General features: G+C 39.2%; 6 protein-coding genes and 1 long non-coding RNA gene across 10 annotated transcripts; 5 read left to right on the top strand and 2 right to left on the bottom strand.

Moving 5' to 3' along the window:
- Positions 1–4,778: 4,778 nt before the first annotated feature.
- Positions 4,779–40,969, bottom strand: far1 (fatty acyl CoA reductase 1). Of its 2 annotated transcripts, none has more exons than XM_084733894.1 (13): positions 40,777–40,969; positions 29,002–29,117; positions 28,109–28,225; positions 26,916–27,091; positions 26,199–26,378; positions 23,740–23,917; positions 22,327–22,371; positions 21,737–21,864; positions 20,895–20,962; positions 16,920–17,091; positions 12,945–13,074; positions 8,462–8,589; positions 4,779–6,776 (listed from the first exon to the last, which is right to left on the bottom strand). In XM_084733894.1, exons 2-13 carry the CDS (start codon positions 29,071–29,073, stop codon positions 6,617–6,619), a joined length of 1,554 nt encoding a protein of 517 aa, XP_084590020.1. In that variant the 5' UTR covers positions 29,074–29,117; positions 40,777–40,969; the 3' UTR covers positions 4,779–6,616. The 2 variants fall into 2 exon arrangements, with proteins under 2 accessions (XP_084590020.1, XP_084590019.1); XM_084733893.1 differs by lacking the exon at positions 16,920–17,091 and adding an exon at positions 19,239–19,410 and having other exon boundaries at positions 40,777–40,967.
- A 4,597-nt stretch (positions 40,970–45,566) lies between these two features.
- dkk3b (dickkopf WNT signaling pathway inhibitor 3b) lies at positions 45,567–57,259 on the bottom strand. The gene is made up of 7 exons (XM_084734144.1): positions 56,948–57,259; positions 55,613–55,738; positions 54,446–54,526; positions 48,771–48,863; positions 47,794–47,938; positions 47,251–47,401; positions 45,567–45,840 (listed from the first exon to the last, which is right to left on the bottom strand). Exons 1-7 carry the CDS (start codon positions 57,134–57,136, stop codon positions 45,816–45,818), a joined length of 810 nt encoding a protein of 269 aa, XP_084590270.1. The 5' UTR covers positions 57,137–57,259; the 3' UTR covers positions 45,567–45,815.
- A 7,920-nt stretch (positions 57,260–65,179) lies between these two features.
- mical2b (microtubule associated monooxygenase, calponin and LIM domain containing 2b) lies at positions 65,180–144,278 on the top strand. 3 transcript variants are annotated; one of them, XM_084734819.1, is made up of 37 exons: positions 65,184–65,407; positions 87,951–88,330; positions 92,078–92,285; positions 94,448–94,564; positions 95,433–95,534; positions 97,796–97,951; positions 98,059–98,159; positions 102,699–102,956; positions 103,059–103,174; positions 103,964–104,090; positions 105,468–105,555; positions 108,522–108,669; positions 111,288–111,487; positions 114,344–114,438; positions 115,620–115,688; positions 116,720–116,848; positions 117,337–117,534; positions 119,142–119,432; positions 119,537–119,656; positions 120,865–121,308; positions 121,639–121,740; positions 121,885–121,977; positions 123,996–124,182; positions 124,484–124,557; positions 125,170–125,245; positions 132,844–133,005; positions 134,056–134,106; positions 135,935–136,050; positions 136,218–136,433; positions 136,997–137,172; positions 138,135–138,514; positions 139,379–139,452; positions 139,565–139,654; positions 141,438–141,531; positions 142,158–142,266; positions 142,394–142,467; positions 143,964–144,278. In XM_084734819.1, the coding sequence occupies exons 2-37, from the start codon at positions 88,067–88,069 to the stop codon at positions 144,182–144,184; spliced, it is 5,526 nt and encodes a 1,841-aa protein (XP_084590945.1). In that variant the 5' UTR covers positions 65,184–65,407; positions 87,951–88,066; the 3' UTR covers positions 144,185–144,278. The 3 variants fall into 3 exon arrangements, with proteins under 3 accessions (XP_084590943.1, XP_084590944.1, XP_084590945.1); XM_084734817.1 differs by lacking the exons at positions 139,379–139,452; positions 139,565–139,654; positions 141,438–141,531; ... (1 more) ...; positions 142,394–142,467; positions 143,964–144,278 and adding an exon at positions 78,508–78,586 and having other exon boundaries at positions 65,180–65,407; positions 138,135–138,715; XM_084734818.1 differs by lacking the exons at positions 139,379–139,452; positions 139,565–139,654; positions 141,438–141,531; ... (1 more) ...; positions 142,394–142,467; positions 143,964–144,278 and having other exon boundaries at positions 65,180–65,407; positions 120,943–121,308; positions 138,135–138,715.
- LOC146316113 (uncharacterized) lies at positions 126,655–130,254 on the top strand. The gene is made up of 2 exons (XR_014771789.1): positions 126,655–128,283; positions 129,969–130,254. It is a non-coding gene; the product is annotated as an uncharacterized LOC146316113 (long non-coding RNA).
- Positions 144,279–148,437: 4,159 nt separating the features above from the next.
- parvaa (parvin, alpha a) lies at positions 148,438–175,968 on the top strand. The gene is made up of 13 exons (XM_084733872.1): positions 148,438–148,723; positions 155,402–155,491; positions 156,856–156,926; positions 158,006–158,108; positions 158,213–158,353; positions 163,271–163,386; positions 163,625–163,683; positions 166,110–166,129; positions 166,260–166,321; positions 167,726–167,794; positions 169,585–169,686; positions 173,899–173,971; positions 175,561–175,968. The coding sequence occupies exons 1-13, from the start codon at positions 148,588–148,590 to the stop codon at positions 175,635–175,637; spliced, it is 1,119 nt and encodes a 372-aa protein (XP_084589998.1). The 5' UTR covers positions 148,438–148,587; the 3' UTR covers positions 175,638–175,968.
- A 17,667-nt stretch (positions 175,969–193,635) lies between these two features.
- On the top strand, positions 193,636–256,916 carry tead1a (TEA domain family member 1a). Its single transcript, XM_084733778.1, has 12 exons — positions 193,636–193,888; positions 220,955–221,469; positions 234,224–234,288; positions 236,533–236,595; positions 241,276–241,407; positions 242,059–242,108; positions 243,375–243,436; positions 245,375–245,502; positions 246,649–246,822; positions 253,406–253,546; positions 254,407–254,559; positions 255,453–256,916. Exons 2-12 carry the CDS (start codon positions 221,265–221,267, stop codon positions 255,564–255,566), a joined length of 1,287 nt encoding a protein of 428 aa, XP_084589904.1. The 5' UTR covers positions 193,636–193,888; positions 220,955–221,264; the 3' UTR covers positions 255,567–256,916.
- Positions 256,917–270,736: 13,820 nt separating this feature from the next.
- rassf10a (Ras association domain family member 10a) lies at positions 270,737–274,419 on the top strand. Its single transcript, XM_084734806.1, has one exon. It carries the CDS (start codon positions 271,135–271,137, stop codon positions 272,569–272,571), a length of 1,437 nt encoding a protein of 478 aa, XP_084590932.1. The 5' UTR covers positions 270,737–271,134; the 3' UTR covers positions 272,572–274,419.
- The last annotated feature ends 13,939 nt before the right edge of the window (positions 274,420–288,358 follow it).

The raw sequence follows: 288,358 nt of genomic DNA, 5'->3' as shown, positions 1-288,358 counted from the left end.
CAGTTCTGCACCACAGGAAACAGGTCAGCTGGACAGATTGAGACTAATGGTGCATTTGTTTCACTGTCAATCATGCCGTCACTCCCTGGATGGCGAGGACTCTCCTGCTCACACTACAGCATCAAGACAAATGAAGCGTCTCAATCGGGAAGAGGATTAAACCGTTTATTCCTTCTTTTTGGTTTACAAACAAAAGGCACCCATTGATTTATTGTTTTTTTTTTTTTGGAGTTTCTCTTCGATAAAGATTGTGGCAAGAACTCCTTCTCCACCATTCTCATAGTGAACACGGTGACCTGTGCTCGTCACGCTGCTCGAAGTGGGAGCGATGAAACAAGACAAGCACATGAACAACACATTTAAAAATTAACATCGACACTGTGACAAGTCTGAGTGCGCTCACAACCTCAGAGGAAAGCTTGTTAGCACTCTAGTATAGCATATGGACCCATGTTGTGTTGACAATGTTAAAAAGGCGCAAACAAAACAAAAATTAAACCACCACTCCCACTTTGATGACGTGATCGACGCACAGGCCATCGAATGTGAAACACGCAGGAGAAAAAAACAGACTGGAACATTTCTACATGAAAACAACAGTGCATTAACAGGTCTGAGCAGGAGAACTTATTTTAAATAATCATAAGAAAAGCAATTTAGTCCTACAAAAGTCAGCAAAATGAAGAAAATACAGAATTATTATATACATAAACCAGTTTAAGTCCAAATCCAAATGAGAGTTCAAAAAGCTGTGATCATTATTCGACATGACTTCTTTCCTTAGAAAGGAAGGCCTGTAAAATCTATTTTCTATGATCACAATGTTTTGTGCTGAAGTTGGAACAGTTTTGTTTACTTCATATCAGAGATTTCTGCATGTGTTTTTGTTTGTCTTCTTACTGGGTGTCATTTCGCATTTCTGTGCACCATTTAGCATCTTTTTTTCTCAGTTAATAAAGGGAAAATTTGGCACTTTTCATGCAACTGCTCTCGACGGTAAACGTAGTCAGTTGAAGCAGTTAATTCCTCAGTGCTACTACACTGACCAAGAAAGCTAAGTTCTCCTGCTGGCAGAGTCACGCTGAGCCTACATGTAACAGGATGTATTGCGTGCAAAAAAGCACCGGGTGCCAAAAATACTCATGTGGCACTCGGGTTGGGTACCATTTGAAATTTAACGATTTTATCAATGTTAGTTGTTAAGGATTATCAATTGTCAAAAACATTAATTACCTCTTAAATGTTACCAGCTGAAACACTGAGCTAAATGTTAGCTAATGTGATGTAGCTACATTACTATATGAACGGCCATCTGTTTTCTGGTTGCTTAGCTATTTTGGGGGTTTACTGAAGCTACTTTACTGCATTTTTTTTTTTTTTTAGCAGAGCAAATGCTAAACTGAGGTGATCTTACAAGTCTCACAATTTGTGCCTGCTAGCAACTTAGCAACAGCTGAGAATAACGCTACACATGATTTAACAGGGCTGGACAAATTCCTTACATGCCTGCATTTAACTCGCAGAGGTGGAGACTAGAAATCCAAACTGGAACTAGACTGGAGTTCTTCCTGTATACAGTAACATCACTGGATGCAGAAAGATGTACAGATTTTGCAGCAGGAGAACTCTGCTTTATTGGTCAGTATAATACACACTGAGGAATCTAAGATCTCAATTAACAACAATTTACATCATGTCATCCACATGACAAGTGCCAAATGCAGTCTCTCTGATAATATCTTTTTCCTAACTAAATGTTTGACATTATGGAAATGTGCTAATTTGCTTTCTTGTCAAAAGTTAGATGAGAGGATTGATACCACTCATGTCTGTACAACAAATGTGTGGCTGGAGCCAAGCCAGTTAGTGTGTGCAAAGACTGGAAACAGGGGAAAAAACAGCCGCCACGGCTCTGCCCATAAGGTATTTAAATCCACCCATTAGCGCCTCCAAACCTCACTAATTAACATCTCCTTGTTTAATCTGTACAGAAACCCAATTGTAGTCGACACATTACAGTGTTACAGGGAGTCTCGTCGCCATGAGGTTGCCAGGAAAACTCCAGGAAGACATCCTCCCCCTGCTAAGAAATAGTCTATTAATAGCGCATTCACATGCTCCTCGGATGGTCCCAGTTTCAGAGATGAGAAGTTGTTATTCTGACTTTGCTGTGTTCATGTGCTTTTAAGTTATAAAGTGGAGATGACATGAATGCTAAAAAGAGTAGGTAGCTTATGTTATCTGTTTGTAGGCTAATTTTAGTTAATGCTAATAAACAACATTTCTAATTAATCTTGGTCACTTTATGTGGACAGCAATGAACAGTTACAACCTATAACATATCACAAATTACATGACCCAAAAAATATATGCAATACGTGAATTAATACAAAGTTGTTTCTGTGTATATGACATCAGACAACTCAGCAACTCGTAACAAAATTTTCACCAACTTTCTGAGTTGTTGTTCTGTCTTGAGGGGCGTTCACATGAATTTTCCCAGTCGGGAAATCATTTTTCCCGATTATTCTGATGCCACATAAATGCACTGTAATTAGAGGCGCTGGTAGGCAGATTTTGCTACCTTTTCTTACCTTTGGACAGAGCCAGACTAGCCTTTTCTCCCATTTCCAGTCTTTATGCTAAGCTAACCAGCTGCTGGCAGTAGCTTCATATTAAAGTATAATGTATTTTATATTATATATCATATAATGGACATGAGTATGGTATCAATACTCTCATCAAACTCTCAGCAAGAAAACAAATACAAATGTCAAACAATTCTGTTCATTAGTATTATTGTGTATTTAGTCTGAATATTTCATGTCATACAGAAATACAAATTTGAAACCACGTTTTCAGGGACTTTCATTGACTTGAATAACAGATTAAGACTCCAATTAGGATTTGGTCCAAACTGGGTTAATGCTGATGTTACTTGTGTACAGTGCCTTGTTTGATGCACAAACCATTGGTATGATTCAGTAGTTCCTGACATCAAAAGTGAGAGTGTGCTAAGGACCCGTTTGTCACTCTCACTTCTCAGATCACAAGAAAGAATTCTACACGCCATCGCTTCCTTTCGCCTCCCAGACACGAAACAAGAGAACGACAGCCATTCACCATCACAAAACTGACCTACTCAGTCACACCGTCACAAGGAAATGGGAGTTACAACAGCAAATATTTATCGCACGACACTCCAATGAACAAACACTTGCTTAATATTAAAATTACAGACAGTTACATTATTGTTAATTTCTTGTTTCAGGATTCAGAGGAAGGTTCTGACTGTGCAAACAAGTCCGGCTGTGTTACTCTATTACATTCAGAGAGAGAAAGCACATGTACATATACAGTAAAGTCAAACAACAAGCAACTTAGAACAGTTAAATTCAGCTCTGAACATACTGCACTTATGTTTACATACTTTAAGTATTATTTACAGCTGAAGTTGGTTCATTAAGCTTTTTGTCAGTAAAATAGCCACGCAATGTCATTAGCATAAAAATACATCTGTTTCCTTATACTTTGAAGTCTACCTAAATAGAGCTGTACACAAAATAATTAGAAAACATAGATCTGATTGCTCTCTTTTCACATTGTTAGAATATTGAAAAAAGTTCAGGCACGATTCACACTTGCACACGTCTTTCCCAAAAAAAAAAAAAAAAAAAAAAAAGATGCATCTTTCCACCGAGTCACATGATTCTATGTAAAATGGCTCATGCTGTGAGAGTGAGACACCACATTCCTTAATGAATCGGGGACATTCACAGGACGTACAATGTAGGTGTTTGAAGCTGCTATGACAATCTGAGAAGACGCACGCGAGCGCCACCGAAAAAGATCAGCACATGGTCACACCCTGCTTCTTCAAACATTGTAGTGTGCTTGAGGAAAAGGTAACAGACAAGACGTACGTGACAAAGTGCACAGGTAAACCTTGGGTATGCTATATGTAGACTTGATATAGCAATGAGGACTTATTCCTATAAAAATTCAGAGAAATTTGATGCAAAAAAAATGCAGTTTGAGCTCAAGTAACTGTAACTGACATTTCTTGTCTGAAAAGGCAAATTTCTTTTTCTTATGTAACTAGACAGAATGATGAAGGCAAAAGAATGGTCCGAGAGTTTAACAGCTTATAAACAGCATGAGCACAAGATAAATCCTGCATACTTTTATTTACAGAGGCATCGAAGATAGTAACTGAAGAGGTAACATGATAAATAAGTACGGAAGCCCAGAACAGCCATGCTTACAATTTTTTTAATGCCCTAATCAAGATCAATCAAGTTATTTCTAGATTAGCGTTATCTCTGGAAAACAAGCTCTATTATCTTGAGGAAATCATCCCTTTACACGCGAAAACAAAAGGTTGTTTCTTCCTGTTACTAATTTTATCAGAGATCAGGAGTGGCAGCATGCGTAGATGACATCTTGACAACTGTCAGATCAAGTCATACTGTTAAGTGTTGGAGAACAAAGACTAAAGGATTCCCATATCCATTCATGCAGGACAATAACCAGACACAGCCGCGGCTCGTCCGGTTACTAACTGTCACACAGTATGTAATCACGGGGTGGAGAAGTCGACTAAGCAAGTAGCATTTTTGATCAACGCATCAAACTGGATTTAGCCAGAGACGCTAATCAGATCAGTTTTCGTCATTTCAAGGGATAGTTCAGGTTATTAGAGGTGGCGCTCTATGAGGTACATGAGGGCATCCTGACCGCCATCTACTGCAGGTACTACACTGTCATTAAGTTCCCAATTTAAACAATCAGGACTATAAGTTTCAGGAAAAGGCTGGACCAACTGCAATTTCACAGGCCAGTGAACTTTGGTGAGCATTTGCGCATAATAAATGATCGAAAATCTGAATTTTGTTTTCACACGATGAGATAAATTAACCCATTACCAGAGAATGAACTTTTTCCTGATGTCACAATAAAAGCATAAAAAATGTTGCAAGCATGTCCGTTCTTAGTTTCCATAAATATGACCTATGAAATTTAGTTGAAAACAGAAGAATTTAGAAAAAGTCACTGAAGTAACAAAACCCTTCACAAAGGATGGTGAGCTACACTTAAAGCTACCGGAAAAGTAGTGTACTAACAAAGACCAATGAGTAAGAGTCATCACCCAGTGTATATCCATGACTCAGTATGTCACCCAGTACTGAAATCATTTTAACTCTCAAGCATACTAGAGAAAAAGAAGCCAAAAGTGACAATATTCCCTCTCAACTCCACTTTTCTCATCCTCTACTGAGCTACGAGTCTGTTAAGCTAAGAGGTATTTTGGCAAAAATAGCTTTAAGACCGTCACAAATGACTTCCAGTCATGACAAAAAAAGAGGAACCTGTAGAAGAAGATCTGCTGATGCAAGAACGATCAGTTTGTAGGCACTGGATAAAGCCATCTTATTACAATCAACATTGTGCTTGGTCTTACTTAGGGAACTAGCCACTGCCGCTGACTGGGGACATACAGGAGACATTGTTGTCGACTGTGTCTTTGCTGAGCAGGAAGAGTTAAAGACAGCCAGTGACTACTCATGGAGGGCCATGGGTTGGTGTAAATGGCGCCCTCCCTCCGCCTCAAAGCCCCCCGCATTGTCAACTTTCTCTTTACATCACGCTGTCAGTGCAACTTTCACAAACATTGGTTGAAATGGCTTTGGTCTTGGAGATGGGGTTAGGAGGGCAAGACAGTTTTAAATAATGATTCTTAGGGCCAGGCTGTCCCTGAACAAGTCTTCACTGAGTCAGCACAGAATCGTCCTTCAACCAAATGTGCAAAACCAGCTCCGATGCCCCAGAAGCAGAGAGTAGCTTATGCTTTGCCTGACGAATGCTGCTGTCAGATGAAAACCCCAGAAAACCCTGCTTATTAGACATTTTTGTTACAGCTTTTTAAAACATTTCCGTCGGCCTCACTAGCAAAGAACCACACACACACACAGAAAAAAAGGAAAACAAAAACATTGGAGTGATGTTTTCAGGTGACAGCAGAGAAATATAACTTACACAGCACTTGGAGCAGTTATTCTTCATTTAAGGATTACAGAAGAGAAAGCCTGGTCTGACTCAAACCCAGCTGAGGATTTTTGCAGCAGAGCATCATCCAATGCATAGCTTTGTTTTGCAGGCAGGCAGCCAGGCAAGCAGGTAGACGAGATGGAGCAGGTTCGGGTGCCCTGGAGCTTAAAAGACTACAGGAGTAAATCTGGCACCAGAGGGGGACTGGACAGGCTGGAAATGAAGAGAATGAGGGCGTGTGGTCCCCCGTCTTTTACGAGTCCAAGTGCTGTTAGTCTATGCGTTGTACATGGTGAGATAAATCCATGCCCTCTGTGTTTCATGAAATGCTAGATAGATCTGAGATATTTGAGACATTTAGACAGCTGTGGACTCCAGGCTCGTCCAGCAGTCTGTCTGTGTTGGTTGGTTTTACGGTTCCATTTAGTCCTTGTTGAGTGTCAGGGCAGACGCGGGGCCAGAGACACACAGCGTGGTACCACTTTAAGGGCTTTGAGCTCGGGCACCTCTCATCGTCCACAGCCAGTGTTTCTTAATTTCTTCGTCCCGCCGCCCGGTCCCTGGCTCATTATCTCATTGTGGAGGAAGCTCTGAAGTAGGAGAGGAATTTGAAGCAGAGGCTCACCACAAAGTACCAGATGTTCCTGGCCATCTGGGATCGGGCGATGAAGACGCGCCAGATGAGCACCACCAGGATGGTGTTGAAGGTATAGCGGATGTTTCTCAGCCTGGGAAACGGACACACAAATGAGACAAGTCAGACTTCAAAACGAAGACTCTAGTTTTAGGTTCTGCCAGGATGAGGAAATGAAGCATGAGAGAAAAATAACAGCTTATTCTGAACATACATTTAAATTAACATAATTGTACATTTGTATAAACATCAACATCTGTATAAAATATCTGTGTCTCTTGCGCGATCTCTTTTGTGGTGGAGGGAATCAAAGCACCCGATCATTTCAATAAAAAAAAGTCACTTCCCACACACACTTATCACCAAGGCTGGGCAATAAATTGATATTATATTGATGAGATATGAAACTACGCATCATCTTAGATTTTGGATATTGTTATATTTTCTGCTTTTAAAGGCTGCATTACATAAAGCAAAGAAACTTTCTGAACTGTTCCAGCTGTTCTATTATCTAACTTTACCTGTTTAATCATTATCTACACATTAAATCCCGTTGTGTTCACAGTTTGTGAAAACAAAGCACCTGTAGTCATCCCTGCAATATTGTTCCAAAATTGAATGTGATACTTTTTTCCCACATTGCCCAGCGCTACTTAATGTGCTGTAGTAATAGTTTAATCCACAGCGATGCATCATTGTATAAGATTGTCACTATTTGAGAATTTACCAGATTTTATTTTCAAGAAAATGTGTATATCGAGATACATATCAGAAAACGCAGCACACCCAAAAAAATAGATGATAATGTTAATCCATATTGCCCAAACTTACTTATCACCTCTGCACTGATTTATTTAAGTACATATGCTTCAGTCACAAGGGCCTTTCTCACGACATATGAAATGACACAGTGCTTAAATACAGTCCATAACTGAATTGTAGTCCACAGCTGTGTTGGAGGCATGTCTAGAGTCACATGCAACTGCTCACTCATTAAAAACCCTCAACTATTAAAATATATTGCATCAAGAAATGTCTTAAGACCACTAAATAGGGGTTAGGTGAAAGTAAAATATTTACAGAAAAAAAGTAATAAAATGAAAATCAATAAATAAGGGGAAAAAGGGAAAAAAATAAATAAAAAATTACATTTCCTAATTAGAGATATATGTTCACACATGTGCATACACACTTATTTTGCAGTATAATAACATAAATCTCAAACTCTGAATTTATCCATTTACATATAAACCATAAGCTTTACGATAGTCATGTCTTGACAAAGGTTCTTGTGATTGAATTTTTTAATAAATCAGCATACAGCTGATAAGTGTGTGCGGGAAGTAATTTTTTTGTCTTTGAAACAGATGTTGGATGTGCCATCTTTACTTCATGTCTGTGCCTATTAATTCCTTGAAATTTGTTGCATGCTGAATTATTCACGAGGTTTGTTAAAGCTCAGAGGATTACTCCCACTGTGATTGTACTGTCCACTTGGAGTGATTATCTGAACAATAATTTGGCTGGGGAAAAAAAAACCCACTCATATTCCTGACAAATGTAAAGAGACATCAGTGGTTAATGGAAGGATGAGCTGAAGTACTTGAAAATCCGAAAGGATATTTAAGTGCTAATGCAGAGATGTACTGTATATGATGACCTAGATGAAATAAAAGCCGCCTACTCTCTACAGAGAATGGCAGCTGCCTAGAAGAGCTCATCATGTGCAGCATTTCTTCCGGTGTCTGTATATGATGGCAGAACTCCAGAGACTCTTACTTGTTGAGGTGTTTGCGTGCAGCAGGCAGGCCCGACAGCTCTTCATTGAGGACATATTTTTTGGTGCCCATACAGTAACTTTCCATGTACTCGGCCCAGTGGAGCTGACGCACATCAAAATTAAATACCTACGGTGCAGAAATTAAAAGACAAGGTTAGGTTGGTTGGTGAGGTTCAAAAGCTTTAAAATGTTCACCTTTCACTGATTAACAATAGGCACGAGCACAAGCACGATATGGTAATAATAAAAATCATATTGCCATTATTTTGACTAAAATTGCAATACAATTGGTGGGAATGGTCATTTTTGCATTATACTTTTCATTTATACAGGAAAAAAAAAATTGTGATGATGTGACATTTGTTGGACTGGAAAAAAAAGAATTTGAGGCCAGCGCATCTCTGCAGCAATACAGTGCCTCATTATGTTTTCTTACACATTTTTCCTTTTTCAAAAAAAAAAAAAAAAAAAAATCAAAACAAAAATCGCAATTTGGTTCTGGTTCTGCAATTTGGAATTTATTGCACTTGATTTATTGCATTAATTGTGGAGATGCAATTGATCAGTACAACATTTTCTTGAGTTGGCTACAACTGACTTATTTTTTGGCTGGTACAAACTGTTTGTGTTAGAGATAAATTAATATTTTAACATATCATGCACTGAGGGATGACTGCTAACTTTTTGAGAATTGAGGACAAAATATTTAGTAGTAAAAATAGTCGATCAAAACAACTTTCCTGTCAGAGAAAATCTGTGCTGCACCTATAAACAACTGTAAGCTGTGAACTGAATTATATTGCTGTACTGTGATGAAACATGTAATTTTGACATTATTAATACATTTATAAGAATATTCATTTAATGGGTTGAAACTGGCTCAAAATGCCACCCACTGTTTTACCCACAATCATCCTGAGCACTGCAAAGCAAATGCTGAAACAGACCGTTGGGACTAATCAACACAATGAAAGTTATATTAAAAAAAAAAAAAAAAAATCAGAGTTGGGCAGCACACCTCCGACCACTCTTGAGTGGGCGTCTGTGAAACAGCACTCATTTCAAGTATGTGCTGATTGGGACTCCTTGTTCACAGGAGTTAACACTATTTTTCTCTAACACTCTGCATAGTATTTTTAATTTTGGCAACTTTGACAACTAGTCTGCAACAGCAGGGCTATATCTATGTCATGACACTCCTCACTAGCATTGGCTCAGTTAGCTACAAAACTGCTACAACACAGTCATTAGAAACACTTTCATGGCCCTTTTTTGGTTTCTGACAAATCTCCAGTGGACTCTCCGTTTCCAATGTTTCTCCACAGACATGGATAGTCTGACATCAGCTGCCTATAGCCAATTAGCTCCAACTCTAAGCCCTTACTACTGCTACCCTGAGTAATATTCAATCTGCCTCTCTGGTCAGTTCTCTTACTACCTATGACATAGCCATGAGTCCACACACCCTACCATGACATCTAGCCTGACAGCATTCTAACATTTGCCAACTGTTGCTAAACACAAAGTACCAGCCTGTTCACACTCCCAGTGCGTCAGACATGGCAGCTTGGCCAGTGCCCCTATGCCTCAAATCATGACACTGTAAGTGCTCCTGTATCGTCATTTCTGGAGGCACCACTGTCGCGTTATGTTGTGATGTGCCATCAAAGTCAGGTGGCTGAGCTTCAAGAGTGAGGACTTTCACCCAGGAGACCAGGGTTTGTGTCCTGTGTGAAACCAAAAGTCAAACTTGATTGCTTATTTTAACCCAAACCAAGATTATTTCCAAAACCTTACCAAATAGGTTTTGTGCCTTTATTTTGAAAGTCTACTTAACCCCAGAACCCTGCACGTGCAAAACTAATATTAGAGGGGTACCTAGAGTGTCGTAGTTTGAACCAAAGGGTTAGAGTACATGCTGAAAGTACAACGGTTTGGTTTATGAAATCATACCTGAAAACTAATGACATTCCTATCAAGGTTTGTGGAAAGATTAGAAGTGTCATGATTGTGCAAATCTTATGGCAGTCCATCCAATATGAGTAGAAATATTTCACTCAAAATCAAAACCGTAAACCTCACACTGGCACTTGAGAGAAAAAAAAAAAAAAAAAAAAAATCCAGACAGTCATGGAAACCATAAACATCTATACAACAGTTTTTGCAAACCCATTGATGTACAGCTATTTTACCAGAGAAGTTCTGGTTGGCAGGTTGTGCTAGAGGAGACAGATAATTAACTAAGTATCCAGGCTTCATCCTCTGGTGACCATGAATGTCACAGCAATGCATTCAATATTTGAAATAATTTATTCTTGATCAGCTGACATTCTCATCTATAGAGCCATGCCACAATCATGTCTAATGCAACGCAACACTGCCCTGCCAATATATTTGCTTTGCCATGAATGAACCGATATTTTTGAAAGGAATTAGCCAGTAATTAGTAATTAGAGAAAAATAACAGAGGATTGTAATTCTGTGCTTGTTGTGCAGCATTCCCTGGGTGATATACTGTATACACACTGAAGACATTTTGACTTTTCACCATAGGAAAAGCACAGATGTTACTAACAACGTGTCAGTAACCAAACAACATTCAGCATAACTGATTTTATGACCAAAACCTGTGACTTTCCTACTGTGTCTTGTCTTGTCTTGTCTTTCCTACTGTGTCTTGTCAAATGTTCATCAAGTTGGCAAAATATAAGGCAAATGGGGAGTTTGATTAATAAAAACTGATGAAGTAATTTTAATTTAATTTGCTTTAATAGATGTCTACATGAGTATGTATCCAATAACACAGAATTCACAGTTAGCACATCAAGACTGAAATGCAGCCTAATTTAACCCCCAGTGGCGCCTTCTAGCATCAAGGGAGAATAAAATATTGGCTCACTGGCTGAGAGATGAGAAGGCACAGCGGCCTTGTTCTTGCATCAGTGAACAGTGAGGTGGAGTTACTGTTGGTAGGCTTGGGGGCAGCGCCTGCCTTTCAGTCAGCACCCTGGGAATTAAAGGTTCTGGATCCCTGGGCAGCATGTAGCTTTTTTTGGTGGGAGGGAGGCACTACAGAATCATTTTCAAAATTAAAAACTTTAAACACTACTCTACAACCCCGATTCAAATAAATACACAGTTGTAACATCAGGAGAATGTGTCTTTGCATTGTCATGCTGAAATAAGCAGGGACGTCTTTTAAAAAGACATCGTCTGGATGCATATGTTGCTCCAAAAAACTTGTATGTCCCTTTTCAGCATTAGTAGGGCCTTCATAGATGTGACAGTTACCCATGATGCCATGGGCACTAACACACTCCCATACCATCACAGATGCTGGCTTTTGAAATAAGCCCTGGTAACAATCTGAATGGTCCTTTTCCTCTATAGCCTGGACGACATGATGTCCAAAAACAACAACAACAATGTGGACTCCCCAGGCCACAGCGCACTTTTTGCACCAGTCCATCTCAGATGAGCTCGGGCCCACAGATGTCTGCAGCCTCTCTGGATGTTGTTGATATTGGCTCTTGCTTTGCATGGTAGGGTCTGAATTGCAATTGTAGATGAAGCAACAAACTTTGTTGACTGACAACAGTTTCCCAAAGTGGTCCTGAGTCCATGTGGTATCCTTCACACTATTAGGTGGGTTTTTAATTTAGTTTTCAATGAAGCGCAGCCTCAGGAGTCAAAGATCACTGGCATTCAATGTTGATTTTGCCCCTTACATGCAGAGATTTCTCAATCTTTTAATGATAATATGGACAGCAGATGGTAAAATGCAAAAATTTGTGCAGTTTTGTGTTGAGAAATGCTCTTAAACTGTTGGATTGTTGGATACTCAATCATGATACTGTCACCTGTAAGCAGTAACCTGTGGAATGTTTCAAACAGGTGTTTTTTGAGGATTACATGACTTTCCCATCTTTCATTGACCCCATCCCAACTTTTTTTAATACCTGATGCAGGCATCAGATTCACAATGAGTGAGATTTGCAAATACCTGTATTCTGTTACTCAACATTGCAACTTTTTTGGAATTAGGGTTGTAGACTTACTAATGTAAGATAAAGTACTAGCTCATTATGGCATCAGATATGCTTCTGTCAAGAGAACAAAGACAAAATGTCAGAACAATAGGTCTAATGTGTCAACAGGACATTTAAGTCTTTCACTCTGTCCACCAACATGCCTTCCAGAAATGCAGATTTCTTCAGGCAGTTAGCCTGAACAACGTCTCTGTTCACTACAAATTTACGTCACCAGTGACGTAAATCCACAAGTGACTCACTCTATTGTGCCCGGCCTACTATCAGACATTAACGCACTGAGTGGTAAATCTGTCTGCCATCTCCACTGTGTGTCCCTCTGTCGCCCACGTCCGCCCCCACTACACAACACAGACCCAGACCACAGTGTGAATGATGTGAAGGAGGCCTTTTTTTCTTCATTTAACAAGATTAACATGCGAGTCCTCCCTACCTTCTTATCCTCGGGGCTCATCTGGGCCATCAGCATGGCTACATTATCAGTGTTCCACACCCAGGAGTGACTGGTGAAATACTCCAGGACCATCATGGCTTTGTGGAGGCGAGTGATTGTCTTCATCATCCTATGATAAATGAGCGGTGAAGCAGCATCGAAAGGAAGGGAAGAAGCAATAAGGTGCAGGAAGATGATGACACAGGAGAGGGACAATGGCAGGAGGAGTGGCAGAAAGGGAGGAGTGGAGGAGCAGAGAGGTGGTGGGATAAAGAAAGCAGGTTCCATGATGTTGGAGGAGGGGAGAGCAGAGGCAGAAGTTTAACAGGAGAAAATTTTAACCACAAAAGTAACCACAACAGGTGCCTTTGTAGCAACATGTCTTTACAGACTAATTTAGTCTCATAATTTCTCATTTAACACAATGCGGTATGGTGCATAATTTAGTTAAAAAATAGCCAATGTTCCACATTATATGCCATGGGCATGACTTCACAGAGTTACAAAGATTTGAGTAAACAGATTTAGAATCTATCAATCAATAATTCTAACATATTTATGTGGCGACTTGAGCTGTACAGTGCGATGTGTTTGTACGCCTCTTGATTTTGAATGATCAAACCTTGTGCCTAACAACTTGAATCACTGTCCTGTGAAAAACATGCACCTCCAAAATGTCACCTTGCTGTTTTATGGGGGGGTTATGTGCCAGACTATATCCTTGCTGGGAGCTGTAGCTTTTGTACCAACAACAAAAATGAGATATAATGGGTTCAGTCAGTCTAGCTGGTTCCTCCATTCTGTCTTTACACCAACTGAGACAACCAGCTGCTGACTGTAACTGCATATTTATTGTAGAGATGAATGAACTGCACTGATCTTCATCTAACTCTGTGCTGGAAAGTGAATATAAGTACTATTTCCTAAAATGCTCAACTTTCAGTGATTTAGATTGCCAGTGATTTGCTGGTTGTCCCTCTGATGTCCTCCAGCTTGTTTGTCTCAACTCTCAGTGATACGAGTTTCCTGATGGACAGAAGTTTACTTCTAGTTAGCTAGTCGGCTCCATGCAGCTGACTCTGCCCAGACTGGGAGCTCAGACACTGGGGGAGTGCAGTAGCAGTTACATTAACCAGAGGTAAAGATACTAGTCCATCCGAAACTCTGTAAATCACAGAGAGTTGAGCAGCAGCAGGACATCAGAGGAAACCCTGAAAACAGCAGATGAGCAAAGACAGCAGCCAGCGGGTTGGCGTGCTGTGCACGCTGAGCTGTGCTTTGAGCAGATATGAAGAAATCCAAATGTGCCTGTCAGCCAGTTGCATCAGGCCGGCAAAGTAGGAAAAAACCTATAGAAAATGGAGTATTTTGTTCACAGGGGTTACTTCTACATAGGTTTACCTCATTATTTTGACTCGCATTACTCAACTATGAACATCTATCATTGTATATATGTCAGTGTGTGGAAAAGCATAATAGGTCCCCTTTAACATCTCTAGAACAAACACTGGCTCTACATACAGAATTTAGTGTCTTGTGCATGTTCCTGCAAGTTCCCCACAAGATACACTGGTCCTTTAATTCTTCAGTTTACTTGAAATACAAAAAAAAATCACCAAAATGGGAAATGCATGGTTTTCATTGGACAGCAACAATACGTGATTTCAGTTTGATCAAATTTTAAATGCATTTTTGACATTTCAGGGTGTTTTTTGAGAATTTTATTAACTTCATAAAATGGACAGTCGTTTACACCAAGAAGGTTCTACACATCGAGTTCTGAAATGTTCTAATTATTATATGACTCACTTTACCAATTTTTCAAATAGTCAAGAGGGTGTTCAAACTTTGTCATAGCACTGTAAGAAGTCAGGTCTTCCCCAGTAACAGGGTCTGATACAAATCAGCTGATGACTTAACTGGATTTAATCTGTGTGCAGGCCAGGAGGACAGACAACACACTGTCAAATGGAGCCATGAGCCAATTTCAGGACAGACAGATTCAATATTTCATACAAAATACGTAAAACTCAACACGAAGTGAAGTGAATAAAGTCTGCTTTGTTGCCAAAGTAGTCAGAGGGACTCAGACAATGTCCTCCTGTTAACACAAGTGAATCCAGTTAACACTTAATTTCTGTGTTAGTTGAAATTGAGGGGATCATAATTTAAGTGGATATCATTCAAAAACAGAGTTCTGTGATAATCATGGTGAGAATGTAGAAACAGCAGTGCCCATCATTGTGAAGACTGTGAGTCTCTAAATCTTAAAACTGCACATTATTTGTTATTCAGTGAACTTCAGTGAACATTTTGCAGTATTTGAATTGGATGGCTGCAAACATTTCAATTTGTTACGAGTAAAAAAGGCCTTGCTCCAGTGACAAGCCTGTTGGATGAAATTCTGCGATTTGAAGCATTTACACTAATCGAGGCAGATTGAGATGACTCACATTCCTCGTGTGAAGGCGGATGATTCAGAGGATGGGACAAACATGCATGGTTGATCAACACATAGAGGCAGAGATAACCGTTACTTACAGCTGGTGACAAACCCAACACCACACCACACCACAGGATTATGAGTTAGCTACTAAGCCAAATTCATTTCAGACAGACAGCCAAACACTGCGTGAAACACAGCCAATAAAAATGTTGTACTGTGGAGGAATGCTTGGCACTGCATAACATTTAATGTCTGAAATACCTGTGGCTCATTGTAAAGAGAAACCACATGAAAGTGGGATCAATCAAGTCACATGCATAGGAGCTGTATTCAGTGGGACATGATCTGTCTCTGACTGGACACAACTATCTAAATAATCAAGAAGTCCCATGGTGCTTCAGGATTTTCCATGATTTGGTGAGTAGTGGGGGGGGGGGGGGGATGACAATAATGGATGTCATGTTCACAGCATGGCTCACAAAAAGGCAAGTCTTCTTTGAATAAAAAAAAAATATTGCAAAAACAGAGCTGAAAATGTGCTCTGACAGAAGTCATATCATGTTGTAATGACACACTGTCACGATGTCAAATAAAAACACAGCAAACGTTTTCTCTCTTCTGCCCTGGACCAGTCCTTGTTCCCACCATCCCACATAACCAGTCAGTGAAAAAAAAAAACAAACAAACAAACACAAACACACTATAAGGGTGGGTGGGTTTGTGGGAAAGGTGGGGGCTGACTGGCAGGGGACAAACATAGACATATTATATGTAGACGGCGCATTGACCAATTTGACTTGTTGCTGTACTCAACATGGCCACCACGCAGGACGGGTCAAGACTGGTCCGTGAATAAATACACGTTAACTAGAATTACCACCTTGCAGTCGTATGCCTCCAACCAGTTTAGTAGCAGTTTACATCCATCTGCCCAGACTCACTATAATATGTGTACTGTAGACTTTGAAGGACTTCAGTAAAAGATATTAAGTGTATTTTTGACATTATACTGACATTTCCAGTGAAACACATGCTGACTATTTTCACAGAGGAGTACAGGACTGATAGAGTGTTTAACAATGTCACAGTGAAGTCGACATTTTGGATATAAAATGTCATCACCTCATCATTTTATACTAGAAGACATTTGTGTGAAAGGTTGTCATAATTAGTGTATGAGTTCTTAAGTTATAGCCAAAAACATCTTGAGTCAGTGGCCGTGACCTTTGATCTCAAAATTCCTCGGGTCCAAGTGGACATTTGTACCAAATTTAAAGAAATTTCCTGAGGTATCACATTCACGAGAATGGTACGGACCTGAGGTCACCATCACCTTGACCTTTGACCTCCAAATTCTAAGCAGTTCATCCTTGAGCCCAAGAGGACTCTCAAATTTGAAGAATGTCCATTACAACCCATGTATGTCACCAATGTGGGCACCGACGCTGATGTGCGACCCAAAGGCCAATGCGGTGTCTACATATATATGTCTATGGAGGGGAGTCGGGGGAGGGCAGTTACAACCTTACCGGGGCTTGCGGCCTGTCAGCATGAGATAGCCGTCATAGAGCAGGGCTGGCAACGTGTGGCTGACAGTGGTCCAGTACTGATTAGTAAAGGGGTTGGAGCGCAGATTGACATTGGGCCTTCTGAAGGCCTGCTCTAAGGGATTGGTCTTGAAGGTCATGTTTATACAGTATTCTGTAGGAGAGAGATACACATGACAGGACAAGGAGGAGACAGAGAGGACGAGATGAGGAAGAATGCGCGTTTCCTCCTCCTACTGATACTAGGAAAGATGCAGGCCCTGTGTAACTGCTTGGCCACTGCTAGCCTGTAATTAGCACCATGACATCTGAGGGGTTGAGGATCTTTAAGTGGGGACGATGCTGATCCAATACTCAGTATCAGTCTGATATTGGCCAAAATGGCTGAATCGGATACTAGGAGGAAAAAACAAAGAGTATGATCTGATACGAACCATTAGTATAAACCAGGGGTCAGCAACCTTTGCTATAAAAGGAGCCATTTTTGGCCGAAAAAGGGGGAGGTTAAAAAATCTGCCTAGAGTCGCAACTATTAAATTCTCTGATTTAGCATCCATAGCTAGCCTACAAAATTTAGGGGGCAGGGTGCTGAGCTGTAAGCCAAGGCTTTTGATACACATTTTAGCTGACATTTTAAAATTATTTTTTAAAATTCATTTTGGGTATATTGCTACACATCAGTGTTGTCAAAAATATCAATATATACTGATACAGATATTTGAAATGCTTTAAATGATCATTTTTCTCAGTATCAATACTCTGGTACCAGCTACACTTTCTCACTCTCATTTCTGACAGCAAATTGACACATACGTCACTCTAGTGCCCACATGATCCTTCCTCCACTTACTCTCACTCATCTCATTTGCTCTGGTTGAATATCCGTTGTCATGTTATAACCTTGTTAAGTCAATCTTTTAATAAAAATCTAAAATTTATTTTATAATTATATTTTATCACTTGAAACTCCAGTATCATGACAACACTAATACACATTTTTAATAGTTGGAAAATGGAATATCTCTAGGCCTAAAACAATGAGTGAAAATTAAAAATGTAAGCAAAGAATCATTATTCATTTCCATTAAATTTTTTGTCGACAGGGAGCCACCAGAGAGGAGCAAAAGAGCTGCAGGCTGCAGACCCCTGGTATAAACAATCACATAATTGCTTAACTTAGCTTCAAGTGACATGTTGTAGAGAGATCACAACCAATACAGATGAAATTGATGTTAATTTTCAATGTGTGTCCTATCCTACCTTAGACCTCATATCTAGTCTTATCTTATTCTAGTCTAAATCCTGACTAGAGCTGTAAACTTGATTCTTCAATCAGCACTCGTCCTGTCACGCCTGTATCTGTGTTTAAAATGTTTGCAAGACTGCCTGTATCCATGACAACAGTCTCACTCCACTTGTCACTGGCTGGCTTGTGAATGGACAAGAAAAGATGGGTGTTCAATTTTAGTTTGGTGAGTCAGAAGAATTAATTGCGTCTTGGAAGAGAGGAAACACCACGCAATTATCGACCCACAGTATGGATTTGAACATCCGACGGATGTCGATCAAATTCAAAATGAATCGTCTTGGCAGTCGATACACTGTATACCCATTAATACATGGTACAGGAAATTTAGGCATCATCACAGGCTTTGAGGCTTTCTAGCATACCATTTTGTGTTCATGTAGTTCCCCATCTTCATTGTCATTTTCATCCTATCCTAAGATACAATGTATTCCTGCAGTGCATTAAAGAAACAGGTTTCTGTGATACCAAAAATCCTAAATGTCATCCTAAACTGAGATAAAATAGGATTTAAGACTTAGGAAGTTTCTGTAATGAGGAGACAGATGCAGTTCATTTGACACTGGTGTGTCAGAGGTAGCAGTGGTTTTTCAAAGGGCCAACATCTGGGTTGGGTTCCCAAAGGCATCTTCAGACTGAAGTCCGCCTTAGTCCATTTATCAACTGGACTGAGACAACCTTAGTGCTAAAATTTTGGGAACCCAACTGCGAATGCCAACATTGCAAGTAGCAAGATGTAAAGAGTGCAGAACCCATCAGTAATCCCGTTTGCGCAGGAGAGCGGCTGGGTTATACATTCTTCAACTCCCAACAAAACTGCACACAAGCATAATGTAACACATTAGCATCGCAGCTACGACGTTAGGCTACTTCACTTAAAGAAAAGTGACAGGACTAAAGCAGCAGAGATGTGTGCGTGCGTGTGTGTGAGGGGGGGGGTTTGGCATTAAAACAGCAGAGGTGCGGCACGTCCGAGTCGGCGATGATGAGGTTACCTGGGCTCTCGTCCAATCAGCCTGAGGTACAGATCATAGAGGAAGGCCGGAGCCTTGTGGCTCACAGCGATCCAGTACTGATTGATTAGGTGATTGGATGTGAGATTAACATTGGGCCGACGGAAGGCCTGCTCAAGGGGGTTCCTCTTGAATGTGGATATTACATGGTACTCTAAGAAACAAAAGGTTGTTCAACACAAGTCATCAATCAGCAGTTTGATACATTATTTGTTCTTCATGCCTGACTGAAATTTGTGGCCCTAATGGCAAAATAAATCCTTGCCATAACTTTTCCAAAACAAATTAATAATGAAACAACTGCATCTTACAAAACTGGTGTTCCTCAATTTAGTGCAAGTTAATTTCCTTTGAGTGTTCAAACTTATTAAAACTAAAGGAAAGACCATCATTGTGTACCTCACAAGTGATAAGCAAAATACATAGCTTAGAATATCATGTAAATCCAATACAAAACCACCACTAAACTGCAGCTTAAATGTCTGTTGGGTTCATACATTTCTAATGTTTCTACTAAACACTTGAGGATTAAACAGAGGTAGTATTCATCTGGCAAAACAATTTCATCAACACTGTCAATGGCTTTTCTTTTATGATGATGCCACATGACCTTAGGCATTGATTGTCAGGATCCCACAGTTTTTCAGTACGGCAGTTTCTAAAAGCTTGCAGGCATGGTTCTGTTGTTTGCTAGCAGACTGAAAGTGACAAGAGGCGCCTTCATGTAATGCAAAGTCAGTGGAGACATGAATTGCTTTCCCTTCTGGTGTGGGCGGGGTTTAATGTCTCAATAGCACTCAACTGACAGTTTGATTGGACATTTGGTTAGTTTATGCCGATAATTGCAAATGTAGCCTCGAGTCGCTAGTCTCAAGCAGAGACGAGCAGTGGGTGACAGAGGTCCGGTTTTTCAAGTTTTTTCCCCCCCAGACTTGTTGTGACTTCACATAAGCAGTCACTGGAGCCACAAAAAGCTTTGCCCAACTTTTTTCCCCATATGCAGTAGATCGTGTGATATAATTGAAAGCCCCAGAAAGGTTACCAATATAAGACCTTGTGGTGAGAATGTTTTGTCAGCTAAAGTTTTTTTTAAGGCCAAGAATGAACTTCAAATCTCAAATAGCATTTCTTGGCCTTGCAATGGCCTATTGCATTGGACAGAATTGTACTGTAAAGGTGTTTGTGTTATTCTGTCCAGGGAAAGTGGGCTGCCCAACACAAATCAGCTTCACTACTGTGACTCTTTAGGCCTATTAATTTGTTTTGACACAAAATGTTTTCATCCTGGATCTGAATCCGTATCTCTGACTTTCAGGAAGTTCAGGAGTGAATATCAACAATCTGTATGCAGTATTACTTAAGCATGAGAAATGTGACTGTTCAATGCCTGTGGGGGACGTCCATAATTACCTCTAACAAAGAGTGAATGCTGTTTGACAGGTGCAATTCACTCTTCATCATGACCCACTTCTAACCAGGAACCCAAATCAAAAGGTGAACAAAAGCTCTTAGATTGGGTGTGGAAGCCGGTGGATCAGATTACAATCAGGGTATGTCATTAGGTGCCATGTTTAAACATCTAAGCTTCCATTGTCAGGGTGTGTGTTTAAAGGAAGATAAAAAAAAAGGACATCATACCGACTTCCCCCCAGTGAAATGGGTTGATCCCACCAGTTGTGCAGTTGTAAACCAGGATGTTTTTAGGCCTGTAATAAGGAGGGAATAGTTCAGAGTAGAGTTGTCACAATCCCTGTATTTTAAACTTTGATACAGTACTAAACAACAAAAACAAAAAAAACTACCATGGAGAAAAAAAAATAGTGTATATACTGTGTATTGATTTTTTCCACTGTTAAATCATCTTCTGTGCAACCATATCTCCATACTCTACAATTCAAATCTGTCATTGTGCAATTATTTTTTCACAAGGCAATATTATTTACATTTTTCTCTTATTATAATGTTACAAATCTGTACAAGTGCAGGTGAATATAGTATGTTTTTACAGTTTTTGTGATCGATATTTTTATATATTTTTTTAATTCTTTTACAATTTTTTTTTGGTTTTTAGTTGATCTCCATTCTACTTATTACTCTAGCCTTTTTCTACCCGTACTTATTGAGGAGCTGTAACATGAATTTCCCTGGTGTGTGATCAATAAAATTTACCTTATTTCATCACACAGTTCTGGTACACAAAAAGTTACTGGATACTGGTTTTGCTGCTACAAACCAAATTTCAGGCAGGGCTATAAAGACTGAACTGAAATAAGAATGAGCACTTTTTTTCAATAGCTTTGATACGTTCAATACTATAACTTAACAGATATTTAATCGTTTTAATCGCATGGTATCGGAAAAAGTATTGAAGTATTGATACATTTGACTATCTTGGAGTAAATACACTCATCTTTACTTCAGATGTAGCCTCAGCATTTCAATACAACTTAACAAATCAAGTATCTATGCATCTCTCCAACCTGTTAAGCAACTGTGATCCAGAGTACCAAGCTGCAGCCAGTGTGGCATTTATGACCACGTCCACAGGCACGAGGTCAGCCACCGCATCATTAGACGCTCTCATCGTCCGCAGGATCCCCTTACCAGCCTAGACAAGATGAGCGACGGATAATTAATAAGAACCGATTAAGTTTTCTAGCCTTCATATGAAAAAGAGTATATGTAATATATTTACTGTGCTAAATCATAAAATGACCATGATATGTCAGAGATTAAAGAAACGTTCAGAGTACAGGTCAAATTATAAGTCGGCCATATAATGCTTCATGGGCTTAAAAAAGAACAAAAAAAAGATTCCCATCTACAAGGCGATCATTTGTCATTTCAAAGAGATTACAGATTACATTTTAAATTGTCCAAGCTGCAGTTGGCAACACATTTCAGGATTTGGGCCAGTAAGAAAGCTTTATTTGTACATGACCTTTCCTGATGCAGCTTTGTGTCATTTATGGATGACAACAAAAGAAAAGCTCTTGGTGAAATCTATTGAGAACATGCAGGCTTTTCTGAGTGAATACAGACCACTTAAACGATTTCTCTCAGTACTTACTGCGATGAATATTCCACTAGGTCCATTAAAGTTATCAATCCAACCCTGAAAGAGCAGTCAGAAGAAAGCAGCATAAAATTAGTACTGAAACAATTAGCTGATTGACAAAATAAATCAGAACTTTTTCTTTATAAACTACTGAACTAATTATGAACAATTAGTAATTTATCAAAAAGACAAACATCTGCAAATGCAAGGCACTGCTTGTTTCTTTTTAGATTTAAATGATTGATGTAAGTGGTAAAAAAAAAAAAAAAAAAAAAGAGAAAAAAAAAGCATGTTTGAGAACTGTGAAATGTCGCTTTCAGATATTCAGACAGAAGCTTCCACAGTGATTGGTCAGGAGCAAAGGTGTGCAGAGCTTCTTTTTTCCCCACATTCTTCAAATTCCTACCCCGGCACCACTGTGCTCACTGCTCAACTGCTCCGAACGCCTCTGTGTTGGCGGCAGCAGCAGAGTGCACTCGGAGAGGAGACAGAAGGGGTGTGATCTGCAGATCTGTGCTGTGCTCTCCAGTTTTATTATATGTATATCAGTGGGTATTCAGCACACACGAGACAACACAACCACTCACCTGCAACCCGGTGAGGCAAAGTTTTATAATCCTCGCTAGGCGTACGCCAGGAGGGAATCACGTAATGTGACCTGCATCTTGTCTGGAGCTAATCTTGAATACTACTGGACTGATAAATTTATTAAATTACTTTTATATCTTTATGTTTTTATGGTCAGAGGCATTATGTCTTTTTTTCCATGAAAACTGCGACTTGACTGAGACATACAACTGTGACTGCTCTGCTTCATTCGACCATTGACAGCTGACTTCGCACCCTTCTTAATTGGCTGCCATGTGCTGCTAGTGATCAACCGCTGCCTCAGTTTGAAATCTTGTTTCAGCTAGGGACAACGTATGTGTCATCTTAATGTTAACGCTGGAACTTCACAACTGCCAGATGCAACCACTGGAGATATGTGGCGACACTGCAGTGGGTGCCTCATCATCTGTTGCCTGGTGGGGATCTACAATCTACTGAATGCACTCTTCTAGTTGTTTGTACCGTTTCAAGAGATCATTATGATGAGCAGCGTCTCACCCTACACTCAGTGTAGCTGCAGCTTCAGAACGTATGAGCAACCAGGCTTTTTCATGTTTTTGCCTTTAAAACTTGTAAAAATGCTTTTGAAAAAAATCCTACTGTATTATTCAGCACACTGGCACATATTCTGAAAAAAAGGACAAACCTAAAAATATTAGAAGACCCCAGCTGTGATTTGTATTCATTTGGTACATTTTACACAGCATCCAAAATTAATCTGGGGTATGCTGAATTTGTATTCAACAGCAGTCCTCTCCTTAACTGACAGTTAAAAAAAAACTCAGCAATGTAAGACTAATGGGGTGAATCACTCACTGGGAAGGGCTCTTTCCAGCTTGCTCCTACTATGGATGGTCTGATGATGGCTACATTGAGGTCTCCGGCCTCCTGCTGCACCATATACTCAGCCAAGGCTTTGGTGTAGGTGTAGGTGTTGGGACGCTCCCCGATCAGCTTGGGAGTCAGAGCAGACACCAACTCGTCGTCCATCCAGCTGGACAAAAAGACAACAAAAACAAAATGACATGATTGGTTTTGTTACTACTACATTTGTTACTACAGCTGCAGTGATTAGCCAACTAATTAATAAGCTGTCAACTATTAAAATAAACCCCAACTATTTTGTTAATCTATTAATTGTTTTGATTTTAAATAAAAATAAAAAAAATCCATATGATTCAATTTTTTTTAAAATGTGAATATTTTGTTGTTTATTTAGTTCTCTATGAAAGTAAACATCTTTTGGTTGTTTTGCAGACAAAACAAGACGTTTGAAGACATCTCCTTGGGCTTTGCAAAACCAACGTGATCAACATTTAAAAAAAGAATGTGATCAACATTTTTATGGTCCAAACAACAAATTGATGATTGTGTCAGTGTGTGTTAGCCTACACTTACAGGATGAAACAGATTGACAAAGGATAAAGAATGAATGCTTGACTGAAACAATCTCAGTGCGGGTGTGGGTCTCTAAATTAAAGACAATAATTGGTCCGGGTGGATAATTTGTGTGTACGCGTGGTTTCAAGTAATATCCGAGTCGATCCTCGTGTCTACCGGGGAGGATACCACGTTTCCTCCATGACACAAACATTAGCGCTGCCTTGCTCATGGACTGACAGGCTGCAGGTTGTCGAGACAGGTTTGAGAGGGGGGAGAGAAACATCCAAAGCCTGACCTCTGGATCACAATGTTTGACTTTACACGTTGTTTAACAGGTTGTTCCAGCCAATGCAGGGAATGTTCTTGTACTTTAAAGGGCATGTGTACATGTGTGTCTGCTTTCAGTTTGTGTCCCAGTTTAGTAAGAAATCTCATCAACTCTGTCAACAGGAGAGGAAAGGCACATATTACTGTGTTTTATGGACTTGCTTCACTTAAATCTTGGCTAGGTCATTTAAATTTTTAAAATTGAATTCATTGTATTGATGTTAAGCTGGGTTTAGAGCTGCAATACAGTAAAAACTTTTGGTTTCTTCATTCTTCTATGAAAGTAAACTGAACATCTTTGCGTTGTGAGCAAAACAAGACATTAAAGGGTGTTATCTTGGGGTTTGGGAAATACTGATTGTATTTAAGTGATTGACCCTATTTCTTCTGTCTGCTTCCTGACCATGTCTGTATTTTTGTGTGTTGGAAAGCTAAGACTGAACTAATTTCTGTGCAGGAGAACAGAGATAAATACGTTCTTTAAAATGTGTTTTCAGCTCTCAGTACTTTTGTAGCTTCTGACTGACTGTTTGAAATTGAGTTTCTCTCCCGCGTTGCTGTTTGTATCTGCTATATCTTAATGTTTCAAATTCACTTTCAGATGAATAGGAGTTGAACCAAGTCAAAGCAGCAAAAAGAGCAAAGGAGCCACAGTAGTTACTGATGGAGGCGAAAAGCCTTCACTGCCTCCGCCAAAAATGGGGTGTTCACTCGGATGTCATGTTTATGTCAGTCAACTGGAGCTGGAGCCGATAAACATGTGACTACTGCAGAGTAATTTGACAACAAAGTGAATGCTGATTGTACCTTTTCCCAGTTTAGAAAAAGTCAGATGTTAGTGGGTATTACTCCAGAGTAAAATGTGATATAGTTCATGTAGTTGTAAGCAAAGTCAGTCTGAACCACCCTGAATGTAAAAATTTAAATCTTATACACTCCAATCACAGAAAGGCATAAAGAAATAGGGCTGCACAAGATGGTCAAAAAAGTCATATTGCAATTGCTTTGACTGAAATCACAATAAGATTAGTGGGGATGATTTGCATCATCACAGATGTTTGCACCTCCCTAAAAAAGATAAATTTAGTTTCAATTTCATAGTCAAACTCAGTGTGTTGTCCCTATGCACACACACCCATCCAAGTTCCCTCAAAAGCTCGACGATACATACAATCCCTTAGATCATCCCACTAATCTCTACTCACTCTGCAGGCTTCTAATGCTTTACTAATCTAGCTCAGCAGCTGAGACTGGCAGCCTCTACAACATTAGTGCTACTAAGCAGCCATTTACTCTACAGCCACGGCTAAGCTGGCATGTTCAGTGCTTCACTGACATTAATCTTGATAATACCTTTCTACTTGCATCTAGCAATCTGAAGAAATAAAGAATACTTTCAAAACCTACAACCATAATCTAGTGGTACTGTACGGCAAAAAGAGACCAACGCTATATCTGTTTACATAAACAAGGCCATTCAACCACCACCATCCAAGAAAATCAAGCACCATCTTTTTGTTGACAGTGCAGTAGCTGTTCATTGGACACTGTCCAGTTCAACTTACTCCAGAGAATCAATGAGTCTGCGGTAGTCTATGGGGGGAGGGTAGACGATTTCCTCAATGAGCTCCCGGTCACAGTTGGCGTAGGCTGTGGATACATGAATGAAGATCTGCAGGTGCTTCATCCTGTGGGCCAGTGCCAGCATCTTCTGCGTGGCTAGGACATTCAGCTGCATTGCATCTCTGAGAAAGGGGAAAAAGGAATAGATGGTAACAAGCCAAGAACGGGAAGTGCATGTGACAAACAGTGCAGAGAGTTTTTTTTTTTTGGTTCTTTAGCAGTCATTCTTCCATCGCAATGGGGGGGAAAAAAAAGACAGAATGTTGTGGCACTTAAGTGAGGTCAAAAAATGTGAGAAAATCTGAGTTTTTGACCTGGGATGTGGTTAGCCTAGCTTTGTTTACTAGCACTGACTAATTAATGTTATATCTCATTTCTTGCATCCAGGATGGGAACCAAAGTGTAAAAAGTTAATGTTTCATCACAACTTTAATAGCAGAGATCAAACATGGCTAGGTGACTTGTCGGAATCATGGTTCCCCAACATTACATAAGCCCCAAAAACTTTACAAAACCTTAAACAATCATGCAACATCAGGAAGAAGCATGCCGATAAACATAGTTAACTTGTAGTACCATTTGAGAAAAATGATCGGGAAAAGAATGCACGTATATTCCCAAGAAATTAAAAAACTGAGCAAAACAACCAGACAACTCACTTGAGCGGTTCATTAAACCGGATGGTGGCAGCACAGTGGAAAACGATGTTTATATTTTCAGCCAAGATGCTCTGATCCTCTTTGCTCAGATCCATCGCTGGCTGTGTGAGGTCACTGTTCACTGCTATGATCTTCTCCGCAAAGCCTGGCTGCTCATCTTGCAATCTTTCAAACAGCTGAGAGGGTAAATGAAATCAAATGAAGCCCAAGTTAAAGTATATCCCAACTGTAAGCACAGTCAGAAATTGTAAAGTATAAATCATTGGTAATTCAGTGTGCAGTCGTTATCTTTTCATCAAAGAAAAGCCTCAATTTATTCCCTTGCTTACTGGTGGTGGTGTCAGTGGCCTACTTTTCATCTGTTCCTACTGCTACAGATCCCAGCTCTCTGTATTCCTCCTTCCTGATACCTCCTCTTATCTACAATCTGAGGCTGGAGGCATTGCAAATAGTCTCTTAAAATCAGCGCCTTGTTGCACCAGGTGAGTGAACGCTTAACTATGCCCACTGTGATCAAAGCATTGTCGCAGAAAGTTGTTTCATCCCGTGCATCCTCAGGATAATAGACGCTACTAACCTCAGACCGACATTAGTAGACCCAAAGACTTGTTTTGTTAAAAAGAGAAGGTAATCTGTTCTTTATGAATTTGTTTTGTTCATCTAGCATTACCTCAGAATAAAATAATTTAACTAAAGCTTTAGTGACAGGTTAAAGATTCAATTAGTTGTCAATTATTAAATTAATCAGTTCTGGTCGATTCTACCAGAGAAAGAAAATAGCTCCAACATTAAAATCCTCACAACAAGGTCTGGAATATCTTGAGTAACAGTAATGATATCTGGAAAGAGACATCGCTGTTGAGTTTTTCAAATGATTTTTTTTGGGGGGCAATTTGAGAAAAGCCGTGTCATTTAGTCCCATTATATGAGGGAGAAGCCCTAAGACGACTTAATAACACACGGCAAAACCATCGAGATGGATAAATAGCACTAATATTTTTGATGTGGGGGTAGACTGTGCCTTTAAGTGGCATCTTAGCTCCATGTTTGAATCAGCTTGTGTTGTGCAACCTGTGAAAAAAGTCTTAGCATAACTCCCGCACTACGCTCAAACTTACACATAGCTGGTGCAACAGGCTTCTCCCCCACACTCAGCAGATCATGTCATCCCATTCCTTTAGCCTCCTTCTCACCTTGCAGTTGATCATGTCAGCGATGCGGGCCTGAGGACTCTGACCAGCTTTTGACCTGACCATCACGTAGACAGCTTTGACTCCAGGGCAGGACCTCAGCAGCTTCTCCAGCAGCACCTTTAATGATGAGCAAGTAATAGTTACAAGCTTCAACTGAGGCCCTGCGCACCACTTGTAACTGTAACCTCCTCTTTTGTCCATCGCAGAGGTGTGAATCAATGTGTGCTGCAGACAGACAGTGTGCTGCTCTGTTTGGTAGAGGAAGGCAGCAAAAGTGCAGACATGATTTACATTCTTGTTAGAGCTGCAATGATTGATTACTAAATTAATCGCAAACTATTTTGAAAATCTATTAACTGGTTTGAGTAATTTCTTGAGATAATAAAGTCAAAATTCTCTGCTTTCAGTTTCTTAAATGTGAATATTTTCTAATTCCCTTACTCCTGTCTGACAGTAAACTGAATATCTTTGGGTTGTGATCAAAACAAGACATTTGAGGACATCATCTTTGGCTTTGGGAAGCATGGATCCACACTTTTGACCATTTTTGGACATTTGATACACCAATTAACTAATTGATCAGTCGAAAAATTGACAGATTAATAGACTATGAAAATAACTGTCAGTTGCAGCTCTAGTTTCTAACGCATGCCTTCACAGCATTAACAGTAGCATAGACACAGCACGACACCCTTGAGTTAGAACAAACATGTGAACTCCCATAATTAAAGCAACACGAAATACAGCTCATCATTCATTTGCTCTCATCTCACTCTGTCCTGTTTGAGTGAAAGAGGCCACTTGTAGGATTTCCTCTCATCTCACTCGGTAGTTCACATTGTTGGCTTCAGTCATGTCCTGTTGGCTGTTTGCCTCTTAAACTACTACTGTACCTTGCCCATGAAGCCTGTTGCTCCAGTGATCAGCACAATTTTCCCTGCATAGTATTCTGGGATGTTCACCATGTTGTCTGCAGTCCTGTCCAGTGTGCTCCTCAACACCACTACACCTGCAGACAAAAAAAAAAAGAAAAAAAAAAAGGACAAATGGGAAGATTACAATCGTGAGACCATCTTCATGCCTGACCTTGAACTTAAAGGAAATAAAGAGTCAATGTATGGGAAGCTGACACTGTAGCTTATAGGGAAGTTAAGTCTTGTGCAGCTTGCAGCATGTGAAGACTAGCTCAAAGTTGTCGGACCTGCCTTTTGTAAAGCAAGTTTGTTTTTACCAGCTGACACTGATCAGTTGAACCCCGTCAGGAACACACAGAACAGAGTGGCAAATGTTCATATTCACATATGTTTTTATTAAAGGCTGATTTTTGTTGTGATGTGCTTCTCCATGATCACAAAGTTGTTGTTTCATTTGTTTCACAGAAAAGTGATGTCACAAACCTCCATGCAACAATCAGGACTTTAAAATATTTTGAATGAAATTTACAACCAGTTGTTTGCTTACATTTCTAGACTACTGTCAACTGACAGTACTTTACAGCATGGCGCTGCAGTCATTAGTGGATGACACTGAGGACGAGTCTCTTGCTGATAATAACGCTATGACCAAGAAATGAGGGTAAGCATTTGCAAACTCCTTGAACTCTTGGGTGTGTTGGTTTTTTTGATGCTTTATCAAATTATATGTGTTGAAGCAGCTACCTTTCCATGATTGTAGTATAGTAGTATGAGTATATGAGGATAGTATTTGACAGAAACCCAATGCTGGTATCAGTGTATCCCTATTAAATTTCATTTTTGACATCTATATTTTTGGGGCACAAAGCAAGCTGCCTGTTGGCAGAACAACCAGCAAAGAGAAAGAATATTTACTATATTTGCTAGTATAATAATGTTTAAAACACATAAATAAATAATTTCCAACTTCACAAAACAAATTCTCACAGACTGATCAACACAATCAATGATCCACTTACAACTTGTCTTTAGAGATGCACCGGTCGACCGGCCAGAGACCGGAACCGGCCGGTCAGCGTCACATATCCGATTCTGTGCCCGTCATATTCACACACGTGTTCTGCACGATGGTCACGTCATGCGTGCAGCAGACAAACTGACCGTGACGTCAACACAGCGCTGATAACAGCTACACACTCTGACACATGTCTGCTTGAAGCTGGTGTACACTTTTTCCTGCAGCTGACAAACAAATCAAACCATAGTCGAATAAGACTCTTGTCAGTGAGTAACGGTTCTGTCGACTACTAAGAGGCAGAGCATTGCAGAGAAAAGCAGTGTGAAGTGGCCCATCTCAGCTCAATTCAAGCCAACATCCACTGTGACACAGTTGTCAAGTCGCCAGTGTCTGGCTGTTGAAACAGGGACACTCTAAATCCAATCAGCTCACTGCTAAGTCAGTAAACTTTCAGGGATGGCAGAGTTTTGGAGGGAGGAAAGATCACATCAATTTGTTTGAGCAACAGCCTTGTCTGTATGACACAAGGCTTTAGGGCACATTCAGGCACAATCAGACATTTTGAAGAGGTCTGGGGTCTGTTTATTTGTGCTGAGAACATAACCACTGTGAAACAATCAGAAAATAATGTTCAGATAGTTCTGATTCACCGGCTTTCTGCTACCAGCATACACTCACCTGATTGCCCACAGCTGGATGATCTCACCCCTTCTGTCTCTCACTCTGTGCCCACCTTTATGTTTACGTTGCTTAATTAATAAAAGAAATGTGACCGTATTTTAAGACACTGCAAATCATACCCAAAAAAGCATGAGCAGCCAGCAGCTAGAGCTTAAGTACAGAGAGTTGTTACTATGGAGACAGTACACCATCTCATCTAGTCGCACTGGTGTAAACTAGCAGGTTTTCAGCATACGGCGGAGCAGCACGTGAATAGTTGCAAGTTTCAAATCATCTTATCACAAAGCTTGGATCTAAACTGGGCTTAATAAATAATATGTATGGATTACTATTTTCTGCTTTGCTTTTTTTTTCATTGTCTTTTAAACGCTGATTTTAAACCAACATTTCAGGAGCATTAACACTGGTCTAAAGGCCTGCCCTTTATATAAATAACTAAAATATAAAAATATAAAATATAACTATAAAAAAAATAGTAAAACAGTAAAAATGTTTTAACTCAAGTGGAAGTCCACACCACAACTACAAAGCTGCAGTCCAGCCACCACCATTCACTCGAATAAGAACAATTTTAGAATTATGTTTTTTCTAGTTATAGGTCTTGGAGTGGACGTCCCTTTGTCCTTTAACATTAACAGGCTTCTGTTGACACAAAATACACAGACTAGAAAATACACAAAATGTATGATTTTCCATCCAAGGTGACATCCCCAAATTCATTTCATATTTTAGTGTGAGAAACTGAAATCAATGAATATTTGGCATTTCTGCTTAAAAAGTGATAAACGTTTGCAGATTAATTTTCTGTTGAATGACTAATTAACTATTGACTAATGTGGCTAGTCCTAGCCCATTCAAAAATCTCAGTAGACGCTACAAAGGGAAAAAACACAATTGGTACAGTAAATCACACTGATGTGTTGACTCCATGTACCATATCTACTACATGTTGCCTTATCAGTCAGATAGTGTTGATTTTTCAGTAAGCTGACACCATAGAGCTGATAACAGGCCATTCACAAGATAAGTAATCTAATCATTAACTCAGGTCAACTCAGGTAATTTTCTTCTTAAAATCAGCTTATGTGACTTAAGCATAGTACAACACTTTTCCAAAAAATCTGAAACCAAAATCTGCTACTCAAAGTAACACTACATGAACACACAATTGAATTTTCACTATAAACTCTCATTGTTTGTAAGAACGAGCTCCAGCAGTTTGAAATCTAAAAACTGCTAAAACATGGCACAAAAAGGTCAATAAAATTAAATTTAGTTTTTTATTCACAGTGCTTCCAGCTGAACAGCGACAATGTTTTTCATAGGTTTGAAACAGAACAGGAATATCTGATGCAGATAAATCATGAAGGACAGGTAAAACTTGAAATTATTCTTTGAGATTTGTTTTCTACAGACTGTATTGTGCAATAGTTGGTGCCAATGGTTCATCAGATTTCAAAGTGACCTCCAGATACTTTAGTTAGTCTGAAACCAACACTGTAGAATTCCCTATCTGGGGGATTATCTAGGTCACACTGGAAATGAGATTTGGCAAAAGTAAATAAAGCTAAAATCATGTTTTGTATTTACTTTGAAACTATTACAATAATCCAGTACACACTGCCTGCAGACTTTTCTTGCTATACTTGCTTGAGTTTCAGCAGCATCACCGATCATCAGTGTTGGGCAAGTCAGTGAGGTAGTGTAACAGGTTACTTTTTACTTAGTTTTACCTCTTTAAAAAGTAATACTACCTTACATATTAGTAATAAATTACTATATTACTTTGTACCTTGTTGGCAGCCTTGTCGCACTCTAAAGTTGATTTGCTGATCCAGTGAACTGTTTCACTCAGAAAGCTTTTGTTGTTAGCTGTCCATCGGTTGTGGTGGAAACAGAGTCGACCTCTCTAAGTGCTGCCTTAAAATGCTGAGTGATATATTACTGTCCAACACTGCTGCCCATGTTGTTACAGTTAAACCAGTTATTCAGCTTTTTATGCAGTCAGACTTGGAAATACATCAAATTACTTTATTTAACTTTTAAACAGCATGGAACAACATTGATCATTTACAAGAAATGAAAACATGGTTGCATCAGAGTTGGCGAGACACTAATTTCCATCTGTAGTCCAACACATAACAAGCAGACGCAATATGGACTACAGTAAATGCAGGTGCCTTACATAATAAAAGCAGTAGGTACACACTGCCCAGTACAAAATACAATATGAAGTACACAATAACTAACTTATAAAGCGACCAGGTTACCAGTGTAGATGCCTTACATAAGAATAACAGTAAGTACACACTGCCCGGTACAAAATACAATTACTGAACCTGCAGTGTTAACTGGGTTTTTTAAGAATTACCACCTCACGGTTGAATGCCTCTGCCAAACAGTCAGTTTACATACATGTCTGTTCAGCCTTAATATCTCTTTATTAAATTTCTTCAAAGTCTTCCCTACATATATTAAGTGAATTGGCTTAATGGAAGTTATCACTTCAAATGGATGGTTGGATGAACAAACCAAAAAGCATAATGTCTCTGGCCATGGGTGTTGCCGGTGCAGAAGCTGGGAGGAAGTCCGGGGTTAAGTTAACACTTAAAGCCTTCATTCTAGTGATTTTAAGTACAAGTAGCTAGAAATGAGTGAAGACATTTCTCACTTCCCTTTTCTGACCAGCTTGTCAGCTTCTGCAACGAACCTGGCTGACAAAATGTTGCAAGGAAGCCATTATCTCCAGTCCGACCACACACAAAAACAAGTTAAAATGCCATCATACACCCATCTGTCGAACACAACAGTACATTAAGAAACACAAAATAACACTGACAACATAAGCTCTGAGAGAAAGAGAGGACGTAATAGAACACATTTCTGGCATTATGCACTATGGTCTGTGAATACCTGCCGAGACTCTGGCCAGTGCTGCAGATGTAGTGTTTGCTGCATCACATCCTGTGCCAAGTGGCCAGTTCCAGCTGTATGCCTGTCAGACCCCGACTGCAACCACGGCCGAGCTAGTTGCTGACTGAAGGCAACTTGTGAATGTGCACAGTATTCACACAAGGGAAGGGAAATTAATAAAAAGGCACAGTGGAAATCTACCATCAACTTTTAAATGTGTCCAATGAGAGCAATGACAATATGATTACAGAATGAGACTACATGCAGGGCACCAAACACTATTCCAGGGATTGTAAAACACCAATTCAAAGCTACAGGTCAAAAATAAAAATGTCCTAATAATTGCAACCATTTTCTTCAGTAATTCCCATTATGCGTCATCAGACTCATAAGTGAACTAGTGACACAGCTCACTGGCTGGGTACACCACATGTACTAACAGCAGCTTAAACAAGAAAAATGAGTATTAATCAGAAACCAAATAAAAGAAAATTGCCAGTAAATGGAGTTTTTCCTCAAATGGAGAATTTAACTCAAAAGTGGTGAATACTCAGAATTTCTATTTCAGCATGCATTTAACCAACAACATACTCTGATGATGAATAAAATGCAAGTCGAGGCTAGTCACAGGGTTTAGATTTCTCAGCTTAGTTTAGGTCCAGCAAGTGGAAATTCCTCACGCAACCTTAAAGCATAGATTTTTAGACAATGAGTGACAGGAAAAGGTTACCGGGAATGGTGAAAGTTAATGACAGATGTGATGGTCAATGAATATTTGCGATATAACGATAAAAAAAGAAATTTGCACAAAATGTAGTGTACAAGAGAAAGTTTACAAACTATTATCAAGAAAATAACAGGTATCCATCTTAAATGAGGATTTATGAATCACTGATCCTTCTGCTTTTTGTGGTTGTTGCAATTTAATATGAATAAAACAAAAACTAACATTAAGTATTCATTCACCTTTGTAGTGTATAGCAAGATCAGGGATGCTCCAATCTTACTGACTTTATTAGGTGGATCGTATGGGCTAGGGATGCAATTAATCATCAATTAAGAATTTAACCAATTAAAAATGTATTAACTGACAATGTACATTTTGTGTACCATTTCTCCAGAGCTCTCTTTTTCTCACTCTTAGGTTTAGTGCATCTCGTCAGTCTAGAAATGCTCCTAGTTTGACAGCGTTGTGTTTGGTGGAGACAATTGTTGAATAAGGACAGGCGGACAAGAGCAGCTGTTTCAAGGAAGTACTTTATTGTTGTAATATTCTGTTCATTTAAAATTGTTTTGCTTCATGAATTAATGTTTCACATGACTAATTTGCTGCTAGAATTGTTTAAATAAAATGAATGAATGAAAAGAAATGAATGAATAATCAGTAACTGACTGTTTAAGTGTTCAACTACAGGTAACAAAACACACAAAAGTGGGTCAGAAACTACTTGACCAAAGACCAAACTGTTTAATTTATTAGCAGCAACATCTATAAAATGTCACAAAATAGAGATAAACATCCATCAAGGTGAAGTCTTTAAATGTTTTGTCATTCCAAAACCCAAACATTTTCAGTTTAATATGATAATAAACGTGAAAAGAAGGATTTCTCCATATTTCAGAGGCTAAAAACAGTATTTTTGCATTAAAAATTACTTTAAACATAAATCATCTAGTATCACTATCATTCTTTTTCTGGTATCAGCTTTTTATTGTTTCACTACTGAAATTCTGATGCCTTGTGTGGAAAAAGTCACATCAGTGCATCCCTGATTTAGATAAGACATCTGGCATCCTTGAATCTATGTTAATAGAACTGCATTAGCTTTGCACATCTGGCAGTTTCTCACTTGCAAACGCGCTCCAGCTCAGTCAGTAACATTATGAATGAAAATCAATTTTCAACTCCTCACCACAAATTCTACCCTCTACACACACAAGGTCTTGAGTGGAAGCATTGTCCCCATGGCAAGCTCTCACCACCAGGCTTTCATGGTAAGGATGCTGTGGTTCTGCTGAAATGCGAGGTTTAGTTTACGGCAAAACAGTGTTAAGTATGATCATCTAAAATCACATTTTGGTATCATCAGACCACTGAATGTCTGTTTCATTGTCCCTCACTTTCCTTATAGCAAACACTTGACCAGATGTGTGTGGTTCATTCATCAACACTACTATGACCGTATATAACAATGCTGCCCCAGCTTGCATTCTGCAATGTGTCTTGTCATCATTCCTCACTGCACACACAGACTCACTGCTGCTTTATTCATTAGGGCTGGCTGATACTGAATGTTTACAATACATTCTTGAACTTTGTACGGTATACAAAATTGGGTGTGGGAATTGTTGTCAGTATTGTGGGAATTTCAACAATCTATGCATGTATTTATTTGGTCAAATATAATTTCACGGTCCGTACTCTTGGTGTGCCGAGTTGAAAATGAGCTCTTAATATGCACATCCTGCGAGCTTTAGACCAAATACCTCCTCTCCAAATCTACGTAAAAGCTCTTGAGTCAGGTCTATTCAACTCATGGCCTGTGGGCCAGATATGGTCCTTCTGAATTTTTCATATGGCCCACAAGAGGCTGCCTGGTATGTGTGTGATAAGTAGGGCTGCACACAATAATTTGAAGCTTCGCTCTTTACCATGGTAATAGACAGCTAAAGTAGTATTTGACCACTCATACATATATTTTACCTGCTGGCTGCTCATGCTGCCAGTGTATTATTAGACTGGTGGTCTTTTAGTTTCTGGAAGTTGGAAAAACAGGGAAGGAAAAGGTACTAGCCATTTTGATTGACTGTAATCTATGATGACCATAGTTTGATCACTGATTAACTATGAAGACTAATCTATCTATCGTTGCTGGACCAATGTACCATTTTAGCATAACAGGTAAATGTGCAATAAAAATAAATTTTGGATGTAGGAAAAAAAAGTAATCAGTTCAACTATGCAAGTATAATACCTGCCAGTGAATGTGCATAAAGTCAAGGTGTGTGCTCCTGCACAATTGACACATTGTCAGTAGAAAACGTGGCAGCAGCTGTTGACACTGCGCTGCTTAGGTATGGTGTTTTACGCCACTTAAACAACCAAATCCACAGACAGAATGAGGCCAACACAAATTACACTCATCAGGTAAGGTATATTTCAACATCCATCTGTTTAGTTGTAGGAATAAGCTTAGAGCTTCATTTCACAATGAAAACAGGAGCAAAGAGCACACAGCAAATAAAGACCTCCGTCTTGCAAGACCTGCATGCAGTTTGATCTAAACGTGCAACAAATAACTTTGAACTTTATGTCTTGGGGGCCCTTACATATTTCATGTCAATGTATGAGAAGTACACAGAATTGTTAAACCATCCATGGGCAAGCACTTCACAAACACACCCAGAGCTCTTCAGCATTGACTAAAACACAAGTGAGTCTATGTGCTCTTAGTTTTGCTTAGTTAGAGTCAAGACAAGCAAGATTTCCAAAATGACCAGCCCATCCTACTGTTTGTGACACTCCTCATGTCTTGTCTAACAGGTGTGAGTAATCTGACCTGTCAATACAAGTCTGTGCAAGCCACTTGCAAAGATGGTGTGTTGTGACATCACCACAAGCAGGAAGTTGGCATTTCTTACTGTACTGTAACCAGGCTGCTGGGGAGAGATCTGCCTCTGTGTTGCCGCAACATGTGTCCATCACCATGGTCTGACATTGTTGCCTTTGAGTCAACACATTTCTGAGACATTTCCGTCTGTAGGGTAGATATTCAACTAACCTTTCACTAAGCCCTGCCCTCCTTAGTTACTGTTGCTAAGCCTGCCAAACTTTCCATCCTTGCACTGCATTTATGCAGTTTTCAGTGATAATGGTGGCAGATATAACATCGAAATTGGGGGCAATTGTTGAAACAGGGGGTCTCTGAATCCTTAGAGATGTATACAAAAGCAGCTTCTCATTTCTAGCCAACGACAGTGGATTTTGTCGGCTAAAATAATGACTCACAAGCAGATTCCCTAAGTGTAACTGGCTGATGTAAGCCACTGCTAACTCCTTGACTCAGCCAAAAAGTCAATTTTAATGTTTCCATCTGACACATTTTAAAACAAGAACCCTGTGAAAGTGTAGATGTTAAGTTATATGACAGCTGCGTGCACGGTATAATGTTAATGCTAGAAAACTGATGCTAAAGCTAGCTTACATCTCAGCAAACATTGGTCGGATGGTGAAATATGGCAGGTATATCTACATGATAGATGACAGAAATGCACTCATCAACGTGGGAAAAGGAAGCGCAGGGACTAGGTTAGTGCAGCGGACTGGGAGACAGGTCACTCAGCCAGATGAGCTGGACCATAATTGCAGAAGATAGCTGGGATAGGAGCTCAGACCTGAGACAGCGAGCCAGAATGAGATGCATCATCATCGACCCGCTTTTGATTCTGCATCAGCCCACATCCTCCTTCTCAAAGCCCCACAAAACAAAAGCAATCTCGCAAGTTTGGCTGGAGGTAAAGTTATTGCAGCTAGTAAGCTAGTCTTAGTTAGCTGGACATGCTAACATTTGCATCTTATGTTATAGCAGATGAGTTTAATCCATCCTCTACACGTGTGCTCTTGTGTTTCATGTTTTTGAAAGACTACAAAAAAAGACATCACCGTCCAGACTCATAAAAAGCCTAGTATCGCTCCTCTCTGAGCCTCCTGCACACCGTGTCTACATGTAGAGAAATGGAAAGCTTGTCAGCTCTAGATCCGGTTGCTAAGCTATGATTGGACAGTTGCTGTTGGAGGTGGGGCTTAACAAAGGGTCAACTGGCAGCCCAAGGGCCGATTCCGTCCATTTATTTAAATAACCTGATAGTTTAAATAAAATGATAAGTTTATGGGTATTTACATTGTTTATCAGAGCTTTATTTTATTAATTGGTTTATGAGCCCAGTCATTGGTTATATCTGTTAAGCACAAAGACACTTATTTTATCAAAGGACAAGACCATCTTTGTTCTTTTCTAGATTTTTCAAATGGAAACTCCATTAGTTTTACACATTTAAATTCCTAACTTTACAGATTAGACATAAGAAATGTCTGCCCTTTGGCACTTCACTATTTTCAGATTTTGCTCTTCTAAAAACTAGTCCTGCTGTAGGGGATGGATGCCTGCTCACAAATGATAACCCAACTAGAAGAAATCAAAACATTGTATGCTTTGTTTGATATAAAGATATAGCCTGATGTGAAGTCTGGAAAGCTTCAAACTCTCTAAAGGTTCTCCTTTGCTTGGCAATGGGATTAGTAAAACATGGATTGCTCCTCTGAGACTGTTTGTTGTCAGCCCTCTTGGTAAACTGTTTAGCCTCAGCTGCCCAATTTAAGCATTCTAATGCATCTGATCAATTATTCAGAGAGAAGATGTGGCATCAGGGATCAACTTGCTGCCCGTCTGACTGTAAGCTACAGTAACTCTTTCACAGACATTTGATCAAAGACCCTGGCCGGTCTCTTAACACACGGACAAAACAAGATTTTAATTTTTCAGCCTTGGCTGATCAGCTTTCAAGGACCTCTATATAAGAGTGCCAGGTTCTCTGTTCAGGGAATACTGCAGAGGAAAAGCTGCTTTTAGCTGTTGTCTCTTGTCCCACTTCTGCATTATTCACTCTGACGTGCACACAAATGCAGCGACTTTAACAGGACACCAGCTTGGTGTATCAAGATTTCCTTTGCAGAACTTCTTCAGGACAAGATCCAGAGGTTTCTTTCCTTCCTTCATGACAACATGAATCATATTTCAAACATGGACAAACTCGATTTGGGAAACATCTCTGGAGAATAGGGATACACCAATACATGGATCTGGATCAATACATCGACACTCAATGATCCAATATGATTAACACAAAATGAAAATATTGATCTATATTGTCATCTTTAAGATAAATCTTGGCATTGCAATTCCCATGGCATATCCGGAAACGTTCAGTCATGAAATTGTCAAGCCATAATTTAGTTACTTTTTGAGAGCTGAACTGAATGTGTTAAACTGACATGTAAACAAAAATTTGATATTGATTGTTGGCCCTCAATTAAACCTAAATCGTATCATGGAAGACTGTAATATCAGTAAATATCGTGGCATTGTTCAAATAATTGACACAATATCTCGTGATGAAACTTGTGATATACACCCTTAATTATTAAGTACTCAACTCATGCCAGTACTCAGTATCAGTAAGTAACTAAATGTAAGTACTTTTACTTTTTCTGAACAAAGGTAGTATGAATGCATCACTGATGGAAAATGGCAAATAGACACACTTACATACACATACACACTTACTGTTAACTTTGTGTCTTAAACCCTATGAGGGCGTAATTTCCCCATCTCCCCCCAAACTGCCAGTTTGTCACTGCATCTCAGCAGTGGTAATCTGGTGCATTTGAGCGAAACAGATGTGTTACAATAGACAACACATCAGGGCATGCAAAACACAGACTGAAACCTGACTCAAACAGGCAAAACGAAGGCAACTGATCCCGTGATTCTCGTTACACACAGCTGCCTCACATCATTACCAGTCACCACTCACCGTCCATTTGCACAGTGGGCGACGCTTAAAACCACACCGACTGTCTGGCTTTAACAGCCTTTAATGTGATTACTGCAAAGCCTGGGAGTAAATTAAAAGTGAGGCCGCCCAGCTAACCCTCGGCTTCAATTAAAAGTGCCTGCTGTGTTGCCGGAGCAGTCAACCTTCTTCATTTAAGTGCTCAAACAAAGTGCCAGCGGTAGGGTGGGAGAAAAAAAAAACAGCAGCAGTAAAAAAAAAAAAAAGATTGAGATTCGCGTTGACACACAAGAGCTACATAGTGACTGGAGGGTGTGTGGTAACTGACTGACATGTACTGTGTGTCTCTGTGTTAGTGAGTCCCTACATCTGCGTATGACTTTGAGCAGCACTACAGTTGTGTTTAGCCACCCCTCCCTCCTCTTGGTGCATCTCTTCCTACACCATGTCACACGTATAGCAGTCTGTCACGCCACCAGTTGGCGCTTAGAAAACCGGCAAAGAGCGCCACGGTTCAATGAGTAAAGAGCACACGCCGCCATGGACGTAATTTGAAGGGGGTACCTTACCCGAAGTGTCGATGTTTCCCCGGCTCTTGAACTTGGGAGTCTGTTGTGTGGCGGAGCAGCAGCGTGTACTGCTAAAAGCGACAGAGTGGAGACTCAGCAGGAAGCCAGCAGCCTGGGCGGATAAAGGAACCAGCCGCCGTGACGTCAGCGGGACAGATAGGCTGAAGACAGAGGTCTCACTCCTCCGTATTTCTCATCACGTCTTCATAAAAACTGCCTCAGGTGAAGCCTGTTTGTGACGAAAAATAGGTCCCCTACCTACGTCATTATAATTCAAACTTTCTAAAAAGGCTCAAAAATAATGAATTCAATAAGTCATTGTTTTGAGAAAGTTTCTATTTCTTTTGAAACACTAACTCGTCGTTTTGAGATGAGTAAGTCATTATTTCCAGACAGCCTCTCATTATTTTGAGATACTAAGCCATTCTTTTGAGATATTTTGATAAACAAAGTCCATGTTTTGAGATACTTAGTCAATAGTTTGAGATACAAAGTCATCCTTTTGAGATACTAGGTCAATACTTTGAGTTTTAAAGGGATAGTTTACCCATTATCTACTCACCTTCTTGCCAATTGAACACTCACAGGAAAACAATATTGCAGATTCTCCCAAACAATAGAAGTGCATGGTGACAAGTTTTCAAACATAAGAAAACAGCAGAATAAAAACATAAAATGCCTCAATACTGCTCATCTATTGTAATCCAAGTCTCCTAAAGCTCCAATTTGACAAGTTGACTAAAAAAAATTTATTGACACCATGTTTTTAGCCGAAATCTTCACTGTTCACATGCATATGTACACTGTCTGAACTGGGTGTGTGTGGTGTGACAGTGTGCAAACAGCATGTCAGGACTTTCCAGTTGTTGTTTTTTTACATTTGAAAACCTGACACTCAATCAGCATGAGGATGAATGGACAATGACTGAATTTTCCTTTTTGGGAAACACACACACACACACACACACACACACACACACAGAGTGGTGGAAATACAAACGCACACTCAGTGGGCCCACACCTACTGCTCGGGGGCGTTTCACAAGTTAAGGTGGGCATGAACTCTCTCCCTGCTGAATCAGGTAACAACTTCTTCCTTACAAATAAAAAGTTAAATTCATAACTGACATTATTGTTGCTACAAACTATGGTTCAGTAGTCACAGTTCTGTGGCTATCATGGTCATTGCGTCCAGCAAAAGCCAAGTAGCCTCACTTTGAAATTACATTCATTTATACTCTATGGCAGAATCAGTCCTCTTTATTTGACCCATCTTAACTATGGACAGTCAGATATCCATTGTATCCACATGTCCACTGTGATACCAGATAATCGGAGCGCTCCCCCACTGACTGAAGCGTTTAGGGACTGACTTGTGAGTCTATAACCGGATCAACCTGTCAGGGAGCCCCAGGGCAAACATTTGCTAAGGCGCCCCTACTGACTTCCTTAACTGCATACATGATTCAGAGATCAACCAGCACTCTCATGCAGAAACAATACAAACAGGTAAAGTCTTAAGACTAGATTTTGACACAGGACCTTGCTTAAAGACAAAATTGCTAATGTGGCTAATGATGCCAGACCCACCTTAGTGGGCTGGTGCAAACTCCCTGGCACACTTTTTTTTTTCTTTACGTGAACTCAACCTGGGACATTTGAGGCTCAAAGGTGTCTGGGGCCCTGGTGCATTTGCCTGTTGTGGTGCATGATTGGTAATGCAGTCTTGGGGGCAAAGGCAGTTCAACATAGAGCTGCACGATATATCGTTTGAGCATCGTCATCGCAATGTACGTGTGCGAAATAGTCACATCGCAGGTCCTGCGATGTAGGAGGCAAGGGTACCTGACACACACTGCGCACAGCGATCCACCAATCACCATCGTTCTTAATCAGTTTGCCAAAGCAGACCACGCCCCTGCATATGGAGTGAGTCGCTGGTAACAACATTGAAAAACGAGCAACGAACAAGAGAAAATCGCCGAAAACGAAGACGTGGTGCCAAAAAGAAAAGCAACGTCAGTTATCTGGAATTATTTCGGCTACAAGAAGGATGATACTGACCAAACACGTGTTCTGTGTTGACAGTGCCTTGCACCTGTTGCCACGACGAGAGGTAACACAACTAATTTGTTTGACCATTTTCGTCGGCACCACACAGCTCAGTACGACGAATGCAAAGCCAGATCTGAATCGGACCACATGTGAGCATCATAGTTTTACTGTCACTGTTACTTTTGTATAAGTTATAATACCTGAAATCTCAGTGCAGACAGACGCTGCTGTGTGCAGCGCATCTCTGTGAAGAGCGACTGATTTAAAAGCTGTCACATCGCCTCGAGTGAAATCCAGACCATAACTTTTTTCACTGATGTAACTCTGCTATCACCAAACCAAACTTTGGTGATATCAGCTGTCTTAACTTCTACACAGCTCCTCTCTGCTCACTGGTGCAGATCTGTCTCACCCCGTCTGTGACACAGTGTGTCTGCTGATTGATTGATAATGACTTCTAACCAATCAGATGTGCTGCTGTAGGCGGGACATTGAGCCAGACTACAGAGCGTAGTTGTGTATTATACTGTACAGTGTATAATGATCTAATATGTTTTTTTTTTAATATATTACCATTATCATTACTATTATCATTATTATTACATTACATAACTATGGTGATAATTAGACAGACAAAGATCAAAGACAAGTGCATTTTAAAAATAATTTAATCCTAATCCCACCACTTTTTTCTTTTTTGCTGATCCGAAAAATGATCCGATCCGTGACTCAAAACCGTGAGAAAAATCGCAATGTCAGTTTTTTCCAATATCGTGCAGCCCTAGTTCAACAGGTATGGGTTTGCATGCAGGAAGCCCACCTAAACATGATGGCTTTCCACAGGATGAGACTCCTATAGGATTTTAAATCAGGACCATTCATAACACTAAACCACCTTGCCACACACACAGCCATCAGAAGCATGAGGCAGAGCTCTGTGTAATTTATTGGATAAATTGTACAAATTCATATTTGGACATTGGATGAATTTTGGAAGAATGCTGAAAAATATAGTTCGTTATTGCAAAGAAACTCTTACAAGAATTCAACATTTAAAGCTCTGGCTTGTGTTTTAAAGGTGGTGTTCTCTTCCCAGCTCATCCCATACCAACAATTTGTACCTCAGCATCGATACTGACTTTACAGGCTGTATCTGACGTGGCCAAGAAGCATTTTTAACACGTGATTAAACACAGCAAAGCAGCACATAGGTTTAGGCCCAGACGTACTTGGTCAGGTGTATGATAAGACCATGTTTGGGGTTACATCAACTAAATTACACACTGAAGCCATGTGACATACATATTGTTACATGCCTTATAAAATTTTAAGGGATACAAACACTGGGTGTCTGAGGCATCCACCCCACCTCCTCCATGTGTGGACTTTCTCCCTCTTTATTAGTACACCAACAGCCATGGATGGGTTTTACATTGAAGTCACTTGAAAAGCCTGGTGGTTCAGCCGCAAACTGGTATTGTCCTCATCTGTATGAGTCGCTGAGGGGTGGAGACAAATCGTGTGGCGAGTTGGGACAGAGACTAGGCTGAGGAGGCTCGTGGATATTGTTGTGCTAAACTAAAGTAACATGATTTGTTTGGAACAAATGTTAATCAGGTTTAGGAGGTAAGGGATAATGTACAGTGAGCAGGTTGTTATTGTAAAATAAACCCTGGCAGGATGATGCACAATCCCAATGTGAAGTGGAGGGATCTTGAATCACTCTGAAGGGGTTTATTTCACAATAATGACCACCTCACTGTACATTATCCTGCTTATTACATGGTTACTTACCAAAAAAATATTTGGCACACATTTATGTGACACAAAATATTATTATTATTTATATATTATTATTATATTATTTAAAATGATTTTATGGCTTTATTTCGCAATATGCTGACTGTACATTATCCTGCTTGTTACATGGGTATGTACCAAAAAAATCAATAATTTGACATATAATATTATTTTAAAATTATTATAGTGATTTAACAATGATTTCACTGCTCCTCCCGAGTTTATGATCAGAACTGTGTCCATAGCAACTGTCTGTTACAGAATCATGAAGCAGTCAATCCTTTGTTTGCTGTAGGAAACACGGGCCTATTTCTAAAACCACTTTATAAATTTGATTTACGGATGGTTTTAATGCTGGAGGAGGGTCTGAGCAGTTTGAACACAAGTGCAGGATTGTTGGTTTTCTCACAGGAGATGTTGTGTAAAATATTTTGCACGAAAAGCAGTGAGATTCAAATGCAAATGCTAACCTATCAGTTCAAAATCTACGTCTCTGAAAACAAACAAGACAAACAAACAAAAACTAAATATTTGGAAAAAGCAGACTATAATTACATATCAAAGCATGGACAGAAGTCTTCAGATAATCATTCTCTCTGTGAAATAACACTTAAGATAAATCCAAAATGTATTTTAATATGCAAATTAAAGACCTTGTCGCTTCCTACAGTGGTACTGTGTGTGTGTGTGTGAGAGCGAAAGAGAGAGAGAGAGGGAAAGAGAGAGCTCTGCATCAGTCTGTACTACGATCATGTGACCATCAGCCTCATTCTGAATATCTCCCTGCAGTGTTTCCATGTGTGTGAGTGTGTGTGTTTTATTTCTCAAGTTATGCTTCCCTTTCCACAGAAAAGAGACAAAGTTTGCCCTCTAGTGGTCAAAGCTGTGTCTTAGTTCTCATCCATTCGGCAAACAAAACACATGAAGCCCATCTGTGGAATCTGAAAATACCACAAAAGTCCTTTTATTGGTTTCTGAGTCAAAACTAAAAACAAGTCTTTTATTCGTGTCATGATATATAATACACATGGGTAGTAAGGCATAAATAATACAGTGCAAGTCCTTTCCTGAAGCAACATCCTATTTTTTTTTAAACTGTTGATCAGAAAGTGGGCTGTTCGTCGGTGGATCCGCAGTAAGGATGTTAGTATAGCTCCTGGGCAGGGCTCTCTCCATCTCCAGTACTATTCTCCACAAACAGATCCACGTCTGTGAGAGAAAAACAAAAAGGACTTTAGAAAAACAAAACATTTGCAGTAATGCTTTCTACTTACCTCTATTCTGTTCTCTCATATATAATTAAGATCTGTTGTCATCCCTGGTTGATGTATGGTCCAGATTTACAACAATATGAATTTTCTTCAATCTAAATAATTTTAAACTTTAAACTAAAACTCAAGCAAACTCAAGGAAAAGACACTAAACATAGTACAAGAATGCAAAACAGTAAAAGAGATAAGAACAGTAAAACAAGAAAAACTATGACAATAAGATAAAATATAGAGGGAGGAGATTACAGAGACATAACATTATGTTGTCTAGTCGATATAAATAAATATAAAAGGAATGAATTACAGCAACATCACGTAATGTCAATATTAATATGTACACATAAAAGAACAAAATTAAATATATTAAAAGAGATGACGACATTACATAAAAGCAAGTCTATAAATTGGGTTTCGAGAAGTGAGTTAAAAGATGCCACTGATTCTGCAAGCCATTAAATTGGGAGTAAGTGTTGAAAGACGAGGTTCGACGCTCTACCAACTGAGCTATCCAAGCGCCCCACACGTGTGCTCTTGTGTGTGATGTTTTTGAGAGACAACAAAAAAGACATCACCGTCCAGACTCATGAAACTTTTCAGAGCCTCCTGCATACCTTCAACATCAGTGTTGCCAACTCCTTTGTAAGGAAAGTAGCCATTGGCTGTCCTAAAAGTCGCAAGAAGTCGCTAAATGACGCCATCACCTAATTTGCATAATTGTCAATTTGCATGTAATTGTAATGAATGCTGTAGGAGAGAGGAATAACATCGCAGGAGAGATAAAAACTGAGTAAAAACCACTCTAAATGTGTTTAGAACTACAAATGAACTTTCTTCTGTTGCTTCTTGGTTTGTTTGTTTGTTTATTTATTTTGCAATTGAAATATGCCATCACTTCTCAAAATAACTTAATGACTTAAATGCTTTGTAGACCCACATTACAGAAATCACTTTTGTCCTGTTTTGTTAAATGTTAGAATATCAGATTTAATCAAAAGACTGTTATGTGGGGTGGAATTGCTAGCTCTACCTCCAACCCTCCTCCTTTATCCGGGCTTGGGACCGGCAAAGTGACCCAAAAGAGACACTTTGGCAGAGTTACTTAGGTTCTTTGGGGGGATTTTTTGGCTATGGGTTAAGTTAGGGTTAGGGTTGGGGTTAACCCTAACAGGCTAAGCTCTTAACAAGATCTATATCCCTGTAACATCACTGGATGGAAGAAGAATAACAGATTCTGCAGCAGGAAAACCCAGCTTTCTAGATTAATAGCACACACTAGGTAATTTATTAGAATTGCACAGCCTCATTTCTAGGCGATTTTTGCTTATATGTGTATTATGTTTGCTCTCACCCATGAGGTTGACACTGGAGGTCGCCAGCACAGGGGCAGTGGTCACGGGGACCCTCCTGGTCCCAGGCCAGCATGTCCATCAACAGGTTCGGGTGATTCCAACAAGACTCCCCCTTCTCTGGTCTGGGATTACACACTGGAAACAACAGCTCTGAGGCAGCAAAGAGAAAAATAATGCAAGTCCAAAACTTAACACTTTTTAACTTTTTACACTGACCACGATTTTGTGATACAAATTTGCTTTTCCATGAGGGCAAAGTCATGACCTGTGCTGCTCTGTCTTTGATTGGCTAGTACTTGTTGCCAGGGTTGTTTGGTTAGGTTTAGGCATGAGGAGTGATTGGTGTGGGTCAGGGTAAGCCAATCAGAGGCAGAATAGGATGGGTCATGACTTTGTCCTCTAGGGTAAAAATTGGTAGCCTACATGAAAAAGCCATAATTCAGTGCCTAATAAATGTCACACAGCATGTTTTAGAGGTCGGTCTGTCTTGCTTTGTGTCATTTCTGGGTCAGTCTCTGAAGGTGTCGCTGTTAACGGCTCACCTCGTTGAAAGGCACAGCAGAGGTCCGGCCTGCAGTCACTCTGACCCTGACAGATAGTTCCCTCTGTTCCTTTGGTGGCGTTCACTGTACACTGGCCCCACACGCACATCTGATCTGAACAGCACTCCTCATCTTTAGTGCAAGGCTAAATGGGGACACAAATTCAGATATGCAAACAAGTACTGTATGTGAAGTATTTATTGAACAACCAGCCATTCTCTTATGAAGCCTTTTTAGTATTTCTGTTTTGCAACAAGAAAAAGATAAATTTTTAAACACTGCTCATGGTTCAACTTCAAATTATGTTGCACCAAATTTTTAAACTTTTTGCAAGCTAGCAAACAATATAACGTTTTATTTTAGTTTTATTTAATTTTTTAATCAAGGTTAACTCATTTTAAACCTAGTTTTGCAAAATTCTGATTAGAACTAAGCTTAGATTAAATAAATTTTTGTTGGTGCAACGCATGTGCAGCTTTTTCACACTGAGATACTTATGACACTTGATTTATTAATACTGCTTTACTGTGCAGGATATGTATACAGATCACAAAACTCACAGTTCAGATCATCTCATGGTTTTGATATCACAGGTCTGATCTTTTTTTTTTTTCAGATCAGCGAAGAAGAAACAAACAACTATATTATAAAAGTTACATTATAATACTATACAGCATTTGTGCCTGAGCTGGTGTCTGGGTCCCCCTTAGGGGGGCACCAGAAATCACAGAGGTCTCTAAGATTTTGACTGCTCAGAGGTAGTCAAAATTAGATTTGCATCAAGCTGAAGGATGCTAAAATAACCCATAAACCTGCAGAGGGTAACTGAAGAATTGTGGGGTAATTCATCATGGATTCGTCACTATGAGGGATGCCTTTCACATTGTGGTTTGGTCCATTGTTGAATAAAAATATTATTCGGTGCAGCTTTAAACTAAACAAGTAATCACAAGAGAAAACACTAACAGAATCCCCACCATATCCGTTGGTATGCAGGGGAGGCACTTGGAGTTCTCAATCTCATACAGGCAGTATTTCAGGTCACCACAGTCTTCATCCACCATGCATTCCTGAGATAACACACATATATTGTCAGTAACACAACAGAGAATTAAACAATGGTATTTTAGCCACTTCAAAAAGGCCCACCTAAAAAAAATGTATATCAGTGTACAAGTGTGTGCTATATACAACAGCCGACTCTGATGGGAAACGGATGTTTTATTTTTATTTGACTTGAGTGAATCCAAACTATCCTTTTAAAACACCAAAGCGACACAGTAACACACACAAACTAACAGTAATTCCTGTGTCCTGCGAGGTAAAATTACCGATTTTGTCTATGAAGTTTGGTTGCTTTGGAGAGAGCGATATTTGGCTTGTATAGCAGCAGTGTCCCATCAGAAAAGGCTGTCTGACAACAAGATAAAGCTGTGAAAATATTCTTAAATACCATATAATTGTACACTGATACTGATTTTTTTTAAGTGGTTACCCACTGATATCTTTTGTTGTTAACCCTGTCCACAGCAATGCATTGCTAACAGAGTATACAGAGTGTATATATATATATATATGTATATATATATATATGTGTGTGTGTGTATATATGTATATATATGTATACACACATACATACACACACACACATATATGTATATACATATATATAGCGTGAGCTGCAAACCTGATGAACTTGTCTTCACCACCTCTGTGTTGTATGACACACTGCTTGAGACTAAATCTAAACATTTACATTTCTGACACATTTCCTGCTCCACCACAGTTGAGTTGGAAATACATACACACAACTTTAAATCATGTTTGTTTGGTCAGTTATATACAGGAACACCAAATACATCATGCGGCAAAATGGGTAATGACATGCAGAGCACCGTGTACTGCATTTTTTAAGAATGTAAGGGCTTAATGAAGAATTTTTCTGTAGTATAAATCAGTTTAGTCGTGTTTTTCTTGTCAGATTTGGAATGCTAATCTGTTATTTGAGATTTACTTTGACTCTTTTCCAGTGGTCAGAGGAAACAGTGTCTGCCAAAAATGCGCTGGCCTGCTGTGAACTCACCGTTTTGGTGTCTTTTTTTTTGTTTTTATCTTGTGTATCCTGCTTCTAAAGTAGGAACAGGTCCCTGAAACAGGCTGACTGGACTGTGTCAAAGCCAGAGACAGGATCAACGGGCGGACAGCAGAACCTGTTTGTTATTGAACAGAATTGCTCAGAATGAATGGCACTTGAATAATCTGCCACATTTCTGCTGCAATACTAGAGTGCAATATTAAACCCACAGCATGTACATTCTGCCACTAGGGGTCTCTTTTATTTATACATTTAATAACAAAAATGACATCATTAGGTAGCATAGGAGCATGGGAGTTGTTGTACATTACATTTAGTCATGTGCTCCAACTCCCCTCCTCGCATCCCTTGATCTAAATTAAATTTTGCGTTCAACCAACAGGGAAATTAGTCGCCAGGAACATCCCTAATTCCAGTGTAGAAATGTTACAAATGGTGAATCCGTCTTCAAAATATATGCATGTTCATGATGTAACTATGTGTCTCTGATATTAAAACTTTCTTTTTCACTCAGTTCCACCTCAGACAACTCTCTCCCCCTGTTGACTCTGCCTGAAACATTAAGTTACATAAAGCTGTCAACAGAAATATAATGGAAAATATGTAAAAAAAAAAAAAAAAAAAAAGAAGAAGAAGAAGAAGAAGAATTTTAACTTTCTTTCTGCTGTGGTTTCCCCAATATGCACAAATTTGCAGAACTTGAAATGTTCTTTGTTTCTGTTAGATTTACCATGAGATATTATTGAAGCAGAAACGCACTGGAAACAACTTATATGGAGCACACTACCCATAATAACCTGCAATTACCCTAATAAATGCCAGATGACTAAAGCTTTTTCATAAGCCCAGTAGTGACCTTTACCTCTTCATAAAATATTTTCCAGAAAGTACTTTACAGAAAATGGAGAAAGACCAGTAACATAGTCAACTCTCTGAGTGAGCAGTAGACCCAATTTAAGGATGTAAAGCTTGTTTTATGCTTCTACAACACACTGTGGTGTGGGCACTGCACAGGTGGCACATAAAATACACACAGAGGCTTTTATGCTCGGTGCCTAATCTGTTGCATCCGTTCCATCCCTAATGCCAGGGGACGTACATAAAGCGGTACCAGAAGATTGCCGCCTTCTGCAATAGAGAGGAAGAATTCATTCTCATAATTACGAGAAATCTCGTGTAATTAGGATCTTTTATACTTATCAGTTGCAAATCTCTTGACTATGAGATGCTAAACCATAATTACAAGTTCCAGAAGTCATAATTACAAGAAAAGGTTTTCATTTTTTGTTGTTGTTGTTTGGTGAACAATAGATAGAATAGAATTTTAATTAGGACAGTTTGTCTGGTTGCATAAACCACCCTGAGTTTCAAATGAAACTTAAAAGTCTCAATTTATGATGCTTCTATAGCTGATGAGACCATCTGCAAGAAGACTGACTTCTTACCACAATGGATTCTCTGGGAAATAAGATGGTATGAGCCTGTGTTTACATTTGTCCAAGCGGAGTTACGGCAAATTGTACATTGAATAAAAGCAGGAGGAAATGTTTATTCAGATAAATTTACTTTTGATGTTATATTCTGTGCTTGTTATGGTGGTAACACTACCACCTTTGTTCACAGGGGTCTCCAACTTCAACACAATATGAAAATTCCTTGTAGTAGTTCTAAGTTTTGTCCCTTAAGCAAAATATTTCCTTACAGGAGTTGGATAGAGCATCTTAGTATACTGGCTTATTGCTTGCTTGCTCTGAATTCATGAGATACCTCCAGCAGACTCTTCGTGCCCTGGGCCGTACCCCCCAGAGCGTCTTCCAAAGCCTATAACCAGCGTCCAGCATGCTCCACTGGGCCCAGTTAGGGCTCTCAGCCCAGTAACCCTGACCCAGCCCCTACCAATCCCAATCCACCATTTGGACTTTGCAATTTGTCTGATTATTTAAGAGCCTAGATCTTTCCCATACTGTGGACAGGGGTGGGGGTGCAGTCCCTTGGAGAGTGCTGTGTGCAGCACAGTCCTGACAACTGTGCTACTGCAATGCACAAAGTTAACAATTTGTATGTCAGGTTGGGTTTGGGTCATTGATTAACGCATATTTTTGCAGGTCAGGCTGTGTGTGTTGGCTCTCATAACGGGTTGGGTGGGTGCGAGTCTGAAAAAACCCACACATCACTAAAACCAGCATCCAGCGGTTTTTTTTTTAATGAAAAATTATCTCATTAAGTCAGAAAAGTAGGACATTTTTTACTTGCAAGTGAATAAAATAAGCTTCCATATCTTAGGTTTTGTCCTTTCCTTAGTGTTTAGATTAATAGTATGTTCAGACTACCAACAAAGCATCAGGGTACGAGTAATTTTCGATAGAACCTGGTGACATGAAGCCAGAAAATGACGTCCGACACATGCTGTGTGTGTCAGGCATGTCGCGGCTGGCAACCATGCAAGAGCGAGAATTTGGCCTGCAGTGCACATGACATCCGCTGTACTGGGGGGCACGGCTACATAGTGTGTGTGACGTGGGAGGTACTGACACCGATCAGAATGACGCCAGCACTCAGTGTATCAACAGCAGCTATAGCTGGTAATCAGAGGTAATTAAACGTGAGCTGCTGCTATTAGACTCTACATGTTTGTGCTGCAAACACAAGTTTCTTTGTGGTAGGTTACCTGTGGTTTAGCTGAGCTAAGTGTTATCGGCTCAGAGATGCTGAGAGGTGCTAAGACCGAGGCTCTCTGGTGTCTGTGGCCGTCTGTGGGGCAGTGTCCGTATGGAGCCACCGTGGTGAAGTCAGTTTGAAGTTGGACATTCAAGTAGATGCTGCTTGATCTGTCTAAATGTGAAACAGCCTGCCTGAAGACCTTATTAAGTTATTGACTTACTTATTTATTGATTGATTTTTAATTCAGTTTCTGTTTTGAGTTTTTATTGGGCCTGTGGTGTTTCCTTGCTCATGACAGTGTTTCCTCAGTTCCTGTTTTTAATGAGCGCTGTTCTTATTTTAGCCTTTACCATCACAAAGTTTTCACTTTTTTGTGTGAGGGGATGGGGGTATTGTTTTATTGTTTTTATTGTGTGAAGCAGTTTTTGTTGCATCGTGTTTGTATGAAAAGTGCTGTATAAATAAAATCTGACTGACTGATTGATTGATTGACTGGTGCCAAAGCCCCAAAGTTTATCATGGTTCATCAAATTTAGGCTTGGAGTTCATCTTCAATCAGTGCACAGGTCCAGCCAGGTTTCAACCAGTAGAGGGCAGTCACTATGCATACTTGTAACACTATGTAGAATTCAAACACTTTGCACTAAAATGTCAATATCTGGATCTGAATCAATCAACAACACTATTAAATTCCCATATGGCGAGTTTTCAGCTGAAAAAGTGGTGGTGGGGGAAACCGGTGACTTTTTAAGTGGTTTTATGCAACTGGGTGGTCTTTTAATTATAAAAAGATGAGTCATAATTATGCCATGAGTCATAATTACTAGACTTACAAGCCTTTTTTGTTTTTGCTGAATTTAATGTGAGATGGTAACAGTTGCCATAGATGTTTAAAACATAGTGACAATATACGGAGTGTAGAGTTAGTTTTATAGACATCTGTGTGAGGTTTTAACACCAAAATCCTCCAGCGACTAAAATCTTTTTAAAACAGTACTAAGTGGTATTGCATAGACATCTAAAAGAATAACATTTCAGCCTCATGTGTCCCAGGTTTATGCAAGTCTTCTGAGGTGCCGAGCCAGCCAACTTTACTGAGACCTCCTCCGTGTAGAGGGAGAAATTTCCAAACAGTTAGTCATTTTAGAAGAGCAGACCTTACCCTGTCTGGCTTGCAGGCTTATTGCTTCCCTGGCATTTTTTCCAGCAGCAAGCTCTATTAACATAACCACTTTCTGTACAGCCGCCAGGAAAGCAAAAGATCAAAACCGCCCTTGTAAAGTAAAATGGCAAAACAGGCAGTGAGCAGCCGTAATGACCTCAATCCAAGCTGGCCTCCTGTTGGCTAAAACTATGAAAAGTATATGTTAGGTCTGTTCACTGGATGATCTCATTCTTTATAAAACAAGTTGAGACAATACAGCCACAGTTTTAGAGAGCTCTCTACCTCTCTGCCGCTTCTTACAGACACAATGAATAGGTAAGAAATTGAAGGAAGATGTACATGCAGAAACATTACACTGTTAATACCATATGATTAATGTTCTATGGAGAGTGATAAACGAACAAATGAAAAGGCTTCAATCTGTGTTTTCCGAGGGCTGTTGTTGCAGTTTGCATCATCTCTTCTAACAGAGAAATATTTGGTCTGAAACTGGGACGTTTCTGCCTGAAAACCGAAAACATGTTTTTTTTTTCAGGATCGTGAGTCAACAGGCTATCAGCTGGAGAAGCAGACAACCAAACACATCACACTGCTGTGTGTTAGGTCAAAAAGTCTACTCTCGTGACAGCTGCTGTTGATTGTATTTTAGCATAAGAATCTGTACTTCTACTTCAGTAAAGAATATGCATGCTACACATTTATCAAACACACAGGGAAGGCAAAGGACTCACGTGATCCACACTGTTCCACTGGCTAGAGATCTCCATGTGGGTATGTGAAAGATGAACCTCTCCTGTTGTGTTACTAGTTTCCTACAAATGTCAAAAAGATTGGCATGCTGTGTCAGACCTTGAACAGAAAAGAAATTATATTGGTGTTTTTGTGTTTTACTCATGTGAAAGGAAAACGTGGGAAGAAACTTATCCCTACAATCACAACTATGTACACTCGAAAAAAAAAATTGTTGAATCAACTGATCTTTTCTCATTATGGAACAGTCTCAACTTAATGCCGATGCCTCTGTATGAGACCATCTGCAAGAAGATCAGCTGTTTCCGCAAAGTCACTCATAATGTCTGCCACCGGGTCTGATTCTCCTTGAAATCAGATGAAACATCTTCCCAGATAAAGTTATGGTGAGTAGCAGATGGAGATTTTTATTCAGATAAATGTATTTTTGATGTTATATTTTGTGGTTCTTGCAGTGGTACCACTTTTGTCCACAGGGGCCTCCAAAATCAACAAAATACAAATGTTCCTTGGGGCATTTTAAACTTAACTTAAATATACTAGCTCAATTTATTCAAGCCAATCAAACACAACATTTCTAGTATTTATCATCATAACATTTCAGAACTTCTAAACATGAGTCTTTTGACTTGAAATGGTGAGGTGAATGAATGTACTGTGCAGAGTTTAATCTACTCATTAAATTGCTTCTAAAGAAACAGCAGCATTTTAGCTTTTACCTCCCAGCATGCATTGTTTGAGAGTTTAACTTTTTTTTTTAAAGCTTGAAGAAACCATATATGATGAAAACTTGCTGTGTGTCTCCACTTCACTTAAAGATAATCATGGTTGCTTGTCTTCACAATAATGAAAACACTGTGAACCACGATGAAGGTTAGCATGAAATTAAGACACCCCCTTGATTTAATACATTGTTAGGGAGCGGTTTCACATATTGTCTTTGTGCCATTGCTGGAACAAAGTAGCTCCAATGGGAGAAGCTCCAGCTGGACGTTCTTTGAGTGAAATGAAGAACTCAACTTGAACTCAACTTGAACTCAACTTGAATGAACCTCAACTTGTCTGTTCATATTCAGTCAACTTAAAAGTTGAAAAGATTTTATCTGGGAGATATATCTTACGCCGTGATGTGAAAAGTTGACCCCTACCTTGTCAGCTCTATCTAGGACCTGAATGGCTCTGTCTCCATCCTTTATTGTCTTCTTAGTCTCGTTGTGGTAGTTAGGACGCAGATCCAGTGACACTAAAGATGATTTAGCACTCTCAGTAGTTATCTGTTGGATTGAGTGTTAGGATACAAGTAGAATCAATTTATGAACTTTAGGTAAAATACAGCATATGACATTTCCATTATGTTCATATCAGATTTCTGTATGGGGAAGCCAGGAGGAGTATGAATCCTCAAGGTGGTTATAACTCTGGACCGATTCACAGCGCTCACCGATTGATATTAATCTCTATTTCTTGGATGATATGAAAGGAAAACTTCACAGTAGTGCACAAATAATCAAAACCAAACTACTGAATCATCACCAGACTTATTAGACCTGTTGAGATCCAATTCCACAGAAAAAAATAACAGACCTCAGAGCTGCTACCAAAAATAAGTCATGTGTATAAAATTCTCAGTCACATATAGTATATGGAGTTAAGGTAATTTTCTTTTATTGAATTGACTGGACAATATTTTAGGAAACTGTCATGATGAGGTATTGAGTAGTATTGAGGCAGGGTGTGGGTCAGACATAAAGCAGGCATGGAAACTATGTAGTGTTGCAACACACACCTAAGCCTGGTAGTCAAAATTAGGCTGACAGTGCAGTTGATAGTTGATTTGATAGTGATAATGAATGAGTATTGCATAATGAATACTTTCACTTTTGACTTTAACTACGTTTTGCTGATAGTAGGGGAGACCAGGGCCAAGTGCAACCGAGGCCCATTTGAATCATACAAAACAAGATCTTAAGTAGCATTATTAGATGGTACAGCAGCATTGTGGTTACTTTGAGGTGTGCCTTTATTTGAGGTACAGTGGATTAATTTGACAGATATTCTGCGTTACTTTGCACCAAATATTGTTATTACCCTCACTAAGGGAAAACACTCTGATTCATGCATTAAATTTAACATTACAGTCTAGTGAAAATATATAAATTGTATTTTTCAAGCAAAAGCTGACTTGTTTATTTCAAGTAGTCTCTCAGTTATCAAAGAAAATGTATAAAATGTTACAATTGTCCCTGGTCTCCCCTACTTCTGTGCTTGTATTTAAGTCACACCTTGAATTCAGGATCATTACTTGTAACAGAGTATTTTGCTAGATTAGTATTTCTACTTTTATTCTTTTTCCACCACTGGAATAAAACGTGATGCGAGCAACACAACACTGACTTTCCACAATTATGACAAAGTAGATCATCAGTTGTTCATCGAAATACACAACACTGCCATTAGATGAATGAATAAAATATGACGCAGACCTGGTCCACAGCCTCCTCCAATATGTGCTGGGTGTCCTCCATCAGCTCTTCGACCTCTCGGAACATGTCGTTCAGACTGACCGAGGCCACGACGTCCCGCTGGATTACTGCCCCGGTCCTCGCCGTTCCGCCTGTCGCCCGCAGCAAGCACAAAGTAAGGGACACCAACAGCAGCATGATGCCGGACATCTTTCCTTCTCCTCCTCCTGGTTGCTGCTGTCTGCCAGTCTTGCCGAGCGGCAGCGCAGTGACGCACCGAGGTCGCACAGCCGAACACAGCTGGGTCCGTTTTATATGGAAAGTCTGAGGAGTGGCGGCGGGGTTATAAACCGGAACGAATTGAGTTTTATGACGTGGAAAATGTTCAGATTGCATTTCGTGAAGTAGCTACATGTCAAAAATGAAACGGCTGATTATGATGAGGGTTAAAAAAAGGCTGCAAATTTAAAAAAAAAAAAGAAAGAAAGAAAGAAAGAAAGAAAGAGCTGCTGCAAGGGGTGCCAGATGTTTAGTTCAACTCTAAACACAGTCAATCATTGTAAGCCCACAAAATATCATGAAATATTAATGATTAATCGATTGCTATTACTTTCAATTCAGTTCGGGAAATCGCACAAAAATTGTAACCCTAGTTTGGATAGGTGACGGTGAAATAATTTGTTAAAAGTAACTAATACTCTGAGTAGTTTTTGAAATTAATACTTTTTACTTAAGTATTTAAGTACACCAGTATTTTTACTTGTAATTGAGTAATATTTTAGTAATGTAAGAGTACTTGTACTTGAGTACAGATTTTCAGAACTCTTTCCACCACTGGTTACATATCTTTTCCTCAAAGATCTCAAGGGAAATGAATGTGCAAATATTTATAAGCAGTAACTTTAATAGTAGAGATATTACAAGTGGTCAATGATATGTGTATACTAAACTTCAGTCATTAAACGGCACGCTAATTATGTCCTGTCCGAACAAGCATGATCAGTATGTCATGATCAAAAAGTTATTAGTGCAAACAAAGATGTTATAGTCTCTGGTAATTAATATTTCTGTTTCTTTCTGTTGGGCTTTTTAGTTCACTAGTTAGATAAAACTCATCTTGAACCATCCATAGATTTTGCAGCTGGAAGAATCTTTTTCTTCAACAGACTCAAAGCCTATCCCACCTGACACTGAGTGAAAGGCAGGGTTCACATTCATGCCTATGGGCAATTTAGAGTTACCAATTAACCTATTATGCTGCATGTTTTTGAACTGTGGGAGGAAGCCAGAGCACCTGGAGAGAACCCACGCGGACACGATGAGAACATGCGCTCTCTGCACAGAAAGGTCCTGCACTCCCAGCTCGCTAGCTGGGGGATTTGAATGCAGGACTTTCTTTCTGTGAGGTGCTAGTGCTAACCACCGCACCACTGTGCCGCCCAAGACCTTTTGGGGGGCTTAAACATACTCAAAAGCTTGGCAAATTTGGCACATTTGCCAGTCGTGGTGAAAATTTACATGTAATAGTGTTTTCAGAAATGAACATGGCCAAATGGCTTGGCCTGAACACATCTGCATGACAATATTACATCATAGTCACCAGCTGGCAAAGGGAAATGGCATGTTTTAGGTTTACCGTAGCCAACTCAAAGATGGTCCGATGAGTCTTAAGACCTAGAATCTAGGAATCTTGGAAGCTAAGTTTGTTTATCTGTGGCATCTTTTGGGAGTGGAGATGGGTGTCTAATTTGTGTGCCCCGACAATGGAGCCCAACAAGGGGTAGATGAGGGACAGGGTTTGATTTGTCTGTAGACTCCTGATTGTCCCTTGACGTGTCATCAGGTGGCTGGGGCCTTTTTTGAAATAGGTGGCAAGGGGGTGTGCTTCGATAGTTGCCAGGCCTTCAACTTAACCTTCCTTTCCTCATTTATCAGCATAGTTATTTCCTCTTGCTGTTTTTTAACCCTATCCTCATATGCCATGACTACTGCCTGTAACCCTTTCACCTTTTGATTGTGCTGTTTGTGTGACCTAGGGTGATGGCGTTGATTACCTTCTTTGCTTCTCTCCTGAGATTCCTTTTGTTCTGAATTATGATTAGTGATGTTTTGCGCCACTGTCTTCTCGAGCTGTTTCTTGTATTGCCTGAGCAACAGGTCTTGGTCAGTTAGCTTGTTTTGTAGCGTGACCCTCTCAGCGTCCTGGCGGTTGATCACCTGTTGCTGCTGCATTAACTGGTTCTTGATCTGCGCAAGCTCTTTCTTCAACTGCTCGCTCTCTGCTGTCAACTTGGATGTTACTTTCTGTGCCAGGATCTTGTCCTTTTCAGCAGAAACTTTGGAGCTATTCTGTGTGCTTTTAATTTCTGTCAGCTGCTGTCTGAGTCGTTCAACTTGGTTTTTAAGAGACTGATGTTTCTTATCTTGATCAGCTGCAAGTTGCTTTTTTAAATTCAGTATTCTGTTCACTGTTTGTTTTCTGAATTTCATCAATGATTTTGTTTTTCAGATTCATTTCTTTGCACAGGTTCATGGAATTTTTATATAAAGTATGTCTTTCATACTCAGTTTGTTTCTTCTCTTCTATTGTCATTTGTATTTGCTTATCGTAGGTAAAGAGCACTCTGTTAAGAGATAGTATTTGTCGATCTCTTTCCTTATGGATAATCCTTTCCTGGCTTTGGCTGTCTTCTAATTTCCATTTCTCGTTGGTGCATTTGTTCAATTCATCTTCCAACTTCTGTACCAGCCTACACTGCTTCTCTGTCTCTGCATTCTGTTTTTCTATTTCTAAAATAGCTGAGTTCTTATCTTTCTCAAACTGCTTCATCTTGTTTAACTGGTACATCATGTCTGATTTCAAGTTCTCAATCGTCTCATTCAAAGAACACATCAGAGAAGAACCTATGTCCCTTTCCAATGTCTGTATTGTGGTCGTTTTAATATCAGCTTGATGTTTGAGATTTGTAATCTCACCTGACTCAACTTTTTTTTCTAAAGACATAATTTCATTTCTTTTTTCTGTCAAATAGTTTGATGTCCTAGTGTATAATTTTTCCTTCTCAATTAACTGCACTGTGATTTCTTCTACTGTTTTTTCTAAAGACTTATTTTTGGCTGCCAGTGTTTGCAGATTGCACTCACACTTTGAGAACGGCTCTTTGTTCCTCTGAATTGTTTCTTTTTGATTATACAAACACTTCTCTATGTCTTCTCTCATCTTCGTCTCCAATGAGCATTTGGCTTCCAATTCCTGGCATTTCTTGGTGAGATTGAAAATGATATTCTCTGAAGCTGTCTTCTCACTAGACCTCTGGATTAGCTTGCTTTCCAATTCCTGGCATTTCTGGGTGAGTTCATGCTCTCTCTTCTTCTGTTCACTTTCTTCTGTTCGTCTTTGGCGAGATTCAGCCTGAACATGGAACATGAGTTCTTTTTTCAGCTTTCTGTTCTTTGTCATTAGCTGATCAATCATCCGCATGCTGTTAGGGTCCATCATTTCACAAGACTGCCTTGTGGCCATTTTGACAATTTATTATCACCGCTTAAATCAAATTACTCAAAGTGTATTAGTCTATTGTCTGTCTATGTGTCTGTCTGTCTATCTAATCTTGTTATCCCTACCCGTTACACTTTAGTCTACATTCAATTCAACAGGCTGTATTAGAACGTCCTATAAATAGTATGGCTGTTCATTTCACAGCTTACTGAAATACAATGGCAGCCTGTGTTCTGTCATCAGTGTGTGATATCATCAAATAACATTATTTGTTCTTATAAATAAAGCATTCTAAAATAATAATAATAATAATAATTCTGATGGGTCCATTACAACATTCTAAGCTTCTTCTTCTTCTTCTTTTTTCTAAAATTCCAAATGGCAGACCATTGCAATGAATAGCAGATCATTGCTGTGGGTGCAGCTCCGGTCATAGACTGTGAAGGAGGAATAAAATCACGCTTAAATTAATGAAAATGAATGAATTATTAATAAATAAATAAATAAATTAATTAATTAATTCATTCATTAATTCATTAATTCATTAATTTAATTAATATTTTGTGTAAACTTGTTTTTTAAGTAGTAAGGTGTGTAATAAGGTGATCATGTACACTGCATCACTACATCACAATGTGTGTACATACATATGTATATATGTACATCTGCTGAATTTAGGTCTGTGGTAATTTCTTTAAGGTGTGTTACAATGTAAAATAACCTCTTCAAAATTACAATTTATTTATCACTCTAATATTTTGATCGACCAACAATCAAAAATGTGTTTTAAAAAACAACTTAAACTTGAAATTTATTATTATTATTTTTTATCAGTGAATAATCCTTACTATTCCTTATTATGCACTCATGTTATAACTACATTTTTAGAGGTAGCAGTCCATTCTAATATGTATTTCCTACCTACCAGAATTACTTTATTCCTAATCTAATTTATAGTATATTTTTGCACTTTATTATTTCCCAGTGTTTAATGTTAAAATAATATGATTCATTGGTATAATGTCATAGATATAAATGACTGCCGTACCATTACTGCCTGGACACAAAAATACTGATATCTGCACTGGCTACCTTTGAGATAACTGGAACACAGTATTTGTATCTCAGTTTTTGTGTCCATTGCTGCATTGTGTGAAATATTTCAACCTTTTTATGTCCCTTGACATGTTTCTGTCCACTGACTTCCATTAAAACCACAAATCTTTGATGCCCTTCAAAAAGACCTTAGAGTGAGTTTTATGAAATCTAATCCTACCAAATCATATTTGGGTAGTTTTATTGGCATCCAGACAAAAGCATGTAATATAATTGAATTAAGTATTAAGTGTCTTATTAATTAGGTGTGGATAACTGTCGTTTGACACTTTATATCCTCTTTTTGGATAAAGAAGGCAATGTACCCCCTTATGATGTTGTAGCAATTCTCCACCACTTGAGGGCAGACCAGGGCAAAAAAAGGGCCAGAATCTGATCTGGTAAATTGAAAATAACACTGGAACACTGGTTTTCAGGTGTGTGCACTCACAGACACACAGAATAACTGAGTGGATCTCATTCTTCATACACAATTATAAAGGCACAGTTTTGGAGAAAAGTGCACATTTAGAACAATTTAGAACTATTTATTTCTACTCTTTATATTATGTAAATCTGCAATCAAATAACATAACACTGTTCCTTCCTTGGACCACTTTTGATAGATACTGACCACTGCAGACCAGGAACACCCCACAAGAGCTGTAGTTTTGGAGATGTTCCGATTCAGTCGTCTAGCCATCACAGTTTGGCTCTTGTCAAACTCGCTCAAATCCTTACGCTTGCCCATTTTACCTTCTTCTAACACAACAACTTTGAGGACAAAATGTTCACTTGCTGCCTAATATATCCCACCCACTGACAGGTGTCATGATGAAGAGATAATCAGTGTTATTCACTTCACCTGTCAGTGGTCATAATGTTATCCTGATCGGTGTATATAGTTGTACTGTTACACTGCATGGAGAGAGGAGCAAGACGATAGACTAAGTGTAGGTAGTTTAGCATGTGTATGGCTGATTATGCTGCATGTGGCTAGCATGATGCTAGCATGGTCCAGATTTGGCCACTTTTAGCTGGGTTCACACAATAGGAGTTTCAAAATGCTGACTGATTTTGAAAATCGGTTCCATCATAAGGAAAATTCCATAATTCCTCATTTATCTTGTCGTCACTGGCCATGGAATTAGTCCTGGTTTTATTTTGCCAGGTTTTGAGATACCTTCTAATGACATAATTCCCCCTGTCTTTCCAACAGCACAATGGCCACTCACAGATGCCATTTCGAATTAAAATATTAAGAATTTTAAGTGAAGGGTCACAATGTAAACAGGCTAAAAAAAATGAGCAACCACTGATAACACTGCTCACACATTTGAAGTATTTTAACTACAGTGTCAGGTATGCAGTGTCTCTTTACCTCCTGTCTAAGGAGCATGTTCAGCGTTCAAGAGCCCTTTCCTTCTGCCTTCAGAGGACAGCTGTCACAGCAATAAATGGTTCCTCCTCCTTGCGGCTGGTGTGGGAAGAAGTGTGTGTGTGTGTGTGTGTGGTGGGCAACTGAACAAAACAGTATTTATCTTCATGTAAATATATATGTCATAATTCTATCATGATTATAATGATTATATTATATAATATCATATAATGAGGATGTTTCCATGAGGGTGAAAATTTACATCTACACTTAAATATTTCATTAACAATAATGTGACACAATCTTAATGTGTTAAAAAATACTGCCTTTTCTCTGGTTTTATTTATTTATTTTATTATCCACATTAATTAAACTTCTCTTAAATTTCACAACACTCTTCACAATTACTCAAGTCATTAATTAAGTTTCAGTCAGCATATCTGCACACTTAAAGTTAAACTACTGAGACACTCCTTTTTTTTTTTTTTTTTTTTTTTTTAAATAGTTTGACATTTCAATCAATAAACAAAAAAACAGTTTATATTTGCAGTGCAGAAGCCCTGGCAGAAATATGATATGGATACATTTTGTGTCTGTTTTGCTGTTGGTATCCTCTGTGAACTGAATGCTGACAGAGAGAAATCCACCTGACAGTTGAAATTCATACCATCACCTGGGTTTCAGTTGGATATCTTTATAAAATGGATGTCTTTTTAGGGTAACTGGGAAGTGCAGCTTGGTCAAATTCTGCATTAGCTGTGTCAAGCAAGACACAGACAGACAAAGCAATACCGGACATGGGGCAACTTTACTTTCAAAATACAAGCAGGTCTTAAAAACCCTAGATCTAGAGGTGCCTCACAAATAAAATATTTTATTATGTCATAGTTGCAGTGGGCTATTTGGAAGACCTTTATTAACAAAATGTCTTTAAATTCTAAATCACATAATAATAAATAAAGAAATTGTTTGTAATTAGTAAATAGTTACTTTACAGACGTGAATTCACCAAAATTTTCTGTGGAAGAGTTTAAGCTTGCACTGACAATGAATTAAATCCATTGTAAACTCCAACAAAAACCACAGTGACATATTCTAAAACTGGCTTATTATATTGTATAAATATCAGAATAGGCTGTATTATGCACAGGAAGCCAATTAGCTGATTAAGCCAGCTAGCTAGCTTGGCTAAGTAGTTTCCCTGTAGGAACAATATAATGCTAGTCGTAAGTTAGGCAATGGAATGAAACTTTTTTTTTTTTTTTTTTTTGGCATTGAAACATAGCAGATAGTGTCCAGTTGAAGAAATATGAAGAACAACCATGTAACTAAATTATCACTCCAGCCTTTCAGATGTAGATAGAATTATTCACCTGGAAGTTGATAAAATTATTAGTTGAATCTTAGCTGCCCTAATACTGCAAAAGAAATGGGCCATGAGAATGAAAAAAATATCAGTTCTTATTATGAAGACCAAAAAGACTAGCCACTGTCAAAATTTAGAGGAAAAGGCACTGAGCCATTGACTTAGGCCATGACACACATTTTAGCTGACAAAATATTATATTATAATAACACTTAAAAACAAACAAAAAATATGTATTGACTACATATGTATATGTAGAGAATATAAGAATCACCTCACATTAAAAATATAGTTGAGACAACTCAAAATTTCAGGGCAAAGTACTGCTATAAGATTTTCAAGTTTTGACTTTTGAAATATACCTTAAAAAGTTTTGCTGACCTATAAGCTTTGGTTGAGACGATCTACTTTTCTTCTTTAGTTACACTTGAATCTTTGAAATTTATAAATTCCAAGAAAAAAAAAGGTCACTGTGAGCTGTGCCCAAAATGAAAATATAAATATTTTCATTTGCTTCCACTTTAATACATTTACTCGATAATTTTTAAATACATTTTTTTGGGGGGTTCTAAAACTCAAAGAATTAAATGTATTTAAAGCAGAAAAGTAAAATATCCCAAGACATTATTAGTGGTTGTTAACTTTTTGACAACTTAAGAATTCAAAACTCAAAAATCTATTGCAGTATGTTTCCTTGAAATTTTAAGTTTTCTCAACTTTTTCGACAAAAGAAAATTATAAATGAAACTTGAAATAGAAAAAAAAGGTATTCATTTCCTTATTTTTTATTTTTTTATTTATTTTTTTATTTTTTTTTGCCAAGGCCATAGAGAGCCACTGGAGAGTTTGGAGAGTTTGATTCGTGGATGCACAATAATAAAACACATTCACGCTTTTATTGTGAAAAAGTAGTAAGCGGAAGTTGGCTCGCTGTGCTACACGAGAACTTAACGCTAGTCTACAACACGGGGGTCGGCAGACGGACAGACGCACGGCTGCTATCATGTGAGGAACAGGTCGCTGGACAGACCTACGGCGCCGATATTAATGTGTGAACCGAGCAGCGAGGACCGTTTCTTTGCAGTCATATTGTGGATAAGAGCCGGAGGACTCCAGCGGGACTGCCGTTTACTTGTCTCCGGTGTAAGTAGCTGACAGCCGCACTTTCCTCTCTGAGCGTGAGTGCACGACTGAGCGCTTATCAGGAATGTTATTTTGAAATTGTTCATATCTGACATTCAGCTCACACTGTCAGGGAAGTGTTGTTGCTGATTTTTTTTATGTCCATGTAGAGCTTGCCTGAAGCCAACCGTTATGGGACTTAGCTGCTGCTGAATTATTTATTTATTGGCTGTAACTTTATAGATGGTGGAGGTGCAACAGGTGACCTGGGCAGGCCCCAAACAAAGATTCAGTGGTCTTCTTTTAAAAGCAGTTTTAGTCTGTCATAAAGATGAGGAAAACGGATTCTTTACTAGCTACTGCAACTTAATGCCATCGTGTCATGAATAGTTAGTAGGTGTACCACAGACTTTAGCCACAAATACTTGATTGTCAGATAATATTCATTTACATGCTCTATCCTGGAGGGGTTTAAAAAGAGAGTGGTTGCTAATGCTTTAATAATTTCTTGGTTAATTGATTTGTTGTTTGGTCAATAAAATGTTTAAAATGGTGAAAATGTTGATCAAGGTGACATCAGATCAGATCAGATCTTTTTCCTTTAAAGTTCAGAACTCATAAACTTCTCGCTTAATATCTTTTGACTTGAAATGATGAGCTGAATCAATGTACTATACAGAGTTCTATCGACCGATTACATTACGTTTACAAAAAAGCACGGTCAGCACCTTGGCAGACCTCCCAGCATGCATTTCTTTTTATAGTTTGAACTTTCAAACTGAGAAAATGTAAACGGAAATCAAGTATGTAATGTCAATCAGAATTTAGTCATTATCCACTCACACAAATTGGAAGTTTCCCAAACAATTAAATTGAATGGTGACCAGTTTTCAAAAGTAAAAAACAAAATAAAAAACATAAAATGCCTCTACACAGCTTGTCTGGTGTAATCGAAGTCTCCTAAAACATGCCGAGTTGACTTGGAAGACGTCATTTATACCATGTTTTTAGCCTGAATCTTCTAGATCTTTAGCTTGGAGCCACATGCATGCGTGGTGTTGACGGTGTGCGCGCTCAAGTGAACGGCATGCCAGGGCTTTAGGAGACTTGGATTACACCAGACGAGCAGTATGGAGGCATTTTTTTTTAAAGGTTTTTTTTTGTTTGTTTTGTTTTGTTTTTTTCCGTTTGGTCACTGGTCACTGTTCACTTCAGTTGTTTGGGAGATTCTGAAACACTTTTTTTCCTGTGCAGACTTTCAATTGAATTTTAATTTTTGGGTGAACTATTCCTTTAATATTTTAAGCTTATTGAACAGGTTTTCTTATGTACAGCTGAATTAGTATCAAGTTAATTTTATATTAATACATTTTAATAAAAAGTTTATTTGTTTTACAGCCCGGAGACTAACTTATTAGAATTAAAACAAATTATATTATTATATTTACAGTAGGGCTGCATGATATGGTAAAAAAGTGATAATTTTTGCATCACAATTGTCTTTTTTCCTTAAAAAAACCTTATTAAAAACATGTTGATCTGACATTTGTTGGGGTCTGTACCGAACAAACATTTTTTGTTTCATGTGGAGAACAAGATTTTTAGGCCAGGGCATGTATGCAGCATGACAATACTCACTTTAATGCTGTTTTCTTACATTTTCCTTCATTCAAAAAAAATGTAATTTGGCTCTGGCTCTCTCTATAATATTATGATTAGCAGTCCTAGTTTATAGTGTACAAGTCTGGGCAGAAATATGATCTGGAAACATTCTGTGTCTGTTTTGCTGTTGGTATTCTCTTAACATTATCAAAATAGTTGGCGATTCGTTCGATAGTTGATGACTAATCGATTACTCGACCGATCGTTGCAGCTTTCCACTAGTTTGCTTAAGCAGACCTCTTAACAAGGTGCGATGGCTTTAAGAAGGACATGTAAGAGGATTGGAAATTGTAGAAAAGCCTCTGTTTCATAGTGGCCGTTCAAATTTTGCCCATAGAGCTACAGAAAAACCTTTTATGACAGTGAAATTTCCCCCATGAAGTTTCAGGGTGGCGCATGTGAAGTTGTAGTTTTATGCAGTGATACGAATGTGTCCCTTCCTCCTCATCTTCCAGCTGGTTCCTGTGAGCAGCAGGTGGCTTCACGTCCTGAAATCCAGTCAGGCAAGACGGCCGCATCTCATCTTAGAACCCCCAGTTGTTGTGGACTGATGTTTCAGTTGTGGGATAAACTTTCACTCAATTTACGCTTGAGTAATATGGAGGGTCACTCTTCATTAGAACTGGATATGCATCCAAACCTAATGAATGCTTTCCCCCCTTTCATTTTTACATAACCCTGCAAAGCAGAGCAGGCTGCTGTTTGTGAGGAGAGAGAACGGGGTACACACTGCTCGTACACTCAGTAGTGTGCTTCATGCATATACGTGGATTATGGATTGCAATTGTCCTTGCAAGTAGCTTATAGTTGCTGAATGTGAGTGTTGGACAGAAGCAGCTTGGTCAGCATAAAGGCCTAACGGGTCAGAGGTCCAGGACAAATCCTTGTGAAATGGTGGTTCAAACAGGGATAACTGCAGAAAAAGGCTGTTTCTACACCGTTACTGCTCATTAAACCGGGCTGAAACAGCATTACGTACCCTATTAAAACCAGATCTGAGCACTCCATACGTTGCTCTATGATTCAGTCACATAGCGTACCCAAGCCCAACCTTTTGGGGTAAGCCCAACAAATGTCTGCTGGCTGCCTGGAACGATAAAATGCTTTCACAGGGCAAAATCAATTTTTTAAGGGACCAGTGTGTAGTATTTAGAGGCATCTAGAAGTGAGTATGTAGATTGCAAACACCTCGCCTCACCCTCCTAGGGATATACACAAATATTTTTAAGATAGCCCTTAAATTTAGTGGAAGTACATTCTTGGTGGTCTGAATTGTAAACTTATTTAAAACCCATAGCAAAAAGGCAGTTGCAACTGGAGATGCGAATAGAGAATTTTCTTGGCCAGTCAGATTTCCGATTTTTTTTTAAGGGTCTGACCTGCTGATACCAATTTTGGCCCATTCAGATTTTCAGTCTTTCTAAGAACTGTAATTGACAGCATTCACAAACATTTTTTTCCCCAACTTTTCTTGTAAAATTAAAGTGGAAGTTCATAATAAAACACTGACTATTAAATATTCATTAAATACCATTTCACACATTCTACAAAAGTCTTCCAGCCAGGCCTTAATATAGTAGTATAGTAAGATTATGTACTAGAGAGAACACCTTCTTACGAGATCTCATGGAATCTCACAGGATTTCGCAGGATGCAATTTCAAGCTCCAACACAAGTTCTAGAAAGTTTACGGCTGTTCTGCAACATCGTCAGCTGCTCAGCTGTTGCGTCTCCTTGAAGACTGTGTCATTGTTCACTCATTCACTACTCCTTATATAAATAAATTTTTGCTCTCTCCAAATGAACCAAACTCCTTCGGCAAAATCTGCAGTTTTACCTTCCAGACCCCATGAGCTGCTGGTCTCCTGCTACCTCTACCTGTCAATTTATATGTGTCATTGTGTACCTTCGGTGAATCCGAACTATCCACGACACGAAAGTCACATAATAACACAACAAACTAACAGACTGAAGCGGGTGCAGACCAGCAACTGCCATGTTCTGCAAGGTAAAATGACTGATTTTGCCTATGGAGTTTGGATATTTGGCTTACATAATGGCACTTTCTCATCAAAAAAGGCTGTCTGACTGCAAGGTAAAATGATGCAAATGTTCTAAATATAGCATACACAAAACAAAGGTCTACCAAAAACAAATCAACATCACTTTAAGTGGCTAAAATACCTTTTGTTGCTGGCTCTGTCCACAGCAGTAAATTATTACGCTTCCTTGTTGGTACCCAAACTGAGGGCGTGTCAACCGCCATCTAATACACTGACTATCTTAAAATACCTCATACAACCTCGCTTCAGATAGCTCAAACTGTTCCTTTAGGTTTTTCATTCCATTGTGGAGCTTTTGAGGGATAGATTTACACAGTCTGCAGACACTCAAATAAAAATGGTGGACTGTAAAGGTAGTGTGCTATTATAGTAAATAGGAGCAATTTCAGACAACCTGTGTTTGCTCGCTGGTGGTATTCTACTTTGCTGCTTTTGTTGGCAGTTTACATGGGGAATCCTATGTGGAGTAATGTACAGATTGCTGAGGTCACAGATGAAGCCAATGATGAAACTGTTACGTATATGGAAGTTGTATTTTCCATTTATGCTTTGATCTTCACTTCCTCCTGCAAGGTAGCTAACCCTCGAGATGATAATCTCAGACCATTTCATGTTGCCTTTTCCTACTCATCTGTACCATGATGCCTGGGAGCAGGACAAAAAAAAAAAAAAAAAAACACGCCGTTGCACAAGTTGTCACTTCCTGGAATGAGTGGTTGACTTATAAGGGGGTGTCACGGCACATATCAGCCCAGGGGGAGAAGCGGCAAGACAAAAATACACCAGGGAGCTGAGTGCCACTGGCTGACCAGATGGGCTGCTGTCAGATGAGAAAGGCTAAGTTGAGCTCCAGTATGTCTGAGGATTTCTGAAGGTTAGATCGAGAGCCAAAATGTGAGTTGTAGTAGGGTTGGCAAATATACTAATCTGATATTGATATATTGTCTTTTCCTGGTTCTAAAGGCTGCCATGTGGTGTCATTTTCTGAACTTATTAGACCAGTGTGGCTGGTAAAAGGCCCTGCAGGTGGACTTTGAGAGGTAAAAATAAGTAATAAAGTTTGAAATTCTTAAAAATATTTCTCATAAATTTTTAAAAAGTCATCAGAACTAATAAAACATAGTCATGAGATTTAAATTACATGTTATTCTTCATTTTCTGACCTAGTTTAACAGGTGTTACACTGTATTTGGTGACATTAACAACATAATATATCCTCTATCTCGTCATTGGTGCAAATAGACTCGTGTATTGATCAGAGTAGTGATCAAAGGTTTGGGTGGGCCACAGAAGATTTTCAGATTTCAGACTGGGTCGTGGCATTCTTAAGTTTGGGAATAGCTATATTAGACTGTTTCAACTGTTCTATTGTTTGCCTGTAACCAGGATTCATTAGCAAGGAGACCTAGTCTATAGAGCAGAAATGACAAGCCAATTATTTCTATTTCTATTTTTTACCTCCAAATAATTGGCTAAGTTCCCTATTATAATAAATTAATTTGATTTTAGATTTATTTTCCATCAATAAAAAAAACAGCAGCTTCTATGTTTCAGATAATTTTGTTCACAAAGACGGTATTGAAAATCATACCTCCTAAATTCCCTTCCATAATACCTTGATAACGCTCAAGCCTAAAATACACAGTAGTGATGATTATTTAGCAAAAATCTCATTGTGTTAATATTGTGTGAAAGCACCAATCGTCATCCCTACAGTTTCGCTGCAACATCACGTTGTTATTGAGTTATGTGGTGAAAAGTATTGTGATGTTTGACTGTGTCCGTGTGTCCAGCCCTAAGTTGTGCATCTGTTAGCGCCCTTTTCCTGGAAATTAGCCTCGCGATCAAGGTCATGTTATCTTAACTGATCCATTTTACTTCACAAAATGTGTGTTTGAGGAGTGTGACGCATATATTTCCTCTGCTCTGTGGAAATAAAGTAATAGCTGTTTTCATATTATGAACTCAGTCTGTTACTCTGACTTCAACACTCCACTGACCAGCAACAGCAACCTCAAAGGGTCAGAACTCAAACTTAAAATTCACAATTTCAAAGTTAAATTTCATAGTTTAGTATGGAAATGATAGTCAGAAATTGTCTCTCCAAGTGGATGATTCAACCTTTTCCCAGGTTATACTGTTAAAAAAAAGCAAACGAAAATCACAATAAATTCTGACATTGAATCGCAGTACTTTATAATTGCAATACTTATGGAATCGGCAGCCAATCTCCTGATAGTTTTGAATTGGGCAATAAGTGTATCATCTCAGCCTTAGTGTTTACTGTAGTTTGTCTGTTTTGGGCAACATGGTGGTGCAAGATGGTGGTAGTGGAGGACCTGAGAGCTCTGTAGATATAAAGCTTTTTAGTTTTTATACAATAATGAAAATATAAGTTTGAATATAACAGTAAACAGTAAGTGTGGATTTATTTGAAAGTTTGAAATCCACTGTGTTATGGCCTTAGATGAGGAAAGCATACATGTCAGATGTCGCAGATCTTAACCATAAGTGTTTTTAGAGTAGATTTTACTTTATGTTTCAAGATTTTGGGGTCTGCTGTTTGAGTTGCAGTCTGGAAACACTGAGACCTTTGTAGCCAGTTTGTCCAGGCTAGCATGCTGCACACCAACAACCCAAGGGTCTAATGCTTATTAGCCTACAAAATCCTTTACTTTTCAAGGACATATGGGTCTAGATCCTGCCCCATAAGGTGGGGTCTTAAATTTGATCTAAACCAACATAAAGTCTAGACAGTCATTGCAAGGCTGTAGCACAACCCTCCCTGAGTGCTGGACTATGAAGACACACATCCAGTGAAAGTTTTGGTCAGTTATTCATTACCGTTTCAACAAAATCTAAACATTAAAAGTCTGCAGCTCTGCAGATGCTGACACTGGGCACATACAAACAAGTGACTGACAACTAAATTCTTGACAGCCTTAAACTTAGAAATGTGATTGTGTCATTCAGTTGCAAATGCAATTTGGACATAGTCTGTGGGATATAATGTCACAAGTGCTTGTATGTTGTAGGCATAATCCAGCCTCAAACCTCTACAGTGTGTGGTGTTAATACTGTAAGGATTAAGGGTTTGATTTCAGGGCTTGCATGCACCAATTAAAGCCTATCTCAGTACAAGCAAACATATGGGGTGTATTATTCAAGCCAAGCCACTGTTGTCTGTGTTATAAAAAGGGGCAGAGTGATCTGGCTCATATTCTCTCTCATAGGTTTCTATTTATATTTAGTATCTTATACATTATCAGTGATTAATCAGTTGTTAGTATTTTCAACGATCGGCTAAATTTGCGACCTTAGTTTGGCGAGGCGAGTGTGACCACTGAGCAGAACAGAGGAATTTGGGATTAATTTAGACTGAAGATTTGGAGAAACAGAAGCTTTTACTCAAGTAACACCAGTACTTTTAATTGTAATTGAGTAATATTTTTTTTACGTAACGGTACTTGTACTTGAGTACAGATTGTTCAGTACTCTTTCCACCACTGTGTATAGCTATACATAGAGGTACAGGAAGATGATGGAAAGAGAGGTGGAATATGACACAAATGGTTGATCATATGTTGGACTATGTACTAGATAAAAGTGGCTCAAATCAGTTTTCAGCTGCTTTTAGCGACATTTCAGTAGTTCCCTATCAATACAAATTATCATTCATTACAAAAAAACATCTAGTGACACTACTGATGTCTGCAAAGCCAAGTAAGACCTTATTACTAAGTCTTTCCTTTTACAGTCATACTGGTTTTATTGGTGTTTACTAGATGATGGGACACTCCCCCACGCTTTGTTACAACCTTTGTACCATAGGTAAGAATCAACACTATGCCCTTATTTGTTAAACTGTCTTCAATGACACTGACTAAGTGTGATGGGGTACGTCCTTAAAAGTAATATTTAACCCCGGCTCACACCTTTGACTTGCTGTTGAACACAGACAGTTGCTGTCTTGCTCCAAATATCAGTCTTAACTAATATTGCTAGCTGCTGTTAAAACCACATCAGATGTTCTTTGAGACGGCACCATTGTTCACTTGAAGGTACGTACCAACAATAGTGTCTTTACAAGGAAAGTGTTTCATGCCAAACTAATTGGGCTTGTTCCTTTTGGGCATCCACCTGGAATATTTGGGCAGGCGTTTAAAAAAAAAAAAAAAAAAAAAAAGTCATCCTGCATGTAGTAGCCGAGTTTTATTTTATGTGTAACTGATTCTTTCTCTCAGATTTAAAGTAATGTTTTCTGTGGGACATTTATTTGTTAGTGTTGGTATAAAAAGTTTGAGAAACATCATTTTTACATAGTTGCCTCATAATCATAATGCCTCATAATCTACTGTAGAACACCTTAACAAAACAACGATGAACTTAAAAATATGAAGGTAATAAAGGGTGTTTTTTGCTTCTTTTTTGAGATATGGAGTTTTAAGACAACAGGTAATGTAATCAATTTGGGGGATGATTTTTGACTGATATTTAAAAGAACTGTTGAATTGTGAAGAGATCGTGTTGACTCCACTAAGTCAGTACTTATTCTGATCACATCCCTGTTATTTTAGAGAGAAGTAAAGTTGTGCCTCATGGCAACGAACTTTGTAAAAAAAAAAAAAAAAAAGAACAGTAGTCTATGCAGTGTTTCCCCTATCCTGGTCCTCAGAGCTCACTGCCCTGTATGTTTTAGACGTTTCCCCGCTCGAACACACCTGATTCACACGATCAGCTTGTTATCAGGCTTCAGGCTGTCAGGCAGAGGCTTGATGACGAGCTGATCATCTGAATCAGGTGTGTTGGAGCGGGGAAAAATCTTAAACATGCAGGGCGGTGGGCCCTGAGGACCAGGATAGGAGAACCACTGCTATGGCAAGAGGCAAATTATTATTATTTTTTTAATTCCATTTGAAATTTGCCAAGATTACACAGACGTTTGTCAATTTAAATTATTATTTTACAATAATTCATCCAGTTGCCCAACCCTGAAAGACCCCTTTATTAAAACACCCAGATTTAAAGGAGAAATATACATGTCTATATACTGGTACCAAAAAACTGCTGCACACTGTAAAACATAACCTCATGAAGCAAGACTATGTCTGGTGAACCTGGTCTTAACTAAAAAAAAAACAGGGGCTGGAAAATCCCTGTTTGAGAGTAAATTTAGCCCAATCAGATAACATACTGAACCAATCAGCAAACTGTTGAAAACATGATATGACTCATAACTGCTAAATGCCTGTTAATTTGGCCATATTCCTAGAAAAACAAAAAGCACTGCCCTTTGAGTGGTATGTCCGTTTATTAATACGTATGAATGATTTATGAGTGAAAAGAAATGATTTTACACTGACAAACTCAAACCTACACTATTGCTGTACATACAACTTTTCCTCTGCTCAGCACTTATTCCCCGTCACTCTCTGGAGTTGGTTACACACTCCTCACGCTACTCTGACCAATCAGTGGTCTGTAGTGTTTGCCGGCTTACTTCAAACTTCACAAACACAAATACTTATCAACACCATGGACAATGTGTACTTACACATACAGTTTTAAACTCTCTCCTCGGCCGCTTCAAGCCTCTTGTCCCCACCTGAACACACCGTGGCCTCATATAGTCCCCACAGGTGCTTTAATGTTAATCACCCTCAGGTGTATTCCTTGTCATTGATCTCAGATGCCGTATCCCGTAGGACTGCTAACGAAGCTAACTCGCTAATGGCAGCTAAAGCACAGGTAGCATCAGTATGCTGGAACGTAGGTCCATGTTGCAATAATCTCCTGGGCATAACGGTGCAGTGTAGCTCCCGAACAGAATTTGACGAGGGCTTCTTTTCTGCATAGTCCTGTAACTTTATCTCCCCCCCGATGCCATGTTTCTCAGCTCTGCTGCACTGCCTTGCTGTTCTCCTCTGGTCTTTTTAAATTTTTAATTGTATGTAGATGGGCTTTCACAGTCACAGTTGATTTCATTTTGACTTTTCCAGGTCATTGTGTACATACATTTTAGTATAAACAGCAAAAAAAAAAAAAAAAAAATCCAGAAAAATGTACACATTTTTCAAGAAATTATTTCAACAAGAAATAAGCAAAGTTCGGCCTGTGCAATCAGAAAATAACGTTTTATTTCTCTAATTCACTGCTTTGTTCTGTATAACCTTGCTCTCTCTCTTTACTCACTCTCTAACTCGCTCGACCACAGCGGAGAGGCCAACTTTGCTTGGTGTGTTAACAAGAAGCAACCGTCAAATCCTGCATATTCCACCTTTAATGACCCACTCCACTGTCCTGTGGTCTCCCACCCAGGGAATAACAAATATGTAGATGATGAGTGGTTTGCTCCCTCTTTGAGTCTCTTATCTGTGGGTTAAGCATGGGTGTGGATCAGTCTGATGTGGCTTACAGATATTCACGCTGAAGTTTCCCCTTTGGAAAGGCCGTGAGCAGCATGAGCAGTTAGTGCCTTTGTGTGTATGTTTTTTAATTGTAAATATTGAATTATTTCAAAATTATTTATTGTAACAAGGAAAAGGTTAAATTAGAAAAAAGTTTCCATGTGCTAGATATTGAACTTTTTCAGTTAAAACATTTTAAATAGTAGAAATACAGAAACAGTTGTAGTTGCAGTATTTGTCAAAATATAAATACTGAAAGAAGTTGAAATAGTTAAAATGGAAGTGCAGAATGTAGTCAAAGTGTTATTTTCAGTGTAAGCACTGAATGAAGTGGATGTGTAATTTTTATGCCAAGTTCATATTATGGGATTGTAGCCCTGATTTTCCACTCACAGATGGACACTTGGACATCACAGACAAAAGCCCCCGGATCGGAGGCTAAGTGGAGTTTGCTCGGTGCTTGCAAAATAGCACTCGATCGCTATGCACGGACTGTTCAAGGACGTGATCCGAGAGCTCGGTGATGCCTTGCAGATGCCCGAAAGATATCAAGCAGGCTTAATACCTGGTCATGTTGGGGAGGCATGAGCCATTTCATGAGCCAATGAAAGCAGACACTGAGGAGGAGAAGAGTCTAGAAGGACAGATGGAAGAACACCAGAGAAGCAGTTAGAAAGGTAAAAGCTAGCTTACGTACTTAACACAACAAAACAACAAAATATCTAGCACAGCACAGACACCATATACATAAATGATTAATACTTAGACTTTATTACACTTAGATGTAGGAATCCAGTTAAGTTAGACAGAAGGCAATAAATCCCCAGTACTGCTGTTCAAGGTTATTTTTCACGCTTGCTGCACTGAGCAACTTCAGGGGCACTGAGCTGTCACTCAAAAACTCACTAGCCAATGGGGACGCACCCCTGAAAAAAGCCTGCCCATGAGAGAAGTCTATGTTAAAACTGCAAAGAAAACTAACTGTATAGCTGTAAACAAAAAAAACAACATATCAAAAAGTAAAAGACCAATAGTTTACACAATTACGCAAATAATTTCTCAGCAAGTTACAAGTTGTACTTTTGAGATTACTTTTTTTTTTCTTCAGTGAGTTTTATTCTCTCTTAAATTCTTATTTTTGTTTCACATGTAAGAGGTTTTGTTTAGTTATATTGACACCAAAAATATTCCATATTGTAAGCTGTTTAAAGGACAGTTCACTGGCCTGGTTTTTAATCCATCTAGATTTTTTTTTGCGTCACTTGCAGTAACTGGGTCATGATCTCTTTAAAGACACATTTTTCAAATGAAAAATGAAAAGTCAGAGAAGACACTCCAAAACTCGCCAAAACTCTGCAGCTCACACCAGAACAGTGTAGATGGATAAATAGCACTACAGGCCAGAGTGAAAATATGTACTTTTGATTCTGTGGTCAGCTGTCCCTTTAAATGTCAGCTGATGTGTGTGTGCACTGGCAGCAGAGGAAAAAGTCAGTGATACAGTTAAAAATATCAGTTTTCCATTATTTCTGGGTCAGCAACCAATATGGGTCATGGGTCTGTGTTATGAAGATGAACTCAATGTGTTGTTGTTACTGCAGCAATCAGAGGAGATGGAGTGCAAATGCAGAATGCTGAGTGTGTCTTGGGAGGAAGTGGGAAAATTGCTTTTCTGTTTAAATTATCCTGAAAACCTTGTTTGGAGAGGGTTGATTTCAGGGTCATTTCATCAGGAGAGGTCTGTCTTAGAGCTGAACTTTTTAAACTCTCCTTTACACCTAGATGCCAGTTTATTACCTGCGCCAAGGTAGATTACCCTACATTTATATGAATATACTGTATAATTTATTAGATTATTTGAAGAACCTGACACTAAACCTACATTACTGTACCCCCATTGTTTTGCACATATTTATTTTGTATCTGTCTATGAGAATTAGTCCTGTATGTGTTTCTCTAAACTGACAAGTCAAAACTTAAGGAGTTATTATAGTCTGCTTTAACAGCTCAGCTCTCTCTTTTAGATTAACTGTTGCTTAAAGGAGCAATATGTAGCAATTGCACATTCAAAAGTGAGAACTGCAGTACAAATAGTGATCCTTAAATGGTATATTAAATAGATTGAATTTAATATAGTCTTTGTTTGAAGTAGCACTGGGTGATACAGCACAAAGATATTCATATACACATTTTCATTAAAATAACGTACTGTAAATTCTCAAATAGTATAAGCATATGGTAATCTTATATAATATGATGCATTGCTGTCAATTAAACTACCCAATCATATATAAAGTAGATAAAATAAGCTGAGCCTTAAACATCTACAGCAGTAAAATTTAATATGCACATTAATGGTGCAGTAATATTAATCATCTGCCCAGACAGGGGCCATTTTACTGCACAATAATCAATTATCACATTTATCTATCAGTGGTTATGAAAGTGTGCTAGCTAGTTAGCCATAACAAGTCAGGCTAAAGACAATTAATACAGCCTCAAAGCAGAGGACCTCCAGATTTGTTTCGGAGCTGAAAGCTGCGGGTAGAGTAGCGACGACTGGTCGTGTTTTCTCATGTGATTTTTTTTTCTTTTTTCTTTTTTCTGCCACAGTTACTGATAAATAGCTAAGTTAGCTTTTTGAAGAGTACAGGAAGATGCTGTAGTTCCACTAACACAACATTATCTTACTTCCGCTGACTGAAGTAAAGTACCTGCACCTTAACAGCCACTGAAACAGTGAAAACTCAAAATACGACAATATGGTCATCTGCAATATGACACATGATATGATATTTGATCATTTGGATTGATTTGTGTTACTCTTTGCAAACTATTGTCATTGTAGTTCAGTCATTAGCAGATACTGTTCTTCATTGTATTCAAAACTGATGCAGTTGACTTTCTTGTGGTGTGTTTCTGAGAAATAGGCTGTAGGTCCACACTTCAGCTCTCTGACATTCCAACTGTTCATATTTCCTGTTTTCAGAAGAAATCACTGCTGCTGGAGCTAATCAGCATCACATTCAGGAGCCCCGCGACTCCTGGCCAAGTCTGCGCTCTCTGTGGTCAGATTTAAATTCCATACATTTCAAAACGAAACAATCTGCAACGCTGTCCCCTGCACCGAACCCTCCCTGTCTGTCTATAGAAACCTCTCTGCACGCTTTCCTTCAGTCCTTTGTCTCCCTTTCTCACTGCGTTTTCCCCTCTCTCTCTCTCTTGGCATCTAGACTGTCTGGGCAGGAACTTGTTGACTCAGCTTTGATCCCTCACTCAGACATACACACACACACACACACACACACACACACACACACACACACACACATCCACAGACCACTGACTTTGCACAACTAAAGTTCTGTTATGTTGTAAGTGATTAACTCATCAAATGAAATCTTATGACCAACATAGCACCTTGATTATACTGTAATCTCCCTGCACAGTGCTTTGCTTATGTGAGAATTAAAAAAAAGAACAAAATAAAAGCTTTTATAGCTTTTTATAGCTGTGATTAAAAATGCTTTGAACACCGTATCTGTCTCTTATAAGCTTGTAAAACCCAACAGAAAACACAATAGAGAACCCAACCCAACCATGATCTTTCCATTCCTGTTTCGTGTCACTAACCCAGCAGGACTCTTCCATTACTCTTCTGCTTTTTTATTTTGATGCAAGTTTTGAGAAATTATGTTAAGGGGAAAAATATGTAATGGAATTTAAGTTTCTGTTCAGGTCACCTTTTAGGTTGCTAGAGTCAGTTTGTGAGAAACCAGGAACTATGAAACTACCACATCCTACTCACCCTTTTTTCACTGCTGACACAATGTGTGGTTTGATTGACCACCCAAGACAATGGGTGCTAATCCACCATCCAGCTTAGTACATTAACATTTGTGATAATGTTTTATTTAAAGAAAATGACTGTTTCCCCAAAATGTTCACCAAAATTTGTGAGCAATTTCTTTGTGCAAAAAAAAAAAAACACAGTGAGGCTAACGTTAGCAGTGTTAGCAGCAGCAACTATTCAGCTTGCAGGTTTATGTCTGTGCTGAATGTAGTCACACGTTGCTCCAGTTGAGTGGTTTATACCTTTTTATTGTGGCACAGCATACATTCAACCTGATTTTGATTTTCTATATCAACATACTGCCAAACCGTGCTGGTTTTACCAAGCTGTCATCTGTCTGACTTTGCTGATATAAACATCCTGGGTTGGGTGGCACACACTAGAGGGGTGAGAGGGGCTGCCATCTGAAGTGGCTGCAGCCCCGATAGTAGTGGACAGCTACATAACGTCTTAGCGGCAACAGTCAACTCGCATTGTATGTGAATAAAATATTGTTAAATAGTGTAACCAACTAGTATTTTGTGGTGCCAACTAGCGAGGGTGGCGATTTAATCGTGTAGTCAACTAATCGTGCACGTCCCAATTTCCGACACTCTTGAACAGTCCTTGAAGGCATTCGTTGAGTTGCCCTCAGTGGGTACAAACATCTAGCCAGTTTCTGAAGCGGTGTTGTGTGTTTGTGAGATTGTTGGATTATTAAAACTTGGAAAACTTACAAAAATCTACTGAGCAATATTGACATACAATTTGTGGATATTTTTTAAAGAAAGACTTCTGTTTCTTTAGCCACTATTTGAGGAAATTTTACAAAACATAAAATTTGTCTTCTGTTCCCCCCTTACCATTACCAACCATCACTCCAAATCCATGCATTAAACTGTGAATGCTGTAGGTCCAGTTGTTCAAAACACAGGAATAAATAACAGTAAACAGTAACCTCACAAAAATACACACTCACAGACTCATCAACACAAAGGATGATGCATACATCTCTACATACTCGTGCCTTAACTCACGCCTCTTGTCCACCCCTGAGTCCTGGTTGGGGCTGCTGTAAATCACTTCAGCAACACCCCTGTATCGCCAGCCTCTGTCAGTTTCAGAGGCTGGGTTCCAGTCTAATTGGACTACAGACTTACTAGCTAATGGCAGCAGCACACTGGTATCCTCAGTGGCTGCTGAACTCAGTTCATTTGCCTGCTTGGCAGTCGCCAAGCTCCGGTTCTGGTGCTCATTTTGGCAGCACTTCTGTGCTTGTGGAACTGCTCAGACTCCAAGACAGCAGACCAAAATGTCCAACAGAAATCCAACCAGTTGTCCAACATGCTTGTCATTACTTGTTGATTGTTCGGACAATAAATCAGGCGCTCTGGCCCCCTCAAACTGAACGCCTGTTGAATGAATGCTGCTACTGGATAAAATTAGAGGGTTTTACTCCATGATGCAATGTTACTTAAGGTGCCCGCACATGATCAGCATTAAAAACCGTGCCGGCTGTGCCATTGTTTTCTTATGGAGAAAATTATTTCGACTCCTTGGCTGCTGCTGACCTTTCAAAGCACAACCAGTGAGATAATAGCCAGAAGTGACTGGAAGTGACACAGACCAGCAGGAGAGGGAGAGAGTAATGAAAGAGAAGTGTTTCAGAGTTCCCCAAACTATATAATGCAACATTAAAAACATACCACGAACTTGCCAGGAGACATAATGCATGGTGATATGTCAGCAGTTTACGAGCTTAGCTAAATCCAATGTTGAAGTTAGTTCAGCTGCAGACATGATGCATAGCACTGCGATTTGCCTTTTCGTCCTACCTCGCGTTGAGCCAAATACAAATTTATCATCATGTGAAGGCAGCTTTACAGCAAGAAGACATATCCATATTGCACCACATGTATTGTATGTGCATGTAAACTGGCATGAACTAGGCATGGGCGGTATTAAGTACATTACATACATATTTATAAATGCAGAAGATATGATATTCAAGATCTTCACTGTGAATAAAGTTATTTGAAGCAGAGCAATTGGAGCTTGTGTTTTATTGAGGGAAAAAAAAGAATTTATCACAGTAGGGAATTCAGACAAAAGACACTTGGCTAAAAGCTAATCGGTTACTGACTAGATATGGAATCATGAAAATATTGCCACATATAACTTGATTTTGAGATGACTTCTTTCACCTACAAAAACAGTTTATTATCCCATGATACATCTGTAAATCATCGCCATTCAGCAAATGATGTATTGACTTGTCTCAGCAAGTTAACAGCATATTAGACACACCGTTGTAAGCTGGACAGTGTCATATATGCTACAATGATAATTTGTTTATTCACATAAATACTGTCATGTGCCGTATACCCTGTGAAATGTCAGGAAGGTATGAAGGTATGAAAAAATAGATACTGACTAACTCTAGTGTGAACTCACCCCTAAACAGGGCAAGTGCTCACACAGGCAGACTTCATCAGCTCACTCTTATTTTGGAATCGGCCTCTTGGTGTTGAAGCACATTAGTCAAAGTGAAGGAATGCGATGAAGAAAATTGTTGGAGATCATCTGTCCCAGCTCTTTGGCAAGGATTCGCTGAAAAACAAATGAATACCAAAAGATAATTTTATTGTTTGCACAATTTCCTGGCTTATGACAAGAAATATTTCAGACTCTTGCGGTGCTGCCCTCTTATTTCACGTTGTGTTGAAAACAGGAACAGATCATGTTTCATTCACAGGTTATGGCATAACCCAGTTTCCACAAGTCAAAATACAGAGTATATGAGTCTGTTATGAGTGTAGCTCACTGTATCTAATTCAGAGGTAAATGTAACATGTACCTTTCATTGTGTGACAGATAAAACCCTTCTCACTTTTATGCTAAGAAAACTCTTGACAGGCTGAATGTTCAGATGACGTAATTTTGTGTCTTCATTGTGAATGTGGAGTCTCTTTGTCAGGAGCCCAGTGACACATTTCTCCTGCTCTACTTGTCACCTGTACGCTGCAGTTCCTTGTACCTCAGACGACTGGTAACCTGATTCAATATGGTGTAACGTGACAGACATTAGCCTCAACTTTGCTTCATGACTTCTGTGACTCCTGACTTCCTGAAATGACTTAGAGATTATGATATTAAAATTTACATTGTGCTCTTATAGACATTGCATCACATATTGTGCTGCGTTACCTCTGGGAAATACAACATGTTTTAGTTGCTTGATCTCCATTTGAATTGTGACTTTCTTCAAAGTCTTGCTGTCTCTTCATGCAGTTCCACACTGTCCAATTTTCATGTACAACCAGAATACCAAAAAGGTTTGGATGTTGTGTAAAACATAAATAAAAAATAGAGTGCAATGATTAACAATCTGGTAACAATCTGGATAGTCCTTCTCCTCTTTAGTCTGGAGGACACAACGTCCATGATTTCCAAAAACATTTTGAAATGTGAGCAGTTTTTCACTTTGCTTCAGTCCATCTCAGATCAACTCAGGCCCCAGAGAAGTCGGCAGTGTGTGTGGATGTTGTTGATCTTTGGCTTTGCATGGTAGAACAGTATCTTGCATTTGTCAGAGATTACTGACAATGGCTTTTCAAAGTGTTCCCAAGGCCATGTAGTGTCCTTTATACAATTATGTGGGTTTTTGAAATATTTTTTAATGCAGTGCTGTCTGAGTAGTCAAAGATCACAGCCATTCACTGTGGGTTTTCGGCTTTGTTCCTTACATACAGAATTTCTTAATGTTAAAGGCTACTGTACATACAACTTTACAAGTGTTAAGAGCAAAGCTTTAGTAAAATATCATAATCTCTGGTAATGTTTTCAGAGGTTTGACAGCAAGACCAGGGTCACCAAGCCCACGAATCCACCAGCCAACTGGTCAGTCATTCAATCCGTCAAAATAAGCTGTTCCTGTGGTCTTGAGGGACTCCTCAGATTTGGGAGCACTCAGCTGAAAACATGCCTAGAAATGCAAACTACACACATGCGTGCGGGCACGCGCGCGCGCACACACGCACACACACACACACACACACACACACACACACACACACACACACACACACACACACACACACACACACACACACACACACACACACACACACACACACACATTTGGAAAGGGATACCAAGTTAACCACTTCCTGTGCCCGAGACTTCCAGAGTGCACCCTGGCAGATTATACAGTACAGCATTCAAAGGCCATGATCTTTCCCATAGCTTTCTGTGTATATCAGCACACACTTAACTGTATTTTTCTCTTGACCCGATGAGTCAGGGGGAGTTCCTGTATATCACGTCTGGTCATCAGAGCCAGACACAAGTAGGGCAGTTGGTCTCTGAGCTGATATCAGGATGTTTTTTTTTCAACTTCCAAATTCCTTGGATTTCCTGGTTTTCTGCTCATTGTGTCCCACAGATTTCCTGTGCTTTAGCAATATGGATGAAGTCGGAAAAGATGAATAATCTGAGTCCTGCACAGGTCCAGTTTTGAAAATCAGCTCCTGAGTACAAGAACTAACCAATTACCTGCAATCATCTCAGAGTCGAATCTGCACCCACTATGATCCGTTAAACACACATGCACAGTCACTCACTTGTGTTCTTAGAAAAGCATCTGTCGTTTGGTGCAGCACCTGTGCTCCTGCAGCTGCCGATGTGTTTCCTCTGTGACAACAGCAATGTGCCCAGCTTGTGGTTATCAAAAGCTAATATTTTTTGGGACTTTTACAAGCAGCAAATCCACTGGCAATGTCTCTGATCACACCAAATTTCTCCCAAAACGTCCGACTTGACCTTTTGACGTTGTATTGTTCACAAGTTGGTATTCTCCACTGCCTGTTTTTCCCTTATCCATTTTGGCGATCAGATATCCTACAGCACTGTCGAATAAGACAGTGATGTAGGGAATGTCATTGTTCTTGTTCTTCTTTTTACTTATGCCTGCACCTGTAAATCAAATACATTAATTCATGGGTACAGGCACTGTAGCCTTAAGGTTTGAGAAGCGAGCTTGTGACTGGGAGGCCAGACCAATTCCCCCGTGAATGTGTGACTGTGTGAATATGATCAGGGTGTTACTGAAAAAGAGAGAATTGTTCTTGCTGACACTCCCCTGAATAAATAGATATTAAAAGAAAAACTCTTACAAAATTTTTTTGTGGGTGAGTAAATTCAGCCACTTCACTAGCTAAACAAATTGATTTACTGATATTTTCACTGAAGCACATATGATCATGTTTTACATTGAAATTTAAAGGACCAGTGTGGAGGATTTAGTGGCATCTAATGGTGAGCTTGTAGATTGGAGCCAACTGAATACCCCTCGCCTCACCCTCCCCTTTTCAGGTGTAGGAAGACCCTTGGTGGTCGTGAAAAACATATCATATCTATAGACGGTGTATAATTTTTCATTTTCAGGTGATAATATACTATTGAAAACGTACTTATAAATGTTGTATTCCATTTCTGCTGCATTCTGCCAATAAGTTCCTGTCCAATAAGTTCAGTTTTTAATTGGATGTCAAGGAAACAAAGGTTGTGTGTGTGTGTGTGTGTGTGTGTGTGTGTGTGTGTGTGTGTGTGTGTGTCCGGAGGGGGCCATTGTAATTGAGAGGCTACTGTCTTCTGCCAAATTGTTAGGTAGCAGAGATCTGAGACCCCCTCTGGGCCACTCAAGGATTTAAAGGGAAAGTGTGGGTTTCCCTGGGAGTGGTGTGTGTGTGCGCGGTGGGATATGTGACTGGCACAAACTGAAGGGCCAGCCAGGTGTTGTCCATGTGCAGCATGCACTTTCTCTTGCCATGACGCACGTACTGTTTGCATACAGAGCACATCCACAGGTTTACAGATGATTTTGTTTCAGGCCTGTTGGACTCTGAGACCGTGATGCACGTGTTTAACTTTGTGTATGCGCAGACCCTCATCTCTGTGTGTGTGTGTGTGTGTGTGTGTGTGTGTGTGTGTGTGTGTGTGTGTGTGTGAGAGAGAGAGAGAGAGAGAGAAAAAAACAGTATCAATTTCCCAGCTCCTCCAGGACAGCGGATTCCATGGCTGTTACAGTGAGAATAATGCTGAGAGGCTTCCAGTGATCGGGATCTGATTCCTAACTTTGAGATGTTATCCACCAAACTCTTGGCATCAACTTCAAATAACCAGAATCTGTTGCTGGGTAGAGTTTGGGATGAATCCATTTGTTAATATTAAAGTCTATATAAAGGACGCTTTCCTTCTAAACACATTATATGCATAAAAATGACTGCTGAAAAGGTGAAAACACTGAGACCTATGTAGTACTGAATTGTGGGTGATGTGCTAGAGCCATGGTCACTCTATCACTCATGAACAACACCAACCATCCCACCCCTCACCCTCCCTAACAGTCAGTTACGAACATACCTTAAGTGACTCCCTCAGCCCAATTAGTTAAGTTCATCGTAGTTCGGTAAAATGGAGAAACTTGAGTTCAGAAGGAGCACACATCTCCCCGCTAAGAAACGGGAAGAAGGGAGGAGGTGGGACGAATACATCGCCAATCATCGGTTATTGGGCTGACAGTGGCCACTATGGAATTGAAATTTTAACACATAACCCAACCCTAATCCTGTCACCGTCCTCTGCCTCTGGGGACTCAAACATGTCTGGACATATGTAGTAAAGCTGCTAGATAGAGCATCCATGTTTCAAGTTGTTTTCAGGTTGTAGTGGTGTTTGATACTGTCTGATACTTTCAGTACTAAACTTCAGATTCCTTATTAGATGTCATTGACCTTTGGACCTGCAGTTATTTTCATATATAAATATATAGACACAGGAACCAATTCTGTACTGCACTTTTTTGAATTTGCGTCACGTTGAATGTTAACAACAAACAAGGAGATGATGGTCGACAGCTTCGCATTAAAAGCATCATTGATGATAGACATGATGAGTCTTCTCCCCTTGTTCTGCTGGAGTCCGTCTTGTTGTGCCTTGTAAGCTCAGACCTGTCCTGCCCGTCAAGTGCAACAGCAGCTGTAGCGTGTCTCTACCCACTCACTTCCTCTCCTCCTGGGGTGGTCCGCGGCGGTGCATTCAGCTGATCAGACTGCATGTTCAAAAGATGCTGGTTGCATTTTTTGATCATCTCATGGTCCGCTGCCCTTTTATCTAAATCCCACAGCGTATTTCTGTCATAGGTGATTTCAGCAAGAGGGCCAAAAAAATAACAGTTTAAGAGAGAAAAGTAGCAGAGCTTCAATGAGCTACCAGCCCCTGCATCTTTGTGCGCAGCCGTTGCAAGTAAGATAGGATCACCAGAGGAATCAGGAAACTTCTCATACCCCAGGCCTCTGGGTGATGAACGAGGAAGTGATGTTCTCATGATAGTGGGTACACTTCCTCGTGTGTTGTATGCTGTGAACCGGGAACAGTTTGTACAGTGTGGGGACAAAAACAGTCTGTTGTGTTGTGTATTTCACAGTTGTTTCTTCTGCATCTTGTGCCTCAACAAGTTGCTGCTTGCGTGTGATGTGACCGTGTATTCTTGCAGTTTCTGTGTTTGAGCTTCTCCCATGACTGCTCAGCTGAACCCCTCCAGGCGCACTCTTGGTCATAATCCTATCAGGCATTCAGCAGAGCTGGAGGAGGAAAAGATCTTTGTTGTAGAGAAAAATATGTGCAGCTTAATTAATGACTGTTTGAACTCTGCAGGCTTGTTGTTGTTGGCTCGAGGTGTAGTCCTGCACAGGGATGTATGGTCTAAGCAGTGTGCGTCCCTGGAGACCTTAATATAGAATACAGGACATGACACTCTGGCTATATGAGGCAGCATATTGACCTCTGTAGTTTATTTTCAGTGCGAGCTGCAGACATTCCTTGCATTTGCAACGTGACCTCTCCTTTATATGATTTCAAAGTTTTCCACCACATAATGTATGTTAGGGTTAGGCTTTTCTTGCACAGCCAGGCCTCTCTCCACAGCGAGAAAGGTCTGACTCCACGCATACACATTTTGCTATGGGGGAAAATACACCCCGTCCTGTTTGCATTTCTTTAAACCAATCACAAAGTTCTTAGGCAGCATTAAGCCCAGGATGCAGCGATGGTGCTGCTGCTACAAAATAGTGTCGAGGGGAAACTTGTTTTTGTATTTGTTTTTTATTTTGGTGGAGAATTTGTACGTCGTGAGGTGAGCTCAGGCATTAAAATGACTGCCAAAGGAAAAGTAAAAGCTGTTACCTTGTTTATGTTCATAGCATTAGCATCCCAGGCACTAATTTACTTTTTTTCAGTGTGGAAGTGGAAGCTCAGAGGTTGTTCTTGTTTCCTGTGGACTTTTTCAAAAATGAAAAATAAAGAATGTTTTGCAGTCTGATATAATAGTAGATGTTAATATGTTATTTTGCCCAGCAAGTGAACAACATGGGCTCAACAAACCTTGATTTCATAATGCAATATTTAATCAGGAAAATGTGCAGGAAGCAGGTGTTAGTTCTCAGCGATCACCATTTCAACAACTTGCATTTATATGTACAGGATACACCTGGTTCTTTTGTGTCTCTGTCTAAAACTTTCTTGTTATTTGTTTCTTTCAGAAGTAGCTGAGTATGGCGGCACACACCACGTCATAGAAGTCCAGTGGTGACAGTTTGGAAAGAGTGAACGGGAGAGGAAGAAGGCGGAGAGTGGACACCGTTTGCCAACAGAGCAGATGGGTGAGACCGAGGATGAACGTATGGCACAGGCCAGCGTGCTCTTTGAGAACTTTGTCCAGGCGTCCACCTGTAAAGGGACTCTGCAGGCCTTCAGTATCCTGTGCAGGCAGCTGGAGCTGGATCCCCTGGACTACGGCAACTTCTACAGCTCACTGAAGGCTGCGGTCAGCACCTGGAAGGTCAAGGCCCTGTGGACCAAACTGGATAAAAGGGCACAGCACAAGGTCTACAACCAGAATAAAGCCTGTCAGGGCACCAGGGTAAGAGAGACCACTTGGTGAGGACCTGTACTGACGTTTGAGGCTACTAATAGATGATGTCAAACTAGTTCATCTGTCCATCCATACCATTCTTGTGAAAGTGATATCTGATGAGTGCTTTTATGGAATTTCCACAACCTTGGTGCCCATATCCACTTGGACCAAAGGATGATGATTAGATTCTGGTGGTCAGAGGTTAAAGTTCAAGGTCACTGTGACTTCATGTCCGTCCCACTGTCCTGAAAGTGATATCTCAGGAACTCCTGGAGGGAATTTAATTACATCTGCATTTGCCCATAACTGAGGAATTCATATGCTTTTTATGACAAAAGTTTTACACAAATGTCTAACAGGATAAAATGAGGAAGGGATGAACTTAAATATCCAAAGGGTCAAAGGTCAGCTTCACTGTGACATCATAATATTCTGCAAATGTATCATGCAACCCTATTAAATTCCTTCACAGCCACAAGGTCATAATTTTAGTTTGATAAAATTAACCATTTAGCCAACCAACAAATCAAATCACTAATAATCTTTTAGGAGGAGTAGATGTGTATAATGGTTTAATTGAGCAGTATGCTAACATCTGGAAAGTGGTAAAGCCAGCAGTTGCAATACTCTGACTCCAGAGTATGTATTTTCAGAGTAGTTAGCTTTTGTTTTTCAGGATGACAGGCTTAACTTTACATTAACAGATTGTAAACAGCTTATCAACTTATACTGTAGGCCTCCTCAGAGTCAAAGTATAATGTTGTGCGTCACCTTGGGCTTATGTAGGTTCAGTGTCCGTCCAGTCTGCAGACAACCTGCCTGAGCTTCGTGCTTTGGACTGCAGTACCTATTTTTGAAAGCATCCTCATCTAACTGCTCACATATGCTCACGTGTTGTTGTGGAGGCCCGTTTTTAGTGAAGAACAGCAGCACTAACAAAGTTCCAGCTGACCCCAGAGGCTCTGGAGCCGAACGCAGCTCTTTTGCTCCTCTCTGGTAGCTCCCTGTGGATTTGACAAAAAAAAATATATATGGAAATTAATTATGGGTCTTATTTTTTTTAATATTTAAAAATTTCACTTATTGTTGAAGGCCTAATGACTACTACATTTTCCAACTGTAAAAAATGTATAATAGTGATGTCACGATACTGGAGTTTCAAATTTAGTTAAAATAACTTTATAAATTTAAGATTAATATATCAAGACAATAACATGACAATGATTATTCAACTATGTGGGCACTGCAGCGGTGTGTGTGTGTCAATTCGAAGTCAGAAGTGAGAGCAAGAAAGTGCAGCTGGTACCAGAGTATCAATACTAAGAAAAATGAGCATTAGAAAACATTTCAAATATTCAGGATTGATTTATTTAGATAGGACAGCTGAAGATATGACAGGAAAGGGGGAGAGAGGGGATGACACGCAGCAAACATGGTGCACACGCTCTACCAACAGAGCGATGGGGCGCCTAGATATATCGATATTTTTAACAACACTAATGTGTAGCCAAATGGAATTGAAAGGGTTAGGGTTAGAAAAAAAGAAAACCTCAACTAACAACAGCTCAGCACCCTGTCCCCTAAATTTCTTAGGCTAGCTATTAATGCTAAAACCAAAAAAAGAAAAGTCTCAGAGGAACAGAGAATTTAATAGTTGTAGCTTCAGACAAAAGCCCGTCACTGGTGGAAGGTTTTAATGTGAATCAGCATAAATAGCTGAACACAGCTCCAATCGGCTGTAGCAAAGCTATCAAAAACAGTTGCAGTGTTTGAAATGCAATGACGGGTCGGACAGTGTCTGTCACATCATATAATGTGTGTCTGGAGCTTATTAGCACATAACAAGGGTCTGGTGTTCATTGTGGGGAAGGCTGACTTTTGACATCATCATTTCTTTGTTATGTTGAGTAGAATGTACGTGCCTCTTTTTAAAAGAATTATGAGGAATTAAGATTTATTTGTGAAAATATCCAATTAGGATATTTGCCCTTGTGGATTTGTTAGAAAAATAGATTATGCAAGTGGATTATTTCTATAATCATATGCAAACATTTAATTAGACCAAAGTAATCCTGACTGAATGTGTAGTGCATGCAGCTTGAGTAAATGTGGGTCAAGCAATATAAGCTATTCATAGAGAAAACTTTATGAAAGTGGGCAGCGTTGCAAGTCAAACTGTAGTATAATTCTCACACTGAGACCTAAAGACAACATGGGAGTTCAAATACCTATTTAATGTGATAGGTATTTCATAGTTATTGTTCTGTGTGATGTGCTGAACTGTCTTATCGTCATAACCGTATATGTCTAAGGAGCACGTTTAGCACAGTGTTGGAATGACTTCATATCTGAAGGAAAAGATAAGACCTCCGGAGGGGAAAGAGGCCAGAGACTCACAGAAGGGAGATTAACAGCAATGGGCTGGGCTGAGGGTTGGCCAAAAATAACAACTCAATTATTATCCCAGACATTTTTGTGGGAGAAACTGCCATTAGGAGAGAGATAGCGGCCCTGCAGTGGAGTCACAGCTCTGTTTTCTGCAGCTTTCTCTGTATCTTCTGTCACGTAGCTCTCTTTATATTTTTGTTTTATGTTGTTGAAGACGCCACAGATCAAACTCCCTCAAGTGATTAAACTCACCTTTCCCAGATGGCTGCGCTAATTGTTTTGCCAGTTGCTTTTCCCTTCAGCTGCAAAACAGCAAACCACATACTGACCTGGAAATGAGACGTTGACTGTAATCACAGTGGACCTTTGAGACTTTCCAGATGAATTTTCTTCTCCTGTTCCCATTTCCACATGATGATGCTGTCTGCCACTTTTCTCTCTTTTCACCTCTGGTCCAAAAGCAGATAAAACATCGACACCAGTTACTGTAGATATTGCTATGACTTGCTTTCACACCTACAGAAATACTATAACTCAATAACTGTTGTTATTACTGGGACACAGTTCACTCTAAAGTCAAAACTACACATTTTTCCTCAAAGCAAGCTCAGAGTCGTTCCTTATAGAGAGAAAATAGTTCCTACATGAAAGTGCTCACAACAAGGTCACAACAGCAACAAGGCTTATCTTGAGTAACCAGGTCATGATTTTTGTAAAGAGACACTTGTTTTGAGTTTTTCAAATCTATTTTTACTATTTTTACTATTTTTACTTTGTGCCGTGTACCATTTAGACTTGTTACTTCACGCCTCTTTTCCCCCGCCATTACTGTATTCCCAGTCATAAAACTGGCCTTCATCGGTTTCGGAGGCTGCGTCCAAGTTGAGTAGGACTGCTAACTGAGGTAAGTAACTAATGATGGCTGCAGCACAGTTAGCAGCAATGTGGCAGTGACTTCAGTGTTACAAGATAAATGGTCTGTGCTGCAACAATCTGCTGGGCTTAAGCCATTCCAGTGGGCATGACATGATTTTTATCCATCCTCCACACGGCTGCAGGTCCCGCCAGCAGCATTTCAAAAGTGTTCCAGCAGTGGAATGTTTTGCCCGCCTGATTATGGTGACTTGCACAGATTTTGTTGATTTGGCCTCCTTCTTTGATTTTTTAGCTTCTACTATGGGTAAGTAAGCTGTGTAGTTTTAGTTTTTTGGGGGTTTTTTTGCCTGTTTTTATGTTTTCGAGCCTGCAGGGGGTCTAAATGAAATAAATGAAAACGTGGTTGAGTAAGACTCTTCTTACTGACTGAACAGTTTAGTTACTGACCCTCAGAACGTCTTCCCTTCCCCCTCCGTTGTGTCCATTCAGTGTCTGATCATCGGCGGCGGTCCTTGCGGCCTGCGGACAGCCATCGAGCTGGCCCTGTTGGGCTGTAAGGTGGTGGTGATCGAGAAGAGAGACACCTTCTCCAGGAACAACGTGCTTCACCTCTGGCCCTTCACCATACACGACCTCAGGGGCCTTGGAGCCAAAAAGTTCTACGGGAAGTTCTGTGCCGGCTCCATCGACCACATCAGTGAGTGCACGTCTATGTCTTTCTCATTTGTTGTTTTATTAAAAAGGTCAAAGTGTGGAAGTTGACTGAAGCTTTTTTCTCATAATGCTCTGAGAAGAAGAGAAATTGCTCTTTGGTTATGTCAAATAGTTTCAAAGAAACACTTCTTTAAAATCATTTGACATATGGACAGGGTCATAGGAGATAATTAATTAGGTAGTTTCTTTAAAATAAAGAGCATTTAAATAGATATAGTTTCTATATAATTTAATCCATGTTTCCTTACTCTCTGATGACATATCATGGTCGTTTTGTGATTTATCACAGTAAATGTATTACAGATTTTCTCCCACCCGAGAACCCCTATCTTTGAAATTTGCTGTTGTCTCCCTGTCCTATTTCATTTGCCATGTGATCCCATGCAAAATGCTCGCGATCCATACATGTAAATGAGGCCTACTACTGTGTGTGCGATGCAGATAAATGTGTTCTTGTGTGGCCAGAAAAAACTAAAGCCATCTTCACAAAAGTGCCTTTCATTTCTGCTCTCTATATTTAACGGTGTGACATGCGGGGGGGTGGTATTTGCTGGCTGTGCAGCTCTGTAACCTGTGAGAGGAGATTGTCCAGCGGTCTAGGTTGATGCAGTTTCTTCGGTCTCAGTCTCCCCAGTGAGATGTTTCCATTGGCGCTTCCTCCTCTCCAGCTTTAGTAACGGTGTCATGTGTTAATATCTCCTAACCCTCGCTTGTTCTCGGCTCTAAATGCAGCCACGTCCTCGTCTGCTGCTGAGAAAGCACCTGTAAATACAAGCTGCTGAGCTGCGGTATATACAAACTCACACTGTCACACTGTAGAGGCTCTGGGGTTGTATGGCAGCAATGATGATCTTTTTTAAAGGGATAGTTTGCATATCGCTCTCTCCAAAGCCACCAGACTCCTTTGTCAAAACCACTCATTTTATCTCGCACAACACAGGAGTTGCTGGTCTGCCGCATTAACAAAAAGCCAATCAGGTCTTTCCATTGTACTTAAGATTAATGCAGAAAATAAGCTCTTTGGTGAAAAAGAAGTAAAAAGCTAACGTTAGGCTATAAATGACCATCACCCTAACTAAGTGACCAGTGTTTGGCGTGATGAAGTTTAATGTCAGTGGCAACCTCTATAGTCTCATTTAGCCACTTGTTGAAAGTTGTTGTTTTTTTTTAAGAGCTTCAGGAAGCTTCAAAATTGAAGCGTGGGGTGTGTGGCGATATATTTTTTATGTTGTAGAACTAAACATGAAAAAAATCCTCCTAAACTTTAGTTAAGCACAGACCTTATTTCAGGCATCTAAAGAAAAACCAATGACTTCGAGACGAGCGAACTGGAGGAGCAAATATGCAACTCGTCTCCAGGTTTTAGGGCTAATTTCTGCAGATGTCAAAGTTTGACGATGGTCTCCTGCTGCTGCTGCTCATTTAAAATGCAGTACACTGACATTAGCAGGTGGCAGTTTCAGAGTTGACTTCCCACTGTGTTAAAGGAGTCTGTCCAGGAAGAAGCAGTGCTGCAGTGTTGCGAGGTGCCATACTTCATGCAGTCCAACCAGTCTTTGCAATTTTATCCAGTCACTGCAACCCTTCCGCAAATTTGACCAACCATCAAAGGTTCTTATGATTTCCACCAGTTGTAGCAGCCTCCCCTGCATATGTCATACATGTACGTCTCGATGAACGGACTCAAATATTTTGTCACTGCGACTGAAAAGCACACAAATTTTAATTGCTTAATTTTATGTTTTATAAGTTTGTGCTTGCTGTTTTTAACTTTGAGCTCCAAAAAGATTTTGCCGCTTTGTTGTTCTTCAAGTTACCTTTGGGTTTTTAATGAATTATTTTAAAAGAAATCTCCACTTTTCACCTGCTCCTGCAATTTCATTGCAAAATACGCTCAAAAATGTCACAACATGCATCGCAATCTTTTACAAAAACTGCCATGAAATCGACATTTTAGGCTGCAACAATTCCACGATAAGCCTGCAAAATTCTGGAGGGGCTGATTAAAGTAATTAATGCTTAGCAAACTCACCTCAAGTCAGCCCTAGCTTAAAATGCTCAGTTGGTTTTATGTCTGTAGCTGAAGCTCTGGTTTTGTTTTCTGGATATACAACATCTGAATGCGTTTGTGTGCATCCACCCCAGGTATCCGCCAGCTCCAGCTGATGCTGCTGAAAGTGAGTCTGATTCTGGGAGTGGAGATTCACGTCAACGTGGAGTTCATCAAACTTGTGGAGCCTCCAGTGGAGCAGACTGATGACAGTGAGTCTGCACTGTCTATGTGTGTGCTGTTATCTGTATATTAAAGTTGGTGTCAATCTTGTGTCATTAGTCGAGAGAGCAATAAAACAATTCAACAACCATGCGCAAAAATTCATCAGCAGAGAGTTGTTCAGGCTTCTGTGAGCGAGAAATAAAACACAGGCGAGTGCAAAGAATATCATCTGTGAATATTAAAACTATACAACAAGTGCACAAGCAGCTTTCATCCGAGAGACTGTCGGCTTGTGAGCACAAAACTCTCTCTCTCCCTCTCTCTCTGCTCTTGAGGTTGAGTTTTGCTCGCACAGATCAAACGCCTGTGACAGTTTGGAGGCAGAAAACAAGGCAGGCTCTGGCCCTCTTATGATTGGTCACTTTTACCCTGATGACATCTTCCATCACAGATAATATGATAATGTATGTTAATATAAATAATTGTTTTAAAGACATTTAAATTTCCAAGTAGTATATAGAGAGATAATTGTCACATTTCTATTCATTCATTTAAGGAACTTAATATAAAATAGAATTTCATCATAGTAACCTAAGAAGATGTGTGGGGTTTTTTAAATAGCCTTGGCACTGTTGATACCATCAAATGTATAATCAACGGAGATTATATCATTTTAAACATTTGGTATCAGAAAAGTATTTAAGTATTGATACTTTGGATAACCTTACTAACATGAATTATTCCTGTCCTCCAGCTCTCAGAGACTTTTGCTGCGCATCACCTCAAAACTCCCAATCATCCTGCCTTTCCTTTAGACATCCCCTCACTCTGTCTTTAGAATACTTTCATGTTACATTTAGTATACATGCAATCAAACTGAAGTGGGTCCGTCTGATCTGTTGTGTTCTTCCTCAGGTCCTGGGTGGCGCGCCGAGGTCCGGCCCTCCAGCCACCCCGTCTCAGATTTTGACTTCGATGTGGTGATCGGAGCCGACGGGCGCAAAAACACATTAGACGGTGAGAAAGAAGGAAAAACTAACAGAACTCCTTAATGTGGTAAAACTGTTGCACTTCATATGGTTCAAAATGAGTCATTTGAAAAGGTTTGTTACTGACCCACATTTGTAGGATAAATATACGCTGCAGTCAAAGAACCATTTGTTATTTCTACTGGAAAAGAGGCGAGGTGTTGCAAAGCTGCTTTCAGTCACTGGGTTAAGCATTTCCTGTTGACATAGTTTGAAGTGAAGCCTAGGAGTGTGTATGGGGTCAACAGTGTGTGTGTGTGTGTGTGTGTGTGTGTGTGTGTGTGTGTGTGTGTGTGTACTGTTTAAAAGCTTTGCTAGCTTTCTCTCTGGGTGTAATTAGTGTTACGTGTGTTTTCTGTTCATCTGTGTATTTGTGTGTGTTGTGCATATGTTTGCTGGCACGTAAAATAAATGAATACAGAAACAGTAAACATCCTCCTCCATAAATGATCATCTCCAGAGGCATTCATGTCTCCATGACTGCTGGGAAAATCCATTGTGTCTACAGCTACTGCAGCTGGAGGGGAAGGAACTACTCTTAAAGTAGCCTACATTTACTGTGTAAAGATATTTATATTTCTAAAAAAAAGTCACCCATTAAAGTGATAGTTCAGCTTATTGGAAGCTGGCTTGTATGAAGTCCATTTTCAGTAGGTGGTGGTCGACACACCCATAGTTTGGAGAAGCAGAGAGGAGTAAGTGATGTGCTGCTGTGGACAGGGTCAGCAACAAAAGCTATTTTAGCCACTTTAAAAAAAAAAAAATCAATCCCAGTTTAAGTATGCGCTATATTTAGAATGTTTTCACTGCTTTACCTTGCTGTCAGACAGCCTTTTCCAACAGTAACCCACTGATATATAAGACAAATATCCCTCGATCAGGCTCAACCAGTCTCCTTTTGCAAAAATAGTAATATTACCTTGAGTTGCTGGTCTACCGCTGCCTCGAGCGATTAGTTTGTGTGTCTCATTGTGTGACTTTGATGAATCCAAACTGAACTGTTTTAACACACAAGTCCTACAATAACACAAACTAATCGCTTGAGGCAGCGGTAGACCAGCAACTCCTATGTTCTGTGAGTAGTTAAAATTTTCCAAACTATCATTGTTAGCTCATCCACTGGTGATTGCCAATATCTTCATCCTTCCTTCCCGTTCTGTTGGGTCTCAGCTGGGAGATGTGTGCAAGTGGTGAACTCACTATGTTGCGCATGCTGTGGACGTTCACTACGTCCAATAGACAAAATAAACTCAAAGTGTCCAGAAATAACATGTACTCACAATTATTTTCCATTTTAAACGGAGAAATACAGCCAATCACCTTCTGAATTCAAGTTTCTCTCTTTTACCAAACTAAAACAAGCTTCATTGGCTCATTAACTCCTCGGAAAACATACTTAATTCAAACTCGACAGAAAGACATGTAAAACTCACCAAAACCATCTTTGTTAGTCTGTCCACTCTTCCAACAATCAATCCTGGTTTGGTTAAAATAAATCCTTCATTCACCGTGTGAAGAGTGTAAAGAGTGACTCTGCAGGCTGTTTTCCTCTCACTCTTCACCCAGCTTAGCTCACTCATGGTCGGCTGAGTGGGCGTGTGCTGTGCCGCCGGATGAGAGCATGATGCAGCGGCTGTCGCTCTGCTGAATATTACATTAGCAAAATAAAATGACAAATATCGCCCAAAAAATCGGCCAAAAAAAGTAATCGGTGATGGATTCAGCCCATCGTTGATAGATGATGTATTCGTCCAATCGCCCAACCCTATCTGTGAGGTAAAAAAAGACTTCTCCAGAGCAGCAGCAGCAGCAATATTTCTTAGCTTACTACACCGCTACTCCTCCTGCTTCGCCAAACTGGGGCCATCTATTGTGGGTAATACACTGACTATGGATAAGTATCTCATACAACCCCTAGCCCATCTGTGTTTTAGGCAAGAAATTAAATGGCAAAGACATGAGATCGTCAGGTTTGCTTAAAATTCTGACTAATTTATTACATTTCCCAACTAAACACAATTAAATATAATCACACTGTATCTTAAGTATTATATGCTTTGGCTTTTGAGACTGATGTTAAAAAAATGGACGTCACATAAGCAATTGTGATGTGACAGGTTGCATTGTAGTGAAACTGTTTTGGATCTGAAACGACAAACAAATGTGCAGAAAACAATGAGTCAAACAATCATTTTTACTCAGTTCCCTCAGCATAGTTCACCGTTAAGGTTTTTCTTCTCCTTTCGGCAGGTTTCAGTCGCAAAGAGTTTCGAGGGAAGTTGGCCATCGCCATCACAGCTAACTTTGTCAACAGGAACACAACAGCAGAGGCCAAAGTGGAGGAGATCAGTGGCGTGGCCTTCATCTTTAATCAGAAGTTCTTTCTGGAACTCAAGGAGGACACAGGCTAGTTAAAAAAAGAAACTCACACCATAAAGCCTCCTTTTCTTAAAAAGTTTGTTTGCTCTCCCACTTTAACTGCTCCTTCTCTAAACTTGCTGGTGTTTTTTTAGGAATTGATTTGGAGAACATAGTTTACTACAAAGACAACACACACTACTTTGTCATGACGGCAAAGAAGCAGAGTCTGCTGGACAAAGGAGTCATCATAAATGTGAGTTTCTTCATACACGCACACATGCATGTTTGAATACACTATCATTGTTGAATACAATTTGCATAGTTTTAGCATTGTTGGCTTACAAAGGGCAGTTGAAAAACAAGAGGAACAAACTTGATGCAGCAAAACCATCATCTGTCTTTCAGTCCACTCATTCTTCTTACTTGTCAGACCTGGCGCATACATTAACCATTTGGTGCGCAAGTTGACCCACAACCTGCACATCCGAGGGGTTGACCCGCAGGTCAGGCGGGTTTTGGTTGACTTACTAGAAAGTACCACAGGTTCGGGTGGCCGGGTCAAGTGACAAAGCAGAGGTTCAAATAAGCTATTAATAACTTACAGAAACATTCCATGCAATAGTCCTCCGTCCACCTTCTTTCACCTGTCTCTGTCACTCTCTGTCATTCACACATCAGCCAGTGCATCTAGTGCGCTTTCAGTTCAGCTGATTGGTGCTTGTTTGCAGCCAAAAACTCGGGTAAAAACTACATTATAGGTTGACACATGCCAGCTTCTATTTTCTTAAAAATTCCCTGTAAATGTATAAAGGATGCATAGTGAAAGAAGGGGACAGACTTTATTTCTTTAATGAAGGTGTACTTGTTTTGCTGCAGTATTAAGCAATGAAACAACACCATTTGGAACAATTCATCTGTTTCTTAAATAGCCTGATCTTTCCAGTGCTGTGAACGGGGGAGTAACAGTGCACTCTGACAGCTTCTGTGCTCCCAGCAGCAGGATCAGCCTCCTTGAAGAGCTCTGTGGCACGATCCTGACAATCTGAACCAAGAAATCAAGGTCCTTTATTATCATTACACAACATGGGGTTGTACAACAAATTTAGAGTTTTGGCTCTTACATCATGCAACACAAAAAATACAACATGTATAGAAATATGTAAACTTGGATTGGAATAGAATAAAATATAAAACCACATGGAGAGTTATTTTCATATACACATGTATACACTCAGAAAAAAATCTGTAGTGCATTTTTAGCATTTGCATCTGGTTGAACGTAAACAGCAGCAACAAGCTGATGATATGGTCGATGTGTTCACAATACAAGTTCAGCAAGATTTTGATAGTTGATGGCATACATTAGCCTGTAAACGAGAGACACTTGAAGACCGTTGGAGATGTTAAATTAGCTTATTTCCTGTTTCTCTGCTGTGTGCCACCTTTTTTGCTGCTTAACTAGAAATGTGGAGTTTTTTCCTTTTAAGAACTGGTAAAGTTGGCTAAGATCACTAGCAGAGACATAACATTACTGAAATACAAAATGTACAGGATCTAAAGCCTGCTCAAAAAGTCACCTGATGATGCCACATACTAATTGGAATATCTGTGACAGTATTACGTAACTACTTAAGAAACATAAAACATTTTATTTTCCTAATTTTCTTTTTTTTCCTGTTTTTTGTCATTTTTTTCTCATATTAAGTCAAAGTTTAAGTTTCCTTATTCAACAAATGACTCCACTAGACAAAATAATATCAAAAGAGGTGCAGTTGCTTCCATGACTATTGATTAAACATCAATGAATACAGTCCTAATTGGGCTTATTCTTAAAGGCAATTACTCGATTAATGATTAATCATTAACATCCTTACTCTAAATATTTGCTGCTGCACCATTTTTTTTTTGTTTGTTTGTTTTTTTGTTCTTTAGTTGTATGTCTTTGTTTTCATTGGCTCATTTGTGATCAGGTCACTTGATTGGCTACAACAATGGAGATGAAATGTTTGGATATTTATTCAAATTCATTCATCACATCTATGATTTTGAAAGTAACGAAGTAGATTACATGGTCAAAGTACAAGTAAAAGTACAGACTTGAAAATCTACTCATAAAAGTACAAGTACCCCAAACAACTACTTAATTACAGTAATTTGAGTATTTGTAATTAGTTATTTCCACCCCTGAACAAAAGTAGCCGGCCATGAGCATATGCGAAATTGGCATGATTTGTGTTTTGGCAATGCATGTTTGAATTATGAATGTACAGTTGTAAAATAAAATTGATGCAGCATTCAGTAGCAATCCTTTAATGGAATAAAATTAAAATAAAATGAGATTATTAACCATGTTATATTACAGTAGATATCATCTGTATCGAGTCGGTACTGTATTGAGACATTTTTGTACTGTGATATTCAATATATTGTTACAGCCCTGCAAACTACAGATATTTTAGTTTTCATGGACAACATTAACACTGAAACACACACACACACACATATACATATACATACAGGTTGCAATATTTAAACCCAGCTTCCATAGTTTGAGAGAGTCAAAGTGTTCTTTGGGTATACAGGAATGTGTGTGTTGGCCAGGGCAGTGAGTGATGGACCTCCACGATAATTAAATAGAGCTCTAATTAGATGCTGTTTGCATTCTCTCACCTTCCTTCGATTTCCCCCCACACACTCACAAACACTCTCACACACACACTGACGTGCACATTATGAGTCAGAGCTTTCCCCTCAGTGACTGTGGCTGTCCTCTACAGAGATTAGACGGTATAAATGAGGATATTATTATGGCATCGAGGCGCAGACTGGATCACATTAGGAGGACTGTTGTTAACCCTCTCACTCTACGCGCGCCAGAACAATCATCTGAAAATACACACAAGCGCACACACACACACACACACACACACAGGTGTTGAAACCCTGCCTCGCTGTGCCGTCAGTGGTCTCCAACTCAGCTTACAGTGCAGATTAGTGCAGAGTGATATCTCACTCAGTGACGACCTCATCACTCATAATAGCTCACTGATTCAACAAACTGACTCACTTAGTTTTGTCATCATGTCGCTGACTGCAGCCGAAATGTATTTTTCATCTCGTTTCTTGAGAAATGTGGATCTTGTCTCTGAATCAGTCCCGGTCTCGCTGCCATGCTGGGTCTCAGGAGATGTTATTCAGATAGAAACCTGGGATACTGATGCATCTCACTTGGCTAACAAGTCAAAGCAACATGACACAGTGACTCAAAGGGAGATGGCTTCAGTCATCATGGGGGTGGGGTGGGGGAGAACAACATGTTTAGACCGATCCTTCACCACTGTCGAGTTCACAATCAGGCCTATGACGAGCCACAAGTTGACATGATGATCATCTGCAGCAAAAAACTTACAAAACTTACTCACACATAAAAAAAAATTACAACCTATACCATTAAATACTGATGCTAGAATGCATGAGAATTACATAAAGTCATATTTCACCTAAACTCTGTGGATTGTCACTACAAGCGATACCTTAAATGTTGGGCTGTGCCTGACTCAGATTTATGTCAGTCAAATCAGATTTGGTTTAATACGAATGTTAGACTGTTCATCCCTTTTTTTCATAACGGCAGACATTTCTATATGTGTGTATGGATTTTTCATTTCCGCCTATACTTCATATTTGTTTAAGTGTATACATTTCAAAGTTAGGAAAAGGTATTGAGGAAATCTTTGCTTTATTACATGCAATAACTTTCTGTGAACATCCGGTCCAAATGTGGTGTCATTCTGATCAATATTTTCAGTGATGCATGTGATAAAGCAGACGTTGTTTTGGGGGAAGATCCAAACATCAACCAAAAAAATATTTTGCATATTTTAAACATCCATTTCAATAACTAGTTAAACTTATGAAAAAAGTTGGTTGTGATTTGAGTAAAGGGGTAGGACACTATATATCAATCAAAAGACTACCAGTATATTTTATTAAGTTGCTTTGAGCTGCAGATTCACTGCTTCTAAGCAGAGGGCAGAAGATAACGTTACCTCGGAGCCTTACTGGGTGAGCCCACTCTTCCTCCGAGCAGCTGCCTCGGCCACGACTACATGTCCATGGTGTCCACAGCTGTCCGCAGCTGTCTGTGCATGCCTTCGCTTGGGAGCGCATTCAAGCCAGCTCACCCGGGGTCCACTTTCACAGCTCCCTGTACCCGTCACAGACATCTTCACTCTGCAGTACAGGGTGACACAGGAGTGGATTTTCACTCCTGTCCCATCCCAGTCCCAGAAGAATGATTCCTGTCCCATCCTGTTTCTGTCAATCCACAGTCCACACATCATTATCCATGATTTTATATATAAAAGACTGACCTATTGTTATTAGGATTCCTGCTCCCAGGTGCTCCAGCTTACTTTTTTCCTGTCCCGTCCCAGTCATGCTGCTTTAGACTTATAGTTTGTTGAGTTGTATACTTACGTTCACCCAAATTTTTCCAACAATGGTCACACCCAGAGAAATCCCTAAGTTAATCAAGGCACTGGTGCATATACTTTGGATATGTCAGAGAGTGGGGAAGGAAGTTGCTGAATGTGACGAAATGTAACGTGAATAAAACTATAGCTATAGTGGTTGTTTAAAAGTGAAGAAAACAACATCTGTGATCTCACACTACTTCACCTTTTAATGTGTGAGAGACCTCATAGCAGCAGAACGTGTATTATTGTAGGTTTAAATTTAGTTTATGCCAGGGATCTCTGCTGTAAACGTTCCTCCTGTCGTCTCATTACAGGACTACATAGAAACGGAGCGACTGCTGAGCGCTGACAACGTCAACCAGGAAGCGTTGCTCTCCTACGCCCGTGAGGCAGCTGACTTCGGCACAAACTACCAGCTGCCGTCCCTGGACTACGCCATCAACCACTACGGGCAGCCAGACGTAGCCATGTTTGACTTCACCTGCATGTACGCCTCCGAGAACGCCGCCTTGATCAGGGAGAAGAACGGACATCAGCTTTTGGTGGCTCTGGTGGGAGACAGCCTGCTTGAGGTACGGCGGAGCGGTGATAGTTTGTGTCACGCTGGGTCCTCCACCGTGACCGAGGCTCAGATTGTTTGTGTTCAGTCTGACCTCATGTTTCTCTGTTTACAGCCCTTCTGGCCGATGGGCACAGGCTGTGCCCGGGGTTTTCTGGCAGCCTTCGACACGGCTTGGATGGTGAGGGGCTGGGCACAGGGCAGGAACCCTCTGGAGATACTGGCTGAGAGGTGTGTGGCTTTATGTTTCACTTCCAGTAACTTCAGACTTGACTGTGCTCTGTAGCTTATTTCCTCAGGATTTCGTACAGATGAAAACAAGCATCAGCCCATTTAATGAGAGCTAAACTAAATAAATACACAGATAGTCTATATAATTAACATAAATCATCATATTTCTGCCACTTTCCCACAACTGATTGTGAATAAAATGTCAATAAATGCTATGATTCGTGTTTGTATGTAATGATCATTATATACATTAACTTATTTACTGGTTAAGGAGCACATGGACGTACATCCATGTGCTTGACATTTGGACTTTAATAAACAAACACACAAATTCTCAGATTTCAGCTTTTCAAATGTGATTATTTTCTGGTTTCCTTAGTCCGCTCTGACAGTAAAGTGAATATTTTTGAGCTGGGGACAAAACAAAACATTTGAGGATGGCATCTTGAGCTTTGATCAGTGTTTTTCATCATTTCCTAACATTTTATGGTCCAAACAACTTTTCAGATGATTGAAAAATCGATGATGAAAATAATAGATAGTTGCAGCCCTAAAAACATTATATTAGGTGAAACAATTTCACCATATTTAATATTAGATAATCCAAAAGTAAGAGAAAGTAATTCAGTTACATTACTTTAATATTGTGACACTAAAGTAACCCTCTCGATCCTGTTTATAGTTTTTAAATCTGTCATTAGCGGGTCAGGTGTTTGCAGTGTAGTTGTCGGATCTTTGAAGCTGCCGTGTATTGAATCTGAAAGTTACGTCTGCCCTGTTGTTCCTCAGAGAGAGTATCTACCGGCTGCTGCCTCAGACCACCACAGAGAACATCAGTAAAAACTTTGAACAGTACGCTATTGACCCTGCCACCCGCTACCCCAACCTGAACTCCAGCTGTGTTCGCCCACACCAGGTCAGTCCAACGCTTCTATAATAAAAATACACTTCATTGATATGACAGTTTTTTTTAGTAAAGTTACAAGTGATTTCTAATGAAAATACAATGATTTTTACCATCATTGCGCATGTTGAATCCTAGATATTGTATGGTTTTAAAGAAGTCAATATATCTCCCATAAACTCAACACTGACTGAGAAATGTCACTTTTTTATTCAGCAGCGAGCTCAGACTTGTTTTGAAATCTTTCTGCTGCAAATGTGTACCCAACTACGCCCCCAAACAGAATAATTTTAGCCATGCATAGATAATATTTCTAGTTTGTGATTTTCCTTTTACCTATGGTGCCGAGTTTTAGAGATATTGGCTGTAGACGTGTCTGCCTTTCTAGAAATTATGTCCTGCTTACTCGAGATAAGACCTTGTGGGCAATTTCACGTAGGAACTATTTTCTTTCTCTTGTCCACCAGCTGTATCAGGGTGCAGAAGGAAGTGTGTGTCTACTCATGGATGAGAGGTTTGTGCTCGTGACAGAGTGGGATGTAAACACGACATCCTCCACGGCTGAGCTGTAACCTCTCATCCGTGAGTAGATGCACGCTTCCTTCTGTGCACTAATACGGTTAGCAGGTGTAGTTTGCTAGAGAGAAAGCAGTTCATACATGAAACTGCTCACAACGAGATGTACGGATTATCTTGAGTTACCGGATGAGTTTTTGAAATGTATTTTTGATACTGTGAGCACCACAAGCTGAATGCCTTCTAGTTTCATTATATTTGGGAGAATGCAATTCAATTCAAAATGTATTTTTATAGCACCATATCATATAAAAGTAGTTCAGAGTGAGTCTAACATCAGCAGGCAAGCTGTTCCATTCTGTGGGTGCATGGATGCTGAAAGCCATCTCACTGAAAGAATAAAAGAATAAACAAACTGAAAGAATAAATTAACTCAATTTGAAATCATATGGGGAGAAATATTACAAGCATTTTGTGCGTAAAGAAAAGAAGAAAAAGAGTGGTCTAGACAAGATTTGAAGTTTTGTTTTATTTCATTTACTTACATAACTATTCCTTGAGTTTATGAAGTGAGGGAGTTTATCAGTTAGGAATATACAGATGTTGATCTTGCATGTATGTGGTGCAGATGGGGGTAGGTGGGAATGGTTAACAGTAAGTATGTTGCTTCATTAGCTGCCAGCCAGCAGCAGACACAGCTACCTTCAATTCTCTGTTATGGCTCTTTTGTGTGAACAGCAACTCCTCTAAATCCAACTGTGTGTGCATTTGTACTGACTCGGTGTCCCTGTGATTATGTTTAAGGTTGTCTGATCTGGTTTCAAATCAGTCTGAACAATCTGAACTGAATATTTATACACCTTCTCCCGTCAGGTGCGTCACCTGTTCATTGATGGCCAACAGCATTCGTATCAACTGGAGAGAGAACCGAGACGCAGATCAGTCAACTTGTCCAGAAGAGGTGAGATGCAGAATGTCTCTTTGTCCCCTAACTGCCAAACACAAACTGATGATTTTGGCCAGGCGGCCGACACATTCAGCGTCATTGTGCATGAATATACTGATAAAACGAGGGCTGCCCCCTGACAGCTGAAGAGCTGAATAATCAGTCAGGGAGCTCTCAGTATGACTGAGATTCTTCCAGTTGAGAAGTTGTCCTATTTTTGTCAGTCAGTGTGCATCACATTAACAGCATGGAGCATGGAAAAATGCACAGAAATAACATTTCAATTTAGAATCCTAGACAGCGTGTCTGTAAACTTTACAAACAGAGTCTCAAAATCACCACAAACAACAAAACTTACTGTGATGGAGGTGGAGAAACGATGTCTACATGTTTAACCAGAAGCAGCTTTTTTATTGCTCTCGCCAAACTCACTAGACTCTGTTTGAAAAATACCATCATCTGCTTCATTCAGACAACAAAACAACAGAAAAAAAATCACCAAAAACGTTTGGGTTCATTTGTCCTCTGTCCAACAATGACTCAACTCTGGTCTGGTCAAAATAAACCCTGAATTCACTACATTTTATAACTCATCTATAGACACACACACTTTTACTTTCTCTGACAGTTTGAAATAATAATAAATAAATAAATAAGATGTTTTCACATCACAGAGGACAAAGAAAAGCCTTAAAACATAAGTCTTACTGCTGAACGACTGAAAAAATCCTTAGTCAGGGATAACCCTCAATGAAATGATTATTTGAGATGTGATATAAATGTCATGGTACTGGACCTTAGATTCAACATTACTCACTGAGTAACACATCGACACTGTTCTCTATCTGATCTGCTGTCTGAGTCTCTATGATATTTAGAAAATGAGACATCAGGCAGTTAGTCAGCGACTAGTTTTACAGGCTGAATGGGACTGGAACCTCACCAACCTGGCAACCTAAAAGGACAGTCAGTTCAGTTATGTATTCACTCACTTCATGTTATTCACAAGTTATGACTTGACAGAGTGAGAATCAGTGGAACACAGGAATTTTGTTTTGTATAATATCAACATCTTAAAGATCCAGTATGTTAGATATTCATTCATGTACAAAGTGATTATAGGGATAGTATGATGCATCTTTGAGTTTATAAGCTGAGCTGCTTATATGAAAAACAGACTGCAGATGCATTAAATATCTTTAGAAAAATCGTGACAATGAGTGTTACTGCCAGCTACTCAGATGGCACTGCATTCTCCCTTCAAAGCTCCCTGTCATGCACAGTCATAGTAATCTGATCATCCTATGATTCACCCCTCAGATTAGATGCATCCACAGCACCGTTAGCACTGCATGAAAGCTTTCCTGCATACCTTCACAAGTTAAGACAATCAGCTTCTGTTATATGTTATGTAACAGATACCTTATATACGTAAAATAAAATTGTTTCAGTGCTCACTCAGCAGTGCAGACTTTCGCAGACTGACACGAGAGGGGAACTGTGGGGAAACGTAAGCCTCGCCTCAGTCACAGTCTGCCACACCTCGCCACAGACAATACAGCAGGATAACATTACACCCACATGAGGGTCAAACATGATGCCTCTCACAGACGTGTGCTGACCTGCTCCACTCTGCACAAGCAGGGTTTCACCAATAAACAACACGGCGCCAATAAATTTGTCTTTCCCATGGTGGAGGTTTCTCCCTAAGAAGAACAAGTCATTGTTTAAGTTAAAACTGTACAGTGTTTTGCTACTTGGGGTGGCAGTAGAACTTACTGTAAACACAACCTTATGACGACATGATGAATTAAAGTCCAATATCTGCTCTCTTTTTTAGCTCTGTTTTGGTCTCCACCAACACTTGAGAAATGCAGTATATGAGAAGAGTTATCTTCAGCTGCTACTTTAAGTTCTCCAGCTAGTGGGTAATTAGCTAAATTGACTAAATATGAGTATATGGCAACACCACGAAGGTCATGTCTATAATGCATTGCAAATTCATTCAAAAATCATTATAGTCATTCAGTCATTATAATGCATTTATAAGGCTTTATAAAACTCTTTCTTAATATTTAGAATTTTGCAATTTATAACAAGGTTTATGAAGTATTTTAAGTGGTGGACCTAATGTACTATAAGTTAAGCATTCATAAGGCTTTACACTACATGTGACAGTTCTCCTTGTTACAGTTATTATTACACGCTGCTAAGACTTTGAATGTCGAACTTGTAATACATTATCTCCACCACTTGTAATATATTTGTTGTCATGAATGATTGTAAATATGTATAAACCTTATTAATGTGTTATACTGTAATGGCCTATGAATGTGCTTATAACACATGATAGATCTGACCTCAATAGAAACCATTGCTAAATATAAATATATATTAAAGACTCAATAACACTGCAAACCACACACTGCAAAATGACCATAAAATCACCACTTTTTTTCCGCACAAGAAAACATCTTTTAATCTAAAAGGAATCCGTGGACGCTTTCAGTAACCCATCCCTCCCTCGACAGATCAACCGTGAAATACGTAAGAAATCCTCACTGAAGTTGCACTTTTGCATTTTAAAGCGCATCAAACCGAGTGCTGCAGATCTTTTAAGTAGGCCAGTTTGTGCAGTGGCCTTAATGTCGTCTCTGTCTGCCAGAGTTACTCTGCTTCAGGCTTGGGAGGAGATTCAGGTCTTTCAAGTCACAAGGCTCAAGTGAATTAGTTGTTGCCAAGTGGGTTTTCACAAGGAATCTTTTCTTTTGTGTATTTAATGAAAAAAACACAAACCCAAAAAAGCAAGTACTGTAAAGTCAAGAAACATAAATTTAAAATGTGACCTATGAAACCCACAACTGACTGGTTGTCACAGGGCGGCGTTGATTGTGCCACGGAGGCCAAGCTGCACCTTCTGCCAAATGGAAAACTCATTGTACACCAGCTTGACAGAACCTCTCTTTATTTCTCTCCTGCAGAGTCTGAGGTGCGTCCTGGCCGGCTGCTGACCTGGTGTCAGAAGCAGACTCAGGGCTACAGAGGGGTTGATGTCACCAACCTCACGTCTTCCTGGAGGAACGGCCTGGCCCTCTGCGCTCTCATACACCGCCAGAGGCCTGAGCTCATGTAAGAACACACACAAAAGCATACACGGTCTATTCAGTGTTGACAGTTATTCTGGTCTTGGTGGTTTTTTTGTCGGAGTGTGAAGAGTCACCTGAAGAGCAGCGTGAAATTCATCTTTTTTATTGCAGTTGTTTGCGAACAGTCATTTCAGAAATATTAGCGCAGTCGATCGAGCAGGTTTGGCTTTGCGTTGGGTAATACTTGTTGAGGCTTCAATGCCCACCTACAAGTTGAGTATCCCCCTTATACAATGGTCATTTGGCAACAATATGAAATAAAAGCATTTGCATATTTTTTGGTGCACTCAAAATTTATAGTTATGAATCAAAAGCTTACCTATTTCATGAGGAAGATTCAAGGAATAATTCTAGTCCCTTTAGCAGCCAAGCTCAGCTGGCTTGCTGCACATGTGGTACACGCAAACAACTGTGATGTTGCAGCAGCACATTTCTCCCTCTGTAGATGACTAAATTTGATGTCTAAGTTATTTATTCATAAATAACGGAATTTCTGAAATTCTGTAGAGTTGGAGGGAAGTTTTCTTACTTTTTACTCCCAAAAGTTGCCTTTTTTCCTGCTGTGGATCATATGAAAGGTGCTGTTCCTTCTCAGCCACGTTAATTAGTCTCTTGTCCTCCCTTTTGACTGCTTTGATGAGGTGTCATGTCGATTTTAACCAGATAAAATAGGTTGGAGGTGCGTGAAACTTTGCTGAAATCGAGCCAGGGCCAGTGATTTCTTTCAAGCTGTTGGCTCTTTAATGTCACTAAGCTTTAACGCACACGTCCTGGCCAATCAGAAAAGAGCATTAACTCCGACAGCAGGATAAGGGTGCAATATACAACATTCAGCCTCACTACATGTCAGCTAACAACTATTTGCTATGTAAAGATATATTGTCACTCACAGTACCTTTAATTAGTTAGTTAAAGCCTTATTTATCCAGGAAATCTGACTGAGATCAAGATCTCTTTTAAAAGACAGACTTGAGAACAAATAAAACAAGATCACAACAAGAAAACATATTCAATCAAAATGACCATTATGCACAAACATGGCCACACCAATTTGTTAAAATAATCACAAATGTTATTAGAAATGTAAAATAATAAAGCTTTAAAGTCTCAAAACTTCAAGCTGCATTGTAGATCATTCCAGTTGTGAGGTTCATAGTAAAGGAGACCAGCTGTCAAAGATTCAGAGCTGGTATGAGGAACTTTTAAAACCAACCTGTCCTGTGATCTGATGTCATGGTTATCAGCTCTGAACTCAACTTTAGGTGTTAAATACCTTGGCATCTTACATAACAAGGCCTTATAGTTGATAGTAGATAGATAGATTGGTTTATAGGTTTAGTGGCAGCAGTATGAGCATACATATCTCCATATGGTGGATTGTATAATGGTTTCTCTGTTTTCAGCTGATCAGCTGTGATGAGACTTGCGATCTCTTGGCCATCTCCCTTTATCCCTCCACATAGCTTCACATATCTGATGTGAATTTGACGCAGTGTGCTTAATTAGTCCCACTTTCCACGGCATGTTTTCAGTTGGCAGATCCAGTCACAGTAAAAGCGGTATCTGAAGGGGATGCAGGTGACTGAAACTTCCTACAGCGGTAGCAGAAGGCAGTGCCTGCTTGAGCTGAATACTCCAGCTAATCCCGGGACTAATGCCACAAGCTTGTAAAAGACTGTTTGTTTTTTACACGAAAACAGCCACTTAGAGAATTTCGCTAAACTCACTTGCCTTGTTTTCAGTTCGCAGATAATCTGGGGCGTGAATGGAACTATTTGATGGTCATTCCCATGCTATAATATGTCTGTTGCAGCAGGTTTTGGGTTGGTACTATATATTACACCAATTTGGTGAACAATTTGATAAAAAATAAGCCTCAAAAATCCCTCTATATCACCACATAAGGACACCAAGGCCTTGAGGAACACCATAAAAAAAATATGATGTGAAAACTTTTGACATTTGGAGATTTCTTACATTTTCCATTGATTTGGTGAGCGCTTGGGTTCTGGGGATTGCACAGAAATCCTCATTATTGTCTATCTATACCTTGGAAAGCCATCCATCCTCTGAATGCCCCAGGTCTCTAGTTGGCTGTGCAGTTTCACAAGGCTGCGATTATCATAGAGGTCACTATAGGTCATTTTATACAGTGAGTTTTAAAAAATTGTCTCACTGTAATGAAATGTCTACTATGGAGACTTACATGAATACAACTGGGCTCACAAGAGTCTCAGCTTTGCAGTCAGACACAATTTATGATATCCCAGCTCTGGTTCTGGTATGCACTTTGCAGAAATCAACAGCAAAATTCAACTGGGATTGTGCGCTCTGGTGAAATGCACACACTGTGTGTTTTTGGAGTTTAGAACAAGCTTTCAGCTGAACAGGGAAGTCTGGAGGTCATTTGAGGCAAATATTGATTTTAATTCAGATTGACATTCTTTTATCTTTTACTCTTCTCCCATCAAGTTCTGAATGAAAAACAGAAACAACTAGATCGCTAAAATCCCCTTTCTGCCTTTTCTTTTCCTCCCTGTCGCCTCACCAACCGTTTCTTCTGTTTCATGAAAACCTTACCTTGTGTTTGTTCTTTCTCAGTGACTTTGACTCTCTTAACGAAGAGGACGTGGCGGGGAACAACCAGTTGGCGTTTGACGTGGCCGAGCGAGAGTTTGGCATCCAGCCGGTGACCCGGGGAGAGGAGATGGCTGCGGAGGCTGAACCAGACAAACTACTGATGGTTCTCTACCTCTCCAAATTCTACGAGGCCTTCAGGAACTTCCAGGGAAACAACAACGGTCAGGCTCCTTCCTGCTTCTGTCACAGATAATCAATCAACTGATTGTTGACTGACTGACTGTTGAATGTTGATTGACTGTTCATCAACTAAGTTCCTTAACTGCTGGGAAGCTATTGAGGTGTGTTCAGACCAAATGCGAAGCAAATTTTCACCTGACCTTGCCCAAATGTTGGAGTGTTTTTTGCAACCTGCAAATATTCACTTATAACAACCAAACCCTAACACACAGATCCAAAATGCAAACCAGTTTGACATAACCTGGCTCTTGGGACAAATAGGAGAAAGGCGCCATGTTAAAAGTTTAAACCAAGCATTTTATTTGACAGAAATAACTGAAAATGTGAGCGCAACAGAAGTTCGAAAGGCATGGGAAGTGAATGTCAGGAAAGTGCCACCAGTTGGGCACTGATTAACAGCCCTCAACCAACAGCTGGAATCAAGAAACAGATACATATTTTCAGAACTGACCCTGTAGTCTCATGGTTTTGTTCACTTTTCTCCAAGTCGTCTCCTTTTTTTTTCCCTGCCTCTGTACAATAAAGATGTTGTCCGCCATTTCTGATTCTCTGTGACATCAGGAGAATCTCAACGCTGATTGGCTTTTAGTGAAACAGCATAATGCAAATATTTCACTCAAGTTGAAATGTTCACAGACATGTATTCACCTGGTTCAAATTCTCTTTGTGCGTTTGCGTTAACTTTGTAAGTAACCACATCATGCAAAAAATTAGCTTTGCATCTGGTCTGAGCACAACGTAAAGCATATAACCTATATTGGGTGTTAAGTATTAAGGAATTAAATGAGGAATTATGTTTTAGTGTTGTAAAACTGAATGGAAAGTGACAGTGAATGAATAATAACTGTGTAGTGACTGACCATGTGGTTTTATAGTTGTAAGACTGGATTGGAAACAAAAAACTTTACACAGAACCATCATAAACTATAGGAAATGAGGAGTTTAAATGGACTTGCATTTATGGTGCTTTTACAACTACTTGTCACATTCACTCATTCACTCACACAAACAAGAATACATTCACACACATATGGAATAGCCATCATGGAAAGTTTGGGGTTCGGTGTCTTGCCCAGAACACTTTGACATGTGGACTGAAGGAGCTGGAAATTGAACGGGCATTCTTCTGATTAGTGAATGAGCTGCTCTGCCTCCTGAGCCACAGCAGAATATTCACTCCAGCCATACAGAGCTAACAGATGGGAAAGTGCCTGAGCCAACTATGCGGTGAATGGTTGGATGCAAAGCATCACCCTAACCACTGAAAAATGTGTAATACTATCCCCAACCAAAAGAAACTGTGAAAACAGGATCTCACTTCCTTTCTCCTGTCACAGAAAGTGCAAAATAGTACTTTCCCTCTTTCATTACAGAAGAGTACAACAAAATATCCATATAAATCACTATAAGTCAGTTCAGATTAAAGAGACTGGTCTTTAAAATACTCTTTGGTCAGTTTTGTCTTTTCAAATTCTGTTAAAGTCTGTATACAGTACATTCTGTTACAGTATGGGCCCAGTTGCACTTGAAATAACTGAGTCTCTGGGACTGTTTTATCCACTGCATGAGCTAGAGTTGCACGTTACACAACCGTGGTCAGGTTAGTCCCTGCCAGAGACATGGCTGGTATGTGTGCTATGTCCGTGGAAGCCATATCCAATCACTGCGTGTAACTCTGGAGGCCCTCAGCTCCGTTCACTCCGCTGTAAGTTCCAGCCACGTTTCATTTCTAGTGCGTTAATGTTAATGTCCTGCGGACATCTGTGTCACCCACACTGCTGTCACCGCAGAGCAAGGCACACCTCTGAAAGGCTGGGAAAATAATTTCCCTCCGCTGAGCCATTTTCACAGTCCATTTGGTGGGAACGAACTCGAGCTTAAGCGTTTGGTTATATTTAGTCAGCAATGATGTCCACACTGTGTGCCATTGTACTGTAATGGCCCTGAGTAATGTAAGTTGTTATGCAAAGTTTCATCAGTGGTTTTTAGTCTAATGATTACTTGATATTTATAGTTTAAGGGTGACCCCCCCCCCTCAAGCATTGCACTGATTGTGTAACTCTTTGTCTACAACTTCTGTTCTCATGCAGACTCCTGTTCTGTTGAATATCAGGGTTATCTGGTAATAAATTGTGATTTTTATGTGCAGAAATCAGTTATTTAGACATTTCAAGGCCCTGTGTGTCAATTATTTAATCTTATTATCACAGAGTGTATAAAACAGGGATGTAGTCTTTATGATGTCGTCCATAGGTTGACCTTGGGTGAGGCTCAGAGTGTGGTGGATCTGTCTGTCAAAATCTTAGCAGTGTCCGACTTGGATAGCTCCCAGGTTAACCCAAAATTGTTGTGGATGTCTCTGTTAACACCACCACTAGGATTTTCAATACATCAACACATTCGTATTCTTCTACAAAGAAGAGCAGCATCATTGTGAGATGCAACCTCACATGGGATAAAAAATAGATAACAGTGTCCCAATATTAATGTCCTGTAAATGAGAGTATAATTAGCAATTAGGATCTAGCTATCTGGTCCTTGATTTTGATAAAATGGTGGACAGTTTTTTATGGTGGGGAACAGTTGCCTGTTTTAAGGTAAAACAGCTCACACTGTATTTATGTATCTTAATGATTTTCTGACAGAAACCATCTGTTAGTAAGGCTTTCTCACAGAAATATTTTTACCAGAACGGGCTTTAATACAGTAAGCGGTGAAAGCTAACGCATAAATGGGAAACCTGTCTTTAGAGGCTTTCATTTCAAATGGATCTCGCTAAACAACTTTTTGAGTGTTAATGAATAAATGAGCTGAATGTAAACTGTTTTATACTCCAGGTTCAAGAGAACCAGACGAGAATAGTGAAGAACAGCCAGCGAGAACCAGCCTCAAACTGGTGAACCAGCCGCAGCCCAGGAAGAGGATACCCAGGGTAAAGCTGTCTACTGAAATACATTTGATGCTTTTGTTGAGACAGTCCCCGCCCACTCTCCTCAGGGCCTTTTTCATTCATCACCAGCACACGCTTAACAGTCACTCAAGTCTTGTTTTGATAAGCCAAAGCTAACATAAGCCTTGTTCAGACTGCCTGCCAAAATCCTTTTTTTTTGGTTTATTCAGATTGTATCCAGATGGATTTTTTTTTGGTTTTTTTAGAAAATCTGGACAGCAAAAAAAAAGCAAAATTTGATTTCTGAAGGCTTAGCTCAATCTAAACTGAGGACAGTCTCCCAGCTTTTGTAAACACTTAGCAAGTTTAGAAAAAAAAAAACCACACTGCCAAAACCAATCCAGTATCTTTAGAGCACACTGGGGCGGTGACGTGCAGGAGTTGCATGTTTCTGACAAGAGCCTGACCAATATATCTGTCGGTCTGTATATTGGTCAGGAAGGTGTAAATGCTGAGAAGCAATGCTTTTGCAGTTGACTGATACTGAACAGTACTGATCTTTATTTAGCTATTTCTATTATTTTTATTTGTTCTTTATTTTCTTAGTTTCCTTTCTACAATTAAATTATTTAACGTTAAACAAAACATATATAATAGTCTTTAATAAAGTTATTTAAGAAAACAGCCTTCTCCGTACTTATGCATAGTCATATTGGTGGAGAATTGATGTGCAGTCCACATAGAAAAGTTCTGTTTTTAACCCAGTTCAAAAATTCACTATATTGGCCAAAATATTGGGCTCCACTTACTACTGAGGAGAAAAAATGTAAGGGTGGTTGGTTTGTTGTTGCAGCTGTGTTTGCCACCATTTCAGCAACTAACTTGAATTTTGAAATCCCCAGATGATGGGCGGACAGGCAGATCTCTAATTGTGTACTATTGCAAGACTAGTTACAGACACCTACACTGTTACCACAGCAACACCATGCAGATAGGTTGGTGCTGTCAGGATACAAAAATCTGAACTAATCACTTGCAATTAACAGCCCAGACAGAGTTGAGAAACAAATCTAATGCGTCTGCAGTCTGAACAAAGCCTTAGAGATCAAGGCATCGTTTGTAACACACAGGTTATCTAATCATGACAACTTGCTGTCAGTCTGTTTGCGATCAGATCAACGTGTCTGTGAAAGAATCTTTACTGTGGTGTCTGCTTGTCACAGGATGACAAGAAACTGGAAGAGGATTCTGTGAACAAGAGACGGCGAAGGGGCAACCACTACCTCACAGAGGTATGTTCAACAGGAGATCTACAATCCCACTTCCAAAAAAGTTGGGACATTGTGTAAAATATAAATAAAAACTGAATGCATTGTTTGCCTCTATATTCAATCGGATACGGTACAAAGACAAGATATTTAATCAGCCCTCAGTAAGTGTTTAGGAACTGAAGACACTAATTGTTTAACTTTTTGAAAGTGAAAGTGAAGATGAACTTTCTTGCTTGATATTTGACTTCAGGTGCTCAACAGTCTACAGACAGCCCAGTCTGGTACCCAGACTCTTATACTACAAAGCTGTGCTGTTGTAAAACATGCAGAATGTGTCTTGGAATTGTCTTGCTGAAAAATGCAATGTCTCTGAAAAAAGATGCTTGATGCAAGATCTGTGCATACGTGCAGGCCACCCTGTGCACAAGTTAATGTGAAGTGCCGTATGTTTCTGTGTCATATTGTATGTGTTTTTATGTTTTCCTGTGTTAGTGGTTCCCACACCTTTCCTGGCTGTCCCCCTTCACAAGCCGGAAAAAGTTCAAACCATCCCCACACCCCACATTTTTGAATTAATCATTGATAACAACAGGGGGAGCAACTGATAAAATCAGATGCAAGCTGAATTTTTTGTATATTTTGTGAGATAAAGGTTAACATGATACCATCAAACTCTAGTTTGTTTATTTTGCCAACATGAATCATTTTACTTTGTTTCACTCCTTTATTCTCCCCCGGTTATCCATGTTCTCCCTGCAGTGGAACAACGTCCCACAGTTTGGGAACCACTGTCCTATGTGATTTTTATACTTGTTGCAATAATCAATGGGGCCCTCACAGATTTGACAGTTACCCATGATGCCATATGAATCTTTTTTGCAGATCATTGCATTCTGTTTTTTTTTGTTTTACACAACATCCAAAGTGTTTAGACCTGAAGTGGCAAAATGTAAAACATTATTCACATATGCACACTTTCATTTGATGTCCCACTCCCTGCTACCTCCTCTTATGCCTCTGTAATCCCCTCTGTGTCCCTGGCTTGGCACCAGTTGTCTTGTCACAGTGCACCCCCTGCTGGTGAGGACGGGGAGCTGCGGGAGAACAAGGTCCGCTCCATGGCAACTCAGCTGTTGGCCAAGTTTGAGGAGAACTCGTCGACTGCAAAGACACACGGCAAGGTGAGGGACGGACAGTTTGAGGACAGTCCCATCTCAAGGGACTGAGACGCCCATTTGACCTCCAAACCAACAAGACGACTTGGATTTATTGTTCATTCTGGTTGTGGTCACGATGAATCAGCTCTCATCACAGCTCACTAACCACATGTAGAGTGGAAGCAAAAGAATCATAGTAATAAGAGTCTTATAAGCACCTGGATTCCTAATTTGTGAAATTTGTCATTATCATTATATGTATTTATTTGTTTAGAACATAAGAAGCACCAAGAATAGTTGTGCCTCTTCTGTTTTAAGAAGATTAGGGGTTTTACAAAGACAGATGGGTTGAACCTGCTGCTGCATCCCCCAACATGAGCTTTAAGTTCTACTGTTGAAAGAAAAAAGATCCCTCTGATCTTAATTCTGTTGCCGGTTTATTTGAAATCTCTCAACTTTTTCCTTTCCTTGAATTTCCTCTCCTGTCCTGTTTCCTTCCTTCCTTGCATCAGTCTGATGAGGAACCACCTGATCCATCTTTTTCTCCTCCTCTGTCCCCTTCCACCACCCCACTTCCTCTCTCAGAGGAAGAAGAAGAGGAAGAGGAGGAGGAGGCGGAGGAGGAGGAGGAGAGAGAAAACCCCCGTTTTGCGAAACCCAAAGACACCCCGCCTCCTCCTCCTCTTCCTCCCCTTCGCCCCAAATGGCAGGTATGCCTCTCTCTCTGAATTCCTCTCATTTCCTTCAGTTCTGAATGTGATTGGACGGGTTTCTACGGAAGCCCTTAGAGGCAAGTGAGAAAAAACAATGTGGTGATTCATTTTCTGAGTCTGATCTAAACTTAAACACAGGAGGAACTCATCTTTTGTCAGGATCATGTTTCTAAGTTCGTTTGATGTATTATTTCATTATTCTTATTTTTATTGAAAAACATTAAAATGATTATGTGCTTTCGTGGGGATCTCTACTAAACAAAGACGTTTTCTAGAATATGATGTGTAGGCCAGGACATCGCTGTAGTATGGAACTATTTAATTTAAAATGCTTTTTTGACACACATTTTGCCTTAAACAAATATTGCACCTTGTCAGAATTGAAATTTGCAGTAGATTTAGATTTTGATTTAATTGTCCAGCCTTAGCTTGTGCTCGTGTGACAACAGACATGACACTGCGTCTGGGCTGCATGATGATCCTGGTTCTACGCTCTCTACACTCCCAGTACAACAGCAAAAAAGCAGACTGTTTTCTTAGTCTGACAAATGAGCTCGACATATACTGTAGTATACTTATTTCTCTCTCAGCACATTATGTTCTCCAAATATCCATGTTACTGAAAGGGGGATTTAATTCTGTCATGTTAAACAAGCATTTAACCCTTTGTTTTGTCTTGTGTTCACACGAGGAAAAGACACAGCATGAGAGTGAAACTATTGCGCCACTTAATGAATTAAATCTTTTAAAATGTATCCCTGCAAAGATCAAGATCTGAAATTGTTCTATTTAAGTTCATAATTATTCTACTAATGTTACTTAAACAGCTACAAGGAATAGCCCTTCATAGTCTGTATAGATGAATCTGGGGAAGTACTGGAAGTAAACACTGTCACTGCAGCGGTGGCGTCTCCCTGCAGTGTGTGCGCAATTGAATGCACGCTCTCACAAGAGGTGTACATTTTCTACTTTTTGTATCGGATGTTACTTTTACACGACACAACCAACATCTAATTACTGTGTCAAATTTGAAGAACATTAAGATCACCACCCTTCATCAGTTACTAAGGGCCACTGTTTAATGTAGCCAATCCGGTTATCCATGCAGTCACTGTCAGCAAGCAACAGCAGACATAGTGTCTAGAAGGGAACCCCAGACCGTGAAAGATCTTGTGGGAGTGATCAGTTTAACTTAAGAGAGTGAGCAAATCCTGGGTTCTTTCTTTTGGTGCAGATTTAAATACATTTCTAGCCAAAACTCGCCAGGAAGAAAACATCCATGCTGTTTAGTCTAATTTAAAACATGTGTCTAGTGCTGCAATTTAGCCTCCTGTGTCCAAAATTAGTGTTGCAACACTAAGAAACACTAAGAAAAATGATGACAACAAGACTTGCCAAAAATTTTTTTCCACCTTTTTCACACAGCAGAGAAAAAGATCAGACAGATCACAGAAAACAGATCACCAGAAATTTTTTTTGCTACTTGCCTCTCAGGTCTTCCGTAGTTTCATCTAAGCATTACAAGTAAGTGTCTCAACTACAGCTGCTTGAAATCCCTGCTGTCTTGTTTCGTCCTGCTCCTCGTCTCTTCTTCCTGTTTCCAGCCTTCCATCTACCTTCGCCTGCTGGAGAATCCCGGCGCTGTGGCTCAGCAAAGCAGTTTCCTCTCTTCCCCGACATCTTCTCCCCCTCAGCACGGCTACAGTCGCTCCCCTTCACCCTCGGGCTCTAAGAGTCCATTAATTCGTCCCCGCTCGCAGAGCCCTAATGCTACTGAACATTACTACCCAGAACGCACCTCTCCTGACCTGACAATCAGTCATTTCTCCGCTTCTTCTCTGTCTGCTTCGGATCTTGATCATTCCTCTGAGAGGTCAGAGGGGTCAAAGCAGCAGGTGAATTTCATACCAGTTCTGTTTTTCATCACAACTTTTACAAAAAAAAAAAAAGTTGTTCCAGCTGATTTTTGACGTGTTTCATTGGGATTTTTTACGTGCAGAGACGGTCTGCTAGAGAATTTACTGGGAGGAGTATAAAGGAGAGAGCTGTCCTCCTCTCCTCCATGTTTCCTGGCTCCAGCAAACCTCCCGCTCCTCTTTCTCCTCTTCCTGAATCTCAGGTTGTGTATCACACCGACCATAATGCTCGACTAATGTCGTAGTTGAGACTACTGCATGTTCATGATAACAGCATGTGTCCTGGACTTGCTAAACACTGTATCATGGCGCAGCACAGTGTGTCTTTTACATCAGTCCAGTGTTCATGTCCAGATGAAGCACGTGGCAGCTGCTGAACTGTGTTTTCTTTAATGGGCCTGAAACCTTCTGGTTGATTTTTAATTTGTTTCCAGAAATGAACAGATTTTGGCTGCCTGGAAGTTTTATGAACCGCTGTGCTGCATGTTCAGATCCAAATTCCACATCTTGATTTTTAGTGTCTGAATTTGAGAAGCTGGATATTTTGACTTGACGTGAATTTTTACTAGTTTATTGAATGTGAGCAATTTGAATATAGTTTCTTTATGTATCAGGAGATTTTGAAATGACACAACTTGAAATTAGCTGTTTAAAGGGATAGTTCTGATTATTTTAAGTAGGGTTGTATGAGGTACTTATCGATAGTGTATTACAGTGATGGTGTTTGATGCGTCCCCACTTTGGAGAAGCAGAGAAGAGCACCAGCGGCTAAGCTGTGTGCAGGGTTAAGGGTTTAAGTGTATGCTATATTTACTGCTCATTTACTCCCATTTACTGACTCCTCATTCTTCTTAATTGTCCAAAAGTGTTAAGAGCGGTTCTCTGTCTCTGTCTCTGTGTGTGTGTGTGAGGTTTGATCACATCTGATTGACATTGGCCTGGTGACATAAACGGTTAAGCCCAAAACGTTCATCATACTTTGTTTCAAATATTATTACTTCTTGACTGGTGAACAGAAATGCGTGATGTCACTTTTTTCCAAATGAGTCTCGCCCACTTCAAGGCGGTGAAAAGAGCGCAGAGAAATAGCAAAGACAGAAGTCTGACATTTGAAATGAACAGTTTTAAAATTGATAGAAAGCAGAAGGTGTTTTCATGTAGGACTCTGGTGGTCACAATGAGAAGCTTATTGGCAAAATAGGTTTTCCAGGCCTTCAGCTGCCAATTTTCTAATCTTCTAATAACACACTTGACTTATTTTTTGATTGACTTTGCACAAAAGTTCCCTTTTTAAACAAAAGACTGACTTGTCTGTATGAAGTTCACTCAGCCTTTGTTTAGTTATTTGTTATTTTCTCTAAACTTTCATCCTTCTCAGTCTCTTAATTTGTGTTTGACTCTTCTTCTGTAGGTGAAAATATCTACCTCTTCTTCTTCTTCCTTGTGCCCTCCTCCTCCTCCTCCTCCTCCTTCTGCCTCTGTTCCTAAGAGCTCCACCCTGTACCCTGCAGTCCACCCTGTCCCTGACCCCACTGTCCAGGCCGGTTTCTCCTCCGACCCCCTGCACGCAGCTGGACGCAAGGACGCTGCTCCCTCCTCTTACTCTGGCTCTGAAAAAACAGACCACCTCCCTTCTCTTCATGTTGATTCCAACAACAAAACATCTCCTGCCCTTTCGTCGACTTGTCCCTCCCCCCTGTCTGACACTAACTGTGAAAATGGACACAGAAGCCCTTCCCATCCACTTTCTTTACCGCACCATGAGAGGATGCATGAAAGTGAGCAGGAGAAAGTCGACAAAGCTGCTCAGGAGACGTTTGAAAATAAGAAATTAGCTGAAAATGATCACATGAAGGTAATATTTTCCTCATGAATATCAGTATTCTTCCTGAACACGGCCTGCTAGTCCTGTATTAATAATCTGCATGTGTCCAGTGTGAGTATCCCAGTTTCCCCAGATTAGTGCTATTTTAGAGGGGAATTTTACCAATTTTAAGATGAGTATAGTTATGTTTTTGATTATTGTGTTTTTCTGATCTCCAGCCTGAGGAAATGGTGGTGTTATATTAACCACAGGGCGTTCATAGCGCTATAGGAAGAACACAATGATTCAGTTTTCAGATAACATATACAGAATGAACTGTATATCATTGTACAAATGATGTTCATTCTGGTGTTCATCTAGTGCAATGGGAGCTGTGCTCTTGAGACCCCGAGAACAAACGCTCAAAAGTCAATTGTTCGCTCTGAGAGTTGTCCAACTGGAGCTCCCAATTACATGAAAGAGGTACTAGTCGAGACCTCGGTCTAAATTCAAAGCCAGTCATGCTTTTTCACCTGTCTCCTTCCTAAATCCTGTCCTTGGTTTCCGCTTTCTTCTTTTCTTTCCCTCCAACCCTCTGCACCTCTGTTTCCCTGACGTTAACGTTAGCGAACGGTCGGAAAGGTTTCATCAGCCATAGATGCTAAAGCTCAGATACTGGCCATCCTCTATGAGACAGACCACAGGCCCAATGCCGCACCGGTAAGATGCATGTGGATGTTGCAGAGACAAATCTAAGCCACAGTTCATGGTCCCTTTTTTTGTTTGAAATAGAAATGTAATACAGCTTGCATGTTCAACCAGCAGAATCATCAAAATGGTGTCGTAAACACTTGAAAAAAGTTTGAATTAAAGGTATACTATGCAGCATTTTCTGTCTGTAAACACGCCATTCAAATTTGGCCCCTCCTCCCCAGATCAACGAGGGAGCAAGCTAGAGAGTGGATGAAGCGAGAGAGCGGTGTTAGCAAGGACAAAGCAGTGAATCAGAGAAATAATATTATTTATTAACGTTATTTTCTGATAGCTGCACAGGATTTTTTTTGTGTTGGTGTGTGTGCAGCTCAGCCCCTCCCTTTGGTTGTATATTTTCCGACTTGATGCATAAGTTAATTTTCTCGCCTTCACTTGAGAGCTTAGTTGAGGTTTGGTACTTAATGATTCCGATTGACTTCAGACTTGTGCTTTAAATGATTAGTTGGACATTTGGGAAATGTGCTCATTTGTTTTCTTGCTGAGAGTTACATGAGAAGATTGATGCCACTCTTGTGTACACTATATGAAGTAACAGCCTACAACCAATTATCTTAGCGTAGCATAAAGACTAGAAACAGCTAGCTTAGCACTGTACAAAAGATAATAATTTGCCTTTTAGCCCCTCTAAATCTTGTTTTTTTTTAAAACACCGATGACTTCTCTGGGCCTGAGCTCGTCTGTGATGGACTGACATGTGGAAAAGTGTGCTGTACAGAAGGATTAGCCAGATTTTTACTCGCACAAAGTTCAAAAGAGAACAGCGGTAATGTGGGTGTGTTAGTGCCCATGGCATAGCTAACTGTCACTGACATGTGAGGCCCCATTTAATGCTGAAAGGTACATTTAGGTGTTGGCGCAACTTATGCTGCCATTCAGGCGATGTCCTTTTCAGAGACGTCCCTGCTTATTTAAGTAGGACAATGCCAAGACGTGTTATAGCAGTGGACTTAGTTGTAAAAGAGTTTGGGTACTGGGCCTGCTTGCAGTCCAGTCCATTGAAAATGTGTGATGCCTGAATGTATGACAGGTGTGTCGGAGGAAGATTCAACTTGAAGAAAATCAGAAAAGACTCCTGCGCACTCGCTTTCTGTTGATTTCAACAAATCAACAGAAAGCGAGACAGTGCGCAGGAGTCTTTTCTGATTTTCTTCACTTTTAAAACTTCAGCAATCAGTATTCTCAGTTTCCAAACGCTTGCTGAGTGTTGGCAAAAGAAAAGATGATGTATCACAGTGGTAATCATGTTGCTCTCTTAACTTTTTTGAAACGTGTTGCAGACATCAACTTCAGAATGAGTATGTATTTACAAAAACAAATTCTATATAACATTAAATAGCTTATCTTTCTGCTGTATTCAATTCAATATAAGACGAATGCATACTGTTTTTAGTTTTACACAGCTTCTCAAAGCGTTTGTAGGAATTGGTGTTTGTACTTCTTGTGCGTGAATGAGAATGGTATCAATCTTGTCATCTAACCCTTGTCAAGAATTAAGTGTGTTTTGACTTGAGTGGGTGTGGGTCGTACTGTTTTAATGAAAACTTTGGCACAGCGAGGTCTGTTGATTATCATGAACCGTGGCATTGATCCATACATTAGTCTGAGTGGATTGGACATTAAAGTGGTTTCAGTAAAATGTGCATCATTACATATTTCTTTGAATACAGCTGCTAGCTTGATGTTTTTTGCTAGAATTTAACTGGCAAAGACAACATTTTTCACACTGCACCTATTCATAGAGCAAAGTGCAAATGACATTAGGAATTTCTTGTCCACTGACTTTATGGCATTTACATCCAAAATTTTCAATGACAAAGTGCAACAATCAACAGTTTACCATCTCACCACTGGACCACATTACTAATTTGTTTTGTGTACTTCACTGCAGGCATCTCTTGGAAGTAACAACAAAAAATCTTGCATGAAACATGTATATAAACGTGTCCTGGTCTTGTTCTTCTCAGTGTGTGGCTCGTAAACACCTCACTTCTGGGCTCGGTGGCAGCGACATCTGCCACTTCTGCACCAAGCGGGTTTACGTGATGGAAAGACTGAGCGCTGAGGGCTACTTCTTCCACCGCGAGTGTTTCCGCTGTGACGTCTGTAACTGCACCCTCCGTCTGGGAGGGCACACCTTTGATTCGCAGGAGGGTACGTCTGATTCACTCTAACTGTGGATGCTTTCGAAATACATGTTGCACTGTATTGTTCTGCAGATGTAGTTTGATCATTTCTTTGATGAAACACTAGAAACCTGAACCTGTTTTAGCCTCGATGTTCCACAAATATGTTACATGAATGTTGGCTCACTTTCTTTCTTAGTTTAGAGGTTGAGGTATCATTCCTATTTTGTAAATGTTGTTTTGTGTCAATGTATTATTGTAGGGAGATTTTCCATTGTACTTAACTCTATGTTGAGGGGGTTCCTTAGATTTTTGTGTTTCTATTACAGCGAAGTTCTACTGCAAGATGCATTATGCTCAGCGCCAGTCCAGCGCTCACACAGGGAGGTTCAGAAGGAGAACGGTAAGAAAACTGCAGTCAGACAAAAAACAACACTAACTAAACAAAGTCAGATTTCAAAAGGAATTTTAAGTGTGTTTGCAGCCTGCTGACCTTTATGCATCCACAGGACATGCCGCCACTTCTTTACACACATACTGTCATTTTACCCACTGCATGATTAGCAGACATGCTGCAAACGTTTCCACAAAAATAATACTCACTCTTTGCCTGATGGTTCACAAGATGAGAAATGCTGCATAACTGGCCACATGGTGGCGCTATTGGCAACCTGTTTGAATATGTAATGCATGGGCAGCTAGTTTCATTTCACTGGTCTATTCGGGGGTGAACCGCCCCTTTAAGGACCTCTCGTGGTTTTGATGATGCATGAGCTACATATACTGACTGCTGACTCCTCACTCTGTGACCCACCTGTGAGTCCCGGCCCAGTCCTTGGGAATGTTAGATCACTATCCAGAGTCATAGCACAAGTGTTGCAATCTTTGACATCGATTAGGTGTCATTTTTGTGTGTGTTGCTCTAAATCTGTGGAAATGGCTACACACCAAAAACAGTGAAAAATAAATTAAGTTGCATTTTCATTTGTTTCCTCCTGTCTGCCTTGATTTGTAGGACGACCGCGTCACCCCCTCGTCTTTGGACAGTGGGAGCTACTCTGCGACGGGCAGCGTCCAGATCCAGCCCCCAGGTACCCTGGTTTCCTTGCTTAGGCGAGGCCTGAGCTGGCCGAGGCGTGCTAGCCGGGCCGTGTGTGTGTTGCCTCGACGGCTGTTTGGAAGTGTGTGTGAGTCTTTCACAGCTGTTGGGTCTCACGTCAGGAGCTACTCACATGACTATGTGTTCCTGTATGAGCTGCTGAGCCTGGGCTGTCCTCTGCTCTGCATGATGCACGAGGTGCTGGGACAGATCTACCAGGAGCCCCAGCTGGCCCAGCAGCAGCTCCTCGGCCACCAGCTCACATAGGAGGGGGAGTGACGAGGGGCTTGTGCTTCCTGAAATGGATGAATCAGGGGTTCATACATGTTCTGATTTTGAAACCAAATAATATCTGTTCATTTCCTACATTCCAGGTGTCCATAACCATTTTAGTTTTGTGGTTGTGAAGCCAAAAGTGTTATTTTAAGCAGCTGATATAAAAGTGCTTCACTTAATCAGCTTCTGCTGCTTGTATTCAGTGCCTGCTGTGAATTTTTCCTGCAGTAACAGGGAACAGCACAACGAAAAGCCATTTAAAGGGATAGTCAAGATTATTTGAAGTTCAACTGTATTAAGTACTTAACTATTGTCAGTGTATTACCTGGATCCAAACTAATCTTTTAAAACACAGAAATCACACAACTGCACAAACAAACTAACCGATTGAGGCAGTGGTAGTCCAGCAACTCCATGTTCTGCAAGGTGAAATTAGTGATTTTGCCCATGGAGTCTGGTTGGTTTGGAGAGAGAAATATTTGGCTTGTGTAACAGCAGTGTCCCATCAGAAAAGGCTGTCCTGACAGCAAGGTGGAGCAGAGAAAATATTCTAAATATTGTGTACACTTAAACAGATATTGATTTTGTTTTTCTTTTCTGCCCCTGTTAACAAAAGCATTAGTTTTTCCACTAACTAAATAAAAACTTCCTGCTTCTTTTTAACTGGCTAACACACTACTCACTTTAATCTGGGAAAATGTAAAAACACATGTAAACACATTAAGTTGAAATACTCGCTTCTCTGACAACAGCAGTGTCCTCCTTTGAAATTTACATTCTGGTCCATAACTTTTGTTACTGTTTCACGTTAATTAGAGTTCAAATTAATGCCGAATGTTCGCCAAATGAATGAAGTATCTGTATGTGAGTCGTAAGAAATAATTGATAATCTTTTAAAAGGAGCAGATGTTTATAACGGTTAAATTGAACAATATGTTAATGGAGTCTGGCAGGCAGTCACTGAACTCCAACTGTGTGTAGTCTCAGAGCAGTGGGCTTTTGTTTTCAGGATAGTGAGCTTAGATTTACCTTGACAGACAAATGACAAGTGTTATAACTGTCACTTGCCTATGGCTCCTACTCGCTATCTGGACTGCTGTACTCATTCTTGGCCGTGCAGTTGTCACCTATTGCTCCTTTAAGTGGCTAACATATGTTTTGCTGCCAGATTAAGTACTTTATACAATCGCACATCAAATAATCCAAACTATCCCTTGAAGCAAATTGTCATGTAGGTACTTTATTGTGTATTTGAGTATTAAAAGGTACATGCTGAGCTGAGTTCAGAGGTGGTGCATGAATAAAATACTGCAGCTCTTGTAAACACTTGCTGCCTCTGACTGTAATTAGCTCAGATCCCCTGGTACGTGTTTCTGGACTGTCAGGGTCTCCTGGTGTTGTACCCTGCTTGAATGCCTCTCTGACTCACATGGGCTTGTTCCAGGCTGCCCCGACTGTAGGCAACTCCTAGATATCACACAGCTGTCGCCAGATGATATGTAGCAGTTGGTGGTCAGTATGTGAAGTTCCTTTGCCGCCACATAAAATCTGTTCTGGGTCATTTGTACAGCTCAGATCGGCTAGTTGGACTGCCTCAAAATGTTGAACCCTCTCAGTCCTGCGCTCCAGACAAGCTTTGAACTGTCTGAAAGAATCTCACTAAGGACATTAAATCTCAGTGGAGTAACCTAGAACAAGCCCTCTGACTCTAACCTTGAGAGCCATCTGGACGGTGTGGTTTCCTTTCAATGAACCAGAATGATGTCAGAGGAATCCACATGGTTTTTGACGTTACACTGACTCTGCATATTGCCTGCTGCACCTTAACTCCACGACACAGAGATGTGCAATGGAAATGCCAAAACAGTATTATTATTTTTTATATAACTTCAGGAAAGACTTTTGTTACACTTTTGTGGCCGGTGTTAGTATTTCAGTATTTTGTTAAAGATAAGTGACTGATTCCAATTTTATTTTTAAGGCTCATTATTTCTGGCAATTTATTTTGAATATTTAAAACATGTGTCAGTATGATTATAGAAAAACTTTGACCTGAGAGCCCATAATTACTTTTAAAGATCAGAAAAGTCAAGAACTTTTGGTTGCATTAGATTGTGAAATCAATTTGAAATTCAGTTCAGACTGATTCTTTTTTTTTTCTTGATGACAATCAGTCCACGCCACAAATAATGAGCCTCATCTATTATTGTTCCAGGCTGTTATTTCTCTTTTTTATTCCTAAGTGGTGGACAAAGTTGCTTAAAACCAGAATCCACAAAAGACTGTATGTTCCTGACTCAGTGAAAATATTTCACTTTATTTTTTTATTTAGCAGTTTGTAGCAGCAGCTTAAGTTTTGCAATTCTTTTCTTTTAATTTGTAATTTTTGTTGCATATTCTATGCTTTAAATGATGCCTAATGTGAGTTTAGTTCTGATGATTTGATTTAATTGTGCAGAATTAGGTGTCAGTTCTTAAAATGCACTGTCGGGGCACTGACCTGTTTCTGGGCAGTTCTTACATTTCTATGTAATGTCTTCTTGTAATGAATTCATTGCCAACAGTACGTTTACTTGTTCTTCTCAGCACTCAGTTTTCTTTCCATCCTCCATTTTCATTTTTTCCCCACATCTCATTCATTTTCTTTTTTTTCCAAATTCATTTTTCTCTCCTTTGTTCACTTCATTTTGTTCAGTCTGTTTCAAGTTTCCAATGCTGCATCCTCTGATTGGCTGATTCCTGCCAGCGGGGAAGGTGACGATTGGCCGGCTTTGGTCATAAGAATTTGTCGTGTTGCTTTTGCATTGGCTGCATCTGAAGCTCCACCCTTTTCCACCTAACGCAGATTTACCAATCACAAACCAGCATGAGTCCTGAGTATTGCATTGCAGGAGTCGGTAAAGGTGTTATGTGCTGCATCGTGATATATTAAATAGAATTCCAAATTAAATGTTTTATCTTGGTTAAATTACAGTAAACAAATCGCATCATATGAACCACAATGGTTGGCTGGTGTTATTGTATTATTTTGTTACTGTGAACAAAATCCATGAACAGACCAATCATATCTTGTTTGCTTTGGCTTTGGGAATAACATTGTCAGTTAGTTGGTCCACCGCTTTGGATCACACTGAAATGTCTCAGAAATTATTGGACAGATGTGGAGTAGTAATCCAGGTTGGAGCTGCAGTACTGAGGTCCCGCCCATACAGCTGGCTGACACAGTCGCAAGCAGGGCTCGTCTGTCAATCATGATGTGAAGACCCCTTTTTTATAGCGACAAATAATTAATTAACACCAAACTTGAACAAGAAAAATGAACACTTGAACACACATCACTGTGATGAGAATAAGACTTACCGAAAAATCCGGAAAAATATATTTAATGGGTACTGTCAGTTTTTAGTTTGATCCATGTCCCATCTGCTCACATGGAGGGGGGCGGAATTTATGGCCTACATTGCAGCCAGACACCAGGGGGCAGTGAAGATGTTTTGGCTCCGCTTTTGAGGATGAACTGATTTTGGACGTCTAATTTCACTTTGTCCACACGTACGGCCCCATGTGTAATCTGTCAGGATATGACTGGATGGAACTCCCTCAAGTTTGGTACAAACATCCACTTGGACTCAACGATGACCTAATTAGAATTTCAACTCAAGATTTCATATCCTCATTATCACAAAATTTTACACAAATGTCTAATATGATAAAATGATGGTGTGATGACATTTTATATCTTCAGTCCTCTGTTAAAAAAAAAGTCTCCAAAGTGAAGGCAGCACGTTTCTTACTGGAAATCATACATGTCATTATAGTGATGACTTAATACTTTGTATTAAATTCCTTCAGAGTCGTCACTACATATAAGTATGGACAGAAATGGACGTAAACTGCAACTTGACTGGTTGGTGGAGGCATACGACTGTGAGGGGGTGATTCTAGTTGGTCTTTTCATGGGATTTGTTGACAATAAGAAAGGTATATGATATATCTGAGCTCAAACTTTAGGGCCGTTACTGTGACCAAGTGTGAAAGTTTTAGCTTGCGGTGAGAGATCAGCTCCCTCGGTGTCATAAGTGTTTATAATGAGCAGGTTTACGAATCGGACCTTGGTGCACAGAGGAAAAAAACATAGTGTACAGGTTGTCGGAAGCTTGTGGTAATGGTGAAATGATGCACAAATAGCACCTTTAAATTGGTTTTGTTTATTCCGTTGGTTTGGTGTCATTTAATCGCAGCTAACCCCACTAACACTCATATTGTGCTGTGTGTTCATCCCTAACCTCCCTAACACCAAACATCCATCTGAATGCCCTTGCGTTTGCTTATTCTCTCTGATGTATCGCCATCAGCAGCCTTCCTTCTTGTCAGGCCCGTTTGACAGTAACGAATGTGTCCACGTGTCTGTGGTCTGTCTGTGGTTCCCTGTGTTTCAGAAGGAGGTCTCCCCCCATCAGAGCACCTCTCCAGATCTCTCTCATGTACCTCCTAGACTTTGCTCAGGGGATCAGCAGCCCCATAGCAGCTTTTTGCACACTGCCAGATACATTTTGTTGGCTGTATTCTGTATGTTTCGTAGTTCTGTTTATATTGATTCTGGAAGCAGCCTGCAAGCTCTGTTATTTGTTTTCCACATCGATAATAACTGTAAAATTGCTTAATTTATGATATTTATAAGCTGTAAATCTATTCAAAAATAAATCAGTCTGATTGCATAAATAATTTGCTTCGTGGTTTGTTGCCAATAACCTAAATAATTCTAAGAAAGCTGAGGTATGATTGAACAGTTGGCATTCAGGGTAATCCCATTATGTAATGGTTACTTATCCACATCTTTTAACCACAAAACTAACATCTTCGTCAAAAGGCCTCTGACAAAGCAAATCCTTTTCCCACCTCTGTGCTAAGTTGACGTAACATCACCCACACAAATCATGTTCACAATCACAGCTTTTGTTAACTCAACAAATAACGTGCTTTGTAACATCTGATGAAAAGCTGAACAGCCTTTAGATTTGCAGCGGATTCACACAACAGTGGGCTCAAACGGCTTGCCCTCATTCAGATGGCTTCTAAAGCTTCTACTGCCAAAAAACCCACAATTGTCATTTTACTATAATGTGAAATATGGACGGAAACGCTAAATAACTTCCATAACATAACATTCACGCAACTTGAACAGAACTGAAGTGAATCACTTGTCAGTTTCTCCTCTCAGCTTCCTGGTGGGTTCTGCTTGTGGGTCTGCTCTGTCCTTTGCTCTGGGTTTGGTACCTGTGTATGGTTTGGTGACATTTCCTCTTCTGCCAAAACATGTAGCCAAACCAAAATGAGAACATCTATGAGTACGAGTGAGAGAGTCACGTAAATGAAAGCTCTGGTTATCTAGTGGCTGCACTGCACACACACAAGTTGTGTCCAAGATATTTTCGTTTCTTTGCTGTGACCAAGTGGAATCACCTTTGGAAAGATTCTGTACAATGTTGACTTCATTACTCTGTGAGTACTGTTATGAACCTGTCATGTACTTTATCAGTGCTTGTATTGCAATTAGAAATGTATTTGTGGTAACACTCTATGAAGCCTATGCATTATAAACATACTTATAATGTGTTATATTGTGCTTATAGTAATGTAAACTATAGTTATAAGCACTTCTAAATATTTCTAATCCCTTATAACAATAATCATAACATATTATAAAGCATTTTATAATGACTTGAGGTCAAGTATCATAATATTTCATAAGCTTTTTTTGGCAAGGATCATTGTAAATTATGCTTCTCATACATTATAACTGTTTTAGAATGCATTATAACCACTGTTTTAATGCATTACAGTGTAATTACAAGTTACTTTAAGTGGTCTTTGGGTGCTTTACATAAAGTAATGAAATTCCCGAGGTATAAACAAACATGGTGCATTACAAGCAGGTTATAAGTGAAGTGGACTCTGCTTTAAGTAAAGTGAAAAAATGTTGACACAGGAACAACACATAAAATGTTATAAAATTAATTTATTTGTTTTACAGGTCCTAACAGAAATTGAGTAACTTTGTGATGATGAGTAACTGAATTATGGAAGTACATTTCACTAATGTAACTAATGTTTCACCCAAACAAACAGAGTTGTGACACATTTTAATCATTTCATAATACATTCTAATCACATTGTAATAGTGATTATAATGCATTATAAAAATTGTGATCATGTATTTCAACTGTGAGTTGTATAGGTATAAGTATAATACCTTTTGACCCTGGCCAAAAAATGTCAGTCAGTTTTTTGAGTGTTATGATATTTGACATTATTCGTCATTGCAAAAGTTTTTATTATGAGTTCTGATTATTGTCATAAAGCATTATGAAACCTTATGCATTCCTATAACTACAATCATACATTGCTATCAGCACAGTATAGCATTTTTCTGGCAATGGTCATAGTGTATTATATGTCTCAAACATTATAACCATTTTATAATGCATTGTAAGAACTGTTAAAATGCATTATAATGTGATTATAAGTAACTCTCAATGTAGATTTTGATGAAATTTTGATGATGAGCACCTGAGTGATGGAAATTTACATTTCACCAATGAAATATTTACCCTAAAATACATAATAATTGTTTTAGAATGCATTATAATCACATTATAAAAGTGATTATAATGCTTTATTAAAATGGGTGCAATGTATTACAATAAATAGAAGTATAATACACTAGGATCCGTGTCAAAAGAAAAGTCAGTGAGCCAACAGCAATTATGAAGTATTATGATATACTGTAAGTCATTATAAAATGCTGTGCAGCAGGTAAAAAAGTGTTAAGAATTGTTATGTTATTGTTATTAACCATTATATATATTTATCTGTGCTTATAGTTGTAATCATACATTGCTAGGAGCACAGTATAACACATTATATGTATGTGTATAAGGCATTATAGACATGGGCTTCATAGAAAGTGGTACTGAATATTTTACTGTGGAGTTGCTGGAGTGGAATGCACTTTTAAACAGCATGTGTCACATTAAAAGCAGAGACAGTATTCATTATGTTCACTAGTTGCTTGTACTGTATGAAAAGTATATGAGGATACGTTTGCTGCCTACCTGACAACCAGTCTTTGACATGCTACACTGACTGTTTTAGATGATGTAGTACACATAGAGTGCAGTTACTGCTAACCTGTTCTAAAGTAGACTCCCATTGAGATTTTATGCATGAAATGAGCTACATTCTAGTAAATGTTTACTGCATTCATGCTAAGCTGGTTCATCCTTAATGGCCACATACTGTTTTTATTTGCAGGTGGGGCGTCCAGCTTGCATTCAGAGCAGCTTGATAAAGGTCAGAAAAATATTCCTGAAGACACTGAGATGGCTGTTGATGCCCTGGATGCTTCCTGTATAGTCAAACCCACAGCACCAGATACCGCAGGGGCCAAGGGCCAAAGCCAGGACAGTACCAAAGGTCAGTGTGGCGTCTACAGTACTGCACTGGATGTGGTCTGATTTTCAAGCTCCCAAAATCTGCAGCACTGTGTAACTACAGTTTATGGATGAGTGATTGAAAGGAAGTTATTCTTTTCTGTCTCTATTAATAATTAGAGTGTGCTGCTCAAATGGTTATTTGGCCCCTGTTATCACTTGAAAACATGATATTCCCTGAGGGAGGATCTTAAACTGGCTGCACTTTAACCGGTGCCTCTACTGCGTAATCGCATGTGTTTGTGTTGGAGTCCCTCCCCCTGCTAATGTCTGGGACATCAGGGTGTGGGGAGGTTTTCTCCCACACTTTGCTGAATGTTTCGTATTTTATCTCAGCAATAGAGTTTTCCTCGGCTCAGCAGTCTGTCCACACGCATCTCTGCAAATGTACTTACTGGTCTTCTCAGTTGCAGCAGAGCTCTTTGGTTTGGTAGAGAGCTTTTCTAGAAGAAAACTGAAAATATCGACAGATTCTTTTTCATAGATTGGCTTGTTTTTTCAGTTTATGTACATCAGAATCTTTCGTGTACTCTTCCAGACACTGTATTCTCCCGTTCTTCATGCAGTTTAAATACTAGGGATACATGATATTGGAATTTGACTCATATCTGATAATGCCAATATTTTCCAACTCATTTTGGCTGATTGCAGATGCAAATATACGCGCTTATATCTTTCCACCTAATTGTAGAGAAAACCAAGTCTTTCTTGTAGTTTGAAATAATATACAAACCATAGTTCCAAAATAGTTGGGACGCTGCACACCTGCAGAATGTCTCCTTGCATTGTCTGGCTGAAATAAGCAGGGACGTCCCTGAAAAAGACATTGTCTGGATGGCAGAATATGTTGCTCCAAAACCTGCATGTGCTTTTCAGCATCAGTGGAGCCTTTACAGATGTGAGAGTCACCCATGATGCCATGGGCACTAACACACTCCCATACCATCACAGATGCTGGCTTGTGAACCTTGTGCTAGACCACAAAACACTTTTCCACTTTCTCTGAGTTGGTCTGTGTCTCCTGTCTCTGTAGATCGCTGTAACACCAAACAGAATAATCGATGGAAACGGAAGATCAGAGCGAGTGAGTACCTCAGGCTTTTATTTTGTCTGTTTCACACAGTCTTCATTTATCTTTGACTGAGAATTGAGGCCTGTACCTGGTCTTTTTATACTAGTTTGGCCTGATTGTTAAATTGTAATCTTTGGAATTCACTTTGCATCCTGTGCTTTGTCTAAAATCATTTCAATCAAATCACATCATATATTTATTTTTTGTCCTGTAGCCTGTTCAAATGATGGTAATACTAATTAAACATATGTGTTTCTGTGACATGTACTCATAGAAATATAAGCATGAAGTGCAATAAATTAAAGTAACTGTGGAGGTGTCCTACATTGTGACTGTGTGTCTGAGTCAGTAGTTATGAACACTGTTGTAATGCAGCATGTACAACACTAGAGGTCAGTATTGTTCTCTTTTGAACACATGGAAAGAGTGGGATGAAGTTTGTTGAGGTCCTGGAGATGATAGTGTTGTTGCGTTCCCATGATTCACAGATAAAACATCATCCTCTCTGACAGCAGTCGTTGGCAAACATTCTTTTCTTTGATTCCATCAAAATTAACTTTGCTCTATAGCTTAGCTCTTAGCTGTATTTTTTTTTAGCACACACAGTGTAGGTCTGTGATATAAGGTTGTGGTTACACTTTATGTTTTACTCCTGTGCTTTTCCTACTTTGACATGTCAAAATGTCTTCTGTGAAAAACATTTTTATGTGTTTATTGGTGTTTCATGAGTGTTGAGAAGCAACTGAGCTTTCGGGAAGTTTTGATAATTATATTACTGTTAGAGTTTGAGTATATTACATTCATTTGGCAGATACCTGTGTTGAAAGCAACTTAGGTAACACTTTCCATGATGTCTGTGTTTATAATTCATTTTAAATGTAGTTATAATGCATTATAATCTGCTCATAGCACAGTCTAATCATAGTTATAAATGCTGAAATATTCATAATGCTTCATAACAATAATCACAACACACCTAAAACCACGTTTGTAGCTGCCAGTAGTCCCTCCTTGGACGTTAATTGACTGCACCACTTCTGGTGTAGATGCAAATGAATAACTTGAGGCATGATGAGAGGGATTCTTGTGTGATCAAATCCAGCTGCCTCGCAAGTTAACAACAGGGGAGCTCCAGCAAAATGCAAAAAAAAAAATAATAATAATATATAATTATCATTATGTGAACTGTTAGATAATATATAAAGTAATAGGATATTGAAATTTTACTAGTATGCCCATGTTTCTAATTGCCTGCCAGTCAAATCATCCATCATCACATCATAAGCTGTCGTTGTTGTTACCTGCTGCAAAGCTGCTCTGTCCCTGAAATTCAGTGCTACTGACAAAAAATGGACATTTTTGAAAAGGAAAAGATCAGACGAGGAGATCAATAGCTCAGCTAAAAAAAAGCTCAGCTGCAAATATCTCATCCTGGCCAAGTAAAATTCACATGTCTGATGCAGCATGGATTTACTGTCGCACAAAAGAATGGCTATGACTGCCTTAAATCTCCTCCTCCTTCCTCTCAAATGTGTTTAATACCATTTAAACCTCAGCGTCACTTGAAACAAAAACACCAACAGAAAGAACAGGTGATTTTGGATTTTTAAAGACATCAAGCTAATACTATTTGGGGGCCTTAGCATGGAAACATTTGGGAACCCCTGTTATGTAGAATGCTTTATAATAAGTTAAGATTATTGTTTTAAAGCAATACGGTTATTTATGAGTGCTAAGTATGTTTATACTCACAAGTATATACGAGACTCCCATAGGGATGAGAGTTGGACGTTTCTGTCTCAAACAAACAGCTAAGTTTGTTCTTTGTGTCCCCATGCAGCCTTCCCTCTGATCTTCATCAAGCACTTCCAGAAGAGTTGGCCGATGGACAAAGAGGGACCAGAGACCGTCCCTGAAGCTGACTTTGAGGAGATCACTGCAGCGGAAAAACTAACTGTGTGTTACATGGAATTTATTCTAGATTTATCAGACACACACCACATAAAACGTACAGTGCCTGTGCTTTCAGAAAAGTCTGATATGAGTAAGAGCAATGTCTTGACATTGCAAAGGTATTTTTAATAACCCTGTTTTGTGCACTGACAAGATTCCTGTTCTTTCAGAACTCCGAGGCCAGTTCCAAGACATCTGCAGGTTCCCTGAATCCCTCAGAGGGAAGTGAGAAGAGTGAAGAGTGCTCAGTCTGCAACCCGTCTACCCCAAAGAAGCGCTTGGTGATATCTCTGTCTGAGAAGGAGAAGCTTCTGGACTGGGACATGCTGGTCCCACCAGAGGAAACCGTCATGAACACCAAAAACACACATCAGCATGAGGACCAGGTGGAGTTTATTAAGGCTGATTTTGTTTGTTGAGTTTTAGCAGATCAAACTTTTTTTTTAATTGTTCAGGTTTTGGCAGGTGAAACTTTTATTTTTGAGTTTTGACAGGTATATATTTTTTTGGGGGAGGCAGGTGAAACTTTTTTTTTTTATTCATCAATTAGTGCGTACACACATGGACAATATATAATACCAAAACATTAAAGGACACAGACAGATGACAGTGAGGACAAGAAAACATAAATAAAAGCAAAACAACACAAATGAATCTAGAGAGAAACAATAAAAAAGACAAACAAAACATAAGGATAGGTTTGGTTTAGTGTTAGTAATTCTGTGCTCTTAAATCCTTAATTCAGTCAGTATTTATTAAGGCAGCACCATCAGTTGTTGTGGAGAAGAATAAGGCTGCACATGACATGTTTTTCTGCTCTTTATCTCTCACTACTCCTGCTTTCTACTATATAATGCAGTGGCCCAAAGACGGTGATGTGAGCACGATAAGAGGAGTTAATTCCACATTATGTTGACCACATTTTTCCTGTCCTCTGATGTTTTATCAGCTTCAAGCAGAGACAGAAGCAGATAAGCCTCAGACAGACTCGGGCCAGGAAGGGGAACCAACGCCGAGCCAAACCTCTGCCTCGTCCTCCTCAGCCCTCCAGATGATAGCCAACGCCTTCAGGAGGACATTTAGTGTGACTAATCCGTCCAGCAGCTCCAACACTGCAGTCACAATGTTTGTATAACATACTTTGTTCATGCTTTATTTTAAGTGCCACATTAATGCTGCTATTCTTACCTTAAAGTTAGTTTCCATACTTTTCACAGTTTGCAGGGTGCATGCTGTATTGTTAAAGGGTCAGTTCACCCAAAATCATACACATATTTTTCCTCTGGTATGTAGTGTTATTTATCCAGATATATTTTTTAGTGTGAGTTGCAGAGTTGTGGAGATATCGGCTGTAGAGATGTCTGCCTTCTCTCCAATATAATTAGACTGAGCGGTGCTCGGCTTGTGCTCAACGTACCGAAAACTAGCACTACAGGCCAGGAGAAAAATATACTATTTTTGATTTTGGGGTGAACTGTCCCTTGAATAAGGGTTTGTTTTTGGATATAGTGTTTTTGATCATTTTGATAACCGCCTCGGAGTCTTAGATCAGCAGTTCTCAAGCTGGGGTTGGGACACCCAGGGTGGTCACAACATCATATCTGGTAGTTGCAAGATGGTTGTGAAGAATAAACTAAAATAATGTATTGCAGTAAGCAGCCAGGAAGCACACAGGTTAACTGGGGTATTTTTAACCTGGACCCTTTAAAGAAAAAGAAAAAAAATCAAACAGGCTGCAATGTGACGTTAATCCATATGGGCACTGTCAAAGTACGCCCACTAAAGGGGCTTGTTTTGCCTCTTACTGTTGTTCTAAGTGTGGAAATATTATGGAAAAATTCCCTACAGAGAGAGAGCGTCTTGTTTAGGAGTGAGATCCTTTTGTTTTACAAGAAATGGGTGATTTATCACTCTCCTCAAAGCCACCAGACTCCATTTACAGAAAGAATAGTTTTATCACTGGAAAACAAACTTTATTCGAACTTGACAGAAACAACTCACCAAGAACATCAGCCTAAACTGCCTCTTTCTGCTGGAAATTTCAGGATTGTTTCAAATTAAATTTAGCTGCTCTTTTGCTTTACCAGGAGGACCAAACGTGACGCCTCCCGCAAACAGAGGCCGATGTCAGAGGGAATGTTCAACTTTAGCTCCCTCTTCAGCACCGTGGATCCAGAGCCATGTGGAGACGAGAAGGATGGTAAGCGTGAAGCTCGGTTGGCGTCGTTAGGGGCCGATCCGTGGGGGGCCGGGCGGGACCTGCCCTCTCTGTTGCAGGAGGTGTCCCTAAAGGGCCGCAGAGACTCTGGAGGGGTGTTCTCTGACGACATGGCCCCGCTGACCCGCAGGAGGGTCAACTTGTTCTCGTCCCTGAGGCTGAGGAAGAGGGAGCAGTCCGAGAGCACAGGGCAGGACCAGGAGATGCAGAAGGAAATCAGTACGATACTTTCCAACCTCAGAAACAAAGGTTAGTACAGTGCAATGATCCTTTAAGCCTGCATGAAATGATTTTTTGGCCACTTGGGGGCAGTATGTTGCTTTGTAATTTAAAAAAGTCAATATTCTCTGATTTCAGCTTCTTAAATGTGAATATTGTCTGGTTTCTTTACTCCTCTCTGACAGTATTTTTAAGTTGTGGACAAAACAAGATATTTTAGGACATCATCTTGGACTTTTTTTCATTTTATGGACCAAACAACTAATTGATTAATGGGGAAAACTATCAACAGATTAATCAGTGATGAAAATAGACATTACAGGAAAGACCTGTGACAAGATTGTGACAGGATTAATTAATCGATTTATAGTTTTGAAGTCAAAATTCTCTGATTCCAGCTTCTTAGATGTGAATATTTTCTGGTTTCTTTACTCCTCTTTGACAGTAAACTGAATATTTTTGGGTTGTGGACAAAACAAGACGTTTGATTACATCATCTTGAACTTTGATCAACATTTATCACAATTTTCTGACATTTCATATAATTGACAGATTAATCAATGATGAAAATAATTTCCCCATATTCTATATTGAAGTAATCCAAAAGTAGGGCAAAGTAATCTAGTTACATTACTTTAATATTGTGATACTTGGATTACATTACTGATTACAATTTTTAACAGGTAGTTGGTAACTGTAGGTAATGCACAGCACCTCATACAACCTCACATCAAATAATCTGTTTGCTTATGTAGGTCATGTGAAGGTATCAGTAATACATTAGGATGGTTTCATAATCTGATAAAAAAAAAAACAACAACATTGCAGTAGCTTTAAATGTTACTTGGCTGTTCTCGTGTTTTAATTTCATTTTTTGTTGTTTTTAAAATCCAGCCTCTAGTCAACAGAACCTGGGCGAGTCTTCCTCTAGTGACAGTGAAACTGACAACCTGACGTCCAGTCAGAGGGTTTGTACAGACCATTTCTTCGTACTGACACACAGACTGCAGGGAAGTGTTCCACACACTGTATTTTGCATGCACGTACATTTTGTGAAATGTTGCGTACTTCCTGTCGCAGCTCTGCCCAGAGAGACAGAGGAGGAAGCAGGAGAAGACGGTGGCCCAGCAGGCAAAAAGAGAACAGCTGAAGAGGCTTCACAGAGCTCAGGTACTATCCTCTCCTTTTAGATTCACTCTTTTTTTTTTTTTTTAATCGAATGCTTCGAGCTGCAGAGCTGTCGAGGACCTCTCTCTTAGTTTGACCTTACAAAACACGTGAAATTCCCACCCATCAGTCTGACTTGAGTGTTCATGATCCATTTTACATTTTAACATTTAATCTGATGGTCTAGTACAGAGGTTTACTGCTCACACAGATTAAAAAATCCACTGTCTGGATACATATAGTCTGTCTGCATTGAAAATGTACTTCTATGGCTGCTTCAGTTTCTTCAGGTAGTAATTTAATAATTCTCCAACGTCTTCATCTAATCAGATCTCATGTATCCGTTGATTCGTTATGTTAAATTCACCTTTGAGCTGCAAAAGGGAAAAATATATTTTTGTTATTTACACAGATTAAAGGAATAGTTTGATATTTTTGAGAATTACACTTGTTTGTTTTCTTGCAGAGACCAGATGGAAGTATATATCTTGGTCACAGTTCTTAATAAACACATCTAGAGATCCATATTAACATTGTTTGTTTAGGTTATGTGTTGTTATAACTCCTAAATGTCAATATCAGCACAGGCCTGAAAAATCCAGTGGCGGCTGGGCTGTGATGAGATGAAAAGACTGATACCATCTTAAAGGGAAGTTTTTATCATCCTGTAGCTTCCTACCAGTGTTACTTTTGTATTCAGATCAGAAAAAATCAAATTTTATTCTGAGTATGGATGCTTTAGTGTCAAAATGTTATTTTTTCAGAAATGTTTTCCCACTTGACCTGATGCAGGTTTCTGCGTGATGATGTTGCTACATTTAAACCCCCAATGCCTGTGTGGGAGTTTCAATTTAAAAAAACACAGGTGGAATCGCCCTCAACTTAAGATAATGACTGGAAACAGCTCAGTTATGAAAGGCTCCAGTGTGCAAGATATACAGGGATTTATTGGCAGGATATGGCAGACTGGAATATAATATTCATAAGTATGTTTTTATTGGTGTATAATTACCTGAAAATAATAATAATAATATAAGAATCGTTGCATTTTCATTGTTTATATCTGGTATTGAGAACGCTACAAAGTAACACATTACTATAATTCCACTACCTTGGGCGATAATTAGACATGTAAATAATTAGGTTTTTCAAATTAAAAATGCAGTTACAATTACTGAAATTTAAGTTGCATTCAAGTGCAGAAGACAGTGGAAATAGCAGACAAATGTAGCCCAGAGTCCACGTTTTCTGGTTTATGAACTAATGTCACTTCTTAAAATTTTTAATTTTCTTTAAACATGTTAAAAATGTGTTAAACGTGTTCAAAATCTTAAGCTAACAATAACCGCTGATGACATGTGCTTTTATAATCATCTTTGTTTTAAAATATATTTTTTTATGAAAATGTTTAAAGCCCTTTAAAGCTGTGTCGTGATCTGTGAAACATGATCAAGGTTTAGCTCCACTCTAAGTTTCCCTGTCTCACTTCCTGGTTCAAAAAAAGGTGGGAATACTGCTCAAGCACTGGTAAAATTTCTATTTTTTGACAAAATTGTTTAATAGCCAAGAGTTTGATCTTTTCAAATATATTTTCCAGCACAATTGAAGAGTAAAAATCAAGATATATAGATTTATAAAATACAGTTTTGTCCCAGCTCTGATGAATGAGTGAATATTGGAATCTGTATTGTGAATGGTATTTGGACATCTCTACTCAAAACCTGGACCAATAATCATCTCCTTTGATAGTATGTGTCATAAAATGTCCCGTTTTTGCCTCACCCAGGCCATCCAGAGACAACTGGAGGAGGTTGCAGAGAAACAGAGAGATCTAGAGGAGAGAGGAGTGGCTATAGAGAAGATCTTAAGAGGAGAAACAGGTACTGAACAATATCCACACACACACAGATCAGTGCAAAGATCCTGTAGCCTAAACAAGACATTGCAAAGCCACTTTTAATGACAGAACTCTGAACCACAACACCTTGAATCAGTGTAAGACTACAATACAGCTCAGTGGAATTCCACTGTGAAAGCCCCATTCTTCTTCTTGTGTTTTTGCTGTGCCCATACTTCTCAGACCATTTAGAAAAAAGCATTGCCTTGTAATCCCGCTCTGGTTAAAAGCCTCTACATACAGTTAATGGCTGCGCTCACAATAGACAGCCAGACTTCATTGTTGCTTCATCTTTTTACAGTACGAGCCTTTGTTTGTGTTCCAGTGAATAGTCAGAGGTCTTGTCAGGTTGAAGCAAACCACATGGCCTGTGTGTGTGTTTGTGTGTGTCTGTGGTTGATGTTTGATTCCAGTGTGATTTTTTTTCTTCTTCTTCTTGTAATGGCTTTACGTAATTGATGTAAAAATCCAAAATATTTTTCTCTTTCTTCTCTATCCTGCCTCCTCCTCCCTCCTCCCCAACCCCGGTACATTCATCCTCATCTCTCCCCCTCTGTCCTACCTTCCTTCTTTTGTTTCCTCTTTGTTTTCTTGCTCTTCACCTCCCAGAATCATCTCAGCCGGATGACGGTGACGAGGCCCAGCTCTATCAGTCCTGGTTTAAACTTGTTCTGGAGAAGAACCGACTGGCGCGCTACGAGTCTGAACTCATGATCTTGTAAGGGACCGCGTCGGATCACATGTAGATTAAAGACTTGTGTGTGAAAACATGAATTATGTTACTACTGTTGCAGTTCCCATTTCTCACCAGTAGAGATCACCAAATTGTCTCCTCTTTCTCTCAGTGCTCAGGAGCTTGAACTGGAGGACACACAGAGCCGACTGCAGCAAGATCTACGTCACAGAATGGCAACAGAAGGTAGAAAAAGTATTCTGATTATTTACTGAAGTAAGAGTACTGTTAAAATACTCCACTACAAGTAAAAGTCCCGCATGTTTATATTACCAGCAAAATGTACTCAAAGTATCAAAAGTAAAAGTAGCTATTCTGAAGTAAAATGGTCCCTGTCAGTGTTTTACTATTATATATGATGTGTTTGGATTAATATTACAGCTCTATTAAAGGGATAGTTCACCCAAAAATGAAAATTCAGTCATTATCTACTCACCCTCATGCTGTTTGAAGGTCACTTTTAGTTTTTTTAGTCCACAAAACACTGCTGGAGGTTCACGGCAAAATAATGTTGCAGGTGTTATGCAATGTCTCCTATAACCCCAACATGCAGTTCACTTGCGCACACATACTGTCACAACACACACACCCAGGTCAGACGGCATGCATGCGCATGTGAACATGGCTCCAAGCTAAGGATCTATGGTGAAGGTTTAGGCTAAAAATATGGTGTAAATGATGTCTGTCAAGTCAGCTTTGCATGTTGGGACTTTAGGAGACTCGGAATACACAAGACAAGCAGTATGGCGGTGTGTGTGTGTGTGTGTGTGTGTTTTCATTTGAAAACTGGTCACCATTCATGTAAATTGTTTGGGAGATTCTGCAACACTGTTTTCCTGTCAAACTCCAGCAGTGTTTTGTGGACTAAAAAACTAAACCCAACCTTCAATCGATTTGAGGGTGTGTAGATAATGACTGAATTTTCATTTTTGGGTGAACTATCCCTTTAATATTATGTGGCACTTAAGTGCTGTAGATGTTTAAGGTCAAGTTATTTCGTTTATTTAGCTTAGTCAGACAATTTTCTCAGCCCATATAGGAACACTTCATGCTTCAGTGTATCACAAACCTTGAAAGAAAAATGGAAATGAATTTGTACTTAAAGCCACTGCAAGGAATTTTTAAATGGTTATGAAACACTCTCAGTTTAATACTGATGCTTCTATACGACCTACATAAACAAATTACATTGGGTATTTCGATATAGTTATTCTTAATGCCTGCTACTGGGTCAGATTCTTAGTGAAATCAGATGAAATGGGCCTTTGTTTACATGTTCCCTGCAAGCATTAGAGTGAGGTTTGTGTTAGCCAGTTAAAGGGAAGACGGAGGAGATTTTTATTCAGATTATTTCAATTATATCCTATAGTTATGATGGTGGAAACACTACTGCTTTTATCCACAGAGACCTCCAAAATCAACACAATATGAAAGCTCCTTGTAGTAGCTTTAAAGAGGTACTGCATACTTAAGCTCTACGGCTCAAGAGGCTTTTTTCGCCATTTCTTATTATTGAATTTTCAGTCAAGTCATAACATTTCAAGAGAGAATCTTGATGCATCTAAGAATCAATTATTTCTTACACTCCTAAAGCATATGCAGAAGCTTCAGAATGGATGTTAGCTTCACACACCACTTGAAGTTCCTCCTACCTCTCTCCTTTCTTTTCCACCTCACTCCAGACACAAAGAAGAGCGCCTCCGAGCTGCAGGAGGAGCAGGAGATCCTGTCCGAGATCATGAGGACGGTGGAGAAACGGGACATGTTGGTCTCTATACTGGAGGAGCAGAGGCTGAAGGAGAGGGCTGAGGACAGGGACCTGGAGAGCCTGGTGCTGTCCAAGGGCTACGAGTTTCACTGGGCACCCGCGGACGACAGCTGGGGACAGGAGAAGCTGGAGTGATGGCAGCATGTTGAGCACCTCAGCGGGTGAAGACCAGGATGGAGAGGAAAGGGTAGAAAAGTACTATAAGGCTCTACTTAACACTGTTTTAAAACCACAATTTATCTATAATAGTGTAGGTTTTTCCCACAAAGCTACAAATCTAGAAAATGCAGTGAGAAAGAAAATGTGTGTTTTTTCAACCTGAAGAAGACAGCATGGTCTCACTTTGTGCTGGCATGCTGAGCTCAGAGAAGAATGGAAATAGAGCCCGAGCTAATGACTTCCTTCACAGCCATTATCGTGTCTGCCATTAAGGTTATTTGACCTCTGTGCTCAGAAGTGTAATCTGTCATGGCCCAGGCTGACACTAACCTGAAACTGGATGTACAATATGCCTAACCACTTCTAATAATGTGACTGATTGCCTGACTGTAAAATTTTTTGCCACACCTCATAAACCAAACTTACGGCAGCATATTGATGCCATGCCAGAAAAAGAAAATTGGTTCAGTATGACAATATAGCATGAAAAGTTTCTTGTTATAACAAGATGTTTTTCACCATAAATATTTTCACGTTATTAAGACATAAAGATTTATCAAGTCATAAAAAGAAGGTTTTTCTTGATGTAACTATTTATCACATTATGACAAATTTATAACCATTCCACCATTCCACATTATAGCGTGATAACTTCCATCTTTACAGTGTGATAACTTATATCCTTATACTGTCACATTATAACAATATGTTATAACATGTTATAACATGGAATGTTTTAGTCATAACAAGATAAACATTACATTGTTAGAACAAGAAAAGTTTCTCTTTAAAACTGTATGTTATTGTGTTATAATGTGATCACAACATACAAAATGATCACATTATAACAAGAAACTTTTCCTGCAATAACAATTTATTTTACTATTTATCTTGTTATAACATGAAAAGTTTCATGAACATAAGTTATGTTTATAATGCGATTACTTATGTCTTTATTAATGTCAGGCTATAAAAATATGAGTTGATGTCAATAATATATAATATGAAACATTTTAAGTTATAAGATAAATAGTTTGTTATATATAAAAAAAGTTTCTTGTTATAAACATAAGTTATTATTGCATAACATGAAACTTTTCATGTTATAACAAGATATATAGCATATTGTTATAACAAGAAATGTTGATAGGTTTGTACATTGTAATAACATAAAAATATGTTATTATAACAATAAACTTTTTGCATTATAACGTGATACTGAATCAGTATTCTTTTTCTGACAAGGTAGCAAAATGCTTCCATACAACAGCTGCTTTATGTGGTTGCTTGCGTTGAGAGTGGAATTGTTGTGGCAGATTATTGTAACACTGGATAGCACATGGAAAGACTCAACACTTTCCCTCACGTTTTAATGTTTTGCACAGCGTGGTTTTAAGTTTTTGTCATAAATCCAGAGATGTGTTTTATGTAATTCACTGTTAGTCACTTTGTAGCCCTGTGTGTGAGTGTGAGCTCTCTTGTGCGTATTTTATTATAAGTATTTTTTTCACTTTGTGCAGGAACATTGTCAAATTAAATTCAATCGTATTTTCACCTGGACACCAATGAACACAGGAGAAAGGCAAAGAGTCCTAACCGCCACGTATTTGTAGTCAGCTGGTAAGAAGTACTTCAGTCAGGTGGCTGAAAATTTCACCTTTTTTTTTACTCCACTGTGACGCAAATTGCAAAATAAGTAAAGGCTGAGTCACAGGTCAGAAAAACTGAATCCACACAGGCTGAAACTTTGATGCATGCTGCACATCTGGTCACACCTCAGTCAGTGAAGTGACAGGCCTGGAAGTTTTGATGCCACTACGTTCTTGTACTCTGTGACTAACTGCTGTCAGCCGAACTGTGGTTGTTTCGTTGGTTGCTGGTTTTAACCGAGTGTGTGGGATGTGAGTCAGAATGACAGACTTACCTCCCTCATGAGAAGATGAACAATCTGTTTACATGATTTTTAATCCCAGGTCAAGGAGCCACACTTCTCATTTGGACACTGGGCTTTAAATATTAAATGTGTTTATGTTGTGAATTAACAAACATTAAATTCAGATTAAGTTATGTTTTCATGTTAAAAACTGTAAACTGTGTGTTATGTTTCGAAATGTTTTGGTTTTATGCTGCTTCAAGTCTTTTAAATTGGAAAAAAAAAAAACTTCAATAAAAATTCATTTAAAATTTTGAGTATTATTAAAATGGCTACATGTGTTCATACTGAGAGGGATTGGGTTTATAACTCTTAATTATTGAAACATGAGCTATTATGTCTTTTAAGTCTTGTTATAATATCAGTTGTATTATTCAGTCAGATTAGAGGAGGGTGGAGGCAGGATATTTTACAGTTTAATGATAAAATTTGTTGTTTAAAATCACATCAAACTATAAACTTTAAATGGTATTCTTAATAATTATTAAGAACTATAAATTAACTATAAGTTAACTAAAAATAACACAAATGCATACAATAAATATACTATATATAATATATATACATCTTGAATTAAGAAAAATATCAATATACAGAAAATGCTGCTTATAAAACAAAGTAATAACTCAAATTGTTCAGTACATTCTGTAAAAGAAAAAAAGCCATAGTTAACAGTAAATAGTGCATGAATTAATGTCTTAGTTCACTGGTTCACAACCTGGGATCTGGGTCCCCCGAAGGGCTGTGCCAGAAATCACAGGGGGTCCTCAGGACTGTGTCTGCTGTGAGGTCCTCAAAATCAGATTTGCACATGTCAACTAAAATCACACTTTCGGGGTTAGTACACCTTTTCCAAAGCCAAACTCAAGCAGTTTTCAAGGATTTTCAAGGTGCATTTTCAAGCTTTAGCAGCACCTTAAAGCTGTGGTAAATTACATATTTGTATACAAAATCATCATTTCACCAGAATTTTATTTTGAACTAGAATTCTATCTGTACTGTATCTGTCTGTAAGAAGACTTGACTTCCTATTAGGGTTGTGAATTTTGTGCATTTTCTTTAACTGATAGTTGAAAATCTTTGTAACTGATTCATTGATTATCTTTAATAACAAATATGATATAAAACATGTTTTTTTCCCTCTTTCTTATGTTTATTTTGGACAGTAAAGCTTTGGAATGAAGCCCTTATTCTTTTGGTATTCTTTGGTGGGGCTCAGCTTTTCTTAGATACAAGGGGCTCTGAGGAAGAAATGTTGGGAACCACTGTTGTAGTTTACATGAACTAATGCATGAATTAATGTCTTAGTTAACATAAACTAATGGATGAATTACATGTGTCTGTACTTCTACTTGGGTCAGTATTTTTCTCAAATTTGAGTAGTTAGTAAACGTAAGAGGAATGATATATTATTTTTAAAATTTGAAAGCATGGCCTTTTGTGTAATTTATATGTTAATGCTTCAATTTCTAGGTCCCATAATTTTATAAATAGGCGTTAAATACCAAATAATATATTGACAATTCTTAAAAATGATATGCAAATTGCAAATTATATTATTTCATGTTTAATTATGTGATCATTACCAAGTACAGTTTTCAGAGTGGGTGGGAATTACCAGGTAACATATTTGAATTTTTTAAAGAAATTACCTGCAAATTTCATGGTAAGTATTTGATAATTCGCATCAAAAAAGACACTTGTGAATTTTCACATACTTACCATGAACTTTGTGGGTAATTTGCAGGCAAATTCAGAGAAATTTCCAATATGTTGCTTTGTAATTACCACCAACTACATGAAAATGGTACTGGTTAATTATCACATGATTTAATTGAAATGTGGGGCTAATTTGTGGCTAATTTGTAAGAAATTTCAAACATGTTTCTTGGTAACCACCCACTGCATGAAAACCATGCTTGCCAATTATCACATAATTAACCATGATACTTGTGGGTAATTTGGAGGTAATTTGCGGGTATTTATTTATTTTTTTTTTAAATTTCAAATATGTTACTTGGAAATTACCATCTATTTACCGTGAAATAATGGGACCTGCAAAGTGAAGCGCTGACGATTATATATATATATATATATATATATATATAGATATATATATAGATATTATATTTTTTTTTTCAATTCGGGCTCCTCTACTCCTGGTACCCCCTCGGCCCGCAGCTGTGCCCCTTGAACCCGGTCCGGACCAGACTGGAGCTCCACTGTTTCCCGCGGTCAGCTGCAGCCTCCTCCCCGCCCTCCTCCACAGAGAGGAGGGGCCACTTACTCCAGCCAACTCCGGAGAAAATGTCTGGAATTCCGTTTCCGCTTTAGGGAGTGGACGGTGATTTTTTTTTTTTTAACTTAACTTCCCAACCAACTTTCATTTCCACGTCAACTCGGACAGTTTTGCGGTAACTGTCCCGGATTAATAGCCGTTACGACGATGGCTTCTTCGCCTCAGAAGTCCCCGTCCTCTCCGAAATCTCCGACGCCCAAATCCCCGTCCTCCAGAAAGAAAGATGACTCTTTCCTGGGAAAACTTGGAGGAACTTTGGCAAGAAGGAAAAAGGCTAAAGAAGGTAACCAGCTAGCAAAACAATGCACAAACTAACAGCACCGTTGTTTTTGTTGTACTTTGTTTTTTTTGTTTTTTTTTTACAGAAGTGAAGATAAAATCATCGCGTTATTATACCCATATTTAACTTAAATCACAACCCACAGCAGCAGCCAGAATCGCAGTGCAGGACTGAAAACACTACAAACTCAACACTACGCACTCAAATTAAACACGTTCAACACTGGTTTATACTTTTAATTCAGCTTTATATACACAGTTATCACAAAGAAACACGGTAAACTACAACGTGTGGCTGCTTGTGTGTGTTTTCATGGCCGCGGGCTGTGTCTGTATCCATGTAAGGTATTGAATCCGCTACTACTGTAATAAGTGAGGAATGAGGCACGAGTAAACACAGGCCCGTCACACACTGAGGCTCCACCAGCACCTCCCCTCCTTCAGTCACTGTGGGAACATCGGGAGTATTGTGGTTCTTCATAGGGAAAGGTTGGGAGGTTGATTCCCCGGGGCACGGTCAGAGGTCACTGGGTCAGATACAGGCTCCACAGCCCACATTCGGTGGATGCGTTTACTTGCACACTAGTATCCTTTTTTGATCTTATTCAGGATATTTTGTTTGCAGGAACTAGTTATGCACAATATTAGATTTTTGACTATTTCTGATATGTTGATACTTTCTAAAATATTTTGGCTGATACCTAGTAATACAATATTTTTCTCCACTTAGTTGCAGAGGCCATCATAAATGTTCACTTTGGACTGATAACTGATATTTCACTTTAAATATTCAGTTATACTGATGATAAGTGATTTGATCATGCATCTCTGCATGGAACATAAGCAACATGGTTATTCATATAGGCAGTCCCGCCACGATTTTGCAGCAAGTTTCTCAAAAGTTGCAATGCATTTTGCAATGTTTTTAGCCTTTTTTTTTGCAATGAAAGGGAGAATAAAACTGCCTTTTGTTCCATACCTTACTAAAAAGGCTCAGGGTTACAAAAATTCTAACAAAATATGCTTTATTAGTTAATGAAGAAGAGCACCTGGGTGGTATTACACAAAGAAGCAAAATCTTTTTTTGAGATAAAGCTCAGTCAAAACAGCAATTACAAAATTACAAAATACAGAGGTGCACAGAACATTAATAATATTAAATTGTTAATTATAACAAACCGTGTGTTCTTTTCAGAGTTGGAACTCGCAGGAAGCTACAATGATCAAATTTCAAATTTGTGGAAAAGCTGCAGTGATTGAAAAAAATTGCAAGGTCGTGCAGAGTTCATTGGGACTGGTTAAATTTGTGTGAACTGTTGCAGTCGCAACTTCCTGGAGAGACTGTACAGAGGTTTATCATATCACATCATTTATGAAAAATTATGTTTTTAATGGTAAAAAAAATTTAAATTGTGATATGGCAGCATTGTGACTTGTTGACAGAATGTCACACCTTTACACACAGCAACAACAAGCTTGGCTGAAACTGGAAGTAAATTTGCTACTGGCTCCATGGTGGGGGAGTTTGTTCCAACTTCAGTATTGTGGAAGAAGTTTGGTTACCAAAGATCAAATGTACAAAAAACTACCGTAATATGTAAGAAGTACAAGATGACTGACAAAACAGGAGTCAGTACAACAAACTGATTTCACCAAGTCAAGCAGAATCACCAGGTTGAGTGCGAGGAGAAACAAAAATCCTGTGAGGAGACCTCAACAGATATCATTGAGGTCTTAACTTAGGGCTGTCCTCAGATAGTCAACAATTCCAATCATTAATCTGACCCCCACAGTCGACAGAGATTCTTCCAGTCGGCCATTTGCACTTAGCACAGCCTGAAAGACCTTCATGCAAATCTGTTACTAACAGCCTCATTTATCCCATCATACGAAAGTGGCATACCTGTCCTTCCTTCCTGATTAATCAGATTGAATCATTTTGTTTTCATTGAGAATTAGAAAATGGTCGGCAGGTCACCTGACACTCAGTCCCTCAGGCCACAAGTTGAGTGACATTGCTGTACAGGTTGTAGCTGCTGTGGTAGTGTACCAATCACATGTCACACTAAATTAAGGAATGTTTGCAGTGATTGGCTGCGAGCAAACCCATAGTCTTTTTTGTGTAAATCTGGGTACAAAAAGGATTGAATGCAGGTATCGTTTAACTGGAACTTCGATTTTATATTGAAACTGTGACCCTCCTAGTACCATGTTATTTCAGTCAACACCTTAGGTATTGAGTATGGATACCCAGCCTTAACCAGGATACTCATGTGCATGTAAACACTCATACTGTCTTGTTCATGGACACTTAAGTTTACCTCGCTTTCCTCCATATAAATCTTGCTATGTTGGACTTTAATGACCAAGAAAATGCTATTAGAATACTCCTAAGAACACTTTTTAAATGCCCTGCTCAGTTTATAGCCACGCAGGGTCGCTTTGGAAATACAGTAGCTTCAGAGAGCTTGACATTCATTGTTAAAAGCCTGGTTTTATCATCCAATGGGAAAGGTCCCTTTCAATTGGATGAATACTTTGTATCATTCAGGATACTGTTGCACAGCTGAGCCCCATTTTATGTTACCTTTGTCTACAAGACATGCATGCAATCACATTACATTCATGCTGGCTCGTGTTCGCTCCACACACACATTCACACACACACACACACACACGTATAAACTGAGTGCAGTGTGCTCCATGATTTGATGGAAAACGTGGGCTGGTCGCTCGTGTGTTGTTCATTGATTAAATTTAAGTCCTTGTGACGTTTATGGCAGTCGCTGCGTATGCCAGGGAGAGAGGGGCCAATGGCTTGAACAGGAGTAACGACAGGATGAAAAAGAAAAAAGGAGATGGGGTGAAGGATAAGAAAGAGAGCTATAGGATGTGGATGAAATGGTATGAAAAGAGAAGGTCAGAGGGTTTGAGAGCATTAGCGAGGGCTGTGCGGTGCATACAGACCAGACGGACACCAACTGTGTGCGGTGTGGATGTGATGCAAACAGAAAATACAGCACATAAAACAGGAGAGGCAATATATCATTCTATTTCTCTGTGAAAGTAGAGCAAATATAGGATTTATATCGGGGTCAGGTGTTGTTTTAGACACGTGTGAGCTCAGCCTGTGGAGGATGAGCTGCAGGGGACACAGCTGGTCCTGCTAGCCAGGAGAGGATGCTTGAGTCTGGGGGACGGAGGCAGAAAGACATGGGCTGTGGAGCGCTCTGCCCTCCAGGTAGGACACAACATCGGCATGACTTCTTTGAATACATGTAGGCACCACACAGAAGGCGTGTTCCTGAATGATACATCGTGGCTTTGTATTATTATCCTTATTGAACCAAGAGGATAGAAACGTGAGCTTATTTTATGACACTGGCCCAGGTGGGGAGGAGTGATGTGCAGTGAGGACACTCGGTACGCCTCTGCTTGTACTGACTACAAATCAAATCTATGCTGAACATACACAATGCATTAATAGAGCATAGCAGACTTGTTTGACATACCAGTGTGGAAGCCCAGCTGGTGAGTAATGTAACTGAAGTAATACCGTGGTCATTTCTCCTTCATGTTCCATAATAATCTATCCACTATACCAACCTAGTCTTCTATGTACTTGCTCATCCATAAATAGCACAAGTGATAATTACAGTATCATCAGATTGTGCTAATTGGCATGGTGTTTTTGTACAGCAGCTATACCCCCATATGTGTTCAGAACTTGCCACTGACAGCAGCTGTAAAAGTTTTTGAACTCTCCTTTGTTCTTCTGAAACAGTGAGCCATTGTTCCACACTTGGTTTTCTTTCTTTTTCTTCTGTTGTCAGTCCACGTAACGATATCTAGGTGTCCTGTCATATCACATAACCTGAGCTGTAGAGCTGCAACAATTGTCAATAAAGCGATTATAAGTCGATTATTCACTTAATCTCCAACTATTTTGATAATTGATATTGAGAAGAAAAAAACACAATGAAAAGTCAAAATTTCAGCCTCTTAAATGTAAATTTTTTTGGTTTCTTAACTCCATTCTCAGACTAAACTGAATATTTTTGGGATTTTTTTTGGACAAAAGACATTGGAAGATGTCATCTAGGGCTGATCAACCTTTTTTTTCAACATTTTCTGACATTTTATATGCAAAGAACTATTAATAGATTAATTTAGGAAAATATGTCGACCACCATCTACTGTAGGCAATCCACTGACTATGGAACCTCGCTTCAAATAATTCAAAATATCCCTTTGAGTTATTTCTTTTTCGGTAGATGTGCGCTGTGTCACATACACAGAATACCAATCTTACATTTCTATTTTAGTTCTGATTCCCATTCCTGTCCTTTTAAAATGAAAGAAAGGGCATTGCATATTATCTGAACCCACTGTTCTTAACAGGATTTGATACTTTCTTGATTTGCAATACTTTGATTTTTTGAAAACAGTCCACTGGGTCATGATCTGTAGGTCTGTGTATTGGCAGAAAATCTGGTGATGCAGTGCGTATCATGATACTGGGGTTATGAGTCACTATGTTGAGATATATTGTGATACTATAAGTAAGGTGATGTGTTGACATTTTTCAGCTAATTTTAGGAAAACTGACATTGCATAAAGAGCACACCATAAAATCTGAGTTAAAAAGTTAACTTTTTTGTGCATTCAGAACAGTGAACATAGATACCAATGTTGCTCTCTAGTGGTTGGGGGTTTAAGCAACATAAAGTAAACCAATCTTTGCATGTACCATGGCATCACATTCTTCAAACAAAAATTTACTGGTTCCAGCTTCTTAAATGTAAGGATTTACTGCTTTTCTCTGTAATTAATGACAGTAAGTCAAGATTTTTGGCTTTGGTTGGACAAAAAGCAATTTGAAGACTTCATTTCAGGCTCTGGGAAACTGTGATGAGCATATTTCAGTTTTTTTTGACATTTTATTATACTAAATGACCAGTCCTTTAGTTGAAGTTGCAGCCCCAGATATCACAGTACAGTGTTTATGAGAATATTGCAATAATGAAGTGTATGAAAATTTTCTTGCCAACACACATAATGATTTTGCTCAGTTTTATATGATAAATAGATCAGTAACGGAGGGTGTGCAGAAAGTTGCCATGTACTTGAGTTGAACTAATCTTGTATCCTGTAGACTGGAGCTGGGGTTGTGAGTAGGTGGTAATTTACAATATGAAAAGAGTGAGCCATGTGTCACTCTGTAGGAATATTCTCACACCCCTGTGTGATGTGTGTGTGTGTGTGTGTGTGTGTGTGTGTGTGTGTGTGTGTGTGTGTGTGTGTGTGTGTGTGTGTGTGTGTTCATGCAGACATACTGTACATGAAAGCACTTGTGGATGGTGTTGATTAAGAGGATATTGTTCCAGTGAAGGCAGAGAAATGCACAGGATGTTCACTCCATGCTTTCAGAAAAACACACACACACACACACACACACACACACACACACACACACACACACACACACACACACAGATCAGCGGTGATCAAGCCTCCTCAGGTATCTGACACACCGAGAAGAAAGGCATGCTGGGCCGTCTATAAAGCCCGCTGAGAAGCAGGAAGCAGCAGCAGCAGCAGTGTGTGTTTGTCTGACGTCAAATGGCTCTCAACAGAGGCTCTGCTAATGGTTGTTTGTGGAATCAAGGGAACATTTAGGGAGCCATCCAAACTGCTGCTGATCACTGCAAGTGATTATTACTCAGGGTTGCTCTGTCTTTGTCTCAGCTGATCTGCTCTTCATGTAGCAGTCATCTGACTGATTGACATTTTGAGTGGCTTCAAAGGAAGGTGTCATTCAGCCTCGCTGCCTACATGTGGTTGGTCAATAAACTTTGGTTTCTTGACTTGTGTTTTTGCTTTTATTTTGGGCTGAATAACCAATCTTTTGGTCTTTCATCTAGCAAAAAATACCCAACATTCACTAGTTTCAGTCTTTCAAATAGGAGGTGTCTGTGCTTTTCTGTTTTATATCGTTATACACTGAATATCTTTGGAAGTTGAATCAAATAAGCAATGCGAGGGCCTAATTTTGGGCTGTGGGCTTTTAAGGATTACTGTACCTGTACATTTATGATTAATCAAGCCATCATTTACATCATTTATTTCTACAAAAAGTAAAAAATTATGAAACTTGCTCAGCGCAGCTTCCTAGAACCCAAAGTGACGTCTTCAAATTGCTTCTTTTGTCCAACTGACAGTTCAACACAAAGACTCTTCATTTACACTCATAAATGACAAAGAAAAGCAGCAAATCCGAACGTTTAACAAGCTGGAACCAGCAAATGTTAATATATATGTATATCTATATATCTATATATATATATATATATATATATATATATATATATATATATATATATATATATATATGAATTTATAATCAGAATAATTGGCAACGAGGCTTGAATGTCTTTTGATTAATTAATCGACTATTTGTCACCGCTCTAATTTATTCTAATGTTTTTTTGTAAACTGCTGTGTCCAGCTGGTTTGGTCAGTCACCTGGTGTTTTTTTTATTTTAGGATTCAGTTGTTCACTTGTTATAAAATAGTGAGGAAATTAAACCTGACAGGCAGAAAAGAAAGGCATCCACATGATATGCCTGACATTGCCTGATGTAAATTCATGTGCTGTAATGTTTCTCTCTCTTTCTCGTAGTGTCTGAGCTTCAGGAAGAGGGGATAAATGCCATCAACCTTCCTCTCAGCCCTTCCCACTATGAGCTGGACCCTGAGGACACCATGCTAGGTAAAATGCTGCTCTCACAATGCCACTGATGTAAGAACCGCCACTAGGATGTAGGGGAACTTGCTGCAGTCACCAATTCCCTCATGTTTTGAATCTTGCGGCCGCACACAAATTACGAGTGGTCCAGATCTGTCATGTGTAGTTTGTCTGCTACTGTTAGTGTGAGGTTACCCAAATGTTTTTCCCACTAATAATTGTATATTTCATTACTTTGAGGGAATTTTGAGTTTGACAATCCTATATAAATTACACTACACTGTGTAATTATGTTGATGTTGTCTGTAATTCAAATTATAATTCTAAATTTATGCATATAGCCTAACAATATCATCATTAATTTAAATTGGCTATTACCATCACTATCAGGCCTATTGGCTGTATCCTCACATGCAGGTTTATGGAGGTCGCAGTCCAGGGGAACATCCTCTGTTATTAGTAGTATGGCACATTTTCTGTCGTCTATCAACGTGATGGAGGCTCCGCCCCCCCGACCCCCTCCTCCCGTTGCAGTCATCAAGACTTTTTTTTTAAAAAGCCATTTTCATATCGATCCATTTCCTTGGTGACAGAGCATTAACAGCACTCGTTAGTTTTTCTCATTCCTTGGTTTTAGCAGGTCCCTTAATTCCACTGCTGATGCTGTTAAAATGATAAAGTTTCCTTTAGTGCTGCACGATTAATCGAAATATCTTTGAAATCGCAATATGGCTTAGTGCATTATCCAAGTCACAGCAGGAGGGACGTTTTCAAACTTTTTTTTTTACTGGGGTCGCACAGAAGCTGCAATTGATAAAATAAAAATATGTGACAAAACAGCATTATAATGAAGTCCTGCAGTGCTCCAGAGATATCCTGGCCTACAAATCTTGTTCTCCAGATGTGAGAAAACATCTCTGATTGGTGCAGACCCTAACTAATGTCTCATAATTATTATTTTATTAAATTTTTTTAAGGGAAATTAAAATTTAGAGGCAAAAATGATCAATCCCACTGATTTTGAATTATATTACAATGTCTGCTAAAATAATCACAATATGATTTTTTTTTTACCACATTGTGTAGCCCTGCTTTCTTTTATGTATCCTCTTAAACAGGACTTAAATCTCTCAACTTGTAAAGTTCTTCTTTTTTGCTCTTTGTTGCCATTTTCATGAATGAACACTTTCTGACAGATGGGCCCTGAAGCGTAGCCTCATATGGTATTATTGGAATGTTAATCATAGTAATATACAATTTTCATGAACCTGCACTCAAACACGCACAGCTTGATATAATGTAATATAATGATATATAATATAATATATTTTTAATGAGTTGTGTTGCTGTTCTTCCTCACATTTATCCTGTTTGTGCTCATCCATTAGAGGAGAATGAAGTGCGCACCATGGTGGACCCCAACTCCAAGAATGACCGCAAACTGCAGGAGCTCATGAAGGTAACGTTTAAATTATTTAATCTACCATTTATCGTAGATAGACAGTAATGTAGAGGTGTGTAGTGCTACATCTCTTGACAACTTGTAACAAAGCGGGCATGAGTAAGTAACATAAGCAGACAAGAATTAGTATGAAAAGTGTAAACAGACCTATTAAGTTACTTTTTATACAGGGGCCAGATTTGACTTTACCTTTACCTATCTTAAATCTGACCTGTAAAGTTGGAATTTAAATGAGTAAAACAAATGCAATTTTTTTGTTTCTTTCTCCACGTCATTAGTTTTCACAAATGGAAAATAAACATTATGTACAAAAGTAGGAAAAAACAAAGAGGGGAGACGAATAAATTGCTGATTGCCAGTTGATAGGCTGACGGTGGCAGGCAGAAAATTTTTTTATGTATCACCCATCCCTATCTTCTAATTAACAATATAAACACCAATTAACTTAGCAGGTTATTAAAATAAAATCACAAAATATACTTTTTAAATATTTACAAATGATTAAAGAGCCAGATATAGGATGTATAAGAGCTGACAAAAATGCCAAGTGTAAAGGAGTGGGTTGTGTGAGTAATCAAATGCAGCTCATCACACGTATAACACGGTTCCTACTTTGAAGCTTGAGGCGGCAGCATGGTGCCGTGGAGCAGGCACCAGCTGCATGAACAAGCACACGTGTGAGGATTGGCAGCAATCACGGGAGTCAAACAGGCAAATTCTTAAGAACTTTTGTTAGGCTACCAAAGGCCTCAGATTGGGGCAACGATTTATGTCCCAGCAGGACAGCTTCCCTCAGCATATCACCTAATCAGCACTGGTCTGACTTCAGAAAAGTCACAGCTAAAACTCAGGCTCAAATTCCATCAAAAATCTATGAAATAAGTTGAAACCAGCAGTCCTTAGACATGCAGCAGAAGAGTGCATTGGTGAGAAACAGCAAAAGACGTCCCTGACACTACCAGGTGGACAGTACAGACCATATGAGTAAATATAGAGCTACAAATGCTAAAATTTATTTGGCAAGTTTGACTAATTATTATTACAAGTAATTAGTCTTTTATTTTATGTTCATGAAGGTGTTGATTGACTGGATAAATGATGTTCTGGTGGGAGAGAGGATCATCGTGAAGGATCTGGCCGAAGATCTGTATGACGGACAGGTCCTGCAGAAGCTATTTGGTAAGGAGCTGAAACCGTTAAATCCATTTTGAATGAAAGGTTTAAGCGCTGATTGGTAAACTGTGTGTGTTTCTAAGTATTAATCTCTCTGTCTCGTGCTTCAGAGAAGCTGGAAGGTGAGAAACTGAATGTGGCAGAGGTGACCCAGTCGGAGATAGCACAGAAACAAAAGCTGCAGACTGTTTTGGAACGCATCAACGATTCGCTCAAACTCTCCACCAGGAACATCCGCTGGAACGTTGACTGTAAGGATCCTCTCTAATATTTTTGTTTTTTTGTTCAGTTAATAGTATACTGCAACTGTTTATTGTTGGAATGAGCCAGCCAGTACTTTTTGTGTGAAGTCAATGAAACAATTCACTGCTTCACAACTGATCTATCCATTAGTTCAGTTTGATCAAATTGAAATGTGGATCTCTTTCTGAGACGATGAACCATCAGTCCTTTGAAAAGCTGTTGTGACACACAGTCTGCTCTTGAACACTTGTAAAGATAAGATGAGACTTAAAGGTACAGTTCACCCCAAAACCAAAAACACATATTTGTCCTTTCAACTATTTTTTCCTCTAGATCAGTGTCACTTTTTAGACCGTGCGCCACCTTAGAAAATATCGAGCACTCGCAGTACCACCTTACCATTTTGCGCTGTTCTGGCAGGTGTTGCAGACCCTTCAGCCGTGTTTCTTAAGTAGCCACAAGCACTTTTCCTCAGTTCACTATTGAACTATTCATTTTCAACATGGCTGCTCAAAATATTCTTTATCCACTCCGCACTTTTCTTTGTGGTGGCTCCCATTTGGATGCATGATTGCAGTGTTTTTGAAGCATTCATTTTCTTCTTCCTACAACTTGTACTGTCTTCAAAGGTCAACTAAAATTATTAATTCATTCATGCATTTTATTCAGAAGTCAGAATCAGGAGCTTCTGTTTTGTTTAAATGTATACCTCTTCAATTTCTTGGTCTCCAACTTCAGCTTCTTAATTTCAAGATTCTTCTACTCCATGCCCAGTTTCTGACTTAAAATGCCAATGAGCAGCTCATGGTTGTAAGTCAAATGGATATCCTGTGAGAAAGAGAGAAGAAAGAATCGCTGGTTATGTAATATTTAACATCTATATGAATAGTTACTGGCTCCTGTCCAGCAGCAAGGTGTATGGTTATACATTATTTTTAAAATGCAAATATTTCTTGGCAAATACTAATGAAACAATAAGTAGGCTTGTATAACTTTCTAAAATTGTTCTTGTAGCTTTTTGCCAATTTTGTTACATAATACAGCTGAAAATTGATAGGAAAACATGCAGGTCAGCCTTGGGTTGGAATCAAATCTGCGCCACTGCTGAGATCTCAGTATACGGACAGACACTTCACCAAGTGGGCTGTTGGGGCTGGACGATGCACATCAGGATCATATCGTTTTGGCATTAGTTTGTCTGTATTCTCTGCAAAACCATCTCCTTTGTTTTGTTAATTGCATCAGTATACTTCCTATAGTTCAGTCTGCAGGGTTTGTTTTGCAGCTGAGAAGAAAGCTCTCGTGTTCGCTTCATATCCTCTTCTCAACAGTCAACATATCTGGGCTGCTTACATCTTCTACGCACACTCACAGTGCAAGCTTGTTTAAGCCTGACTTGAGTTAGCGATGATCAGACCAGGCTAATGACTATTTGTATGTTTTTGCTTGCAGCCAATCACTGCAAGCGTTCTTCGATTTAATGTGACGTGTGATTGGTCAACTACTGCAGCTCCCAGCTACAGCTAGCAGCTGGGTGGCAGAGTTGACAGTTTCGTAGGGATGTAACAATATAGTGAATATCACAAAAAACGTCTCAGTGCCGTACCAGACTTTGATGTTATCTACCACAGTATTACATATTTAATTTATTTATTTATTTATTTTTATTTTTAAGTGTTAATAAGTTTTTAAGTTCATTTTATAAAAGGACCGCCATTGACTGATGAATTGTTTTTGTTTTGGACATACATAATAACATAACATTCATTGCCAAAGACAATTCATGCCATTTTTTGGACATGCTTTGGTCATGGCGGGCCACTTTTATTTTATTTCATTAAAGAAGGAAAGCAGAAGCACTTTAACTTAAAAGAATTTTATATAAACAAAAAGTACAGATGAGATTCATTATTTAATCAAGGCCAGGTTTCCTGTCATTATTTTTCTTTGTTCTTTAATATTATGATAAATACTGCATGATGGGCTTTTTATTATGGTATTGAGTTTTTGATAGTTACAGCCCTGTAGTTCAGCATGCAGCGATTCCACCAAAACAAGAAAGGATATAGAATTAAGTAGTCTGTTGGTATCAGCATCACTTAAAGCTTCTGGTACTTGCATATTAATTGTTTTAAAAGATACCCAGACCTAATGATGAATAATTGCTGTATTACACTTAGAGGATTAGTTACCATGACCCTGCTATTGTGGATGCTGCATCAGTGGAACTGCAAGTCAAAATGTGAGCTGTGGGAATGCTCAGCGAGACTTTTATGATCATTGGTCACAACAGACAGTAGAGAAACCCTGCTGTAGACTTTTGAATCTTCTCCTGGACTTTCCTGCAGGAAAGCTGCTCAAGCTTTAGTGACATCAGTCTTTCTCACTGAACAATAAAGAACCCAGCTCTCCTCGTCTGTGGAGAGTACTAGCTATGTGCCAGTTTGTTTTAGACTTCCACATAAAGGATTTATGTCTAAACGTACTTGTCTTGCCATGGGATTAATATGCTCCTGAGTGAGCTGTAAGCTTTCAGGTTGAGAACAACAGCGAAGGTAGCCATGCATGTCAATGTGGCTCTCCACATCTCCTTTGATGGCACTCTTTTATCTGACACAAGGAGTAATGATAATTACTCACAGGCTCCCAGCACACTGCCTTTTACTTATGTCATTAGCTGTAACATATACAGTATATGAGATACAAGAGAGGCAGGGACGAGAAAATGTATGTGGCTAAAGAGAAGATTACTGTATGAGTGAGATAGAAAAATATATGGTATGTTGGAGACAAAGAGAAAAGCTTTAAGATAAGGAACAGACTAGATTTAGTGAAAGTAGTGCAGTAGAGAACGGCCATACCAAATGAATTTATTTCAAACCAAATAATATGACATTCTTAAATGCCGCTCTGGTAGAAGTTTGGCCTTGAAAGCCATTTGTACAAGATATCTTCATTAAAGCTAAAGAGCACAGTGAATAACATGGAATGTAATTGATTTTGCAGTCCTTTTATTTGAGGAGCTCTCTTTTAATCAATTCACTTTTTTGCCCCTACTTTCATCCCCTGTTCTGAAGCCTTTGAATAACTTATTTGGATCCTCTTATGCAGTGAGGTTCGAATAAGTTTTATGAAGGCTTTTAGCTTGCTCTCTGCGATTTGCCATTGCCACTGGGCACAATCAAAGGCTTTCTTTAGACACTTAATTGATCCTGATTGTTTTGTGTACCCAAAGGTAAATCCTATTTGTTCGGATGACTAAAGACATGTTGCACAGTATGTCTGACAGAACACGGTCTTTATGGTTGACTCTGTGCCCCAGACACAGAATTTAGAATTTTTTGTCCACAAAAGCTTGTATTTTTCTGACTTAAAAAAACTCACTTCAAGGCAACTTTTGGCATCTTGTACTTGTATTTACTATTGAGGATATGTGACCTTGCCACATAAAACTTTTAATTCTAAATTCCAGGATGGATGAAAAATACTATAAACTATGTGGGTTGTTATTTGACAGCCCAATGCCTGCAGGGAGGTATTTCACACAGATACACACTTAAGTAAAGAACACAAAAAATTATTTTAAAAAAAATGTCTCGAAACAGCAGTCAAGTGTCTTGCATGTCTATCCATTAATTGAAGCTGAAGGCATTTTTGTTGTTTATTCTGAGAAACTGAGACATTCAATAACATTTCTGGCTAAATCAGTAATACTGAATGCAAATACAACCTCAATTCCATGTAAGTGTGCATGTTATATAAAACTGAAATAAAAACAGAATGAAATTATATTAAATTAACTACAGTACAAAGGAAAGATATTTAATGTTCAAAGTGATCAACATTTTAGTATGAAAATATGCACTCATTCTGAATTTGACACCTTCAACATGTTCCAAAAAAAGCTGGGACAAGGGCATTTTCACCACGGATGTGTTACATTTTCTTTTAACAACAAAGTTGTTGAAAGTGAGGTTCAGTCTCATTCTTGCCTGATATATGACTTGAAGTGCTCAGCAGTCAAGGGTGTCTGTTGTTGTATTTTTTGCTTCGTAATGCACCACATATCTTCAGTGGGAGACAGGTCTGGACTGCAGGAAGGTCAGTCTAGTACCTGGACTCTTTTACTACGAAGTCATGCTGTTGGAACACGAGCAGAATGTGTCTCTGCATCATCTTACTGGAATAAGCAGGGACATCTAAGAAAAACAAGTTGTCTGGATGGCAGCAAATGTTGCTCCAAATCATGTAGTGTATTCACCTTGAATGGGGCCTTCACAGATGTAACAGTTGCCCATGATGCCCCATACCATCGCAGATGACCATCTGAATGGTCCTTTTTCCTCTTTAGCCCAGAGGACATGACATCCATGATTTCTGAAAACGAGCCTGTTGAGGACACATTTCACAACGTTCCCAGTCCTTTGTTGCTTTGGTCCCAACTTTTTTGAAACATGTTGCAGACATCAAATTCACAATGAGTGTACATTTACAAAAGCCAATAATGTTAATCAGTTTGAACATTAAATATCTTGTCTTTGTGCAGTATTCAACTAATACAAGTCAAAATTGATTTGCATTCTGTTTTTATTACCATTTTACACACAACTTTTTTTTTTTTACAACACTTGATAAACGGTACATAAAGACAGGTAGAAAGGTAACAAATAAGAATGTACAGATGGCTTTCAATGAACGTGAAAAGGGTTATAACATTCAATTCAAATTCAGATTGATTTCTGTAGTACTTGTAAGCTGATCACAGTGCTTTCCAGACATAGGCAGAAGATTGTTGATTATACAAATGCTGATTCACATGTTAATGTATGTCACATGTACTGTATGCTAACTAACTGCATCATTTCTGGTATTTGTTCCATAACTAATATTCTACTGTTTGGTTCTTCTTCTTTTCCTCACATTAGCGGTTCATGCTAAGAGTATAGTTGCCATCCTGCACTTGCTGGTGGCACTGTCGCAACACTTCAGAGCACCAATCAGATTGCCAGACCATGTTTCTATTCAAGTAGTGGTTGTCCAGGTGGGTGTAACATTGTGTTTGAAGGCTTTCTAGTATGGATGTACAGTATGTGTCTTACTTGCTTGCATAACAAGCCGTCATCTTTGTAGAGAATGTTTTTTGGTTTTATAACACCACTCTCCACTGCTGTGAATTCTTCTTTGGCTTTTCCCACTTCGTTTTTTTCAGCAGACAGTTCATTTTTCTCAGTTGTATTCAGTAGAATTTTTACATACTGTCCCCCATTTATGTGTCTCAGAAAAGAGAGGGCATCCTTCAGTCCAGACAAATTCAAGAGGAAATCACTGGCAACACAGAGTAAGTACACTCTGCTTTCAGACTCACTTTTACACCTCACACCACATGTGTAGCATTTAGACACCATGTTTACAGACATTAGTGCTGGTGGGGAAAAAAACACTGCTAACAGTTCTCTCATACATTGAAAAAAAAAGTTTCAACATTGACAAAAACATCTCACTGGATTTAATGCTATTGTAAAGAGCATTTTTCAGCCACGTTGTGCTACTCCCCTAATTGTGATGGTGTAGGTTTATTTTACTTGCCCTAATAGCTTCTTCAAGAATGTTTTCTGTTTTCTGTCAGTTGTATTTTTGTATTTTATGGCAGAGTGACATACACTAACAGCAACACCAACATACAAATATACCTATATTTCAGCATTTAAAGGAACCTCAGCAATTTTAGACATCAAAGTCTGTTGGGGAGTACAAGGGGTGGGAGATATGTCCTAAAACTTATATCACAGTATTTTCTGTTTGTGTATTTTTGTGTATTATGTAACAGTATTACAAAAATAATGAGGGATGGCAGTGTAAGGGAACATTTATTATGAAAGACAATAATGATGATACAGATGTATTTATTAGCTCCAAATAGGAATAAAAATTAGGTACACATGGTGCACAGGGCTACATGTGATTTGGAAGTTTAACAAGGCCTGGATTAGGAATCTCAAAAGCATGTACTCGACAGAAAACCCAACGTATAAATAAAATACAGTAATCAGAGTACCATGTGTGGATCGCACAGCAGAGGAGGCTTTGGTGTATTTTTTAATACCATTTGTTTAAGATATTTAAGATGTGTTTTTTTTATCTTGGTGTTGCATTGAACTTTAAAATTCTGGTATCATGACAACTCTACAAGTGTCCAGACCTCAGTGAATTTGGGGAAGCTGATGTCATGATACTGTGCTGACACCACCACATAATATAACAAACAAAAATACATTTGAAAAACTCAACAGTGAAGTTTCTTTCCAGAAATCATGACATGGTTACTCAAGATAATCCACAGACCTCATTGTGAGCAATTTCGTAAAGGAACTATTTACTTCCTTCAGTCCCCCGCCAGCATCACTGAAGGAAACTTACATCTATCATAGATGAATAAACATTAATGGCGTCCTCTTGTCCATGATTAGCTGCACGCTTCCTCCTGTGCAGGGATACAGCTTGCAGGTGTATTTCGGTAACCAGAAAGAAGTTCATACGTGAAACTGCGCCCAACGTGGATTATCTTGAGTAACCAGGTCATGATTTCTGGAAAGAAACATTGCTGTCAAGTTTTGAAATGTATTTTTTTGGCACTTTGAGCACCACAAGCCGAATGCCATCTGGCTCCATTATATTGAAGAGAAGGCGGACATCTCTACAGCTGATCTCTCCGCTCTTCACACATTTTGATCAGTACTGCAAAGTATTGAGGTTTGATATTGAGCCTTAAACAGCCTGTCAATAGAATTCAGAGCTGTGGTGTGACTCAAAACCTGGAATTCCTTATTTCTTTGCAAATAGAACTGTGCCGCCCACTGTGCTTTACATGTTGTGCAACGGTGAACTGACAGCTATTGTATTTCAACAAGATATGTGATGGCACCCTTAGCTTAAGAATTAGACAATTCACACACACACTCTCTCTCGCACACACACTCTTATTCTCTCCCTGTGAGGCTGTCCTGCAGCCTGACAGCAGCAACGGGGGAGATAACAGCAGGCCAACACACACAAGCACACACATTTTGTCATGGTAGATGGATACACTGTTAATAACACACACACGCGCACACACACACACAGGATCACTAACACTCACATGGTCACAGTGGAAATACGGTTATTACCACACCACCAGGACCATTGCCCAGACCTGCCTGCCTTTGCCATCACAGATTACACCATGAACATGTGTGAGAGTGCTTCTGTGTGAGTGTGTGTGAGTGTGTGTTTGTGTGTGTGCCTGCCATTTCTTGCTGGCCTGCCCACTGCGATATCTCTTCCTCGGGGACACTCACACTGCAGCACTCCCAACCTTCCAAAAGCACCTGACCCTTTCCAACAGCAACATCCTCCAAAGTACTAACATTGTAATAATAGACAAGAGAGGCCCTCCATTCCCATAGAAAAGCTACGTGTACAGAAAGACACATCTTCATTCATTGTATCAATACCCAACAGTACTGTTGTGCTGCTGAGATGATTGCATTGTGCTATAGCATGTAGTCATTGTCAATGTCCCAGTGATGATACTCTGGTTATTTGAATACCCGCAGTGTACCTGTGTTTATTGTTAATCAAATTATGATACCCTAGCTACATTATTGTATTGTCATTTCTGTGACATAATCCCTCCATTCTCTACATTCCACTGTGATTGAACTGGAAGCATTCATCTTCTCTCTTGTTTTTCTCCCTTTCTGCGCCCCCACCCCCCTCTCTCAGGGCTTTCTCTGGCAGACATGGTATGTTTTCATGAAGAAGAGTATATTAAACAATATTTTCTTCAGGAATGTTCACATATCATTCCCCCCTCCTTTTTTTTTTTTTAAAAAAAAAAAACATCTTATAATTAATTTTGATTTTTCTTCACAGAGCGTGATGCCTTTGACACCCTGTTTGACCACGCTCCAGATAAACTGAATGTCGTCAAAAAGGTATTGAGGATCTTCAGTCTTAAATATATCAGCCATGTGTGGCTGTGGGAGAAATGGAAAATAATATCTGAATACATACAAATCTTGTCAGTGTATGAACCCCATATTGTAATTTTTACTCAAGTCTGTGGTCCAGATTTTACTCTGCTCAGTTTTCTAGCTAACTTCATCGACCCTGAGTAATGAGGAAGGTGCTTGACAAGAAAATGCACACCTGAAAGGATGATGTGGGAACTGATCAGTTCACCGTTGTTTAAAGTGCAAATAATCTGCAAAGATTTGTTCCCTTATTTGGGTTACTGTGATTTTGTAAACAGTCTTGTCTTCAAAAATCTCTCTACTCCAGAGTAAAGACTTGATGTCATCATTGTCAGGGAAAGCAAGTCTGTGTGTTTTAGCATGAAAAGAGGATTGTTTGACTTTATTAGCAGCCAAGTAGCAAGCTCTGTAATCCAGAAAACCAATATGCAATCACTAGACACTAACATTACATTCTTGAGTGTCATTCTTGCCTTTTGAGTCAGTTGACAAAAGGATTTCTTACTAAGGTTTTGTACTATTCAAATTTAAACTGATACCACTACTGGCACCTGGACTTTCCAGTAATTTACTCTCTCTGTATTAACAAAATTGCAGTTTCTGTTGTAAACTAGAGGAGTGCACTCAGTGGAGTACAGACCTCCACAAGGCAAGCTCAAATCAGTATTTAGATGTAACCAAACAAAAGTTTGATTAGTAACTGTAATTTAGCTGCATTTTTTTTTTCTCAGTGTCTGTAAAGGATTATAATTATATATATTTTGGAATTTAATTACATGTGGCTAGTTACGTGTAAGTAGTTACTCTCAGTACCACTAGTATCATATTAGACATATATATATATTTTTTTGTGCAGTCACGGTGATCTCTGACCTCCAAAATCTAACTGGTTCATTCTTACGTTCAAGTGGATGTTTATACCAAAGTTGAACAAATTCCCCACATTCATATATATTCCAGAGATATCACATTCACAAGAATGGCGTGACCTGAAAACATAATGCCGCATTGCAGCCATGAAAAAGAGGTTTTTCAAAAATAGACAGTCGCAGAGGTCCTTCAGCATACAATCATGAATGTGCACAAAACTGAGGCTGATCAGTCCAGTGGTATGCAAGAGTAGCCTCAGACAACCTCTAGGTCTGTTTGGTTATGCATGTGCGATTGCATGATCTCCTCCAGGTTTATGCCTGGAGGAGATAAAAATAAGTCTAAACTTCTCAATTTTAATATTGCTAGTATTAAAAAATGCTAAGGTGACATCAGTCAAGGTGTGTTGGTTTGTGTATGCTGATATTTCAATATATATTTCCCATCTGGTTTGAGATATTTGGTGATGAGATGTTCTCATTTGTGTTTTCTCAGACATTGATCACATTTGTGAACAAACACCTGAACAAGCTCAACCTAGAGGTGTCTGAACTGGACACACAGGTACGTCACACACGTCCACACACACATGAAGAAATGTTCAAATGTTGTAAAGTCCTCTACACTATTTAACATACTGATGCTTAATTAAAATAGTTATTTTTACAGCACATTCTATCAAACCTTTAAAAAGGCACTTCATCCTGCTCACAAATAGTATGTGCGAGGTTTGTACAGGTGCTGGAAATATTTGAAAGCACTTGACACTGTTTTCAAGGTTTGAAAGTGCTTGGATTTTGGATTAAGTTCTTGAAATTGTATTTGCAGTACTTTCACAGTAAATCGCTCTCTGACTGAATTGTTCGTTTTCAGATAAAGATGTGAAATAAGTCAGAGAGCCTAATTGCTTTTGACTTTTTCACAAAATGAAGACGACTCCACTCAAGTCTCATTTGCCACTGTGAGTCTGCGCGTGGCTTCACTTAGTGTGATCTGTCAGTTGAAACTGAAGTTTGTCTTGTCTTGTGGAAAATGCAAAATGCTTGAAAAGTGCTTGAATTTGACTTTAGAAAACATGTAGGACCCCTGTATATGTTTACTTCACAGTTACCTGCAGTGGTATCTAATCTTACAGATAGTTTCAAATAGGGCTGCAACAGCTAATGATTATTTACATTATTGATGAATTTTGTCATTTAGTCTATAAAATGTTAAAAAAACAAAAAAAAAAAACAAAGTTACCAAAAACTCATCACAATTTCACAGAGGGAAATTGAAGGGAGGCCTTCAAATCACTTCTTTTGTCCAAAACCCAAACATTCTTCATTCACTGTCATAAATGAGTCACAAATACGAACAAACGTTTGACATTTTTACTTGAAAAGTGATGGAAAAAATTAATTGTTCCCTCCTAAGACTCTGTGCTCCAAGAACAGTTGAGCAATATTTCTTTCTCTTTCTCCTTTGCCTGTAAATGTGACTTAAAGGGTCACATCTTAATTTAGCTAATGTTTGCAAAACACTAGCAAACTAGCTAGCTAATGATTCATGTAGACTAGCTAGCTAAGTAGCTAGCATTTTGCTAACAATTTTAAGATGTGATCCCCTGTAAAGGTCCCCCACCAACGTCTTTCAATCATCTTCAAAAAAATTTTTTTTGTCAACATAGACGAAGAGTAGTCAGTTATCACAATACAGTGGAAACCTCTTATAGTGCTATAGTGACATCTGTCTGGGTCAAATTGATCCCTACAAAGCAGATTATTACCATAACCATATTGTTTTGATTTTCTTGATTTCAGATTACTATCTAATCAGCAGGTGTATATTCATCAGGTGAATATAAAGTAATTAAACAGACAGCTTCAGTATCCTTCCCTCACCCAGGCCCCGTCAGGGAGACTACGTTTTTAATTGAGAGAAAATTATTATTTTTCCCATCATGATTTCAATGTGCAGCCTCAGGTAGCCAGCTGGAAGCAGATAGGTTACCATGATGCAAAGTATCATGGGAGTTCTGTAAGAAAAATAGGATTATTATAGTTCTAGAATTGTTTTCCACATGTTGTCATGTATGAAAAGACCCCAAATGGACACGGACTATAAGCAAAGCACAACATTTGTATAGGAATGATTCGGTTCCAAGCTTTTTGATCCATAAGCTGAGATTGACTGAGATTTTAGTCTTCTTGAAACAGTTGTTAAAATCCACCGTTCTGAAATAATAGCAGTTATCTGTGAATCACTTGAACTTGTGCAGACAGTCCTCTTCGGTTGTCAGTTTTCAGTCATGGAGCGCTCACCAGCTCACAGTCAGACTGACTGTTGGTCACCTGACGCCGCTGTTGTCTCAGTTTGCAGATGGTGTTTATCTGGTCCTGCTGATGGGGCTGTTGGAGGGATACTTTGTGCCACTCTACAACTTTTTCCTCACACCGGAGAATTTTGACCAAAAGGTAAAGACTGATTTCTTTTTTTCTACGTTCGTCAGTGAGCTGAACGGTCACAGAAATACTGAGGATCAATCACTGGCTGTTGGGTTGAAAGGTTTTGACATGTTTATATCTTGTGCTGTTGTTGAGGACAACAGCTGGAGTCTTATAGAAACAAAATATCGAACAAAACACAAAAAATGCTCACTTGACCGCTTATAATGTAATCCAGTGCTGCCCATTCATTCCAAATATCTCTCGCCAAAATATGGCTGTAAGTGCAGTTTCCGTTTATGTCACGGCCAGGTGTTTACCATTGTTGCACACTTTGTTGACACTTTTGCTTACTTTGCTTGGGCATGACACGTAAACTGAGGCTGTATTTTTAGCTGTATATTGGTGAAAATATGAGTCTAATTGCTGGATATAAATTGAAACTACAACTATCCAACTTAAGGGTGATTTCCAGGTTAATGTTCTTCTGAAGTGTTCATGTCCGTTGGGTGAACAGTGAAGGAATCGCAGCCCTTTTTATCCTTGTACCAGAGGTGTGAAGAAGTCACAGATGTGCAAGCCCTCAAGCAAGCCTCAATTACTGTGGTGAGAATGAAGCCCAGTCATACAGAATTTTGATGGATTTATTGCAGGTTCAACATTTAAATCAGTTCAAGACAGTGGTCTTTAAATTTGAGTTTTATTTTCAACATAACGCCTCCATACAGCTTTTAAATCTTACTGCTATTTTTGTTGTGATGAATAATAATCCTCCTAAACAAGCAACAATAGTGGGGCTCTGAAATTCTAATATAACCTTTTCTCTTAATGGCTCTCAAGTGAAAACAGAGGCCAAGCCTAACATAGCTTAAACTTAATGTTAGCTTTCTAGTTAACATTTGGCCAGCGAATAAGTTAAAAGTTGAACGTTCGTAGTTGTGTCACTGATTTTTGAGCTGTGGACCTTTTTTATGAACAATTATTTATTTGTTTTATACTGTTAAACAGTACATGGCACAATGCCAATGTGAATAATAGTAATAAATAACACATAGATATCATAAAACAGTCCGGACCAGACTCTGTTCATAAGAATACTCGTTTCAAACCAGCTCTTTTCTAGAGAATGAAATATCCCCCCTTGAATCTCTTCAGATAGCTTGCCTTTGAGGATAGACAGAGGCAATTGGCTACAAATTTCATTATTTTTGAACTACCCTTTCCATGTTAGCAATTCTCAGTGACTCAGTGACTTGAGTCCCACACCTCTGCCTTGTACGTTTGTTCCTTCAAATTGAAGCTGAAATTCAACACTTCAACCTGATTATCATTACTTAATTTGTCACCCTTGAGTACAGGCCCAAAATAAGTATGTCAATGCAAACTGTCTCACTGTGGCTTTTGTGCAGTGTCCCTGGTTAATTTTTAACCAAACAGAAAGAATTCACCAAATGTACGAACGCAACAATTTTCTGCTGTGTTTTGTACAAGCAGACATCTGTACTTGAAGTTGTAACCTCCACCATATTGATGTATTCAGTGTTTTCTCTTGGAGATCCATGAGAAATAGGGCCCTGACCCATCTCTGGTCCTGACCTATAGTTTAAGAAACACTCTTAAATCAATACTCCATTTCTGAGGAGCCTCATGCACTCAGAGCCAGGACTCTCCTCTCAATAGCTTGATAAATGCCATCCGTTTTCCCCAGAGCCCATTCAGTGCGGAGCCATCCCTCCTCTCCATTGGCCTCTGTAGTACTACGGTATTCTGAACAGGCAATCTGCAGAGACACCACAGTAGCCTTTTGTTTGGGTCTTGGCCAGCGGCCCTAGCCAAGCTGCGAGGCAGAATGGGCATCAGTGCTACAATGTACACAACTGCGCGCGCACACACACACACAGACACATACACACACTCCTGGCCCGGAAGAACAGGCACCAGCCCCACAGCATCTGTAATCTCCTTTTGCACAGGGAAACACTGGAGTGGCTTAGGGGCTCAGCTCTATTACTCTGTATGTGTGTGTGTGGGTGTGTGTGTGTGTGGATGTGTGTGTGAGAGTGAGGACCTACAGGCCTATCGATGATACACCGAGGGTGGGCTTTCAAAAGTAGTGCAAGGCATCAAGAAAGCACTCATGCTCCTGCTCAGTAGATCTCTACTTAAGACTCATTCTCTTCTTTTTGATTGTATTAGATGGCGAAGGTCTTGCTTTTCCACACAATAAGCCCTTGTTGGAGAAAGGTTTCAGTACATCACAGCAGGGCGAGCACACACACACACACACACACACACACACACACACACACACACACACACACACGCACATGCATACAATGGGCAGTGAATAGAAAACATCTTTCAAGTCTGGCTATCTCTGTGCTCTGATTGGTTTTCCTCATCCGTTGCAGGTTTATTTTCATACTGATGCTCAGGAGTCAGACTGGCTTAGATGCCTTTCTGGTTTCAACAGAGCTACACATCCGCTCGGACAACCGCAAATCAGAATAATTCCGTCTTTAAACAGCCCACCTGAAAAAGATTCAGCTCCCATGTTTTGAATAAACGTCAGCCCTGCATTTGGTGATCATTCATCATGTTGACCATAATTGTCAGTTTCCAGGAAAAAAAACCCTGTAGACGCTATCTCCAGCATGTGTGTTCCTGCATAAAACATAATAATGTAATGATTGCTCTCTGCTCCGGTCTGTTCATTCTTTTTCCACATGCAATCACATTGTACAAATGTTAGTCATGCAATCTGATGTAAAATGTTCACAAGAGTTGGTGGAAACCAATGCAGAGCTAAAAGGAGAGCGACTATTGGCCTTAAAATCATCAAGTGGCCAAAGATTCCAAGTGAAAGCTAATATGTAAATAGGAAACTGTTTGCTAGTATGTGTGTCATAACAACTTTATAAGATATTATTACATGGATTTGTTAGGTACTCGATTCTGATTGGTCAATTACCACATTCTAAGGTCTGTTATTTCCATATAACAGACTGTTTTCATGAAGAACAGACTGTTCCTATGGACACAGTTCTGATCATAGACTCTGGAGAAATAATAAAATCATTGTTAAATCACTATCATTGTAGATTTAATTAATATTAATTAATATAAGTATTGATATTTTTGGTACATAACCATGTATCAGGCAGGATATCGTACAGAGAGCAGGTCAATATTGCGAAATAAATACATAAAATGAGGATACTACACATTAGGGTTGGGAAATATATCAGTATTATATTGATATTGTGTTTTTAAAGGCTACATTACAGTACAGTAGCAGTAGTTGAGATGTCATCTTCTGAACTTGCCAGACTGTTCCAGCTGTTCTATTTGGTTTAAAAGTCATTATATTTGTCTTGATGTTCTTTATGTATTTGGGTCTCCAGTGGAGCCTTTGTTTGTTCAGGGAGGTTATAACATATCTGGGGGCTCGTCCAGGATTTGAATCCAGGACCTCTTGCACCCCTACAATATTGTTGCAATATCGATATTAAGGTATGTGGGCAGAAAAATTGTGATACGTGGACTTTGTCCATATCACTCATGTTTGCACTATTATAGAATTTACATTATGTTATTTTAGAGAAAATGTGTTTATCAAGATCTATATTGTATATCGCGGGAATAGCACAAAAATATCTATATATTATTTATAAGCCATATTGCCCAGCCCTAGTACACATTTATTAAATATGAAGAGAGGTTGTAAAATTGAAATAATGTATTTTATAACCTTTCTAAATTAACAGAGGCCAGTTGTTCATGTGTGTCTGTCTGTTCCTTCTTTTCCTACATACATTGTATAAGTTGTAGTGACATGAAAAATCTTTTTTTTATTTGGAGTTAGGAGGTTTTGGACTGACACTGCTGACATGTTTCTGTTGATAAATGAGCGAGCCGAGTGTTTGTGCAGCTGCTGAAGGCTTATGGTCTTACAGAACACAGCCGTGTTGTGTTTGCCGACACAGGAAGCTGTGGTAGCACGATTGAATCCACCCAGAGTGTATCGTGGGATTTAGCAACTAGTGTTTGTGTGTTCCCTTATCAGCAAGGAGCTGCGTGTGGAGTCGCATGATTTGTACTTGCCAACCTCTGCCTGTATGTGTAAAGTTTGGTGTGTGTGTGTGTGTGTGTGTGTTTGCATGCACACACAGTACTGAACATGCATCCTGTAGTGTTTTCTTATGTCCTAACAGCCTCGTCTCTCTCTCTCTCTCTCTGCAGGTCCACAATGTGTCCTTCTCCTTTGAACTGATGCAGGACGGAGGTCTGGAGAGACCAAAGCCCCGACCAGAGGGTAGGATGCACATTTAAGTCCCAATCCAAGTCCTTTAATAGTGTATATCTTTGATACCAAATCCAGTCTGATACTTAAATTTATCTAAATATTGATTAAATATGTAGCTGACACATTGAACAGCTGCAGCCCTCTAAATCCAGCTTTATTTTTTACAAGCTGTTTGATCCAAATACTGAAGGTCCTGATTCAAAGCTATAAAGTTTTATAAGTTAAATAAGTTTAAATTATTGATATGATATGAATGGATTTAAACTGGAAGAATGTGACTCTTGAAATAGACTTGAAGTGATTCACTCATGGTTGTACAGTTGTGTACAACAGAGTGGATGATCAGAAAAAAAAAATCCACAATAACACACAATAGCACACTCTATGACATGAACATAAACATATTTTAACACACTCTGCTATTTACACACCCAGCAGACAGGAAAAAATAAACTGTTTTTGCTTTATAAACTTTATAAAATGATAAGTGTAACATGGTTACTTCCAAAAAGAAATTGACAAACCTTTAAGTGACACTAAATATTAATTTTTAAATGATTTTATGACTTTATTGTGCATACACACTCTCAGCCTCGGTACATGGCGCACACACTGTACCAACTGAGCTAAAGGGCCACTGCATTGACCTAAAAGTTAACCTACGTTTCATTCGCTATAAAGTAGTGGGTGGTGGTCAAGAGGATGACTCACAAGTCCTGCTTTTGCAGCAACTTTCTTTTTGCACATTCTTTAGACTGGGGCATCCTCGAAAGTTTCTCTCAGCACACTCAACAAAAAACAAAACATGATCACACTTCAGACTTAAGGACCGTCTTGGTTGGAGTGCTTTCATTGCCTTCCACCATGTTTTCGCTGCGCCTGCATCTGGACGACCATTACTGACTTTGGTTCATGCTGGAGAGTATTTACAGCAAAGCGCTGTAATCAAACACAATTTTAATGATGATCAAACTTTAAAAGAGTAATATTAACAGTCAGGAATTTCACTGTGGCTTATCGTGAAACGGTAACGATTTCATCCTCGCTCAGCAGAGTCTAACTTAACTCAAAATGTAGGTCCAATATGTTTGATTGTTGAATGAGCTAAAAGGTTCTAAAATATTTGCAGTGTGTTGAGTCTCAAATGGATTTCCAGTAATCTTATTTCAACAACCAGTGTACAACCAAAGCATCTTGCAGCCGTCTGCTGAATGTTGTTTGCTGAAAGACAGATTTGCCTGATGGACACGGGCCATTAATGTGGAGAGAAGAAGGAATGTGGCACCCATAGTACAGACTGTAGCTGTGGGTGTTTACTGGTTGTTTCATTTATTTATGTGTGTGTGTATATATATATATATATATATATATATATATATATATATATATATATATATATATATATATATATATATATATATATATATATATATATATATATATATGTATATATATGTATGTATATATATGTATGTATATGTATGTATATGTATGTATATATGTGTATATATATATATATATATATATATATATATATGTGTGTGTGTGTGTGTGTGTGTGTGTAGATAACTCTTCTATTCTCTCTCTTTTCTTTTCAGATATAGTGAACTGTGACCTTAAATCTACACTGCGTGTCCTCTACAACCTCTTCACCAGGTACCGGAACGTAGACTGAGCACCTCGTGCAGCAAGAGGGAACACTTTATACAATGGACCACATATTAAAGCTTAACAATATGTTTTTCTTTCTATTTGTTGTAGAAATAAGTTTTTATCTGAATGCACGCATCACATTTTGTCCTTGCTGAATAATGTACGACACACAAATCAGTTTTGTTTTATTTAAGTTCTGCAGAAAGATTCGGCTTATGTGCCACAGAATGCTTCTTTTTTTTTTGTAAATTGGGCATTGTTATACAGTCCGACAGACGTCTGTGAACTAAATGAGATTGCCAATATTCATGTTTATGATTTTTACAGAAGAGTATTGCAGGGGGTGGGTGAAACTTTGTATTTTGAGAAGGCATAAGAAAAAGAAAATCGGATGAGGAAGTTTTTTTGGTTTCTTTTTTCTTTTTGTATTTTGAGAATGGAGTCAAAATGTCAAGAATAAAGTCAGAAAGTTGAGAATAAAGTTTTCCATTTCAAGAATATAGTTGAAATACTACTCTTTCAACTTAATTCTGAACAGCTCAACTTTATTCTCAAACTGCAAAAAAAGTCAAAGTTGTGAATAAATTTGAAAAAGCATTTCCAGAATAGTGAAGAGATGTTTTACCTTTATCCTCAAGATTTCAACTTCATTCTCATCATTTTGACTTTCCTCTCAATATTTTGGCTTTATTCTGAAAATGCAAAAAGATGTTATTGCTTCTATTCTTTCAATGTTATTCTTGAAATACAAATTTACAAAAATAAATATACATACCTTCTTCCTCTCATTTTTCCCCCTTATACCATGTCCTGATACTATTGCATAGATTTTAGATGAACAACACTTGTATCTTTTAATTCAGAAAAGTCAAAGTTTAACTGTATTTATTGTACATTTTGATACACTTGTACTTGTTCTTACTTTTCCTGCTAGTTCATTTTCATCTCTCTGCCCTTGTTTGCCATTCATAAGTGCCTTTTTTAAAACATGTGAACTGTCCCTGTACATACAGGGACAGTTCTCCCTGTACATACAGGGACAGTTCACCCCAAAATCAAAAATGTATATATTTTCCCTGACCTGTAGTGCAATTTATCCATCTAGAGTTTTTTTTGCTGTGAGTAGCAGAGTTTTGGAGATATCAGCCATAAAGATATCTGCCTTCTCTCCAATACAATGGAACTAAATGGCACTCAGCTTGTGGTGCTCAAAGCACAAACAAATTAATTTGAAAAATTCAAAACCAGCGTCTCTCCAGAAATCATGACCCGGTCACTCCTGATAGCTTTGAGCACCAGAAGCCAAGTGCCATTTAGTTCCGTTATACAGGATAAAAGGCAAACATCTCTATGACTGATATCTCCAAAACCTGGCAACGTGCATCAAAACAATCTAGATGGATAAATAGCCTACAGGCCAGGGGAAAAACATGTATTTTTGAAACTGGGGTGAACTTTCCCTATATATTGGGATGCATGTGCTGCCCAGTTGTCTTAATGCTACAAATTTCCTTTGCATTTGTGGAGGAACATTTGAAATATTTGACCAAAGTTCTGTTGTATTCACACAGTAAAACACATAAAGGCTTTACTCCGCAGCCACTCGCTTTCTTGTGTTTTATATGTGGCATGAGTGTTATTTTTAATTGAGGTACATAGACGTTATGGTAGCACTCTGCTTTTTGTAGTTTAATACAATATATACATCATATTTTTAACAAACATTAAATTTCACTCCTTTTGTCAAGAAATGAAATATTGACTGAATATATTAAATGTATGTTGTGATTAACTTTCAAGGCAACTTTAAGCAGTAAATGCCTGCCTGTCTGTGGTTCAAGCTGCCAACGCACTCACTATAATGCATCTATTTATGTTTTAATGCATTACATTCAATAAATCGCTCAGTCCCTGAATGCGGCTGCATTTTTTTAACTCTCATAGGAAGCAAAGAGGAATGTTTTTCCAACAAAATAAATATCGGGGTCAGATTTGTTCCAATTATGCCCGAACAGAAAGACAAGTGAACCTCCGCAACAATTTTCTTTTAGCTCAATAGAGATAGCTGTGTAAAAGCTTTCTGAATTGAAGTTGACCCCCAACACAGACCGAAATAGATAGGACAGTTACAGAATGGATGAAAAGGTTCTTTTATCTTCACACATTCCACAATAGCTTTTGAAAAGAAAGGGTGGGAAATGGGTGTGTATATGCTGAATGTGTGTGTGTTGATGTATTAGTAATTATACAGTGGTGCTGCAGTATTTTCTGCTGATACCCACGCACATTGCAAACACTCTCGGACTCAGATGTTTTTGATTCCAGGTTGCTTTTTAATTAATTTTGTTCCCAGTTTGTTTGTATTTTGTGAACTCAAAAAACAAAAAAACAAAACTGTGTATGTAGTCCCAAAAAGTGTGAATTTAACTGTAGTCCTTTTAGACTGTAACATATTTCAGGGTGACAATAGTGTAGAGGCTTTAACTGAATTTTCAATCTGCAGTTTGTGAAGTCTGAGCAGCAGCGTTCTTTCATAGAGCGTTACATTTCACTTTCAAGAGGCGCTCAAAACCTCTACATTTTTGGGATATGAAGAGGGAACACCTATAAACACGCATACAAAAAAAGTTTGGACACTGTGTAAAACACAAATAAAAATAGAATTGCAAATCTTTTTCGACTCATTTGAGTTGAATACAGTATAAAGACAAGAAACTTAATGTTCAAGCTGATAAATATTCTTTGTAAATATGAAGTCATTCTGAATGTGATGCCTGCAACATGTTGAAGTTGACACAATGGCAACAAAGACGGGAAGTTATGTGAAAAAGACAATTCTTTATTCCACCTGTTTGGATAATTTCACAGAAAAATAAGTGAAATGTGAACAGGTGATCGTATGATGATTGGGTGTGAAAGGGGCTTTCACGAAAGGCTTAGTCATTCACAAGAAAGAATTGGGCGAGGTTCATCACTGAGAGAGCAAATAGTCTGTCAAGTTTAAGAACAACGATTCTCAGCACAAAACTGCAAGCAACGCCTAACCACCACATCTGTGAAGGCTTCATTAATGCTGAAAGGTGCAGTCAGGTTGTAGAGCGACATGCTGCCATCCAGATGTCGTTTTCAGAGACGTCCCAGCACTTTTCAGCAATACGATTCCAAGACGTGTTACAACAGCGTGGCATTGTAGTAAAAGAGTTCAGGCACTAGACTGACCTGCCTGCAGTCCAGACCTGTCTCTTGAAAATGTGCGGTGCATTTCGAGTTAACCACTCGAAATCGTATACTGGGCAAGAATGAGAGAAGAATTTCACTTTCAAAACTTCAACATTTAGGGTTCTGAGTGGTGTTAAAAGAAAGGAGATGTAACACAGTGGTAAACATGCTCATGTCTCAACTTTTTTCCAAATGTGTTGCAGGCACCAATAAAGAATGAGTTAAAACAATAAAGTTTAGCAGTTGGAACATTAAACATCTTGTCTTTGCACTGTAATCAATTGAATACAGGTGGGAAAGAATTAGTACATCATTGCATTCTGTTTACCCACCTTTTTTTAGAATTGGGGTATATATATATTTTTCAGTTCTTTTTTGTTGCTCTCACCCTTGTGGCCACTTTCCCTAAATGATAACTGACGATCCTGTGTTGTGAATGATGAATGTAAGATGGGGAAAATCATGAAACTTAGGTGTTTCCATCATATCACGACAGTTTTAATTAAATCGGCTTTAAATTAATCAAATCGCTTGACAATTTATCACTCCATTTTTGATTTCATATCCGTTTTTAATCCTGTACTTTTCACTTCACATGGATTTTCATTAGCTACATTATTATCAATGAATGAATTTTGTTGCTTCCACCTCTCATACATATACAGCATGTGTGTGTCAGCTAAATGCCTGAAGCGCAGCGTAACATTTGGAACAAGTAACAGTATCCGGTGATGATTGCCCTCTCAGATGCTCTCATGTCAGCTGCAACAGATCCTGAGGGATGTGAAACCATGTTATGATCATTTCCTCTCCGCTCGCTCCCTCGCCCAGGGAACAATTCAGCTGCTCTAGTTATTACTTTGTTACATTATTGTTATTGCATTATTGTTACACTGTCGCTCTGTGCGTGGGTCACATGGGGACAGAGAGCCACATTCCTCTGATTGAAGACACCACAGTAATGGAGAATGGAGAGCTGCGTCACAGATGAGAATGATGGCTTAAAAAGTTTCATCTGTTACAAGAGTTTGGAGAGTAAATGGAATTACAGTCACTACCTCCACCGAGGAGGTTATGTTAATTTTTATGTTTGTCTGTCAGCAGGATTTACAGAAAAACTACTGGCCCCGATTTTCATGAAACCTGGTGGAAGGAAGAAGCAGATCTGAATCACAGGGCAGCTACACAAATTATTTTTCAGTTCCGTCAAAGCCGCTACGATGAGTTTTTAACTTGTTATGAAACAGTCTCAAAACTGACATGTCCATCCATGAGAAGATCAACCATTTCTGTAGGTATTCTTAATTCCCGCTACTGGGTCAGATTCTCAGCTCTGTCCAAAGGCAGTAAAACCTGCTGGTTTATCAGCACCAGTAAAGCTCATTCGTTAACAACATCCATCTCATGTTGTAATCTGTACAAAAAGTTTAAAAAAAAGGGAAAAAAAATGTTCATTCATCTAATTTATTGATTTTCTGCTACAGAATGTGACTGTAGTAGTGTGGTCAGTGTGTCCTGTCACACATAAACACTTTATGTCCCACTCCCACCCTGCTGCTTTCCTAGAACTGATCAGCTTATTTATTGATAAGGTTGGGCAGCTGTTGCTTTGGGTGAACATTATGCTATATAGTGTTGTGATCTGTGATGAGAAACAGTCTGTGTGAAACCTTGTGTCTGACATTTATTATTCAAATTTCAACTGAGGTTGGAAGATATTAAACTGAAGGTGCAATGTGTGCTTTTGTGTCCTTGAGCTGGTTTTTACTGAGTAAAAGATCTGAGTACTACACTACTGTCTATTTATTGTTCACACAAATTACATGATGGCAAGATGTGGCCTATCAGAAATGTATATAGAAATTGTGAAGACTTTATTGTAGTTATTATCAGTGAAATAGAATATACTCATTTTCTTGTACCAGTGCACATCGTATGATATTAACTTAATTGTTATTGTTTTTAGGCCACTTGTTTTATGTCATTGTAAGACTGCTTACTTACTGCCAAGGATATATATTCTATTTATTCATTAATTCATATTTATAACCATTTGTATGTACGCAACAAGCAGCTGGTGTAGGCGTACATGATCCCACACAAGACAATATGAGCCTTCGCCTTGGCTAACATGATTGTTGTCATGACAACAGAGCCAGTAATGAAGTCAAAGTTCAAGATAAATCAAGTCGTCACAGGTCACAACACAAAATATATAGCGCAATGTTCTCCCAAAGTAGTAGATGAAAAGCCTTAAGCAGGTTGATGAATTATGTTTGTTATTTAGATTTTTTTTTTTTTTTTTTTTTTTTACTTATTTAGTTTACCGCTGCAGTCAACACACTTCAAAACCTTTTAAAACACTCGACTTTTACTTTGTAGTCCAGCTGCCTTTGTTTCTGGCTCTTGTTTACTTTTTCAATTTTCATTTTACAAGTTCGATGATGGAACAAGCGGACTGCAGTTGACAGAAACGAGTGATACAATGTTCATTTGTATTTGTTAAGATAAAAAGAAAAAAAACAAAAGAAGCATCAGAGTCGCTTTTCTGTTTAGTGGTTTCAACAAAGAAAAACAACTGAACCGAAGTGACTGGCATTTTTCATTATGCAATGTGAACCACTGCAGATAAATACTTCATACACGGACCCTTCACATCACAAGCTTACTATTAACTGAATTTGGAATCACTAATAGGATCTATTTGATTAGCCCACCTCCCTCAATAAGGTAATTCAAACACTTTTGACTTCACTTAACAACATCAAAGCATGTCAAGATGAGGGCTTTACAGCTTCAAGAAAATAAAACTATCATCAGTAGCAATTACACCAAGCTATAATCTGAGAAAGAAGTGAGTCCTGCATTTCAATGGTTGTTTCATATTTTTAACCTTGTTAACATGTTCTTGTGGTGTTTTTCAAGTTTTACAGGACATATCAGGTGAGAAATAAACAGTAAACGTCATTGGGCCTTTTCCACTGGCACTTTTGGCTGTGCCAAGCCAAACCGTGCCATGCTGCATATGTTGTGGGGCCAAAGCGAGGCCGACATGCCTCCAAATGGGCAGCAGTGACGTCTCACCGGCCACTGCCAACCCGTGACGAGCCTCCTTTCTCCCCCACGAACATGCAACGTTTCTTAAAGTCTCTTTATGTTCATCTCTCAGTACTATTGTCGCTTCTAACAGAATCTTTATGTTTTGAAATGCAGTTTCTCTCCTCTGTCGCTGTTTGAACTTTCAGGTATCTGCATTATTTTTACCATTTCATATTCTGTTTCAGCTGTGTCGGAGTCATGTTAAGTTTCTGCTCAAGAAATCTTTGAATGAAAACATTTCCTGTTTGTCCTGCTTCATAATAAAAGTGTTCAAATAACGAAACAACATGTGCCTTTTATTGTGAAGAATTTCAGGAAACAGTGTGCATTTAATCACTGAGTCAAAAGACACACCCTGAAGTGTGTCGCCCTGTCGTAATGGAAATGCAAACCCCTGCCATGCTGGGCTGATGTGCTTTGAAACTACAGTGAGCAAGAGCAAACGGATTCAGTCAGACTGGGTATATGACATGATAAACCTAAGGAACCAATCAGGCCACAGGAGAAGCTGGATGTAGCTAGTTACTGTGATTAGCTAGCAAAACAGAGGAGAAGCTAGGTGCAGCTACTTATGCATAGCGATATGGGTTGGGGTGAGTGTGGAGAGGGTGGAGACTATTTGCATATTTAGTAATCCTTGAATACTGAATTGCAGAGCATTTTATATCGTTTAAAACATGACTGGAGGTGGCACTGACCTCTGACCCCTTTATGAATCAGGACATGAGAAAAGACTGTTTTCCTTGGGAGGATCAATAAAGTATCACATTATTATATTATGTGGCATTAGATAAAAGGCTCGGCCATACAGCCCAATAATGTTTTGCTGGCACTCCACTTAGGTAATGTTATAAAGTAGAGCAGGATTGCTTCATCAGTCATAAATGTATTGATGTTATATGTTTATGAGCTGACATGTCTCCCTTTCCCATCATTTCTTCGCTGCTGTCCTCCAGTCTTTGGGAGCAGAAACTGTATGACAACATCACTTTGCCGTTTTGAGAAGAGATGGACAGAGGAGGTATTATCAGACGAGACTCATTCAGCATATCATATTATGTGTTCTTGTGCGTGTGTGTGTGTGTGTGTGTGTGTGTGGTCTCCTAACTACTGGTGTGAAGTACTCTCACACTGAGAGCTCATGGTGATGATAAGGGCCCATACAAAAGCTTGTTACTGAACAGGGAAAATGTATATGAATGATCTCATGTAAGTGGGTCACATGACCTGATCCATATTATCAAAAGGGCCATGAGACACTGAATACCTGTGAAAGTGCAGTTTTACACACAGCTAGGGAGGATGAAGTATTCAGATACTATATGTAAAGGTCCAGTGTGTAAGATTTACAGGCAGAAAGTGTATATATAATTAATAAGTGTGTTTTCTTTAGTGTATAATCACCTGAAGGTAAGAATTGTATTTTTGTTGCTTTAGAATGAGCTGTTTATCTACAGAGGACGTGGGTCCTCTTCCATGGTGTCTGTCATGTTACATCATCACTCTCAAGTTGTCTATCTCAACTCTGAGTCAAGTCTCAAGCCATGAATACCAAGTCAAAGTCAAGCCGAGGCTTTTATCAGTGTGAGTCTCAAATTTTCGATTTACTTCTGTCTTGAGTTCCTCACCTCAGCTGCCCATACTAGCTTTTTAAACATATATCACATGACCATTCACATACACTGGGCATGCAAACAGGAAGCAGATTGACTACTAATAATAGCCTACCTCTTGCCCATGTAGGCCCTAAAAAAACCTGCACATACATGCTACTTTTGGTGTAAAAACTGTATAATTTGTCATCACTGTCAAATTAATCGCTGATAGTCAAGGCCGATGTTGTTTGTTGTTGGGTGTGACAAATAATGGTAGGACATTGTGATTAATAAGACCAAAAAATAATCATCTTATCAAGAGTCTCTTTTTTTACGCCCATTCAGACTGAAGTGGAATCATAGACTTTTCAAACTAGAGTGGGGGTCAGCAGCGCTAGCGCTGTACCAAAATGTATGCATTTTAAAATGAGAGTGAATCAGTGTGGCTGTAGCCAGAGTTCCTGATCCCTCATGATGCACATAATGGCACAAAAGGTAAAGCAGATTCAGATCAGCACTCCCTGCTCTGAGAGGCAGCAGAAGAGTGACCTCTTTTGACTAGTTCATTCATTCTCTCTCCCTGTCTGAGCAGCGTGATCAATGCCGATCATGGAAATTGAGCCCCTAAACCTCAGTCCTGTAACTGCTATCTTTCATGTCTGCATGGCACTCTCTATCCACGCGTCAAATAAATGTCAAAAATTCAAAAGGAGGCTGGTCTGCTCTCTCTCTCTATAAAAGGGAGCATTTAAAAGCACAAAAGGAGAGGAGGCTCGGTGTACCTGAAGCCTCGTGTTCCACTGGCACACTCCATCTGCTGATTTTTTTTTTTTTTAACTACAGTACACACTATTGAGCTAGCATTGTGAACGTATTGTGTTCAAGTAAAAAAGTGGAGCACTGTGCCAGGCAGGCTCCCACATGGCTGAGTTGCCATGGCCCTTAGAGAGAAGCTGCGATTAAAACTAAACCCTGCAGAAAAAACAAAATGAACAGGCTGACGTGAATACGATGTTCTCTCATGTGCTTTATTATCTTTTTCACGGCCTCTATGTACAGAATATACTGTTGAACATTCTGGGTGATGCCCCTTATAACTGATTATCGTGATTAAAGCTGCCCTGTGGAGCACAAAGAAACACTGTAAAACAATAAGGAAAGATGTCAAGGCATCATTAAGATTAAAACTTACTAAAAAAAATCCATGTTTGAATCACCACAAACCACAAAAGTCCAAAATAAAAGAGTTATAGAAACACAGAGCAGTGTGACGTGCTGTCAGACAACTCATCCAGACGCATCTGCAGCGCACACAGAGCAGGTGATGCTTGATTATTTGCTTGTTGTTGTGCTTGTTTTCGCCACTGACAGGCTCAGATTGCTATTGTCAGTGTCTGACAACATAATGAAAAGGATCCTGACAGTAAGAGACCCTATTTTAAGGCCTTATTTTAAGATCACCAGAATCCTTTTGCATCATCTTCAGTTTCATTCGAACTTTAAAGACACTAAATAAAACACACCAGATGAATGTCTTGGTTCATCTTTCCACTAAAATCTGATTTGAGGAAAATCTTAGTCAGGAACACCCCCACTAAATACATTATATATTATGTTATAGTTTGATTTTTTTTAACTTAGTGACCACATATGAGGAGGTCATGTTAACTGTACAAATCTGGCAGTGGTGGCATTGCAGTAGGTGCTTCATCTTCTGTTTCTTGGCCAGAATCAGCACTCTACTAAGTGCTTTGTACAGATTTATACATGAAAATGACCTACACAACTACACAACAAAGATTGTTATACACATAAAGTGTAATGTTATACTGTGATGTAAGAAGATTAGGAAAAGAGACAGCAGAAAATCCTAAAAAATATTCTGAGTGAAAGTTAGTATTGGTTCAATATTGGTCTATACCAATTTGAAAGAATAATTTAAAAAAAGATAAGATGCTTTGTACAGTGTTTCATGCTGCAGAGAGGAGAATAATCCCTCAGCTGTAGTTCTTATATGTCTGCATTATCTCTGATGTTTACCTGGTATACAACGTGAAGAGGATTCAAGGAGCCAATCAGCAAGACCAGCTTGTCATTTCAAAACTCTTCATTGTATCGGTGCTCCTGGTCTGATTACGCTGATTTTCCTTGTTGAGATGAGATGGATGTATCACTGTGATCAGGGCTGGGCAAAATCAAATAACATGATATATGGACCAAATACCTCAATATCATTGTTGCCACAGATTGCAGAGATGCTATGAGTGCTTTCATGAAATAATGATGTTTTTAATAAATAATCATTTGTAATGTGGATATAACGACTAAGTGGGTCAAGGCGAATGATAGAGCAGCTAGAACAGTCTGTAACTTCAGAAAAATAACATCACTTTTATTTTGCTAGTACTTGTTACCTAACAACGCATCCTTGTGATTGCCAGAAATCCTTTCTAATGTTGTGAAAGTTTTTAACCCAAACATGATCTTTTCCTAAACCATCTCAATATGTGACTGAAAATGGAAAATGTATAGTTTTTAAAATGAAAACAATAAGTTGACTCATGCTGGCCTTACACCTAACAACTTTGGACACAATCTCTTTGTTGCAGACAAACTATCAATATCGGAGTAAAATCATGAGAGTCTTGCTGGAGGAGGAGGAGGAGGAGGAGGAGGAGGAGGTACTAAAACTCAGTCTGAGCTGTCTTAAGTCACTCTTTTATCCATCTTGACTTTCCGATAAAATCAATCACAAACTTTTCAAAGCGTGATTGAGTTTATTTCACTTTTTCTCTCTGGCTCAAGATCCTCTTGCTTCTAAATATGTAGCTCGTCTGAGATTCTGTCTTGCTCTTTTTTTGCGAATCTGAGGTGTCTGAGGAGTGCCATGTAAAAAACAATACATCTGTACAAGAAAAAAAAGGAAATAATTAGTTTGATGTTGTAATTATTTAAATAGTTTGATCTTATAAATATGTAGATTTGTTTTATTTCAACTTATACTTTACTTCTCTTGCTTCTACCAACATAACCACCAAGCTTGCTATACTTATTATTTATTTATTTATTTATATTAAACATTATATTGACAAAACAGCAACATTAACAAAATTGCTCATTTTCATTTTTCTCTCATTTTGAAAAATTAAAAAGATGGTTTATGATCGGAAAATATAGATTTATGGATACGAGATTTCAAAATTAATAAGATCAAACTGATATTTGTCTTGAAGGAAATATGTAAAAACAATATTTTATCATAGGAAAAAATGATAAAGTTTTGGAAAAAGTCAATATACTAAGAAATAAATCTACTGACATCTTGCCAAAAAAAAAAATTCAGGTGTAACTACAAAACCAAAATAATCTAGTTGCAATCTTGTAAATAGTGACCTTGTAAGATCCCAGGTGTTTGTAAAATCTTAATCTTCTAACAAATTGTCTTTAGGTGTGAGAGGGTGTCAGACTGAAGTCTACAACAGTCTTCAGCTGTTTGGTAGGCATTAGTCTAGTTAACAGTTAACAGTGATATTTAGCTTCACACAGGACGTGAAACCCAGAATCCTGTGTGTCACACATTCATCCACCATAACATTGCTAAATTTTTCTTGAGATGAGGAATTTAGGTGGAACATTCTTGGAAAAATATAATGTAAGCTATAATGTCAGCTACCTATCATAGTGGTAGACTTAGGGGTGTAGTCTGGTAGAAAGAAAGTGGTTCCTACATGAAACTGCCCACATATGAATTCACAGCTGTCTTTCTCTTACTCTCTTTCCTGCTTATTCCCAATCAGCTGATTATGGGTGTTCACTTGTCAGTTAACCAAGCAGATGTAGCTGCTTTCTCCATCAGCCAATCATGTTTTTGCCGGCAAACTCTAAAGTCTGTTCTCCTCTCTGCTGCTGTCAGCTGTCATTTAAGTGCAGAATCGTTGCGACCCTCCTCCACCCTGCTCACCTCCAGTTCTTCATATCCAGAGTCCAGGTTGAGCTCATCAGAAGTCAACTCCTCATCACATCCTGATCTTCAGCCATCCCTTCACCACCACCAGTGTCCAGACTCCATCAGAGTTGCAGCTTCACCACCCCCTTATACAGTCACAGTGGGGTCTAATTGCCAAAGACTTTGCATGTTTTCTGGAAAGAAAGCGGAGTGCAAGCGGAGTGCCATCTAGTTCCATTATACTGGAGAGACGGCAGACATCTCTATGGCCAATATCTCCAAAACTCTACTCACGCTAAAACTGTCTAGATGGATAAATAGCACTACAGGTAAGAGGAAAAATCTGTATTTTTTTTTATCTTGGTGTGAACTCCCCCTTTAAGGGAGCAGTACTTTTGTTTGTGCAGAGAGGGGAAGAAAAACAAGGTAAAATTGCTTTAACATGTGGCAACAGTTGAGTTTCAGAGTGCTTTGCTATCTTGGATAGTCAGGTGGTTTCAAGGCTGTGACTGATGGAATAACTGAGTAAAAAAGCACCGATAAACAAACAAAAAATAAGTTAACTGCATTGCTTTGCCACTGAAAGTACATTTAAAAACAAAAGCAGACGACATAGATGTTAATATTGAAGTGTCGAGGTCTTGGTGCTGTAAATGTGCTCGTCTTGTTCTTTGTATGAGAGGAGTTTCTCCAACAAAATGTGCACACGTGTATTTGCACTTTACTGAAGGTTTAATTGAAACCTACACAAACAAACTCTCCAGAATATGTTTTACTAATATGTGGAAGGATGGAGGTGAGTGACAGTCACAAAGCCCAAGGTTTCACTGAAGTGCGAGAATACATTGCTATAGCACTACTGAATGCTGTGCTTCAGGGTTTTTTTTCCCTGAGCTCGTCTTGCAATAGAATAAATTGCATCAGGTGAAAGTTTGATTAATTTATGTGCTCAAGTATTACTTTAATTACTCATTCTCTTTCAATTTCATATTCTTTCTGTGGCGCGCTGCAGTATTATCAAAGTGTCAAGGCCAAAGATCAATTCATTTTCATTTTTCATCATCATTGTATCAATGACATACCTGTGTTCCCAAAATATTCGCTCTCTTTTTCTCCTTGATTGAAGGATGCAAACACGTCTTTTGATACAAGTGTACAGTCACAGCTATGGCTTGGCAGCTTCTCATCCAACCTGCAACATAAAGAGGATTAATCCCCCTCATCACATGTGGAAAAATGTAAAGCTCATACGTTTTTTTGAGCTTCCTCACCTGCTCCTGCCTGGATATTGTTTTGGACTCCCAGGGCGGGTTCACACCGAAAGTCCTGAATTAAGCCAATGTAAGGATGATACATTTTTCAACTGGTCTGGTTTCTTTCCACAAAGGCAAAACTGAAATGGTCCAGGAATTGCAAACCAAAACCAGTGAAAAATCGTGTTTCTGACAATCATCTTTTCTTTATCTTGAGAAATGAGATTCTTTTTTTTTGAGGAGCAAAACAAAAGAAAAGCAGATCTTTTGCTGAGCTCATAGGTGTCTCAGAGGTTTGCCCTTGATCGCCATATGGAGCAAGAAGACTTTAATTTGACCACTTGGACAAATTTAAGATCTAATTTAAGACAACTGACTTAGCTCTCACTGTTATCTCAAGAGCTGATTATTTAAGATAAATTGAAGATCATTGCAGTGAGACAAAAAAAAAAAGATCTTAAGATCTTTAATTAGGCTCAAATTAGTTTTGGCCTGAAATGAAACAAAGGCTATTTCTCAGGAGCCAAATTGAAGAAGTATGAGAAAATGGTCTTAAACTGAGCTCATTTAAGTCTCGGAGATAGAGGCTAGACAAAGACGAGATCTTATTTTGAATTTTTTCTTTCCTCTGGGAAGTCGTGATGGAAATGTTGCTGACTAATTATTTTACTGTAAACAGCACAGTCAGCTCCTCTGTGGTTGGTGCTGCATACAGGTTTACAAGCAAACATGAAGATGAATCCACTTTTAAATCTCAAAACTTAAAAAAAAAACAAACAAAGGCTCTCACCTGGCCAGTACGTGGGTCTGTGATTTCTCTGTGGATCGCTGCTGCAGAGGGGCTGAGAAGCAGGACTGAAAATTAAAAAAAATGCCTTTTAATCCCAGAAGTTTGAATCATACATCTGAGCTCCCCTCCTGCCGATAAAGCAGTCAGCGTCAGAGTGACTCCGGTGTTTCTTCCTCCAGAACCTCCAGTCTGTCACTGACCCTCTCATCCGTAGCTCCCCGGGTCTGAGCAGGTGTCTGTCGGTTCTGTGTCTCAGCTTCACCGTGTTCTCTCAGCTCTTGGCAAAAGCCCCATGGTAAACGTGATTGAACACAACTGAAGGTGAAGTCAAAAGTAATCGAACGAGCTGACAAACTCTTGGGCTACACATGATGCTCATTAGCTGGACTCTTTTTAAGATTTCTGATAATTCCATTTTATAACAACTTTTCCTTCAGGAGTTTCTGCCATTGATTCAGGGTTTCACTGAAGGAAAGTGCATGCACAGCTCCACTAGTCCACAACCAATAGAAACAGCCAGTCTCTGAGCTGACCTGTGATTGGTTTAAGTCTACTGTCACAGGCCAGATTTCCTAAAGCTTGAAAAGGATCCAAGAGAAGGTGCAGAAGTCTAGTTCTCTCTCAGACCACTTGATTTACAACAGGCTGAAAGGCTAGTATTTAATTACTGCTCATTGATGCCAAAAAATGTTGCTTTCAGTGTATCTGCATTCATATGCAGATATCGGTTCATAGAGATTAGCCTCCAACTCCACATCTCAAGACTGTAAACAATGACTAGCGCACGGAAAAGGAAGTCTTGGACCGGATGTCCATTATCTGCTATCAGGCCATCGGCCGGCTACATCGGTAGCTCCCAAAACATTGGCCGTTGCCCATTGAGGCTAAATCTTCATCAGACAATAGTTGATAGGTGCTCAGGTTGCAGGTATCATGGATGCTGTTTGGATTGGGTAACCTGTTAATTTCCGGCCAACTTTTCATAAATGTCACTTTAAACTCAAACCCATGTGGAGGTTCCACACCCTCATTGTTTAGACTGCTCCCCCAGAGACCACAAGAGGGCACATTGTGCGTCCGTCAACACTGACATACTCTACTCCCATCTATTTCTCCTCTGTCATTACAGGCACAGAAGAGACGAAAATATTAAATTATACACAGATTGAAATGGATGCACAGATTAGAAGGTTCCAGTTTAAGCAGCGTTGCCCAAAGTAGAGCTTGCTAAACTCAAAGAGTTTCTAGGGAGTGACAGTCAGATCTATTTGGATTTTATGGCTGTACTACTCTGACGAGAACTGAGCAGTGACTTGGATCGTTTTATGAATCATAAACCAACACCATGCCACACCATACATAGATCTCGGCAAACTAATGCTGACTTGATACATTTCTAAATAATAGATGTCCAATTGCATTTTTGTCCTTAGAATCAAGTCTTTGGCCCTCAGTGAGGAGGATATAGGATCCCAGGCACAGAGAGCATTAATAAAACATCAGGAAACCAGGTGAGGTCAGATTTGAGGTCAGACTGGAGACCATAAGGTCACCAGGCTGAATGTTTTACTAGCCTGTTCTCTGTTTGCATGTCTCTGAGTCTGAGACACACATGCCTCCACACAGATGTGACGAGAACATGTGTACAATCCACATATGAGTCAGCTGTGTGTGTGTGTGTGTGTCTATGTGTGTGTGTGTGTGTGTGTGGGTATGTTTGTATGCATCTGTGAGAATTTTACTTCCGCACACAAACACAGACACGCTGCCATGTGGAATGCTAGTCTGCTGGCTGGCTGGCCCGCCTGTGGTGTCGAGTTGCAGTAGGTGTTCCAGTCTGTGACCCTGGCATATCTGTGTTTGTTTTATGTCACAGCCCCTCCCTCTGGGGAGATGACAGTCCAGCAGCGCCTGAGGGGATGAAACCTGAGATAGGCAGAGCCTGGTAGTAAACAACAACTCCTTTATGAGGCGGAGGCGGCTGCCTGCTGCATTCAAAGATCTGAGAGAGAGACAAAGATTTTCTGGTTAGGGCAGTGCTGCTGAAAGTGGGGTCCACAGCAGCCTCAGGGGTCCTTCAGGGGGGTCCGGTGGGTGTGGGGCCCACAGTAAAATAAGTTGAATTTCATTGCTTGATAGAAAAAGATTTAGATACCTCACAGCCAACATTATTCCTGAATATATTCCTACTGATGGCCTCTATAAACACAAAAAGACAACAAACTGAAAGTAACATTATCGATATCCCTTAATAGGTTACGTTAGCTCAAATGTTGGCCTGTCTATTTTGTGTTTTTCCCAGCTGTTTTGTTGCTGTTTCTTGTTTAATTATCAGTGGGATTGTGAAAGAATTCAGTCAATAAATCTGTCACATATTTCCCTCCAAGAACTGCTTGCTAACAATACTGGCAGACATAATGTTACTGAAACCTAAAACACTGCTTTTTGTTGCTTATAGTCCCTACAACTTAATATTAACTGTATATTTGTGTATGGAGGCTGCTTATATGCTATGACATAATAAGGATATGAATCGGTTAAATTGTATTTCGGGGGCGATATTGACAATTTTCTTTTAAAGTGTTTTTTGATTTAGAATTATTCAAACACAAAAGTGAGACTTCTTAATAAAAGGACCAGTGTGCAGGATGTTGAAATGGGGTTTTTCAGGCCATGGACAAAGCCACTTATTTCCCTATCGATTAATTTGTACATGAATAAAATATTGATAAGTAGTTAGTTAGTAGTACTAGTATTTCTGATGCAGATAAGCGAGGGTGGGGATGTTAAATTGTATAGTCGACTAATTGCGCACATCTCTACCATGGACCCCTTAGGTCTCTATTATTGTCCTAAATGGATCACAACAGCAGACCCCCTCCCCCTGGGTTAGTTGTGTTTATACTGTTTTATGAATGGTGAATAGACATTTTATTTCTTCACAATAAAAGCCCCATGTTATTTTGTTATCTAAAAGCTTTTTATTATGAAGCAACAAAATCAGGAAATATTGGGTTTTCATCAGCAGTAATTCAACATGACTAAGACAGTAAAATAAAGCAGATACCTGAATGCACAAACAGCGAGAGAAACTAAATTTAAAACCACAGAGATTCAGTTAGAAGCTATAAAAGTAATGACAGCTGAAAATACAGAGGCATTTCAACGCTTTGTCTCTGCTCTCCTGCAGACATGAATTGAGTCTTGGCTTGCCACCACACATCAGAAAAAAATAAAAAATAAAAACAGGGAGGAAAGCAAGTCTACTGGCAAGGAGGAAAAGGCCAGTTGCCTTTTTAGTGGGTTTATACATGTTTTTTTTTTTTTTTTTTAAAAACATATACACTGTAATTTTGGTATAAAAATGGTACAGGTTAGCTTCCTCAATGATTGATGGGTGGATTGATTGATTAGCACCCACAACTAGCATAGGGTGACTTAAAACTAGCAACAGGTGAAATTTAGAACATATGCTGAGCCATAGCTGACAAAATATTACAACTTTGTTCTTCCATGTATAGGCTACATGTTTTTACAACTAGAGAATGTAAAAATCAGTTTAGATGTACACATGAAAAGTAAAATGTTAACAAGAAAGAACCATTATTCATTTTTATTTATTTTTTTTGTTAAAGCCACAGGTTGCAGACCCTGTTCTAAGATAGATTTTTATTTCAGGTGATGATACACTGATGAAAATATTACATTCCATTTCTGACACATTCTGCTCATAAATGCCCATGAATCTGTCACATCTAAAGTCTAAAGTGTTTAGAATGGCTTTTGAATTATTTTGACTTTTTTAGTTTTACTTTTATTTTTGTCAACTAACTTTACTTTCAAATGTATTTGACGTGGCAGTGAAAGTTTAAATGTAACCTTCACAGATGTTGTCACTGTATTTTGGGGGGAGATTTGTCGTCAGCTGCTCGTCCACGCAGAGCAGACCTTGTTTTTATCTCGACCCATTCTCCTCCTCCTCTGAATAGAGTTAGGGCGCTCCACTCTTTTCTTTTGTTGTTGAACGCAGCCCATACAGTCCGGCCCCTTCCCCCTCGCTCTTTTTTTTTTTCCACCCATCCTCCCATCTCTCACTCACTCTGTTTCATCCATCCAGGGTGACGCCAGTCCCTCTCACCCCGCCCCGTTCAACTCAGTCCACTGCGTTCATTTCATTCCTGCTCCCATTCCGCGCATATTTCGCATCCTTGGAGAGACGCTGCGCATTTTACGCACTCAGCGCGCCCGATCCTTCATCAAACCAAAACCGAGAGGAGACTCTGGAGTTGGCGGAGTGCTTACCGATGCTGTGGCGACTCCGATCCGCGGAAAAGTGTGGGAATTAATCCATAAAGACGCGTATGAATCGAGGTAAGTTCCCAAGGAGGAGTCTCCCCCCCTCAGCCTGTAGCCTGCGCGTCTCAAAGCCCCCGGACGTTTCGCTTGTTTCGAAAACCCTGAAGTGGTCCATGAAACTGAAATTACAACAATTTCGGCGACATCACGAGCGCGATCGACACAGTCCACCCCCTGATAGATGTTAAAGAAGTCCAACAAGCTTATTAATGCCCAGCCGCGTGAGAATCAAAGCGAGGGATGTCGCTTTCACTACACTTTATCCTCCTTTCTCCCGACAGCAACAAAACAAAGCTGCTTTTCTATCACTTCTTTCTCTCGTAGACTAAAACACACAGTGTAGGATGTCTCTATATCAGAGTTAGGTCCCGAATTGACCTTCGTGTAACGCGAAGCGGATGGAAACATGTTCGCTGCAGCGCTGGGAGGCAGCTTAACAAAGCTGGGAGTGAATTGGGGACTTGTTGCATCGGCGGGGTTTTCTCTTTCCCTTCACAGGCAGGCAGGCAGGCAGGCAGGCAGGCAGGCCCCAGTCACAGGAACAGGCCACGGGCTGATAACATGCACACAGTCAGTGTTTACCCAGCGGACAGAGCACATTATATGCTCAATGGAAACACGATCACACAGGCTGCTGCTGGATTTGTTAACGCATTTACTCCTCCTCTCCATTTTAAAGAAAAAAAAAAAGACTAATATCAGAGATTAAAACTCATTTCTTCAAACATTTTTCCCACCTTTTCAAAGCTGACTCATCTTTTACTGGAAATTCACGGTTTCCATCTTATATTGTTTGTAGACTGAACTGGGATAAACTGGAGTGAGGGTCATCTTATGCTTTTCTGAACATTAGAGCTGCAACAATTTAATGAATTAATCAATTATTGACTATTTAATTAATTGCCAAGTATCTTGATAATCGATTAATTGTTTTGACTCACTTTTTTAAAAAACAGTCCAAATTCAATGATGTCAGTTTCTGAAATGTGAATATTCTTTAATTTATGAAAGTAAACTGAATATTTTTGGGTTGTGGACAAAACAGGACATTTGAGGACAGCAGATCGGGCTTTGGAAAACTGTGATCAACATTTTTCACAATTTTCTGATAAACAACTCCTTCACTAAGAAATTAATTTACAGATTAATTGATAATGAAAATAATACCCAGTGAACGTATGACTGGAAAGTGTCATTTGGTTCATTTTACACCAACTCACACGTCATATACATCATGTTTTAAGTATCTGTGGTTATTTTGTAAGAGACATTATAGCTTTTTAAGTCACCAGGCAACCCCCATCTGGGCTTATAGTTGTTATGTTGTGTATTTCCTTTTTAAATATTGATTAAAGGACTGCTCTTGTCCTTTATAGCGAGAGATCTGTGGTAACGCAGGCCAAACCACAATGTAATTATTGGAGAAAATTACAGCCTGTAGCATGAACCATAGTAGCTGCATTACTTCTGTAACAGTAATCCATCTGTCAGATGAGGGGAGGGGTGTGTGCGATAAAAGGATTCTTTTTGGTACTGATGTGGTTGAATGAAATTGTCAAATTAAGGGAGATGAATGTTTTGTTTTGTGAAAGACTTGCATTCACAGTGAGTTCACGAGTCAGATAAAAATATCTACATTTGGTACGGCTGCAGCTCACGATTATTGTCATGATCGATTTATTATTTTCTCAATGATTTGACAAATATTTTTTCTCTCATAAAATGCCAGTAATTCATGATATAGTTACTGATTAGTTATCACTTGTACCAAAGTTGCAAAACAGTCAGTGTGTGAGATGGAGACAGCATTAAACTGTCTTTTAAATTATCAGAAAAGCAAAACAGAAAAATCTAAAATTCTTTTATAAAAGGAATTTAAAGGTGTGTGTACATTTATTCAGTTTCTCGACTGACTTTTGGTCCATCTCTAGCTGGCAACAGTGTGAAATATTAATAAATGAGACTTAGTGATAATCTACACCAGCAGCAGTGTCTATGACGACATTTCTCCTGAAAAATATGAATTTTAAGAAATGACACAAAATAGTTTTTAATTTTTATGCCTTTTTGAAAAAGTGTTAAACCTGTCTTAGGAGCAAACTGCCCTTTTCTTCTCTCTTTAAAGTGTTTCAGAATTATAAATCAGGTGGTCTCAAGAAGTGTAACAGAAGAAGGAGTGTGTGTGTGTGTCATTGTCTTTGCTGTGTCTAGGCCTGCAAGTGTACAAAGCTTTGTCAGTCACCCTGGGCAAACAGCCTCCCGTCGTCCCTCCACTTTCCTCCCCTCTCCCTCCCCCCCGGTGCCTCTCCCTCTCCAGTCCGTTGACATCTGTTTTGAGTGCTCCGTGCACCTGTAGAGACCAGGGAAGTGTGTGTGTGTGTGTGTGTGTGTGTGTGTGTGTGAGTGTGAGAGAGAGGGAGTGAGAGGGGAGGACAAGGGAGGTGCAGAATGCAAATCCAGGCGTTTGTTCTGGGCCTAAGCAACACAGACTGACTGACTAACGACCATTTGGTGTGTGTGTGTGTGTGTGTGTCTGAGAGTGTGTGTTTGCCTCTTGCTGTCCAGGCCAGGCAGGCCTATTGTTGCAGCAGCAACAGGCGTCGGTGGATGAGGACGCACCATATGGCCTCTGTGTGCTTTAGTCACAACCGCTGTGTACGTGCGCATGTTTGTGTGTGTGTCGGTGCACTTCACCAATGCTGTAACAATATGGTGGAGTTGTGTGCGGAGGGCTGCTTGCTGCCATCCTCCTTGTTGTTTCATCTGTCGTCTCATTTCAAGACAGGAGGAGAAAATCCGGCACACAGATTTTTCTGGAGTCGGGATTAGGAGGAGTAATCTTCCTGGCATGAAACGATGTCTTGTGACGTCCAGATGTGGATGTTCATTTTCATCCAAATCATTTAGTGTGTTTTTCTTAGCTGATTTAATTGAGAGCTTTGCTCGGTGCAGATTGTCAGTCTGGATGAATCAACAGGTGATACAGTGAATCAGGCTGTGAGGAGCTCTGTGCTGTTGCTGTTGGGAACTATTGAGGTGTAAATTTGAGAATTTTCTCTTTTTAATAAACTAGTTATTTTTAATTCCAATTAAATCCAACTCCTACAGTTTCCTGTTTGGATTAGAGCTGGGTACCAGACTTTAATTGTTATTTGATTCCAAATTCTGATATCTTAGGAGTAAATCTCCAAGTTGTTTTATTTTTAATGTTGTAAAAGTGCTTTGAGTGGAGAAATGCCAAGGTTAGATAGAGCTGCAACTAATGATTATTTTCATTGTCGATCAATCTGTCAGTCATTTTCTCAATTAATCGAATAATTAATCCTCTCACAATCTTGTCAGGTGAAAAATTGGTCCAAACATGTGGAGCACACAGATGTATGTATGTCTGTGTGCTCAGCATGTTCGGACCAGTTTTTCCAAAATCACTTTTAACAGTTATTTTCATTATCGATTAATCAATCAGTTGTTTGGTCCATAAAATGTTAGAAAATGAAGATCAGTGTTGTCAAAAAGCCCGAGATGACGTTCTTAAATGTCTCGTTTTGTCCACAACCCAAAAATACTCAGCTTACTGTCAGAGAGGAGTAAAAAAAAGCTGAAAATATTCACATTTGAGAAATGCAAATCAGAGAATTTGGACATTTAAAAAAATAAATAAATAAAAGGAGGACACAAAATAATCAACTATCAAAATAGTTGGCAATTAATTTAATAATAGATTCATTGTTTTAATTTTGTTTTTATTTTAATCACATTGTGGTAAATGAGTTTATGTTTATGAAACATTGAAAAAAGCAGCTGAAAAACAAACTAAAGATTTGCACTGTAATGTGTAATGTCATTTTCATTTTGTGTTGGTCAGTTATGTAAAATTGGTATTGATAAAAGTATCGTCAGGGTTAAACGTTAATGTTTGTCCATAAATGTACTTTAGTTTTTACTTGCCCCTGTACAAGCTGTTTTATGTATTTGCAGTTCTGAAATACCAACAAAGACCAAAGTTAATTGTCATGCTTAATTGAGGGCTGCAACTTCTATTAAATGTCAGGAAATGGCGAAAAAGTCCATCCCACTTTTTCAAAGTTCAGGATGATGTTCTTAAATGTCTTGTTTTCTCAGTCTAAACCCCAATCTTATTCAGTTTAATATGATAATAATGAAGAAAAGCAGGAAAGCCCCATATTTGAGAGGTTGAAAACAACATTTTCTGCCATTTTCCAGGAAAAGTTATTCTAACAATTAATCAGTTGTCATAAGATGTAATTCTGTATTTACAACTTGCCCAACATGGCATTTTACTTGCCCCGGGCAAGCAGGCAGTCCTTAATGTTGAGTCCTGATTTTTCAAGAGCTGGTATGAAAGTGGAGTTATGAATATCAGGACTGGTGTCGAAGCTCTCTGAAAGATACCCAGCCCTAGTTTTGATTTTACACATCTTAGACTATAACAACTTCTGCCTTTTATTTAGTTTTTGCTCACAAACGTAGTGATTTTCTGCTGGAAGTGACAGGATGAATCCAGATGAATTTGCTCTCTGTGTTTTTTAAAGTGTAAATGAAGGGGAGCCTGAGCCTGTGTGTAATGAAATTTAGGGAGCGGAGCCGGTTTATTAGAGCAACAATGCTGAGTGGGTGGGGGGCAGGGGGCAACGGGGGTAGGTGGGGAAAAGGGAGGGTGGGTTTGAGGGGTGTGGGGTGAGGTGGGGGGCAGGCTTTGTTTAGGGGATGGGGGAACAATAGGCATCCTCCTGGGTGGGGTGGGGTGTGCATGGGGAGCAGGGAGGGGGAGCTGGTTTCTGGCTGCAGGAGGCTGTGGAGCCTGTGCTGGCTTGTCTGACTGCCCGGCCTCCCTGTCTCTCCTCTCCTCGTCTTCATCTGTCTGTCTGTCCGTCTGTCTCTCGTCCACTCTAATGCAAACACATCTCAGATTTCAAAATGTGTCTTTTCCACTGTTTGCATCTGGACAGGGACTCCTATAACTCACAAGGTGCTCTGATGATAATAATAAGATGGCATTACCATACAGGTGATTCAGCAGCAACATATTGTAAGCTAGTCATTGATGAGACATTGGGGTGTGTGTAAGTAAAGAGAAAAACCTCATATTTACTCTGCAGGATCTTTTATTCTCTCCATTATACAGATTTTCATAAAAGCTGATATGAAACAGCGTGCACCAAATTGCAGAGAGTCTTTTCACTTTTTTCGTTTTTTAAAAACAGATTCACCAGGGTTCATAAGGGTGCTGAAAAACTTGTGGACACTTAAATTTTCAAGGTTTAAAAAGTGTTTTGATTTTGCAGGAAGTGCTTGAACCTGCAACCGCATTACTTTGCTTTTTAGACAGAAATAAAATGATTATCTCACCAGGTTATATAGGATGCCAAGTCTACTTACAGAATTTGAGAAATATTCAAACACAACTTTAATTTATCACACGTAGGTAGTTTATTGCACAGTAACATCTGAGGGGTGTATTATGAGGAGAGATTAAATGGGTTAGTGACTTCTGTTGAGTGTAAAATCAGAGTTTTCAGAGCCATGACGGTGGCTCTCTCTTAACCTGACTAGGTCACCATGGTAACTTATGCTGAACCCATAACCTGCAGGTTCCGATTTCAGGGTTTCAGATTAAATTGGTTGTAAAAAGAGCTGCTCTTTAACTTATTCTTTTCCTGACGATATTCTGTATGAGGGATACGGATGCTCAGATTTTATAAGTTGATGTTATATGTGCAAAGTTCCTACACTGTATAATAGTAATGCCACAGAGCAAAACCATATCACAGCAACAAATACTGTATGCATTGCGTTGCCACGGGAACCTCTGTTTGGTGATGCAGAAATTAATTTTTTTCCCCGTTAGATCATCCACACTCTATAAGAATGATGAAACAACTACAGACACTGCAGTGCACAACTTTGATTTGGCTCAAAACTAAAGTAATTTCCACTTATCCTTCATTATGGGACGGTGTCAGACTGAGAGTATCATTTTTAAATACAGTTAATTGTTTAATGTGCAGCTGTCATGTTAGATTTAAACGCCAGCATTAAGAGCTCATTAACTAATTTTCTGCCAGCATTCCTCTGTTACCTTATTCGCAGCAACAGTGTTGCTTTATCTCATGATATATTTCTATATTCTCCATAGCTCTCCATTATAAATTGTAAGTCTTGAATGATCACACACCCCTTTTTATGTGACTGTGCACAAAGCCTGCGTTAATGCAAGGAAAGTTGATCACCATCATTGTGACGGCTGTTATCTCTGACTGGGGTTTTAGGTTCTGTCAAAGCCAGCTCATGCAAAGAAAGCCTGGTTATGTTGAGCTTCCTCCGGCCCTCTGATTTAATGTGATGAAGAAGTGATATAATCATTTTAAATATATTTGAATTTGACTTTGGAAAAGGGGACACACGTACACGTACACACACAACAGAGTATTATAGGAGACTACAAGTCTGATTTAGGGTCAGACAACATATAGTGAATTGGCATTAGGGATGTTCCTGGTGACTAATTTCCCTGTTGAATAAACACCTATTTTAATTTAAAATGGTTGACTAGTCTAGCAGTAACAAAACACTTGGAGAGCAGCTAAAATTGAGCACAGTTTATTACTTTATAATGTTAAGCGCTGTCTGAAAAACTACTATGTGCATTAAGAGTAATTTAAAGCGGTTAATCGCGTTCTACGGAAGTAAAATTGTATTTTAATTGCAGCTCAATTGTGTGGCACTTTGTGCTGTGCCACACATTAACCTACAAAACATGACAACACAGTGTGGCTAACGTTAGCAGTGCTAGCAGCAGCCTGTCTGTGCTGAATGTGTTTACACATTGCTCCAGTTGAGTGGTTACACACCAGTTTATTCTGGTATTTCTGGCGCCGACTAGCGAGGGTGGCGGCGTTTAATCGTATAGTTGACCAATCGCACATTCCTAATTAACATATCACAATGTCCACAGTTACAATGGCCGATGATATCGTTAGTGTTTTTTAAAATGGTCTTTGTTTCAGCACCACGTCTGAAACACTCTGAGACACTCTTTTATGTAACAGCGATGTCAGAAAGACGGTATTTCTTTTGCCTATAAATCTCTACAAAAAGTGTTTTTCAACATTAGCAGGTATGAGGGGTGTCAAGATTCAATATGACTTTCTGTGTTACAATCAATATTTGATTTGATTTTTCGATTTAAAGCTTTTTTCATTTTGCACTGATGGCTCTGCCATTGCAATCAAGTCTTGATTTGTAAAGATCAACAGATCATTGCTTTTATGTTCTGACCTGTCATTTACATTTTCCAATTCTTATTTAAAACGATTCTTCCTTTATTCGGACACATGCTGGATGCCAGGAATAAGTGTGGGTGGAGAGAAAAACAAAAACTTGGAGAATTGCCCATTTTGCCTTTTCACAACTGGATTCTTGAAATTGAAAGCTAAATTTTATCTTTTTTTTTTAATTTAATATTGACATTTGGACACCCATAGCAGATGTGCAGTACAGCTGCTACTATCATACATGCTTCTGTTTCTCTGTCAGCGGAACGCAGCTTTAGTTTCTGTTTTTACTGCTTTAGATAAAATCACTTGTTTTCAGGAATGCTATGTAAGACTTGAACTGATACCAATAGTGATACTGCTTATCGATACAGATACTTATCAATACTACTAAGAATAATTGGGTGTAAAAATAAACACATGACATCAGTTATTATTTTGCAGAAGTAAATTAATTGTTTCCTGAGTTTTTGCATTTAGCTACATTTTTTTCATTAAATGTTGTAACTTGAGCCCAAACTTTTTAACCTGGCACCGGTTTAGTACCAGTGATTGATACTCATCTCTCCTTGTTTTAAATTATATACGTTATGATCTTTTTTTTCAGTTTTATAGCATTCCTCCCAAAAAGAAAACAGTAAGCAGATCAAATTAAACTGATTTCCAACCTGATTTTATATCTCTGCCAAAAGTTGTGATTTCCTGTTGCAAGAACTGGCCAATTTTAGTAAAAAGTCCCAATGTGAATGCAGCAATCTAGGAAAATAAAATAAAGAGAAGTATGGGAAGAAAGTGGAAAGCCATTGACTGTATATAAAGACGGACGACATGACAGCTCCCTGAAAGTGATGCCAAAACATTTCAGTTGCCCCCTGGTGACTGGCTGCAGTAAAAATCATAAATCCTGCCCACTCCATGTTAGCAGATGGGACTGGGACCAAACAAAATCATCAAAGTTCACATCAAATGAATGTTTCCCAAATATGTTTTTTGTTAATTTAGGTAGCTCCTGTCATGCTGATGCCTGATCAAGTGTTCACTTCTCTGATCAGTTTGGTTTTAATTAGGTATCTGGGGGTTTCACTGGGGGGTTCAATTGACAACTGACCTCTGCTCGCAATCACGATTCCTAAGTCCCACCCCTTTTGGAATCTCAGTCAACTTTGTTCTTTCCTGTTCCTGCAGGCTACGTAGATATGCTATGTTGAAAAGAAACCCACACTTTGAGCACGTTTGAACATGTTGCTGGGGGACCTGTAAAAGTGACATATGTATATATATATATATATATATATATATATATATATATATATATATACAGCATATATAGTCTACTGTTAGCAAAACACCAGCTAACTAGCTAGGTAATTCACACCAATTGTTAGCTAGTTACTGATAGACAGTGTTAGCAAAATGCTAATCTACATCAGCCATGAGCTAGCTAGTGTTTTGCTAACATTAGATAACTTAAGATGTGATTATATGTCACTTTTATAGATCCCCTAGTGACAATAATCATCTTTAAAATTTGTTTTTCTTTATGACAGACAACCCTATCAGTCCAAGATGGCAGCATTCGTAGCTGGTATGTTTTGGCTTCATATTTGGGAGGAGGTGGAGACATGTAGTCCATTTTTATTAACATTCAATGGGAAATGCAAATTGGTAGTTCATATTATTGCCATTTTTAAATCCTCATTCCACCAGTATTTAACGTTCCAACATAAAAACCAGAAAAGTTCCCAGAATATTGTGTGAATTTAAAAACTAAAAAAGGAACACAATATGTAGTTTAGGTGGTTGTCCACTGAGAGGTTTAGAGGAAGCAAAACTTTACCCTGACAAGATAGTGGACTGTGTCACCAGCCACACTGTTTAGCACATCATCAGAATCAGAATCACACCTTTAGAAATAGCTCCTACAAACCAATATTGTGGACAGGAAACACATTAACAGTATTTTCAGGTTTATCTGCATTAGTGTGGACATGATCTCAGGGTTTTAGCACCCAGCAGATAAACTGATGAGGGGAACAAACCCTTCATGGGAAGCCTGAACCAACCCCGTGTTTCCTGACCTCAGCAGGAAGCGAGCTGGAAGTCTAGATTTCAGCTACGTCTTGTGTACTTTCCCGGTCGGGGGAATAGACATGATAAACAGTGCAGAGCGGGACAACAGCTCACTCTGCTCTCTCGCAGTGGGAAAATGTTTCCCTGCTGTTGTGCTCACGACCTCAGTTTTAGTCTTGAGCAGGCCTGACAGTGATTACTCACTGTTGTTTGTTCTCTGATAACATTTCCACACTCGGCGTAGAGCGTGATGCATTATTCAGAAATAGCTAAGTAATGGCCAAGTTGAAACCAAATAAGTTTTAGCTGAATGAAAAATTTAACAGCTTCTGTGTTTCTCAGAGCCTGTAACATTTTATGGTAATTTTGCTAGCACTGATTTGCCTTTTTGTTCTTTAGATGCTATTAGTAACTGTGAATGACAGTATAAAGTAATTACATCTTCATTCATCTGCCATTACAGTTTGTCTTCCATAGTAAAAGTCGAATCGTTCAAATGAAACACACACTGGCTCAAATTAATGCACCCAGAGGTTTTTCTGCTACACACACACTATTATCCCCACCAGGCATAAGCTGGGAGGGGATCATGTAATCACTCCCATGTATGCATGTGTGTGCATGATGCCTGGACCTGCAGCTTGTCTGCAGTAAATCTTGAATACTACTGAACTGAATGACCAATGAGCTGATTTTTTTAATGCACATCCATGACTATTTGCTAAAGGATCTCTGTGCTCCAGAATTCTTTAAAAGCTTTTTATGTCTTATCAGTCATCTCATTCTTGTGAATGCAATATCGCCATGAGGGCTTTTCTTCAAACTTGACACAAACGTTCACTTGGACTCAATTAAATTTTGGTGGTCAAAGGCCAAAGTCATGGTGACCTCACCGCACACATTTTTGCCCATAATCAAGATTCTTTGCGCTAATTATGACAAAATTACACACAAATATCTAATAGGATAAAAGGGTGGTGAGGTGATGATATTTTATATCCAAATGGCCTAACGTCAACTCTTTAAAAGTAGTCTCTATGTGAGGACAGTACATTATTCACTGGAATCATCCATGTAAAGTGATGACTTCCATTTTGCCAAAAAAAACACTGCGGGACAACGCATGTGGGGGTCACGTTAATGTTGGCTGAACTTTACTAATCTCTGGTTGCATCTGGCAGTTGTGGTGAGATTGCAGTAGGTGCTTCATCATCTATTGTTGTCTGGTGAGGATCTGCATTCTTGTTTGATCTGTATGACTTGTAGAAACTAGCAAGCTTTAGCATATGCTAAGCTAATGTTGGCAAACTTTAGCTGGACATTGAATAACCGAGACGACTGAGCCATTCACCATTCATTTATAATAGTCAGTTGTGGCTACAGTGGCTACTGTATAGCAGAAGTTACATAGTTACGCTTTAAGTTTAGATTCGGAGTACAATCAAATATTTTCCTTTGAGGTTCTTTTTATCAGTGTGAGAATTGATTTGAAGTGTTAAACCCCATTTGAGATTGTTGTTGTGCTGCTGGAAATCTCCCAAACCCTTCTGAGAGTTTGCTGCACAGCTTAACTGTTGCAACATGTCGTATTTCCCTGGTAGTTTTTGCATGTTTTGGTCAAGTTGTGTGGTTATTTGAGCTGTTTTGGTAAGCATGGAAATTTCACTGTAGTATAAGCACCCCTGAGTCTTTTCTTTCACTCTGTATGACCACGTGTCAAAGGAGAACTCTGTAATATATCTACTGTAATTTCTCATAAAATGACCATGATATGTCATCAGACATTAAGGAAATGTTAAGTGGAAAATACTTGTTTCTCTTACAATAACACTGCAGCCACAATGTCCTCTTTTGCCAGTTCAATTCTAGGCTGGAATAACTGTTTTAGTTTACCTGTTTCACATTAATTAAAGTTCAGATAAGTAAGTGTCTCTTTATGAGTCGTAAGAAATCATTAATAATCTTTAACAGGTTATGTTTATAACGGCAATATGTTAAGTCTGGAATGCAGTAATTCAGGCCGTCACTTAACTCAAACTCCAGAGTAGTTTTTGTTTTCAGGATCACAGGCCTAACTTTATATTGACAGAGTAATAAACAGCTGATCAACTTACAGTGGAGTGCAGTTGCTTGTCCTGTGCTTCTGTAGTGTTCCTGCCTGCTTGAGCTCTGTCAAGTCTGAGGAGGAGGGGAGCGGGGGAAACAACTCGCTTTAACCGCTGATCAGATATTAAATAGGGTTTCAAGCTATTTAATATACAGGCTATGGCTCCAATTCGCTATTTGAACTGCAGTATTTTGGGACAGAAGATTGCCACACATTGCTCCTTTAATGGATAATTCCATTTCTTACAACCTGAGTCTCATTTCTGTAGTTTTAGCTGTGATTTTGTATCTTTTAGGCCACTTTATGTCTTTGGTACTAAGCCGAGAGTAGAGAGATCATAAGAAATAAGGGGGGGAGAAGAGACGGGGAATGACATGCAGAAAAGATCCATGGGTGCCTTAAAGGCCAATTCATCGTTTCCACATCCGACTGGCTGCGAGGCTCCACGTGGCGTAAACCTCCATCTGCCAAGTCCGTGAGGGTCCGTGCAGAGTTAGACCCCTGTTCTTGTTAAGCAGTCACACACACACTGTTCACTTTCTGCAACTTTTTCTTGATGTTCAGCCAAACACAACAAACAAAGGAGCTCTTATTCTTGTTGTCAGGAGGTCAGCATCGTGTTTTCTAGTGTGCATGTGTGGAACATGTCTGCGTCTGCACAACCACACTTGTAGTACGCACTGAAGTGCATGAACGTCTGCTGTCTGCGTCTGAATTTAAGTATTATTAAGGCTTTAATCCTTAGGCTGCCACGGCATCCCAGCCATCATTTATATTGGCAACAAAATTAAAGTACTCATCAAGTAAACTGCAAAGATTTTAGAAAAAGACAATGCCACTAAAAATAAGGTAGACGCTAAAATGTTTGCCCAACTTGTCCATTGTAAATGCTTGTCTCAGACTAAGCATAATTTTAGCTGCACCAAATTATGAATTTAAACTAGAGATCTCCTGTTATGCTCCAGTCTGGTAGATTTTTAGCAGTCAGTACTTCCTTTCAACTATGCAGATTTTTCAAAAGTAAGATATGATGAACACACAGAAGTCTGTCTATTTATCTGCTTGCTCAATACAGCATTAACAACCTGTGAACAACCTGCTCTGCTCTGTGATAACGCTTAGAGCAGTTTGGTAGACAGAGGAATATGAAATAATCAGACACTGCAAAAATGGTTTTGATTATGATTAGAATCTGTAAACCCCACACTTTACAGGATAATCTGGGTCTAACATTGGTACCGACTGAGGGCTGGCCCAGATTCTCCCAAATCTCGGGAGGGGTCAATCTGAAGAGAACCAGCCCGCAACTCCTGTAGTGTGGGGTCAGCATTAAGTGCAGGCTATAATTAGTTTATGTTCACCGCTTTACTTCCCCAACTGATGGATGCAGATTGGGCGGGAGCCGAGAGCTTTGTTGCTTCTACTTGAGTGAGATTTTTTTATGATTGGTTTGCGGAATTTTTGCAAAAAACGGCCGAGCATAAGCACTAGGGCTGAACAGTTTTGAAACAATATCTCATTGCTCTCATTATTTTGACAGATATTGCAATTGCGATATGATTTGTGATAGTAGAGGCAGTGAACATTGTTGCACCATTATTCTTATTTTGACTGAAAAACATGTCAAAATGATTGTGGTGTGATTTTTTTTTTTGCAGGAAGTCTCTGCCTCATTACATTTATTAATTTAAAAAAAATTTGACACACATTTTGTCTTTTACAAATATTGCACCTCCTGCCATTTCAAAAAACAGATATATTGTGATTTTGATAAAAAATCTTGATTAATTGTGCAGCCCTAATAAGCAAACCCAATATCAGGAAAATGTACAAAAAATGAAATGGCAATATTCCAAATATGGATTAAAATGAACTTTAAAGACATTCTCTCGTTATAATGTACACAAGACCCTGAACTGCACAGTTAGAAAGCTATTGTAGATTTGGGTTTCCGGTGCCTTTAAATAGCTTAGTACCACCAGCACGGGATGCACAGCCGCCGCACTCTCTGCCTCCCAACCTGCATCGGTCTAAATAAAGCACTACCCAAGTTTTAATGGACCACAGATGGAAAACACAGTTCAGGGGCTAATTCATTTTGTGTGTGCATGTGTGTGTGTGTGTGTCTGTGTGTGTTATGAGCAGTGGTGACGAGAGCAGAGCATCTGTTAGCTGTAGAGGATGTAATTGTGGCGGAGACATGGATAGATGGAGTTCACTGTACTCTTTTCACTTTCACGCGGCCGTGCAATGTTCCTTTACTAGGTGTGGAATGAGGCTCACACACACGCACGCATGCACACACACACACGCACGTAAACACACATGTGGTTTCTGTCTCGGCACAATGCTCCCAAGCTCACACTTATTAAATGGTGTTGGTATTGCTGCAACCTCCCCAGGCCTCTCTTTCTACTGGTGGAGGATATTGTCTCCTGCGTGTGCGTGTGTCGATGTGACAGTCTACCCCCCGCCCCTCTAACCCCACCCCCCCCTTCGGTCTGACTCAGCAAAAATTGGTGGAAGAAGAATAACAGAGAAGGACGGAGAGAAGAGCTGCTAGCTAAACCTTTTACCATCACATTTCCAGGAGGAAATAAGCACTTCACTGTATCAGTGTGCAATCTGTGACCAATTACTGTGTGTGTGCATAAATGGTAATGCCTCTGTGAGAAGAGATGGTGGAATAATGAGAAGTGCATGCTGTGAATCACAGCCTCTTCACCACTCATAAAGCAAGTCTCTCTCTCAGTTTCTCTGTCTTTCTCAAGTGTGTATTAGCGCACAGGAAGAATAAAAGAAGCTTTTCTAGTTTCATTTCACTGAGGCTGCGCTTTCATTCGGCCTAATGAATATCTGTCTTTGTTATTTAAACATGAAATCGGGTCAGAACTAATCAAACCAACTCGAGATGTTCATAAAGGTGATTATTTTTTCCCAGCGTTGTGGGTGATGAACGTATCAGTAATGGATTAATTGAAATTGTGAACTATAAAGAGTGAATGCAGTGATGAGACAAAAATCACTAGTAATGGAGCAGAGAAGTGATTAAGGTCTGGTTTAGAAATGGAGGCAAAAAAGAGATGAGCTCAGTCTGCACAAACATATTTGTGCAACCTGATCGATCTCACAGTTCAGTGATTCCCTTCATGACCCACCAGTGGGCAGCGGCCCAGTGGTGAGCCTTGAGAAGTCGTGAAAAAAAAGGTTTTAAGTTTTAATTTCAGACGTTTGAAATTACCATCGTAACATTGTGTCTTAGAACTGATGAATATGTACTTCAAGGAGTGAGAGATGAAGAGCACAAATATAATGGATGGGTTTATTATAATAGCAACTGGCATCTTATTTATTACAGGAAAACAGCATAAATCACTCCCTAAGTTGTAATTAATATCCAAAATATTCATATAAAAATTATAAAAGAAAGTATATAAAGTGTTTCACAGTGGACATCACCATATGTCAGTTCGTTAGACAGCAACCCTAATATTTATGATTCATTTTTTAAATAGTAATCAGAACTAGTCAAATAAAAGCGTGGTATTTAAATGACATAGTTTAACAGCTGTTACAACATATTTAGTGACCAGTCACATAAACACCAGAATGTATCATCCATCTCATCATTGGTATGATTAGTCTTGTGTGTTGATCAGAATTGTGATTAAAGGTTTGGCTGAGCCACAGGAGATTTTCAGATTTCAAATTGGGATGTGGCATTCTTGCGTTTGGGAATGAATGATGTAGACTATATATTAGAGATCTTCCGATACAGTTTTTTTCCTTCCAGACACAAATTCTGATACCCCAAACTTTGCGTATCCACCGATTCTGAGTACCAATCCTATATCTATCTATTTATTTTTAGATTAACAAGGTGTAAACGGTGCTGGCACAGAAGTAAGGACTGCACTGCAGTCTTGAATGAGCATTTAGACCCTTTTCTTTCATAGCTTTGGTACTTTCAATTCTATTGAATGCAAGTATTGTATTGTATTGTATTATAAGTATCAAGACTTTTGAAATCGGATGGCTGCATAGATTTGTACACTTGTTGATACCTATACCAGTATTTAAGGCAGTGTTGGAGGCCAGTATTGATACTGGTACCAGTACCGAAATGTCCCTCCCAGCAATAGTGAGCAAAAACAACCACCGTTCTGAGTTCAGTACCCATGGCAATGGCATTTTGAAGATGAAAGCGGTGTCAAGCTTCTTGCTGATTATTTTTCTGTGCTCAGTATCTGACGCAGCTCTTTCTTTAAACATTCCTGATAAAATCTCATATTGTGCATCATGGTTGTTTGAGGCGTTAGAGATTCAGTCAAAATAAAACAGTCCACTTGGTGAGAAAGGTCACATGGTTGACGGGTGTGTAGCCTGGTGAGAAAACATCTCTTCCTTTTCTGCCTGTTGACTTCTGGCCTTGGAAACTCCTTACCGAGCAGCCTCTTTTGTCAGCGGATCATAAGTACTAACCACTACATACGAGCTTGAATCCACTGAGGATGCATTACTCGAGCCACTGCCTGGACGTGGTCAAGGACAGGTGTCCTCCTTTGACCTCATGTGTGCAAGTCACCCTTCTTGACCCCAGTGAAGAATGACGCGGCGTCTCAAGTGTAGCATGTGTCAGGCACAACGAATCTCCCAAACGCAGTTGGATACAGACAATTTGCAGACGCCAGACAAATTGTACAAAGTTTTGACGCAGATCCTCCTCTCTAAAATGTGAAACGTTTTTCTTTTAACATATTTACTTTTTAGCGTATTACCACAGATACAATCACATGTCAGAAAGCAAAAAAAATGATCACAAGTTGATTGTTCCAAACACATTTGAGATGTTATGTGTCAACTGTAATCCCTCACATGTAGACACATTTTGGATTGTTCTAAATTAGTCTTTTGAATCAACTCCAGGAAGTATTGACTAAGTTAATCTCCTGGTACTTTAGTTCTCCTGATGTTTGTCTTGGTAGCAATTTTTAAAGTTACCCTTTGGAGTTTTTGGCCAATAATAGCACAATAGTGCTACTGTTGATGTCATATAAAGATGGACGATGCATCTCCTTCTACTATACAAAAATGAAGCCAGAATATCCCGGAGCAGTCGGGATGCGTTGGCTTCACTTTTAGGGAGGTGTCATGTGGACTTGCACACAGTGGTATAATGCATAAAGAATTGTAGCAATGCACCGACAATGGCAGGGAAGAAGACTGCAAGCAAAGATGCATATATATATTCATGGATAGTTTATCAGTTTGATACACACAACTTTTGGTGAGAATATGTAAACACAACTTTGTTAATTTACAAAGAATTTATTAGAAAACAAAAACATTTTTTTTAAAGAGTGTGACTAAGATATATATTAAGCGAGGCATTTTACAGTGTAAAAATCAACTTGTCAGTGCTTTCTGTGATCCGGAGGTGGCAAAAGTACACACATTCTGTACTCAAGTAGAGTATGTAAAAAAAAAAAGAGGTACAAGTAGAAGTACAAATTCAACTTTTTTACTCAAGTAAAAGTGAAAGTGCAGGCTCTGAAATGTTTTGAAAGTATAAAAGTAAGAAGTAGCACTCACCTTTTCTCTGCGAACAGGTCTCACTCTTGTTTTCATCTTCTTACGTCTTTTACAGTGTTCTTATCGTGGTGTCTTGTATGTTGTTTTCATCATATTACATCTTGTATGTAATTTTTGTCTTGTTACTAGGGGTGTCCCGATCCAATATTGATATCAGATATCGGTCCGATATCAGCCAAAAAACGAGTATCGGATTTTATCTGACTGCATCTAAAATCTCAGATATAAGCGCTCCAATAAGCAGTCCATTTTCTGCTCCAGCACTTCTATCCATAGGTGACTCTGGTTGCTGACCATTGTTCTCTGTTTGAGTAACATCACTTGATCAAGCCTTTTCTAACATTCAACACTACAAAATAAGTAATAAAAGTATGTATGATTTGTGCTGATATTGTATCGTATCGATATCAGTATCGGCCAATACTCAAGGCTGCAATATCGGTATCGTATCGGAAGTGAAAAAGTTGTATCGGGACATCCCTATTTGTTACGTCTTGTACGTTGTCTTTATCTTTTGTCTTTTGACATTTTCATCCTGTTACATCTTTTACGTTGTTTTTGTTTTATGTCATTTTCATCTTGTTACGTCTTTTACATTGTTTTGCTTGTTATGTATGTCACAAGCATTTTTCATCTTGTGTTGTCTTTTATATCATTTTCGTCCTCTTGTCTGTCGTGTGTGATACGGTGATGTGTTACTGTAACATCCATGTAGGCTGAAAGAAGGTGTTACACAATGATGCAAAACAAAAAAAAAAACAATAATTCATCTCAAATGCATTAAACCTGAAGTTACAAACCTGTTTTGAAAATGCAGTGAGTAGAAAGTACAGATATTTGTGTTAACATGTAGGGAGTGAAAGTAAAAAGTTGTCAAAAAATTAAATACTCAAGTAGTTACCTGAAAAATTTACTTAAGTACAGTAATTAAGTATTTGTACTTAGTTAGGCCCCCTGTCTGCTTTAATCCAGTTAGCCAAGATATACACACATACTGATAAATCTTATGCAGTGTAGACCTGCTCTTTGTAAAACTGCCCTGTCATGTTTTGGTGCTACATAAATAAAATTGACTTGATTTGAGATTTGGATGTGAGATTGTGTGATAGCATGTTTGAGGAAACTGGACTCCCACATGATTAATCTCATTGATCATGAAACAGTAATGCTTTGAATCGGTCACGCAGCCGGAGAAATAGTTGTAAATATAAAAAAACATGCAACAGAGAAACTCACACACAAAAGGTTTTGTTCACCATAATATTATACAAAAAGCAGAAATTGATTTTATGTAGGTTAGATCTGTTCCCATAGTGACCAGTGAGGAGCTCAGGGACAGACCGGACATCATGAAATCATGCACTTAAATACATTCTGGCTGTTTGAATAACATGAGGTGCACTTGAATGGTCTTACCTTGCAAATGATGGGTCTGCTGTGGAGGCTGTTAAAGTGGCAAGATAAATGAAGCACCCCTGAATCTGTTCAGATATCAAATGTTTTAGTTGCGTGTGCACACAAGTAAAAAATGAGTCTTGTGCTTTCTAGTCCTTGATGCAATAAATAAATAAATAAATAAAATAAGCGTAAAAGAAGAAATATCACCTCAGATGGTGAATAATTCTATTTGGGCCGTAAGGGAGCATGGCAAAACATTGTAAAGTGGAACAATGTTTGCTTTGAGGATTATGAGAAAATCCTCTTGTATAAAACCTGTGTGTGTGTGTGTGTGTGTGTGTGTGTGTGTGTGTGTGTGTGTGTGTGTGTGTGTGTGTGTGTGTGTGTGTGTGTCTTTGAATGTGTGTGTGCACATGCTGGAAGCAGTTAAAACAGATGCCGTTGAGTGGTCCAATAGAAGCATGAGTGAAAGAAACTGACTAGCCTGTGATAACACTTTCAACTTGTATACCAACAAGACCCCCTGCTGACACACTCGCACACAGACACATCCAGGTCCCTCTGGTATACTGCAAACACTCACACATCGGTCGTGTTACATTACGTTACAACCTAACTGGCCCGCTTTTGAGGATATGGCGGCCGAGAGCCGTGCACATCGCATGCTCACAAACGCATACATGTAACTGGCGTGTGTTGGAAGCCAGCGAGTGCTGTAAGAAAGAAGTGGAAGAGGAAGAAAGGCGACACAGAGGGAGAGCATGAGTGTCCAAGGCAGCTGCAGGACTGTGGCTGCGTGCCCTGTGTGTGTTCTCCTGAGGGCTGGCACCGACACCATGAAGCCTGCTGTCCTGGCTGGAGTGGCCCAGGCCTGCCTGGTGACAGAGAGACACACAGAGAGGAGGGGCGCCCAGGGTGCAGAGGAGTCGCCCAGTCAGGGTTGATTGTTGTGTGACTAATGTCTCTCTCCAGCGTCCATCTGCTGCTGGGCCCCTCTCATGCTCACATCTCCCGAGCCTCACTGTGGCTCTTCTCTTCTCTTCTCTTCTCTTCTCTTCTCTTCTCTTGTACTACTCATCCCTGATTTTCCTCATATGAAGCTGCTATGAATTCACTAACATCCCAATGCACAATCACAGCAGTGACATTTCTGTTTACTTACTGCAGCTCTTAATAAATTAATGACAAAGTTTGTGTTCCTAAGTTCAGAGTTAGTACTGTGTTGATTTCATGTGACTGGTTGCACCATGAAAACACCTAATTTCTGCATTAAAATATCTAAAATGCTGGACATGTTATTAGAACTGCCCCTTGTAAACAATTATTCGAATGATTAATTTATCAATACATTTAATGATTATGTTTTTACTTTTTAACATAGCAGTTAATTTACCTAAAATAAATATCAAAAACTTGTGTATTATTCGATCATAATCGTGAAAAGACACATATTTGACTTAAGACAATGGTGGCATATTTTAAAGTTAGTCTAAAAAATCCACCCTGTTCAATGGACCAGTCATTACCAATCTTATGAATGCAATGGCCCAATTTGATATCTGAAAATTCCCAAACCTTTAATCACAACTCTGACCAACACACAAGACTAATCATACCAGTGTCGAGATACAAAATGTTCTGGTGTTGGTGACAAGTCATCAAATACAGTGTAACGCCTGTTAAACTAAGTCAGTTTTTTAATTAATCATAAATATTACTCAAAACTTATAAAGCTGGAACTTAAAAACTTTTTGGCTATTGTTTATGACCTCTCAAGGCTCACCTCCAGGGCCTTCAAGGCCCACGCGTTGGGAATCACTGTAATAGACTCATGTCAGAGGCCTGATCAGAAAAATACTGGACCTCAACTTAAAAAGGAGCCCTGATGCATGTTAATTTAATCACTGTGTCAACCCTCTCCCTGAACTGGACAATCAGTGTTTTTATGTAAGTATTTGACTTAAACCTTAACTGGCTGACATGAATTTATTTCATCACTGCAGTAATATGCAAATAATGTAACTGTCAAAGTATTTCTACATTAGTGTTAAACATGACAAACTTTAAGATCAGTTTTAGCCTTTCTCGTGTGGTTGTTAAAGTAAATAGAAAACCTATCTTAAATGACACATTCCACATGTTGAGGTATCCTATTTGGATGCTGACAGAAAGTAAAGAGGATGATGCTGCTGCCTCGCTGCTGCTGCTGCTGCTGGAGATTGTCAGATTGCTTGGTGCTTCCCTCCCAGCACTCCTGCAGAGCAGTTGTGCTGTGATAAATCATGTGCAGTTCGTGGACCTTAAAGAGAGCCTTACAGCTGCATCTCTGTCTGAAACACTCCCAAACTTAAGATGATCGCAGTAAGGCTCTGTGCAGCTTGTTCTTGAGGTGAAGCCATGCTTTGACCAAGCACAGCAGTTCATAACGATGCATCGACGCAAGTTATGCATCATCCAAGCAATCATGCAATCAGTGTTTTTCCATAATTGATGATGTTGATTACTTTGATGAATCACCCCAGTCCTACATTGCATTGTACCTTATTATAACTGTTTGCTAACAAGTTGGCCATATTAGTTATGAGGATAGGTTTTGTAGTTTTGCAGAACAAAAGGCAAACAGCTTTATAAATAGCCGCTGTCATATAATTTCCAAAAACGTCCCAGCTACAGTGAACACAACACTGACATATCATGACCTTTTAAGTAGCTGTTTACTCTTCCAACAGTTACCGTTCACTTGTGATCGTCTTTCTTTTCAACTGGTGAATGTAATTTCAAAATTCATCCTCTTTTAGCTCCGTTTTGGTCTCTACCAACTCTGAGGGAAATATCTGACTCTAAAGCTGCTAAAAGTTCACAAGCCAGTTGAAAGCTGAGTCTGTCTGTCGTTTGGTACTGCTGCTACCTGAGAAAGTAGGACTTGAACTGCTCCTAGGAGTTTCAGCTTGAAGATTTGTGCAGGTTGCAAGTTTGCTATGTTAAGTACACTATGTATGTTCTTTAAGCCCAGTAAATAAACAAAATAAGCTCACACACTGTCAAGAAATGACATATTCTTACACCTACTTTCCTTATTAAATGCAAAATGCAACCGCACACACCTTCTGAATCCAACTTTCTCTTTCTCCAAACTAAGACAAGCTTAATCATCTTGTTGAGTCATCGTAAAACACACTTTGTTCAATCTTTACAGAAAAACAAAACGAAACTCACCAAAACAGTCTTTCTGCCGTTCTAACAATCACCATTTCTGTTTGAAATAAGTCTTGAATTCACTGGCTCTGCAGGCTGTTCTCCTCCCACTTGATCTTCAGCTCAGTGGGTGTGTATTGTGCTGTTGAATTAGGGTCTGACCCTTATCAGAGACCCTGGCTCATTCTTGGAAGGCAGTCCATTACATTTGCAAAATAAAATGACAAAAATTGGCCCAAAGGTCGCCCCCCAAAAAAAACAACTGGTGATGAACTCAATCGGCAACCACTGGTTCGTCCAATCGTCCACCCTTAGTAGGTGTAAATATTAACTGACAATAGGCAATCAGTGATACAACTGGAAAATTTATCACAATAGTGAAGTTTCATACTGGTAGATCGATAATTACTGATCATGTTGATCGTGACTGATGGCATGTTATGTACTCCAAAATGTGAAAGGGGCGAAGGTGTTAAAATAAGTTTGTTGTATTATTATTGCCATACCAGCCAGCTGACTTGTGCGCTGTTGTCTCACATTGTCTGTTAAATGAATGGCTGTTTGTGTGACACCTGTGGCTTGTTACTTTATCAAAGGATAAAACCCTGAGCTTGATATTGAGAGACCGTTTATGACCTGAGGTGTAGTTGTTCTGTGCTTCATCGTTGTTTGCATTTAAGTGAAACTATTGAATATTTTATCAAACTTATTGCTATTGATGACACGTCTATTACAAACAGATATCATGATTGTTTAATCACTCAGGCCTAAGTGATAATATTTAGTCATGTATAGTCTCTATCTCTGACGTTATAACTAGCCTTTGCACTTTTGAACTTACAAAGAGGAACAGTTGATGCAACCGGCTGCAATTTATTTCAAAGTGATTGATCAGCTGCCTTGTGGAGAATCCAGACTGCCAGCTTACATACTCATTAATAACTAAACCATTTGTCAACATCACACATATCGGAGCAACGCTTGCTTAGCAGTGGGATTGACATTTGCATGTTTTTTTATGGTTATAGAAAGAGTGGTATGTATATTTCTGCAGACTGTACTGTATTGCAGTATGTGAATGCATGTATTATCAGAATCCAGGGTCAGTCTTCCCTTCAAACATTGCAGCGCTATTTAAAGTTCAGTTTTACTTTCTTTTATAAATTAATTGCAGCTATGCACACAATGACATCCGACACTGAAGTTTCGCAGACACTACTCGAGCTGAGCTCTGTGTTTGAAGGCCGTCACACCATGATGAAAATTTGAATGTTGTAGATACAATGGAGACTAAATGTGGCTGTGGGAATTCAAACCCATTCAGTCCAAACATAGGTGGTTCATTGACACTGCTTCAGCGCAGGCCCAGGTCAAATGCTTTGTGAAAAGTTATGAAGTAAAATGCAGAAATTTTCAGATCATGGGAAAAAGAAATCCTCTACATTTCTGTAGAAACCAGTTTTAAACCTAATGACTTAAGATCCGTACCTTTGTTCTGGGGTTTTTGAGAGAGAACCCTTAAATGATGACTTGAATGTGTAGGACTGTTAATGTGCTGAAAGTAGAAGTAATTTTTAGTGATTCACAGTACATAACTGAATCAAGACCCTCATGCACACACACTATTTGAATCTGCTTTTTCGGTAGCATGGTTCACAGAACCCAAATTCATGTAACAAACATGCTTGCAACAGATCCTTAAATCTACAACAATGACATCACCTTATAAAGTTAGCTTACATGTTAGTAAAGATACTGAAGTCATGTTTCTGTCCACCTGACGAGTCCAATACTCGCTCTCCTTTTGGGTCTGTTTTGGTCTCCACCAACTCCATTGGAAAATCTGCTTCTTTACCAACTAAATGCTCCACTGTGCTCACCAACAAGTTCCTAACTTTGTCTGATGTTTGGCCTTGGCTGGTTTGTGGACCACAAAAATCAAAACAATGAGCTAAAAGACACTAAAAGCATGTCAGATTCTCTTTATCACAATAGTATTGAAGCCCATCTAATGAGATGGTATCTCAAAATAATGACAAAAATTAGAGACTATATAGGGCTATAGTAGTCCACCAATAAAAAGAAAATATAATCTTGGTCATCTGAAATTCTACCCACTCTTCAACCAGTTGATTGGTCGACATGGAGAAAATAACTGCCTCTAGATTTACTAAATCAGCTACAGCACACTGAGTGCACTCCACCTGCTAGCCAAAATGGGTGCTAATCAAAGTCACACGGTGTTGCCAAACACATGAATTCCTGCATGCCATTTATTTTCCACACATAGCTCAGTGCTAACACAGCTCACACAGCCAAAAAGCAACATGAAAAAAAAAACAGTTACAAGCATCCAACCTACTACTCTCGTTGTTTATTTGGCTTCAAATAAGATTTAATGTTCACACAGTTTCTCTCGACTGTCCATCAATATTACAACATTAGTCCAACATTAGTCTTAGCCTGTGGCAGTAGCTGCATTAGTAACATACTAAAGCCAAATTCATTCCAAATGTTTTTAAAAATATCCCAAAGTTACCAAGGACTCAAGATTTAAAGTGCATAGCAAGTTCTTCCATGAGTCAGGAGCACAAAACCTAAAAGTTCAGAATTGACACAAGGAACATGAACCATGCACTCAGCTTTTCTGTCCTCTGAGGCTGGGGACTGATGTTGTGATTTGTGCTGGTACTTTGACATGTGTTAGTTTGGAGCCAGTAAATGTTCAGTTAAAGCCTGTAGCTCAAAATTTTTCCTCCATATTAAAGTAACACCAGCGACTGCCCGATCAATGAGAATTCGGTCGGACAACCAACCAATCGAGCAACTGACCAGAGGGTGTCAACCCTAATGCCAAGTCATTATTTTGAATTTGATTTTTAAATTGAAGTAGGTCTAGTATATTTTGCCATATCTTGGGAAAATGTTAATTGTTGGGAACATATTGTGTGTATGGACAGACATCAAATAATTGTTTTACACTGCAAGAGTGGTTTGAGAAGAGCCAGTGGAATCAACATGTATCTAAGAAGATGACAGCCTCTGTTACCTGTGAAGAAAGACAAGAGTTGCACATTCATAAACACTCAAACTTGGTGTAGAGAAAACAAATCTTGCCACTGGTGCTCAACCATACAGCCTGCTGGATGAATGAATCCTTGTTTGAATGGGAAAACTGCTGGGGGAGGGCAGGAGGGAAGAGGGGAAGAAAGCTTGGGTGGGAAGTTGGAGAGGAAACGGAAATGCGGGTGAATAGAATAAGCATGAGGAGAGAACCAGACGACAAACTCTAGTGAAACCAGCAGATCTCATTCATTACACATGGCTGGGAGTGTAAGCCAGCGGATGTTTTCTTGCAGCCGTGCAGTGCCCCCCCCCCCCATCTGCTAAAAAGCGTTGAGCTGGGCTCAAGTGTACGGACGGGGTAAAATGTGTCCAAAATGTTGCCTGCTGCTTTGCATGCTTCAGTTTCATGTGTGCACGTGCACACTGTCAAGTGTAATTGTGTTAAAATTAGCCAGGCACACACACACACTGACATACACTTCACACTACAGGCTTGTGCAGGCTGTGGCAAGGGACAGAGCATGGGAAGTGTGAACAGTAGAAGACCAGACAAAATGACATGTGTTCGCCCAAGGAGCTGGCACTGTAATTGTGTGTGTTTGCGTGTGTGTGTGTGTGTGTGTGTGTGTGTGTGTGTGTGTGCGTGTGCGTGTGTGTGTGTGCGTGCATATGTTGGTTGTGAGTGTGGTGTGTGCTGCGCCAACCCTGCTGTTTACCGTGGGGGATTTTAGAAGAATTGTAGGCAGCTGGCAAGCTCCTTCAGTTTCTTTTTTTATTCCTAAATCTGTTAGTATCTGTGTAGTGGTCTCTGTCTTTCTGCCTGTTTGTCTGTCTGTCTGTCTGTCTGTCTGTCTGTCTGTCTGTCTGTCAGTCATTCACTTGCTCCACTTATGTGCATGTGGATTTGATGTTGGACTACCACAACGGTTTAAGAAAATAGGCAATTTCCTTCATGAAAAGAAGCAATAATTTCCCTCTAGCAGCTGGGATGCAGGCCTACAATGTGTTGATCAGAAGTTAAAACTGCTCTAGAAAATATTTTCTTGGAAAAAATATGGACTTAATATCTGCGTGAATCAAAGAAGAATGGCTTGTTTCCATTATATTTGTCCTGTTTTCTAAAATGAAATTCTGGGTTGTGGTAGACATGTAAAATCCAAACTACCTCCTGAACAGAAAGTCAGCTGCACACTGTAAAGAGAAAGCTGGACGCACCAACATTAGATCTGTTCTTTAAGTAGACCTGACAACATATTGTACAAAAAGGTAATATTATTATGAAGCCATTTGTTGCTAAAATTCATTGCAACTTGCGCACCAAAGTATCACGTCAATTACTCTTGTTAAAAACGTAATAAAAAAAACACCTTAGCACATGACTTAATTTAAGCAATAATATGTAACATTTCCACATTAAATGTCTAAAAATCCTAGACATAATTCTATATTGGTTGCTGAGTTGTGTCGTTACATTATCCCAAATGTTTAAAAAAACATTTTCAAGGTAATAATGGGTTTCATGCTAGCCATTGCTAGCCAGTGGTTATTTGCTAGAATATGATAAGTCTGCATCAGAGACTGAGGAAGTTAGATATTCATTGACAGTGATCGTTGTTTAATATATAAACATTTCCCATGATCCCACACTGCTTCACAATGTCATCAAACTGTCTGTTGTTCTTGTTTTAATGTGAGAGAGATGCCAAAGTGGCCGAATTAACATATTGTGTGTTTAAATTAAAAACATGTTAAGTGAGGCTAAGCAGTCATGCCTCACCTTGAAACAAAAAAGGGGCGCTGTCTAATTATTTAAAGGGAAAATTCACCACTTTTCATGTAGCTGTCCAGTCAGTGTTGATGTTAGATGTAGTCAGCTGAAGCAAGAAACTCCTCAGTGCTGCTCTGTTGACCAAGAAAGCGAGTTTTCCTGCTTGCAGAGCAATGCCAGGAGTTCCTACAGGTACCAGGATGCATTGCGATTAAGCTTCTGATGCCCACGCTGCTGTGTTTCACCACCCTTACCTATAGCTATCAAATTGATGGCCAAAGCATAGTTTTGGGTGACAAAAATTCTCATCCAGCACACGCCTTGGCTACCTAGAGGCAGTGACTAGAAATCCAAGCTGAAATAGTCATAACATAACACCAACTACTTTATTATGACATCACTGGATGCAGAAAAAACACTCAATTATACATCATGCAATTTATTGCTTCAATTGATTACAGCCATAAATGTTTGCACGTATGACATTGAGCTAATATAGGAGCCCCCAATGTAAAGTTGTTGCGCACACTTTAATCGCAACCAATACACTAATACATACCTTTTTTTCTTTGTTTTCTTTTCCATTTTAGGGTTCCTGCAGGCTGACATTGGATTTTGGACCAGCTTGCTGAGCTGCCTACACTCAAGCAGCCACTTTTAGTCTTATTGTTAATTTGTATTTGGGATTATTGGCAAATAGCATTGCCATAGCAGCAGCTAGCATTAGCATTCTGTTTCTAGTTGTCCACAGCTGGCCGTCCGCGCTGGGAGTTAATTATTGCCATTAGTATTAACGTTAGTTTCAGTTTGCCATTAGCTTTTTATCACGTCATCTAATTAGTGTCAAACCATTGACATTAGCTCTAAGTACACGTCGGCTAGTTAACGTTAGCTGCCAGTATGGAGCGCAGTAGCTGGAGTGGCAGTGAGAGTGCAGGGGAGGACATGGACAGACTGAGTGACTCAGGAGGAGATAAGACCATGGACGGGGACCCTGAGGGGGTCTGGAGCCCTGACATCGAGCAGAGCTTCCAGGAGGCCTTGGCCATCTACCCGCCCTGTGGAAGGAGGAAGATTATACTGTCAGATGAAGGAAAGATGTACGGTGAGTGATGGTGAAAAGTGCTGTGAGTCACTGAGGAAGAAAAGCTTTACTTCATAAAATGCCAGAAAACGACCAAGACAGCTTGTTGGTTTGTTCAAACAACAGAGCCAAAACCAAAAATATTCAGTTTAATCACAACAAACAGAGAAAGCAGCAAATTCTCACTAAAGAAGCTCAAATGATGATTAATTTTCTATAGATCCACTATATGGAGTCAAAGGAGTGCCAGAAAAAAGAATAAATCTGTAAAAAATGTGGAAATATAAAGAGAACAAAATATAAAAGCATAAATATAAGCATTTTCATTTTTTCAAATTTGTTTGTTTATTTACTAATTAATATAGTTTTAAAATGATTCACTTTTAAATTAATTTATTTTTATATGATGCCAAAACCAGGATTCATGTATGCAGGAACTGATTCTTAGCCTAGGCAGAAAAAAACAGTAGGGGAAATGAATAAAGAAAACTAAATAATTACATAAAATTATATTAAAAAATAAATAATAACATTTTAAAATATACATTTAATTAAGGGGTAATTTATATCTAGTACATAAGTAAATAGATTTAAAAATATATGAATATATGAATAAATATATACAGGAGTAAATAAACACATAAATGAAACTTCTTTTAAATATTATTTTATATTGTTTTTTGTATTTATATCTCAATTATTATCTCTCTATTTGTTTATTACTATCTATAAATCATAACATTTTCTTATTCTATTACAGATTTATTATTCTTTATGGCACTTCTGTGACTCCATACCAGGAACATTTTGAATGAAGTCATCACATGGTGGAGGACACTTGTTTGTGTATTTATACAGTGATGAGCCGTAGTGAAAGAGTGTGGATTGTCTTGATTGTTCAACATAGTGTGTTGTTGTGGCAGAAAGTGACATCTCCACACAGTGTTATAAACACATGGTATGATTGGCCGAGTTGTTGGGAGTGTTTGCTGTTGTGTGTCAGACTGTGAGAATGACTGGATAGAGGTGTGTGTGTGTGTGTGTGTGTGTGTGTGTGTGTGTGTGTGTGTGTGTGTGTGTGTGTGTGTTTGTTTGTGCGAGGGCCATCTCACAGGGCCCCGAGTGTCAGAGACACAGGAAAGAGAGATGATCTGTAAAAGAGAGGAAATAGAGGTGTGCTATAGGTGCGTTGTGTGTGTGTGTGTGAGAGAGAGAGAGAGAGAGAGAGAGAGAGAGAGAGAGAGAGAGAGAGAGAGAGAGAGAGAGAGAGAGAGAGAGAGAGAGAGGGTGAGCGTGACACTGAGAGAGAGTATATGTGTGTGTGTGTGTGTGTGTGTGTGTGTGTGTGTGTGTGTGTGTGTGTGTGTGTGTGTGTGTGTGAACTAATAGAGTGATGAACAGATGGTCCTCTGGCTGCCACCAGCTGCGTCTCCCTCCCTCTCTCTTTCACTCTGTTGTTTTACTCTCTGTCTGTATGCAGAGTGCACTCTAGTGATTTCTTTATGACACTACTTGAGTTTTAGGCTTCTGACCATTAGATTAAATCCCGCATATTGAATACTTTTTCCTCATGTATACTTGATAAAGTCTTGCATGAGAAACTTGATGACATTAAACACACATTATGTGGCCAAAAGTATGCAGACACCTGAAAATTTTAACCGCAGGTATTTGTTGAATATGAGGCCACGGCAGCATTAATCAGTCGCTCCAGGAAGTTGCAATGTTGCGATCGCAGCTATTAAGGCAAATTCATCCAAACCCTGCAAATTCTGCACGACCTTGCAACTTTGTCCACTCGCTGCATTTTTTATCTGCAAATTAGACCAGTTCCACTAATCACAGCAGTCCCCCATGCAAAACTTTCTCTTTTTTTTGCACTTTTATTTTTTAATTTTGTCTTGGGTACTGAAAAGAACACAAGGTTTGTGATTGTTATTGACATTTATAGATGCTGTATGCACTTTTATATTTTTATAATGTTGTGCTTGGTGTTTTGACTGAGCCGCAACAGGTCTGACCCTGACGCAGTCTGTGTTCCAGTTCACCACAATGGTGTTCACTTAGGTTGAGGTCAAGGCTCTGCACTGGCCAGTTCTCATGAAACAGCTCTTTAAAGTTTCATTTTTATGATAACAATGTGGACAAAAGCAGGGCTCCAATATTCAGCATCTGAAAAAAATATCAGCATCTAAAAAAATAACTATAGTGAGTATAATTGAGAGAGGCAGCTGCATCATGCTTTGTCTGTCTCGCTCAGTGTCCCGCCCACAGCATGATCTGATTGGTTACACATCAGCACATTGTAATAGCCTATAAACATTGACAGCTGAGTAAAGAGGAATGCAGGAAGACACCGACTTTCAAAGAAATATCAATCTATTCTCTTCTGTTAATCTTCTCTATTCGTCCATTCTCACCAATCAGGAACCAGTGCTAATTTAATTCCTGACCAATCAGGAACTGGTACTAATTTAGTACTAAAAACACTGAATAAATCCACTGTAGAGTAAAGGTCTGGCACTAGACCACTAGTTAACCACATTATAAGGAGATTTAACCACCAAAAGGTCAACATTTGCGTTGAGTTGGTTGTTGGAGACAAAAACAGAGTGTGATTATTGAACTCACTTAGGTGACTGTTCTGGTGGAATCAGGCAGAAATCAGTTAATGCTGCTTTAAGGACGTCTGCCTGTGCACTGGGACATTGTCATGTTGAAACAGGAAAGGTCCGCCCGCTGAAAACTGTTGGAAAGTTGGAACTATTGTGTAAAACAGCAGTGTATGCTGTAGCTTTAAGATTTCAAAGAGGGTCAAACCAGGAAGAACAGTTCCAGACTGAAAGTACACAACAGTGTGTTACGGATGCAGGTTACCACATATTTTTCGCCACGTATAATTGTGTGTTAATGTCGGGACAACACCGACTAAAAATGCTGACGCGCAGAAGGAACACTGATACTAGACCGATCAACCGGTCTCACTGTGTCCTCTGCCTCGGTGGCATGTTCAGTGCTCTTTGTTTACCTTGTTGACTTAATGTCCAAGTTGTTGACACGTTTATCACGGTGACCGAATTGAGTTAGATGGTCTCTGTGTTCAGAGGCAGAGCAGGAAAGGCAAAATGGCGAGAAGGGATGAGCAGCGTTTGGCTTAGAGACCAGAGGGTTTTAATCATTATGAGAACATCTGTGTGAGTTATGAAACAGTATCTAGTTTGTTTTTATTTTTGGCTCATAATGCACACAGAATAGGACATGCTCACATTTTTATTCACGCATGCTGTTTCATTCTTTTGCCGTCCTTTGGTGGAAAAAAGCAGAATTCTCTTTTTCTCTGTGTTTAAAAGCAACACACAACCTTGATGTTTCTTTAAAAACTTGGCATTATTATTTTCTTTGCTATTCAAACCAAACACCTGCGTCTTTAATGCTGGTTTTATGGCTTCCTTGAGCATAACATTAAAGGTGATATTAGTCGCAGCCAGGTGAGTATTCCTGCAGAAAAGAAACCTTCGTGGGTCTAAAAATACCCCCCACTGTTTGCAGGGAAATGGACTGAAATAGAAAAGAAGAGGGAAAATGTGCAAAAGTGCCGGGATGAACTTAGTGGGAGAGAAGCGTAGAAGAATCATAAATGGATGTGTATAAAAGGGAGAGAGAATGAAAAGGTGAATAATAGCGCTATTATCCTTGGCAAAGGTACAGCAGAGGTACAATGTAATGGCCTGTGGCTTTGTCCCCTACAGAAACATCATATGGATCTACTGGACGGACATAAAAGTCATTTAATTGGTATTGAACATTCTCTGCCTCTTAAGCTGTGGATCAGGGACACGTTCAAAACAGATGTATTACAGAAGGCCACAACATACTCTGAATGAACATCTTCAGTACAGTCTTGAGAGAATATTCCATCCAGTGTTGTCATTAAATAAAATATACCAATATTCACTTTCAGTGAAAACTAAAATTTAATTTCCTCTAACTGGCTGTGCTGCATCGCCTGAAAAGGTCACCATATATTTACATATATATTGTACATATTGTATTTTTTATATTACTCTAAGTTGCCTAACAACATTTGGCAAAATAACTACTGATGAAAACTAGCCTTACTAACCTTATTAGCCTAACTTGGGTGCATTAAATCTTTTTTAAATGTTGACTAACGTACATTATTCCTTTTCAAAAACATAATTATCAAAAGATATAGCTATCAAGGCTGTGAACAAATCCATTTTAAATGGGGGAGCTGCGTTTTTTCTGGTTAAAAAGCACTATAATGTTTACATTTTCAACCAAATTTCAATTAGTCATGTTAGCGGGTATCCCCCTGCATCGGGACCTCTATACATCACGATGCAGGGGGAGGGCCCTTCGCATCATGAAGGACCCCACCCACCCGGCTCACCAACTGTTTCAGCCCCTCCCCTCAGGCAGGCTGCTGTGGAGCATCCAGAGCAGAACCACCAGGCTCAGGAACAGCTTCTTTCCTGAAGCTGTCAGACTGCTGAACTCGAGCCATGCTCTATAGACTAACTCACTTTACTAAACATGTGCTCTTTAAATACTTGCTCATGCGTGTTTCTCTTAGACCTAGCATTAGCAGTGCTGATCTCAGCCTCTTTAATCCTTGTACCTATTAGAGTCTTACTTGTACATTTGCCTTACTTGTATATTGCCTCGTGTATATTCTTCTTTTAAATACTTTGTTTTTTTAATTATTTATGGCTCAATCCCGGACCCGAGTACCAATTTCGTACCATAAACTGTAAAGGTGAGCTGGTATGACAATAAAGTACCTTGAATCCTTGAATCCTTGAATATTCAAGGGGTTTATGATCCATAAACCAAACCCAAAAGTCGTAGGCCTGCCTGCGTCCTGTCACAGCATTGAGACAAGGGAGGGTGTCAAAGTAGACAGTTACTATGTAAATATGTATGTTCATGTGCCATACTGTTTGAGATGCAGTCACAAGAGCCGGTACAATCGGTGCCACAAACCAGAAAACAGTTACAAAACTGAGGCAACTCACCACTCGTGGCTCCTATTAATCCACACAAACCATCCTCTTTCATTGGCAATGGTGCAATCAAACAAATGAGTTCCATTGATAAATACCCATGAATCTACATGGAGTAGGATTTTTTTCCTAACTTACTCCACATAGATCATAAACCCTTGAATGGAAAAATGAGCAGTTGAAATTAGTTGAGAAATGTGAATGTTTTAAGAGCTTTCTATCCAGAAAAAACACAGCTCCCCTGTTTATTTGTATGTGGTTTGCGGTCGGTTTTATCCAGACCAAAATAGTAGTGACACAGATGAACACAAAGGCCAATCTGGTTTCTACGTATACATGTCTATGACTTGGCTCAAAATGTGACTCATTTTGAAGGAACTGATGCAAATAGAAGTAAAAAGTAAATAAATAAATAAAGTCCGCCCTTTTTATCAAAGGCTGCTAACAAGTCTTAGGGATGGTTGCTGCATGTGTAAAAAGTTGCATCAAGACTTTTGTGGCTCAAGACGGAGCTGTGCAAAACAAAATTGCCTCAAGTGATGTCATTTGAGTCAGTTGCAGCTGAAGACTACAAGTTTCAAAGTGAAAAAAAAAATCAGATTCTCTGCTTTAAGTTTGCGGGATGAGGGTACATTTGCTGCTACAGACATTACATGCCATTGAGTTGCATTGTGGGTAATATACATGCCAGATTTTGACAAGGAAGAAGAATGTGTGGAATAAAGATAATATCTCTACTAGATCGGATTTGATCCTTTCTTTTATTTTAATTTTTCCATCTAATCTAGAGTCACCAGAGTATTACTTTTGTAAAAAATAACTACAGTCTTGCTTAATTTGTTTTGGGAAACATTATTGATCATGCTGAAACATGTACAAATTGAAACCAACATGGAGCCACTAACTACCAAAGATCCTCAAGATGTCTATTATTACATATTTGGACTGGCAGTTTTCATTAAGAGATTTTTTCATATTGATGAATTGATAACAGATTAACATACTTTTTTTTGCAAATTTGAATGTGAAATAGGTCTTAAATTGCACTGGTGTGCAGTGATCTTAAAAAGTTAAATTTAACTTGTTGAAACCTGCAGAAACCCTGATATATTTTATTTTTTAACTTTTCACTTATTTTATTAGTATTTAGTAATTAGTCACAATACTTTCTGGATACTGACTGATTTGATACTGATATTGACTGACTGATAACATAACTCAGTTTCCCCCCAGGGATCAGTTAAGTCTTTCTGACTCTGATCATTTGTTTGTGGAGTCGGGTAATAAAAGAAATCTTAAAGCTGCAGTAGGCAATTTGAACACACAATGCAAAACCTTCAGCCTCTCTCTGTGACGCCTCTGCCTCTCCTACGTTGACCCTCATCTGATCTCTGTTTTTATTTAGCACTTTCTTTTTTTCTTTCTCCCCCCTCAAGGTTGTTGCCAATGTTGTAGGCAAAGGAGTTATTGGAAATTTATTACAGGTTCTTGACACAACTTCTGCATGCAACGCTGCCAAGCCGAGCAGAGAGGAAGGTGGAAACTAAGAAACATAGAGCCCTTGTCTGTACAGAGTTGCTGTGATTGGAAATAACCATTTTTTTTTAAAGTGGTGGGTGATCACAAACATACTTTTTTTTTTCATTAAAGTAACCCTTCAATTAAATGAGTGGCATGCAGTGTAGGGATGTTCCTGGCTACTAATTTCCCTCTTGATTAAATGATTTAATTTACACCAGTCGACTAGTCTAACAGTAAGAAAACGCACAAAACATGACAACAACTAAATGCTTCGACCTTTCAGTCTGAACAGGATCATGGTATCTGTGGGTAAATTACTTGGGGCTGACTTTAGCTGCCAGCCTGCTACACTGTGCGGCTAACGTTAGCAGTGCTAGCAGCAGCAGCCTGCTCTGCTTGCAGGTTAATGTCCGTGTCTGACTGTGGTTTCAAATTGCTCCAGTTGTGTGATTATACACCAGTTTATTCGGACACAACTTTCCTCATCAAATTTTTGTTTTATGTGCAGCATTTTGTGTATATTTGATCCTTTTTTTTTAGTTCAGTTTTCAGATACATATGTGTGGTTTCTGTTTGTGTTTTGATTTACATTTATTTATTATCAAGAATACCAGTGAAAGTTTACTGTTTTAGTGCCCTGTTAATTTGGATATTAAAGTTTATTGTTAAACTGTAAAATATCCTGCCTCCATTAAGTACCTTAACATTTATTTTTTGACTTCCTAATATCATTATCTGCCCCAAAACTCTAGTATTGGTCAGGACCTAATTGATATAATGAAAACAAATTGCATCACTGAGTATTATGATGGTCTAATTGGTGTTGTCACGATACTGGAATTTCTAATATTCAGTACAATACCTTGTAAAGTATTGATATTTGATACCACAGGGAAGCATTGATGCAACATTTAGAGCACTTTGGAAAATGAGTTTTGAAAGCATTTCAAATACTCAGTATCAATATGTATTGATAAATTAATGTTTTTGACAACACCAGTCTCTAGATCCATTCCCAGTTAATTATTAAAAGAGGGGGACAGTTCACCCTAAAATCAAAAATACATATTTTTCCTCTGACCTGTAGTGTAGTGAGCTTCTGGTGCTCAAAGCGCAAAAGAAAAAAAAACCTCTCTTTGCAGAAACCTTGACAAGATAATCCACAGACCTTACTGTGAGCAGTTTCATGTGGGAACTGTTTTCTTTCTTTCAGCAACAGGATCTACTGGAAACTGCTTTCTTTCTACTAGAGAGATGAAACAGCTCACAACAAGGTCTGTGGATTATCTTGAGTAACCGGGTCATGGTTTCTGAAAAGGAACATTGGTGTTGAGATTTCCAAATTTTTTATTTTTTTATTTTTTTTTGCGCTGAGGGCCATTTAGTCTCATTATATCGGAGAGAAGGCAGACGTCTCTACGACAGATATCTCTAAAACTCTGCAACCCACAAAACAAATCAAAACAATCCTGATTGATAAATAGCACTGCAGGCCAGAGGAATATATATTTTTTATTTTGTGATGAACTGTCAAAGTCACATATGCAGCCGTTGTAACTGCAAACTGCTGTTGGGTGATTTTGGTGTTGTCACCAACTGTTGCACCTGACACCAAAAAAAATGTCTTGGGTTTAGTTACGGTTTAAAGTAATTGGACTGTTTGTACAAAATTAAAGATTTATGATATTTTCAGACATTGTACTTGAAAGACATGAGGAGAGTACCTAGAGAAACTCAAATTAAAACAAAATCCACAGAAGGCTCATTGCTAAATGCTGTATGATTGACAGGTGGCCTCTAAACCACCAAACAAATGAGCTTGGAACTCAGGCGCACCACCTAAAAACACTTTAAGTGTCCTGCGGATGTCAGAACAAGCACAAACTCCCCTTCGGCATCAGTGAAGCCAGGCTCTGGACCAGAGTTTGGCCCCTGCGGTCTCTGAGGTCTTCTCTGGGTACACAACAATACACAGCACTCCACTGCAGCCTTGTTAGCGAGCGCGGTCAGCGAGGCTTTGAACTTACACTGAAAGGGTTTTGGAGCCATTCTGTAAAGCAGCTGAAGCTCTTAATCACTCTGCTAACTGAGCGTGGGGACAGTAAACTGCAGCAGTAATGCTTTTTCAGAAGAAAAGAAAATATTTCCAAGTGCAGGAAGCTGCAGATTTGGATTGCTTACTCATTCTCACAGCTCTCGCAATGCCAAGTGACAAATCAGTGGATATTTAGTTTCTGGTGTGGTGTTTACATGCTGGCTGCCTTGTGGAAAGATGCATTTCAGTCACTTTTTGGTTAGTGGTGAATTTCCTCCTCTCATCATATTCACACTTACTGTAAATTGAATCACTTTTTGATTTTTATCCCTCTGTGCCATCCGTCCCGTTCTTCTGAACGCAATATCTCAATGGAAATTTCTTCAGACTTAACACAAATGATAACATGGACTTGATTTTGGAGGTCAAAGGTCAAGCTCACTGTAGTCACACATAGCCAGACCCCTCTCCACAGCGTTCAGAGCTGGAGAAAGTTCTGGCTCCATGTATATGCATTCTGCTATAGGGAACAAAAACGCTCTGCCTTGTTTGCATTTCTTTATACCAATCATGAACATCTTGGGCAGTGCTAAGCTCAGGATGCAGCGATAGAGCTGCTGCAAAATAGTGTCAAGGGGGAACATCTGCACGTCGGGAGGCAAACTCTGGTATTAACATGACTACATCACTGCAAAAGAAAAGGTAACAGCTGTTAGCTTGTTTAGGTTCGTCCCAGTCGTTAATTTACTGTTTTCAGCATGTAGGTTGCAACTAGGAGGTTGTTCTTGTTTCCTGGGAGAGTTTTAAAACATAGATAGCGGATGGTAGTGAAGACAGCGTGTTTCTCAGTGGAAATTCACGAGAACCATACATGTCAATATAGTGACAGCATAAATTTTGCAAAAAAAACCAAAAAAACACTTAATTCCTTTTATTAATTCCTTAAAATGTCTTCAATACATGTATTATATGAGTATGGACAGACATGAATGTCAATTTGACTGGTTGGCAGGGGCAAACAACTGGGAGGCAGTAATACTAGTTTATAGCTGTGTATATATGGCTTATACAAAATTCAACAAAATTAAATATTAAAAGTTAGGATTATGAATTCAAAAGCAGAACAAAAAAGGGAAGGTCGGGGTTCGTGGGGGCTTGAAATATCTGGTAAAAGTAGCATATAACTTTCTTACTCCTCTTTCCTCTTTGTGATTTTATCAAGAGCTGTTCGAGGGTTCCAAAACTTAATTCAGCTCTTTATGTTTTGTTTAAAAGTTCCTTAATTATTTCACTTTTTGGTGATTTGTGAATTTCTTCCTCTCCTCACCTCATTTGGACTTCATACTCATTTACAGTAAATGGAGACACTTTGATTTTATCATATTATCCCGTGTCTGCTTCTTGTTTCTTCTTTTTGTTGTGGATCCTCTTTCATGCTGTCAAATCTTTACTGGCAGATCCAAAAATCACAGAACTGGCGTGTGCATTCTGTGTTTTTCGAATGCGTCGTCTCACTCAAATATCTGCTCACACACAGAGTGGCTTCATCCTGGAGATAGAGAGGGGAGGGGTGGGCTGCTTCTGTTCGTCACGGTTAATGACCATCTGACTTTGGCCTTGAAGTCTTTCACTGGGCAAGTGGAGAGAGGGAGAGAGGAGGAGGAGGAGGAGGAGGAGGAGGAGAGGAAGAGGGAGGGAGCAGAAGGGAAGCCCATTCACCACAAGAGGGACAGAGGAGGGGAGAAAGGGAACAGCCAGAACAGAGGATGGATGGATGGACGGAGCGAGGGGGGAGTGTGTGTGTGTGTGTGTGTGTGTGTGTGTGTGTGTGTGTGTGTGTGTGTGTGTGTGTGTGCGTGCGTGCTGGAGAGTTTTTGAGAGGGAGGGAGGGTGAGAGTGAGGGATGTGTGCCGCAGGGTTAGTGAAGGATGATAATTCACCGTTAAGCCTCCTAGAAAGACCAGCTGGCCCCTCTGGAGTCAGATGTCAGCCTCCACAGCCAGGACTCACTCTGTGCGCGTGTGTGAGTGTGTGTGTGCTGGCACTCATGCATGTATATACATGTACGTGTGTGTGTGTGTGTGTGTGTGCTGTCGTCAGTCGCAGCTTTTGACTGCTAGAAGGAAAACACCTGCATGTGGAGCTGTAGATTTTATCAGTCTAAGCTCCCTATCTCAGTGAGAGTGGGATTGGTCAGAACACACACACACACACACACACACACACACACACACACACACACACACACACACACACACACACACACACACATACAGGCACACATGCACACACACCATCTGCTAGTTAGTTAGGGCTATTGTTGCGAGCCATTTGGGTAGTGTGTAGAGGTTTGGCTTTGTGCTGATCTTGACCATCAGTTGGCCAGCTGGCCTGACTTTGGTTTTCCACTTGGTCGGAACAGAAAACAGGCCCAGAGACAAACCAAACCAAACCAAACCAAACGAAGACACACAGCCACAAACATCCTCGTTAGCAAATGAAATTACAGCAAAACACATACGTTCATAAAATCCCCAAAATCAAAATTCTTTTTAAATTTTTCCTCTGGCCTGTAGTGCTATTCATTGATCTAGATAATTTTGGTGACAGTTACAGAGTTTTGGAGATATCAGCAGTAGAAATTCTGCTTTCTTTCCAGTTTTGGGACTAGATGGCACTTGGCTTGTGGTGCTCAAAGCACCAAAAAATATATCTGAAAAACTCAAAACCAGTGTCTCTTTCCAAAATCCAGCTTATGGTGCATAAAGACCAAAAATACAGCAATGTCTCTTTTCAAAAATCACGACACAGTAATAAGATAATCCACACACCTTGTTGTGACCAGTTTCATATTGGAACTACTTTCTTTCTGCAGTAAAATCTACTGGAACCTGAGTAACTGGGTCCTGATTTTTGGATAGAGACATTGCTGCTCTCAAATACTCTCAATACTTTTTTTTGTTGTTTTTTTTCTCTTGTGCTTCAGGCACCACAAACTGATTGCCATTTAGTCCCATTATATTTGACATCAATATGGCGTGTGTGTGGTCATGATGCAGGCGAGTCATGATGCTACTCACCACATAGCAGAATCTTAAATCTAACACTAAGTTGTCAATCTGGTAGTAAATGTGTAGTTCAGGTGACGGTGTGTCAGTTAATAATCACTGCAGTGTCTCAAGACCAAGAAAAGTCTTGTCTGTTATTCCAAACTGTGTGACATGATTAGTCCTGAGTAAGCTAAGTAGGGAAGGTCTAACATTAAGCTAATGCTAGCATTGTACCTATACAACTTCAGCTGTTGTGCAATCGTGAACTCTTTCGGAAGCTTTGTAATCCAGCCTTGAAGGGCTGTCTTCTCTAATTATTTATCCATATTTCCATGTTGAAAACAGTTCCCAAGACGCCTTGGGTTAAGTCTGTCAACCAATCAGAGGCTAGTTTCCTAACTTGTGAACCAATCAGAGATTGTGTTCCTGACTTGTGTGTGACGGCGCTGATCCATGGATGTATTAACAGATCCATGTGCTGCATGTACATACATATATGAACACAGACTCCCAACACACACACTTGTGTCACTGCTTTTCTGTGGTTTTCTGCTTCTTTTCTGTCTCCCTCTCCCTCACTAATCTATACTAGCCAGGTCATGCTGAGTCTGCTGTGCTCCCCATTGAATGGGTTGAATTATTCAGCATTGTAAGCGTGTGTGTGTGTGTGTGTGTGTGTGTGTGTGTGTGTGTGTGTGTGTGTGTGTGTGTCTGTGTGCGCGTATGTGCGCACACGTAAGCATGGGTACAGCTGGCCTGCTGGTTCCTTTAATCAGGGGACGGCCGGTCTGCATGAATGCCTGTATTGTTGGGTCATGTGTATTCAGGGCCATAGCGTGTGTGATTTTGTGTGTGTGTGTGTGTGTGTGTGTGCGTGTATGTGTGGAGGGCTCAACGGGGGTATCAGTGATTACAACGCTTGTATGTGAAACTGCATGTCACGGGGTCGCTGGGTCAACAGCACTAAATCAGGCACAAAGTTGTTTGTCGGGGTCATATGATTTCTGCTTGTGATTGTGAGAAAGAAAGATGGTTCAAATGGGGTTTAACGTCTGTGTGTGTGTGTGTGTGTCTGTATGTGTGTGTTTGAGAGAAAACAGCATACATGTTTCATCTGTGTGTTCTCTGTCTTTTCCCTCCAGGTCGGAATGAGCTGATAGCCAGATACATCAAGCTGCGAACAGGCAAGACGCGGACGAGGAAACAGGTAATAATGGGCCTGTGCATTAAATCCAATCATACTGTCTACAGAATGTATCACAGCATATCACATTATACAGACATAATGAGAGAAATGGTGCTAACTGTTGGGAAGAAAAGACTGGTAGAAAAGCTGAACTGTAATGGTGGTTAAGTTCGTGCAAACAATAAAAGCGATTCAAAGCTACACTTTACAAGATTTTAAGTGTCCTTCATTAGGAGGAGATTAGGAAATGTGGTTTGTCTTACTCACCATGAAAGGATTGTCTGTATTATTTTGCAGATCAGTTTATAGTTTTTGAAATTTTGAGCAGTCACCTCTTGCTGCTGTTAGGGGTCACCACTGTGCATCACTGCCTAGTGTCTTTAAGAGAAACTCAAATGATCACTGTGGTTGTTGCTACAATTTAGATTTTTTAGTATTAGTAAAAACATGTGACATATTTCCAAAGTTGCCGAGAAATGTCACTCTCATGCTTACAATAACAGCGCAGTCCAGTGCTCATTAAAACACTGCACAGTTACAGTTGTTGAAAATGTGAGTTGCAGAGTTTTGGTGATGTCAGTCGTCCTCTCAAAAATAGTGGTACTCAGCTTGTGGTGCTCAGAGCGCCAAAAAACACATCTGAAAAAATTCAAAACCAGTGTGTCTTTTCAAGTAGCTCTTACATGGAGCCACTCACAATGAGGTCTGTGGATTATCTTGAGTTACTGGGTCACGGATTTTGAACTTGTCAAATGCATTTTCTGGCGCTTTGACCACCACGAGCCGAGTACCATTTAGTACCATTATATTTCAGAGAAGGCAGACACCTCCAAAACTCTGCAACTCACACCAAAAAAACTCTGCAGGGATAAATAGCACTGCAGGCCAGGGATGAAGTAGTATTGTATGAACCGTTCCTTTAATTTATAATAATTCCTTATTTGTAGCTTATATTGATGAATGCAAAATAATTAAAAATATCAAAAGAATGTACTGGAGTAAAAAGTACAGTATTTCCCTCTGATTGTAGTGGAGTATAAGAAAATGGAAATACTCAAGTAAATTCTCTACTCTCTCTTGAACTCTACTTCAAACACACTGGGCTACCAGTTTACCAGTATGAAAAAAAAAAAGTAATAGTAAATGTTGGTTTCTGTGTTATCCATTATATCTTCATATCATAAGTCATCTTTCCAACTTTTTTTTTACTGGAATATCTGCAAAGACCTCTTCTGTCAAGATGGTGACCAGGGGCTTGTGGGAAATGGTGTTCATTTAATTAAAAAAAAAAACAGCATTAGACCACCTTATCTAGACTAAATGACACATTGTAGACTAAGGTTATGTTCCATGGATGGATTTTTTTTTTGTTTGTTTATTAGCATTAACGAATGTGATTTTAAATGTCCTTACTGGACACATACTCACTATAGGGAACTCCTTCCAGAACAGTTGCATATCCTTTTCATAAATATCTGTTTGCATTTATTGTACTGTCATACACAATAACCAAAAATTCTCTTTAAGCCTGAAGAATATCAGCGTATCCCACGTGTCTTAATTGGAAAATTCTACATTTGGCATAAAGCCTTTCAGAATATCCAAACAGAATTTGTCTTTTACATCATCTGTATCAAATTAAAAATAGTGTGCATGTAAACACAGCAAACACATTTTCTGCTGTTATTAATGAAGCCATAGCCTGACAGTGGCCATGTATAGGTGGTGTTGAAGATTGTGTGGATTCATGTGGATTTTTAAGTTCAATCCGAAATAAATAGGAGATGTAATTTAGAAATATAATAAATAATAAGGGCTTTTTTGCTTTCCAATAGTACGTTTCGTTAAAAGAGTCCAGTTTACCTTCATGTTTTGACACGACATAAAGTAGCACCATCTGTATGTAGTGTCATCTTAGTTCTCGGCCTGTGTTCCCAGGTGTCTTTTTGCTCTCTCAAAAGATGTGTATAGATGGGTCTATTCACTGTTGTCAGGGGAGTAGTGTGTGTGTGTGTGTGTGTGTGTGTGTGTGTGTATGTGTGTGTTTGTGGTGTGTGTGTGTACCCAATAGTCCTTTCATAACCATGGCAACTCACTGTTTGGTCCTTCCTCCCCTCCTTTCTACTCTCCAACCCCCCTTCCTTTTACCCTCTCCTCTCCTCTCCTCTCCTCTCCTCTCCTCTCCTCTCCTCTCCTCTCCTCTCCTCTCCTCTCCTCTCCTCTCCTCTCCTCTCCTCTCCTCTCCTCTCCTCTCCTCTCCTCCAGGTATCCAGTCACATCCAGGTCTTAGCAAGAAGAAAATCCAGGGAGTTTCAATCCAAACTAAAGGTGAGGGGTTCTTCTCAGGGTTTAGTAATATTTTTACTGTGAAAAAATATGTGTGTGTGTGTGTGTGTGTGTGTTTATGTTTTCATTTCTGGTTTGCTTGGTATGAAGGCAGCTGATAAATGCTAATGACCATCATGGATGACCAGGAAGAAAAAAAAAATGCCACCTTCAGAAGTGTTAACAAAAACCCCAAAGAAAAAGATGTCACATTCAAAGGCATGGTTCAAATGATCATTTTGAGTGTAGGCTATATTTAAAGTATTTTTACCACTTTATCTTGCTGTCAGACAACCTTTTCTGATGGAAAACCACCATTATTAAGGTTTTATTATTATAATGCCCTTTCCAAACTAGCCAAACTCCATGGGCGAAATCTGTAATTTTACCTTGCAGACACTCAGGAGTTGCTGGTCTACTGGTGCCTTAATTAGTTGGTTTGTGTTATTGTGTGACTTCTGTGATTTCAAAGATTGGAGCACACACAAAAAACACAAACAAACTAACCTAGCAAGGCACCAGTAGACCAGCAACCCCACTGTTCTGCGAGGTTAAATTATTGATTCCACAAATGGAGTTTGGTTGGTTTGGAGAGAGCGATATTTAGCTTATATAATGGCGGTTTCCCGTTGAAATAGGCTGTCTGACGGAAAAGATAAAGTGGTCAAAGTGTTCTAAATATAGCGTACACTTAAACTGATATTGATTTTTTTCATTGGGTCTGTTTTAGGGGGCTAAAAATACATTTTGCTGCTGACCCTGTCCACAGTAGTACATTTCACACTGACCAGGGATAAGTCTGTCATACAACCACACCTGAAATAACCCAAAATATCCCTTTAATACATTGATGAAGAACTGAAGTATTAAAATACTGCAGCAATTAGCACCATGAAAAGACTTTCACCTTTATGAATAAAAAAAATCTGGTTGTGCTGAAGCCTAGAGAGGCAAAAGTAATCATTTCACTATCTCTGCTTCACCACATGATGCACAAAAGCAACCAGAATTCAGTGTTTGTCCACAGTGGCTGCTGGATGGATGCCTGTCACAGTGACTTCAGTATCCTAGGTGTCTAATTAGGCCTGTTAAGGTTTTCTTCCTGTCATTCTCTTATATCCATACATTCATTCAGTTGTTCCTCTCCTCCCTCCCTCCTCTCACACTCTCTCCACCCTCCTTTCAGTCTATTAATCTCCTACCCTCTGTGTCTCCTCCTCCCTCTCTCCCTCTTTCTTTTCCTTCCTCAGTCTTGGTTGTAATTAACTTCATGTAAAGCAACAAAGGAGCGCTTGTTTTCTGAGAAGAGCAGTCGGGAACTCTGAATGGAGACAAAGCAAGGGCTGAATTGATGTTTGCTGTCATAAAATAAAACCACAGACGGTTGATTAAAATTGATAGTAAAGCTTATTTGAATCAATATAGATCTAACATACAGTATGTCAACGTGTTATTGATGATACAGTTTGTGTACATATGCTGTTTTCTTTTAAAGCTTGTTTGTGTAAGATTTACAGGGATTTATTGGTAGAATATGGCAGAAATGGAAGATAATTTTCATGTATGTTTTAGAGCCTGACCAACACTAAAATTTTAGGGCGGAATAAAAATGCCATCAGCATTATGTTCTATTAAAAAAAAAGTTTCATGTTGGAAATATATACACAGACACAGATATAGGCCAGTATAGCTGTGATATGCCACTATCAGTTGATAATCAGCTGACTGATATATCTGCCTGGCTCTATGTTTTCATTAGTGTTTAATCACCTAAAAATAAGAATCATTGTGTTTTTGTTACCTCAGAAAAAGCCGATTATATCTACAGGGAGGGGGGTCCTCTGCCATGTTTCTACGGTAGCCCAGAACAGACAAACAAAGCACTGGCTCTCGCCTTTAACGTTTTTCGTGAGTTTCATGGCCACTGTAGGTTCTCCTACATGCTTGGAAGGGGAGGGAGAGATGAGGTCACGGCTAAATGCCACTAAATCCTACACACTGGTCCTTTAACATCGTATTGGAAAACGTTCTGATATAGAGAGCAAGAGTTCAGTGTGGCAGAATGATTGTATATGTTATCATCTTTAATTAAAGATATTATTCTGTAACGTGACAAATTCTAAGCTCTACATAAAAAGTATTCACTTTAATGACTTAATGAGGCCACAGGTTTGAAGAATATTTATGTTTGGGTATGTTCATTTTAATATTAATCATAGGTTTTTATTCTAGATTTATCATATCTGGCTGCAGTTAATTAACGTTTTCATTATCAATCGAACTGTGGCTTATTTTTTAGAATTAATTAAATTCCCCAAAGCCCAAGGTGATATTTTAAAACACAAAGATATTCCATTTCCAGTGATCTACGATCTTAAACAGAGAACAAGCAGCAAACCCTCATGTCTGTGAGGAAACCGGGAAATAATTGGCATTTCTGTTTGAAAGGTAAACCTGGAGATTTCAAATTGTTCAATCCAATAGGAAGCCCAAAATCAATATTGAGTCGATCCTACCAACACAACAACCGCAATACCTTTTACGAAAAGCAGCCCGTGACCTGTTTGCAAAAAATCTACATCCTCAGTAGGAAGAAATGCGCTCAGGGCTGAGACATGGACCGACACATTCTGCTCACACTATCTTTTAGTTAAAGACTTTCACAATAAATAGATTATCATAAAATGTGTTAATAAATTATTAAATTATAATATATTTTTGGATTTGCTAACATCACACAGGGCTGGGTGATATTGCGGAAAAATGCATTAGGATAAAATGTTTTTTTCAAGTCGATATAGATAATTAGTGATCATTCTTAACAATATTTTTAGATAGAGCAGGAGAAAAAATGTTGAATTTGACCATCTTACTCTGGATTTAACCACTTTATTCATCAAGGCTCACAGGTAATAGACTTAAAATAAAAATATTTGCAAGCTGGTTTGCACTCATGTCCTCACTCCACACTGTTTCTGTTGTTGCGTCACTGACTTTTTGCATGTCAATTGTAGCAGCCAATTGCATTATCCAGGGACATGATTGGCTGTTTATGAGCAGGGCCATATTTGTTTTAGTGCATGCAAGTGAAACTATTGAACATTTTATTGAACAATTTTCTTCTTGCAATTGATGAAGTGCCCATTACATATCATATCAGATACATATTATTACTGTTTTATTGCCCAGACCTAATATCACAGTACAAATTGTACAGAATTCCAGTCTGATGTAAGTGCTCTCCCTGCAGATGGATTTCCTGTCAAAACCCAAACACATGGTTTGGTCATTTCAAAGAAATGAGTTCAGGTCAAGGATTTTATCAAACCCATATGGTTCCTGGTATTTAATATGAAAAGCCAGCATGATTCCCATCTCAGTACCTCCTATAATGTTATTACCTCCCCTAGGAGGAGAGATTTCTCTCAGTGCCAATTAACTTGAGTGAAGCTGCCAATTAGTGATTCTCCAGCTATTGCAGCGCCTCTAATTCCATTTCATTCAGCTGTTTTCTGCTCCCAGTTTCATGTTGCTTTCAGTTTAGATGATACAAATGAGCCCACAAGTTCAGACTTACTGTAAATCTTGCCCCGAGGCAGCAGCCCCGACCGGTGATGTTCGCTGTGTTGTGTCAAGAACATTTAGCTCTGTTGTGCTCTCCGCTCACTACTGTTGTTGCTATGACTTCCCCTCCCTCTGGGCTACAAACCATACCACCACACCCAAACTATACACGCACAGGGGAAAGGTGTATTCCCTAAATCCTCTGCAGCACAAGTGGGAGCCAGTTTAAAGTAAAACAGGGGATTTAGATACAGACGTGTGGTTGGATGTCGATTAGTAATGGATTTAGCTGATGATTAGGAAGGTCTAAAATGTTAAATACTAAAGTCACTGAAGTTTTTTGGTTCCTTCAGCCCAATGCTGCGAGTACTCAACCAATCAGAAATGTTCAGCACTGCAATCCTGCCTCCAAGAACTACCCCTCTAACAGGGGCATTTTGGGGGTTGAAATAATATCCCTAGAACTTAATTTAGACCATAGTCCCTGTAGTGGGAATGCACCAAGTTCCTCCAAAGGTTCCTAGTCCCTGGGGAAAGTTCCTGCCATGGAAACTGCTTAATGTTAACAGGGACGGACCCCTTCTCTGCCTAAGGAGTTCTGATTGTCAAGATCATCGTCAAAGCATTGAAATTGTTGTATAAATAGTTGAGTCTCTTGTTTTATTCCTCAAAAGTCCTGTACGAGATTTACTGAGATATCCTCCAGTGTTTTTAATCCATGTTTTATTGTCTGTAAAACAAGTTCTACCAAATATACAAACCAAACCTCTAGTTTCTTAGTGTACTGTAGGTACATGAGCCCCTCCATGTTGGGCAGCTTACTTGATTAGCTGTATTTAATTTGTGAGGTCAGAAAACAGGAGAGTGTGTCAGTCGGATCACAACAAGTGGGATAACAACAGCTGGGAGACCGCTGTTTTTCTCAACGTTTTTAAATCTCATTACTCAAGATAATTCCAGTCATCCCTCTGAATTTGTGGAATTTCCTGCTTTTCATTGCCAAGTGTGGTGTCCTGATGTTTCCTTTCAGACTGGCTTTGAAATGTGTAGGGCCACTAGTTGAAGTGTATTCATGATGATGATGAAGATGATAATGTGTGTGTGCCTGTTGCCATGCAGGACCAGAATGCCAAGGAGAAGGCTCTGCAGAGCATCTCCTCCATGTCCTCTGCTCAGATCGTCTCAGCCACTGCCATACACAGCAAGCTCCTGCCTGGAATAGTACGGGCCAGCTTCCCCGGCAACGCACAGGTAAAACACACACACACACACACTCACACACACACACAGACTTGTGTTACAGGGACCCATCATTGAGATAATACTTTCCCCAGCCCTTTATTGTAACCTCATCACAACTAAGTGCCTAACCCTGTCGGACATTCGGATGAATTTCTGACATATCAGAAATGTTGATTGGCTGTTGTCAGGCTCTTGTACAGTTGAAGCAGAGCCATGAGCTAAATCCCCAAGTCAGTGCCTTTTTTTCTCTCATAACACCTGTGCTAAGTGTCAAACAGAGCCATGACGGCACGGCATGTCATGTGGACAGAAATTACAGACAATAAAACGTAGCTAGCTTACCTCCAATTCCCACAAGGGCCAACCATTTTATTTTATATTTTACACATACAGTGTCAGCACTCAGGTTGTGGCTTCACATCGCAGATGATTTACAGATGAATTAAACAACAATATTTCCAAAACTGTACAGTATGACCAGCTTGACCCTAACCATGACCCTAACTCTAACCCTAAAGCCAAGCCAAGCCTTAATCCTCAAACAACCCTTTAAATTTAACCCATTTTTGGTGTCCAGCATTTTGGTCCCACAAAATTTAGGTACATAAATTACAACACACACACCAGTCTACTGTATTAATGTGTGTGTGTCTTTTTCAGCTGTGGCAAGGGATGATTCCTGGAGGACAGTCCAGCTCCACCACAGAAGAGTAAGTCACAGTCATCTTATATACTCATATCTCACTTAATTCATTACTGATTTTCAGCTTTGAATTGTGTCACTGCTTTGATGTGAGACTCATTGACCTTTATTGGTCATACCAGGGTTCGACTTTGACATTTTTACTTGGCAAGGTGGTCAGAAACCTACTTGCCCAAAGTCCATTTTTACTTGCCTCTGTACAAATTATTGTATTTATTAGAGGTAATCAAATACCAACCTAATACCAAGACTTGCATGAACTGTCATGTTAAATCTAGGGCTGCAACCTGCATAAAATGTCAAAATCTTGAAAATTCTCCATCCAAGTTTTTCAAAGACCAAGGTGTTGTCTTTAAATGTCTGTTTTTGTCAGTCTAAGTCCCAAAGATATTCATTTGAATATGATGATAAACAAAGAAAAGCAGGAAATCGCCAAATGTTGGAGGCTGGAAACAGTATTTTCTGCCATTTTGCATGAAATGTTTTTAATGATTGAATATCAAATAGTTTAATACTTTAATAGTTCATTTACCACTTGGCTAATAGGGAAAGTACATCTAGCAACTCTGTTGCTATTCAAGTATTAAACAATGTGATATTAAGTAACATTTCATGCAAAATGGCAGAAAATGCTGTTTTCAGTCTCCCAAATATGGAAATATTCTTTGTTTATCATCATATTAAATTCACTGGTTGGGCAAGTGAGTTGCCAGGTGTACTTGCCCAACATGGGATTTTACTTGCAAGCCTTATTGTTGAGTCTTATTTACATTCATCAGACATGATCATTTCAGAAACCATTGGTATGATTTTTGCTGACTCACATAGTTGATTTCTGGGAATCTTTGTTTCCTCATCTTGCAGAATACCAACAGATTTTATGACTACCATATGCAGAGTTTTGATTCTGGTGAACTTGGGTTCTGAAATGAGCTATCCTGCTGTTTCCATGTCTTGCATTAGTTCTTGTTCACATGGTCGGTGGGGTTCATTGTGCTTCAAGTTCAAGCCCTTTTCATTTCATTGCCAGCTGCTGTTACGTGACCATGTGATGATGATAATGGTAGTAAATGGGGCTGGTATAGCTTTTACTAAACTCTGAGATGCTCTTGACATCTGTGCTCCTGCTTCTGTTCATACAAGACAGAACAGAATTCCTTTCTGTATAATGTACATACAATGTGACTGGTCTGACTGTGTCCCTTCTTCTTTCAGGCTTTTTTAATGCTCTCTTGTCTGACTGTCTGCCTGCCTGTGTCTCTGTTTCTCTCAGTATCAAGCCGTTCTCTCAGCAGGCCTACTCTGTGCAGACAGCAGGGACCACCACAATCTCAGGTGAGAGGGACTGCGGTACAATTATCTCCTTTTTGTAGAGCAAACAGGCGGTCCTCACTCCTGCCATTTAGGCCACTGGCTCTCTACAGGGTGGTTTATCACTCTGTCCTGTCACCCAGGTCTGCAGTGCACCCTGAGGTTTGTCTTGTGAAGAGGTCAGAAAAAGAAAACAGTGTCAATCTGACTATCACTTTGTCTTATTTCTTTACAGTATCTACCCAAAAACCTTAAGGGTAAACTGAAAGTATTATTAATTATAAAATTTCATAAATGACCGCTATATTAGTGTTCTTCAGTGAATGTGAATTTTTGTTTCAACTGACACTGTTGGTACGACAGTTTTCCATAACTTGATTGGTGCAGTATCTCCGAGTGCTGAGGTAACAGCATAGATGTATAAGAAAACCTAGATAGGGCACTGCCACTTAGCTTTGCTTCCTGCTCAGCATCCACTCGTGGTGTTACAGTAAAAAAATTCCCAGGGGCCCACAAAGAATTCCCCCCTCAAAAGCCACCATTGTGAAAGAGAAATCTGTTAAACTGTGGATAATTATGACTGTCTGTTATGACTTTTTGATCCATGGAGGTTTAATATTTGTAAAACTTTTCTAGAGCCGAGAAAAGCATTTAAAAAATCTATGACATGATCACATGGCAAGGTCTATGGGGCCAAGCAGGAAATGTGTTAACATGTGTTAGGCGAGAAATTCTCACGCGACTGAATAGGTGCCATCTTTGCCTCCAGTTTCCTGTGTTTAATACACGCATGGGTAACAGCCATTAATTTTTCCTCCCAACACGGTTCCACCTAGTCCCAGCCTACTGCGCTGTGACTGATTATTACTTTTACAGTCTTTGTTATTGTCAGAAAGCCTTTTTAATGTTGTAAAAGGGTCCATTTTAACCCAAAGCATGATCTTTTCCTAAACCTAACTAAACTGTGACTGAAAACAGATGATAATTTGTAAAACTAAGTCTAAAAAATGGCAACGGTGACATTTAGCTGTACACGGGACACAAACCCCAGCTGTGGGTAACATTATCTACACTTGTGCTCACAGTTAGCACCATGTACCAAGTACTAGCCTAGCACAGCGCAGTTAGAGCAGGGCTAGGAGGGAAAACAGTGACGTCAGTGCTAATGTTAGCAAGCTAGGCCAACAAGCTTTCACTTTCAAACTTAGCAGCATGCTGGGTCATCCAAAATGTTGAATGTTTTAATGGGACAGACTGCTTAAATTGCTAACAGATGATAATCAGCACTGTGTGTGATGAAAAAGGTCTCATATCAGCTTTCAAAGGCCACACAGTATAATGTTTTCCAGTCAGTAACGCACCACAGAGTCTCCCAGCATCGCTGGCCCTCACGATATCAGTCAGCTGCTGCCGTGGGAAATGTCCACTAACATGTCCACAGCTTTATCCCCTTTTGAAAAGTGGAAGTATATGCACAACAGCTGTAGGATCGACATGGGTCAACAGAAAGCTATTTTTCAGGAATTTAAGAAAGCACCCCGTCATTTGATTCACCTGTCTTTTGATTTATTTCACAATGCACTTTTAACAACTCGCTGAGGTCCCTGTGGGGTTTTACATTTTTACTCAAAGTGGGTGCTGGCAGCTGTCCATTACAATGGCACAAATGGAGCATATGAGCTTCAACGGCAGCCCCCAAGGGATTTCACTGTGTCCTCATCATTGTTACACCTTTACACCTACTTTTTTTTAAAGCACTTTTCATTGCTGCAACCTCACCTCAGTCAGGCTTTGTCCAGGAGACTGCAGTAATGGCATAAATTTTACATGATCGGAGTGAAGAATAATGCTAGCGTTACTGCTTACCCTGTTAAATAGCATGATTGTACATGGTGACAGTGGTGAAGTGAGGTTCAAACGATTGTGTGTGTGTGTGTGTGTGTGTATGTGTGTGTTGTCTAGCCTATGAGCCTCCCGCCGCAGCCCAAACACACAGAGAGCCAGCGTGGCAGGGTCGCTCTATTGGCACCACCAAACTACGACTGGTGGAGTTTTCATCTTTCCTGGAGACACAGAGGGACCAGGAGGCAGTGAGTAACACACACACGCGCACACACACGCACAAACACACACACACACACACACACACACACAGAGCAGCAGTCTACAATAAGCACTCCCTATTGTCCCATAAACAGAGATGACAGATAACCCCGCAGCAGAGAACAGCGTTAAAGCCCTTTGTGTGTATCCTAGTATGAATAACCTTTGTAAAGCTCTATCTCTGTGTCGGCTCAGTCTATCTATCATCCTGCCACACTGTGGACACACTGTCATTTTTCTAGCTCGGGCTCACAGACAGCTGGCATTCATCTTGTTGCTTTCTGTTTGGACAGTTAAAAACCTCCAACTGTTGTATGTTGACTTTGAAAAAGACTGTGGTCAAAAGGTGTCATGTTTCCTGAATTATTTTACATTACTCTAAATCTCACAGGTAGAAACATTTCATAGAAAAAAAATGTATCACTTAGTTTAAATGGTTGACAAAAGCAACTGCAGCTGTCTGCATGATAATAATATATGAAGGAAAATTCAGAAATGATCCGTTCCATCCATCCTTAATCCATTGGACTACAAAAAATGTAATCATATCTGATTACTTTTGGATGACTGAAAAATAAACATATATATACATATATGCTACTTAAAAAATGACTAAAGAGGGAGATAAGAAGCACTTCAAGTTAAAAGGAAAAACAAATTTTATACGAACAAAAACTGCTATTCATATTAGATTGATTAAGGACATTTTTCCAGGTCGCGATTTTTCTTTTTCTTTTTTTAAATATTTAATATGTTGTGGTCTTTTTATTGTGGTATGGTAACATTTTACTCCCCAAACTAGTTGTGTAGGCTAGTTGAGATACAAACAATACAGAGAGTTGCTTTTAAAAATATTGCTCCATAGTGCCAACCAGTGGTCAAAAACCTCACCTTGTGGGCTTTTGACTGTTTCTTGCCCTGTTGGACAAGAGTCCATCAGTTAAGGATGTCCAAAACTCCTGAATTAAGAAAATTTTAAAATATGAATTAGAATAAAATAGGTATTATAATTTAGTACAACAGAGAACATGGTCCGAGAAAGGCCCAGGTGCTCACCTACATGTCAAAATGAATACACATTGGTGCACTGGTGCATCCGTCCTTGCCTAACTCGAGTGTCTCCCTCCCCTCAGTACAACAAGCACCTGTTTGTGCACATCAGCCAGAGCAGCCCGAGTTACAGCGACCCCCTGCTGGAGTGTGTGGACATCAGGCAGATCTACGACAAGTTCCCCGAGAAGAAGGGCGGCCTCAAGGAACTGTTCAGCAAGGGCCCGCAAAATGCTTTCTACCTGATCAAGTTCTGGGTGAGAGTTTGATTTGATTTTATTTCCTCTACGCACGAGCTTCACACCCATGGGGCCTCAACTAGCATCTGAAAATTCCCCAAAAACTCTTTTCACTCTTTGGCCATTTTTTTTCCCTTAAGTTTGTTTTTGAAATTTCCCTGGCCCTCAATGATCAGGGTTAGCACCTCACTTTTTTCCCTGTATTTTTCCACCCAGTGCCATGCCTTTGTCTGCATTTACAGGTGTCTGTGTGTATGTGTGTGTGTGTGTGTGTGTGTGTGTGTGTTCTGTCTTTCCACCTGGGATATGGAGGTGGTGGGTTGATGAAAGCGCGGTCGCTTTGTTTGAACACCTGCTCACCTCCTGACTCACAGGTTGCTCTGTCTGTACCTGTGTTCATGTGTGTGTGTGTGTGTGACTTAACTGTTCTTTCTCAGAGCTGCAGCACACTAAAGGACTTTCAAAAATCCAAGCAACAGAACGTGGATTTTACTCTGATCTTTATTATTCCAGCCTATGTGTCTTGAAATCGAATCCGATAATTGCATTCATGATACCCTGTTAAGAGACAGAGGCTTAAGCTACAGGCAAAAAGTCAGCATCCTCCTCACCAGTTAAAGCGATAGTTTGGATATTTTGAAGTGGGGTCTTATGAAGTACTGCTCCACAGTAGAAGGCGGTCAGCACACCAACACTTTGGAGAAGCAGTACGAGTACAGCACAGAAGCTAAGCAATGTCTGCTGCTGATCAAGGCAGCAGCAGACCAACAGCCTCTGTGTTCTGTGAGGTAAAATGAAAATTCTTCCAATGCAGTTCAATTGTCAAGAGACAGCGATATTTGGCTGATACAACGGTTTCCTGTTTCCGGTTTCCTTTGGCAGTTTCCTGAAAGAAAAAGCTGTCTGACCATAAAGTAAAGTGGTAAAAATTTTCCAAATATAGCGTACACTTAAACTTATATGAAAGTGGCTAAAATATGTTTTGCTGCTGACCCTGTCCACAGCAGTACGTTTCTGATACTCCTGCTGCTTCCCCGACCACCATCGACTGTAGGTAATACACAGAGTACAGTCAAACAAACCCCTCTTCAAATAATCCAATTTTTCAACATGCTGTTTGACTTTTAAAGTTAAAAGACCTTTATGATGAGGACTTTTAAATTCATTTTTGGCAACCATAACACTATCTTGGGTAAAGATGGTTGGGTTTACTGGAGAGTAAACTTCTCCAAATCTAATAAAGAGCTAATGTAAAATTCTGATAGCATCCAGGGGCGACTTTCATTCAGGGCAAATACTGTTTACTAATACTATTACAGTATAAAGAAATTTTGTATGTAACCTGTAACCACACTAAACAATATAATTGTATAATAATAGTATGAAATGCTCCTTGTCTTTGGAAGTTACCCTTGGGTAAAGGTGTTGTATGTGATATTCATTGCCACTAGAGGTCAGACCACCAGCATCTCAGAACATGACAAATACACGTTTTGTTGGAGAACAAAAGGAAACGGCATCTGAACACACACTGCTCACAAAAAGGTTATGTTTCTGCAGTGGCTATTTTTCACCTAAAATGTTTCCAGAAAGATGTTTTAAGCTAATACAAGATGTATTGTGACCAAGCAGCTGCCATTTTGGGTCCAGTTTCCAGTGGAGGCTCCCAAAACTCAGATCAATCTGTCAAACTAGGCAGTGCCATTACTGCACTGTGTACCTCTATAGCGAATCATTATTTGCTGACATACAGTGAGGCGGGAAGTTGTATTCTGCACCTTAAGTTATGACTGTAGATGGTGAGTTCGATAGCTGGACATTTGAACAATTTGTTTAATATTTGTTACACTACTGGTCTGGTGTTTTTGGTTTTGGGAAGTCTAAAAGAAGAAGCCATCAACCTCTCCAAAACCAAAAAAAAAACAAAACACACCACCATGAATACAGCTTCTGGAGAAATTCAAATCTTGACAGGACTGCTATGCCTAGTTACTGTTGCTAAGCAATGATTGGACAATCCCTGTTTGGCGGCAGGGTTTAATGAATGGTATAAAAGCGCTGGACAGGCTGAATTTGAGTGTAGCAGTGAGATTGTCACAGTAGGATCGTGCAGGGGGGACAGAAGCCTGCAGGCCTGTGAAGTAGGTCCAGTAAAGGTAGAAGTGATGAGTTCTGATTGTAGCATGACAACAAACTCAGTGTGTGTGTGTGTGTGTGTGTGTGTGTGTGTGTGTGTGTGTGTGTGTGTGTGTGTGCGCGCACCATATCAGGAACCTCCCCTCTGAATTTAATCAAAAAGCTCTCTGATCTACCACAATGGAGCGTGTTGCTGATAATCTGCCGCTTTAATAGAGCACAGTTTGATGTTTGTGTGTCCATGTGTGTGAATGAATGCACAAGTGGGTGACTTAGCATATGGTGTGTGTTTGTGTGTGTGTGTGTTCTCAGCCCTGAGACACGCAGTGCTCCTCTGAGAACTCATTACAAATAGTACAAACCCTTCTCCATTTCTCTCAGCCTGAAATCCAGGTGCAGCGTGTTCTCACTGCTCTGATTAAACAACTTCAGTGACACAAAGTTACACAAGAATCTTGTCTTTTGCCCTGTAGTATTTTTTATGTACAAAGAAGATTAGTATCTCACTTATTATGTATTAACAAAAATTACATTAATCATGAACAAATCTACTAGCACCAGAGATGGGAAGTAACTAAGCACAAATACTTTGTTACTGTACTGAAGTAGATTTTTCAAGTGTCTCTACTTTACTTGAGTAATTATTTTTCTGACAACTTTTTACTTTACCTCCCTGCATCTCAACACAAATATCTGCTGACAATTATTTTTGTTTTGCCAGCGCAAAAAGACATAACAGACGAAATAGACAAAAGCAACTAAAGATGAAACAAGCAGAAAATGATATAACAATACATAAAAAGACAGAAATAACGTAAAAAAAAAAAAAAAGGAACAAGAAAAAATGATGTAACAAGATGAAACCGACATTAAAGACGTAACAAGACAAAAATGACAAAAGATGTAACAAGATGAAATGGACATTAAAGATGTAAGAAGACAAAATGGACATTAAAGACTTAAGATCAAATCAACATTACAGGCGTAATAAGACAAAAATGACGTAAAAGACTTAACAAGATATAATAAGACAAAACAGACAGAGCGGGAAACTTTACTACGGAGAAAAGGTGCTTAGCTTAGCACTCAAACAGCTGGTAGAAATGTCCTTCAGAGGGTGATTTTTTTACTTTTATACTTTGAGTACGGCCCAAACTTTTCCACTTTTATTTGAGTGCAGAAGTTGAATCAGTACGTCTAGCTTTACCAGTCTTTTTTGTTTTTACAGTATCTTTACTGGTTTTCAAGTACAAAGTGTGTGTACTTTTGCCACCTCCAATTAGCCCTGCAGCTACTTTAAAGGGTCGTGTCAATGAGATTTTTTACAATGAAGGGGAACAGAACTTTGTGGTTGTCATGACACTGAAAAAAATATTTAAAACTTTCTACAAGCGGCTGCCCACCAGGGGGGTCAGTCAGTACCAAGTCGTGCTGTGCAGCCAAAACATTGTTTATTTTAAAGTCTAGAGATCCAAAAGCTTTTAAAGATACACAAAATGCCAGACTGAATTTGGAGAACCGCATCGAACATGATGCACTGTTCACGTCAGTTTTATAAATGTAGCATCCAAACCACAAATCTGCCTCACTGGATTTTACAGTCTGTACAGAATACAACATCTTCTACACTCTCAGCTGACCTTTTTCACGGCAGCCATATTGAAATAAAACAGTAGAGTAAACACAGGTGTTACAATGATAGTAATTAAAGTCCCATTCTATTTAGTGTAGCAGAGCCTGAGCCAACAGGCAAAAAAGCACCCTGACTCTGTTTGACCGACGCAGAATCAGACAGAATCAATATCCCTGCTTTGATAATCCACAGACTGCCATGAAAAGTTATAACAGGGACTGTTTCTCCAGTTCAAAGTGGTTCCAATGAAAACAACCCATTTACCTCCAGTGTACTGGTGTGGAGGCAGAAATCTCAAAGACTGATGCCTTAACAATTTGGAAAAGGAAAAATCTAACTAACAGAGGGTGGAGGTGAAATGTTTTTATAATGTCTGATTATTACAGGTTAGTGCCAGTTATGTGTGACTTTGAATCATTATCATCATGTAAAATATTATTATATTTAATCTGCAAACCAAAATGCGTGCCAAAAATGCGACTTTTAGAGCTCCAGGTTCTTCCTCAGACTGCTTTTTCTCTTTTTTAAACTGGATTATATCAAGGTTCATACAAACAATGTATGCACTGTCATAGGACTTACAATAAAAGCTTAATCTTTCTGAACCGGTTCCAAAAGCAGTAAAACTGAAATAAAATTAATATCACCGAGCAAGTAAGGACTGACAAAGTAAATTAAAATACAGATATAAAAATAAAATAAAATGTAGAATAGAAAAACAAAGTTATCAGATACAATCAGGGTGTCAGGGTGTGCCTTCAGGATGCAAAACAAATAAATAAAACAAGACACAACAAAACAATCCACATTAAACAAATGATGGTCTTACAGGTGTAATGTACACAATCTAACTTTCCCATCTTTTCTGTTACAGTCCAATAGAAAAAGTGATTCTTGTGATCCTGTGTATCTCATAAATAATGACAATCATTAACTGTAGGTGTTTCTGGTTTTAAACATTTTCTGGTATAAAGGCTTTCCTGCTAACAAATGTCCAACATGAGAGGTAAAATTTTCTGAAGAAGACTGTCCTGTCAACATGACATATCAAAACATTGGTAAAATATTAAAATATTGTTTTTTGCATTTTGGCTACAAGTGTGAGACTGTTTTTCCCACAACATGCAGTCACCATCTTAAATATCTATAATTCATCAAATGTCAACAACATGACATAATAAATCAGGTCTAGCAAAACTTGTAGAATTCATTTGACTTGTCTCACATGTGGGTGTTTTTACATTTTTACAAATGTAAAAATCAACCAATATGAATTTTCATTACAACACCAGCATTTGTAATAGATGTAAATGGTGCCCTAAATTTCATACAGTCATCAAAATGTTAATGTGGAACATGTTTGTTTTTGTATGTTTTTCACCATTTAATGTTGTACAAAATGTCCCTACCACAACTTTACATTAATTTTCATTTTATGTGGTTTTCTTTTTTGATTTCTACACAATTTTAAGACTTTTCAATGTATTTTCATCAAGGTTTGTGCATCACTGTAAATACTAACATAAAAAAAGATTTTCTTCATGCAATGCAAAATTTAGACAATAACCCTAGATGTCAATTGTGTTCATACACACAAAAGCTAACCTGAATATCATTTCTAAAATGATATTAATAACTAAAATAAAGCAGTAATGGCATCTTGAAAAATGGCATCAAGAAGAGACGATGATCTTTGCCTTAATTTCTTGGTCTTGAGAAACTTCTGTCTCCATAAATATTAGAATTGTTTGGCTTTGAAGAAAACTTCTATTATGGCATTTGTTCAGCGTCACAGTAAGGACATAAAAGTGTGGGACAGGCACATTTGGATGAAAAAATGCATATAAATGATCAGTAAACAAAGAGATAATGTTGGTATGGTGTAAAGTATTGTTTATATGAAACTATTTAATCTGAAATAATGTCTGTCATTTCAGTAGCTCATTTTATGTCTCTATACAGTGAGATCACAGTTGAGACATGAACAAAAGTGGTTTGGACCCATAAAATGCTTCATACATGTTATTAAATTACATTATTACTCAAAAACTTAAAAATGCCTGTAGTTGCAGAAACATCCACATACAACAAATATTTTCAAAAAATATAAATATGATAAATACACAGGCATGTATAGATAAGTCTCGTACATAGTCCAAAAAGTTACAAAGGTTTTTCATCATAGATCAATATTTTTGAAAAGATTAGTGTATTTGTGTAATATGTAAAATGCAAGGTTTGCTACACCTGCTTTATTTTGTTCAGTGGTTGAATGAATGAATTATGGGTATTTAAGATGGCGACTCTCTGTGGCCTGGTAGCTCAATCGGTAGTGAGGAGGAGTGTGAGAGCGTTCGCCCCGTGTCTATCTAAACGGATAAGTGCTCAGAAGAACACATCTACTGGAACTTTAAAGAAGCACCTTAAGCAGCCTCAGTGAAGGGATGATAGTGTCCCAAGAATGTAGAACTTATGTTCAAAACTATTTTTTCTTAAAAAATAATACCAGTTTCTTTCAAACTTTAACCCAAAAGTCATATGAAGGCAGTCAAAGATCCAGTGAAAATATGAACCTTCAGAAGTTTTAGCAGCTGATCTTTTGATATCAGTTTTAGTAGTGTAATAAGGAGATCCAGTCGGTCTCGTCCAGATGCATCCTGAGTGACTGAGCCTCCAACAGAGGGCACTGTTGGCTAACTTAGGCGGCAGAAAGCGGACAGCTCATCTTCATGTTTGTTCTCATGTTTCTGATGGATTTGATTTTTGTATTTTGAGACATTAACACAGTAAGTTCTGGTGCAGGTAGTAATGTTGTTGCTCTGTGTTTGCCAGGCGGACCTGAATCATAACATGCAGGACGACCCCGCGGCCTTCTATGGCGTCACCAGCCAATACGAGAGCTCGGAGAACATGACCATCACCTGCTCCACCAAGGTCTGCTCCTTCGGCAAGCAGGTGGTCGAGAAGGTGGAGGTGAGGATGGATTCAAATTGTTGCGTGCTCAGGTTAACGGCAGTAATCCAGGATCTTCTAACAGACATTAAGAGGATAGTTAGAAGTGGGCTTGCCCCTAGCGTGGAGAAGCAGAGAAGAATACAAGCAATGAACTGCTGCGGGCAAAACAAAAGTTACTTTAGCCACTCAAAAGAAGGGTCCACCTAAACAAATCAATATCAGTCTAAGTGTACCCTGTATTCAGAATATTTTCACTGCCTTACTTTGCCGTCAGACAGCTTTTTCGTAGGCGACATTGCTGTTATATAAGCCAAATATTGCTCTCTCCAAACCAACCAAACTCCATAGGAGAAATGAGTCATTTTACCTTGCAGAGCATCGGAGTTGCTGACTCAATCTGCTAGTTTATTTGTGTTATTGTGTGACTTCAGTGAATGCAATTATCTTTTTCAAAACACCAATGTCACACAATAACACAAACAAACTAACAGATTGAGGCAGCAGTAGACTAACAACTCTTGTGTTCTTCAAGGTAGAATTTCTGATTTCACCTATGGAGTTTGGTTGGTTTAGAGAGAGCGATATTTGTCTTATATAACACCTGTTTCCCATCTGTCTGACGGCAATGTAAAGCACTGAAAATATTCTAAATATAATGTAAACTTAAACTGACTTTCTTTCTAATATTAAGAGGACGTTTTTTAAATGTCCTCTGACCCTGTCCATAGCAGTATGGAGCACAAGAACAAAGGGACACAGCACAGGAAACACTCATACAGCCATAACACGTCACTGAAGTTTTTCTGGCTCACAGACAGTGATGGGTTTTGTTAATGGATAGCGTGAACTGATTATTCTCTCTCTCCTCCCTCTCTCAGACGGAGTACGCAAGGTTTGAAAACGGGCGCTTCGTCTACAGAATCAGTCGCTCCCCGATGTGTGAATACATGATCAACTTCATCCATAAGCTCAAACACCTGCCTGAGAAATACATGATGAACAGCGTACTGGAGAACTTCACTATTCTGCTGGTGAGTCAGTCTGTCTGTTGCAGTGATCCCCAACCTTTTTTCCTCCTGTACTTGTATCTAAGGAAAGCTGAGATCCTCCAGCACACACACACACACACACACACACACACACACACACCCCAAAAGAAAAAGCGATTCATTCCAAAAGCCTTACTGTCCAAAATAGTTGTATCTTTTCTAGTATAAGTTTTAACATCTTTTTTTTTTAACATTACAACAAAGTAGCTTATACACACTCATCCTAACCAAAAGAATAATGATTATTTATCACAGAGCTATCTTTTAAATAGTTTTTTATACAGACTTTTGTATAAATTTTGATTTTAGTTAACACAAGCGATTCTAATTTTGACGACCTCCGAGAAGACCATGACTGCAAGTTGAGTGCAACATTACATTTAATGACAAGCAACAACAAGTAGTCATGTCACCTCCATCAGCAAAGATGTCAACTCCGTCAGGTAGAATATATGACAGAGTTGGTAAAATGTTACATTTTGTCATTTCACAGCATAGTCGTAGTGAGCAGCCACTTTATTTTTTAAAGTTCCTAAGAGTTCTCTCAATGTTAATCAAAATACACATTTTAAAACCATAATTCTTATTTAGCTTTGATTTAGAAGAGCTACAGAGTCGACATGTTATGGTTGCGACACAACTGATGCCATGAATATATAAATCCTTAAAAAATACATTTTCACCAAAAAATTGGAATTAGAGTGTTAGTAGTAATGATTTTTAAAAGTGTTTTTGGTAAGACACGATTTGTTTCAGCTCTCAAGAACAGATGTTTATTTACCACTTTATCTTTTCTTTCCTCTGTGTGTGTGTGTGTGTGTGTGTGTGTGTGTGTGTGTGTGTGTGTGTGTGTGTGTGTGTGTGTGTGTGTCCAGGTTGTGAGCAACAGAGACACTCAGGAGACCTTGCTGTGTATGGCGTGTGTGTTCGAGGTGTCCAACAACGAGCACGGAGCACAGCACCACATCTACCGACTCGTGAAGGAATAACACACACACTTAGACGCACACACACACACACACACATACACACACGCCTACGTACAAACACAGACACACAAATATGGCCTTTGCTTGGTGATTAATGGTGACATTGGAGGTGAAATGTCTAAAACCAGAATTCTACGAGTGTCTTTCAGCCAAACGACTCGACTTGGCAGGGAAGAAAATGGCTGCATTTCCACCGCTGCTCTCACAACACATCACAGCGATAATTGGGCTAAGTTTAATTAACATCAGATACGACACAGTATGCCACAGAGTCCTCACCAACAGGAGCATTTCAACACATAAATATTAACTTCAACCTGAATATCAGATGCTCATTAGCTGTAAAAAGCACAGTGGCAGTGCAGCCATAGAAACACATCAGAACCGACCTGGGTGGTTTTCCCAATAACATCCTGACTCTGATATCACCAGGAGATGTCATGACTCCTGCTAATTGGTTACTTCCCCTCGTTCTCACACTCAGTTAGTATTTTTGCCGTTCTGTCGTTTGCTTTTGGGAAATTCAACCCAGGAAGAAAAACGAAAAATCAAAAATCTCACAATTTTCGCCCGCTGTGACAAAAGTGTGTGTGTTACCTGCCAAGATACTGACGGACACTGAAGGTCAGACCCTGTGTATCATCAATAACCAGAGAAGGAAATAACACTACAGCATTATCATATAGTACAGTATAGAGGTGGTTTTGTACAGATAGCCACTGCAAATTGTGTGAGCTGCATTCTTGCACAAAAAAAGAGGTTTGTCCCAAAGAAAAGAAATCAAATTTTTACCTTTTTGTATGTTTTCTTTAAAAAAAAAAATAGCTTCTAAACTTTGGGAAATTGTTTATTGATAGTAGCATATAGACTATATTTTAATTCCAGGAACACTATCTAAAAATTATGTTAATAAGAAAGTATACGTGAAATTGAAAAATTCAGGTACCTTTTTGTGCAACAAATGACTCTTCATCAAGATTGAATGAATAATAAGCATGTTTAAGCTATAATCCTTCAGATTTTGGACCTGGCTGATTTGGCAGTCACTGTCAGCGCTAACCCTGCTACACAATGAAAGACACTACGTGTTATGTCAGTTCAATGCTTTCTGTGTGAAGCCTCAACAGTAAATGTTGAGTTAGCATTAGCTGTAACTCCACAGAGCTCTGATATAGCTCCAAGAAAGTAAACAGTGAAATTACAAATATGGATTGTGTCCTGTGAGGCATTGTGAACCTAGCATGGGAATGGCGGACTCTGCCAGTAGCACCAAAAATCACCATATCAATAGCAGAAATTCAATGTATTGGAAAAATATTGCTGAAAAAATTCAAATCTTAAAAAGTTTTGGGTTTGGTTACATGAAAATCTTAAGGATTATAACTTAGACTATCAAATATATTGTGGTCGGTCCATTGGGAAGCACTGTGAATCTTTAAAACTTTACATCATTCATGGTGTACAAAGAAAGAAACTACAAAACCTATGATTTTTCTGATGAGGTTCCACTTTGCAAATTAAACTTAGCGTAGTTCAGTATTCTTGCACCAGCTAACTTGAGCTTTAACATGTCCATACTGACACTCGTGTTCAAGTCTGAAATGTTATTACATCCGTATTTCAATTGAAGATTGCCCTGACCAGAAACCTTGGCACCTGTTTTTTCATGTCTGGACAGCTCGTTTTTAAACACTAAAATGGATGAAGATACAGTTCCTTTTTAATCTGTCCAGGATGTGAGAATTAAAGTCAAAATAATTAAAAACCAAAAACTGTTGATGAAGTGTACTGTAGCAGGTGATTGGTGGTTTGTCTGTGTCATGCTCAACAGCATGAAGTGCCTTTGGTTGAGAACAGCAGTAAACATTTCTAATCTGTTTCATGTAAGTTCTGATAATTTGGTGTTGTAGATGGTGTATAGACAGGCATTTAGTGTATATCTAAAGAATGCATAATTAGGTATCACAAGCTCCAGCTTTCAGTGTCTGAGGGCTAATTATCCAAATTCCATATTTAATGGCTGTTTCATGTTGTACTTTGTAGACAGTCAGCACTGAACCATCCTAAAGAATCTTGACTGTTTTTATATCCTGCAGGATGGTAATGAGACACATTCTTGTTTACTTGGTATTTTATGATGGCATTTACACATATTTGCATTTGTGTATTACACATATGTGTGACAGATTCATGTTGAAACAGCTTGCACACTAGGTGTCTCTTATAAAATGCAACCTGGACTTGTTAGAACTACAGAAGAACAGTTCTAATCTAAAGATCTGGGCCATTATTGACCGTAGAATTAATCAGTAACAAGAGAAGTCCTAATTGGTGATGGTATTTTATTTAAAAACTGTAAAGAAATGTTTAACATTTTGTGGAATATACTTGTCTTCTTGCTGAGAGTTAGACAAGAAGATTGATACCACTCTTGTGTGTGTTCACGTTGAGCAATAAGGCTCTTAGCTTAGCTTAGCTTAGCATAAAGACTGGAGACAAGTGAAACAGCATGCCTTGCTCTATCCAAAGTTAGCACAAATCCACCTACCAGCCCCTAAAACTTACTGGTTGACCAGTCCTTTTTAATCTGCACTTTTAATCTGTACTTAACTTTGTTTTTGCATGGAATAAACAAACAAAATAAATGTCTTAAGTGAGCTTTAGATGTGTTGGTAGGGGGTCTTAGTCTTTCTGCTAAGCTAAGCTAATGAGTTGCTGGCTGTAGCTCCATATTTACTGTACTGACATGAGAGTGCTATCGATCTTCTCATCAAGCGCTTGGCAAGACAGGGAATGAGTGTATTTTTCAAAATATTGAACAAGTTCTTCAAAACTGAGTTGACAGTTAGCCAGATAACTCAGTAAATTTGCTTCTTAGAACAAAACACAAAAATTGTGTTCTTATTAACGAGGCCCAGAGGTTTTGTTTACCGTCTGATAACAATGAAAGATTCGGTGCGCTGGTTAATGAAATGCCAAGATTCACAGACTCCTGTGTGACCAGCTGGGATGCTATATGGTGTCCAGAATACCCAGTAACTTGCAGAGAAAACGTTGCAAATTTCCTTTGTGTTTAAAGTAACTTTAGCATTTTACCAGCCATTTTTAGTCAGAGGTGGCCAGCTGTTAAACATTTGGTCTTAACCCGTAATGTCTCATATGTGACTGGTCCGAAAGGACCGTCCATCTTCTACATTTGCACTGAAAAACATTAAGATTTGCCATTGTACAAAACCACGACCATCCATTTTAACTCCCGTGGGTGTCTGTCAGGGTTACAGCCACCTGTTCAACAAACCGCAACCCTGTCAACATACTGGTGAATCATTGTGTCAGGAAAACCCCGGTCAAAATTCCCCTGCCTTCAACTTTCCCAGAGTTTTTTCTCACAGTACAGTAGTTTGTTGTCTGCAGGCGAACTACTGGTCCTTCACAGCAGAGTACCAACATGTAACACGTACATGATAACCGAACACACCCCCAGAGAGGCTGATTCTGAAATAATGACCCTCTGTCTGGACATTATCTACCACCTGCTTACCAAAGACAGTCGTCATGTGACATAAAATACAGAGGAAAAGGGATTTATTAAAAGCTAGAGTGACTTACAAGCTTCTGCCAAAAAAATAGAGTTTCAAGGAAAACGATGGTCAACATAAAAACATCTGTAGCTCATGGGCTACACTGTAAAACTGTACCAATGTACGTAAAAAAGTTATGGATACAAGGTTGAGTTTTAAAAAAAAGTTTGTGTGATAAACCTGGTTTAGAAAAGTGTGCATTAACATGTTTTTGTCTTCAAAGACAATTTGACCTCATCAAATATGGACACCTCTTATCATCTTGGTTGGCAGACTGAAGAAGCCCTGTAATGAGCAGACCAGTAATCAAAATGCCCTAAATGTCTGTTTAACTTTACAAGGACTCCCTATTAAATGTCCACTCATTATAATCAACATGAAAATGTGCTCACACTAATGGAAGTCACACAAAAATCAGTGCATACACGATGCCGAAAGGTCCTTCAAAAGGTTTGAGAGTTCAGTGAGCTGCACAGTTCCTGAATCATCGTCGTCTGTGTTGTTAATGTCGTCTCGTATGTGCAAGTTGGGTATTTTATCTTCTTTTTCCGAACCACACGTGGCACAGAAATCCTGTCTGTAATCAGTTCCAAAATGGCCTTGAATCTTTCCGCTCCGGTGCACGCGCAGCACGTCTGTGTGTGCGCTGAGGGTTTTTGATAAGGTGCTTTGTATAAAGGTGACAATAACGTTTATTACAGATGTTGTGTATATCTTTGATATTCTAATGTTTATCCTATTTTGCGAAGAAGAGAGTACATTTAGGAAAATCCAAGAGCTAGTCATGTGTGTCTATTGGTACTGCACAGGGTCTGATCTTTGCTTTGTAACTTTTTTCCCCCTCATGGCTAAAAGTATGTTAGATATTTTCTAGCTTTGTAGAGACTTTGTACGCATATGCTATTCAGTTTAAATAAATGGTCAGTTCCAAACTGTGCTCTGGGGTTTTGTCCTTACTTCTTCTTACTTCTTACTCCTTGAACTGGTATGAGGGTGAGTAGATACAGACTGATTTTTCATTTTGGGGTGAACTATTCCTTTGTGAATCCATTAATCAGAAACCAGAAATTCTGAAACTCTCCATGTGGGGCTGCTCAGTCGAAGTCAAACTTCATTTGAATTTCCAAATTTGGTCCCAATGCAAAAAGCTGCATCACTGATCATGTCAGCTATTTGTTCCGCACCAAGGAGACTGGAGAACCATGTTTCCATCGAGAAACACTCTGGCTTACAAATCTCCTAATTTAACAAAATAATTCTTTTTGCAGCCGAAAAAAAGCTAAGCCTCCTATTTTCCTGTCTTCCTCTGACTTTACCTGTGCAGCCCTGTATCCTAACAGACTTGGGGAGAGATTCATAACCATTATTAGTGAAATAGAAGGAAACACTTTGGCCCAAAAGAACTTGACTGAAGGGCAGTGCCATAACACATCAATCAAAGTTCCCAGTTGTCCACAACCATGTCAACAGAGAGATGCAAGGAGCTTGGGTCTCTTTTCTTTCTGTTTCTTCTTCTTCTTCTTTTTTTTTTTTTTTTTTTTTTTTTTTTTGGAGGGTGTAAGTTCTGTGGAGGATTTTTTAATTGTAACTCTAGCTCGAACAGATTTGGAAAACACCACAGGACATGTGTTGTCTTTAAAGACACCAGCAGAGCACGTCCCCTACAGGCTGTCGTGGATATTAAAAAAGATTCAAGATTGATTTGTAATTTTTATTTTATTTTGAGTGCAAACTGAATAAAAAACTTAGTATTCTGATTTTGCTTCGATTTTGTTTGCGCCTGAATCATAAGTTATTTTTCCACTGTGCTGCCTTCAAAATCCCTAAAAATAAATATGAAAAAAAAATCTTTATTTAAGTTTATGTTTAATGATGGTTTTTAGAAGGTTTTTAGGTTTTAAGATCAATTAATTGATTAGTTGAATTTTGAACATAGATATGATGATTATGTGGTAAATCGACTTTTATTTTACATATGGCCAACAAGAAACAGATGCAAAAAATATATAAAAAATAAAAAATCCTATCCTAAAATAATTTTTGCGTTTATTTTCATTTTGCATTTGTGTTATATATATTTTTTAAATTAATGAATCTAAAATTCAATTTAAATTTTCTTTTCTTACCACAGCGTTGTCGCCTTATACAACCACAGTATGAAAGATAATTTGTTTATCCAACTTGCTCAATAAAGAAACGACATATGCAAATCTCACGAGAATTATGCAAATGAAGGATTTCCTATAACGGTGGATGATAAACACTAGTAAAAACAATATCCCTATAGTAAGTCATAATTATGAGTTTAAATCATAATAACGTTTTCTGATTATTTGGGCCTAATAATGTGACTTTTTTTTATATCTATATATCTGTATATCTATTTATCTGTGTGTGTGTGTGTGTGTGTGTGTGTGTGTGTGTATGAAGACGTTCACATAAGCTGTAGTTTATATATACCTGAGGGTAATGATGGATGATTTAATATTACACAGCTCTGACAAAAACAAATCTAACAAAAACAAAGAGAAATTTAGATTTGTTTATATTTTGTCTTGTAAAGCTCATCAAAAAACTTCACAAATATATTTTAGCTTTTATAGAGGAGTTCATTATGCTCTGACACAATCAGTCAATTCAGTATTGCTTTATCTGTTTATCAGCTGTAATTTCAGTGTCAGAATAATAAACAATATTAGAAATTTAAAAAAGGAAGTCAAGCTTTAAAGAGTCAGAAAAAGTTATTGAATTCTGGCCATTCATAATCTATCAGAAAATTATTATACTTCTTTTTCTTGTTATTATAATAATAATAATAATAATTATTATTATTATTATTAGAAGTAGTATAGTTTTTATAGTCTCGCATGTGAGTTTATAGTATGTAAATATATCTATTTTGTATTTTTTACTTCTTGTTTTTTAAGCACAGATTTTTCAGATACTTAGATTACTTCAGATTAAAAATATTAGTTTATGTTCTATGAAAAAATAAATGCAAAAACGCGGTACAACACCCCCAGTTCTGAGAAGCAGAACAAATACCACATCGTCATGATTGTAATTTCTTTTTTTCAGACAAATACAGGTTTTAATGCAGTGCTGACTGAGGGGTCAAAGGTCACAGACATTGAATGTCACCTCTTACATGCAGAGATTTCTCTGAATTCTCTAAATCTCTTAATGATATAATAGATTTTACATAGTGAGATCCCTAACTTTCTGTCCCGTTTTAAAATATATTGCAGCTGCAGTGAAGCTGTCTTCATTTTGGGTGCTGGACTTCAAAATTCACTGAGCCTCATAGGACAGTCCACTCTGATTCTGAACAGACAGTTGACCTCTGTTTCTTAGAGCTTTCACTCTTTCCATTGAACACAGGCTTAAAAAAACAAGGATTGAACCTGGGTCCTCAGAACTTGTAGTAGTGATCTAACTTCCTAAGCCAATGAATCAGAGATACATGAAATCTCTTTATTAGAGCTTTTCACTCTTTCCTGTTGTACCAGGATTCAACAGTAAGCCAAAGAGTGAACCAGGGTCCTCAAACTTTAAAGTAGTGATCTATTTAGCCAGATGGATGAACCAATGAATCACAGATACCCTTTCAGTCTTGCTGTTGTACAGAGGCCTCAAAAATAACCCGAGGAACAAACCTGGGTCTTCATAAATTCCAAGCACTGATCTAACTTGTGAAGCCAATGAATCAGAGAATCCTACAAAAGAAGCTACAACCCCCAAAAATATAGATATTTCTAACTTTTATTAAATGTTTGATCTGTGAATAAACTGATAGCCTTAAAAATAAAGTGTAACAGCATGAAATGAAAGGACATGGTTCACCCAACAAAGAAAAATACTTTAGTTTTCTAAAATGGCAAAAGTCAAATTTTTGTGTCCTGCATTCAATCAAATGGAAATATTCTATTTTTCTGCAGATGTGGTTTCACATATTTAATATCTTTGCAAACCTTTGATCAGCAGTATAATTTATGACCAAATTCAGAGGGTTTGAACAATGTTTGTCTGCACAGAATGAGTTAGAAACAGCTGATCTATCAGTGGGACAGTGGGTTCATTTGATTTTCTATTGTTGAGTGCACACTGAGGTTCCTCTGACAGAGTTTCAGACTGCTGAGCTCTGGTCTACATTTTCCATGTTTCTCATGGACTGAATTGTGGGTGCAGGTGTGCGCCTGTATCTATGTGCATACAATATTATGTTAAGGTATATGGATATGCATGTTTGTATTTTATCTGCAGGCTCAGTACTTCTGTGTACATGCAGAACATAATATTAAGTCATTTAAGTTTATTTATTTAAATAGTGTATCCATATATGTACACTTATTTTCTGTTTGCTCTGTCAACATGAACTAATAAAAAATAATACTGTGTCATTATGAAACTGGCAATTTACACTCCTACTCTTTATGCCTGATTAAATCATGTTTTGGTAAAAATCGGACAGAAATCTAGAAACATTTTTATAAAAAAATATATTTTAAAACAAATATGATTGTAATAGCACATTTTTACACCTCATGTCAGTAGTTATTGTTAGTTTAAACACATTTAAATTGTTTGAAGTTGTGAATTCTTGTCTGGGATGAGGCTGTTTTCTGACACAGAGCAAGTTTAAAGCAAACCTAAATTAGACATATTTCATATATATATATATATATATATATATATATATATATATTTATATTTTATAAATTTTCACCAAAAAATTGTATTAGAGTGTTGGTATTAATATTGAATATTTAATGTTTGTTGTTACTCACTTACTTTGTAAGTTAGAACTACTTTTCCACAATTGTCTTGACACCTTTATCTGCACAAAGTAGAACTGGACAGGTACAGATAACAGATAAAGGTATAAATGACAGACTTGGAGAATATCAAAGGAATCTGGCAGATCCCAAAAGCCCAGGTCCTGAAAGGTGAATTCAGTTTCTCCACAATAAATAAAGGTTTCAATCATTCATTCAATCATCTTTTTGTCTTGCTGATTTTTATTTCACATATAATCATCAGCTTCTTCCAAAAATAAACAATTGCTTTAGTCATCCCATTGTAACATCACGTGTGAAAAGCAAAACAGTGCAACTACAGATTTTTAAACAGTCAGGCTGCTACAGGAAACCTCCACACAGACATTCTGTGTGATGTAAAGATTCACATATTTTCCTCACAAACATTAAATCATACTTTCATACGGTTTCCTACAGTAAGAATCGCTGGTTGCTAAGCTATGATTGGACAGTTGCTGTTGGAGGTGGGGCTTAGTGAAGGGTCAGTTTGCTGCGTTCAAATTACAAAGACAGTGTCTGAAAATACTAAAGTAAGTTCATGTGCAGCAGCTGTTTTACAACAGATTGTGAATAAATGTAATGAAGTAAAAGAAAGACACGATTTTTGTAGTCAAGTATTGTACTTGAGTAATGTGTGCAGGTGTGTGACTTACTCTCTGAGGGTTTGGGGTAGTACTTCCTGAAGGCCTTGTCTTTTGGGATGTTGGGGTAGAGGAAGCGGAGCAGGTACTTGGGAATGTTTTCAGCGGCCACCACCTTGTAGGTGTGGATGATGTCGGGCAGGGAGACGGCGGTCAGCTCCTTCTTCGTGTTCGGCTCCACAGAGTGGAGGACCAGCTTGTCTGGGTTCCAAAATGACAGATATTACAAACTCAAGTTCAAACAGTGGAAAAATTCAAAACTCGGCTCTGCTTTTGGATGTTCTACTGAAAGAAATGTGAAAAATAAAAAAACAGGAAATACCATTCATTTCACAATTTTTTGCTTTTCCAAATGTGTTGAGTTTCACAAATCAAAATGAGTAATCCTTATTATAAGCTGACATGAGTGACTGATGGTGTGCTCACCGTGGACGTGGTGTTGGATCCAGGTGAAGGTGATGCTCCGTCTCTGCTGCTCTCACTGAACCTGAGCAGGAAGGTCTCGGGACACTTGTCTCTCAGCAGAGACTTCTTTCTCTCCTTGCTGATGAAGCCCATGATGGAGCTGCACACAGACGACAAAGACATTCACAAATCCACTCTGGACCTCTGGGAAATGGTCACCACTCACTCTGAAAATCACAAAACACAAAAACACTGCTCACCCATTGTTCCACAGGGGAAGCAGGTGTCTTTTAATCACATCCAGGATTCTTTTGATCCACAGCCAGAAGGGAAAAGCTTCTCATTGGCACTTTGCTGCAGGACAAAAGACACAGATGTTTAGTTGAGCAAAGATGAATTAACTGTACAGATACCACTTCTGAAAAAAGTAAAAGAAATACATTTTGCCTTAATCTTTATATATATTTCTAGTATTATGTTAGTATGTACCAACATGCCACAGCAAATTCCTTGTAAGTGAAAACCTACTTGGCAATAAACTCATTTCTGATTTTGACATTTTCATAACCTGGCTGACTGAGTCTCACCTTGCAGAACCTGGTCCATGGAATGAGTCCCTCTGGGTTCCTCTGGGTTTGGCTCCTGCAGAAAAACATTCAGGTTTACATTAAACAGGCCTTAAAAACATCTGCAGCTATCAGAGGGCTTTATTTTGCTTCTTGTTGCGTTCGATCGTACCCAGCAGTTTGTCGGCCAGCATGTTGAGCTGCTCCTGGTTCAGGCCTCGCTTGGTGACGGAGGAGACCTGCCAGCTGAGAACCTCCGACAGCTGAGACCACTTCGCTGGAGGAGGGGTGAGGAAGAACTTCAGATTCTGAAGATGACAAGAGAAAAGAAATCTTAACACACTCGACTGATACTGGATTTCTGAAGTCAACCAGGATATTTGAGATTGATACAAAAAACAATTTCACTTATTTATCCAATGATTTTTACATAAACAAGTGACACATAGAAACATTTGCAATAACCTTAATTTTAGTTATATAAATATACAGAATGTCACTTTCTGTAAAACTTTTGTATAGTTATGATTACAGACTTTCCCTCTACCTCCTTACACTCAGAGGCACAATAAAGAAGCTAAAGATGAATCTGGCTGATAGCATTTCATACATCTTCTATAGATGATGTGATAGTTTTAGCTCACCTTGGGCTCAGTGGTCAGCATGTTGTACCACAGGATGGAGGCCCAGCCGCTGTGCAGCTGGCACACATTAGAGATGACCCCAACAGGGAGAGACATGGCCTACAACAACAACAACAACAACAACAAAACACATGCAAACAACAAGATGTTAACAATAACTTGAAAATTTCACACAAAATTTTGAGTGTGCCTGATGCTCGCTGTTGACTAGTATCCCCACCATAATGCCAGCAGTATTAATAGCAGTAGATGTATCATTGAGGTTGTGTGTGTCTGTGTGTGTGCACATGCATGTACTGTTGCATGCATGTGTGTATGTACATGAGTGTGTGTGTCTCTGTGTGGGTCAGTAAAAGTCCCCTTACAGATAGAAAGAACAGCTTTTGTGTGTGTGTGTGTGTGTGTGTGTGTGTGTGTGTGTGTGTGTGTGTGTGTGTGTGTGTGTGTATAAAGTTTCTAAAATGTCAAAATTGGACACTTCAGGTGTAATTCTCTCTGTATGAGGTTTGAACAGCCAAAAAACAGCTTTAGGTCAATCCACCAATCAGAAGACAGGACCTGCCTGCGGTTGGTGAAATTGGCCAATTGCCTGTATGTTACAGCACAGACAAATCTGAATACTGCAAGGACCAAAAGAAAGAATGAAAGAAAGAATTTAACCTAAAGGAGCCAAGATTTTAATTTATGAACAGTTGAAATAGATCACAGTCTAAAATGTCAAAACTGGACACAGAAAGTCAGGACAGACAAGCAGACAGACAGTCATTTTAAACTGTTAATAATTTCAAACCTTGAGCTGCTTCAGGTGTAATTGTCTCTGTTTTTGCTAAGAACTGAGGCTGGTGAAATTGGCCAATCGCCTGTGAGCAATGGCACAGTGAAATTTGAATACTGAGATGACCTCACTGCTGTTGCTGTCACCCCCAGCCAGTCCCAGCTGCCTTTGAGTATATCTTTTTTATAGCCCTAATTTAGAGGATATCTGGCATTAAATGCAAGATAATATAGTAATACACAATTGAATTTTAGACTTTTTAAGGACCTGAAGAAACCCTGTAAATAGTCCTTTGCAGGTGGTGGAGTATGACTGAGAAAAGAGTTCATGGATTATGAAAATGTGTTCAATGACTGCATATTTTTGTGTGGAAAAAATGGTTTGCAGTTTGGTCCACACAGACTTTTGTTTCACTGACTGTGTGAAATGTTTTTACAGTGTGACTTCAGTTTTGACCCAAGAATTTTAGCCCACCTGTAATGACTCTGATAGTGTAGTTTTCTTTCTTAACACCAGAGGGAGCAATACTCAAAGAATTCAACCCAAAGCTCTACCACAGCTCTGTATCTCTATTAAGGGCATGATATTCTATATCACACATACATCACTTTCATGTCTAGTTGCATAAAAAGCCCTAATTTGCTCTTAAAGGAACAGTTCACCCCAAAATCAAAAATACATGTTTTGGCACTACAAAGAAGGTAGACATCGCTACAGCCAATATTCCTAAAAGTCTATAACTCAAATCAAAAGAATCTAGACACAACTAGATCTAGATCTACAGGCCTGAGGAAAATATAATTTTTTGATTTTAAAATAAAAAATAATGGGCTTATTACCATCTCTCAGTAAATGTTACAGATTACACCTTTACATAAAACTATGTTTTCAACAAAAGTACTTCTGACATGCCAAAACTTTTTTTTTTTTGTTTTTGACTTTGTGGTGAGCTCCTTCTTGGTTCTACATTCTTTGCACATTGTCTGAATGAATCACACTCTTATGCAGATGACCAGATGATCAGATACAAAGATGTTATGTACAACTAGACTCACTTAACAATTTATTTCAACCTCTGATGGACCTGTGATTTTTAAATATTTTGGTTTGGGATAGTTAGATGACAGATAGATGCCTGGCAGTAACACCGGAAGCACCAAATCCTTTACAACCAGTGACGAGCCTGCAGGTCAGACAGACGTGATGACCTCACAGGAAATGAGATCAAAGATGAGAACAACATTCTGTTATCTCTCATCCCAGACGTAGCGCTGACAATCCTCTTTATCTAAATCTAGTTTGTAATGCACGCTGCTCTGAGTGTGTGAGTGTGTGTGCGCACATGCTGCTGTGTGTGACGTATCTGTGTCTGGACATATGCATTATGTGCATCCACATTCCCAGATGGTGTCCTAAGCATTTATTTTACCAACAAACCTGGCCTGATGCATCTCTCTGAGCAACAAAGACACTAATGGCAGCGAGGGGGGGGGGGGGGGTGAATACTTGCCATTAATGTAACCCTCACACACACCAAAACACTCTTAATGCAGATAAATCCTTTTATGAGTGTCATCTAGCAGATTCTGGCCTGAAATAGTTGACAGAGCAGATTACCAGGTCAGATGCTATATGAGAAGCCTGCAGGGTGTAAAAGATGGATTTCCTTCTGCTTTTGCTCAATCCAGCTGATCTCTTTATCATACAGTGAAGTTCAGCTGTGTGGGGATGATGAAGATGAAAGTGTCTAACAATGCACACTGCAGTGAAACACTGCTGAGCAAGAGCTTCATCACTGTTTTAGCTTTAGTCTGTGCTTCTTCTTCTTCTTGGCTTGTAACCTGGACTCATTAGTTCTAGTTTGTATGTGAAAAAATGCTATTAAATACATCCACAGTATAGAGAAGGGCAACAGTAAAGATGTGGTACAGAATGTGAGATTTGCAAAGGATCAATTATCATTTTAGTTTAGAAAGTCAGGGGGAAAAAAATCAAAAATATACAATGAGGCAGCTGTATCAGGGACCTTGAGTTTGATTTTTTTTTTTCTGTGTCAAGGCTCAGTGCCCTGAAAGAAAGTGTGGTTTATACATATGCAGCAGTGGAAGAAGTACTGAAATCCTTCACTTACAGACCCCAAAAATCACATTTTTTTTCCACTATGTGCGATGAGGTCCTGAGTGAACACACAGAAAACTCCTGTAACGCTGGTAGATAATTGTATTTCTGATGTCTGTTTGGTTTTTTTTAATAAACGGTTGTTTACTTATGTTGCCTGGCTGTTATGATCAAATCTGAATAATATTAAATGTTATGGGGAAATAATGACGATTTTAAACCAAGTTTTTACTGTAGGTATGGAGGACCAAAACTACAAAAATCAAAATTAAAATTAATAAATTAATATGCCATTGAAGCACCAAAAATAATATTAAAAATACATGTAGGCATTAATGAATTTATACATAATATTATACATAAATAAATACATTTCAGAAAGAATAAATTAATAAATAAAATGAAAAATTAAAGCTATAATATACAACATTTCAGCTTTAAAATGTGTCTAGACCTCTGTCATGTATTTTGTTGAGAACTTAACACCATCCAAAATGTTTCCAGTAAAGTTCAAATGTAGAAATCCTTAAATTTTCAAGGTTTCAGTGTGTCTCCCTACGAGCCGCTGGTTGCTATGACCTCCACGTAAACACAGGCTGCATCAGAGAGCGAGGAAGGAAGTCAGCGAACATTACTTAAAGTAACATGAATAAAACTTTAATACTCATCCATGAACATGATTTCTGCCTGAGTCACATCAGAAAGTTATCAGGTATGGTGGTTGTTTAGCAATGAGACAACAACTCCCATGATTCCACGCTACCTTACAACACCATCAAACTGTCTTCTGTTATTGTTTTAATGTGAGCGACCCAACTGGAATCATGTCGATATGGTGATGCCTTCTATTTTGCCAATATAAATAACATTTATTAAATGACTGAATCCAAAATCTACACCTCACATATGAGAATGTGGACAAACAAGGATGTAAACTGCAAGTGCAAGTGGTTTGTGGAGGCAGGCGGTGATACTCGCTCTTTATTTTTTTTATTCTTATTTTAGTTTTAAATGTCATCTTTCATTTGGTTTAGTTAAAGTTACTTTCCAGAGTGTATTTGCTTGTTTCAGTTTAGTTTTTACTATTTTAAAAAAGTTTTGGTTTAGTTTTAATAAGTTTCGCTCTTAGGTTTTTTATTATCATATGGGGAGTATTTGTCAGGGGCAAGATTTAACAAGTTAAGAATAGGAATTACAACACACAAAACACAACTGACTCAGTCATCCCAGCCTCACCAGTGCCTCCTCTTGCTTGTGTGGACAAATTTGTCCAAATTGGCAAAGTCTAAAACAGACACTTCATTAATATTTTTCATTTTAGTTTAGTAAGCTGGTCAGTACGCAATGCTGTAAAATCTAAGGTTGAGTTTTTATTTTAATTTCAGTTAACTAAAATGTTTTTTTCACATCTATTTTTAGTTTTCAGTTTAGTTTTAGTTCACTATAATAACCTTGAGTCCAGTTCTCTCTTTGTAGAGAAGTGTGTGTGTGTGTGTGTGTGTGTGTTTGTGTGTGTGGCAGAGACAGAGAGGGTGAGAGAGGCAGGGAGGCGTGTCCCAGCCGTTACAGCACCCTCCTGCTTTGTCCCACACACACACACACACACACTAACACACACGCAGCAGAGCAGCCTGTCCGGACACCAGGACGCAGCTCTCCTCTCCGGAAAAGCGCACAGGGCTGAGCTCAATCTGCCGGGCAGAGACGGTGGAGGTCCCGGCAGGCAGCCTGGAGCTCTGGGACAAAATGAATGGATTTAATTTTTTACGCTCTGACGGTCATTCAAGGAGTAACACTGTTATATATTCGGACTTCTGAGCGGGTTTAAAGTGACAACTGATCAGCAGCGACGGGAGCGCAGAGGATCTGTTTTTGGAAGAATGTTTTTCAGCCCTGATTAAGTTTGAGTCAACTTCAGATGCAGTTTGAGATCTATTTTCGCCTACTTTATTTGTGCCACAGACTGAGCGACACACGGAGAAGTGTCTGATAAACTTTGTTGTGTCACAGTTGATCCGGAGATGGAGCCGGAGGAGGGGAAGATCTCTGTGTGGGTCTGCCGGGAGGAGAAGCTGGTCTCCGGGCTGACGAAGCGGACCACCTGCGCCGACGTGGTCAAAGTGCTGCTGGAGGACCAGAACCTGCAGCAGGGCGCCTCGGCCGCGATGCTGTCCGGCTCCCCGCAGTCCTACTGCGTGGTGGAGAAGTGGAGAGGCTTCGAGAGGATTTTACCCAACAAGACCAAGATCCTGCGGCTGTGGAGCGCCTGGGGAGACGAGCAGGAGAATGTCCGCTTCGTGCTGGTCAAGAACGAGGCTTCGCTGCCCAACAACGGGCCCCGCAGCGCCGAAGCTCGTGTGGTGCCGAGCCGGGAGAGCGGCGGCCCGGGCGGCGTGCTGAAGGGCACCGCCAAGAGCTGCTGGAGCGCCGCGGCCGCCGCTGCCAATCTGTCTCAGGAGAGACAGAGACGCATCGTCAGGAAAGCGTTCAGAAAGCTGGACAAGATGAACAAGAAGAAGGAACAGACTGTGTGTAAAGATAAGGGCTCTGTGGAGAAGATGGAGACGCTGGTCCACCTGGTGATCTCGCAGGACCACACCATCCGCCAGCAGATCCAGAGGATCAGAGAGCTGGACCGAGAGATCGAGCGCTACGAGGCTAAAGTGCACTTCGACCGGATCAAGAGACACGGGGTCAACTACGTGCAGGACACATACCTGGTGGACTCCTCCGCCGCGGACGCTCCCGCTCCTTCGGACTGTAAGCGCAAAGCGGAGCGGCAGGACGCGCGCTGCACCGCCGAGGCGCTGGCGCAGTTCGAGGAGTACGCGCGCAGGTGTGAGGAGGTGGTGCGGCTGCAGGAGGAGCTGACGGAGCGGGAGGCGCTGGTGGAGAGCATCACCGGGGAGATCCAGGAGGAGCTCAACAGGAGGTGGATGAAGCGGCGGCGAGAGGAGAGGGGAGCGGAGGCGGTTAAGGACGCGGACAGCGCCGCGGAGGAGGTGTGTCTGGCCGCGTCTGCCGCTCCAGGTGTGGAGCCAGATGTGGAGAGTTTGTCAGAGAACGAGCTGGCGCTGGAGGAGGAGAGGATCAAGACGCAGCTGGACACCAGTCTGTACATCGGCCTGCGACTGAAGACAGACCTGGATGCCATCAGGGGGGACTTGGACCTGAGTCTGGCACTCTGGGAGACCAAGGAGAGTGAACTGCTGGACCTGCTGGCCAGAGTGGAGACCATGGAGATAGAGCAGGTGACTGAGGATGATGGGAAGGCAGAGCTGGGCGCAGTGAGCGCTGAGGCCGAGCCGGCGTCAGCTGAGAAGAACAGTGGCTGGGTGGAACAGGCCAGAGGTCTGTCCAAGGCCTGCAACACGAACGACGAGGACTCGGACACGGGCCTGAGCTCCATGCACAGCCAGGACTCGGACAACCCGCCTGTGTGCGAGTCACTCGTATAGACTCAGTGTGTCTGCATGTTTATGCAATTCAAAGCCACAACCTCAGGGGCCGAGAATCAGTGTTGGCAATAATGGGAGATGTTCTTCTCTTCCCAAAATGCACCTCAGTAGGACACTGTCACTGACTCATCATAAGTCCCGCCCCCTTTTGCTCTTTGCACCAATAACAGTTGAGCTAACTTGGTACCTTGGTCCAATTTCTTCTTTTCTGTTTCTTGTATACAATATTTTTTTTCCCAGAATGGTAAAGGCATGACCCGCCCTACTCTGCCTGTAGTTGGCCTACCCCCTATTCTTACCTTAACCCTAACCAATTACATTCCTCAGACACTAGCACTAGCCAGTCAGAGTAAGATTAGGGCGGGTCATGACTGTGCCATCCTATGTTGAAAATAAAAAGAAATTTTGAAGATGATTAAAAGATGTTGGTGGGAGACATTTCCTTGTCGCTTGTACAGGAAAAGAAGAAAGTGACTGAGGTACCAAGTTTGCTCAACTGTTATTGGAGCAAAGAGCAAAAAGTGTGGGACTTAGGAAGGGTCAATTCTATAGCAATAATTCCTATATGTAGTTGCACAATAAGCTAGCGGGGACAGCATGCTTAGAGAGGTTTGATCTGCCATGTTGCTCCATAGCTGACCTTTGACCTCCATGAGGAGAGTCAACTAAGTACCACTTATTAAGAGAACTAGCCTAGAAGAGTATTACCATAAGCCACTTATAATCTGTAGTCTTCAATGAGAAACTAACTTTAAGGTATCCTTGATCACAGGTTTACAAAGCGTTAATAACAGTCTGACTTTTTGCTGAAGCGACTGAAAAGGTAAGGCAGACTGTGAGGAGGCCAAATCGCCACAAACAGACAGGTTTCCTTTAAAAGGTCATCATCAAGTGTACCTTAATGCACAGTGCAGTACAGTTAGGTCAGCAGTACAAACATGCTCTGAAAGCTCTTTCCATCACTATAAAGTCAGGATCAGTTCACTTCAGCCTCGTCAAAATAAGATTTGAAATTGCCATTCAAAACTGCTTCATATTCTGACTTTTATCAGTTTGTGGGAAAATGAAAACTTCAGACTTTGTGAATTAGAGTTGAAGCGCTGATCCGTATCCTGACTGCTGAGCAGTGTAGATCAGCTGATATTGTCCTCAGTGTCAGTGTCTTTGAAGCACAAGACGTCCTGTTTATTTAACAGTATGGATCATCTAAAACACTCTGTCCTGTACTCATCAACTTTCATAGAATGGATTTGAACACGAAACATTTGATTTCTTCTTTTTTTGTCACAGCAGCTCATTTGTGGTCGTTTCATTGTCGTTTAAAGCAGTGGTTCTCAATCTTTTTTACTTTAAAGGTTCAGACTTACAGGGATGTATTGGCAGAATATGACAGAAATGTCATTCTGCCAATAATTGCTAGTGTGTTATAGCTGAAAACAAGAATAAGGCATTTATATCTACAGAGGGTGTGGATCTCCTCCGCTGGGTCCGTCAGGTTAGTAAAGTAGCCCAGAACAGACAAACTAAACACGCAGCGATCTTTGGTTCTCCTACATACTTAGAAGTAGGGCTGAACACTTAATCAAATTATTGCGATTCTCAAATTGCAGAAGGCACAATATTTGTCATAAATCAAAATGTGTCAAAATAACATTTTAAACTTAACATTGTCGTGCTGCAGAGATATCCTGGCCTTTACATTATGTTCTAACAAAAGACTAACGGAAATAACTTTGTTTGGTAAAGATCCCTGCATAAATCAGACTGTAATCATTCTAATATCTTTTTCAATGAACATGAGAATAATGATGTAAAAATCATCATTCCCTCTTATATTGCAAATCATATCGCAATTGCAAAATCACTCATAAATAATGGCAGCCACTAAATCCTACACACTGGTTCTTTAAAACAAAAGTCACGTCACACAAAATTTTACAAGCTGTGAGCTTTTCAAGCAACCAAAGAGTGATTTTTGTTTTTACCAGCTTAGATTTTATTTGAGTAATTAATGAGGCCTGAAGAGGCCAAATACTAATAAACATAATTTCATGTGGAAGAATTATTTCTTCGGATGTTCTTGCCTAACTTTTTAATCGCTTCGCAATTCCTTAGATTTATATTTTGACCTCACTGGCGGTTCCATACTCCTGGTTGGGAACCACTGCATTAAAACAGGTTAAAAGTTGATCCAGTGTGGTATCTTACTGGTGAAACAGCCAGGACTCAAAGCAAATGCATGCACGCAATGTGGACACTTATTTAAAGGGGTACTCCAGTGATTTAGTATTTCAATTCCATAAATGTGCAGAATTAAAAAGAAATTCAAAACTGAAGCAGCAGAGACAAAGATATCCTGATTTTTAGTCCCTGGTCATTCTGATAATCAGGGTTATTATTTTAAAATGTTGATGGCTCCCTCCAGAGCAACAGAACTGTTTTCACATGCTGAGTAGTACACCTCATAACGAGGAAACTGAACTTCATGTGTAAAAATGGTGGAATGCTCCTTTAAATCTTGGTATTGATTATTGTTCTGGCATTAGTCCAGATGTTCTGATGCAAGTGGTCTCCCTGAAAAGCATCTTACTCAACCACAATCAATGCAAGAACACAAGAAAGGTGTCATATTTATATTAAAGTTCAAGTCAGGGAATTATTTTGTCTATAACTTTATATGAGTTTATTTGCAAAAACAGATTAACACCATTCTTAAAATATATAAACCAACGCCAGTTTGACTGATATTCCACTGAGTGCAAAATAAGAAATCTTATCAAAAAACCCTAAAACCTCTTTTATTGATATTGACCATATTCACACAGCAGCCATTTTCCTCTTTAAAAGGTGGGAAGCTCAGAGAATCTGACAGGTCATTATCATTTCATTGTTTCCTGATTGATCAGCACCTAAAAAGAAAATGGATAGTGAAAATCTGAAGGGTCGTGTGACGATAGCATTCAGACACCTCCAAGCTAACAGCACATTTGATAGTGCTACATGACATACAAATATCAACGGAAGAATTAATTTACGTTTTTTGTTTCTCAAATGGTGATGTTAGCTATGCTAACGTTAGCTGTTGTCAAATAGTAGCTGATGTGTCAAATATGTTGTTTCAACTTGAGATATGACCTGATATCCCTCCAGATTTTTTACTATCAATTATCTTTTTTGTTACCTGAACTTTAGCCGTGTGGATATGGTGTGGTTCTTGGAGTGAACAACAACAAACAAACTTGATTTTGGAAAATAAATAAAACAAAGATCTGTTTTTGCAAATAATTGTGGTTCAGATATGTTTCTTGTTTAAATAATATGCTTACAAACAATCCAATGAGCGCAAAAATGTAAAATTTACATAAAAGTAATGTTTTTGGCCTCCTTGATGATGCAGTTATCCTCATTTCTACTGTAAACAAAGAATGGTGCACTTATTTAGAATACGTCTTTTTATCTAGGTCTGTTGCCAGGCCTTTACGTTTGAATCCTTCTGTGAATAAAAACACCTGTATGATTGGAATTTAAGATGCAAATGACCCCATTTGGTAATCCCACAGTCCCTGCATCTCTGAATGCCGTGACATTAAGGGGAACTATTTTAAGCCTCGGTTCACTTTTTACATCCTGGAAAGAGTTTCTGCATAGCAGCATTAGCGGTGCTTCCTGGTACAATCTTCCAGGAACTGCAGAGGTAAAATAAAAGACCAGAATACATTTTGAGATCACCTTCAAACCCCATCACTCTGTATATTTGTCTGGCTGTTGTGATGTAAAATCTGACATGGTTGACTTTGTCTAACTGTGAAAATCAATAACCTTGTAACAATTAGAAGAGACTGATGATGCCGTTCCTGTGGAGTTAGCTGTTAGCTGTATCCAAATACCAAAACGACCGGTCTGTGTGTATCATTTACGTCGCTCGATCAGGGACAGCATGGGCTTCTCACTCTGCTTCAGATAGATGGCTTGAGATCAACAACTCTGAGGCTGCTGCAAGAGTACGCAGATGTACTGTGGCTGCATCGTAACGCCAGTCAGCACATTATTACATATGACTGTTAGTGTTGAAATAAACAGCAAAACCTATTTAAGTCGCAGTGTGGCTTTATTCAGCGTGACTGACATGTCTGTCTGAGAGCGTTTGGATGTGTCAACACCTCAGTTAAGAGCTAAACAGCTTTTTCACGCACAGGTTTGCATGTATGGTTTTTGGATGGAAAGATAGTTTGCATACCTCCAGGCCGCAGTGCTTGACAGCGAAAGGTATGTGTGTGAGTGTGAGTGTTTTTCTATATTGCCGCTCCTGTTATCCTGTCATACTCGTCATGCATAGTTGTGTTTAATCGCTGCTTCCTGATCGCTCTTGCATGAACTCCTGCATTAATTATGACAGGATGAAACAGAGACCAGAATGTACAGAGCAGAATAATACAGCTCAAATTACCATTTAGTAACACATGCCTATGTATGTTCCACACATGTGATGTTAAAGGGTTGGTTCACCCAAATTACAAAAAGCACATTCTCATTTATTCCTCCTGGTGTCGAACTATGCAGACTGTTTTGAGATATTTATCTCTGAGGTATGTGCACCCACTTAAACTTATGGAGGAGAATGGAATCTAATTTGTAGTGTTTGCTGCAATGACAAATGACATTTTAAAGGAGCAATATGTAACACTTGCATGCCCAGAAATGAGTACTGCAGTCCAAATAATGAGTTGGAGCCACAGACAGTATATTAAAAAAGTTGAAATCCTATTTAATATATGATCTATGGTTGAAGTGAGTTATTTCCCACCGCACTCTACTCCCCCAGACTTAGGCAGCCTGCTGGAGCACCGCAGGAGCACAAGATGAGCACGACACTATAGTTTGACAATAACAAGGAACAGCGAGTCCTCCACTGTAAGTTCATCAGCTGTTTATAACTGTCAATTGTCTGTCAATCCTAAAGCTAAACCTCTTACCCTGAGAACAAAACCCCACTGCTCTGAAAATACACACTGATGTTTGAGTTCAGTCACTGTCTGCCAGACTCCATTAACATTCTGATCAATTTAACGATTATAAACATCTACTCTTTCTATAAGACTATCATTGATTTCTTACGACTCATAAACAGACACTTATTCAGTGAACATTCGGCATTAATTTGAACACTAATTAACGTGAAACGGGCAAAAAAATAACAAGGTAGATTTCAAAGGAGGACATGGCGGCTGTAGTGTTGCCAGAGAAGCCAGAGTTTCAACTTAGCATGTTTCCTTCATTTCTGATGACATATCGTTTTATGATTTCTCACAGATTTCTCTTTTAAATATTGAATAGCAGGATCAGACACACTGACCAAGTGAGTCTGGATAATCCACAAAGCTCACCGTGGACAGTTTTCGGGGGTTTTACAATGAGGTCTGTGGATTATCGAGAGTAATTGAGGTCACCTTCTTTGTATGGTTGTTCTGACATGGACAGAAGTATTGGAAATGCCACTGATAACGCCTAAAATGTTTGATCGGGTAGAAGAGTCTATGCACCTACCTGGTATCGTGCAATTTATTAGCCTTAAGGCCAATTTTTTTTTAACCTGAGCAAGGCCATATAACAATGATAACAATCATATCACATCCATACAGGGTTATCTATCTATATCAATTAATCTATGTATGTATGTAAATGGATATAATAGGATACAACATCTACTGTGTTACTATATAAGGACTGCTACTGACTGCTGCATTGTTTTTGTACACGTACATACTGTATGTACATCATTCATCACTTCACTGTCTCCTCAGACGGACCAAGAGAATTCCAGACATTTCTTCTAACAAAGGTTATAATTTGGTGCCATTTTTCCTTGTTCGCTGATGCATTTCTCTGATGATTATGCCACACCCTGGTGTTCTGAGCTACGTGTGGCCTGTATAGCATTAACTACACAGCCTGTGTCTACAGAATAACCCTTACATCTACATCCACAGGGGAAATGCTCCTATGAGTACAGAGAAAAGGGCTCCAATGCAGTGTTTACCCAACAGGCTGTGGGCATTATGAGCTTCAGTGGGGGAACACCTAAAAAACGTGTGTGTGTGCGTGTGTGTGTGTAAGTAGAAAAACACAAAACAGAAGGATAAGTATTCTCCTGAAAGATGCAATAAGTCTACTGTGTGCTTACTGCAGAAATCCTGCAGTTGGAACATTTGAAACAGACAAAATACTGAAAAACATTGAGGTTAAATTTTCACTGGCAGTCAACAAGCAGTAACTGAAGGAAGTTAAAACAATTTGAGAAGGTTTCACACCACAGTGGACAGCAAACTTGAACACCAACATACTGTTGAAATTTCAAAGTGGGAACTTGGAAATTCTGACTTTCCAGTTCAAGTTGAACGCACCATAAAACATGAGAAGTGCAGGAGAGATACAAGATGGTGGAGACAAAATTATCACTGTAACAGAGATTCCAGTCTGCAGTGTAGCCAAGGTCATACACGAATGATCAAAGAAAGATGGCAGCAACACAGAAAACACACTGAAGACTCACTGAAAAAAAGAGAATTGTTGTACCAACTTAAAAAAATTACTTCAATTGGGATCACACAATTTTATTTTTTCAAATCAAGTTAACAAGTTAGATGAACACAATTGCTTTAAGTCAGATGTACTTACAGATTAGACTTGTCTTTTTTCCAAGTCACCAAGAGAAAATGGTCGCTAACCTACAGGGGAAAAGACATCAGACTCTCGGTACTAAAAGAAACCAAACTGATGCACTCTTACTGAAATAAGAAGATCAGGTTAAGGGAACGGAATTAATTTCAAGTTATAATTCACAAATAAGGACTAAAGCCAAAATCTAAATGGGACTCATTCAAAACAATGCATTACTTCAACTATTACTGAATTACACTTGTTATAGTGCTGATTCAAACCGTTACATCGTCATGTGGAGGTAACACGTTTTCCCCGAGGGACCGTCTCACAGCTCAGTTGGCTGTCAGCCTTTTTATCTCTATCTCATGTAAATGTGTCACTCAATACTCTGCTGTCATCTGATACAATCCACTTCATTCCTACACTGACTGGTTTTTAATCAGTCGAGGATCTTGTTTGCCACTTGTTGAATTCATCTGCAGCTGTAGCTGCTGTACTGCTGACTCAGTCATTCATTTTGGATTGATGTAAATGTATGAATGTGTGAGTGATCCAACCTGGTGACGCTCACTTTCTCCTGTGTCTTCAGAGGCAGACTGTGATCCAGTTACACTGTCAGGTTCATTTGATATCAATAGGCTCCTCATTCTCCTCTGCTGTCCTTCTGTCCGTTTTCCTCACCCTTTCTTTTCTTCTTATCAGCTCCACAAACATCTAGAGACCTGTGATAATAAAATGACCATTAGTTAAATATTTTAGGAATGTGCTTTTATAAGAGTTACATGAGAAGATCCCATTCTTATGTCATTGTTGTAAGTAAGGAGCTGGAGTCAGGATTTGGTTAGCCTAGCTTAGCATCAGGACTGAAAGCAGGAACGAACAGCTAACCTTACTCTGATGAAGACTCAAAAATACACCTTACAACTGGTGTCACAGTGATGTTGCCAGGTTTGGTACCATTGTGCCTCGACAGAGACCAATAAAAACAATCCGACCACATCTGACATTACATGATGTTACGTGATGTTAGGTTATGTTGGGTTACATTATGTTATGTTATGTTACGTTACATTACATTACGTGATGTTACGTGACATTACGTGACGTTACATGACATGATGTTACGTGACATTTTGTGATGTGACATTTGGTGACATGTGACATGACGTTATGTGACATATTATGTTATGCTATGTTACATTACGTGATGTTAGTGATGCAAGCCACATGACATAAGTTATATTTGTGATGTGCAGTACTGTGCAAAAGTTTTAGGCAGGTGTGATGAAATGTTGTAAAGTATTTATATTTCTATTATAAAGAAAGTAAAATGCTTTCAAAAATATTAAATGTAATTTTTTATTTTTATCAATTTACAAAATGCAAAGTGAGTGAACAGAAGAAAAATTTAAATCAAATCAATATTTATTGTGACCACCCTTTGCCTTCAAAACAGCATCAATTCTTCTAGGTACACTTGTACACAGTTTTTGAAGGAACTCAGTAAGTAGATTGTTCCAAACATCTTGGAGAACTAACCACAGATCTTCTGTGGATGTAGGCTGCCTCATATCCTTCTGTCTCTTCATGTAATCCCAGACAGACTCCATGATGTTGAGATCAGGGCTCTGTGGGGGACATACATCACTTCCAGGACTCCTTGTCCTTTATGCTCAAGATAGTTCCTAATGACACTGACTGTATGTTTGGGGTCGTTATCCTGCTGCAGAGTAAATTTGGGGCCAATCATTGATGGTGTTGCATGATGGATAAGTATCTGCCTGTATTTCTCAGCTTTGAGGACACCATTAATTCTGACCAAATCCCCAACTCCATTTGCAGAAATGCAGCCCCAAACTTACAAGGAACCTCCACCATGCTTCACTGTTGCCTGCAGACTCGTTATTGTACCGCTCTCCAGCCCTTTGGCGAACAAACTTCCTTCTGCTACAGACAAATATTTCAGATTTTGACTCATCAGTCCAGAGCACCTGCTGCCATGCTGGACATCTTCTGGTTTCAAAGGATAGTAAGTATAATGTGTCTGACTTTGTGCAAGTGTACGTTGAAGAACTGATGGCAAAGGGTGTCAAACCAAATATTGATTTGAATTAGATTTTACTTCTGTTTGCTCACTTTGCAGTTTGTAAATTGATTAAAAAAAACAAAAAAAACAATTACATTTTAGATTTTTGAAAACATTCTTACTTTACCTGCCTAAAACTTTTGCACAGTACTGTGAATTATGTAACTTAAAACTTTAAATGAGTCAAGTTTAACGTTTGGTTTTACATGAGACACAAACCCTTGTCTCCTTGGTGAAAGTCCTGTGTTTGACCCATCAATCCAGCCCATATATATATGCAAATAAACTAAACTAAATTACAATACACAAGGCTTAACTATTACTTATTGTGTGTGTGGGTGTGTTTGACCTCCTGATGCTTGGCATGGACAGTTTGAGATCATTCATTTTACTCAAAACACTGGAATTTATGTTAGTTGACATTTAGGTTGCAGGGGATACTTCTGTGTGTGTGAGAGCGAGAGATAAATGGAGACAAACAGATAAAGAGAAGGGAAGAGAGAGCGACATGGTTAGGTTATGCAACCCTATTAGAGTATTTTGTGTATGTGTGTCTGTGTGTGTGTGTGTGTGTGTGTGTGTGTGTGTGTGTGTGTGTGTGTTTTGGACCCCCTGGTGATATGTTTGGCAGAAACAGTGTGAGGTGGTATGAAGGCCAGTTAGCAGCAGATGCTCACATCTTTCTATCAAAAAACACAGCAGTTTATATAACCAGAGCTGGAAACACATGCTGCAGGGGAAACATGGTGTGCATGTGGGTGTGTGTTTGGATATCGGTTGAGTGGTAATATGACTTAGCCAGAAGCTTATGTACATGCATTTACTATACGTCAGTGCACTTCACAATAGTGTGTGAGTGCTTTTATATTTGAGATGCAATAAAGAGTCTTAATTTGTAGCTTGTGAATGCCTTCATGGGCTGCTCACCATGTTTATACATTTTACTCCTGTTGTCTTGCCCATTTAAATAAAGCATCAAATTCCTTGTGTGTACACTATAGTCTGTCAAACTGCTTTAAGTCCTGCTTCCATTCACTCCTAAATTTTACTTTTTTCATTGTCCACCTTTTAGTGATATTGCAGAGATCCTGCAGTATCACCCAACAAGGGCTCTACTTTTTTGCCAGCCTGCCAAGCAGCGCTGGCATAAAGCCGCCCCAGCGTGTTTTATACAGTGTGCCGGCATCGCTGTGTCAGCGCTGTAAAAAGTGTGTGCTCATCTCTGCATAAAACAACTGATAAATATGTAGGATAAGTTTGTTAAAAGAAAGAACACAGTCACAAACAGCAGTGAACATGTAACTCAACAGCGTCCTGACCAAGCTTACCCCTTTACTCAGATGTCGATCTGGTTCCATTTCTACCTCCCTTGGTGGATCAGATGCAGAGCAAAATGCACCCCCACCCCCCTTCTGCCTTTGTGACTTTTACACAGACAGCGAGGCAGAATAAAGGTGCAATATTAATTTCTTGAACAGGATGTGTAAAAGGATCTTTTGTGTGTCTGGTTCTACTGTAAGAGTCTTGTTAGCAGTTTGAGTTGACTTAGTAAATCCACACTTCAGTAGCCCCGACATATCTGCAGCTAGCTAGCAATGTTTGCTTTCATTAAACCTTGAACAAAAATGTACAAAGGAATCATGATGTTTGTGACACTGTAACCTTGTGTTGGCAAAGGCTCATCTTAGTCAAGAAAGTGTATTTTGCAGAAGTCAGAAACATGTTAAGTGATCCAATCACATAACATGTTTCTGAATAATCAGCCAATCTTCTCATGGAAAATGTATTACACATTATATGCAAATACATTAAACTGACTGACCTGAAGTGCAAAATATGCAAATGTAATCTGCAACCAATGATTATTTTCATTATTGCTAAATGTCAGGTTTTTTTGTTTTTCTTTTTGATTAATTAACTAATTATTATGACCATAAAATTCAACAAAATTCCCAATCAGAATTTTTTGTCAGACCAACATTCAAACACAATGACATATAATGGAGAAAAGTCACTCATCCTTCTATTTGAAAAGCCGGAACCAACATTTCTTTTAAATTATTTTTTGTTTGATGAATGACTTAAATGGTTAATCAAATATCTAAATAGTTCAACTTATCATTTCAGCACAATACAAATACACTTTCTGTTTATACTACAACAGAAAATTCACTTTTTGAACATCTACATGTGTTTAAGGATTCAATTCAGTTGGCATCTTCCTCAGTTCTGTGTGTGTGTGAGAGTATTTTTGTATGTATGCTGTAGTATGTGTGTGTCTGTGTGACTACAGAAGCAGGGAAGCATAAGAATGATGCAACATTGTCACATAGAGTGAACTGAAAACCTCATCATGAAAAACTGCATAACAGAAGAACAACACAACAAACAAAGGCTTACACAGCAAACTAAATAAATGAGTTTTCCTGAGTGCTTCAGGCCGAGGAGATGAATACACAAACAGCTGTCCAGCTGGGATAAAAGAGGATAGTGTGTGAATGTGTGTGTGTGTGTGTGTGTGTGTGTGTGTGTGTGTGTGTGTGTGTGTGTGTGTGTGTGTGTGTGTGTGTGTGCGTGCACGTGCAGTTGTGAGTTGGGTTAATCCCTGACGAGAGCTCGCAGACAGACAGCAGGCCTGCATGGGTGTAGCGTTTGTGATCCAGGGTGAGACGGTGCTCCAGGGGTTTGTGTGCCCTCCAAATCAGACACACATCTGGCCTCATTGGCATTATTTTATAAGCAATACAAGCATTTCATTCTCGGGATGAATTAAAAACTCAAAATAGACAAGGGGCGTTCTGGTGGCCTGGACTTTTAAGTGCTCCATCTCTGCTCCTCCTACGTCACATCCAGTGAACTCTCTGTTCATGTCACAGCACAATCTGATGGGTGACGTGGGTGGAGGGATGTCTGATGTTGTAAAACGTGGAAGGATACAGCAGTGCCTTCATTCGCCCTTTTAAGCTGTTTGTGAGTGTGTGTTGCCAACATGCCGGGACACCCGTCGGTCACACAGCTGGTGACAGATGCAGCTTAATTTTTGTTGTTGGATGTTTAGAACACCTCATCTGGAGTTCATCCACAGTTAAAATGAAAGATTTGGCTGTACTTCCTTCTCATAGCGCCTCTTATGTCGAGTTCACACCACAGGATCTGTGACACTACTACTGGATTTTCCATTCACTGACAATTTTTGGAGCTCGCAGACAAAAACTCCCAGATCTGAGGCAAATCGGTGCATGTTCCCATGAGCAACCATCTATGTGTGAAAATATGCATTCTGAGAGACATGCAAAAGATACCAATCAGGTTTAATATCTGGTTGTGTCAGACAGCTCGGGGAGGCAAAGATGGGCTGGGGGAGGAGTGGAGTCAAGAAAGACAGAATAGCACCGGAGCAGCAGCCAGAAAAGCCCAAATATAGACAAAAATGATCAAAAAATATTCATAAAGTAGTTCAAACTAGCTCTGCCTCCAGCAGCTACATCAGGACCATTCTGCACACCGATGCTTCAGTATTAATAGTCTAATGCCACTTGTAGTGTGAGCGTTCATGACAAGACTTGTCAGGGATTCCTCAGGTGATAGATCGTGTAATGTGTGATAACCTGTAACTGATCTGTCAAGTGTGCAAACCACAGTGACTTCCAAAATCAGTGGCGGTTCTAGACCAGTTTTACTGGGTACCAGCCTGGAGCACAGAAAAACAACATAAAATACCACAATTGGTATTTGTTTCAGTAACTTGCAGTTTCAGTTATTTGTCTATATCATTGCAAAAAAGTGATATTTTTGTCCTGTTCTTGATTTCAGATTACAAGACAGTTGTGTATTGTGAACAGTACAGTGATCTGACGACTTTGAAAGTCATGCCGTGTGGCTAAGGCATAATCTGTTCTAAAATTACTGTAAACCATGGACTACTGGGGCTTACTACTTTATTCATAACTGACAGTTGTAGAGCTGGCATGACTGTTATCTTATGACACATTGCATTGTGGGATCGTGAACAGAAAGGGGTATACATGTCATGGATGCTACTTTTTTCATTTCACTGAGGAAATTTTTTAGGGTACCAAGTGATTTTCTTGATACAATGGTACCTGTCATGGGGTGGGATATATTAGACAGCAAGTGAACAGTCAGTTCTTCAAGTTGATGTGTTGGAAGCAGGAAAAATGGGTAAACGTAAGGATCTCAGCAACTCTGACAAAGGCCAAATTGTGATGGCTAGATGACTGGGTCAGAGCATCTCCAAAATTGCGGGTTTTGTGTAGTGTTCTCAATATGCAGTGGCTGGTATCTACCAAAATTGGTCCAAGGATGGACAAGCAGTAGACTGGTGACAGGGTCATGTGTGCTTGTGGGGAACAAGGGCAAGCCCATCTGGTCTGATCCCACAGAAGAGCTACTGTGACAAATATTGCTGAAAAAGTTCATGCTGGCTATAATAGAAAGGTGTCAGAAGACATAGTGCCTCACAGCTTGATTCATATAGGGCTGCATGGCCACAGACCGGTCAGAGTGCCCATGCTGACCCTGTCCATCTCCTAAAGTACCTACAATGGCTATGTGAGCATCAGAACTGGATTCTAGGTAAGTGGCTTGGTGTAGACTTGGCTTACAAAGTCCCCAGATCTCAACCTGATCGAGCATCTGTGGGGTGTACTGGAACAACAAGTCTGATCCTTGCACAAAATTTCACGACTATCCATCCAGTGATTGTTATTTTGGACCTAAGTAAGTCCTGGCTGACCAGCTGTCATTGTCATTCCTCAAGCTGACATGGCTAAAAAAAATCAGCATCCAGACAAAAGCTTTCTGCAGGACCAACATCACCTGCTACAGCAGCACTGTGCAGTGACCACAGCATATTAGATCCCCCTCCATCATTAACCTTTAACCACGGCTTACATAGAGCAATGACCCATGAGTAACAAGTCACTTATCGCAAGATTTATAGAGCTTGTCAGTGATATTATTTATTTAGGCTGGTTTTTACCCCAAGGCAAAATGTGTCTAAGTCCACCTCCTCTATAAAATCTACCAACACTGACAACTGAGTAAGAGACTCAGGTCATAAATAATGAAACAGAAACAGCTTGTACGGCCAGAGCTGCTGTTCTGCTATGTCAACCTGCATTAAGACAGGAACTGATGAGGCTAGCAAGGGTGGAATATAATCATACATGCAGGAGACCATTAAAAATAAGATAGTAAGAGAGCATTAAAGATTTTATAGTAAATGTCATTTGAGCAGTGCGGTATACAAATTCAAAGATATGGTTTCAAACCCTTTAAAAAGGCAAGTTTCCTTCCTGCTGTCTCTGAGAAAGACGTTGAATCCTTAGCAGCTCCAGGGTTGGTGCTGGGTAATCATCACTGCTTCTGTTAAGGAAGTACACCGCAGAAAGTGTCAAGGAATGAGGAGGAGGACTGCACTCAGTTCAGGAAATTAAATTGATTAAAACCTACAGTGCATCTGACAAATCAGACAATGCTGCTGTGAACCGATGTTAATTTAAAGGTTTGGTGCCTGGTTGTATAAACCAACTTATGTTTCAAACTTAAGTTTGTCCCTCAAGCAAAATATTTTTCTCAGCTAAGGGGTTTATTGCATCAAACCTCTTAGGTTGTCTCCTTGCTTAAGTGTTTAGACTAACCACGCCACAGTTCTGATCCATCCTCCACACAACTGCAGCACCCATCAGCAGCATTTCAGAAACATTTCCGCAGTGGAGCATTTTGCCACCTGATTATGTTTACTTGGTCAGATTTTGTTGATTAGGTCCTCTTTCCTTGCTCTTTGTGCTTCTACCATGGATAAGCAGGGTATGTGGTTAAATTGCTTCTTTTCTGTCTGTCTTTATGATCGTGAATTAACTGGATTCTCCCTGCCTTTTCTGTGTTTGACTTCCTGCCCGTTCGATCTGCTCTGTGCTGATTGGCGTGGCATCGACCAAAAATAGCCTCGACAAGGATTTTAAGCGAGCGTAGGGCCGCTTCTGGGACGTGCCGTGGCATGTCTGGTAGAATCACAAGCATTGTCCAGAATGGCTGCGGATAGTTCTGGTTGCTGCAGCGCAGCTGCGTTGCGTTGCATTACAGGTGGTGGAAATTGTGGGTAAGGCTTTCATGGCAATTACTGTCATAATACAGCACATGTGCACTTCAGTTACCGTCTTCAAATATCGTCACAGTCAGTGTTAGCTAAATTCTGTAAAATGGACAACAAGAATATAAAAAGAAAAAGAAAGCCAAACTGGACTGAAGAGAACGTACAAGTGCAAAAGCACATAATCCAAAGTAAACTGACTACAGCAGCCATAAGAAATACGTACAAGCAGAAGAAGTGACAGGAAGTAACTGATAAAATGTGAGGAATCTGCTGCAAAATTAACTGTAGATGAAGTCATGATGAAGTCAACAAAAGCTGATGAATATATTTTGACTAAATAGCTAAAAAACAGGTTGCACATCTCTCATAGTGTCCAGTGGGTTTTCACTGTCCTGAAAAAAAAAAAGTATTTTATCTCCTCTTCAATTACCATAAATTTGGCCACTGTCTAATGCTCTAGGCATTAATTCACTTTTAACGGTAAAGGTTCATTGTCGTTCCCTTAAAACTTTGTGAGGAAAATGTTAACTAAAGGACCTTGTAGCGATGCATAAGGGCACTAACACTTTCTTATGGTGATTTTATACAGCTCATTTTTTCCTAAGGCATCCTTAGATGGGAATTTATGGAAAACCTTAGCCTAAGTGGTTTGAGCAACCAGCACAGAAAACTTATTTTTTCAAGAAGCTTCTTTCTCTGATGGGATCCTACATGAATACAATATTTCTGCCAGAGTTATTTCACATGGCAGATTTTTGTTTTTGTCTGTTTGTAAAGGCTAATACAATAATGTAAATAGTTAAACCCAGTAGGTGACTTGTTAATTTTTAACAGGAAGTGGACCTTGTTAATTTCATTCACCTGCGACTAGAAAACTGACTCATGAACAGTTTTTCATCTGTACTGAAAACATGAAAATTATT

The sequence above is a fragment of the Lutjanus erythropterus genome, chromosome 13 (genome assembly GCF_056507025.1).
Source record: "Lutjanus erythropterus isolate fLutEry1 chromosome 13, fLutEry1.hap2, whole genome shotgun sequence".
Classification (NCBI taxonomy): domain Eukaryota; kingdom Metazoa; phylum Chordata; class Actinopteri; order Lutjaniformes; family Lutjanidae; genus Lutjanus; species Lutjanus erythropterus.
The sequence above is the reverse complement of the archived record's forward strand: the minus strand, read 5'-3'. Positions and strand labels throughout refer to the sequence as shown.

Coding starts and splice junctions, on each gene's coding strand:
- far1 (XM_084733894.1), bottom strand. CDS start 29,073: ATGGTGAACATCCCAGAATACTATGCAGGGAAAATTGTGCTGATCACT. Junction 20,963..21,736: donor GGATCACAGTTGCTTAACAG/GTTGGAGAGATG, acceptor TCCTTATTACAG/GCCTAAAAACATCCTGGTTT. Junction 8,590..12,944: donor TGAGCCCCGAGGATAAGAAG/GTAGGGAGGACT, acceptor TCTGCACCGTAG/GTATTTAATTTTGATGTGCG.
- dkk3b (XM_084734144.1), bottom strand. CDS start 57,136: ATGTCCGGCATCATGCTGCTGTTGGTGTCCCTTACTTTGTGCTTGCTG. Junction 48,864..54,445: donor AGTGGAACAGTGTGGATCAC/GTGAGTCCTTTG, acceptor GTGTTATCTCAG/GAATGCATGGTGGATGAAGA. Junction 47,939..48,770: donor CCTGCATACCAACGGATATG/GTGGGGATTCTG, acceptor GTCCCCATTTAG/CCTTGCACTAAAGATGAGGA.
- mical2b (XM_084734819.1), top strand. CDS start 88,067: ATGGGTGAGACCGAGGATGAACGTATGGCACAGGCCAGCGTGCTCTTT. Junction 102,957..103,058: donor TGGGAGACAGCCTGCTTGAG/GTACGGCGGAGC, acceptor CTCTGTTTACAG/CCCTTCTGGCCGATGGGCAC. Junction 103,175..103,963: donor CTGGAGATACTGGCTGAGAG/GTGTGTGGCTTT, acceptor GTTGTTCCTCAG/AGAGAGTATCTACCGGCTGC.
- parvaa (XM_084733872.1), top strand. CDS start 148,588: ATGGCTTCTTCGCCTCAGAAGTCCCCGTCCTCTCCGAAATCTCCGACG. Junction 158,109..158,212: donor GGTCCTGCAGAAGCTATTTG/GTAAGGAGCTGA, acceptor CTCGTGCTTCAG/AGAAGCTGGAAGGTGAGAAA. Junction 167,795..169,584: donor TGTCTGAACTGGACACACAG/GTACGTCACACA, acceptor CTGTTGTCTCAG/TTTGCAGATGGTGTTTATCT.
- tead1a (XM_084733778.1), top strand. CDS start 221,265: ATGGAGCGCAGTAGCTGGAGTGGCAGTGAGAGTGCAGGGGAGGACATG. Junction 236,596..241,275: donor AGTTTCAATCCAAACTAAAG/GTGAGGGGTTCT, acceptor GTTGCCATGCAG/GACCAGAATGCCAAGGAGAA. Junction 242,109..243,374: donor TCCAGCTCCACCACAGAAGA/GTAAGTCACAGT, acceptor TGTTTCTCTCAG/TATCAAGCCGTTCTCTCAGC.
- rassf10a (XM_084734806.1), top strand. CDS start 271,135: ATGGAGCCGGAGGAGGGGAAGATCTCTGTGTGGGTCTGCCGGGAGGAG.